General features: G+C 41.4%; 4 protein-coding genes across 5 annotated transcripts; 1 reads left to right on the forward strand and 3 right to left on the reverse strand.

Annotated features, from left to right (window-relative positions):
• Window positions 1-9,739: 9,739 nt before the first annotated feature.
• On the reverse strand, window positions 9,740-21,234 carry LOC149453601 (lysozyme g-like). Its single transcript, XM_089688092.1, has 5 exons — window positions 21,180-21,234; window positions 19,386-19,484; window positions 17,793-17,989; window positions 12,599-12,737; window positions 9,740-10,760 (listed from the first exon to the last, which is right to left on the reverse strand). Exons 1-5 carry the CDS (start codon window positions 21,217-21,219, stop codon window positions 10,627-10,629), a joined length of 609 nt encoding a protein of 202 aa, XP_089544218.1. The 5' UTR covers window positions 21,220-21,234; the 3' UTR covers window positions 9,740-10,626.
• An 8,638-nt stretch (window positions 21,235-29,872) lies between these two features.
• On the reverse strand, window positions 29,873-47,856 carry TXNDC9 (thioredoxin domain containing 9). Its single transcript, XM_089688107.1, has 5 exons — window positions 47,752-47,856; window positions 42,691-42,881; window positions 41,801-41,919; window positions 38,787-39,041; window positions 29,873-34,002 (listed from the first exon to the last, which is right to left on the reverse strand). The coding sequence occupies exons 2-5, from the start codon at window positions 42,877-42,879 to the stop codon at window positions 33,882-33,884; spliced, it is 684 nt and encodes a 227-aa protein (XP_089544233.1). The 5' UTR covers window positions 42,880-42,881; window positions 47,752-47,856; the 3' UTR covers window positions 29,873-33,881.
• A 435-nt stretch (window positions 47,857-48,291) lies between these two features.
• Window positions 48,292-126,862, forward strand: EIF5B (eukaryotic translation initiation factor 5B). 2 transcript variants are annotated; one of them, XM_089688108.1, is made up of 25 exons: window positions 48,292-48,445; window positions 73,573-73,689; window positions 79,883-79,964; window positions 85,271-85,928; window positions 86,046-86,263; window positions 88,259-88,409; window positions 88,796-88,894; window positions 90,292-90,381; window positions 91,911-91,970; window positions 95,124-95,195; window positions 96,530-96,828; window positions 99,599-99,706; window positions 102,354-102,464; window positions 102,922-102,989; window positions 104,281-104,422; window positions 104,548-104,679; window positions 104,814-104,996; window positions 105,076-105,237; window positions 105,372-105,503; window positions 105,600-105,731; window positions 108,644-108,720; window positions 116,135-116,299; window positions 119,789-119,927; window positions 124,030-124,191; window positions 126,086-126,862. In XM_089688108.1, the coding sequence occupies exons 1-25, from the start codon at window positions 48,411-48,413 to the stop codon at window positions 126,191-126,193; spliced, it is 3,702 nt and encodes a 1,233-aa protein (XP_089544234.1). In that variant the 5' UTR covers window positions 48,292-48,410; the 3' UTR covers window positions 126,194-126,862. The 2 variants fall into 2 exon arrangements, with proteins under 2 accessions (XP_089544234.1, XP_089544235.1); XM_089688109.1 differs by lacking the exon at window positions 91,911-91,970.
• Window positions 126,863-132,658: 5,796 nt separating this feature from the next.
• On the reverse strand, window positions 132,659-243,393 carry REV1 (REV1 DNA directed polymerase). Its single transcript, XM_089688110.1, has 23 exons — window positions 243,179-243,393; window positions 236,671-236,737; window positions 234,038-234,170; window positions 228,438-228,606; window positions 215,581-215,733; window positions 209,702-210,372; window positions 206,831-206,935; window positions 198,515-198,637; window positions 192,784-192,961; window positions 180,799-180,927; window positions 174,152-174,306; window positions 172,915-173,034; window positions 169,623-169,843; window positions 164,146-164,318; window positions 159,315-159,417; window positions 158,549-158,711; window positions 156,002-156,201; window positions 153,328-153,552; window positions 148,216-148,330; window positions 147,077-147,294; window positions 146,305-146,452; window positions 142,645-142,747; window positions 132,659-133,066 (listed from the first exon to the last, which is right to left on the reverse strand). Exons 2-23 carry the CDS (start codon window positions 236,725-236,727, stop codon window positions 132,955-132,957), a joined length of 3,774 nt encoding a protein of 1,257 aa, XP_089544236.1. The 5' UTR covers window positions 236,728-236,737; window positions 243,179-243,393; the 3' UTR covers window positions 132,659-132,954.
• Window positions 243,394-262,057: the final 18,664 nt, after the last annotated feature.

Below are 262,057 nucleotides of genomic sequence, written 5' to 3' on the forward strand. Positions count from 1 at the left end.
GGAATATTTTCAGCTCAATTCAGGTTCTGTCTCTTCATCAGTGACATTGTGGGAAGCGTACAAGGCAGTCCTTCGAGGTCATAATATCTGGGTAGCCTCAAGGCGTAAACATGAGAGGCAACATAAACAGCGTCAGCTTGAAACACAATTAGCTACTGTGTCATCTCAATTTAAACAATCACTGACTCCCTCCAACCGAAGGTTGTTGGACCAGGCGCGCCTGGAATTGGATCTTTACTTAACAGACGATGCCGAGCACTCCTTATGCTAGACAAGTCAGAAGTGGTACAGTAAAGCAAATAAACCGGACTCTATGCTAGCGCAGGTTGCGTTCTTTTACGCACAATCCAAAACCGATCTCTTTGCGTACTCGACATAATATTCTAACAAGTAATCCTGCAAAGGTGTTGGAGGAGTTTCGGTACCGTCTTGCTAAACTTTACACAGACCCTACTCGGGCAGAACCCCATGCTATCTCTGACTTTTTATATCGTCTGTCTTTGCCTACTCTGACTCAAGCTCATAGAGATTTGACAGACTGTGATATTCAAATATCGGAAGTCTTGTGCTGTATCGCCGATTTGAAGACTAGGAAACGTCAAGAACCTGATGGTTACACCGCCTTGTACTATAAAAAACTGGCTGATGTTCTGACCCCTCACCTCGCAGCCATGTTTAATGCGGTGAATGGAGGTTCAGCCTTTTCCCCTGATTTTCTGACTGCCAGCGTTGTCATGATCCCGAAACTGGATCAGGACCATTCCTCTTGGGCGAATTATAGACCAATCTCTCTTATCAACGTCAATATGAAAATCCTTACAAAAATGTTAGCTACCTGTTTGAACTCTTTCCTTTCTCGTCTGATCAAAAACGACCAGGTGGGCTTTGTCTCCCATAGACAAGCTGGGGACGCAATCAGACAAATTTTACAGTTACAACACCAGGCTCACACTCGCAAAATTGAAATGATGCTTTTATCCCTGGATGTCAATAAGGTCTTCGACACCTTATCCTGGCCTTACCTCATGTGAGTCCTTCACCATTTTTGCTTTGGTCCCCTGTTCCTGCGTTGGATTTCGTCGCTATATACGTGCCCCCAAGCAAAACTCAAATACTATGGTTTTGAGTCCTCGACTTTTCCAATTGGTAGAGGAACTAGGCAGGGCTGCCCGCTCTCTCCCATATTATTTATCTTGGCTTTGGAGCCCCTAGCAGAGGCTATCTGTATGCATCTCAATATTAAGGGGCTGGATGTAGCCAGTTCCCAGCATAAGCTGTCGTTGTTTGCAGACGACATATTGCTGTTTGTTACTAATCCGGGGGTTACTCTGCCCAACTTACTGGCGGTTCTGGACTCCTTCGCTGCTCTTTCAGGCCTCTATGTCAATCCCGCTAAATCTAAAGCCATGTCTATTACCCTTTCTCCCACGCTACTGGCAACTCTGAAACAATCGGAAGCTTCTGTCTTTCATCTGGGGCTCCACCCACCCTAGAATTAATGAAATAATTTTATTTGCCCGTAGGAACGAAGGTGGATTGTCAGTCATAAAGCTTTATGCATACTATCTAGCGGCAAATATAGCCCCACTAGCCCATCTTCACGCATCTCACAATATTCCCTTATGGGCCACAGTGGATCTGATGGACTCCAACCCGACGCCACTTTCTTCTTTGCCGTGGCTCCCCCCTGCTCATCGTTCTTCACCTCTAAGTCCAACATTAACACACGCTTTGACTTTGGGACTCCATTAAATATTCTGCTGGTCTTATTTCTGCTCACTTACCCTTTATGCACCTATTCCACAACCCATTGTTTCCCCCCGGGACTTGACAATCCTGGCCAGTTTGCATGGTGGTTAGCCCAAGGCTTCAGTGAAGTACACTCCATGCTCTCTCCTACCCGGATACTCACTTTCGTGACTTTGCGTTCTTCACATGATATCCCGTTGAGGGAACATTTTAGCTATCTCCAACTCCATCACTTTCTTACTACATTACTACGAGTCCATTCGGGTCCCTATAGGTTGACTCCCTTTGAAAGTCTTTGCAAGCACAGGCCTCATGCGCCAGGCTTGGCCTCCCTTGTCTACTCCACTATAATTTCTCATAGGCCTCCCCTGGTTCATTCCTATCATCAGCACTGGCAATCAAAACTCGAGGGTTGTCTAGATGAGCAAGACTGGCGGATCATGACTCAAGCATTGTCTAAATGCTCGAGGAATGTTATTATATTAGAAAATGCCTACAAGGTCCTTTATAGATGGTATTATACTCCTGCCCGACTGGCTCGTTTTAATCACTCATATTCTCTGACTTGCTTTCGGGGTTGTTAACAATAAGGTACTATGGCCCATATTTTGTGGACTTGCCCCAAGGTATGCAGACTATGGATTAGGGTCTATGCCCTTCTCCGCACTATGCTACACACGGATATTATGCGTAACCCATATTAGGCACTATTATTTAAACCATTAGTAGGCCTACTCTGTCCTGAGCGGCAGTTAGCATTGCATCTATTTATAGCTACCAAATTGACAATCGCGAGAGCTTGGAAAACCCCTATTCTTAGTTTTAAAGCCATTAGGAATCGGATGAATTTTATAATAGCTAATGAGAAGCTGACGGCTATGCTGTTAGACACCCACACTAAGTTTCTCCAGATCTGGTGGATCGATGTGGCTCAACCTTCTAGATTTGACCAGACCTTCCTGTCGATATAAGATTCTCCTGGTGTGATCCCCAGGAGTCCTTCCTTTGTCTTTACTATTCTTGTTTCTTCTTTCTCCGCTTTTCTCTTTTCTTTCCCTTTCTTTTTTTGTTTCTTTTTTGTTTCTGTCAGTTTTTATGTTATATGCACTGACTGCGATACCCCTAGAGAACTGTGCCTGTAATGTCTTATACACCGGTTGGACTTTCTCGGAAGTCCTTCGTGTAGAGTTCCGATGTGCGTCCAGTGAGACTTTTTGTTCAGCTTTTCCTATCATCTGTATGCGACTCTGGTGACTATTCTTGGTCTATACCCACCAGCTCATTGGTTACTATTTGCTGTTAACGCAATTTATAAGGTCTCATTCCATCCCTTTTGAGATTGTGTTTTTGTACTCTTCTTCTCTCCGTGTCAATATTTCAGTGCATTTGTTATGTCCCTCACCAACAGAACTGTACATCTTACTTTTTTTGTATCAATGAGCTTGTCTCGGACTGTTTCTTTGTTGCTGTGCTGTTTATAATTAAGTTCATTGTAAAAAAAAATGGCGTCCTTGAGGCCAGCATGTAAATAGGATTGTTCAACCTGGACGAAAGTACCCGTCGGCACACCTGTGAGGCGAGCCCCGGAATTCACCTGTCCGGTTCCTGCGCACACAGGTGCCACTACCTTTGGGTCAGATGTAGTCCTGGGCCTGAGGAATGAAACTGGAGAGGAACATCTCATCCTCTACCTAGACAGGACGCTACATCTCAGAAAGTTAGCATATGACACCCTTGAACAGAAGTGTCTTGTGATCAGGTGGGCACCACGGAAGTTGCTGCGATATCCGGGTGGTTACAGCAGAATGGTACTCACCTCTCACAACCTACTTTTTTTGGCACAACAGTATTTCTAGGGAGAACAGCACCCTTTTCAGAAGGAACCTGGTTCTCCAGCAGTGCAGTTGTACCAGATCACACAAAGGTGAACATCTGGGCAAAACGGATCTGTGTCCTGACAAGCCAAACCGGCAGCAAGAGTCGCTTGTGTCGGGAGGGAAATTGCAGTTCCCTCCCATGCAACCACCTGAGAGAGAAGGTGTAATGATTGTGCGCAATAGAGATATGGAAGCTGTACGCAACAGCAGTCTTGTGAGGGTCTCATAAGCAGTGTTCTTATTCCGCCCCCCCCCCCATTGCAAATTATGGAATTTGTAGCTGTAACTTTTAACAAACTTCAAAAGAACCTCTTATCTTAATTAAAACACAGAGCTTGCCAGGCTGTAAACAGTTAATTAGTCTTGGCAAGATGTCTGTTTAAACTAACTATGGAAAACACTTTCCTCTGCCCTATCGTGAAACAATAATAACTCAGTCAAGCCGTCACACATGACCTGTAAGGCCATTAAGTTTCTAGGAATGCAGAGCATGCCATATAACATCCATTCCACATCGTAACAATTCCACATACAATTCATAGAATTCAACAGGAACAGGGCACATTAATATTAGGTATACATTTGAATGGGGAATATCATACCAAAAAAATCAAGGTCATACATGACTATGTTAGAACATACGAAAGGGGAGAACGCAGTCTCCTCTCTCCTGGGTGACAATGGTACGCTGTGTTTGGTATCCCTGGGTTCAAAATATAATTCTGAATAATAATCTGCCAGTTGCTAGAAGACCCCCTGCACATATTGGAAATTATTAACATTAGTATGAAACTGTAGTTGGGACTTAAATTTGGTATCCATCCTCTAAACCAGATGACTGGTCAGTTGTTCTCGGGCGACACCCCTTTGATATCATAGAAAAGGGACTAACCGAATTTAGTATGGAGCTCTCGTTTAACATCAACCAAGGAACATCTTAACGGACTTGATAACCAAAGCAATGTTTTTTCTTGGACAATTGGACTCTGCTAAAACCAGACTGGGGACCGTAGACAATCCAAGTGGAGAAATGTCACCAGCACACTAAGGATTCCTCAAAAATGGGTCCAAATCTTTTTTTCATGGTCACATGGTTTGCTAATGTGACAGAATATCTCTTCCAACATGGTGAGCTGTCTGTTAAGTGCTCTGCCTGTTTGTGTCTGTTTCAGATCTAAATACTGTTTAGCTTTCACCTGAAGAGCACTAGATTGAAACACCCAGGGTATGTGGGATATATAGTTTCTTAGCAGGAAATGTCAGGTGTCAGACTACAGAGAGAAGTCATGCATTAACCTGTGCAGTGTCATGTCGCATGCAGGGGCGGACTGACCATTTGGAAACTCGGGCACTGCCCGAGGGCCCGGGGTCAGTAGGAGGCCCCATGAGATGCTCCTGGTACCTTTTTCATAGGCTTTTTTGAGTTTGGGCAAGGACACAGGGGCCCCATGATCCCCTATTGCCCGGGGGCCCCATGAGTTGTCAGACCACCCCTGGTCGCATGGCTTGTGTTTGAACAGAAACAGAAACTTCTGACACAGGGATGTGAAGATTTGCTCTACTATAGATTGTATGTATAGGGCAGCAACAGACACCATGAAACTACACGATCAATGCACATATTATCCAAGAGAAAAACACAGTGCAAGTAGGGAGACTGATAATGCCTTTTACTGTTGTTAGGTCAGAATTAACCAGAATTACTAGTCACTTATAGGACACAAGACAATGAATGGCACAGAACAACTGTGGCTCATTCATTCCTGCTACTAAACTGCTGCTCCTTTGAAAAGCGATTCCTGGTGGATGCTTTAACCCTCTAAAGCCAGACCCACTGTGCCAAAACCGTGTACACGGGTACAGGGTAGTTGTGGCATCACCCCATTCATTACAATGGGTCGCATTCAGTGGTGGTACCGCCTGCCGAATTTGACATGCCATTTAATTTTTGCCATGGCATGGATACAGCTGTGAATGGTTGAATTTTTGTGTTTAGTTGGGTAGTCAGGTTGTTGTAAAACATCTGGACAACTGCCTGCTTTTACCACCCTTGGCCACCTTTGTGAAAAAGCCAGATTCCCCCAGTTCTCCTTTTCTAGCTGTGTTAGAAAACATATGATACTTCAAAGGATATGTTCACAAAAACATTAAATGCACATTTTTGTTGCAAAGAAAAAAGTGTGCATTTATTATTATTATTATTATTTTTAAGGAGCCTGTAAAGCAGGGGTATTGAGTTAAAATTCACAGAGGTCCAGGCAGTAAAGTTTCCATTCAACAGAGATCCGAATTTCATGTAGGCACCTGCGGTGCATTTTCGTGTGTGCCAAACCACGTGTTGCTGCGGTGCGATTTTGAAAGAAAAAGGGTCAGGGACTTCATGTTTCTTGAGGGTAGTGCAGCCCATTAAAATGAATGGGCTGACCTACCCAATGCACATCACAGTGTCCTCGTTCACAGCAAAATCCCCTTTGATGAGTGTCCTCAGCTCCCCTTTACATCACCCCCCTCCACTCCTTTCAAAGTAGTGTTCTCACACTTCTTTGACAACAAATTCCCCCCCAACAGTACTCTCCCCTTCTCTTCCACTTCTTACATCATTTCCTCACATTACTATCCTTAGCCCTCACATTACTGTCCTCAGCCACCCCACATTACAGTTCTCAGCCCCCAACTTTAATTTCCTCAGCCTCCACAAACCACATTCCTTAGCCCCCACATTACTGTCCTCAGCCCCCCATGTCACAGCCTCTAGCCACTCACATTTCAGGCCTCAGCTCATCCATTTTAAGTTTAATGTCCTCAACCCAGCCCACACTACTGTCCTCAGTCCCCCCACATTCAGTTCTCAACTCCTTTACGCATCAGCCCCCCTTCACACTAATGTCCTTAGCCCCTTTAACTTCACCCGCCCCCCACTGTCCTACCTTACACAGACAGTGATTGATGGCTAGGACTGCCCTTCATCCCAGCAACCAATCACCTGCTTGTTAACCTCAGGCAGCTCCCTCCCTCCATCCAGAACTGCCATTTAGTGATGCCTGCTGTAAAGCATTGCACCCACAATCAGCAGATCATGGGTGCAGTGTCAGGCTCCTGCAGACTGTCTGTGTAGCTGTCTGCCCATACATCTGATACAGACGGACAGTTACTGAATGAAAGGAAATCCTTTTTTCACCAGTTTGACATGTAAACATTTTTTTTTAAAACTGGCAAAACTAAGACAGGATGGGATGGGAAATCCACAATTTCATCTCTGTCACTGGAAAAGAAGGAGAGGGAAAATTTACTAAAGTAACCCATAAACCACCGAAATCTACCTGTTTTAGTGACAAAAGAGGGGATTGTACAAGAACAGAAAACCTAACATTTCCCATTCTATAAAAAAAAAATAAATGGTGTTTATCAAAAAAAAATAAATGGTGTTGGTTTTAGATATAATTTAAAGGGGATTAATCCCAAAAGAAAGCAATTAATATATTTCCAATTCTTAGATGTGATGGCTGCATTGATTTTCTTTTTAGGCTTTCTTTCTTTTATTTTTACCTGGTGATCTGACCAGTACGTCTGTTGTTTTTCAACAAAACAAGCTCTCCTGCAAATGTATCAGTTACAGTGGTGAGACAAACCATTTACCACTGACAGGGGTGCTTACCATGATCAGCTTTTATTTATTATATGTAAAACCTTTAACCTCCCCCCCCCCCAAAAAAAAAACGTTGCTGTAACTGTTTGTATAACTGCACTGTGAGCTGGAGTTTTGCTTTAATTTGTTAGTGTATCTAAATCTGCGAGTACATCTAACACTCCCCTCCCCAGAGACTGACAATTGTGCTGTGCAAAGGTGCCCCTCTGTGCTCCTTCATCCAGAGTGGGGGTGAAAGGGTTAAGATCAATGTTGCTGAGGTCTGCACTTCTTTCTTTTGTGTCTTGTACGTTTTTTTCTAAATGTTCTTCTGTCTATGAGATACGGTTAGAATACTAGACCGCCCATATCACATCCATACAGGACATGTGCAGTAGTTTATCACGCTCTGTGCATATATGGGCTGAATTTGAATGAACTTTTTCCTATTGGTGAAAGTAAAATCTCCACCTTGTATACGCCCTTATTTTTTTTATTCCATACTTAAGATGCTGTTTTTAAAATTATTATTATTATTATACAGGATTTATATAGCGCCAACAGTTTGCTCAGCGCTTTACAATATAATGGTAGACAATACAGCAACAATACAGTTCAATACAAGAGGGTTAGGAGGGCCTGATCCTGGGAGCTTACAATCTAGGAGGGATTACATTGCACTATTGGGAGATTTTGCTTGTGTTTTCTAATGAGATAATTGGCCACATCATACCTATCTGCCTGGAGAGGAGCTTGCCACTATTAAGCTTACCCTTGAGGGGGAGATCGATGCAGGGAGAGTGACGTGGTTCTAGAGGAGTTGTATTCATGGAGGATCCAGTTTAGTGATCCTACTGGTGTTTTGGCCCTTTGCGGGTCGAGGCAAGGAGGTGAGCATGTATTGCAGCCATTTGTGGATACCTTCTTGTTGTCACGGACATCTACCACCCACATTCACGGGTGTTTATTTTCTTGGATTACGTGGTGTTCCAACACCAATTTGGACATTTATCTACTTGTTTTTTTCATTTTTACACACATTTTAGTGTCATGCGTTTATTAGGGATTTTTATGTTTATTTTCTGTGACAGTTTATATATACTATCGCGCTTGTGGTCACGTGTGTGTTCTGTTTGCACTGTTTTTGTATTTTATTGGGGTTATTTTTGGTTCTTTTGGAGAGGGTTTGTTAGCATTTTTATTTACATGCGTTTTTCTTCTTCTTCAGTCCCATTTTGGACATACTTTATGCACTAGTCCCATTTGGACTATTTGTATGTTCACCATCGCTTTCAGATCCACATTAGGATCTATTCACACACACATTATTGTGTGAGTATTGTAGATACTTTCTTGTATCACTTTGTTGACTGTTATTCACATCTTTATTTTTTCACCTTTATGATCCCAGGAGGAGCAGGTTCCGTTTTGGACATCACAGTACATTGCTAGGAGTTTATGAGGACTCAGTCACGTTGTGTATTTTGCTTTATTTTACATTATTTATATTCATGTTTATTTTTTTCACTTATATTTTGGTTATGATATTCACTTATGCACTTAGTTTTTACATAGCGCTACATCATTCACTGTGTAATTTGTCTATAGATTATAAGGTATATGATTGGATGTTGGCAGCTTCATTAGTTTATTGATTAAGTGATCTAGGTAGGCGTGCAGGAGGTTTTCATTATTCTAAACAGGTGTTCTTTCCATCCCTGTTCATGTCAATTGGGATGCAGTGGCTGCAAGGACAGATCTGATATCTGTGTAGGTGCAGATGCATGGACCCAATCGCAGACAGTGTGAGTTCAGACACAGGCACCCACATTGATGTCAAATTGGGAGCGGTGGCTGTGTCCATGCAGCTGCTGTGTCCCAATAGACATGAATGGGACTATCTGTGCATTCCCGTGCAGCTACTGTGTCCCAATTGTGTCCCAATTGACATCAATTGAACTGCCTGTATGAGGATGCACATAATACCTGTGCAGCTAAACATGGCCTCCCTGTAGTATGCCCTGTGTGAATGAGGCCTTAGGCCTTGTTTACAGTTGTTTACAGTTGTGTCTTACTAGGGGGCGGGGGGGGTGTACTTCACGGGAACAAGCTGATCCGAGAGAGAAACTGTTCTCTCAGGTTCAGCGTGCTCTGGACTGACAGAGAGCAGACTTGCACTGCAGCCGTGCTCTCTGTCAGTGATTGCCAGTAATCGCTGGGATCCGGCGGGTAATGACCAGCTGGGACCCGGTGATGGACACCCGCTGCCGCGATCGGTGGGACGGGTAGGGCGGGCACGCGCCTCGCGAGTGCCCCCTAACTGTTTTGCAGAGCGCCGTTTAAAAACGGCACTCTGCGCAGAGCTGGTTGGCAACCAGTTAAAGTTTAACTTTACTAACAGTTATATATTCACATATTAACAGACAACTGAACCAGTACTTGAAGAAATACTGTATACACATGTATAAATTTGGACATCTAGCCATGATTTCTTAATAGATACTCATTTTATTCATTTTTTTTATTTTTTCATTGCAGAGGCAAAAAAAGAGATATTTCTATCTGAAGACTTATTTATCATGGAAAATAGGATTTGGCTTTAAAAAAGTGAATGATCTGAGCTGTGTGATGATATCCGTAATAAATTGAAAAGTCAATTACTAAATTTAAAAGAATAAACATTTAACACAACTTTCATAATGGTGATATTGCTGTAACTGCTGCCTTTCTGGCATGCAATTAAAGTAGTGCTAACAGTTTTGGCTGCAGTGCATTTTATGGCCAATACACATTTTCAGCTCCTACATGCCAGGAAAAGGGCCTTTTCAAGTGGATTTTATTACTATAATAAAAAAAACAAGTTTTTGGTTAAATGTTCTTGCAAACATACGTAAAAGCCACACAATACTAACAAGGTATCAGTGTGATTTCATTTAATTTTCTGAAAATACCAACTTTAAGACATATAAAGAAATGAATTTCATTGCAGATATCATATTTAGGATTGACACTGGTATCAGGCCAATAAAGCTGAAAAGATTCACCAGATGGTGGTACAAATTGTAAAGCTGGAATAATTTCTGGTGCACCCGAAAATAATATTATGCATTGTATGCCTTAGGCAGGTATTGGTTACAGTCAACATATCCTGAGACCAGGAGAACTAAAAGATTGTGTGTGTATAAGATGTTCAGCATGAATGTGGGACATAAACAATAAATGCCAGTGTACAATACTTATGAATCATACATACGTAGGAAGAGAAGCTCACAGCATACAATGAAATCAGAGCACACAATTTCAGTACATCAGAGGAGCCAGTACAACTCTGCAAGACTAAGCATTAAGGCTGGAGTTCAGTTTTGAACCTCAGCTTTAATATCCTTTACTTTTGAAGAACTGTGCTCGTCCAACAACATCATTGGCATAGTCTTTTCCAGTTGTGCGACGGTCAACATCATTTATGTCCCTCACATTTCCAGCTCCGGTGTTGTATCCAGCAATAGCTCCTGCAAGAAGTTTACAACAGTTAGGTTATGCATACTATGTTAGTGTAATGCATAGTAATTGCATAAATTCAGGATTTCAGTTATAATAACAAGCGATGGGTCTGTGAGACCAGAGTTGAATCATCCTGGAAAAGGTTGAGGAGAATTGTGTACATCTATAGCCTTAAAGCTGTACAAATAACAGATCAATGGGATTTAAGTGGGTAAACCCTGCCATTCCACTAATTCTGACAAGATCTTTTTCTGGTTGAAATTAGCATAACAAAGCAATCCCCGGTTTTAAAGCTCTAGGGCGAACATTAAAAATAAAGTGATGATGGGCACTCCTGGAGGTACCTGCTATCACTGTTAATTTTGACATCAAATTTTGATTTAGTTTTAGTCATAATTTAGTCATCTGAATTGTTTTAGTTGCATTTTAGTCGAGTAAATCTGCAGTACATTTTAGTTGACTAAAAAAAAAAAAAAAGTTGACACTCCACTTCCTCAAACTCAATCTTTCCAAAACTGAGCTCTTCGTATTCCCCCCAGCCCGTGCCCCCTCCCCTGACTTCTCCATCAAGATCAATATTACAACAATCAGTCCCTCCCCTCATGCCAGGGTGCTAGGTGTAATACTAGACTCCCATCTGTCCTTCCAGTCCCAAATCCAATCGCTGTCCACATCATGTACACTTCACCTCCGCAACATCTCCAAGATACGCCCGTTCCTAACCTCGGAAACCACTAAGCAACTTATTCACTCCCTTGTTATCTCTCGCCTTGACTATTGTAACTCCCTCCTCATTGGCCTACCTCATCGCAGGCTATCCGCTCTTCAGTCTATCATGAATGCTGCTGCCAGACTCATCCACCTTACTAACCGTTCCATATCTGCCACCCCTCTCTGCCAATCCCTCCACTGGCTTCCCATTGCTCAACAAATATAATTCAAAACATTAACAATAACATATAAAGCCATTTATAAATCTGCCCCAAATTATATCACCAATCTTGTCTCCAAATATCACCCAAATCGTATTCTCCGCTCCTCGCATGACCTCCTTCTCCCTAGCTCCCTTTTCTCCTCCCATGCTCATCTCCAGGACTTCTCCAGAGCTTCCCCCATCCTCTGGAACTCTCTACCCCAATTTATCAGACTATTGCCGACTCTGCTCACTTTTAGGCGATCTCTGAAAACCTATTTCTTCAGGGAAGCCTATCCTGCCCTCAGTTAATAATGGAATCTTCTACTCCTCGTACCAGTTCATCCCCTACAGTTACTACCTTTTTTACCACTAGCCCCTCCCTCTTAGATTGTAAACTCCAAGGAGCAGGGCCCTCCTATCCCTCTTGTATTGAACTGTATTGTTGCTGTATTGTCTCCCATTATATTGTAAAGCACTGAGCAAACTGTTGGTGCTATATAAATCCTGCATTATAATAATAATAATAATAATAAAGCACCCTTAACACAAAAACTGTTTTTATTGCAAGCTAATTTTGAGAGGAGATGTATTATGGCCCATTTATACCAAGTGTGTTAGGACTGTGTTGGCCAGCCTTGCCCAGCACAGTCTCAATGCAAGACACGGCAAACGTCTTGTTCCCTTTTATGCTACTTCATGCCTCTGTATTGCGGTGGTGTGCACTGAAAACAGTATGACATGCAGTATTGTTTTTCAGTGCAGTGTGGTGCAACACAATCCACATCACACCATGCTTTGGTCAATAGACCTTCATGAAATGTTGCATTCTAATGCAGCTGCTGGTGAGAACAGGCCCTTAACCATGAGTGTGATACAGACAATACTTTTCAACAGAGTCATTGCTTTTCTACATGCTACATATGTTCTTACCTTTCAGTATATTTTCTTTGGATTGCCCTCGAAATTTATTCTCAATTTGGTTGTATGTTGAAATTAAAATATCTACTGCCTGGGCAATATGTGTTTCACTATCCCAGGCTCCTATAGGTTTGTGGTACTGTTCATCAATCTGCCAAGGCAAATGCAAGTTATAAGCAGCTTTAATGAACACCATCAAATAGCTGTGATGATCTACAACATTGCTAATGCTACAGCTAAACCCTTACATTATTTAAGGCATAAGTGGTGTATTGGTCCACTGGAAGAGAAGAAACCACTTTGCTGTGATCTAGCACACAAATAAAGGCAATATGAAGAGAACAGAAGAAGATAGGACTGTACATTATATATGCCACCATTTATAGTTATTACAAGTTGGGCAAAGCAAGAACTATATTGTAGAATTATAATAAATACCTAGAAGGTGATTGGGTGTTTGTTGTGTGTGTGTGTTTTTTTTTTTTAATTTACATTGTTTTAACCCCTTTCTGCCCACCACAGCATCCTTTAAACTCTCTGGAATGCCTGGGGGCTGGAAGGATCAGTGATCATGTGACCACTGTCATTTTTTTTATGCTGAAAGTGCGATCTCAGCACATGCATAACGGTGCCTAGTGACATATATGTGCAGTTTGTAGGCGTTAAAGCCCACCCTTTGTTCCCACACATATGCGTTGGGTGATCATAAAGCGGTTAAGCAGTAAAATATCAGGTATACAAATGGGGATTTCATGACCTTTTGCCAAACATATAGCATAGCAAACACATGTACAGTTTTTTTGTGAAAAAATTATGTATATCTGTGACTGAACCATATGAATATGCAAGTGGATGTAAACCCTTACACCCAATGAAATAACTAGTCTCATGTGATACACAGGGTTGAAACAAATCCTCCTACATAAGTCATACCTGTTTATATGTAGCCCTCTCTACATCCTCCATAAAACATACAGAGCAAAGGCTTTTTCTTAGCTCTAGAAGCCAGGGGGAGGAGATCTAATATTACACACTGCACAGCAAGGAGATGAGAGCTGAGTGTAATCGAAGACCTGAGTGGAGGGAATGGACTCGCCCCCCTCTACACACTATCAATCACCTGTTGTATGCTGGAGCGGAGAGGGGGGGGGGACACATCACCCAGGATTCTGTGGTGTGGAGTTAGACTGTCAGAAGTGACTCATGCAGCTAGCAGAGGAACAAGAGATCAGAGGCAGGTACACACTATTGAAGGATATACTTTGTTACGTTCTCATTTAAGAGGTTTACAACCACTTTAATTTCTGCATACCACTATTAACAAGTAAATATTGCGGAAAAATAAAATTATGTATTAACCAATCATGGGCATGGCTAGAGGGGGGCATACGTTTTGAGATAGGTACATTTAGAGAGACTTTACCACTCATTCATGCCACAGTGACAGTCTTTTGTTAAAAAAAAAAAAACTGACCCACTTTTCTTACCTTCACCACACTACACCACCACAATTTCATCCTTTGGAGCTAACAGTCAAACACTCTGTAAACTAGGTTTAGGATGGTGCTGGAAATGGTTCACAGTATTCATGACTTCCTCCCCTCTTTCACATAACAGTGTTCGGGCTCACCCATTGGCTACTAAGGCTTGAGCCCGTTCATCCTGGAAGGAGGTCCTATGCTCCACCATACCCAGAAACATTGGATATTTCCCAAGGGCAAAGCAAATGGAGGTCAGGGATTAGGAGCGTTGGTGGAGGTTGTTCAAAAATTGTTGAGAATGTTCACTTCATTATCCAATTACGTGAAAAGCAAATCCCTATTTATTTGCTCATCTTAATGTTATTGCATAAATTATTTATTTAAGTATATACAAATTACTGTGTAATCATTCTCCTTTAGTGCCTGGTCACACCGATGCCATTTCAGGGGCGATTTGAGAATTAAAATCGCATCTAATGAATGTGAATGTCAGTGTTCTGTCCACAGCAGAGGTACTCGGAGACCTGCATGGCTGCAGAAATGCACGCTGGCAAATCTATGCGCATTGGCGCACGGACGCAAGCCGGAACACTCATGTGCACTGGCACATAGTTATGCATGCATTAGCTCAGTTTGGCGCAAGATGGCCTTTATAAGGAAGCCCATCACTCCCTCAAATTGCTGGTTGATCTCTGGATCCCCAGTACTTTTGTCCATGTTCCCTTGCTACTGTGATCTCCTGTTACCAATTTGGCTTGTTCTTGGGCCTGTCTTTTCTGCCTGACTCCTGATCTGACCCTGGCTTGGCTAACTGATATTCTCACCTGCTCTCCTGATCGGATCTCAGCTTGGCTAATAGATATTATCACCTGCTGTCCTGATCTGACCTCGGCTTGGCTAATAGATATTCTCACTCGCTCTCCTGTGTATGACCCCGGCTATCCTATTGACTACGTCTGCTCCAATCTCCACCCGGCATCTGACCTTGGCTTTGAACTGACTACTCTGTGGTCCTCTGGTACCCTGAAGGCCTGCATACCTCTCACGGGCACCACCTGTCTGCAGACACCATTCCAGTGCATCAGCTGTGCTCCTGGGTATACCTCTGACAAGCACTCCTACAGGAGACCTGTGATACTTTGGCCCTGACTCCTTCTGTCCCATATCCAGGGGAGTCTGTACTTAGCCACAAGGGAAGCCCTCTCTCCATTGGCCTCTAACACCAGGTACGTGATAAAGTGTCTTAACATGTGTGATTTGCTGCAGCGCGATTTCTAAAGTAGTTCTTGTATTACTTTTCCTGCAGTTTTGTTGCGATTTCACATACATAGAATATAATGGAAGTCGCACTGCAAATTGCAAGAAATCGTTGACAATCTTCACAAGTAGTATGAAAAGTCTTCAGAAATCGCACCTGAAATTGCACACAAATGATTTTAAATCACAGCAGTGTGGCCGGTGATTTAGATCTTGTTTGCATGTGCAGTGGTGTGCCACGAAGAATCGCTTTTCAGAGACATTTAACAGGTGGCTCAAAGAAGAAATATGTTACCTTCTGAATGCTTTCACAAGCGAAAGCCCACAGCACTGCATGCATAATTTGCAGTTGCAGCACAGTCCCATGCACTTAAATTGGTCATGTTTAGCAGTGGTACTGTCTGCCAAACATGTCAGGCTTTATGATATTCTCTGTGCCACATCTGTAGTGATATGTACTAACATGTTCACTGGCCATGTTATTTTGCTGCTCGAGGGTTGGGGGATCAACTGCCTGCTTTTTCACTTGTTTGGCTGCCTGTGTAAACAAAGCCTTAGTAAATTAGTCTAATCTTTTTGTGTGATATACAGTATAGACAATTTTTCCTGATCTGTGTATGTGTTTGAAATATCATTTGTGATATATGTTCATTTTTGGTCACCTAGTGACTTTGTGTATTGACCACCAGTAATATTGTATGTATATAGTACTGTGCAAAAAATAAAGGCAGGTGTGAAGAAATGCTGTAACATAAGAATGCTTTAAAAAATAAATTATATTTTAAATTGTTTGTTTTTATTAATTTACAAAATGCAAAGTGAGCAAATAAGAAAAAACTAAATCAAATCAATATCTGGTATGACAACCCTTTGGCTTCAAGCCAGCATCAATTCATTAACCACTTCATGTCCAGACACTTTCACCCCCTTAGCATAGTAAACTATACTATTGAACTATTTTGCCAGGGGCTATTTTTTTAGACATGGAAGGCTTTAGCTTTAACCACTTCATGCCCGGACACTTCCACCCACTTCTTGTCCAGGGCAATTTTCAGCTTTCAGTGCTATCACACTTTGAATGACAATTGTGCGGTCATGCAACACTGTACCCACATTAATTTTTTAGCATTGTTTTGAGACAGATAAACCTTTATTTTGGTGGTATTTATTCACCACTGAGATTTTTTTTTTTGCTATATAAAGTCCAAACGTTTTTTAAAAAAGTGTTTTTTTTAGAATATTGTGCAAAAAAATAATATTTCATCATAAATCTTAGCCAAATGTATTTGGTTATCTTTTTAGTAAAAAACAGTAACCCAAATTAGTTTATAACCAAAAATTATAATTTTTTTTTTACATTTTTATTTAATTTTTTTTATATTTATTTATTATTATTTATGTGTTTTTTTTAACATACTGTCACCCTAGGAGTACAGTGTTACCATAGTGACACTGTACTACTTGTGGAGGGTGATTAAGATTTTTTTTAATTTTTTTTACACTGATTGCTTTTACACCCATCAAGGCTGTAAAAACAATCATTTCTCAATGGCTGCAAGAATGCAACCAGTGAGAAGGAGAAATACTGTGTGAGCTGTGATTGGTCACAGCTTGTCACATGGTACAAGGCTGTTGTGAATAGCCTTGTACCATGTGACCTCTGTGATCATTCACAGATTTCACATGTAGTAAGCAATGATGTCAGAAGTGACATCTTGCTTACACCTATTCACACAGAGGTCCCGTACAGTGATTGGTGTTCCGCTGTGTCCTCCGGACAGAGCGGGCACCGGATCGCGATGCCGCGCGCTCCCAGGGAGCACACACAATCCAAAATGGCGAGCGCCGTTTATGAACGGCAACCCGCCCCTGGACTGCCACCGTCTGGTTGTTTATATACAGCAGCCAGACTGGAAGTGGTTAAGCTCTTTTAAGGAGGCAGCGTTGGGGACCATAGACACACAGATTGGCCAAGGAAACATATTGCAGCAGATGAAAGACACATCATGCTTCCATGCTTCAACATTGGCAAATGTTCAGCAGTGCCAGCACAGAACTGGTGGAAAGCAGTGGGACTCAGGAACACCCATCTACTGTCTAGCCAAAAATAGTCTACATGGAAGAATTTTGGCCAAAAAGCCATAACTCCAATGTAAAAAAAAGGCTAAGTGGCTCAACTATGCACAAAAACATAGAAACTGGGGCGGCTGTAGCAGGAGGCAGTTTGTTAGCCGAAAGGGGTGGACAGCGGTACAATAATGAGTATCTGCAGGCAACAGTGAAGCATTTGAGAGGTTCCTTGCAAGTTTGGGAAATTATTATTACATCTTATTACTTACGTATTTAAATAAACCTGTGTACACATAAAAATGCCATTGAAAATAGCATATGGTGAACATAATGAATAAAGATCTAGAATAATGGCAGCACCACTTCACATGTTCTATAAGTAGATATAATCCTAGTACCTGCATCAGGCCAAAGCCGCCGTTATGGGCACTCCAACCATTTTTCAGAATGCTTCCTCCACGTGATTCCCGGGACATAATACCAGCAATGACAGATGGATCCATCTGTTTTTGTCTAGCCACTGAGAGAATTATACTCTTGTATTTATTTATCCGTCCTAAGTCATTCTGGGCCAGACTTTTTGAAGCCTCAACTCCTTCATAACAAAAAAAAGATGAAAATATGTCAGTAGTGATCTTTATATTGGTATTTGAAAAACAATGAAAACCTAACACAGTAGAAGTGAGTAACATATAGCAGAATGAATCAGCACCAGCTATTTAAACTTTTTTTATAGCAATGCCAGTGACTGTGCAGTTTAAGTAACAGGATATTTCACATGTGGAGAAAATGTTTTCTATAATTTACATTGTAGTAGTAGTAGTATCATCATGGAATAACAAACATTTCATATTCATAGGCCATGATATTACAGGTAAAGTGGAACTCAGCTAAAATGTATTTTTTACTTTTTGACAGAGCAAAGAAGAGTTAGTAGCTCTGTCAGCATCTGATTGCTCTCTGGGTCACCAGTAGGGAGTTAGGTCACTGTAACTGTCTTATCAGTCCTAGCAAGGCAACCTCTATCTAGTTGCAAACTTCAGCAATTGCTTAACCTTTTAACCCTTCTGTTACTTAAAGCTAAACTCTGGAAAACATAAAAGTTATCCCTTGCAGTGGGACTTGTTAAAGTAGATTTACTTACCCAGTCCTCAGCTCCTCAGTGTTGCTAGACTGGTCCCTGCAGTGTCATCAAGATCAGTACAAGGTCCATAGCCTTGCACTGGATTTGATGACGCCGAGGGACAGTCCACCAGCAGAGCATAGGGAAGTTCTATATGCTGCAGGAGAAGAGAATCAGGTAAGTAAAAGCACTTTTACTCTCCCCTAGACTAAACAAGCAATTGATCCTTGCAGTATGGGTGCAGTTCCACTGCAAGGGATAAATTTCAAGTTTCCCAGAGCTGAGATGATTAAAAGGAAAAAGGTACTGAGAGAAATATGCCATTGCTGACCTCTTGCAGAAAATGCTGTCCTTGGCGTCGATACTTTGTATGTCATCAGCAAATGAAGACTAGCGACTCAAAATATTAGGGTCAGCATAAAGATAAAATATTATAATTTTCAAAAGAAGAGTAAAAGTAGCCTATGTATTTTTTGAGTACTGGTCTCTTTTAGCACTAACAATATTTGTTTTCCTGCCTTTTTCAACCATTTATTTTGTTAAAATATTGCAAATCTGCCAGCCTTTAGCACTCTACTTTGCTTGCTTTGGGACTTTAAAGCAACAGAAGCTCCACTCATTTTGTGGCATAGAAAAAAAAAATATATAGTATATAGGTAAGGCATGACGGTTACCTATAATAGAGTGTTCCCTGCAGAGTTATGCAGAAGACCCCCCAGACACCACACGACAGCCTGTATTTTATGAATGATTTGTAAAATTCAGCACGCAGCATGGACAAAATGCTGCAGTGTCCTGTAGAAAATGTTATCGGTCTATATTATAAGTAGCCCCCTTAGTCACTACATTCAGATTAGTAATAACTTACCACAAGATTTCAACTTGTCTTGTTTGGCTGTTGCACAAGTAGCACCAGTCGTGGGAACTTTATTGATGTCCCCATAGATTCCAGATGTGTATACAGTGGCTAGAAAAGAAAACACACGGTCAAATCTCCATTTAGAAATTATGCTGCCCAAGGGTACTAGTAACATAGTTAATCAGGTTGAAAAAGAGACACAAGTCCATCTAGTTCAACCAATAGATACAAAAAAATAAATATAAAACCTCCATTTACACAAAATTCTATACTCACAGTTGATCCTTGGGAAAGAAAAGAGATTCAAAGCATGATCCAATTTGCTCTAGCTGGGGAAAAAAATCCTTCCTGATCCCCCAGGAGGCAATCTGATATTCCCTGGATCAACTACCCCTGTTATTACCTATAAATGTTAGTATCCAGTTATATTTTTTGCCATATGAATAATGTAATACATGAATAAACCCCCTCAAGGACCCACTGTTGAGGTTAATGGGCAATGTCACTGGTAGATGTGACATATCACCTCCCAGCCATTTGTCAACTGCTCTCTGAAAAGCTATCCAGGTCAAATTACTTTCAGAGAGGTTTAAAAGGCTGCCACTAACTCTGCTAATGTGCACCTTTTACTAAACTTTCATTTTTCTAAAAGTTTCATTCGTGACACCCTTTATAATCCTTGGCAGACCTTAAAAGGTAGAAATCATCTTGGGGCATATGCATGAAGATGATTAACATCATGCAAAGCAACAATGTTTAGGTGTGCAGCGCAAACACATGATTTCTGAGTAATTGATAGAGGTTACTGCACCTTGTTAGTTGCTTTATTAACAAAATATACATTTGCGTGTGTGCCTAGTGAATAAATGGATTAGGGTGGAAGAGGCTGTCCCTATTTGAGCCTGCGCTGCATTTAAAGTGTTACTAAACCCACAACAATAAAATAAGTCTGTGTATGTAGTAAAACATGCTTGTTATACTCACTGTGGAACCTAAAGGGTTATTCCTCCACATTGTGTAAAAAGGATGTTTGATCCTGTCTTCTCTGATCCTCCCCTACTTTCAGTATCTCCAAAATGTCTTCTGATAGAACAGAGGCTTGGGGACAAGCCGCACATGCTCAGTTTGGCATGTATTGCTAGAGAGGGTTTTTTTTTTCCTTGGGAGGGTGCATGTGATCAGCACAGAGCCAATCAGCACTGTCTAGACAGAAGTTAGGGGTTCTGCATCCTCCTACAGGAGAATGAAAACTCCTCTTACAAGCTCTAACCAGTGCTATGTTGGACACTGATAGAAGTCACAAGACTGCTCTAACTGCTGATGGGAAAAGATATTTAGCAGTTTATATTTACTAAAATAATTGCATTTCCATGTTCTGTGTACTGTGGGAGACCAGATCTAGTGAATGCAGGACCCTGGGTTTAGTAACACTTTAACTGGCTTAGGTGAGTGCAGAGGCTTCTGGGAAGTACTTCTGTTGAAGAAGACAGGAATGTGGTCCTATCATCGTGGGTGAGAATAGGTTGCAAAGGATTCCAGCATACACACAATCACATAGTTATGGAACTTGTGACAAATTATTTGTGCCCTGCCTAGAATTCAGCTTTATTAACCTAGAAGCCAAGACAAAACAGTTCATTGCTATACCTGGTTCCTTTTGTCAGTATCAAAGCATATGTACATGTATATCAATGGAAATCAAGCATTTTTTTAATTTTAGATTTGTAAACCTCACCGCATATTTGATTACAGATGAAGACTAAAAGATAAACTCATTTTGTAATTACATTTTAGTGTACTTACTGGCCACAGTGGAAAGAATAAGAATTGCAAAAAAACTCATGTTTGTGTTCTTAAAATACCTAGAAGAAACAAAAACATTAATGCAGCATTCCAAGACATGATATACAATAGTGTTCACATTCACTGATTATTGTACCTCACAGTCGTCTTGCTGTGCAGAATGTGGAAGGAAGCTTGATTGAAGTTTTATAGCCGTTTTAAAGGAGAGGGATGGTCTCTGGCTCAGCTGTTTACAATAAATGTATCTGATTCCAGAAAATTGTTGGGAAATTTTGGAAAAACCCACTTGAATATTGCATTTCAAAATTATTTACTTAATTACTAAACATGTGATGACCTTCCACTTTCTGCATTCACGTCCTCTTAGCTACAGGGCAGCCAATTGTCTACTAGAATTTACAAAAGTGAATTCTTTCTTCTTCACTAAATCCAGTCCTAGCAGGATTTGTTTATTTGGATTTCTCAATCTAATCCCTTTACTGGTTTCTTTATAATGTCGAAATGAGTATCTGTACTATCTACATCAAATGGATAAGAAAACTACTTTTGTTCTGCATATAACTGAATGATGGAAAGTAAAGGCAGAGATGGTATCTATCTTTGAAGTATCAGTTAGGTTGGGTGCTTCCTACACCTTAGATGCAAATGGATATAGATAGGTACTAATGGACACTTTCACTTGTAGAATCCTATAGAACAACTTTAATCAAACTTCACCTACTGTGCTGTGTATGTAGCTTTACAATTTCAGGACAAACGTTCAAGCTAAGGTCCAAGCAGTAATGATACACGAAAGGTTTAGCAAGTTGTTAAGAAAAATACAGACAACAATTTCTGAGAAAAAAAAAGTCAGAAAAGGGGTAGAGAGGTGGGCTATGGAATGTGAGGAAGGGAAAAAATTTCCAGAGGTGAGAATGGTCATAATACTACAGTATTTTATTTGATAGTGATTTAGAAAACCGAGGTCCACATTCACTCTTTCCTGTGTCACACAGAATCATCATTCACAGTTCAAAGGTTTTCTTTTGCCGAGTATTCTTTAAATTTCTTTTAAGAACCTAAACATTAATGTCTTTCAAAAAGTGATCTTGTGAGAAATTTACATTTAAAATTTAACTTAAAACTTGTTTATTTACTAAAGCTAGTTCACTCAGAATCTCATGCACTTCTGCATAGAAACCAATCAGCTTCCAGGTTTTATTGCTAAAACCCAATTGAACAAGCTGAAGTTAGAAGCTGATTGGCTACCATGCACAGGCACACCAGAGTCTAAGTGAAGCAGCTTTAGTAAATAAACCCCATTGTGTCACAAAGTTTGCAGTAATTCTCTTGCTGTCAGAGGTCAGGCTCAGAGACCAGAAGCTATAGCAGCAGACCAACCAATAGGATAGGTAAACAAGCAGGTCACCCTGAAAAATGACATAAGCTCCCCCGAGGTGCAGGGTCTAAGCACTATCCAGTATTCACCAGAGCTCCTGATGGAGATGGGTTTTGCTGCGTGTTAGTACCATGTCACAGTTCTCAGGATTGCCCCCACCAGGAAGTGAGCAAGCCAGGATCCAGTAACAGATATGACAGGTAGGGATCTAGCAGAAGCGTAATCAGTAAACAAGCCAAGGATCTGTAACAAGCAGTAGCAGGTTGGGATGAGGCAGAATCGTAGTCAAGGAACAATCCAAGGGTCGGTAGTGAAGGTATGGATGGCAGCAGGAGAGACGAGAGCGAGATACTGGCTGGAGAAGGCACAATAATCTGGCAAACAGGAAGTGCAGAGACATGGCTTAAATCAGGAAGTTCATGGGAGGAGCAAGGAGTTCAAGGTTCAGCAGAAAACAAGGCAGGATTATCCAATAGATCAGGTAGAGTGTTGTCCAGCATCCCAGGTAGCTCAGTGAGAATTACTGCCAGACAAAGTAGAGGTCCCAGGTTCGAGTCCAGGCTCTGACACTTGTGCTCTTTTATGGTGTGTCTATGTAGGGCTTTTTTTAAATGTATTTATTTATTTTTCCAATAGACATTTTTATTGACAAAGGTATGTTTAACAGGTGGGAAGCCTCACTTTCGTCATTCACTGCATGCACTGCTAGTAATACAGAGTCATGTCAGATCTTATTGAGCTTCAAAGAGGGCAAATTGTTGGTGCTGGCTTAGATGGTGCTTCTGTGGCTGAAGTTGCCAATTTATTTGAGGTGTTGCGATGTACAGTATCAAAGGTTATGATGGCATATACAGTTTCCAGGAAAACAGCTACTGATAAGCATAAACTCGGTCAACATGGTCAACTGACCAAAAGAGACAAAAGGACATTGCGCAGGATTGTGACCCAGAATAAGAAAACATCTGCTGCAACTGCAGAGCTCAATCTCAGTCTGTCCACAAAAACTGTGCGGAGGGAACTCCATAAGCAAAACATTCACGGGCGAACTGCAATTACCAAACCACTTTTGACCGATATTAATACTCAGAAGAGGAGAGAGTGGTGCAACACCCATAAATTGTGGATCAATGGAAGACTATAAAATAGTCAGATGAATCGAGATTCACATTGTTCCCAACCACCGGATCTGTTTACTTGTGGCAAACAATTGCTTACAACCCAGACTGTCTTATGCCAACTGTAAAGCATGGTGGCGGAGCAATCATGGTTTAGGCTATCATATCTTGGTATGCTGCAGGCACTATCATCACCTTGAAAGGTAGAGTCACTGCCAATGACTTTGTAAAAATTTTGGCCGACCATGTGCACCCCACTGTGCAGACATTGTTTTGCAGAAGACTGCACCATTTACCAAGATGATAATGTTCCGAATCACAGAGCTGATGTTGTCAAATCGTGATTTGACAAGCATGCAGATGAAATCTCACACCTTCCCTGAGCGCTGCAGTCGCCGGACCTCAATATCATAGAGCCACTATGGTCAATTTTGGAGAACAAGATTCAGGCTCAATTTCCGCCTCTGGCATCTCTGCGAGTACTGAATCGATTTCTGAATGAAGAGTGGTATCAAAATCCACTATCCACCATCCAGGATATATATTTGTCAATTCCCAGGAGAATTCAGGCCATCATGGATGCCAAAAGGCAGTTCAACACAATATTAGGTAATGATTTCATTCTTTTTTGTTTTATTTTAAAGGTGAACTTATCCTTTTTGATTGAACAGTACTGATTGGCATAATTAAGGCTTTTGATATCCTTTTACAGTGGGGAAAATAATTATTTGATCCCCTGCAAATTTTGAAAGTATGCCCACTTACAAAGAAATGAAGGGTCTATAATTTTTATTATAGGAGTATTTTAAATGATAGAGACAGAATATCAACCAAAAATCCAGAAAAAAACATATGATACAAAAGTTATAAACTGAGTTACAGTTCAGTGAGCAAAAAAAGTATTTGATCCCCAAGCAAATCATGACTTAGTACTTGCTGGAGAAACCCTTGTTGGCAAGCACAGAGGTAAGACGTTTCTTGTAGTTGGTCACCAGGTTTGCACACATGAAAACGCTCTAGAGGAGGGGCGAAACGGGTTGTCCTACGTACCACGTTATTTTCGGTGGGTGGAGCGCACACCGGTGTGCGGCGCTCTCAGGGGCCATCTTGCTAGAGGGAGAAATCAACCATGTCTATACATGCTGTCATCTATTGCTGACTGTGAGATTACTACCCTGGCTATGTGGCAGTTTGGCTTCGGATATAATAAATGCTGATTACATTCTTTTAAGATGTGAGTGGTTTGGTATTTGAATTCATCCTGTTTAAGTCTTACAGTATTACACTATATATATTTTTTTTTTCTCTGCACAAATTATCTTATGGAGAGTGATCCTTGGTCACCCTGGAGGTTGGAGGCTGATTAAATTCCAGTTTGGATTTCTGAGGCATTAAGAGACCTACAATTTGGGATTTCTACCTATACCTGAGATTGGAGGCTGACCCGAGGGGATCTTGGATTCCTGAGTCCAAATTTAAGGCGTTTTATTCACCATTATCTGGTGAGTGCGGTGTGTGATCATAACACAAACGGGTGTGAATACTGGTCAAGGGTCTTGGAACAAGGACTTTATTCTATTCACTATATCCTATCTAAATTATTTGGAGTGGGACTATCTTAACAAAATATTAATATTTTTTCTGCACTATTTGAGTTTTTTTGGAATATTTATTTGCACTGTTGTTTTGTGTTTTTTTCTTACTTTATTAGTGTTATCACTAAGGAACAGCAGCATTTTTGGGAATAATTTCACAATCTTTTGGCTCTGGTGATCTTTTGTTTATTATAATTTTTATTATATTTGATCCCCAAGCAAATCATGACTTAGTACTTGCTGGAGAAACCCTTGTTGGCAAGCACAGCGGTAAGACGTTTCTTGTAGTTGGTCACTAGGTTTGCACACATCTCAGGAAGAATTTTGGTCCACTCTTCTTTACAGATCTTCTCTAAATCCTTAAGGTTCCTTGGCAACTCGAAGTTTCAGCTTCCTACATAAATTTTCTATAGGATTAAGGTCTGGAGCCTGGCTAGGCCACTCCATGACCTTAATGTGCTTCTTCTTGAGCCACTCATTTGTTGCTTTGGCGATATGTTTTGGGTCATTGTCATGATGGAAGACCCATCCACGACCCATCTTCAGTGTTCTGGCTGAGGGATGAAGGTTCTCATCCAAGATTTTACAATACATGGCCCCGTCCATTGTCCCCTCAATGCGGAAAAGTCGGCCTGTATCTTTAGCAGAGAAGCAGCCTCCAGACCAAGGGCAATCGATGGTTATTTTGTATTTCTTCCATTTGCGAATAATTGCTCCAACGGTTGTCTCCTTCTCAACAAGCTTCTTGCTGATAGTTTTGTAGCACATTCCAGCCTTGTGCAGGTCTACAATCTTGTCCTTGACGTCTTTTGACAGCACTTTTGCTATGATGCTTTGATATAGTGGTCGAGATTGCCAGTATATTGGGGTTAATTGATGGGATACGTGACTCCTACACTCATGGTTTTAAACGCTTTTGTGTCTTCCACTCTTGTGAGTACCCATTTGTTACGATTTAGGCTTTTATTTAATAAATCTCTGGCAATGCACTACATGCTTAACCCCTTGAGGACAAAGGGACGTATTTGTCCCATGTTTTTAATTGCGTGTATCATCTGATTAAGAACTTAAAACTTTTTTTTTTTTTTTTGGTTTGAGTCAAAATATTAGTTCTTATCAACAAACAACAAATGGATCTAGCTTTTTGCCAATTATTTCATGAAATGGCTTAGTTACAGCAACTGAAGTGTACGAACTTTAAAAACAAAATTATTGATTCTTTTGGCGTTCCAAAATTGCACGGTCCTCAAAGGGTTAAGCCCTCCTGTCAGTTCAGTGGAGTGCTCCTTTACATCAGAATCTAGCAAAGTGCCCCTTACAGCCAATGGGGCAAGTGCTCAGTCACCCCAGGCTGGTATCTGCAAACTCAGGCAGAGGAATCAATGTTGAAACACGTGTCAGGGTCGAGCCGCACAACGTATTCTGTAATGAGGCATCCACCTTACATCCCCCACCAGAAGTGATGTATCGCTACTGTGCAGCGTTTGTGGATATTTTGGCATGCTTTCATTTATTTCATGTGAGTACAATACTTTCTATCCAATAAATGTTTTTTAATGGATTCACGCTATTTACATCTTTCCTTGATTACAGAGTGTAGTAGTTTGGAGGATGTCCCATCATCATATCAGTCTCTCATTGATGAAGGGCTTGTGGACTGATGATCTGTACTACGCTGACACTCACCATAAGCGCTATTGCGATCAGGTTTGGATGGGCCATGATATCTGGTGTTACTGAATCGGGGGAGGTTTTCCTCTGGAGCACGTGGTGACATCTGAGTGCACTTTACTCAATCAATCATCGTTATGTTGTTCGCGTAGTGATTTTGGTGGATCAATAAGGACCTTGCACTTCATCACAATTTTCATTTTTCAGTTGATGGACTTATGTCAAATGATTCAGTATTTCTGTATATTTAGTTATATTTTGTGTCATGTTTTCACTCTGCTAGTGTTTATATATATATATATATATATATATATATATATATATATATATCACTGCTTTTATTCATCATTGTTTTATGAGGTGATTATTGCATTATTCACTATTAGGGCAGCTGCATGCTTACACATTCTATGCACTCATTTATTGACTTACAGTGCATCCTGAAAGTATTCACAGCACTTAACGTTTGCCACATTTTGTTATGTTACAGCCTTGTTTCAAAATGGATTAATTTAATTTTATTCCTCAACATTCTACAAACAATACCCCATAATGACAATGTGAAAGTTCATTTTGAAATCTTTGCAATTTATTAAAAATAAAAACTGAAAAATAAAACATGTACATAAGCATTCACAGCCTTTGCCCTGACACTCAAAATTGAGCTCTGGTGCATCCTGTTTCCCCTGTTCATCCTTGAGATGTTTCCACAACTTGATTGGAGTCCACTTGTAGGAAATTCAGTTGATTGGACATGATTTGGAAAGGCATAAACCTGTCTATATAAGGTCCCACAGTTAACCGTGCATGTCAGAGCACAAACCAAGCCAGGAAGCCCAAGTAATTGTCCGTAGACCTCAGAGACAGGATTGTATCAAGGCACAGATCTGGGGAAGGGTACAGAAAATTGCTGCCGTGGATGGAATTTACTAGGAAAAGACTGACCTGGGGTGGGTCTTACTGGGGACAGACTGACATGGGGATGGGTCTGTGTAATTTACGAGGGTGTGTTTAGGGGAGGGGCAGGGTAGAGGTTGGGTGGGGCAACTGGTGGTAACTCTTAAGGCCTGGCTAGTAGTTCAGGGCTTGAAATTTTGAGCTCAGATGTCTTTTTTTTTTTTTGCCAGACTAACTTATGTAATCTTTCCTTCATTCTTTACTAAGGCCTTGTTCAAACTATAGGTGCAGAAAAACTGATTTAAATAACACAGATTTCACTTGTAGAGACTAGGTTTACATCAGTTTTCATTCTCATTCTGCCCTGTTCACACCAAACGTCACGTCAGATTTCTTCCTGCACAGAAAACTGCATACACATTGCAGATTCCTGCACAAAAAAAAAAAAATCTGTACGATATTAATGTTGTAGTGTGAACGTGGCTCATAGAGAACAATTGTTTTCTTTGGTCCCTTGCAGAATGCATGCATAACATCTGATGTCTGCACATGGTGTGACCGAGGCCTCAATTTTATTGCCTTGCCTTTCTCTATTGGAGCCTGTTTTATTAGCGGTCCTTTTGCTGGCCTATTTCTATCATATCATACCTGGGTTATAACTGTATTGGGACATTTTTCTAAATGGTTTTTAGGCCTCTTGCACACTGCAGGTTGAAAATGCTCAGTATTTTATTTATTTATTTTTAAATGCTAATCTAAAATGCAGCCTATTGTTCACAATGTATCTGCACACACTGTCAAGTAAGCAAGTGCTGCATATTCAGGAGTTAAAAAAAAAAAAAGAAAAAAAAAAAAAAAAAAAAAAAAAGGAGCTCACAAACTAGGCCATTAATTGTGACAACAGGCCCGAGTTATATCAAGCGGTACCCGCTTTTACCATCATTTTTTGCATATATGCCATTCTTATAAATGTTCTTATTTGCATAGTTACTAAACTTCATGTTCAAATGGATATTTTTGCTATCTAGATCAACCTATTAAAAGAAAAAAACAGAACAAAAAAAAAAAAAAAGAAGTTTTGTTTGTTGGGTTGTGGGGAAGAGACCCTTGTCCTCACCAACATGGGACAAGATGCTGTGCCAGGGAAGAGGGTCCCCATGGCAAAGTGCCCCCACCCCCATGATGAGGACATATGGCCTTGTATGGTTCAGGAGGGGGGTTGTAGCATGTTCAGCCCCTTTCTCCACCCCACTCTCTGCCCATTTCCTGGCCAGCCAGAGCTGCATGCTCTGATTAAGGGTCTGCTATGGATTTCCTGGGGGGACGCCATGCTTTTTTTTTTTTTGGTAATCCATTAAAGTCCATACCAGACTTAAAAAGGGGTTTATGTACTAAAGTTGGAAAGTGCAAAATCAGGCCCACTTCTGCATAGGAACCAATCAGCTTCCAGGTATATTGCCAAAGCTTAATTGAATAAGCTGAGGTTAGAAGTGGATCGGTTTCTATGCAGATAAAAGCCTGATTTTGCACTCTGCTGCTTTAGTAAATTTAGTGAAATTTTAATTTACATTCTTGCCGTAGGATGTGCTACAACAAAAATTACATTTACAAAAAAAAAAACAAAACCATTTTTAAAGGGTAATTCCACCTTTACATGCAAAAATTAAAGATTAATTCCCAACAACCTCCCCACTCCTCTGGTCCTCACTGCACTTATCTGCCATGCTGATAAATTTCCACTTCTGCCAATGTACCGATCCATACACAGCCCTGTAGCCTGCGTAGCAACAGAATGCCGGCAATGGCTAGTGATCATTGGTCAACGTGACAGTGCTATCCAATGACAATCTCCACTAAGTTATGGGGCTTGCAATGGTCTTTGATGTCATGTGACCATGCTGACCAATGGCATTTTTCTGCTACACTGGCTACAGGGCTGTGTATGGGGTTTCAAGATCGTTTTCTGTGCACAATAGTGCTAATAACTAACCCCAAAAGGGGGATAAGGAACAGCAAAGCACCACACTTCAAACAAAATACACTTGCATAACAGTATCTCCTTTAATCTATATTAGATTTTAAACATTGTATCCATTAAACCTGTATTAAAAACAATACCACATAAACAGAATTACACACTTTAAAAACCTTTACAATTCATACACCCCTATCAGGCAATCCCCCATATTCATATATAATTTTTTTTACAAACAAGTTCAAAATGTAAATTCATTAGTAGTTATTGCATGTATTAAATCACAGCAACATGGTAACGAGAGTGCAGGTAACATCAAAAGCTTAATGATGTAGAGGTGGGCCATCCATTAGCTTTTTAGAATATATACAAAAATAATGGTTGCATAGATCAATCATATGCCCCATAGGAGGCAGATATCTGCAATGTCTCATTCCCAGGATAAGGTTGGAATTTGTGCTGAATGGTTTGAGCATATCCAAAGTTGTAAAAGCTGAACTCTGTTATACACACACACATGTAGCAACAGCTCGTATGTACTCCATCAGGGTACAGTGGAATAAAACAAAATCCAGAGCTGCAACTAGAGGGATAAAGACAAGGAATCACTGTGCAGCTTCAAAAAGGACTCTCAAGCAGCATCAGTAGTTCCAGAAACAGGTGTCTCCATATCAGTCACCAATGCAAATGATACAGATTCCTGCTTTCTGGCTTCAGTCATCCACAGATGTAACAAGGCATGCCTGGAAAAGGGAACACCTCAAGCCAGGTCTGACGCATTTCTTCCCCATGGGAACTTCCTCAGGGTCCTGCTCTTAAACCTCTCATCAGCAGCTAAGGCCTTTATCAGGACGCTGGAATAAGTACTAGCCTTATTGGGTCCCTGTAATATTCTCATGGTGGGATAGATGATCTGTTGAGGGTTAATCAATGTGGACTCCTGTAGGGCAATGTGCCATTAATCTCCAAATATTGCAACAATTTGGATGGGTGCAACCCAAGGGTCACCAATTTTGTTTTTTTTTTAACAAAGACAATTCCCTATCTGTCACAGTGTTCAGGAAGAGAAAAAAAAGGGAGGTCAGTGAAGTAAACCCTGCACCAATGAAAGGAAGAAAATGCTCCTACAGGAATTGTAGTAACTCTGCATCAGTACAAAATGGTACCCCATCATTTGTGTGCAGTGGTCGCTTACCTTGTAGGCTCCATACGCCACTCTTTCCTGTAATGTCACAGCCAGGATTATACAGGCACAATCAGGAAAAAGGTCATGATTAGTGCCTGTTAAACTTCAGGGAATGCAGAGCATTCCAGCAACTGGCAATGTATCATTTACATCCTGTTAAAGCCTGCACCAAGCTCAGAGCCACAGCTTGCTTTAACTACATGTCTACCTTGCCATTTAGAAACGTACCTTGGTAGAAAAGTGGTTAGAGAAAACAAACTGCTATTTTAAACACACCCGAATTTAACTAATTTTAACCGAAAGTTCACTTTAATGAATTATATAAATGCTTATAATTTGGGTTCTAGTGCACTTTAAGTTTAAACAATTAATTCTTTGTGGTCAATACTTTGACCAAATGAGTTTCTCAATTCCAAGCAAATAAGATATGGAACTAGAAATTCTTTTAGTTTATCTTTTTTCTTTTTGAGAGACTGCATTTTTCCACCATCTGTTCAATGTCTCTGGGTGTTCCAGGCCAACACATTACACATTTTGGTCCTATCTGTGTGCGCTGAATGTTTGAATGAGCAATATGTAATTTTGGTGATTTCGTTTTGCAGACTTTGGGTCTATCACCTGGCACAAGTTAGTGAAAAATCAACCAGTGTCCTATATAGTACAAAGCAGTTGACCTTTTCCTGAATAGGTAACATTCCTTATGTAACTTTTATTCTTCTGTGGGTCTTTAAAAATGGAACACAAAAATATATAAAATTTTTCCCCACTTTGGATAGCGTGACAAAGCATCAAATATTCATATTTTTACCTTTGCCCCTCCTTGGGAGGTTTCTCCTAACGTGCTGTCCTTCAATCTCTACTCTAACCAAAACCAAACCAAAAGGTTTTGGCTTTTGATACTTTTTACTGTAAATAAGGGGTGCTGAACCTTTTGAAGAGCAAGGGCCACTTAAGTGATTTGGTAACCAATCACGGGCCACACTAAAATGAAATCGTTCATTATGATATTCAAAATAAAAAAATTCCAATTTCTGAATATTTTCCTCCTGCAGCTGCTGAATGCCAGATGGAGGTAGAGAAGGAGAAGCCAGCTTAGCAGTTGCAGGAGGAAACTGGAGAGGATCGGTTCCTGTGTATGCAGCCCCTGCTGCCCATCAATGGTTGGGGGTGTGGTAAAAACAGCACAGTGTACCTGCAGCTTTCCTGTAGGTTAGCTGAGCTTTGCCATAGACGTCTATTATATCTTTCCTGTGTGGTGCATTCTGAAAGCACTCCAAAACTCCTGCATTCAGTTTGAGGTTGAGGGCCACATCAGAGGGCTCCAAGAGCCACATGTGGCCCACAGGTTGAGCACCCCTGCTGTAAATGTAACCCAGATAGCTATACTTGTTTGTTACATATACTTGCTGCGCATAAGAAATACAAGCATGCTTTTGATTTCCGGCTTTCAACATTTATTTTTTCAAATATGTAAAAAAAAAAAAAATATATAATATGAATATGAAAATGGTTTGCATTCAGTTATTGATAACCGCACTATAAGGCCCCAGAGTATATTTAGACAGTCAGCTGTAGCTCAACAAACCTGCAAAGTTCATGCACGTTCAATGCAAGGTGGCATTAGGGACTAATAAGGGCTGCTACTGCTGCAGGCATTTTGCTTCAGGTCACTTTAAAACATACCTGCATTTGATGCACCTTAGAGGCATTCATTTTGTGAGCTGAACTATTACATTGGCTGGCCATTCACAACTCTAAGGACCACAATACTGAATAGGATAAAGTGCCTTATACCACAATAGATTTTATTTAGCCAACGTGTCTAAGGAGAGAAAAGTCAAACGGTCTTGCTTATGGCAACAACACTATCCCTTCATTCCTCCCAGGGAAGTAAAGTGAATGGAAGAATCTGATTGGTTACTCAGGTCAACAGACAGATATTTCCCAAGACAGGATTTAGATCTGTTTGGTGAATAGATCCAATAGATAGTAGCCAAGCCCAGAAACTATCTGCTTTCCATGTGCTTCTGTTGACATTTAAAGCCCAACTTTGGCAAAAAGTTCTCCCATGCGTGAGGTTGCACCTGCACCACAAGGGTTAGATGCTGGTTTAGTCTAGGGAATGGTAAAAGCACTTTTAATTTACTGAATCCTCCTACGGACCCCCCCCCCCCCCCCCACAAATGGCACTCCCCTGTGCTCATGTGTACTCACGTCTAATGCAGAACTATGGTCACTGCATTGATCCTGATTATGTCAGAGGATATCAGACCACTGGAGTGCAGGAGAGAAGGGCTGCATGGACTAGTCTAGCAGTGTGGAGGAATAGGTAAGTAAATGTACTTTACTTGGTCCCCTAAGACATAAATGAGCAGCCAACTACTGCAATTCGGGCACACCGAGGAAAGACTTTCACTTTTCCCAGAATTCAGCTTTAACCAGGTAAGAGCTGCTCAGAGTTCAAACTGGGTATCTGATACATACTGATATTTATTTATAGGAGTTTAAATTATACAAGTTAGTGAATGAAAACCCACACCCACCCAATGTGCAATTAGTAAAAGCTCAATCATCCTTTCATTTTTAAAAATACAGATCTTGTTTTATCCATGACAGCTACACATTATAGCGATCATATATAAATTTCTGTGATGTCTGTATAAAACTTTTGAAAGAAAAGGATTGTAGTCAGCTTAGAACAAATATTCAATGTGTTTTCAAGTGCTGTTCTCAAAGTAATGTTATATTTACAAAAGCAGATCAATATGTCTGAAAAACTGTAAAGATGAATGCTTATTAAACCCCGAGAATGGGGATGATAATCTTTGAGCTGGTTCAACTTGGAATATAATTTTAGGGAAGGCTCAGTCGGGGATTTTAACAAACTAGTCATCATCTTCGGAGTCAGAATCATACTTCTTTCCTCGTATAGTTTTCTTTTCCAGTTTTGTGAAATGAGTGCCACATTTCTTCTGACATTGAGAAGGGGGTTCCATTAGATTTCCACTATAAAAATAAATATATAAAAATGGATTAACAGCAAATCTTAGTTGCTATAAAGCTGTGAAGTAGGAAGACAAGTATATTCATTAGAGCAAAAAATCTGTTTAGTAGGCTAAGGGCTCATTCAAACTGCTGCATGAACGTCTGATGCATAAAGGCTCTTATTTATCCAAATGGGAAGCCAACACCTCAGAACAGCCAAAATTAGACACTGTCACTTTTTCCCTCACTGCAGTGCACCTCATTGCAGATTATATGAATTGATGTGTTGTGATTTGCTGCAACCCAGGTGCATTGATGTAGCCTATTGGGGTACCAATAAAAATGTGATTTTTAGTTTACCTGTAAAATACCTTTCTTGGGAGTATATCATGGATGGTTAGGTTGCTCCCTACAGGTGACTGGACACTGCAAAAAGGAGGAAAATCCCCTTCCTGATAGGCAAGGCCTCAGTTCTTGTAGCAAGCCATAAACCACAAAGAAAGGGGTGGGATGTTGGTGTCCCATGATATATTCCAAGAAATGTATTTACAAGTAAAGCAAAAATTCTATTTTCCTAATCATACATCATAAAACACAGTGCATCTTCATATCCATAATGATAGGGATGACCCAAAGCATGGAATAAAGGATAAGGGCAACAAGTCACAGGTCCCAAATAACACCAGATTAGGTTAGAACCTCACACAGCAGCCTGCAAAACACACTGAAAGTTAGCATCTTCTGCAGCTCCAATATCAACTTGGAAAAACTTTGTAAAAAGTATGTACCAAAGACCAGGTAGCCGCTTTAAAAAACTTGAGCTACCAAAGCCTGACGATGAAAATCCCAGGAGGCAATCACAGGTGGAACTTTTACTTTTAAGCCATAAGCTTCAGAAATAAGGTGATGGATCCATGGAGATATGATAGATTTGGAATCGGTGTGATCCTTCTTTTGGCACTCAGGAAGGTCTCTGAACAAGGACCATCAAGGCTGAAATTTGACCGGCCATTCCCTGATCTACACAGACTGCAGAAAAGCCAGAATACAGCCAATCACATGGAGGGTAAAAACTATTTACTCATCTCCAAAATTTGTGAGGAGATCCACCAGTCTTGTGCTGAGGTTTAACAACATTGGGGAATCCAACAACTATGGTCCTCTGGTAACATGCAACCAAGATTTTCCTTGTTGGAGGGGTTTAGAAATAAACCGGGTAAATATAACTGACTCAGGGGCAACCATCTTCCTCAGAGCCCTCATGCAAAAGTGAATCAAGGAATCTGTTAGTGTTCTGTGTAAGTCCTCAGAGTAAGACTATTAAGAGGGAAGATCCTGCTTGCCTGAATGGTATCTAGGGTCAGGTCCAGATATTCCAACCTCTGGGCCGACGTCTGGAGATTTAGAACCCATCCAAACCTCTCCAGAGCGCACACATTGGTCTCAAACAGAGAAGAAGATTGCTCCCTCAGAAGTTGTCCAGGTACCCTAGAACAGGGATACACCAGAAACATAGGTGCCCGGCAACCAGGACCTTGTTGAATAATGGGAGCCATGAACAGGACAAATGGCAGAGCACAAACTCTAGGTCAGTAAGGTGGTAAAATTGGAATGTGTAGGTAAGCATCTTTAACATCAACACATGTCAGAAAGACTCCTTGCTGGATGGAGGCCACCGACGACTGCACAAATTCCATCCGCAACTTTGTACCCTTAGAAACTTTATGTCTCCTGAGATCCAAAATGGGGCGAACATCGCAGTTTGGTTCTGGAACTGTGAAGTAGAAACCAAGAAACTGTTTGTCCTCTGGAACAAGATAAGAGATTGCAAGGGTGCAAATTTATTTTGTGGATTTAAAAAATAAATAAAAATTGAAAGCACAAGGCATGGAGAAAAGTCGCACCCTAACCCTGGGGCTCTTCAGGAGTAGATTCCTTGGATGAGGATTCTTTGGCATCCCCTTCTACAGAATATTCTCATCTTCCTCGACCTTATCCTTTACTGGAGTTCAGTTTGCGACCAAGGCAGTCCAAGCCACCAAGTATTCCGGAAAGCTGCTGCTGTACCTTGGCAATAGCAGATGTGAAATCCTACCTTGTCATGAATAGAACTGTAGAAAGGCCCTCTCAGAGCTAGTAGAGACACCAGATAGTGGAAGAGATTCAGTGCTGCTTGGGATACATTTTACAAGGGGGCTGCATCCAGGTATTTGGAACTCCTCATCCCCTACATCCTCATCTCTGCTGTCAGTGAGACATGACCTGCTGACGGGTAATTAGCGGTCCTAGACAGCCAAGAAGACACTGTGCCAGTAAGTACAAGTGTGCTGGTTACCCCAGGAGAATTACTAAGAATTTTCTGCCAGTGAACGCAACAAAAAGAAAAGGGAGGGGGTCGCTAGATAAGGCTAGACGGGGTACCAGCAAGACTACCTCAGAGTACTCACAATTTCTGCTACCCAAGGGGGTCTAATCTTCTCCCCTCACAGCAGGCTTTTCCACAAAGGGTCTTCAGGAGCTCGACTCCTCAGATGGGGATCACTGCCCTGGAACCTGTATAGTGTCTGCAAGGCAATATATCATTGTGCAGTGTCCCATTCTGCAGAGTCTAGTGCCAACCAGCAACATTACAGTCCATCACTGTGTCCAGAGCAGGGCCCAGGTAACGATTCTCTGAGTTTAAAAAAGCCACAGGCAATTGCTTCAGAAAAGCCAGTCTCCTAACCCCAGCTGGAAGTGTTGAGAAGTTAGCCATTTTCGTGCAGCATGTTTGAGAGCCTTGCGAATGAGTTATGACTTGAAGGGGATTTCCAGTCTTTTTTTGCCAGTGTCCAATTGCCTGATGGTGGCAGCATAACCCTGTCATGAATATGAAAATGTTCTGTGTCCTGTGATGCATTATAACAGAAAATCTCTTTTAACAAATTTATCAGTTAAAGCTTGTATGTACTATAAAAATTGTTCACATTTGGTTACAAAGTAGATAAGGTTGGAAAAACACAGGTCCAACCAATCCAACCTGTTTGTGTGTTAGTTTGTTATCCCTGTTTGTTCTGCTCATCAAATACAACACCCTTTTGTCTCTCCCTTGTTTCTGCAGCATTACATTAATGAGATTCTAAAAGCCTTATTTTTTTTTTCTTTTTAAATAAACATGCAGTGGTTTGCACAGTGCAGCCCGGAACCTCCTCTTCTCAGGTCCCCCTGCAGGCTCTCCTGTCCCCTCCCTCCTGTGACACCTGTGGGGGCAACCGCTGCTCCGTGTATCCACTCACACACGGAGCCATGACTTGGCCCCAACCTTTCTTTTCTTATTGGCTAACTGGCTGTGATTGACAGTAGCGGGAGCCAATGGCTCCCGCTTCTGTCTTAACCAATGAAAAGAGGGAGTCTTGGGATATCTGTGACTCCAGTGCACATCGCTGGATCAAAAGGGGGCTTAGATAAGGATGGGGTGATGAAGGTAAAAAACCTTTAACCTTTAGAACCACTTTAAATAAGAACACAAACAAAATTTAAAAATGTGCAATGCATTGTGCAAGAAACAAAATTTTAGTTTCATTAGAAAATGGACAATACATCTATATAACACTAGTTCTCTTAAACCAACACTGACCAAACTAGGTGTTACTGTACACAGAGTTTAAACAGAATGACTATTGCTAAACACTGCAAAAGCTTTCCTAATACTTTTCCACTTGGTGTCAGTGTTCTGAAATACTATAATTGAGGGGAAATAAGCCTACAGTCCTATGTTCAGGCCTGATCCTTTAAAAGGATAGGTTCACCTTTGGAACATTTTACACCTGTATTTAGGGTGTAATATGTTCAAGCTCATGCCCCGCTCACCCCTTCACTTGTGACAGTGGGCAGGGGATGAGCTTGAACATAATAAAATTACTCCCTAAATGCTGGTCATATTTTAAAAACTAACATCAAGCAGTAGATAATTACTTGAAGTGATCTGCCGCAAATGTATACAGGATGGCGAGGTCAATTGCCCCTGCAACGATCCAGTACAACCAGGGAACAAAGAAGAGAAAAAAAATATATGAGGGGAAATTATCCAACAAACAATATCCCCTCCACATTTAAACCCAGGCCCCAACAACTATGCTATGATAGCATACGATTAAAGAAGATATACATATCCTTCAATATAATTTAAAGTGTGCAGTTGTGCTTCACCAGTCACAATGTTCCTCATGTAGAATGGAGACACCTGAAGTAAATAGCGGTCGCACAGGAGAAAAAGCTGCAGCATACAGCAGCCTTTAGTAATGAATGGCTGTACAATGTATAGGCTGTGAAAATCCCAGTAGATCAGCAGTTTTTTAAATACTCAGACCAGCCTGTCTGGCACCAACAACCATGCCATGTTCAAAGTCGCTTAAATCCCCCTTCTTCCTCATTCTGATGCTGAGCTTGAATTTCAGAAACTCTCCTTCACCATGGCTAGATGCCTAAATGTATTGAGTTGCTGCTATGTGATTGGCTGATTAGCAATGTATGTTACCAAGCGATTGAAAGTGTTTTTTACTCTTGTACTTTTCAGCATGAGTTAAAAAAAAAAAAAAAAAAAAAAAAAAACAATTTTGGGCCACTTTTCATTTGAAAACGAACACACATGCACACTTTTCCTGAATACACCAAGTAGTTGTGAAATGTACAGTTTTACTAAACAAGCCAAAATTTGCAAAACTGAGCTCAAAATTGGTTTTATCTTCAGGCAAGAAGGGGTTAAAATGCACTATAGCCATATTAAATTAGCACATAATTTGACGAAAACAAGTTTAGTAAATTACCTGTAGTTAATAATATCAGCACAGCCAAGTCTCCACTCTAAGGTCTCTGTGGTGAATTCATCTGTATTCCCTAAATCAGTAAAACCAACCACGTAATCTTTGGTCTTGCCATCTTTCACCAGGGCAAGAGTTGGGATGACTTTTATACGCAATCTCTCACACAGGAAAGGAGCTTTCTCCACATTCAGCTTCAGGAACTTAGTTTCTATGTGTTTCTTAGCCAGCAATGAAAGATGCTTGTCCAGTATTTTACATCTGTTGGAAAAATATATCAAGTATAATATCAAGTATAAATTAAAAATGTAATTATTATAAAGTTTGTGCTGTAAAACACATGTAGCATTATTTGCAAAGTAACAGTCTGCAAAATATTGTGCTTGTCGCAATTAGCCGGTTCAAATAAGCCACTAAGCCCGGTTCACACTGGTGCAACTTGCAATACACAGAGTTGCATGGCAACTGAAATCACATTATGTTTAATGGTGGCTGTTCCAATCAGTGTGACTCAAGATGTTGCAAATTTGAAAAAAAGGTTCCTGCACTACTTTGGTGGACTCCAGTGGAATTTCAGCCCCATGGACTTATCTTACAGAAGCCAGTCAGCATTATAGAAGAAGCCATTCCTATGTGACTTTGATAAGCTCAATTATTTTTTTTCTCCTCCCAGATCATCCCTGCTGTCTAAACCATCCTCAAAAGCACATTCTATTCATGCACAAATGTTTTGTGCATCTCTTACATGTAAACATGCATTGTGCAAAGGGTAGGCCATTCACTTGAATAGAATGCCCCACACATGCCCAAAAGTAGCTCACGAACATCTTGGGTTGTGGAGCGTATCACTTTTTGTCATACGGCAAACCACGCATCTGCAAACTATGAGTGGGGTGTCATTAATAGTTAGGCAGAATTCAAATCTGCATGTTTCTGAATGTACGGCACGTACAGTAAATGTCCACTTACCATTATGGTGATGCAAGCATGATATGCATTTGTAGCAAGTTTCCAAAACAGGTGGTTGCTGCGTGACCAGAAATGTGGCAATGTGAATGCAACCGAACTGTTAATGAAACCCCAATCACAGAGAGCCATTATGGCACAGCACAATGGGCTTTTGCAGCGCACTTCCAAAATGTGCAGCAAAGCTCCTGTTTTTTGTGCAAGTTGCCTGCGTTTGAAGTGTGCAGATGTGAATGCATGGCAACGCAAGCACAAAGCGTGTTTCTAAAACGCGCAGCAAAGGATGCGTTGTCTGGGGTTTGCCACACGTAAACGTGCAAACATGAATGCAGCCTAATTGCTAATGACACTCTGATTGCAGTTAGTATGCCATTATGGCGACACAAGATGCACAATTACAGCGGGTTTTCGAAATGAACAGTAAAGCACAACCGATAAGGTAGTTTGTCACGTATGGGCTGCTCTGTGCACAATGTGCCATTACATGTGCAAAATTGGAAAAAAATAAATGAAAGGTGCAATCAGGGTTGAGTAGGAATTTCTTGGGAGGAGAGTATTTAGGCAGTAAGGATGACCCTTGGGGAAGAAGTGAAGGTTAAAAAAAACAAAACACAAAAGCTTTTCTTGGGAGCTGTTGGGGGAATATAGTTCATTTTATATTACAACTTGATCTTTTTTTAGGGAACTGTCTATTCCCTGGCTGTTTTTAAACAGTTGCCGCCCGGCCTATGGCCAGATGGCGGCCGGGCAAACAGCTCATCCCTCCGGATGGATGCCAATTTGGCGTCCTTTCCGGAACGCACATTGCACGTGCCAGCACTGCGGCGAGATCTGTCACCAGCCGTGTACCTCGGACACGGCCGATGACAGATCTGTGTACCGGCCCTGTTGCCAGTACCATGTGACCTGGTCACATGACAGTTGTAAACAATGGATGGCTTCCTTTCATGCCATCCCTTGTATACAAGTGTGTCTAGCTGTGAATAGTCACAGCGATCGCATGCACAAGCTGGGACAATCACAGCCCAGCTGTGTCATGTGATTAGCCGTGGTCAAATCACAGCTAATCACAAAAAAAAAAAAAACACAACAACCACCCTGAATGAATCGATTTCATTCAGGTAAATGCTTGCTTATAGCAAAGTAATTCTTTGCTATAAGCAAATTGTGTAAAAAAAAAAAAAGAAAAAATAATACTGATCACTTCCCCAAAGTAGTACAATGTTACTATGGTAACATTATACTACTTCAGTCATAGTGCAATATGACAACTTTCCTACCGACTAAATAATAAATTACTAATTTGGGTTATTTTCACCTAAGAAATGTAGCAGAATAAATTTGGCCTAAATTTATGAAGAACAATTATTTATTTGCAAACTTTTATAACAAAGAAAAACATGTTTTTTTCTTCAAAATTTTGGTCTTTTTGCTTTAATTTAGCAAAAAATAAAAACCCCAGTGGCAATTAAATACTACCAAAAGAAAGCTCTAGTTGTGTGAAGAAAATGATAAAATTTTAGTTTAGGTACAATGTTGTATGAGCGCGCAATTGTCATTCAAAGTGTGAGAGAGAGCGCTGAAACCTGAAAATTGGCCTGGGCAGGAAGGGGGTAAAAGTGCCCTGTATGGAAGTGGTTAAAAGAGATTTTGTAGTAAAAATGTATGATTTTAGTTTATGTCTTTGCCTAATCTGTTCTGAAAAAAGGTATCAGCGCCGTTGAAAATCCAACTCTTTACTTTTTATTGTTCTTCCTCTTTAATTTGTATTGGGATGTGGTGACTGCATCAAATGAACCCATTGCTTTGTTTATATAGTGTCCAATTATACAGTTTTTTCATGGCCCATCATAGCCTTGGCTTTAGAACTCCTTCAAAAGCAGATGGATTTTTTTTAGGCTAGGATGTCTTATACTGGAAAAGCTGTTATCTCAATACAAGTATTAGCCACAGACTGGAAGTAAAAAATGCACTCTACAAGACTGATTTGCAAGGTTGATTTACGCAAATCTACATGCAAGCTAAGCACAACAGCAGCAATCTTTGTACAATACCTGAACGTAGAGTCCTTGTAAAAATGACAGACAACATTTTTACTTTCTTTCACTTCTTGGAAGAAATCTCTCTCGCTAGGAATTTCTCTGTATTCACCATGCCCTTTGGAGATCCACTCCTGAAGTGCAAAAATTATATATTATAAATAATAAACCCCGTTGTGGATCAGTATGCAACATAAAGATCTTTAAAATAAAAGTAGAACTAAATGCTCCTATACTTTAGGCCCCATTTACATCTGCGGTTCCGGTTTTGGAAACTGCATTGCACTAGTGTTGCCATTACAGCGTTCCTAAACCCACAACAGTAAAATCAGTCTGTATATGCAGTAAAGCAAGCTTGTTATACTCAACTGTGGAACCTAAGGGGTTAATCCTCTGCACTGTGTAAAAAGGCTGTTTGATCCTGGCTTTTCTGATCCTCCCCTTCTTCCACTGTCCCCGTCTTATCTCCTGATAAGACATGTGGAGTCACTCTACACATGCTCAGTTTGGTGTATATTGCTAGCGGGGGTTTTTTTTTTTTTTTTCCTTGGGAGGGTGCATGTGATCAGCACAGGGCCAATCAGCACTGTCCAGACAGAGGTCTGCATCTTCCTAGAACAGAATGAAAACTCCTACTACAAGCTTTAACCAGTGCTTTGCTGGACACTGATAGAAGTCACAAGACTGCTCTATCTGCTGGTGAGAAAAGGTATTTATCAGTTTATATTTACTAAAATAATTGCATTTCAATGTTCTGTGTACTATAAGAGACCAGATATAGTAAATGCAGGGTCCTGGGTTTAGTAACACTTTAAATAATTATATGGAATTCCCACAATGTGGATGGCTTAAGGTAAAAAAAAAAAAAACCTTTAGCCTGCAGAAGCACTTTAAAATCAAGTTACCTGTTTTTGCTGCTGTGCCTTCTTTAAAGCTTCTAGTCGCTTTTCTTTTAGGCGCTCCAATTCATCTTCATCGATCTTATCTAGCTTTTCCAACTCAGCATCCAGCTGTTCTTCCATCATCTTGGCAGTCTGCAACAATTGATTCTCCATGACTTTTGAAAACATCTCCACAGAAGTGTCAGCCGCCATATCTAAAATAAATAAGTAAAATACTACATTATTCAATAAGCAGGGCAAGAACTGAAACACACAAGACTTTTTATTGAAACTGACTAGACTAGTATTTATGATGTTCTCTTTACAGTTTCTTTTTTCTACAGAACACTCTTAAAGCACAGCTAAGTTAAGTGATATTAAAGGCATTTAAAAAAAAAAAACACATCATACTTACCTGCTCTGTGCAGTGGTTTTGCACACACAGAGCAGCCCTGATCTGCCTCTTCTCGGGTCCCCCACTGGCACTTCTGGCCCCTCCCTCCTGCCAAGTACCCCCCTGGCAAGCTCTCCCTATTAGCTCACTGGCTGTGATTGACATCAGCTGGAGCCAATGGCTCCTGGTGCTGTCTCAGCCAATGAGGAAGAGTCCCCAAAGAGGCGAGGCTCTCGTGCACATCGATGGTTTGGGATGGGTCTCAGGTAAGTATTGGGGGGGCTGCTGCACACAAAGTTTTTTCATGCATAGAATGCATGAAGGTAAAAAAGCCTGTGCCTTTACAACCACTTTAAAATTCCAAGGAAGTGACGAACTGGCACCGATATATTATTGAAGCGCCACCTGTGGTTTTCCTGCTGGTTAGCTGCACTTTGCCATAGACTTTTATTATATTCTGCAGGTGTAGTGCACTCTCTTTCTGCATTTAGTAGTTTTGGTGTGCTTTCAGAAAGTGCACCAAACCCACAGGTAATAACAGAAGTGTATGGCTCAGTGTAGGAAACCCGCAGGTGCACTGCGCTGCACCTGTGGATCAGTTTGAAAGCAGCCCAGTAACTACTGCAGAAGAGATATGTCCATATATACACTGTGATTTTAGTAATAAATTAACCTTTAAAAACAGTTTTCCATTCAGGAATTGCCCTTTCTTCCGGTATCGCCAGCTGTTGCTGTCTCAAGAGCACTTACTATCACTCTACCTGTGACAGGAGCCAGCGCTATACAGGAAGCATTGGCTTATGCGGCTCTACTCCTTCCGAAGATGTGCGCTTCCTCTACCACCAACCTCCTTCACAACACTGAGGCTCTGGGATTGAGTTTCGGCAACCTGCGTTCTGGGCTTGTTGTTCCGCCATCCCAGAGCAGGATGTCGTGGGCCACATCAGAAAACTCTGGTTGAACACTCCTGGCATAGCCCATAATTCTAACTTACTAATGGAAGGTAGAAAGGAAAGCCAACATTTGAATTGGTTGCTCTGGGCAACACACTTTCTCTTTCCTCACATTTTTATGGGATAATGATGCTGAAAGAGGTACTATCATGACAGTTAAGACAAATGGCGGCGTGTTTTAAAGTTACTAAACTCTCCTATCCTTTACAGCCATCTTAGCTTCTGCCATCTGCCGTTGTCATAGTGGTGAAAATATAATCAGTTATGACACCAGCCATTTGATTGTTTGCCTGTTCAGCTGAGAGCACAAGCCACTGTGACAGTTGTCATTCATCGCATGCCTTAAAGTGACACTAAACTTGATTGATTATCATTCTAAAATATCAACTAGACCATGGCTGTTTTTGGTTTAGTCTCTTACGGTTGTTTTCAGACCTCTTTTTTGTCCTGTGCACACTCCCTATCCTCCACTGATGCAGCTCACTACTACACTAGTGTAGAGCTAGCAGTGCTATTAAACCTGGTCACTTGCTCTGCTCTATGAGTACTACTATAACGCCAATAGAGAGCTGAATGTGTCTGCACAAAGATGTGTAGTCCATCTCGGGGACAAGCAGGAAAGGGTGGCTACGTTTACAAACACAAGGGGGACAAAGAATTAATGTTGCTACCCTAGAATAGGAAGCCTGAGAATAGCAGATAAAAGCTTCCATTTAAAAGATGAAACAAAGGAAGGGAGAGATAAAAAAGGGACATTTGACATATTTCCAAATTCCCCAAGGAGTTGACAGACCCATATGTGCCACCTATACAGAGCTCTACTAGCTTTTGAACCAAGCCCCAGCCTTCACCATTGAGCAACTTGATGCCTTCACATTTACTGACCAACGGGGATCTAGCCCTGGATGGTTGAAAGGTGCAGCTTTGTTTTATTCTCTGGTGGCCAATCCCAAGCTGCTGGCTCCCCCTGTCTGTTTCTGTGAGTCTCCTTAGCTAGCTAGCTGCTAGGAGACACCTGTGTGGGCATGCTCCCAGCCAGTGCTGTGTGTGTCCATTGACACGTAAAGTTCCCAGAAAACTACAGGTCAGCTCCCTGCTCCCAACAATGTGACCAACAGCAGACCTCAGTACTCTACAACCTGGAAAAGGGGAAGCTGCACAAATTGTCCTGTAGCTGGTAGCAGTCACAAGGGTCCACAGGTGTTTACAGACAGTGGAACAGAGAGACTAGGGTGATTCTTATCTTAATGCAGAGAATGCAGTAAGGCATTTTAAAAAAAAGTGCTTAGTTAGCATTTAGTACCACTTTAAAGTAAAACAAAAAGGCAAAACTTTTCTTCCCCTTTTTTGAATACACAAAGAGAGAGTTATTAACTGTACCATAGCGAGAACAGGAAGTGATAGGAAATCACTCCAAAGTAAGGGAATCTCACTTAATCACTAGTGTCACCAGAACTAGTGTTCACATTGAAAGACTTCCCCCTCTATTCCTGTTCCGTATAGAACCCATAAATTTAGGATTTTTACTTTTGGTGAGAATGATAAACATGTCAGATGGACAAGATGAATCCCCTTACCAGAGGCACAGACAGCAATAAAAACCTGATGGAATAGAACACCTATCTCCACACTATACAAAACTAAAACAAAAAAAAAGAAAGAAAGTTTTGCCTTTAGTTACTTTAAAACCCCAAGGAAACTAAACCCTCCTATCATTTTCAGCCGACGAAGGTGTCATCTTAGTCTCTGTTTGATCTGTAACTGACATGGTACTGCACATGTGATCAGTTAGAACACCTGTCATTTGATGGTTTGACAGTTTGGTTGAGAACACAAGCAAATGTGACAGTTAGCATTCTAGGAATGCCTAGAATGTAACTGTTTTTTTAAACTGTTAAATTGATAGGTTTAGTTCCATTTTCTTTAACAATAATGTTTGTTTTTCCAAGTCATAGCAAGCACAAGGGAGCCCTAGACAGGGGGACAAAACAACTGTACATAGTATCAGAGGAAAGGAGAAAGAAAAAAAAAAAAAAAAGATGGGGAAGTAGTCTCTGCAGACTCAGGATGGTTTAGTTCCACTTTAACATTTTAAACTAAAAGTTCCACCTTAACAGGTACCCTGCCATTTCCTTTATTAGACAAAACCATCCTTCCTGTTTAATTTGTCATCCTAGTGTTTTGTTAACATTACAAAGTTGTGGTGATGTGCATAAAACCGCAGGTCACCGCAACAAAGTAAAAACATGACATACACACAATACATTGTAATGTGTTAGTATTACAACACTGTATCAAACCATTTCACATCCATTTTGTCCCTACTGCTTTGTCCTGTGCCCTGCCTGCATTTTTACTGTTCTTTCTGCCTGGAAACTTGAGAACATCCATGGCGTCCAAAAAGCGTCCCTTTAGGTCAAAAGCGGTTTTAGACCAGCTAGAGAACAGCGATAGTAAATCAGAACCACTTGCAGAATTGAGTTATAATGATTCGTGGGGAAATTCGTCATTAGACACTGAAAACGATTTTGCGACTTTGCTCAGTGATGTGCGAACTTGGCACTATATTTCAAATTTCAGTGTTTTTAGTTTGATTACATTATTGAACTAAAATGTATTATTTTTTATAATGATTTATTATATTATAATTTTGTTTCAAACTTTATCATACCCGGGATGTTTACTAGACTCGTTTGGATAGATTAAAATAAGTTATTCCTAAGAATTACAGGCCTACAATATAAAACAACTAATTTCCATGCAAAACAATGTACCGCTTTGACATTCACATATATTGACATAATCAGACTGCCAGGGGGGTTAATAAAGAATATATATTTATTTTTGTATTAATAGCCCATCACACTGTTCCCTCAATGCTTGGCAAAATGGACACCAGCCCACATGCTATAATGGAGAGTTTTAGCGTGTGGGTAGCGTGAACACGCATGAAGTCAGGATTTATGTTACTGGCAAGTTCACCCGACAAGAATCAAGCAAGAGAAAAAAAAAACAAGAAAAACACAAAGGACAAGAAAACCAATGCAGCAATCACACCTAAGATCTAATGCACACGGAGCATCTAGCCTGTGTGTCACACCCTGCTCTTTTGGTGCACCGTCCATCCTGATGCTGGCAGCCTATCAAAGTCGACGACAAACTGAAAGACGCTGTACAGTGGTACTCATATTTAGGGCTGAACACATACAGCCCTATACATGAGTAGCACTTGGTACAGCATATTTCAGTTTGTCGCTGACTTTGATAGGCTGAAGGTATGCGGGGGCTGGGCAGTGCACCTGTCCCATCCAGGTATAGGACGTGACACGCAGGAGGCTAAACACCCAGCATGTACGAGGCCTAGAGATTGGGAAACTGCAATCCATATTGTGTCCATTGCAATCTTTATCAATGACAGACCTAACCATGTACCCTGCTTTGAACCCCATTGTCCCTTATGCTGCCTCTGGTAGGGTGTGGTCATTCACCAAACCATGACACAAAGCCAATAATTCCTCAGTCACCACAATGGAGGACGATTTCTTGGATTTTAACAACAGGCCCCACAGAAAACACCCAAGGCAGGCCTCATATCTTGATGTAGAGCCCCAGTGTCCTCCAAGGCAGCACAGTTGAGCTCTAGAAACAAAGCGGGCCTGCTCAGGCCTAGTGCCAGGCTTCCCTACACCTCTGTAGGGTACACACAGCTCATCTCCCCCCCCATTCCGGCCCCATTACCTGCTCTCGGCGCCTCACAACCACTTCCACCAACACACCACTGTCAAGACAACCAACCCGTTCACGCTGCGTTCTACAAAGCCTTCACTGACGTTCGCCACGTGATCATACCGTATCCAACCCTCCCTCTCCCTATTACCAATTGTACACGCGTCGCCATCTTTGTTACTGGCATATTCTCAGAACGCTAAATTTTACCTCACTTTCGAGAGTAAACATCATATTGAGGGTTAAGTACACTCAATGCATTGATTTAAATATAAAGAGTGACTTTAAAATTAGCTGCAGCTAATGCTGCAATGATCCCCCTGTCAGACTACACGTGCTGCAGCCATGTTGGTACACCCTGTGCACTGACCTGCCAGGCAATTTCCAACTTCCTCATGCCCTGCATATACTTCAACATACTCCGGACATCTGGCATGCCATCAACGTGCACTATTAATATTGTCACCGCTTCAAATGCATCGCAGTGTGTGTGAAACTCATGCCTATCACACTTCCCCATTGGCCAAGCATGGCCACAGGATGATGACGTCAAGCCAGGTTACCGGGTCATGCACATGCGTTGTGGAAGAACTGGAGAGGCTTGTGGTCACCGTATGCAGCGAGGTGAGAGGGAGCCGGGACTGAGCAGATCTTGAGCGGACGTCGCCATCATGGGGAAGAAGCAGAAGAGCAAGACCGAGGAAAGGTGAGAGCCTGCAGCCGTACACCGGGGGCACGTCCTTATCCTGAGATCTACCAGTGAGGGCAAGGCGGAGGCCTAGGAGCTGTGGCCGCCAGATGTGCAGAACCAGGGAGAGAGAGACACCCTGATCCTCTGCACTGCCCAGAGGAGATTCTGTGTCCCCCCCACCACCAGATGTGCATATCCAGTGAGGAGATCCTGTGTTCCCTCTGTATGGAATGAGCGCTGAGACTCCCATGACCAGATGTTCATAACCAGAGAGGAGATCCTGTGTTCCCTCTGTATGGAATGAGGGCTGAGACCCCCATCACCAGATGTTCATACCCAGAGAGAGAGACACCCTGGTCCTCTCTGCACTGTCCAGAGGAGATCCTGTGTTCCCTCTGTATGGAATGTGGACTGGGGGTCACACCCCCGTCACCAGATGTTTATATCCCCAGAGAGACACCCTGGTCCTCTGCACTGCCAAGAGGAGATTCTGTGTCCTCTGTATAAAATGAGGGCTGAGACACCCATCACCAGATGTTTATATCCTGAGAGAGAGAGAGACTCCCTGGTCCTCTGCACTACCCAGAAGATATCCTGTGTCCCCTCTGTATGGAATGAAGGCTGAGACCACCACCACCACCAGATGTTCATAACCAGTGAAGAGATCCTGTGTCCCCTCTGTATGGAATGAGGGCTGAGACCCCCCCACCACCAGATATTCATACCCAGAGAGGAGATACTGTGTCCCCTCTGTATGGAATGAGGGCTGAGACCCCCATCACCAGATGTTCATACCCAGTTAGAGACACCCTGGTCCTCTGCACTGTTCAGAGGAGATCCTGTGTCCCCTCTGTATGGAATGTGGACAGGGGGTCACACCCCCGTCACCAGATGTTTATATCCCCAGAGAGACACCCTGGTCCTCTGCACTGCCAAGAGGAGATTCTGTGTCCCCCCCAGTACCAGATGTTCATACTCAGTGAGGAGATCCTGTGTTCCCTCTGTATGGAATGAGGGCTGAGACCCCCATCACCAGATGTTCATACCCAGGTAGAGACACCCTGGTCCTCTGCACTGGCCAGAGGAGATCCTGTGTCCCCTCTGTATAGAATGAAGGCTGAGGCACCCATCATCAGATGTTTATACCCAGCAAGAGACACCCTGGTCCCCTGCACTGCCCAGAGCAAATCATGTGCTCCGCTGTATAGAATGAAAGCTGAGACCCCCATCACCAGATGTTATCCATAGAAAGAGGGAGAGAGAGACACCCTGCTCCTCTGCACTGTCCAGAGGAGGTCCTGTTCCCCGTCTGTATGGAATGAGGACAGGGGGTCACACCTCCATCACCAGATGTTTATATCTCCAGAGAGACATCCTGGTCCTCTGCACTGCCAAGAGGAGATTCTGTGTCCTCTGTATAAAATGAGGGCTGAGAGACCCATCACCATATGTTTGTATCCTGAGAGAGAGAGACCCTGGTCCTCTGCACTGCCAAGAGAAGTTTCTGTGTCCTCTCTGTATAAAATGAGGGCTGAGACACCCATCACCAGATGTTTATATCCTGAGAGAGAGAGAGAGACACACACACACCCTGCTCCCCTGCACCGTCCATAGCAGATCTTGTGTCCCGTCTGTATGAAATGAAGACGGGGCTGAGACACAATCACCAGAGGTTTATACCCAGTGAGAGACACCCTGGTCCCCTGCACTGGCCAGAGCAAATCATGTGCCCCACGGTATAGAATGAGGGCTGCGACCCCCTTCTGTTATTATCCAGAGAAAGAGAGAGAGACACCCTGGTTCTCTGCACTGCCCGGAGGAGATCTGTGTCCCCTCTGTATGGAATGAGAGCAGGGGGTCACACCCCTGCCACCAGAAGTTTATATCCTCAGAGAGACGCCCTGGTCCTCTGCACTGTCCAGAGGAAATCCTGTGTCCTCTCTGTATGCAATGAGGGCAGGGAGTTCCACCCCCATCACCAGATATTTATATCCCGAGAGACACACTGGTCCTCTGCACTGCCCAGAGATCCTGTATGCCCTCTGTATGGAATGAGGGCTGAGAGCCCCCAGTACCAGCTGTTCATCCTGTGTCCCCTCTGTATAGAATGAGGGCAGAGACCCCCATCAGCAGATGTTCATACCCAGAGAGAGACACCCTGGTCTTCTTCACTGCCCAAAGGAGATCCTGTGTCCCCTCTGTATGGAATGAAGGCTGAGACCCTCCCATCACCAGATGTTCATACCCAGATAGGAGATCCTGTGTCCTCTCTGTATAGAATGAGGGCTGAGACCCCCATCACCAGATGTTCATACCCAGAGAGAGACACCCTGGTCCTCTGCACTGCCCACAGGAGACCCTGTGTCCTATCTGTATGGAATGAGGGTATGGAGTCACACCCTCATCACCAGATGTTTGTATCCTGAGGGAGACACCCTGGTCCTCTGCACTGCCCTGAGCAAATGCTGTGTCTCCTCTGTATAGAATGACCATCACCAGATGTACAGTTGCAAGAAAAAGTATGTGAACCCCTTGGGATTACATGGAGTTTTGCATGAATTGGGCATAAAATGTGCTCTGAACATCATCTAAGTCACAACAATAGAAGAACACAGTCTGCTGAACATAATACTACACAAACATTAGATGTTGCCATGGTTTAATTGCACATAACATGTAAACATTCACAGTGCATTGAGGAAAAAGTATGTGAGGCCCTAGCTTAATGACTTCTCCCAGAGCTAATTGGAGCCAGGAGTGAGCCAACCTTGACTCCAATCAGTGTGATGATATTGGATGTGTTGCTGACAGCTGTCCTGTCCTTAAAAAACACACACCTGTTTTGGGTTTACTGGTTTCAAGAAGCACTGTCTGATGTGAACCATGCCTCGCAGAAAAGAGCTCTCAAAAGACCTACGATCAAGAATTGTTGACTTGCATGAAGCTGGAAAGGGTTACAAAAGTATCTCCAAAAGCCTTGATGTTCATGTGTCCATGGTAAGACAGACTGTCTACAAATGGAGAAAGTTTAGCACTGTTGCTACTCTCCCTAGGCATGGTCGTCCTGTAAAAATGACTGCAAGAGCACAGCGCAGAATGCTGCATGAGGTAAAGAAGAATCCCAGAGTGTCAGCTAAAGACCTACAGAAATCTCTGGCACATGCTAACATTTTTGTTGACATATCTACAATAAGGAAAACATTAAACAAGAATGGAGTACATGGGAGGACACCACGGAGGAAGCCATTGCTCTCCAAAAAGAATATTGCAGCACGTTTGAAGTTTGCAAAAGAGCACCTGGATGTTCCACAGCACTACTGGCAAAATATACTGTGGACAGATGAAACCAAGATTGAGTTGTTTGGGAAGAACACACAACACTATGTGTGGAGAAAAAAAGGCACAGCACACCAACATCAAAACCTCATCCCCACTGTAAAACATGGCGGAGGGAGCATCATGGTTTGGGGATGCTTTGCTGCCTCAGGGCCTGGACGGATTGTTGTCATTGATGGGAAAATGAATTCCAGAGTTTATCAAGACATTTTGCAGGAAAACGTACGACCATCTGTCCGCCAACTGAAGCTCCGCAGAGGATGGGTGATGCAACAGGACAATGACCCAAAGCATACAAGTAATTCAACAAAACAATGGCTGCAACAGCACAGAATACGCCTTCTGGAGTGGCCCAGTCAGAGTCCTGACCTCAACCCGATTGAAATGCTGTGGCATGACCTTAAGAGAGCGATTCACACCAGACATCCCAAGAATATTGCTACACTGAAACAGTTTTGTGAAGAGGAGTGGTCCAAAATGACTCCAGATCGTTGTGCAGGTCTGATCTGCAACTACAGGAAACGTTTGGTGGAGGTTATTGCTGCCAAAGGAGGGTCAACCAGTTATTAAGTCCAAAGGTTCACATACTTTTTCCTCCCTGCACTGTGAATGTTTACATGTTATGTGCAATTAAACCATGGCAACATCTAATGTTTGTGTAGTATTATGTTCAGCAGACTGTGTTCTTCTATTGTTGTGACTTAGATAACGTTCAGAGCACATTTTATGCCCAATTCATGCAAAACTCCACGTAATCCCAAGGGGTTCACATACTTTTTCTTGCAACTGTATATGTGTGTATATATATATATATATATCTCACAGAATACTGCCCTGCAGCCCAGTCTCCGAAGGGAGGGGATCATGCTCTGCTTCAGTACATGGTTCCCTCAATGAACTGTATCTCCCCAGTGCCGGCAGCACTCATGAAGCCCCAGACCATGACACTCCCACCACCATGCTTGACTGTAGGCAAGACACACTTGTCTTTGTACTCCTCACCTGGTTGCTGCCACACACACTTGACACCATCTGAACTAAATCAGTTGATCTTGGTCTCATCAGACCACAGGACATGGTTCCAGTAATCCATGTCCTTAGTCTGCTTGTCTTCAGCAAACTGTTTGTGGGCTTTCTTGTGCATCATCTTTAGAAGAGGCTTCCTTCTGGGGCGACAGTCATCCAGACCAATTTGATGCAGTGTGCGGCGTATGATCTGAGCACTGACAGGCTGACCCCCCACCACTTCAACCTCTGCAGCAATGCTGGCAGCACTCATACGTCTATTTCCCAAAGACAACCTCTGGATATGGCGCTGAGCACGTGCACTCAACGTCTTTGGTCGACCATGGCGAGGCCTGTTCTGAGTGGAACCTGTTCTGTTAATCCGCTGTATGGTCTTGGTCACCGTGCTGCAGATCAGTTTCAGGGTCTTGGAAATCTCCTTATAGCCTAGGCCATCTTTATGTAGAGCAACAATTCTTTTTTTTCAGATCCTCAGAGAGTTCTTTGCCATGAGGTGCCATGTTGAACTTCCAGTGACCAGTATGAGAAAGTGAGAGCGATAACACCAAATTTAACACACCTGCTCCCCATTCACACCTGAGACCTTGTAACACTAATGAGTCACATGACAGCGGGGAGGGAAAATGGCTAACTGGGCCCAATTTGGACATTTTCACTTAGGGGTATACTGACTTTTGTTGCCAGCGGTTTAGACGTTAATGGCTGTGTGTTGAGTTATTTTGAGGGGACAGCAACTTTACACTGTTATACAAGCTGTACACTCACTACTTTACATTGTAAAAAAGTGTTTTTCAGTGTTGTCACATGAAAATATAGAATAAAATATATACAAAAATGTGAGGGGTGTACTCACTTCTGTGAGATACTGTATGTGTGTGTGTATATATATATATATATATATATATATATATATATGCACTGCCCATAGCAGATCATGTCTGCCCTGTGTATAGAATGACATCTGAGACCCCCATCACCAGATATTCATATTCTGAGAGAGACAGACACTCTGGTCCTCTGCACTGCTCAGTGCAGATCCTGTGTCTTCTCTATATGGAATGAGTCAGGGGGTGAGGACCCCCCCCCCCCATCACTAGATGTTTATATCCCAAGAGAGACAAACTGGTCCCCTGCACCGCCAAGAGGAGATCCTGTGTCCTCTGGGTATTGAGTGAGGGCTGAGACCCCCCCATCACCAGATGTTCCAGGGATGTGCAACTCTTATAACCCGATGCCCGGGACATGCAGTTCCGGGAGCCGGGCAAGAGGTTTTTCTTTATATCAAGCCTGCTGTGGGCAAGCAGCAGGAATTAGATCCGATGGCCCTGCCCAGTGCATATCCTGTGTCTTCTCTGCATGGAATGGGGACAGGAGCTGAGACACCCATCACTAGTTCATATCTTGAGACACTCCTGGTCCTCTGCACTGTCAAGAGGAGATCCCATGTCCCCTCTGTAAGTAATAGGGCAGGTTGCCAAGACAACCATCGCCAGCTCTTTATATTCTGAGAGGAGAGGTACCCTGCACTACCCAAAGGAGATCCCTGTGCCCCCTCTGTAAGTAATGCGGGCAGGGGGCTGAGACACCCACCACCAGCTGTTCATACCCTGATTACAGACACTCTGGTCCCCTCCAATACCCAGAGGAGATCTTTATGTCACCTCTTTATGTAATAAGTACAAGGGGCTGAGAAACTCATCATCAGCTCTTGATACCCTGAGAGAGACTCCCAGGTCCCCTGCACTGTCCAAAAGGAAGTTCTTATACTAGCTATTTGCACCCTGTGATCAGGACACCTTGATCCTCCCCCCTGCCCAAAAGTGATCCCTGTATCACCCCTCTATGTAGCGGGGGCAGTGGAACGAGACAGCCATCACCAACTGCTAATACCATAATGAGAGATATCCTGGTTCCCTTCACTGCCTAGAGATCTTTATGAAACCTCTATATGTAAGGAGGGCGAGGTATTAAGACACCCATCACTTGCTGTCCATGTTATAAAAGAGACACTCTGGTCCCCTGCACTTCTCAGATGAGATCACTGTGTCGACTCTTGGATGTAATGGGACAGGGGGCTGAGACAGCCATCACCAAATTGTTATATTGCGAAAGAGATATCCTGGATCCCTCCACTGCCTAGAGGAGATCCCTGTGTCACTTCTATATGTAGGCAGGGGGCTGAGACACCTATTACCAGTGGTTTAAGTCACCCTGGTCTCCTGCATTGCCCTGAAAATATCTGTGTCACCTCTGTTTGTAATAAGGGACAGGGTTCATAGACAGCCTTTTCCAGCTGTTCATACACTGCGATGGACACCCTGGTGCTCCTTCCATTGCCCTGGGGAGGGCGGGCAGCTCAGACACCCATTATGAACTGTTCATTTCCTGAGAGAGGACGTGGTGTCCCTTTCACAGCCCAGCAGAGATCCTTGTGTCACCTTCGTATGTAATCAGGATCCGAGACAGCCATCATCAGCTATTTTCCTAGAGCAAGCAGAACCCCCATTGTGTTATTTAGCATTGATTCGAGAAGCTTTAAGTGCTTAAGCGCACACCATGCTAGTGTTTTGGTCTGTTTAACACAGGTTTCAGGTATAACAGCAGTGTGAATGACAAACTTTGACCAAGAACTTGCAGAGCTTTTAGCAACCTTGTTGAAGCTTTTAAAGTACCATTCAACAGATCCTAATGGGAGTGCTGAATGTCACTAGCAGGCTTTCAACAAGCTCAAGTGTTGAAGTGCTGTAGTCTGCTAGCAGCTTGATTAACCGCTTCCCGGCTGCTCTATAGCAGAACTACTGCTACAGGGCGGCAGGGCTGCGCAAAATAATGTGTGTGTGTGTGTGTGTGTATATGTATATATATATATATATATATATATATATATATGTGTGTGTGTGTGTATGTGATCTTGTACCCACGTCACCATTGGTGGCTACAGCTGTCTATCACCGGGTCCTGGCCGGAGATTCCCCACCGGTACCTGGCAAATGCAGAGGAACACCATGGGGGGAGAGGTCTGTATATAAACAATACAGATCTCTCCCCTGTCAGCTCCAGCACGCTGCTTTGTATTGCTCTGCATAGCAAAGCAATACAAAGTAGTGTGCTTACAAAGTAAAATACACACAGCACATGGTTAACTCTTTGATCGCCCCAGACTTATAGCAGGACTGCGATTGGCATTCTGACATGGGAGGAACTGACTAATTTTCACTGATACCCCAGTGACACTAATACAGTGATCAGTGCTTATAAAAAGCACTGACACTGTACTAATGACACTGGGGATGTCAGTGACAGACAGTAATTTCCCCCCAGTGTCAAAGTGCCTGCTGTAGTCCCACTATAAGTCACTGATGGCCGCCATTACTAGTATAAAAGAAAAAAATTCCAGTATATATACCACCGTTTGTAAACGCTATAATTTTCACATAAACCAATTCATTTACATGCAGGGTGGATTTGATTTAAATCAAACTGATTTAAATCACGATTTAAATCACTAGTCAGTAAGGCTTGATTTAAATCATAGTTTTCTACATAAAGACTAATTCTTGCTGGTATAACTTTAATATGCAAGTAGATGAAGATTTTTAGAATAACAACTTTTCATATTAGTTTCACTTTCTTCTTGTGCAGATCTATTCCACTCCAAACAATCAGAAAAATATTGTTTCTATTCTATTCACTGAACTTCTTGAAACTTAGCACTGAAGGGGTTGATTCTGTATTCATAGGTTTGTAGAAGTTAGGATGAAGGTCTTTTTCTTAACTCTGTTCATGTTATAACATTTTTGCTGTGAAGAAGAGGCATGTGATCTCCGCTGAGTCAAATTCAGTTTTGAGAACTGCAAAAGTAAACCAAGCATCTGTGATAATATCTTGTAGGCAGAGAAACTGCCCAATAATCTTACAAAAACCTCTGGAAGAACATGACATTGTGAATGGATTAATGGAATTTATTTACCAAAACAATTAAACATATACAGCCTTATTCTACATAATTAAAAAACTAATCTTTATTTCATGATGGAATAACCTTTGGATGGTAATATATTTTCCTCAAAAAGCATTTTATTTAAAAAAATTCGATTTAAATAAAAAAAATCTGATTTAAATAAAAAAAAAAATCCGATTTAAATAAAAAAAATCTGATTTTTTTTTATTTTTTTTAAAAAAATCATTGATTTTTATCCACCCTGTTTACATGTATTGGGATTTTTTTTAGCGAATACATTTTGGCCTAAATTTATGATGGAATTTGATTTTTACATTTGTTTTTTACTGGCCATGTTTTATAGTAAAAAGTCAGAAATATTGGGTTTTTTTTTTTTCAAAATTGTTGGTCTTTTTTTGTTTATAGCGCAAAAAAAATTAAAAATACAGAGGCTATCAAATACCACAAGAAGAAAGCTCTATTTGTGGGGAAAAAAAGGACATAAATTTCATTTGGGTACAGTGTTGCATGACCGCGCAATTGTCAAAGTAACGCAGCACCGTATCGCAAAAAATGGCCTGGTCAGGAAGGGGGGGGGGGGGGGGTAAATCCTCTGGAGGGCAAGTGGTTAAAGTGGAAGTCAGCACTACCATTAGGATCTGTGTTCAACATTTACAAACTGGAGCTGAATGGTACTTTAATAGTTTTAAGGATAAGTTCATCTTTTACTAAAACAATAAAAATTTTTTGGAGGTATAAAAATGCACATTTATTATTTTTTGTTTCTGGAGCCTCTAAAGCAGGGACACTGAATTTAAATTCACGGAGGTCCAGTTGGTAACATTTTCTTTCCTCAGAGGTCGAAATCTCATTTTTCTTCTATGACTCGGGGCTTTCCCATCACAGCCCCCCTTACATCACAGCTCCCTTTCCCATTAGAGGTCCGCACTGAGGGCGGGAGCCTCCCAACTATTTTTGGTAAAAGGCAAGTGACCCACTTGTTAATATCAAAGGTTGGGCAGCTGCCGTTCCCCCTTTGCACCTTCCGTGCCTCTTGCCCTCCTCCGTGCAGTGAGTTCAGTGACGACAGCGACGAGTACACTCAGAAGAAGAGTCCACCCTGCCATTCCTCCCGCTTTCTGCCCTACTGTGACTTCAACAGCAGTGGCAGCAGGAGAGGTCACACAGAAGAGGAGTCCACCCTGCCATTCCTCCCACCCTCCACAATGCTGAGATTTTTAACAGCTGCAGCGGCAGGAGGAGAGGAGTTCACTCAGGCTGCTAAGTGGTACATTCGCGGTCCAGACATGACTGTCACTCGGTCCGTGTCGGGACCAATGTCTGCCATTTAGCGACTCCTGCTCTAAAGCATTTCACCAGCAATCAGCAGATCGCTGGTACAATGCAGGTCTCCTGCAGACCTGTTAGTTTATCTGTGTGCCCGCAAGCAGATATTGACAGGAAGACTCACTGAACTACCACAGCACAGTAGTAGTTCATTGAGGGCTACAACCCGACTAATGCAAAGGCAGGTGGAACTTGAAGTGTTCTCATTCACAGATTACTGTGAATGAGTGACGCAGCCAGGTGGCCGCGTTTTTAGATAAAATTGTGACAGCTAGTAGGGGGGAGAAGCTAACTGTCACAATGGGGGATTGGGGGTTGTGCGGAGGCTGGTCCATTTGTAACATGTTACATGTTATACCCTGAATATGGGTGTAACGTGACGAAAGTGAACTTATCCTATAACAAAGCTTTCTGAAAGCTCTACAAATGCTTTGTCAAAGCATGCTGTTCACACTGCTGTTATCCAAGCCGAGGCCCATGTGGAGCACGTCTCTTTGGACAGGAACTTTCTGCCAGGAAGGTCCAGCGTTCGTGTGCAAGGACCAGACTCCAATTCTTGTCTTGCCAACCAGATCATACAGAAATTTTTAAAAACTTAAGAAACCCTGGAACTGGTGCCTAGATGTTGGGTGCAGTAAGCACTTTTCACACCTAATCTATAGTTACCCTTTCTTTCCCAGAGAAATGTACAATCTGTGGCTGTTTTTACAGATAGTCTGGCACTTTATCTGAATGGTTAAGCTTGTCATTGTTTTGAGTTGTTTTTATCTTTCCTGAAGCACCCATACGCTGTTCTGTGCAATGCATATGAGCTGGACATTGGCTTTTACTGGTTTTTGTTTTGTCACTGGATGCAGCGCAGGCAGAAAATTCCCTAGCCTGCCTGTCAACCATTTTTCCTGCAGTGTGTTGTGGACTCACAGATTTTACTATAGTGGTGCTTGTTACTTACACTAGTTGTAGAACAGAGTAAGGCTAGGTTCACACCTATACAGTTTGCATCTGATCTGTTTCTGCCTTGCGTTTTTTTTGCACATACGTTTTTGCTGCGTTTTTTTTTTTTTTAATTTAAATTTTTTTCTTGTTGTTAGGCAGATTCAAAATGCGGCAAAAACACACTACATGCTTTTCTGCAGTGTTTCCATCAAAGTCTAAAGATCCAAAAATGCAACTTTTTGCGTTTTAAAAAAGTCCCTGACCCTTTCCAAAAACCACACCTGGTGAAAATGCGGAGATGTGAACCTGTCCCATAGGAAATCATATTAAGTAGACTGTGTTGTGTTTCTGCAAAATGCTGTGGAAAACACTTAGGTGTGAACCTATGGTAATGTAATTGTGTCTTTCCTTAAAGTGAAGATTAAGGTAAAAAAATATAAATTTAACCCTGCCAAAGGATTAACATTTTGTACATCTAATTTTGTCAGTTCCCCACCTCTGCCACATTCGGGAGGTCAGCTCCTAACTTTCTGAGGCAATGATGTTTATGTATTGCCGAGTAAGCAGTCTGTAGACAGATTGGATATAATGTAAAGTAGTGAGTGTACCGCTTGTATAACAGTGTAAATTTGCTGTCCCCTCAAAATAACTCAACACACAGCCATTAATGTATAAACCGCTGGCAACAAAAGTGAGTACACCGCTAAATGAAACTGTCCAAATTGGGCCCAAAGTGTCTATTTTGTGTGGCCACCATTATTTTCCAGCACTGCCTTAACCCTCTTGGGCATGGAGTTCACCAGTGCTTCACAGGTTGCCACTGGAGTCCTCTTCCGCTCCTTCATGACAACATCACAAAGCTGGTGGATGTTAGAGACCTTGTGCTCCTCCACCTATTGTGTGAGAATGCCCCACAAATGCTCAATAGGGTTTAGTTCTGGAGACATGCTTGGCCAGTCCATCACCTTTACCCTCAGCTTCTTTAGAAAGGCAGTGGTCATCTTGGAGGTGTGTTTGGGGTTGTTATCATGTTGGAATACTGCCCGGTGGCCCAGTCTCCAAAGGGAGGGGATCATGCTCTGTTTCAGTATGTAACAGTACATGTTGGCATTCATGGTTCCCTCAATGAACTGTAGCTCCCCAGCACCGGCTGCACTCATGCAGCCCCAGACTATGACACTCCCACCACCATGCTTGACTACTTGATACTGTACATTAAGCCATATTGCTGAACCAGAGAATAAGTTTGTTTGCTTGCTTGGCTGTGTAGTGTGACCAATGGGCATACATCACAGGACTGGTTGTTCAGAATTAATACATCCTTTGGCAGGTAATATAGTTAACATGCTGTATTTGTATTTACACTTTGTATTTAGTTGGTTGTTTGACGTGCTGCTTTAAAGTAAGTTTGACTTAAAGTGAACCTTAAAGTAATCTTTTTTTTTTTTTTTTTTTAACTTATACTTACCCACTTTGTGCTACAATATTGTACTGAAAAGTCTCTCACTACCTCTTCTGGCAGTCCCCCCTCTGACGCTGTCTGCTTCTCCCTCCTCTGGATGCCTTCGCTGTAAGCTGGGTGCTAAGGAAGCACCCATGTGCACAGCTCCCAAGCCAGTCTGTGTGCATCCATAGAAACATACACAGAACTGGTAAGCCACACCCTGCTCCCTCCTCAATGGAGTTTGACTGACAGCAGCAAAAGCCTTTGGCTTCTGCTGCTCTCAGCATCTCAGGGTAGGACAAATAGCAGGGCGTTTTTACCTTAGTGCAGAGAATGCATTAGGGCAGGCCTTGAAATTTCCACTCGCCTGCTTGCCAATGGCGAGTGGAAATTATGGTGGGGGCAAGTGTGTCCCCCAGGGCTGTCTTGCTGAGCAGGCTCGGAGCTCAGGCCGAATCTGTCATTGGCACTGGGAGCCGTCAGACTGCTCAATAGCTGAGTGCAGTAAAAGTAAAGGAAGGAGTGTGTGCTGTGCTCTCTGCCTCCCCCTAGAGTGCAGTACCCAGCTCTGTGAGTGAACAACGAAGTTCTGCAACATTTTATAGGGGTATGTGTGTGTGCGCGCCTACCTAATTTCAGCTCACTCTGGTCACATTATCCTCTGTCAGCCAGTGGTGGCTTCAGGGGAGAGGAGAGAGCACTTAACAGCGTGTGTGTGTGTATGTATGTACATGTGTGTATCTGTACAAGTGTCTGCATGTTTGTACATGTATGTCTGTGTACGTGTATGTATGTACATGTGTCTGTGCGTGTGTATTTCTGTGTATGTACATGTATCTGTGCGTATGCGTGTCTGTATGTGCCTGTGTGTGTATAAATGTGTCTGTATGTGTGTGTACATGTGTCTCTGTGCATGTGTGTACATGTTTCTGTGTGTATGTACATGCCTGTGTGTGTGTACAGATGTCTCTGTTTTGTGTGTGTTTGTTGGTGGCGAGTAACTCTTAAGACCTGGCTAATAGCTCAGGACTTGAAATTTTAAGCCCTGCAATAAGGTACAAAAAAAAAAAAAAATAGGCCTTAAAACCACTTTAACTGTATCTGAGCACCACAAACTGAAAACAGTGTTTAAGTCATATTTTATATTCACAGCATTAACCCCTTTCTGCCCAGTGCCATTAGTACAGTGTCAGTGCTTTTTTTTTTTAGCACTGATCACTGTATTGGTGTCACTGGGGATGCCAGTGACACCAAGTAATTTTCCCCTCAGTTTTCCCCCCTGTCAGAATGCCCCTATATAAGTCGATGATCGCCGCCATTACTAGTAAAATAATAAGAAAACAAAATTCCAGTATCTAATACCTCCATTTGTAAATGCTATAACTCATGTAAACCAATTAATTTACATGTATTGGGATTTTTGTTTAGCAAAGACATGTAGCAGAATACATTTTGGCCTAAATTTATGATGAAATTTAGATTTTTTTTTTAATTTTAATTTTTTTACTGGATGTCTTTAATAGCAAAAAGTCAAAAATATTATTATTTTTTTTTTTCAAAATTGTCGCCTTTTTTTTTTTTTTTATAGTGCAAAAAATAAAAACGCACAGGCGATCAAATACCACTGAAAGAAAGGTCAATTCGTGGGGAAAAAAGGACGTAAATTTTATTTTGTTGCAGCGTTGCATGACTGCATTATTGTCAGTTAAAGTAATGGAGCGCCGTAACAAAAAATTGCCTGGTCAGGAAGGGGGAATAATTCCTCTGGAGGACAAGTAGTTAATCCTTGTCTCCATGCTTTTTGTTGAGAAAATACTTTGAAAAACATCCTTCCAGCAGTAAGGGCAAATGACTCGTGTAACCAGGGATGTTCGGTTCCTATCGCCCAGGACATTTAGTTCCAGGCAACGGGCAGGTAGTTTTTATCTACCTTTAGTCCTGATGCCACCCGATTGCTTCCACACAGTGCCAGTCTCTCCGACACCTCCCCCCCCACCTCCCAGGTGTCCTCGGCTCTGCTTGCCATCTGTAGGCCAGGGATCGGCTCACCGCCGTCGGCTAGAGGAGAGCGAACAGGTCTATCCCCCCCCTTCTTGTCCTGACCCGGAAGCGACGTTATGATGTCACTTCCGGGTCTCCGTTGAGAGATTCCCGGCCATGGAAGTTGAAATGTGCACCGCATTACATTCAGGGGAGACATGCAGGGTCTTTTAGACCCTGGATACCTCAATAAAGAGAACCTGTCACCAAAAAATCATCACATAGGGGATGGGCATGTTGGAAATTTTTTTTAAAATGGACAAATTTCGAATCAGTGATGGGAGAATCGTGTGGGGAAATAAAAACAAAAAAGAAATAAGCATGAGCTGTGACCTGGAAGGAAAAGAAAATTCTTGGCCATGAAAATTCTTTTCTGTAGCAACACGAGGTGAAATTGAAGGCTTGGTTGGTTGAATTTCAAAAACAATGGTGGCACCATTGGATTACAAAACACACGAAATTTCCAATTTTCTAAAGAAAACTCGTTCAGAATTCGACCCATGTATGACCTGCAAAACATTTCCATAAGGAGAAGAAAGCAATGGCAGTGTTTCTGGAATGGCAGGTTTCATTTAAGTTGTATGATTTCTAGTAATTACAATATGGAACCACCCAAACAAATCCTGAGATTTAAATTGCACGTCATAAAAGAAATGTGTACTCTGCTGTTACTGACCTCATTCTAAACATGCTAGTTGCCTGGCTGCTATGCAGATGCTTTTACTTCATTGTTTTTTGAATCACTAGGCCAAAACAAGAAATTCTGACTTTAAGGGTTTTTCACATTGTTGCGCTTTCGATGTGTTCCCATTGACTTACAATGGAAAGTGCCTTTTTGATGCACTTTTAAAAAACTGCTCCATGCAGGACTTTTCAAAGCGCAGCGCACCTGCAGTGTGATCAGTTATATAGGATTTAATGGGAAATAGTTTTCATGTGCTTTTATCGCCCTGTAAAAGCACCGCAAAGGCACACCAGTGTATGTAACTAGTCTCTTGGACTTGGTCTGTGAATTACAAGTATTGAATCCAAACAGTCAGGCAACTAGCATTTTCAGGAGGGGGATGTCTATGGCAGTCCTACATATTTTGCTCTCTTGACACATGATCTTTAATTTAGGAAACCAATTACCCAAATGATATTTTCCTCTGAAATACTATTATTGGACAAAGGCATTCACATCACATTTAAAGGATAAATTTACCTAGTAGACAAAAATAATAAATGCGCATTTTTTTGCAGGAAAGCATTGCACCAGTGATCAGTAGATCGCTGATGCCATGCAGGATGTATGAGCAAGTGGATATTCTGACAGGAAGCTTCAGTGAACTACCATGGCGCCATAGCGCCGTGGTAGTTCATTGAAAGCTACAAGCCGAGAGCCGCTATGGCTGTTGGAACATGCAGTTCATTAATTCATGGAAATCCGTGAATGACTGACGTGTCTGTGTGGGCGGAGCCCCCTCACGGCTGCGCTGTTTTCAAATTTGACAGATAGTACGTGGAGACTTCATACTTCTTGTACGATATGTTGGGGGGAGGCTGCAGCTATGGGAACATGTTACAAGGTCCACCCTAAAAACAGGTGGAGCATGTAACATTTTCCTAAAGGTGAACCTATCCTTTAAGGCAGAAAAAAATCATGGTCAGAAGCAGCATCATCCGTCTGTTCTCTTTCCCTGTAAGTAGGCTTCCAATGTTAGATTGACAGCACTATACAACTCAGTACTGCCTAATTGGCACTATTGAGGGCATATTCTAAGAAGCAGAACAGGATACAGGTCTGACCAACCCTCAAGTCCCAGGTAATGGCCATAGGTCATCTTCATTATGTACTGTCAAGCTTTGTTCTCTCTTCTTTCCTCCCTTAACTTGTTATAATAGATTCCCATTGATCATGTTGTATAAGGAGCAATATGAAGTGTAATCTGTTGCAGTCGGTTAATTTCTTATATCTGACCAGCAGTCAGTGCAATAAAAGAGGAGTTTTGATTAGCTGTGCACTTCATTAAACAATGTTGACGCTGCCAAATTGAAGTAACATAGCTGCTATGGCCTTTTTCATGTGAGCATGAAGCCATGTGTTTTGCATTTCTAAAAGCATACAGTGCATTCACAAAGTATTCCGACCCCCTTCACTTTTTTTCAATTTTGTTATGTTGCAGCCTGATACTACAGTTGTTAAATTAATTTTTTTCTCATTAAACTATATGCAGTACCCCTCAATGACAAAGCGAAAACAGAATTTTAGAAAGGTCTGTGAATTTATTACAGATCAAAAAAATTGAACTGTCACATTGTCATAAGTATTCAGATCCTTTGCAACAACACTTGAAATTTAGCTCAGGTGCCTCTGATTTCTCTTGAGTTTCTTCACCTTGATTGGAGTTCCCCTGTGGTAAAATAAATTGATTGGACATGATTTGTAAAGGCACACACCTCTCTATAAAAGGCCTAACAACTGACAGTACATACTGTATTAGAGCAAAAGCCATGAGGTCAAAGGAACTGCTTGCAGAGTTTAGAGACACAGTCATTGCATGGCACAGATCTGGGGAAGGCTGCAAAAAGGAAAAAAAGCTGCACTGATGCTTTCCAAGAACACAGTGGCCTCCATAATTCTCAAATGGAGGCACAATCAGGACTCTTCTAAGAGCTGGTCGCCCGACCAAATTGAGTAACCAGGAGATAAAGGGCCTTAGAGAGGTGACCAAGAACCCGATGGTCACTCTGACTGAGCTTCAGAGATCCTTTGTGGAGATGGGACAAAGTTTCAGAAGGACAACCATGACTGCAGCCCTTCTGGAGGTCGTGGGAGCCATTGGCTTTCTGCTGCCATCAACCAAATGCGCTGAGGAGGGAATGGGGGGGCAGATTGAATTGTGCGTTTACACACACAGCCTGTCTAAGGATCAAGCCCACCCATCTGCCGTTATAACAAGCGGTTTGCTATTGCGGCATTTGCAGAAGAGGAGTTTTGGGCCACTCTGTAATACCATTTATTGCGTAATGTAAACGTTTTGCTTTCATGCATCCTTGTGCACAACCACCACCCCAAACTGTTTAGTCTTTGTTGTAGCTGAAAGAGAAGTCATATGTTGGCTTGGTATATACAGTTAGGTCCATATATATATTTGGACACAGGCACAATTTTAGTTTTTTTCAGGTGTTTACCAAAACATATTCAATTCTATAGTTATATAATGGATATGGGCTGAAAGTGCACACTCTCAGGTTTAATTTGAGGGTATGTACATCCAAATTGGAGGAAGGGTTTAGGAATTACAGCTCTTAAGAGCAGCCACCCCCCTCTTTTTCAAGGGACCAAAAGTAATTGGAGAATTTTATCAAAAGCTGATTCATGGCCAGGTGTGGGCTACTCCTTCATTATTCATCATCAGAATCAACTCCAGACCTTTTACCTGTCTAACTAAGTGTGGTATTTGTATGTAGAATCTATTGCTGTGAACCTACATCATGCGTTCAAAGGAGCTGTCCATGCAAGTAAGGCTTCAAAAACTAAACAAATCCATCACAGAGATGGCAGCAACATTAGGAGTGGCAAAATCAACAGTTTGGTACATTCTGAGGAAAGAAGAATGCACTGGGGAGCTCAGTAACATAAAAAGGCATGGATGTCTAAGGAAGACAACAGTGGTTGATGATCGTAGGAGCCTCTCTATGGTAAAGAAAAACCCATTCACAACATCCAGACAAGTGAAGGACACTCTCCAGGAGGTGGGCATATCATTGTCAAAGTCTACAATCAAGAGAAGACTTGACGAGAGCAAATACAGAGGGTTCACCACAAGGTGCAAACCATTCATAAGCCTGAAAAGCCAGGTTAGACTGCCAAAAAACATCTAAAAAAGCCAGACCAGTCCTGGAAAAACATTCTTTGGATGGATGAAACTGAGATTAATCTATACCAGAATGACGGGAAGAAAAAAGTGTGGAGAAGGCTTGGAACAGCTCATGATCCAAAGCACACAACGTCATCTCTAAACCATGGTAGTGTGATGGTATGGGCATGCATGGCTTGCAGTGGCACTGGGCCATTGGTGTTTATTGATGATGTGGCAGAAGCAGCCGAATGAATTCTGCAGTGTTTAGAGAGATACTGTCAGCCCAGATGCAGCCAAATGCAGCAAAGTTGATTGGACGGCTCTTCACAGTACAGATGGACAATGATCCAAAACACACTGCAAAAGCAACCCAGGAGCTTTTGAAGGAAAACAAGTGGAATATTTTGCAATGGCCGAGTCAATCACCTGATCTCAACCCAATTGAGCATGCATTTTCACTTGCTGAAGGCAAAACTAAAGGCAGAAAGACCCACAAATAAAGAACAACTGAAGATAGCTGCAGTTAGAGCCTGGCAAAGCATCAGAAAGGAGGAAACCCAGTCTCTGGTAATGTCCATGGGTTCCAGACTTCAGGCAGTCATTGCCAGTAAAGGATTCTCAACAAAATATTAAAAATGAACATTTTATTTATGATTCTATTCATTTGTCCAATTACTTTTGAGTCCCTGAAAATGGAGGGACTGTGTATAAAAATGGTTGCAGTTCCTAAAATTTGTACTTGATATTTATGTTCAACCCCTTGAATTAAAGCTGAAAGTCTGCACTTCAAATGCATTTAAATTGTTTTGTTTTAATTTATTCTGGTGGGATACAGAGTCAAAAGTATGAAAAGTGTGCCTGTGTCCAAATATATATGGACCTAACTGTATGACATGGACTCTAGAAGTGATATGTTACAAATCCTGATTGATTTCTCCATAGTGGAATAGTAACAGATTGGGAAACTGATGGTTACTCTATGGTTGTGGGGAAGTATAGACATAAACTGCTGAACAGAAATCTTACCATTTGTATCTCTTATAGATGAAATACATCTTTCAATGCTCGATTTCTTGGAATGTCCATCTAGTTTTTGCACTTAATCACACATAAAGCAAGCAAAAAGCTTTGTTTTTCCTGTTGTAGCACCTCCCTGTTTGTGTGTTTTGGGTTTTCTTGCAAAGTATGCAGTGCGCACATAGTGATCTTGCTGAGGCACGGTTTTCTTAGCATTTACAATCCTTTTTCTGATAGTATGGAGACACTTCTCTTCAGATAACCCATCATGCACCTCTCTGAAACATATAGGAGTACAATGATTACAGTACCTTCCTGTAATTGCAGGAAAAACATGGAAAGACCGTGCATACAGATTACTGATGTTTGTGATTGCCAGAACTGTACGTTTTTGGATCTTGCCCTTGTGCTGATTAGTAAATGCAAAATTATATATTTTGTAGTGCTCCTATAACAGTTAAATCAGTTGTCTTACATTTTTATACTTCTTTATTTGATTGTTCTGGTATTGAATCAAGTAGGGTTTTCTGAGAAATAAGCTTTCAGAGTTAGCTTTTTTGCACCTTTAAAATTGTTATGACCAATCTTTGTTGTATGTTAAATATTAATGTAAATCTGTACATCTTGTCATTTCATGTCATTTAATGTATTGAAATGTATTGATTCCTGCGGTTGGGATTGACAGCTGCATACAGAAAACTGCGTCTGTACAGGTCAATGACAGACTGTTGGCATCCACAGCTATTTAGGATCATTGCTTGGAGGATCTTTGGTGTTTCTCCCTTGGGGATCCAGAGGAGTGTCCAGCTTTCCAGTTTTCTGGGTTATCATACAGCAAAGCGTGATTGACCACTCTTAACAGGGGGTCATGTATCTCTGGTAAGCCTTTTGTGTGAGTGGTTGGTGACACATTGGCTATCCTTGGATTTTCCTGTTCATCACGGCTTTTGGGGACTTTCCTTTATTTTTGACAACTCTATATGGACATTTCCTTTAATGATTTATTATAATTTTGTCTCACCAATTGTTTCCTGTTAAGCACTGCACTTTTTATATGTATACTGTTATATTGTCTGGTATCGGGGTGTAGTGTTCAGCTGCTATATATTTGCACTTTCATTTTTATCTTTTAGTGTAGATTTATATATATTTTGATTAATGAACATCTGTTAGGAGAGAGATTCCGAGACACATTGTGAGACCATCAGTGCATTTTCACAAGATGATCAGCAATGCCTTTTGCACCAGCTACTTCTTTGGATGCAGGATTCAAAACTATGCAAGTGCGTGGCGTCAAGTGACGTCACATCCCCATGCCCTCAAGGCAAGCCGTGATGGCAATGGACCATGCTGAGGGAGAAACTACCGGCAAGCTGCGGCTTTGAAATCTCACTGTATAATAGCAGATTTTGGCCATACAAAGCATCAATATGGGCAGCTCAGTGGCTAAATGGTTAGCACTTCTGCCTGGCAGTACTAGGGTCGTTGGTTCGAATCTCAGCCACGGCACCTCCTGCCTTGAGTTTGTATTTTCTCCCTGTGCCTGCGTGGGTTTCCTTCGGGTACTCTGGTTTCCTCCCACACTCCAAAGACATGCTGGTAGGTTAATTGGATCCTGTCTAAATTGGCCCTTGTATATGAATGTGAGTTAGGGACCTTAGATTGTACGTCCCTTGAGGGTTAGGGACTGATGTGAATGTACAATATATATGTAAAGCGCTGCGTAAAATTGACGGCGCCATATAAGTACCTGAAATAAATAATACGGAGATGGCTGTGGAGCGGTAAGACTGTACTTTTTTACTGCCCTTATAAGCATTGGGACAACAATGGTCATAACTTACAATATTGCACAGACCTGCTCATTACTGGCCAGGTGGATAATGATTGCTCTTGGGATGTATTAGCATCATCAGTGAGCTTATAAACTCCACACACTGATACTAGCCTTGCTCCACCATTGGATGGACATTGAGGCGGAGGTTTTGTGCTTTCTATGTCAATGTTGGTGATGAACTTACCGTTTTTACTCTGGATATCCACTGCTGCACTAACTGGGCAATCCGCTAGCACAGAGTTTGTTGAATTGCTTTATGGTAGCCAAGTCGGTGTCATCAATGTGATCATACTCATTAAGTCAAGCAGTGACTTTATTTTTTGACCCAATTGGACTGGCACAATCCACTGCATTTTACATGCGCTATACGTCCAAAACCAATCTACAGGCAATTCTCTGATCCCATCAGTTTCCATCTTTGGGTCGCTGTTGGTGACTTTGGGTCTGTCTCTAATAGTCCCGCCTAGGGATCAATTTCCCTCCAGGAGTGCTATCAGTACTGGAACCGTCAAATTGTTTTTTAATTTTGTTTGCATGTTTATGTATATGTTGTGGTTACTGAGCACTGTGCGTCACTACAATTTTTATGCATTGCAATTTTTTGCCATGAATAAATACATTTTTAAATCATAATTTCTGATACAATCCTTGTTTGCTGTCGGATTAACCACTTGTCTCCTAAAGGGGGCTTTACCCACTGTATGCGACCATTTTGCATTTTATGCAACTGCAAATACCTGCTTTTTTAATTTTTATTTATTGTTGTATTTTTTTTATTTTTTGGGTTTCTTTGGAAAGGTTTGTTGTCATGTATTGATATGCGCTGCCTTTTCTATCAAAGGCTCCCGAACGCATGTTAAAGTGTTGCTAAACCCACAACAGCAAAATCAGTGTGTATGTGCAGTAAAGCATGCTTGATATACTCACTGTGGAAAGTAAGGGGTTAATCATCTACATTGTGTAAAAAGGATGTTTAATCCTGTCTTCTCTGATCATATCGTCTGCCACTGTCCCCAAATCATCTGCTGATAGAACAGACCCTTGGGGGACAGCTGCACATGCTCAGTTTGTTGTGTATAGCTAGAGAGTTGTTTTTTTGTTTTTTTTTTTTCTGTAAATGGGCAGTGGTGATCCTGTTGTTCATCCGCTCCTTCTCCATTCACAAAATGGAATGTGGCATGAATGGAAGATTTTTACAGGACGTAGCAGGGTACATGGGTAATGGGATACATGCAATTATACAGAACTTTTGTATTTAGTGCTGAATACCCTCCCAAAAATAACTAAACTTCTGCTTTAAGTCAATATTCTTGCAAGTATTTATTGAAGTGCCTCATTGGGATTCTGAGGGCCCTTTAATTGCAGAATGTGGCCATAAAGTTGTCTTTCTGTTTTGTAAACTAGGTGGGATCAGTGGGCAACATTTTTTAATTTTCAGGAAAATTGACAATGAGATAAATTAGAGTAGGGAAGAGTTAAACATCTGTAATGTTTTTATTTGTTTTCTGTATGCTTCTTTGGAAGATTTCCCTTCCCTTGGTCAGGGGAAGATTCAGTGGTAGGGACACAGGCCACAGTTTAAAACATCAAAAACAAAGTCCTTGTTTACATGAGTATCAGTTCTGGTGGCCCATCTGAAAAACGATTTGTGGTGGATCACTTTTCAGAGGAATCTACTGCCAGGCATTTAGAAGCCAATACTGCTGCCTACTTTTTGCCCGTTTTTTTCAGTGTAATAGGAATAACGTGCCACAACAGGTCAGTGTTTGGCTCATGGTTGCGGCACAGCCCCATTCACTTGAATGGTTCATGTTTGGTGGTGGCAGTATTACCCACTCACTGAATGTTTCACATGGTATAATCTTTGTGAAGCAAAGCATTGCGGCAGCAGCATGTGTAGCTTACTGACATTTAACTTAGCTTACAGCTTACTAAAACTAAACATCCATCATTCTAAAACATCAAGTATACCATGACTTTGCTTCTTTTTTTTTTTTCCTTTTAGGGATTAGTTCACCTGAGAATTTTTTTTGCAGGTAAAACAAATGTGCATGTAATTTTTTTTTTCCCCATGATCAGCATATTGTGGGTGCAATATCAGGCTTCTGCAGTCTCTAAGGATAGCTGTCTGCTTGTACCTCCGATATGGCAGACGAGGATGCTCTCCAGCCAGCACCTTAGCAGTTCATTGAGATATACAGGCCATCAGGCGGAAAGGCTGTCGGTACTTGTAGTCTATTCATTCACAGAACTCTGACATGTCCATGTGGGCAGATCCCCACCAGACTGTGTTCTTGTGGCAGCTAGTGCAGGGAGAAGATCTCCAGCCCGCTGTCGCAAGGAGGGGGGATTTTGGGGGGGAAGCTGTAGGAGCTGGAATACGTTATATGTTTCACCCTAAAAAGGGGGGGGGGATTTATCCTTTAAATTTCTTACTGTTTTTGTTTTAAGGCTTTTTTTTTTTTTTTCCTGTGCACTCTCCCTACCCTCTACTGAAGCACCTTAACACTTTTATTGTAGAGCAAGCAGTGCAGTTGTTTCTGGTCAAATGCTCCACTCTGTGTGTGTACTACAGTTTCCATAGAGCTGAATGTGTCTGCAAAAAGATGTGTAGTCCATCTTGGGGGTGAACACGAAGGGGTGGCTACGTTCACATACACATGGGAGGCATGGAGAACAAATGTAGCCACCCTAGAACAGGAAGTTTGAGAAAAGCTTCTATTGGAGAGATGAAACAAAGGCAGAGAGAGATAGTAAATTCTACTTAAAATTGGACTTATTGGGGTTGATTTACTAAAACTGGAGAGTGCAAAATTTGGTGCAGCTGTGCATGGTAGCCAGTGAGCTTCTAACTTCACCTAGTCCAATTAAGCTTTGACAATAAAACCTGGACGCTGATTGGTTTCTATGCAGAGCTGCACCAGATTTTGCTCTCTCCAGTTTAAGTAAATCAAGCCAATTGCATTTATTTTATTTTATAAAAAAAAATCTGAATTTTGTGTCCTTTTTGAGTGGGGTGGTAAGGGGCAGTAAAATTATGGTTCAACCTCCTCTTTCTACCACTTGGCCACAAGTGTGAATGAACACAAACTGTCAAAACTTGTAACTGCTATCATGCTCACAATTAAAAACCTAACTAGGTTCTAAAATGTTTTAGAAATTTTAAATCTATCACACTCAGAATTAAAAAGCCTGTTTATAGGTTCCAGCCTTTTCCCAGGTTACCCATCTTTTTATTCAGTTATTCCACATATGTAGATGGCAAGGGCATGCTGCAGTGGTGGGGTTCTACTACTTATTTAATTCTGGGCAACACAGTGGCTAAATGGTTAGCACTTCCGCCTGGCAGTACTAGGGTCATTCCAGCCATGGCACCACCTGCCTGGAGTTTGCATGTTCCCCCTGTGCCTGTGTGGGTTTCGTCCAGGTACTCGGGTTTCCTCCGACACTCCAAGACATGCTGGTAGGTGAATTGGTTCCTGTCTAAATTGGCCCTTGTATGTGAATGTAAGTTAGGGACCTTAGATTGTACACCCCTTGAGGGTTAGGGACTGATGTGGATGTACAATATATATGTAAAGCGCTGTGTAAATTGACAGTGCTATAGAAGTACCTGAAATAAATAATAAATTCTTAAGGCAAATATTTAATGATCCTTATCTGAACGTCTTCTCAGTAGCAGATGATGTATTGCTGTACATCATCCATTTAAGGTGGCAGTTTGGGAAGTTCCCATGGCTGACTCAATCGCTTGCAACCTTCTGAAATGCTATATAAACAGATAAGATGGGCTGTCCTTCCTTTTGAGAGGCTGAGTAACAGAACAGGACAGTCACCAGTTCTAGCACTGCAGAGGCTCTTACAGGTGATTCCCTTATCTCGTATCTGTGATCATTGTCATCGGACAAACTGTACTACACTGTAAGAAATATTGTCCGACTTCAAGAAGATTTATTTGCATGACCAGTATATTGACTTAAATTATAGAAGAACAATTGTGCTTAATTTAATCACTTTTTAAATATGGATTGTTTTTATGGAAAATAATTATTGTTCCTTGTTCTGTAGCTGCAGATACGCTGATATGCTGTGGTTAATGTCTCTTTTATGTAAGATGATGTGTATTTCTCTTCAGAATACTGAAGAGCTCATTTATTTTAGCTATGAGGTGACATAATATTAGTTTTTTGAAAATCAGAAAGATGGTTGGCTTACTACTGAATGCAGTAGACCTACAATCTACAACATGTTCAGTTATTTCACAGTTAAGTACAAGCACATGGAAGTACTGAGCATCTGACCTGATGCAATGATTCTGCAAAGCTTGTTCAGTGAAACTAGTTTGCCTGAACTAATTTTGTTTTTCTTTAAAAGTGCGAAGGACGACGTTGATCTTGATGCTCTTGCTGCAGAGATAGAGGGAGCTGGAGCTTCCAAGGACCAAAAAGCCAAAGGGAAAAAAAAGAAAGACAAGAAAAAGCAAGAATTTGAGTAAGTATCTCATTGTCAGTGGTTTATAGCTGCAACAAAAGTAAATGCAGAAATGCAAACAATGCCAATATAGTGTAACTAAACTCGTTTTTGTTTTTTTTTTTCAATACGTTAGAACCGTATTTAAACCCCTGATAGATTTGTATTGCTTTTTGTCCCACTGATAACATTCAGAGCTGATTCACACATGTGGGGTGCATCTGAAAACTCAGGTTTCACAGCTAATTTACACAGTAGTTGTTCACCTCATGTTTACATCGGGTTCAGGACAGGATTAGCTCAGGATCTTACTTTGTTCACACATATGCGGTTTAGAAACGGTTCCCATAGAAGTCAATAGCCTGCAATCTGCACCTGAACCGGACTGCACTGCTCAGAAATCAGACATGACTGTTTTTAAAACCACATTGAATCCACACTGCCAGTGCATCGGACATATGTGAACAGGCACCATAGGAAGCAATGTTCTTTCACATGTCATGCGGATTGGATGCAGTTCAAACCGCATCCAATCCGTATATATGTTAACGGGAACTTATGCTGTTTCTCCTGGGAAAGATGGGTGATAAAAATGTTACAGTTGTTAGTAGAACAAAAGGTAAAGGAAATCTATCTGAAGGTGGCCTTACACTGATTGAAATTTGGCCAATTCAATACCAGCTGAATTTCGATCAATGTGTGGCCATTCCAGTTGATCTTCTGAGCCACTAATCAGCGTGTTCTGACAGCTGCAGGTGCTGCTGTCAGACTGCAATGTCCTGGCAGGAAGGAATCCTCCATCTGCCTCAAAAAAACCCCCCAAAATACTGTGGTCTGCTTATTGCTTTGTAATAGTGTCAAGCTGTTGTGATATGTTTCTCAGACAATTATAAATATATTGTATGATGATTTTAAAGTGATTATAAATACATATTTTTATTATATAACAAACAGGTCATACTATTTCTGCAGCCTGGTCATGGTGGAACTACATGTACCAGTGATTGCCACTGAAATCCAGTATAAGTTCAGTCACTATGAAGTGCACCTGATTAATGATTGCACAATCATGACTTCTGGTTATATAATGAATTGCACAGAAATGTTGTGTGAAGGAGGCATACGTTTTAGTTCTGACCAGTCAGTTGAATTGTAGTTGCACAGTTAGGTCTTTCACCCTAATCTATGCCTTTTTTAATACAAGAAAGTATCTTGTTTGCTCTTGAAGATGCAGTATTGTGATGCAAGCTGCTATTACCGTATTTGCCGGCGTATAAGACGACTTTTTACCCCTTGAAAATCTTCTCAAAAGTCGGGGGTCGTCTTATACGCCGGTATACGGCATACTGACACTTTTTAGGGGGGCGGCGCATTGCCGCCGCCGCCCCCCCCTTCCCCCAATGGAAGGGACACTAAGTACAGGGGTGGGCAGCGGCTGTTTCTTACCTGGTTCCGGTCCCACGACGATCCGGTCCAGGAAGCGCGGCTGCGCCTTCAGTTCGGCCACTGGATGTTCGTGCGGCTGCTCGGCTCCGCCTCCTCACCAGTGATTGGCCGCCAGAACTGTAGCTCAGGAAAGGCACACAGGCGGGCAATCACCGGCGAGGGGGTGGAGCCGAGCGGCCCCGCGAAAATCGAGTGCAGGACCAGCAGGTAAGTGGTCAGTGTAGAGGTGCTGCTGCAACCACATATGCTGGCTGCAGCAGCACCATACGAGAACAGGGTCAGCAAGTGTCAGTGGGAGGAATAGTGCCCCATCATTGGTGTCACTGATACCAATGATGGAGCACTATTCCTCCCACTGATACCAATGATGGAGCACTATTCCTCCCACTGATACCAATGATGGGGCACTATTCCTCCCACTGACACCAACGATGGGGCACTATTCCTCCCACTGACACCAACGATGGGGCACTATTCCTCCCACTGACACCAACGATGGGGCACTATTCCTCCCACTGACACCAACGATGGGGCACTATTCCTCCCCCCCACTGACACCAACGATGGGGCACTATTCCTCCCCCCCACTGACATCAACGATGGGGCACTATTCCCCCCCCCCCCACTGACACCAATGATGGGGCACTATTCCACCCCCCACTGACACCAATGATGGGACACCATTCCTCCCACTGACACCAATGTTGGGACACCATTCCTCCCACTGACACCAATGATGGGGCACTATTCCCCCCACTGATACCAATGATGGGGCACTATTCCCCCCACTGATACTAATGATGGGGCACTATTCCTGCCACTGATACCAATGATGGGGCACTATTCCCCCCACTGATACTAATGATGGGGCACTATTCCTCCCACTGACACCAATGATGGGGCACTATTCCTCCCACTGATACTAATGATGGGGCGCTATTCCTGCCACTAATGCCAATGATGGGACACTATTCCTCCCACTGATACTAATGATGGGGCACTATTCCTGCCACTGATATCAGTGATGGGGCACTATTCCTCCCACTGACACCAATGATGGGGCACTATTCCTGCCACTGATACCAATGATGGGGCACTATTCCTGCCACTGATACCAATGATGGGGCACTATTCCTCCCACTGATACCAATGATGGGGCACTATTCCTGCCACTGATACCAATGATGGGGCACTATTCCTGCCACTGGTGTGCATTGGAAGAGGGGTAGTCTTATACGGCGAGTATAGCTCAAACACTAAATTTTAGCAGGAAAAGTAGGGGGTCGTCTTATACGCTGGCAAATACGGTAAGTCTATAATCTATCAGGACACCCAAATCCTTTTCTCATATTATTTAATACTGTTAACTCCCTGTACTTTGCATGTTTTAGCTTACAAACTAATAATTTTGTGTTTATCAATGTTAAGTTTTATTTGCCATTGAGTTGCATAATCAACCTATGCGTTTAGGTGAACTTTGAAGTTAGCCATTAAAGAATTTCTAAAATATAGAGAATAATGGTTTGTATAACTGAGCTTAGCTCTGAATGTTCGTTTTTATTTCACGTAATGTGATCTATAAAGTGGTAACATAAATTTAAATGCATATTACAGTATAAGGCTACGTTCATGCGAGTGGTGGTAAAAACATGCAGTTGAACAGGCAATGTTGGTTCCTGAATGCCTGTAAACAGCCTCTATGCTGCTTCTGAAAAAGTGATCTACTGTGGATTGCTTTCAGCAGGGTGATAGAACCTTCCACTTGTGTGAATGAGCCTTTACAGTTTTTCTCAAGATTTTATTGTCTTCACAAAAGGTATATACATATACAATTTTTATATCCAAATATGTGGATCCAATCTTTCAAAATCCACCATGCAGCCCTGTATATTAAACCACCCTATAAATAATACTACATTTCTATATCCAAATATGCAGATTCAATCTTTCAAAGTCCACCAAGCAGTGCTGTGTATTAAACCACACTATAAATAATACTAAATGATGATAAAGCTTTAAAAATAAACTCTCACATATTTCAATTTCACAAAGTGCTAAGGTGCTTAGTACAAACAACAATTATACAGAAACCTCCATTGTAAACATTAAAGTCAATCATAAAATAAAGTCCACTTCCAAAAAAAGTGCCCCATGTGCTGTGCTTTTACTCTTCATTCAAAATAGTGAATACTTCATGCAGTGCACCTTGCTCCTATTAGAGCACAGACTTGCCAAATCTAATTGCCCAGATTGACAACAACAGCTTGTTTTACTCCACGGTAGGGAAACAGCATAAATTCCTCCTTGCAGCGAGTAATTTTTATCCAAAATAGATGTTATGAGCCCCAGGGGAAAAAAGAAATAGCAGTAATTCCATAAAACAACACATTTTTATTCCATCAATACTTTAAAATCCTACTTGCAAGCACAAGCTATTTCTCAGCTTGTCTCAGAGCTGCCGGGAGTCCGTGTCCAGACAGTGGCGGGTTTTAGCTACCGCTTTCCTGAGCCTCTTGTCTTTGCTCTCTTTCTCTCCCGACTTGACAGCCTGCACAATCACACAGATTCAGCCACACCATAACGACACTTCACCTGTAGGGGACTGTCTCAAGAGGGGTATAGGATCAGGGATATTGTAGCAGTAAGTGTTTTTTCACAAATTTCTGGCTTTGGGGTTTGATTTAACAATAGGAAGTTTTGTTTTAGTGCAGAGTGGGGAAGACTTTTAATGCAGCAGAGCTCCCCTGCTCCTGGTAAAGCAATGGGAACTTTTGGGGAGTAGGGGGAGCGGGTACCCGATTTTGACGGGTACCCACTCCAACTTCCGCTCTGATTGCCCATGTGATTGGAAGCGGAAGTTCTCTTTCTTAAACCAACCCCCGCCCCCCAGCACATGACATCTCCCAGAAGACTTTAGGACCATTCACACTGCGCAGCGCTACTTGCACAGGAGCAGATCCACCCGCTGTCACAATGGGGGGCTTGGGGGGGTTGTGCTGGCTGCTGATTTAGAAACGTGTTAAATTTTACAGCCTGAATAGGGGTGTAACATGTTATGATAGGTGAATTTATCCTTTTCAAGCAGAAATAAGAAGGACCTTAAAACTTAGATTGTAACCTTGTAATAAATCTGTCTCACAATGTTTCTCACTGTTCTTTTTTAGCATTGCCTTGAGATGTGATTGATAAATCCCCCCCCCTACTTTGAAGGCCTTTTTAGATTTTTCTCTTTGGAAGTTAGTGTTAAGCAATAAAATACACATATTTGTTATAGTATACTGCAGTAGTCTCCTAACTTCATCCCTTTGGGGCAGTATTCCTCCCACTGATACCAATGAATGGGGTACTATTCCTCCAAATAATACCAATGATGCCAATAATGGGACGCTATTCCTTCTCCTACTGACCACAGGATTTATATAAATGGCCACCAACCCCGAGGCAATGTTTATTCTCACTGATGCTGAGCCTGGGATGTTTTCTACCCCCACTGGCCACAATCCAGCCCTAAAGTCTGAAGGATAGTACTCTGGCCCTTTTTTTGAAACTTTTGGAAACCCCTGGTATAAAGTATGTGACATTAACTAATAGCTAATGTTTTCCTAACAAAATTAAAGTTCTTCTGGTAAGAATCTTTCTATGGTGTGTTCATTCTTCTTGGTCGTTATTAAAAAAAAATGGCTTTTAGGGTGACAGTATAATGATGACAAGCCATATCACTTAACGGAACAGCTTGACCTTATTGCATGTTTTGCAAAAATAATATAAAAGCTGACATATTTAAACATACTATCCAGGGACTTTAACCACTCTAGCAAACTGGTATTTCATCTATAACCAAAATAGAATAATATATAAAACAAGAAAAAGAGTTAACAGCATTACACCTATTAATTTAACAAAAAAATGTAACACAAATAGATTTTCCTAAGCAATATCAACATCTAAACATCCAGCCTGTTAAATGTTGACATCAGTGTCACTTTAAAAGCTCATCATGTTCTCATCCATGTCAGCTAACCCAGTTTGAAATAGTTGACAAAGCAGTACAGTGAATGCTGTCAGAAAAATGCACTTTAATTTGATTTCTCTTTTGTGCTATGGATGTCAGCATTTCACTACAGTCACACCTGGTCTGAAAATGAACAATTGACCAGGATGGTAAGCTTTTGCTATGTGCATACCTCTAGAAGTTTGTAGAAGACAGGGTGTAAGGGTGATATTCAAACATTCAAAAAAAAAAAAAAAAAAATCAGAATATGCATAGTGGATTAATGTTAACCTGGCCTTAATGCATTTATCACAGTCATTTACTGAAAGTTGGCCATCCATGTAGAACATTAGACAACAATTTAACACCTGAAAGTTTTTTTTATCATTCCCTACTTGTATATTCTTGCCCCATACCTTTGTATCAAGTACTGACAATTTTCTGAATTTCATTTGTACAGTAGCAGTGGAAAGCAATGCAGATTAAAGCTAAAAACGATTGACCTGACCTAAAAACAACTGACAATGTCTGCCTTATGCCCACATAGGTTTTACAAGATGAACTGAAGTATACACTCCAAATATACTGCAGTGATTATAGAAATTAGCAGAGGGATCTGTGTATTCGACTTAAACTAGGCTTACAAGTCCTGGGATAGAGTCAAAGTTGATAAAACGTTAAATGTAGTGTGTGTTTTAATGGAGTGTTGGAGGCGTTCTGTAAGTTTATAAATAGTGTTTAAAAACAGATGGTTTACTAACACTTTTTATTTTGTAGTGAAGATGATATTCTGAAAGAGTTGGAAGAACTGTCCTTGGAAACTGAAGGAGGGAAAACCAATAAGGACTCTGTACCTAATGTATGTTATCTGTAAAACTATACTGCATTCTACTCATTTTTTTCCTTCTGATCTCAATACTTTTTTAAATGAAAGCAATCCTTCCTGGAAGAGTACCCGTGGCATTCTGAAATTGTAGCATCCAAATGTATTTGAATGTATAGTAACATGCTTTGTGCTCAAAGTCGAGTCCTTTATTATACATATTAATAATTATATAAATCAACACGGGTGGACATTACACTAAATGCATTTCTTTGAACCACCCCTTGGCTTACTGGAGGTGACCTTGTGTCTGTTTATATAGCTAACTATTGTAAAAATCTTGTATTGTTGTTAAGATCCCATGCCTGAATTCCAGTCAAGAAGGCCTGCTTACCAGCTTGATGTTATAAGCCAGTCATTCTGCCCATGTCTGCTCATTTGTAACCAAAAAATGAAAAGCCACCAGCTCTGGTAACGAGGATCACAGGAAAGTACATCAGTCATATTCTTGAGCAGATGAGCAGACACATGTAGTTCAATTGAGGTAATCTCTTCTGGTCATTAGACAGAGAATCCTAGATGATAAGTCTGACCTACAAGAGCTATGCAGGTGAACTGACAGTGTCTCTGTCTGTGAGTATAGTAAGGGTCAGTGTGTGTTATACTGATGTAAAGATACTGTAGAGCATGGGAAAAATGATGCATATTAAATACTGTATATTTCTCCCTTCGCCTTTCAGGACAGCACCTGGAGAGGGAGCGCAGCTCCTCCCATAATCACAGAAAACACCGCAATTTAAAGTCCGCCTCTTCCACCGTGCCCTCAGTTATGGTGTTTCCTCTGCCATGAGTGGAAGCGCTGCAAGAGCTTGTATTTTTTTTGGGGAGCTGCGCTCTCTCCAGTGGGGGTGTGTGTCAGCATTTACTTTGCTCGCGGATTATGAGGACCAGCTCAGCTCTTTCCTCCGGAGGTTTGGGGGGGGGGGGGGTTTCCGGCGCCTTCTCTCCCCTTCCTGCTCAGTGGAGCGATGGCCAGCCTGGGAGTCCTGCCGTGTCAATGCACCTGGAGGTGGCTTCCGGAGGCCCTAGCAGGTCTAGCCAGCAGGGGAACACCATGCTAGTGGGCGGAACGTCCGGTGGGGGCGTGGCGGCATTGGCTCTAGCCACTGGAAACCATGGGGAGAAGTCGGCAGGTGCTTTCGGTTCCGGGTCACCAGCGTTCTAGAGGCCAGCAGGAACTTCAAGGACCACAGGTCTCAGCAAGCTGCAAAATGGAGGAGGCAGAGGGTCCAGCAGCAGCGGCGGAAGCAGGGGCATCATGCACCAGCCTAGCCCAGGTAAGGGGGGTAGAGTGGTGCCTTCTATCCTTACAGTGGGGCTCTTTGTTTTTTTTCTGTATGTATTTGGATTTGCCTTCCCTGGTACGGAAGCCTGCTGCTGTGGCACAGAGATGACTCCACTCTGCTCCACTGCTCAGGGGGATGACTTGGGGTTTTATGGGCTAAGTCTCCCCTCTCTCACTCTCTTTCATTCTGTCCCTCCCTCTCGCGCTCTCTCTCTCGCACCTTCGGTTACAGCGGGTAAGGAGGGAGGGGAGATGTGGGTTCGGCTGGACGGGAGCCTTTTTTTCTGTTGCCCTGCTCCTTTCCTATATTTTCAGGTCAAGGCCATGGTCAAAACGAAGGGGGTCACGCCGATTAAAAGGTTGTCTGTCTTGAAGGAATCCCCTGAGAGATTCATGGTTAAAACGCTTTGTAAAGCATGTATGGCGGATTTAGTAAAAGAGGAGTCTTCGCAGCAATGCAGTGACATGTTTGCTTCTGTTAAAAAGGAATTGTCGGAGACTTTGGGATCGGTCTGATCCTTGTTAGATAAACTGCCCATGCTTCACCTGGCTTTGCATCAGATCACCTTGTCCAGTACGCCTCTGTCCGTTTCAGGCGAGAAATCAGTGACTCAGATGAGGAGAGAGAGAGCGTTCTTCCATCCCTCAGAGATTCGGAGGAAGAGGACAAGGAGGAGCAGGTTGCAAGCTCGTCCAGATATAAACTATCATTGGAAGAGGTGGATGACCTGCTGAAAGCAATATATATGACGCTGGAAATTCAGGAGGAGAATGTCCAGCTGTCAGTTCACGGTAAAATGCATCAGGGCCTAGGACAAGCTAAACATAGAGTTTTTCCGGTCCATCAGGTATTATTAGACTCTGTAAAGAAGGAATGAAAGAATCCAGAAAGGGGCCCTTTCTTTTCCAAGAAGAAGGTTTCCCTTCAAGGAAGAAGAGTCGCTTGTATGGAATACGAGGTTGGATGTGGCCTTTTCGCAAGTTTCAAGATGCACTGACTTGGCTTTTGAGGATATGGGCATCCTGAAGGATGCAATGGATAAAAGGGCAGACTTGCTCCTTTAAAAAAAAAAAGCATGGGACTCTTACCTGACCAATCTCAAGCCGCCGATTTCGGTGGTGCCATATTTAAACAACCTACTCGTATTTGCAGAAACTAGGACGCAGGTGCTGTTAGATCTTCAGACGACTCAGGCCTATCTTAGAAGCTTGGGATGGCTGTTAAATATGGAAAATTCCAACTTGGTTCCGGCCCAGAGAGTAAGGATCTTGGGATATAACATATATTCCATACAACAGAGGATTTTCCTTTCGGAGGGGAAAATAGAAAGAATCCAGTCTGCCCTGAGGCAGGTTCAGTGCAACCTGTTGGTATCGGTCCAAATGGCCATGTCGGTTCTGGGACTGCTTACCGGCGCCATCCCAAAAGTTCAGTGGGCCAGATTCCATTTCCGCCCTCCTCTCTCTCTCTCTGTCTCTCTCAAACTCCCTCTCTCACTCTCTCTCTCTCTCTCTCTCTCTCTCTCTGTCTCTCGTCTTTCTCCCTTTCTTTCTCTCTCTCCTTACTTCCTTTCTCTCCTTCACTCCACCCTCTCCCCCCCCCCCCCTCTCTCTCTCTCCCCTCTTTCTTACTCTATTTTCATACTGCGGAAGTGGACATAACAAGATCCACTGGACATGCCTATAAGGATTGCTCCAAGGGTGAAGAGGGCGCTTTGGTGGAGGCGGGATCCGACCACCTTAGGGAGGGGTCTACCATGGTCATTTTCGAACGCCGAAACAACAAATGCGAGTGCGTGGGGGTGGAGAGCCCACTCCAGAGATCAGTCGGTACAGTACCCGTGGTCCAAAGCGGAGGCCAGGAAGTCCTCAAACTGGAGGGAATTGAATAAAGAATTAATAGGTGGCGCACACACCTAGTGCATTATCCAAGGTTTATTCAAAGGTATGAAAGACAAAAACATGCTCACAGATGAAGCATGTATAAAAAGCTTTTGCATTAAGAAGATGGCCACAACGGCAGGAAAGGTGAGATAAATAAATTTGCAAATATATATAAATAAAAACAATAGTAATGATAATAATAAAAGTGAAGATCATAGAACAAAGTGGATTATACATTTTTGCAGTTAAAAATGCTCAGAGAAGAGTTTCCAGGTGAACAGAGTCCTGTCAGTCCTGGAATTTCTCCATGAGGGAATGGAGAAGAGACTAGCTGCAAGCACCCTTAAATCTCAAGTTGCAGCTTTATCTGCATTCCTGGAGAGAAGGTAATCCCAGGAGGTGCTAATTATTAGATTTTTTTTTAAAGCTCTGGCCAGGACCAGGCCAGTATCGAAGGAGTTTAGAAAGTCAAACACCATAATTCATACTCTTTATGGGTAACCGCAAAGGGGAGAGGGCCTCACAGAGTACTCAGGGCAGATGGCTCAGACAGGCCATCAAAGAAGCCTACAGGGCATTAGACAAAGTCCGTACGGAAGGGATTGCTGCACACTCTACAAGATCAGTGGCGGCCTCTTGGGCTGAAAGGGCTGGTGCATCTCCGGAGCAGGTTTGCAAAGCAGCTATGTGGTCCAGTTTTTCCACATTTATACGCCATTATAGAGTGGATTTGTTGGCCTCGGCAGACCAGTCTATTGGCAGGAAGGTCCTGCAAGCAGTGGTCCCACCCTTGGGGTAAGTTACTCGGTTATCTTCTCCAGGTGCTGTCCTGAAAAGCAAGGGAGAAAACCTTAATTAGACTTACCGGTATTTCTAGGAGCCTTTCAGGACAGCAGCATCTAACCCCCCCTTTTTATTCCTTGGTGACTTTTATGTCTGTAATTCTGTGGTTGGCATGGTGTTTGTTTTTTTGTTTCTGCTTTCCAACATGTCAGAGGTTACTCTGCTATAACTGAGGGCATGGTGGAAGAGGTGGACTTTAAATTGCTGGGTTTCCGTGATTATGGGTGGAGCTGCACCCAGGTACTGTCCTGAAAGGCTCCTAGAAATACTGAAACTGGTAAGTCTAACTAAGGTTTTTAAAGAAGATAGGTGTGAAAGTGAATTTATAATGAGGACAGAAATTTCCTTTCTCTGTTCTCACTAGGCTCTTAGGGTAAAGGAATGCATGTGTGTTCATTTTTTAAAGATTCAATCTTTATACTCTAATTGAAATTGCATTATGGTGCTCCCGCCTACATCCCCCTCCTCACTGTAAGTTGAGACCCACGATTATTAGGTGAGACCTACGATTATTAGGTTTGACCTGCTTCAACAGTTGTATCACAGATAATCTGTAATACAGGGTTATACAAAAAAAATACAAACACTACATGATTTACAGATGTGAAAGTGACGACACTTCCGCTTCCGCTGTGTGATAAGACACCTAGCTAACAGGTGGGAAGCCTCACTTTCGTCATTCACTATGTCTGCTGCTGGTAATACGGACTCCTGTCAGGGCTTACTGAACTTCAGAGAGGGCAAATTGTTGGTTCCCATATAGCTGGTGTCGCTGTGACTGAAGTTGCCAATTTGCTGTGTTGAGAGGTACAGTATCAAAGGCTCTACAGTCACTTTTGCAGCAGTTGTTTGCGCTCGATTGTGACCCGGTGTAAGAAAACAAGTGCTGCAAAAGTGACTGAAGAGCTCAATCTCTGTCCCATAATGAATGAGATTGAGCTCTGCAGTCACTTTTGCAGCAGTTGTTTTCTTATTCTGGGACAAAATGCTGCGCAATGTTCTTTTGTCTCTTTCGGTCAGTTGACTATGTCAACCACTTATGCTTATCTGATGACTTTTTCACCGAAACTGCATATGCTGTCATAACCCTTTTATACTGTAACTCACAACACGGCAAATTATTGAACTGCAACAGTGTACAGAGGCACAGACAACACAAAATAACTTTCATTCTCTGCAGGGAGCTCTTATCAACTTTTTAATTTTATCAACAGTTAATTAAGATATTTTTGACACATGCAGTACTAAAAATTTTGGTTTGTTTTTCTAGAAGGCAGAAACTGAGGATTTTGAAGCTTTTCCCACAAAGGAAAAGAAAAAGAAAGGAGGCCAGAAAGCTAAGAGACCCAGTGTTGAGGACGATGATGATGAAAATAGTGATGAAATGGAAAGCAAACATACAAAGCCCAAAAGACCAGAAAAAAACAAAAATCTGTCAGATAGTGATGATGATAATGACGATGACAGCTTTAATAAGACATCTAAGAAAGGAAAGGGCAAAAGCGAGGCCACTAATCGAAAAGGCCACATTGCGGAAGAAGCTAAGGAACGCGGTAATGAGAAAACAGACATCCCTGAGGATAGTGATGAAGATTCAGATGAGTTCAGTCAGGGTAAGAAAGGCAAAAAGAAAGAACAGAAGCCCAAGCCTGTCTCTAAAGTAGAAAGCGAGGAGGAAGAAGGGGAGTTCAAAATAAAGACAGCAGCTCAAAAAAAGGCTGAAAAGAAGGAACGTGAGCGCAAGAAGAAAGAGGAGGAAAAGGCCAAGCTGAGGAAACAAAAGGAGAAAGATGAAACTGATATTGTTAAGAAAGAACCTGTGAAGGCTGAGGTTCCTGACAAAAAGCCAGATGATGTGGCAGCTCCCCAAAAGGACAAAAAAGCAGCAGTGGAAGTAGAGGCTGCAGCAGCGGCTGACATGGATGAAGGTAAAGGTGGTTTGCATGCCTTGTATTGGATATATATTGCAACATTTTTTCCTTTCTGTTGTTTTCCAGATAAGGTTAAGTACAAAAGAAGCAATGCATTTGTTGTATGTTTTTCAGATGATGATGGTGATAAAAAGAAAAAAGACAAAAAGAAGAAAAAGGGTGAGAAGGAAGAGAAACCGAAAGACAAGAAAAAAAAGGGTCCTAGTTTAGCCACTGTGAAGGTCATGCAGGAAGCTCTGGCTAAACTGAAGGAAGAGGAGGAGAGGCTTAAGAGAGAAGAGGTGGAGAGAATTAGAAGACTAGAAGAGCTGGAAGCCAAGCGTCTTGAAGAGGTACTCAAAATGTCATTCCGAACATATAGCAGACTGGCTTATTTTGCTACAAAAAATTTTTTGCTAGAAAGAAAAAAGATTTTAATAATTGAAATCTACCACATATAACAAAAAAAAACCCTGCAAGGTAAAAGCATAATGATCTAGGATGCATTGCATACTTGCACATTATCAAGGACTTACCTTGAAACAAATCCCTTCAGTGGAGTGCTGTCACGGCTCCCGGTGGCTACCATCTTCACCCGGTTTTCCTTCCAGGGTTGCAAGATCTAGCCGGCTGACTGGCTGAGCCATGATGACGTCACTCCTGCGCATGCATACGGACGTCCTGGGCCATGGCACAGTACTCTGAAGGAACGGCATGGGTATTCTGTTCCTTCAGAGTGCATGCGTCTGCTATCAAAAAGTGCTAATATCTCCTAAATGGTGCACATTTAGGAGATAATAATTTTACCTACTGGTAAGCTTTATTATACGCTTACCTGCAGGTACAGTTATTAAAGAAGAGTTTACTACCACTTTAAGATGATAAAAACATAGTCAAACCATTCTGCCACCTATTGGTTGCCGGCACATTCAACAGAAAGCAGTGGGCTTTGTATGTACAGAAACCAAAAACCAACGAGTTGTGAATGCTCTGGAAAGAGAGCACTTAGCAAAATGCTAGTAATAGCATCAGAAGGGAAGCCAGAATAACAGCCTTTTTTAGTTATATGTTGAATAATTTATGTCCTTAAAATAAAATTTGCAGCCACGTTATATAATTATTATGGTTTAGTAAGTTTCCGAATATGCTGCTGGGCCTTTACATGGAAGCACACAGGATTCTTTTGGACAGAATGTGGCTGTACACAGTTTGGACACTGAATAAACTGGCAGCAGGGGGTGCTTTGGGTTTGGAGAAAAGCACACCATAACATCTCCTCGCACCCCCAAAACAGCAGCTTACATATCCAATTAACATTATATTTTTAAGTTCATGATCATCCCTAGCTAATTGTAGTCAGGCCTCAGATTTTAGCTCAGCCTCCTTTACCTGCACTTGCTTCATAGTTTCAGCCAGTCAATGGCAGCTATGTCAGTCCTTAGCGAATTGATATCTTTTCCCCCCAGAACACTGTGTGGAGAAGAACCCCGCTATTCAGGTAAGTTGAGTGGTGGAATTCTTGATCATGTGAGCACTGTGGTCTGCCATCCCGTGGGCTCCCATTCATAAATGGTGACAGGTCAGTCAGTGGTTGTTGGCATGCTTTCAGAACACAACAGCTGAGCCCCATGGATGCATATACTATATGTACGGCATTAAGTCCCACTTGCTTTGCTGCCACAAATATGCGTTACACTGGAGGAAATAGGCTGTCATTAAACTGTAAGTGGAAGTTGTCCAACATAATTAAAGCACCGCTCCAGGTCAGTCCACCCGCTATCTGCTCTCAGGTTATCTACATAGAGGTGCCAGCCTAGCTCACAACCTGGAAAAGTTCAAACAAACAGATGGATGGCTGCACACTATTGTAGGGAAATGCCAAAACTTTTATTGAGACAATATCCACAAATAAAACATCACAACACTAAACCTCAAGGAGATATGTTGACATGTTTCACGCTGAAAAGCACTTACTCATAACAACCATGTTAGGAGTAAGCACTTTTTAGCCTGAAATGCACCAATGTATCTCCTTGAGGTTTGGTGCTGTGATGTTTTATTTGTGGATATTGTCTCAATAAAAGTTTTGGAGTTTCCCAACAATAATGTGCGATCATCCACCTGTTAGAGGTTAACTGCTAAAGAAAAAATGTTTAAAAATGCATATCGCAGATGGAAATTTCAAGCTTGCTTGGTAGTGCAAAGTGCAGTAACTCATAATGTCAGCACTGTTTTGTCTGCTCTAAACTGATGAAGGTCAAAATCTTGATGCTACGCATTGCTACACTAAGCACTGCTATACTGTGAGAAATACAGTTTGATGATTCCTTGCAATTTCTGTCTGTCAGGAACGACTGGAGCTAGAAAGGAAAGAAAAGAAGAAGCAAAAAGAGAAAGAAAGAAAAGAGCGTTTAAAAAAAGAAGGGAAGTTGTTGACAAAATCACAGAAAGATGCTCGGGCTCGTGCCATGGCTACTCTAACTTTCCTTCAGGCACAAGGTGTGTATAAGTGGAATTCTGCCAAAACATTTTTTTCTTTATAGATTTGGATAGAGTAGGGAAGGATTAAAGCCTGTTGGCTTTTTATTTATTTTTGTTTCTAAAGGGAAGATTTCCCTTAACTTCCTGTGTAGTCGCCAAGATTGCAAGTGAATTTAAATCCTTTCTTTAAGGACACAGAGACCAACCATCTGACCTTTCCCTACTCTGTCCTGTCCAAAGGCTTTTTTTTTTTTTTAATTTCCCCATTCCCCTGTAGCATTATGTTAAATATGTGTATCTCCTGTTCACTGTTCAAAATCTATTCTTTCTTCCTGTTTCTATTGACCAGGATTCTGTATCAAATGAGGTCCTGTGCTCCTTTTACACTTGCTTTGTTTTAACAGGAGTGGAAGTGCCATCAAAGGACTCTCTGCCAAGGAAGAAACCTGTTTATGAAGACAAAAAGAAAAAGAAGCCACAGCAGCAGACACTTAATAAAGAAGGTAATCCTTATTTGTTCCATTGCAATGTTAGTGTATATATAGACTGAAGGCGCCTATAGTGTGTCAGAACATACTGGCTCACCTTCTGCACCTTACACATAAAAATGTTATGACCTCTCTGGTTATGCGGCAATCGTTGTTGCCTTATACTCACTGGTTCCTGTAAAATGTTGTCCAAATCTCATGTTATAGAAGAGTCAGTTGTGTAATTTTGAATATGGATTTCTGTTGACCTTGGATGCATCTCAGACAAATTCCACAATGTAGAACATGATGCAAAGTGAGAGAGAGAGAGACAAGTAGTACAGTATTAGTACATATAAATAGACACAAATAGTATTTGTCTCTCCCTATCAACATTAATGGTGGTTTACTCCAAGTGGAACATTTGTCCTTAAACCTAGGAGGGGGTTTCAAATTAAAGTATAACTAAAGGCAAACTTTTTTTTTTTTATGTTTTGGATAGAGTAGAAATGGATTAGAACCCTTTTTCAGGTTTTATTGCTGTCTGGGCTCCTGTTAGGGAGATTCACCCTCTCTATTTGTCCTGTTTACCATTATCATTGAAAGTGAAAGTAAAAGAAAATCCCACATTTTGGGTTGTCCCCAGAAAAGTAATAGAATGGAAATCTTCCAACGGGACACTAGTTCTGGCGACCTGGGGGTTCCCAAGGGATTACCGTAATTTTCAGGGATTTCCTCCTACTTCCTGTTTGGCTATAGGACAGGAGGTGAAGGGTAATCTCCAATGGGACACAGATGGTGAAAATAAATGACGGGTCATAGCCCTCCCTTATTCTATGCAAAATGAAAACAAAACAGTTTGCCTATGGTTTCACTTTGAGAGCTATGTAATTGTGTGCACCCGTGGATACAATCACACCGATATATTTGAAAGTGGTCACTATACAGATTTGATGAGCCTCAGCCAGCAAAGGGTTCTAAAGCGGATCAAGGGGCAACAGGACCAACTTGTTGCATGTCATATGGAAGCCTGAGAAGGAGCAAAATGTAATTGCATCAACGTTATCAGTGACTGTTGTCTATCACTAAAAAATAAAAGGGCATCATCAATGTACAATGCCACTTTGTCTTCTCTCCCACCCCTCCTGAGCCCCACTATGTCTGATGTTTGCCTTATTGCAATAGCCAAGGGCTCTATTGCTAAAGTGAAGAGGAGTGGAAATAAGGGGCATCGCTGTCTGGTTCCTCTGTGCAATTGAAATGGGCAAGATAGAGTATTATTTATCCATAGAGCAAAGGACGGATTGGCTTTTTAGGTCCAACGCTACTCCGATGTATTTAAATGTGAATTGTTTTCACTTCAGTAGTGCAGTTCCTTTTGAATTAGGAGTAAGAATGAAATGTAAATGTTAAACTGTCCTTATTTCATTCAGAGCCAATGGAGGTGAGCTCTCCAGTTGAAGAAATTCCCGAATCTCCAGTGCCAGAGAAAGAGGAAATACTGTTGCCAGCAGAGCCTGTTGGTAAGCATTTTGTCTGGGAGGAGAGATCCATAAAAGTATCTACCATAGCCTGCTAGTGATTAATTTACCATAGGTGTAATAAGTGAAAAGCACTGCAAAACATTTCAGCCATAGAGTTCTTTAGTTTGCTTGCAGTTTGGTGCCAGATGTGATCCAGAAGCTTCAGCTATCCTTCCTGGGACATTTGAAATTTTCATTTTTCATTAGTGTAGAACAGCTTGTGATGAACATGGGTAGCTGTGGTGTAGCAACAGTTTTGTTTGGTCCCTCCAGCTTCAACCATGTGTATCTGCCACCAATGCCCTGTGAACCTGTTTCGCACTGTAACTTAAAGCGTTACTAAACCCAGGACCCTGCATTCACTATACCTGGTCTCCCACAGTACATAGAACATGGAAATGCAATTATTTTAGTAAATATAAACTGCTAAATACCTTTTCTCATCAGCAGTTAGAACAGTCTTGTGACTTCAGCAGAGCACAGGTTAAAGCTTGTAGGAGGAGATTTATTTCTGCTCTAGGAGGATGTGAAACCCCTGACCCTCTGGACAGTGCTGATTGGCCCTGTGCTGATCACATGCACCCTCCCAAGAAAAAAAAATAGAAAAAACTCAAGCAATACACACCAAACTGAGCATGTGCATGTCACTACAGATTCAGTCTGTATCAGGTGGACATTTCAACAAGACGATGGGCAGAGAAGACAGGATCAAACAGACTTTTTACACAGTGCAGAGGGTTAACCCCTTAGGTTCCACAATGAGTATAACAAGCATGCTTTACTGCATATACAGACTGATTTTACTGTTGTGGGTTTAGTAACACTTTAATAATGTGTTGATTTACAGTCCTTAGCCATTCCTTAAAGAAACAAAATAAATGTAAAATAAACATTTTTGCAGGTATTAAGTGCATACACCTAGAAGTATCCTCTCATACATTTAGTACCTGGCTTTTTACAGCTGTATCTCCAGCAGTTGAAGTTTTCTGGCAAACCTCCTTCCTACATTCCTGTGAGCACCCCACTGGCCAAAAAAGAATGTACAGGAGGCTCAGAAGGAGAAGTCAAGCTTTGCCAGAATAGCCTGGGATTCCGCTGTAAAAGCATTTTTTTGGAGTGCGTTGAGGTATGAGGTTTAAGCAGGCTTTTCTATGTGCCTGCACTTAGGTGTTTTGTTTCATGACTGATTTGTTGTTTACATTGTCACAAAGCTCAAGCTGTGTTATAATTGTAGGAAAAACAAATTTGAAGTTACCATTTGTCTTCTGCTAATAGTTATCTTCTAACTGCTACCAATGGGCAAATACTGAAAAAATGTGACTAACCAAAAAATGTATCTTGATAATTGGACCTCCAGTGATCACTGCAATTTCATCTGGATGGATCATTGCACACACACAGCTTGTACCTTGTAGAGATGTTGTGTTTTTTTTTTTTAATGAGTTCTATACGTATGTAAAATGTGTTTTGTGTGCAAGTAAAGTGTAATGCAATGTTATTTCTGGCTACATCTGAAATATTCTTCACAGACTTTACAGAGACATTTTGTGCGGCTGACATAAATCAGGATAGTGACACAGATAAAGAAGGTACTTAGTTGCAGGTTATTGCATGGCCGTGTTTTTGCTAAGATTTTGAAGAGGTTTGCTGTAAGCTTTGCTTGCATTAGCGTATGAGTTCTTAGCCTTTGGCTGCAGTTTAGATATCTTATTGTTCTCTAGTGAGTGGGTTGCAGTGTGTTCTAATATGTAGCCTTGCATCTTGGATTCATTTGATGCTATATAGTCATTTTATGTGATATTTTCAGAATATGACTTTTATATGCTTATTAGAAATAAGTTGGTCCTTTTTCAGGCATTTAACACGTTTTTCTAGACAAATTAGAAACGTATTTTCCTAACAATAAGCAAATATTGAAAACTGCATTCTAAAAAAGAAAAAAAATCTCAACATTTGACTGCCATTGGCTAATGCAGTTTCTTCTGTGTGGATGATTATATTACTTTTTGCTGAATTTTTACAGCTCTGATATCTAAATTTGTTTCACAGAAATAATATGACACTATGAGTAGTTATCTATTCTTTATTAGTTCATTAGTACTATTTTTGTATTGACTGTAAAAGTGCCAGTGAATGCTCGGTCTTTTACAGACACTACATCTCTTTTCATGCCTGAAAGACAGCAGTTTTATTCTGTGTGCATTATTCTTTGGTTTGATTATAGATTTATTGTGCACAAAGGCTTTTATATGGACAGTCCAGAATGTGATTTTTTACAGCTTTCATAAATCATTAATTCATTGTGCTATCATAATAAACTGTTTCTAGGTTGAAAAAAAGAAAATGGCCCAACCGTGTTTGGCGGAGCATTGTAGTGATCCAGGAAAATTAAAACTAATGCTTCAGATTTAGTTAATGGATTAAAGCTTAAACATTTTTTACCATTCCTTGTAGTAAGGTGAAAATTGTTGAGGCATCAGTATCCCCTCTCATCCCCCCTTTTACTTACCTCATTGGATCCAGCGCTTTACCCGTCTGCAGGTCTTCTCTCACCTCACTTGCTGGTCTCACTGGCTTTGCTGAGGCAGCAGAAGCCTTTGGGGGGCAGGCTGAGTCCCTCTGTCTGTGCCAATAAACGCAGACAGCGAGGCTCAGGAGTGGCTTTCTATGGGGGCACTTGGTGGAGGGGATGAGCCAGGAGTGCCGTTGTGGGACTGAGAAGAGGAGGTTCGAGGCTGCTCTGTGCAAAACCATTGCACACAGCAGATAAGTATACACCAGTATTTTTTTTTTTTTTTAAATAACAAAGCATTTATAATCACTTTAACCAAAAGGCATATTTTTCTTATTCATTTAAAGGGAACTTATCAGTATTGAAACAAGGGGGCTACAATTGAGGACTTGCTACTTATTCATTAAAAGGGAACCTATCAGTATTGAAACAAGGGGGCTACAATTGAGGACTTGCTACTTATTCATTTAAATGGAACCTATCAGTATTGAAACAAGGGGTCTACAATTGAGGACTTGCTACTTATTCATTTAAAGGGAACCTATCAGTATTGAAACAAGGGGTCTACAATTGAGGACTTGCTACTTATTCATTTAAATGGAACCTATCAGTATTGAAACAAGGGGTCTATAATTGAGGACTTGTGTATGAATTAAGCCACCCAGAGCAAGTATATTTTTATATATTATGCCTGATGCCAGGAAACACCAAATATGTGCATGCTTCTTCCCAGGTCACCAGTTACTAAAGGAAGGATGATGGCAGCCCAGGTTCATGTACCTTAAAAAGAGAAGTATGGCCAAAGCTTTTTTGACCATACTTTTTTTTTTTTGGATCACAGGAGTACACCTATTTCTACACTCCTGTGACCCAAATTCAGACATCTGAGTCGGTTCATGCTCTTATTTATTTATTTTAGTCTGACACTTTTTTATTTGAAAACCAAAAAGTTTCCAAAGTTTTGACTATTTTTTTCAAAAACCAACACGCAGTCAAAAAAACAAGCAAAACAAAAAAGGAAGAACAAAAATGGAACACCGTCTGACAAAGCGATACCATCAAAAAGTCTGTCACACAGGACAGAGACATTTAAAGTATTTTCAATGCAGATGAACCCATTACATGCACCAGTATCCTAATGCAAGTCATCAGCCGATTAATGAATAGACGAAGAATCACAAGAAAAAACTTATCAAAACTACACAAAGTGTTGTCTCTGTACCTATTTTTTTTTTTTCTATAATATACACATTTCTTCATCATTTACATATACAAAAAACATTTTCCAAACCCTTAATTACTTTTCTACCCCTGATTTATTCCCTCGACCTCCCCAAACCCACTCTAAAAGCCCACCCACCCCCTCAGATATCCCCATTTCCCATTAATAGACCCACCCACTCTGCATACTTCTATTAACTCTTTTCCTAAATAGAATATACAAGTTCTTCCTCCTCTTTCTCAATTGTTACTTCGTAGCTCTCGCTACAAAATCTTCCCATTTTCTCCACTTCTTAAAAAATAGCCCCATCTTGTCTTCTTGCGTGTAATATAATTTCTCCATCTTACATGTCTGATTTGTTCTTTCTACCCAATCCTCCTCCCTCGGTGTCTCTGGTCTATGCCAAAACCTAGGAATCAGACCTTTTGCCGCGTTCAAGTAATGCCATACACCGGAGTCTTTGTATCTATTTACTGGTAGATCTGTACTATGTAATAGACACACCTCTGGGTTCAATCCTATTTTTATCCCAGTGATTATCTCAATTAATTGGACTATTTTCTCCCAGAAGGCTTGTATCATTGGGCACTCCCACCATAAATGTCTCTCTACCTATTAGTCTCATTTACCTTCGGAAGATATAAACCACAAGGGTCCGTAAGTGGAACAAAATATTAAACGGGCAAAAATATTTTACTGCCAAAGGATTTAGGAGGTCTGACATTTCAGGGCAGACCCCATCCTATCTATTTATGTGTGTGTATGTGTGTATATATATATATATATATATATATATATATATATATATATATATATATATATATATATATATATATATTATAATTAATTAATTACAATTAACTTTTCATACCAGCAGGTGAGTTAAAAGTAGAAAAGATGTATTTGTCTTTTATTATGTATTTTCTTTTTTTCCTTCAATTGCTTGGATTAGGCCCAGTTCAGTTTTATACTATGTTTCCAATTTATTGATCTCTTTAAAACCCTTAGAAGCAGAGGCAGAGGAGGAAGCTGGTGTGGATGATTGGGAAGCCAGAGTGAGTGACGAAGAAGGCGAGAAAGGTTTGAGTTTACCTACACTAACATTATGTTCTACAATCTACATAAATTGATGTTTGTGCTAATATTTGTTACTGTATCACTGGATATGTAAAATCAGAAAATAATTCTTTTTACATTCTTAAAAGTATTCAGAAGTCTATGATGTGCAAGGGAAAACTGATTTAGCGACTAGATATGCAGAATATGAATAAGACTGAGTCAGCAGACCTTTTAAGGACCCAACTTTAAAAGGTCAGGGAGAAAATAAAAACTATTCCTTACGTCTCTGCAACATTTGCACATTTATCTCGTGTTTTAACTCTTTAAAATTGCTGTATGTTCAAAAAAAGAAATTTTGATCCTCAGAAATCCAATGTGCGCCTGTGTTTTGAACTGACTACAGGATGTCTTTTCTGCACTAAAATTCCAAACAAAGTTATCGACACTCCCTGCTAGACCACAGAACCTGATTTCTTCCGCACCACTATGTCCCACTGCACTTGCATACATCGATTTTTTTTTTTCCCCAGCTAAGAAATGCTGCCTTGATTTCTAAGAGCCTGTCCATGCACTGCGTATTGGGAAAGTGCTCTTGGGAGATGTAGTTCTGGGGGTGTGCCTACTTCAATAGGAACTGACCACCTGCTTCAATAGGAACTGACCTCTGCAAGAATTTTACAAGCCTTCTGAGGATATCAAAGGGATTAGTAAATGTTGCTCTTACTAAAGAAACAAGGTGACAAAAAATGTTAATGATGGTACATTTTCTAGAAGGATAAAGGGAGGTTTAGCAATAATTTTTGAATAGTGTAGGACATACACTTTAGTCCTCGTGCACACTGGACATTTTTACATCTTCTATTTTTGGCTTTTGGTGTTTTTTTTCTACAGCCAGTAAACTCCCCAGCATGTTATCCTATGTGTCCATGCACATATAGGCTTTAATCAGCATTTTTTGACAGGGGCGTTTTTTGGCTGGAAAAAAACCCAGAACTAGTGGGTTTCTAGAGGTTTTTTTTTTTAGCTGTAAAAATGCTCTAACGTTGGTAAACTTGGATAAAATGCTGCAAACTGGCATTTTTGGGTGTTTTTTAAAGCAAAAATTTTATTTTTTTTGTGTAAAAGGCTAAAAAACCTTGAAAAACTCACATTTTTAACACGATTTTACACAAGTAATGCTACTGGCGTTATTATGATGCCCAGTACGCATGGAGCCTTCATGTAGCCAAGATCACTGCCAAACTGGAACATCTGTCTGAATGATAACACCAACTTAGATTATACAAGGTCCTTGTTGTCGCTGAAAAGAATGTGCAGATATCTGGCCTAATGGTTCTGTCTGTTGTGCTCCTCAGACACAAAGAAAGTCCACATAGAAGTCCAGGAAAAAACAAATGAAGAGGAAGAGGATGATGAAGAGGATGAAGATGATGAGGATGAGGCAGAAACCGAAGATGATGAAGAGGAAGAAGAAGAAGGGCAGAGCAGTGAGGATGAGAAATCCTCCGATGAAAAACCAGAGTCTCAGCCTGTGGCTTCCAAACCAGCAGAGAAGAAGCCAGGGAAAGAACAGAGTTCAGATTCAGAGTCTGAATCTGACGATGATCGCACCAAAGAAGAGCGGGTGTATGACAAAGCCAAGAGAAGAATTGAGGTGCTTATATTTTCTTTCCAAATAAATGCTTTTTCTTTCCCTATGAAAATTTGCAGCTTACAAGCTCATGTTTTGAATTATTTTCATATTTAGTGTAAAGCTGTGAAGATAGAAATATAGGAATAAAATACGTGGTCTTGTTTTGTTGTAAGTCAGTGACTGACTAGATAGAAGCGGTAGCAGTGCCAGCATATACGTGAAAACAGTTAAGCAATGGCAGCTATTATTATACATTTATGTTCTCACAGGTTCACTCTAACCTTTTGCTCTCCAGAGGATTTACCCATCCTCTCCTTCCTGACCAGACCATTTTTTGCGATACGGTGCTGTGTTATTTTAACTGACAGTTGCGCGGTCATGCAACGCTGCACCCAAATTAATTTATGTCTTTTTTTATTTAAGAGCTTTCTTTCGGTGGTATTTGATTGCCTCGGCGGTTTTTATTTTTTGCGCTATAAACATAAAAAGACCGACAATTTGGGGGGAAAAAAAACAATATTTTTGACTTTTTCCTATAAAACAAATCCAGTAAAAAAAATAAAAAAATCTAATTTTTTGATACATTTAGGCCAAAATGTATTCTGCTACATGTCTTTGCTATAAAAAAAAATCCCAATACATGTTTACATGAATGCTATAGCGTCTACAAATGGTGGTATATATACTGGAATTTAAATATTTTTTTTTATACTACTAATGGCGGTGCTTTATAGGGAGACTGTGGTGGGCATTCTGACATCCCCAGTTGCACTAATACAGTGATCAGTAGTAATAAAAAGCACTGACACTGTACTAATGGCACTGGGCAGGAAGTGGGTAACGTGAGGCGATCAAAGGGTTGACTGTGTGCTTTTTTTACTATGTTGTGCTGTGTGTATTCTACTAGGGAAACATACATAGCAGAGCAATACAAAGCAGCATGTCGGTGCTGATAGGGGAGAGATCTGTGTTGTTTACACACAGACCTCTTCCCTTTCACTCGGCGATTGCTGGGTGCCGGCGGGGAATCTCTGGCCCGGACCCGATGACAGAGAGCTGTAGCCGCCAATGGCGGCGTGCGCACCCCCTACCTGGAAACGCAAAATTACGTGTATATATACGTGAATTTGCAGAGCCCTGCAGTAGTTCTGCTCTAGGGTGGTGGGGAACCGGTTAAAGTGACACTAAACAACATTCTTATTCTTCAAAAATAATCTGTACGCATGAAGTACTTAATGTCCCTGTATTTCTCATGAAATTGTTGCTTATTGTGTTTTTCTGCTTCCATGTAACATCCTCTGTGAGCTCTCCTTTTCCTTCTTCTATTTATGCACTTCAAGCAGTGCATTTTAGTTGCAGTCATGTGCATTGCTCCAGGAATGCTACAAACCCCCTAATTCATAGTCCCCAGACCATCTTGGGAGCTAGCATGAGAGGATGGCTATGTTCCTATATACAGTGGAACCATGAAGAAAAAACGTAGCCACCCTCTAACAGGAAGTCAGATCATGACCGAAAAATAAATGTGGGGATTTGGAGGGGGCTGAGAACAATAAACGGTAATTTTTTGAGTTAAGAATACATACTTTGAATATAATTTTTTTAAACAACATTTTAGTGTCAAGGCAACACATTTGTGTGTTATAACACACATAAAAAAAATGTAAATCCCTCTTTTTCCCCATTTTACAAAAGTGATCACATACCCTCTGTCCTCAGCTGCATAGGGAGCATAGAGAGCTAGGGGAAGAGAAATAGCATTACACTAATCTTCCCGGTGAATGGCTGTGTGTTGATGGGGGGAGGTATGTGTCACCAAAAGTCTGGTCATTGGAGGAGAGCAGGTTCATTCCTCAGCTCAGCTAGAAAACTGACCATGCAGTGCATTCCTGCCTAGTGTGGTCAGTTTTCAATAGGAAAGCAGATGGACTGGCAGGAACACCAGGGATTTCACACAAAGGAAACAATACAAAGAGAACAGGACACTTTTTTTTTAAAACAAGTACATGGTACAGCAAGAATATGAAATGCTGTTTACGGCGCCACCAAATTATGGTGCAGCTGTGCATGTCACCCAGTCAGCTTCTAACTTCAGCTTGCTCAATTTAGCTTGGACAAATTCCCCCCAAAAAACAAAAAAAACCATAGCTGTTTGGCCTCTATGCATAGCTGCACCAGATTATGCACTCAAGCTTTAGTAAATCAAACTCTTTTATGTATGATATTGACCAGGGAGCAGTTTCTAAAGTCGTTCATTGTAATTGTTCTGCAGATGCTTTATAATGCGTGCATATGTGCGTAATATTTTGCATGTTCAGTGACAAATTCTAGGGTATAATAAAAACAAGGGTGTTTTTATTTTAGTCAGTATACAAGATATTACTTTCTTTTTTCACATGATTTAACATAATCCACCATGAGTTCTTGGTGAGTCTTGATGAAGGAATAAAGCACAATCACTGTGCTGCCCTACTAAGGTAAATGCATAGGCTGTATGTTTAGTAAGCAGTTATGGCTGACCATATGTGCATATATATAACTGTAAACCAACCTAAACTGCCTAAGCTTTGCGTGTATGTACTATGTATCAGATTTTGGTGTAATCTGCATAAATTGCTTTGTGGTGTGATTTTACAAGTTTCAGATACCTTTACCGAAGTGCTGTAGCGAGTACTTCAAAAAAAGGTTGGTGTTCATTATAAGACCCTTACATACATTTGGCCAGTCAAAAGTAGTTAGCTGTTAACCAAATGTAATTCAGAATTTTGACGCATCACATTTTTTCCTTTAGAAACGACGTCTTGAAAACCTGAGAACTGTAAATTTTCAAGTCCTACGCTCACCAGTCATATGTGTACTTGGCCATGTAGATACTGGGAAGACCAAAATCCTGGACAAGGTATACACATCCCTGCATTTCTGTTTTAAGTGTTGAATTACAACCATTGTGAAAGTGACATGTTTGCCCTTTCTAGCATGCTTTAAAGGTATAACTAAAGGCAAAAATTTTTTTGTTTTAGTTTTGGATACAGTGGAAAGGGATTAGAACACCTGTCAGGTTTTTATTGCTGTCAGTACCCCTGTTAGGGAGATTCACTCTCTCTGTTTGTTCAGTTTATCGCTAACACCAGAAATGAAAGTAAAAGAAAATCACAAATTTTGATTTGTCATCAGAACAGGAATACAGTGGAAATCTTCCAATTGGGACACTAGCAAAAAAAATGGAGTTATAACCATTTCCTACTGTATCCCAAATGGAAAAAAAAAAAGTTTTTCCTTTTAGGTCTACTTTAATGTACATCTTAACCCAAATCAAAAAATGTAAAACATTGCAGCCTACCAGTACTTAAGTGTAGTAGCTGCATTAGTTTTCTCTTCAGGTTTGACACGCTTTCCCAGTTACACACTTCTTGTCCCAGGGTGACAATGTACACTTGCTGTAATAATATCTTCTTCAGTAGCAGTGTTGTCACATAGGCTGCTCTCCTGAATTTGGACTACAAATACCTCTCCTTGTCCTCATGTTGTTTTGTGGTTCACAGAAGATAGCTGGGAAAGCAGATACCTTTGTTTTATGATATTTTAAGTACATGAAAGAAGTTACAGGGACACTAGAATTCTAGCAGGATCAGTGGTAACTTTTCTGCCCTTGCTGAAATTGTACTTCGCTGCAATTTATAAAATGTTTATTTTGGGTTTAGATATATTTTAAGACAGAAGTGTCCACCCTGTGGCCCACAGCGGCTGTGAATGCAGACCAACACAGAATTGTAAACTTAAAAATGTTTTATTTTGTAAAAATGCATTTACACTTAGAGGACACATGGCTGGAGAAAAATTTGACAGTGTCTCTTTATTGGACTTTTTACGTTTTATCTTCTTAAAGTGGATTTCCACTCACTCTGTAAAAAAAATAAAAGTCAGCAAAAACTGTAGCTGCTGACTTTTAAAAAAACAGCCACTCACCTGTCCCACGATCCCAAGGTGCCCCCTGCCGCAGCCCGTTTCACAGGCCGTCCTGTATTCCAGGCGCTGGCATCTTCGGTGTGGGCACCCGGCTGTGACAGCTTGCAGCTTCACTGCCAGGTGCCCACTGCGCATGTACGAGTAGCACTGCGCTTCCTGAATGGCCCCGTCATCTTCTGGGACCTGTCCTGTATCCCACAAGACTACGGGGAGGGAGGCTAGAAGGACAACTTCCGATCGCAGCGGAAGTGGGAGCGGGTACTCCCCCCCCCCCCCCCCCCCCCCCCCCCCGCTCACATAGGTGCCAATCCTTAATGGGGAGCAGGGGACCAATCTAAAAGCGGAACTTCCCCTTTTGGGTGGAACTCCGTTTTAAAGAAAAATATCCCACTCTTCACAATCCTGCCCTATTCATGTCATCAGTTTTCAGCAGCACCTATATTTATGAGCAGCTATTTTCAAGGATGAAGCACATGAAGGGCACAATTGGAGCCAAAATATCTGATGAGCACCTTGAGAATTTCCTGAGAATTGCTACTACATCCACTGAACCAGATATTGATGTGGGCAGCACAGTGGCTAAATGGTTAGCACTTCTGCCTGGCAGTACTAGGGTCATCGGTTCAAATCCCAACCACGACACCACCTGCCTGGAGTTTGCATGTTCTCTCTGTGCCTGCGTGGGTTTCCTCCGGGTACTCCGGTTTCCTCCCACAGTCCAAAGACATGCTGGTAGGTTAATTGGATCCTGTCTAAATTGGCCCTAGTATGTGTATGTATGAATGTACATTAGGGACATTAGATTGTACGCCCCTTGAGGGTTAGGGACTGATGTGAATGTACAATATATATGTAAAGTGCTGCGTAAATTGTCGGCGCTATATAAGTACCTGTAATAAATAAATAAATGTGTCAGTTTATCAAAAACAGTGTCAATTATCAAAGTTGTATTACTCCGATAGTTACATTATCTACATCAGTGATCGTTAACTTGAAATGCCGAATTCTTCTGCATATCAGCTATCCTTATTGTGTATTTTATGTATTGCCCCTGTTTTAGGATTACACAAGTTGCATCACTGATTTCTGCTGGTGCCTGACAATAGTGTGTTTTTTTTATCTGCTTAAGAAAGGCCTTTCTTAGTAAATGTTACTTTCTCTTCCCGCAGTGCTGATACCAAGTGGCTGTAGGAGCTCCACTGGCTGAAACATCTTTAGCAGTACACTTTTGGGTGTGTCAAATGCTGGTCCGGTTTTTTGTCCTCGGCTCCCACTTCCCTGCTGTGTCCTTTTAGTGATGTAGGAATTTGATTAATATTGTCTATTGTAAGGGTCTGAAGCCCTCCATGTGCAGAGGGGGCACCCAGCACTCCCGATAGTGTCCGAAGCTGCAGATGTTTAGCCGGTGTTGCTCCTGAATGCAATGGGTTGTGGTGGCTGGAAGGGCAAGAATAAACCTATAGAAGGACAGTTTCTTTAACAGATTTAATAAAGTGACCCTCTCTTTAATGCCTTCCACCTTTTTTGTTTGTCATTTTGTTTTGTATTATCCTCACCTTTTTTTTTTTTTCTTTGAAAAGTTGCGCCATACTCATGTACAAGATAGTGAAGCTGGTGGGATCACTCAGCAAATTGGAGCAACAAATGTTCCTCTGGATGCTTTAAAGGAACAGACTAAAATGGTTAAAAATGTAAGTATCACTTCAGTACAAGACATTAATTAGATATGCGATTTATTAGAAGTTGCATTCTTATTCTGTGAAGCTGACTAGATTTGAGGGAAACCTTTTAAAGAAATTAAGTCTTAGACATCTTTATGAATAAGAGTGCTTGGTCTTCTTCCTGGCCTTTCAGTACACGTGGACATAATTGAAATGTTACTCCTGCACATTTCCTGGTCAATAGGCTGTGCTGCTGAAGTGCAGCTGTGCTTTTTGGAACATAGTGGGAAACATTTCAGGATTTTACTGTGCAGTGAATCTGTATATTTGTATTTTTTTTTTGGGAAGGGGGGGTGATTAATTTCAAAGTGGCTAGTAACATTTAGAGACTGTAGATGGCTGGCAGTGGAGGAAAAGTTACTTATAAATGTGTTTATTGAATGTTTGTTATTACCAATCTGCTCATAGTTGTTGACATTTAATTCAGTTTGACAGGGAGAACATGAAGATTCCAGGAATGCTGATCATTGACACTCCCGGCCATGAGTCTTTCAGGTATTTCTTAGTATATTTTTAGTAGTCATTTAAGAAAAATCTTTACTATGTAGTTCAGTATGTTCTTGTAATGGTTTGGATGCTGACTATCTAATTGAAACTTATCTGTTTGGGATGGGTTTGACTTCTTGCCTTCCACTCACAGTACATCCACTGTGGGTGGGTGGCACAGCCAGGCTAGGTGACGTACCCATATGTCGCCTAGCGCAGGCGCACTAGTGCACCCCTTGGGATGCCAGCCATTGAGCCCGTTACTGCTGTTTCCGGAGGACACAACGGATCATGGTGCTCGGTACCCAGCTGCTTTGAGCAGCCGTGGTAGAATGTGATTGCTATGACTGGTATTAGGTAAGAAAACTATTGTTTGAAAAATCAATATTATGTAAGTTTGCTTAATGTTGTGATTGGACCACAGCTATCACATGGTACCCTGGCAGCCTGTACCATGTGATTAGTTGTAGCCAATCGCAGAATCACAACAGTAAGCTGTCAGAAATGGAAAGCCATTCATGACAGTTAATACTATTGCTTATAACAGTGATCATCATCATCATCAGTATGTTCAAAAAAAATGTAAAAGAAGAAAAAAAATGTTAGGAGAAAAAAAATGTAAACATTTTTTTACATACTGTCAACAGTCGTCATCAGTGATAACTACCACACCAGTCATACGATGACGCTGTACTGCGGTGGTGACAACAATATGTAAAAGTGGTTACAGCAACCATTTGCTTTGCTCACATAGGGAAAAGCAGCAGTTTTTCTAAACGGCTGCCCCCTTGGATTTATAATTGGGGTTGTAACAAACAAAGGAATCTGGTTTCTGTCGTGTTCCATACACCCCACCCCAGCAACTGCTTATGTCTAGCTTCCCTTTCCTAAGTCACCTTGATTGAAGATTGTAAAGGGTTAAGCACTCTCTTCCCACCGCTACGTGACAGTGCTAGTGATTGGATGCTTAGGCATCTAGCACAACATTGTAGGAGAAAGTTGAGCAAGTCACATGCTCCACATACCTGACAGTACCCAGTGTATGTCTCTTTGCTCCGGGGAACTAAACAGTGTCCTGGGAGAGTGATGGAAAAGTTAAGGCATTTTGCATGACCAAAGCACAAGTTCACTTTAGGTCCCTGCAGTCAAACGTTCATGAAGTGAAAGTCAGATCTTCAATATTGTTTAGCTTCCTGATGAGATGTTTAACATAGTTTTGCTATTTGTGAATGTCTGCTGATCTTGCAAAGAAAATTAAGCGACCATTGCCGAGTATATTTTTCTGATTTTTAACCCCTAGTAACCTGAGGAACCGTGGAAGCTCACTGTGTGACATTGCCATCCTTGTGGTGGATATCATGCATGGGCTGGAGCCACAGACCATTGAATCTTTAAATTTATTGAAGAATAAGAAGTGTCCTTTCATCGTGGCTTTAAATAAGGTAAGGTCCGTTCTTATGTTTTGTTTTTTTTCATTTCTATCTGTCTGATATAAAGTGCTCCCATATACTAAGTGACATAAAACAAAATTATAAATACTCTGCACTTGTGCTTTGAATAACCTCAGATTGACAGATTATATGACTGGAAGAAGAGCCCAGAGACAGACGTTGCTGCCACATTAAAGAAACAAAAGAAAAATACGAAAGATGAGTTTGAAGAGCGTACCAAGGCCATCATTGTTGAATTTGCACAACAGGTAACAGCTTCTCTGCTATAGGTAGTTTATGAAAATAATCTAGCCTTGGTAATATGTTTGCATACGCGGGCGGTGCTGTGTATCTAAGTTATAAATATAACCTCATATCTTGTTGTCATTGTGTTTTATTGAAGGGCTTGAATGCAGCATTGTTTTTTGAGAATAAAGATCCCCGCACGTTTGTGTCTCTGGTACCTACCTCTGCTCATACTGGAGATGGTATGGGGAATCTTATCAGCCTTCTGGTGGAGCTCACACAGACCATGCTTAATAAAAGACTGGCTCATTCAGAAGAGCTGAGAGCCCAAGTGATGGAGGTAAGAGACACATAACATTTTACCATTGTCCCTCACATTACTTTTTCCCACTGAATAATTTATTTCACTCTTTCTCTAGGTAAAAGCACTGCCAGGCATGGGGACAACCATTGATGTCATCCTTATCAATGGTCGGCTAAGAGAAGGTGACACTGTTATTGTTCCAGGTGTGGAGGGGCCAATTGTAACACAAATCCGTGGTCTTCTTCTGCCTCCTCCAATGAAAGAGTTGCGAGTAAAGGTAAAGTTTCTGAGATGTTTGCTTTGGTCAGTCCTAGGATTTTCCTCATGGATCGTGCAGTTTTACATTGTATGTATTGTAAAATAAGCAGAGATGCTGAGTATAGCTAAAAAGCTTTCCCTTCCCACATTTAGAATCAATATGAGAAACATAAAGAAGTGCTGGCAGCTCAGGGAGTGAAGATCCTTGGTAAGGACTTGGAGAAAACATTGGCTGGTTTACCGCTGTTGGTTGCTCACAAGGAAGATGAAATTCCGGTGCTGAAAGTAAGTCGTAAATGTAATTTTTTAATCTACAGTAGACCAATGTGGGTTACCTACCATCTCATTTTGGTTTAATTTTTTATTTATGATTATTTTTAGGATGAGCTCATCCATGAGTTGAAACAGACTTTAAATGCCATCAAGTTGGAAGAAAAGGGTGTTTATGTGCAAGCATCTACACTGGGCTCCTTAGAGGCCCTGCTTGAATTCTTAAAGACCTCAGAAGTGCCAGTAAGTGTCACACCTTTTTATTACTTAAATGACTGTGTTATTTTATGGTCTGATCAGAGTTTAGTGAATTGATTTCATTGTTGTTGGTTGGGGATCCTGTGGTTTATGTACTTTATAGACTATAGTAGGCTTTAGATCCCAGCAATCTGGTCAGGATCTTTCCAGAGCCTGGAGCGGCTCTGCCACCTCAGCTGACAGTAGGCAGTAGCCCGCTATTACCTGACTGGCATAAATCCATTAATTAACTACTTGCCAACCGCAGATAGCCGAATGGCAGCTACACTGCGGCCGGCCAGTTCTGGGAGGGCATCATATGACGTCCTTCCAGAACGCGCTCTCCTGCGTGCCTCCGGCGATCTCCGTGATCGCTGTGTCCTACGGACACAGCTGATCATGTGATGTGGTAAAAGGCCAATCACAGCGGCCTTTTACCACGTGATCAGCCATGTCCAATGACACGCTGATCACTGGGAAATACAATTGCCGGTTCTCGGCTGCACTTTCCTTGCGCTGTCAGAGCGCGAGGAAAGTACTGCCGAGAACTGGCAGTTGTCAGAGCAGGGATCGGCACGATCATCAGGGCACTGATGATCAGTGCCCTGATGATTGGTGCCCAGCAGTGCCACCCACCTGTGCCCAGCAGTGCACCCACCTGTACCCAGCAGTGCCACCCAGCAGTGCCACCCACCTGTGCCCAGCAGTGCCATCCAGCAGTGCCACACATCTGTGCCCAGAAGTGCCACCCACCTGTGCCCACCAGTACCACCCATCAGTGCAGCCCAGCAGTGCTGCCAGTCAGTGCCACCAGTCAGTGCCCAGCGGTTGTGCCAGTCAGTGCCGCCTCATTAGTGCTGCCTATCAATGTCGCCTTTCAGTGCCCATCAGTGCTGCCTCATCAACGCACATCAGTGAAGGAGAAAAATTACCTGTTTGAAAAATGTTATAATAGAAAAAAAGAAACTTTTTTTTTTGCAATTTTTTTGTTTATAGCGCAAAAAGTAAAGTGCACAGCGGCGATTAAATACCACCAAAAGAAAGCTCTATTTGTGAGAAAAAAATGATACAAATTTCATATGGGTACAATCTTGCATGACCACGCATTGTCATTCAAAGTGCAACAGCGCTGAAAGCTAAAAAAATTGACCTGGTAAAGAAGGGGGTATAAGTGCCCGGTAGGCAAGTGGTTAATAATGTATATATAGAGCTGCTAGCATTCAATTAAGTTTCCTGTTCACGTTGTCAGTTGTTGAACTATTTTACTGCTGTTTTTCCACCTGTTAGTGGATTGCTGGTTAGCTCTCCAGTTTCCCCTTGGTGCTGCTTTCCCTGTCATATTCTCGAAAATCAGGTTGATCCTTTGTCCTCCCCTTGGTAGTGGCAGTTTCTCTAACTTGCAGAGGACATTTCCCTACTTTTGTTGATTCGGGTGTTTGTTCCTTCAGATACCTCTGACAAGCGATAATCTTCTATGTATTGATCCTATCAGTGGTTGTTGCCCACCCTTCAGTTTGCACTGCTTTTGGATGTTGCGGCTGTAATAGAGTTCCTGTGTCTCAGTAAACGATAAAGAAAATTAAGATTTTTGTAATTACAAAATCTTTTTTCATGTAGTCAATTGATCTGTGTATTGCTTTCTCATAAAACTCAGGCATGTTAGCTAAGGGAAGGGTTATAGGGGGGTGGCTGACAACTTTTTCTGTTTGCCAGTGTCCCACCATCCTGTAGGTGGCAGTGTAACCTTAAGTAATATAGTTCTTCTGTCCTTCAGTAGCCTTGCAGCAAAAATAATTCCAAAATCCATATTTTAATTACATTTGTTTTTTGTTTGTTTTTTTAACCACTTGCCCTCCAGAGGACTTACCCCCCCCCCCCCCTTCCTGACCAGGCCATTTTTTGCGTTACGGTGCTGCATTACTTTAACTGACAGTTGGGCGGTCATGCAACGCTGCACCCAAATGAAATTTACGTCCTTTTTTTCCCACAAATACAGTTTTCTTTCGGTGGTATTTGATCGCCTGTGCGTTTTTTATCTTTTGCGCTATAAAAAAAAAAAAGTCTGACAATTTTGAGAAAAAAACTAAATTTTTTACTTTTTGCTATTGAACATGTCCAGTAAAAAAATTTATAAAATCAAATTTCGTCATAAATTTAGGCCAAAATGCATTCTGCTACATGTCTTTGCTAAAACAAAATCCCAATACCTGTAAATTAATTGGTTTACGTGAAAGTTATAGCAATTACAAATGGCAGTATAGATACAGGAATTTTTTTTTTTTTACTAGTAATGGTAGCGATCAGCAACTTATAGCAGGACTGCGGCAGGCATTTTGACACTGGAGGGAAATGACTTGGTGCAGTTGGAAGTGTCTAGCAGAAATATGGAAGCTTGCTTTATCTACGCCATTCTCATTCTGATCCTGACTTAACAACCAAGTGAGTGGCTGACCTGGAGCAAGCATGCAAACACTGAAATCTGCAATTTCTGAACTGTTGTCAAACATACTTGCTCCAGGTCAGACAACTCCATAGGTAGTTAGGATAGCAGGATGACAGTCCTGGAAACTGCACCCTTCCAAACCAAGCAAGTGGCGCCCTCTATATATCTGTCACATGCAGGTTTTCTTTAAAATGGTGATAATCCTGCCTAAAGTACAAAAGTATAGGAAGGACAGGAGAAATGACCATAGGAATGCAAGTTTTTTTTTTTTTTTATATCTTTTAATGGTTCTTTGCTTCTGTTTTGGGCTAAAAGAATGAGGCTTAAAATATGGGTTGATAATGATTATTAAAACCCCACTTTATGCTAAACTGACAGCCAGGTGGATACAGTAAACATTTATCACGGTTTCTCAATTTTTGTATCACTTCTTCACATACATGCAATGTGTCATCTGACTTTTTTATTCCTCTAGTATGCTGGAATTAATATCGGACCCGTTCATAAAAAGGATGTAATGAAAGCTTCTGTGATGTTGGAGCATGATCCTCAGTGAGTACTTTACTTCCATGAGCAGCATGTATATAAGTATGTTAAGCATCTAGCATGTACAAATTGTTAGCAGAACAGGAGAAATTCACTAGTCATTGTGGTTGGCTAAAACTGGGAATGTAGAGCTATTTGGAAATATGTGTTGACTTCTGTTTGTGGATATATTTTTATTTCTGCTTCACTTAAATAAGGGAAGCTACTCTGTTACAGTTTTAGATGTAAATGCAAACTTAGATCTGGCAATTTGCATTTTCATTAAAGAAAAGTAGATTTATAAGTAAATACTTATATTAATCATACAGTACAGGACTAAAGAATTAATGACCAATTACAGCGATCACATGTCCACTAGTAAGCAACTGACTTGAATAGAATCCATTTCTGATAGCATTGTTTACTATTGTGATCTCTGTGATTGGCCATAGCTACTCCATGGTACAGTGGCCCTGTACCATGCAATGGCTGTGGCCAATCACTGCAATTACAATAGCAAACAATGAATTATGAATCAAAGCCTTTCATGACAATTAAAGCAATTGCTTTTACAGTGATCATCACTGTAACAAACTATCGCAGTTTTGTTTTTGTTTTTTTTACACACTAGTACCAGTCAGTCCCTAATCACCACCACCCACTGATCATCGCACCAGCCAGTGTCCCTGATCCCCACCACATTAGTTATATTGTCCATAATCGCCGCCACACCAGTCACTGTGTCTACATAAGGACTTGTTTACATGTGCAATGCTCTCTGAACAGCCATGCATGTTCAGTATGCTCTTCATAGAGCATGTGAAAGGTGGCGAGGAGGCATTGTTTTTCTTCCTCACCGCCTGCTTTAGCCCCTTGGACCCCACACAAGCAACCCCATTCATTTGATTGGGTCTCAGTCAGTGGGAGTAAAGGGGGTATAATTTGTGCCACAGCTGCGAACCAAAGCACCGCAGCCACAGCATGTGTACACTCCCAGTCGCTGCTTCTGCAGCTAAAAAAGTTGCAGTTGAAGGGTGGTTAAAGCCACTGCTCACCTCGAGGTTTTGCTGCCCCTAATATTGCAACCATTCACAGTTCTCTGATCACCACCACACCAGGCACTGTGTCACCAAACCAGTGTTGTTCCTGGTTGCCACCAGACAAGTGCAACAAGCAACAGTTTTTATGACCGCTGCCAAACAAGTACCAGTGTCACCAGACCATTGTATGCCAGCAGACCAATGCTTTGTTTGCTGACCATGTCTCTGCCTGCACCTGAACTGACCAATCTGCACATCTGACTGACTATGTTCCTGTGAGACACCAGTCCCGCCATCCTTTCTTTAGCATCCTCTTCTTCTTGTCCAGTGAACATGGCATTTCTTCGGGCAGCCACGTACCAGCAGGCTAGGCTTGCCTGGCTCATGTGAACAGGGACTGCTGTAGGTGACGGTACACTAAGCTATATTCCCTGACTACTCGTATAGAGGCAACTGTTACAGTACATTGGTTTTGGTACAGGTGGTTAAATTGAGTAATACACAAGATACAATATACAGTATATAATCAGTCTGAACAGTGAATAAGTCTCACATGTGGTATCCCCATACTCAAAAGAAGTAGTAGAATGTGCTTTGGATTTTAATTCAGCGTATGCCCATGCTGTACATGAGAAATATCTTATTAAATTACAACTTTTGTGCATAAAAAAAATAAAATTAAAAATTAATGTTCATCCTGCATTTTCCAAAAACTTGTGGCAAAAAAAATGAAGTATTTAAAGAATCACCATGCATCTTAGAAAATATCTTGGCGTGCTTGCTTTGCAAAATGTAGTCATTTTGTGGGTGTTTCCACTGTCCTGGTGCTCCAGGACATACAAATATGTGATTGGTAGGCAGGAAATTAGAAAAGTAGTTTATACTGCTTGAAAGCTCAAAGGTGCTCCTTGGATTTTGGGCCCTTCTATGCTGTGATAAAGTCTCACACGTGGTATCCCCATACTCAGGAAGCATAGCAAAATGTGTTTTTAATGTAATTAGAAGTATGCCTATGCTGTGTGTGAGACATAGCATATTAAAATGAAAACTTTGTGAAATAAAGACTAAGTTCATCTTTTGAAAAAAACTTCACATTTTTTTTGTAAGTAAAAAATGTGCATTTATCTATTTTATTTTTTTAAGGAGACCGCAGAGCTGTATTCAGCAGATTTTGGGTACAATGTCAGGCTCCTGCAGACTCTCTGAATTGCTGTCTGCCCATACCTTGTACAGGCAGACAGTTATTTGAGAGCAGGAAGAATCAATGGCTACAAAGGTGCACACCAGCTCATTGAGAACTGCAAGCTGTCAGCCTCATTGGCTGATGATACTTGTAGACATCTATGCACTGGAAAATGTGAATGAATGACATGGCCTTGTGAGCGGAGCTCCCATGTCCACGCCATTTTCAAATTGTGACAGCGGGTGTGTAAAAAGGATTCCCCACCTGCTCGGGGGGCAGCAGTGGAGAGGCTGTAGCTGCTGGAACATGCTAACAATCCACCCTAACAATCTGTGGAACATGTTTCAAAAGGTAAACTTATCCTTTAATTTATTCATTTTCCAAAAAAGTGAAAAAAAATTACAAACTCAAAATCCGTGCCTCCTACCTTGGACTGTCTACATGCCAAGGAAGGGTTGTTTGGGGTGCATTTGTACTGTCATGGCATTTTAGGGTCTCAAGAAATGATAGGCAGTCAGTACATCAGGACTGGCCAATTTTCAAATATATTTACTGTACCATAGTTTGCAGACTCTATTACTTTCATACAGACTAGAAAATATACACTGATTTTGGGTGATTGTTTTACCAAAGAAATTTAGCAGAATACATTTTGTACTAAATGAAGAGAAGAGATTTTATTCATAGATTTTTTTTCAAAATGTTCTGTATTTCTCATTTATATTAGGAAAAAAACCCCAGTGGGGATTAAAAGCCACCAAAAGAAAGAACTGTAAAAAAAAAATAATGTAATTTGTGTACAGTGTTGCATGATTAAATGCCATTCAAAGTGTGACAGTGCTGAAAACTTAAAAATGGCCTGGGCAGGAAGGGGGTGAAGTCCGGTATCGAAGTGGTTAACATACCAGTTACTGACTATATATGTCTTGGAACATTAATATTTCTCTTACGAGAGCGTGCTAAACACAAACGTGGTTTCAAGGCCCAGGCAGGGGCGGGCTGACAACTCATGGGGCCCCCGGGCAATAGGGGATCATGGGGCCCCTGTGTCCTTGCCCAAACTCAAAAAAGCCTATGAAAAAGGCACCAGGGGCATCTCATGGGGCCCCCTACTGACCCCGGGCCCTCGGGCAGTACCCAGGTTTCTAAATGGTCAGTCCGCCCCTGGGCCCAGGGTATGAGATGATCTACACTCTTTGTATTTTTCCAGTAGTAGTTATTGCCTCATTTTATTTGGCCTTTTAGGGGTGACATTATTCTAGGGTTTATTTCAAATTGGTGACTTTTTTTTTCACCCCAATACTGGAAGTTCCTGTCTGGCTAGTGATGTAGTGCTTATAAGACTCCTAACTGTACACTTCCAGCAATCGCAGAGACAGCCACAGGAACTCGGTGAGCATCTAGGTTTGATGCGATGCCTTCATCCTAGACATGCTAAACCCCCTTAGTCTGCATCCACTGTGTGAATTCCCCGTAGGGGATGATCCCCCCTTGGCAGTGGCAGATTACAGGTGCTTGGGAGTGTGAGCATATGGGATAAATGGTGAGAATTCAACTACAGGCCCTGGGGAAACTCTAAATTCCTCACAGGTTGATCACTGTTTCTATGTTCCAGAAGAAAGTCTACACAGACAACGCTCCAGCCCCCAGAACTGGACTCCTTCACAGGTACGCAAGTTGCTGCCTGGCTGACTAAAACCGACTTTTCTGTCTGAGCTATTCCAAAGGCTGGAAATGGCAGGTGCCAACAGTCGTCTCCTGACAATATTCAGGGGTTAGAATTTGAATTGTCTGATTTACTTACATTTTCAAAAGGCAAAGGGGATGCTGACATTTTAGCAGAGGCTGGTGAAAGATTTTTTACCACTAAAATTTTCTGAAGTTAATCCTTCCAGGCATCATCATCTACTTCTAGACCATCCTTTAATGCCTGACCCTTCACCTCTTAACCCACTGGACCTGCTCAGATGTCTTCTTCACAATTAAGGTTTGCCCTCACCCCTAGAGGTAGGAGGATCTCTACTAAAAATACTGCTTCAGCTTAGGGCAGAGGCATCTTGGTCCTTTACTTCACTCTCTGTCAGAAAGGTACACAAAAGAGGCTCTAATGCTGTCCTCTGTTATTTTTTGTTGCCTCTCTGTGCTTGCTTCTTTTCAAGTAGCAGACAGTTTCCCTACACCTCCTTGCAGCTTTACAGTCAAGGGGTGGTCATCTCCTTCCCCTTTAGGAACCCTTGTAGGTTGCATGTACTTCTTTTCTTAGGGCATGCTAATCACTTTCCCATTACTCTGCAAGCTATCATGTGAGTTAGTTCTCACTTAGTGTTGATAGGAAGCTCAATATTACAACATATTCCTATTCTTCATCCTGCAACTTGTGCTGTTTGGGTTTGCCAAACTCCTAGCCCCAAGGTACTGGTTTGACTTTGTATGCCCTTTCACCAACGCCTGGGCTCTTGCACTTCCTGTGTATACTTATTGCAAAAATGTGCTGCCATTTGTCTCCTAAGGATTACGCCCTTAAAAGGTCATTTGTAAGAGTGGAGCCTTTTTCTCTCTGTTGCCCATGGCAGCCATAGATTTGCCTTGGCTCCTCATATTTTCTACTTGGGAGCCCCCCCCTTCTCCTGCTACATAAGAACAAAGTAACCTGAAAGCCAGTCATTCTTGCTTTTGCCCTTCTTATCACCTTTTCATTCCCCTCCTCTCGTACTGTCTTGAAGCCACATCAGACAATTTTCACTTCGCCTAGTCAGTGAGGTCAGGACTGCCATCTATGGCTACCTGCCATGCCTTTCTTTGGGACCTTACTCTTCTTCTGTTTGCCTGCAGGATGGTCTCTCTATGGGATTTTTTCCCCTCCTGTTCCACCCAACTGGGTGGTTATTTTACCTTTTTTCTAGGGCCTCTCTCACAATGATGTCACATGGCGTGGCTCAATCCTACGCGTTTCATCATCAAAAGATGTCGGGCGTGACCTGCGCGAAGCATTTCTGGATATATATAGAGCTCGGAGGGACACTCCCCCTCGTTAGGATGCACTCCAATAACCGGAAACCAAGCCTGAGACGGGAAGTGAAAACAGATGGACTTCAAGAAAACACTCCTACTCATTGGAATGCGCTCCAATAATAGGAAGCAACCTCCAGCAAAGAGTGAAATTAACTGGGACGATCCCAATCCAAATAGTACATATAAAAAAAAAATAACTACTCTACGTCATCCAATAAATAAAAATAATAAATGTAGAGCTAATTTGAAATATATTAATTTGTGTGGCATCTTCAAATTAGAAGGCAATGAAATATCCATAACAAAGGGACAGAGCTATCTCTGAGGCCAAAAGGGACATAAGTCTTAAGGGAATAAATCCATGAGGTCTCCAATTTTTCATCTAACATGATTGCCCCTCCAATTCGGTATAAACCTATCAATTGCTAGAAACAAGGTGCCATCTGGGCTTTTATTGTGGTTATATTGCATGATGTTTAGATAGACTGTGATTGGGAAATCCCCTACATATGTTCCTGATGTGCTCATCCAGCCTGGTGCACAACATGCGCAACGTATGGCCCACATATTGTAACCCACACGGGCACTGAATCAAATAGACCACATTTTTGGTGGAACACGCAATGAAGTGTCCAATATTATAGGTTCTATGTGTACAACCTGATTGAAAGGTAGTTAACTTCCTAGACTTCTGAACATTGATATTACAAGCTCTACATTTCCTACATGGGTAGTAGCCCTTCATATTCTGAAAGAATAAAAGAGTTTTTAGGGAGATCTAGTACATTGGGGGCTACACTCAATATTAATGGTGGAACACCTCTAAACACAACGAAAGGAATGTCTGGTAGAAGTGGACCCAACACTTTATAATTTTTTAGCACCCTCCAATGCTTGCAGAGAATGTTTTTCACTACGTAGTGCTGAGTAGAATATGTTGTACAAAACGCATAATTGAAAGCGAAATTAACCTCAGTCAGCTGTTTTGGCCTCAACATATCCTCCCGTGATGTAGCATCAACTTGAAGAAAAGCCTCATTCAAGGCCTCGAATTTATAACTCCTATCCAGAAGCCGTTTTTTTTTTTTTTGGTAAATTAACCTCTCGCAGAAAGTCATCACGATGGGTGCAATTCCTTTTCAATCTTTAAAACTGACTCTTAGGAACTGACCTAAGGCATGCAGTATGATGGCAGCTCTTAACGTCAATATAACCAATTCGGTCCGTTTCCTTAAAAAACATCGAAGTCACTTTCTCCCCATTTTGAATTCTGATAGTAAGATCTAAGAAACGAATCTTGTTACTGGCCTCACGTTGAAGGCTAATACCTCTATCGTTAGAATTTAAATGGCCAATAAATTGGGGATCAAAATCACCTTCCCACAGGAGGAGGACATTATCTATGTACCTCTTCCAAAGCAACAACTCGGGCCTCCGTTCTTTATAAATGATTTCCTCCCCCCAATTGGTCATAAATAAATTGGCCATACTGGGTGCAAATTTGGCGCTCATGGCCACCCCCCTATTTTGTAAAAAATATGAGCCTCTAAACCAAAAATAATTATGGCCCATTGCAAAATCTAAGGAGAGAATGAACTCTCGCTGATATCCTCTCAACATAACATCCCTCCTAAGGAAGCAATCTACAGCCTTCTTCCCATGTTCATGCAAAATAATGGTATAAAGGGAGACCACATCGGCTGTGGCCAAAATATAACTCTTTCCATTCAATGGAATTCAATATGTTAATCACCTGAATAGTATCTTTCAAAAATGAAGGGGTGGTAAACACCACTGTTTCTGTTAATGACTGTGTTTCAGCCTGCATATGAAATTGATGATCATTAGCACGTGCTTGGTATAAGTGATTAATCATACACCCGACTTTAACCCTACAAAACCCCCGACTTTGTGCAAGTGTACTTAGTGCGCAAGTGTAGGAATTAATGCTGATTTGAACCAAAGGGTAGTTACCCTAAATATTGATTTAGTTTAGATTTTTTTCCCTGGTCGCTCACTTTGCAATTGTACATTGATAAAAATAAACAATTAAATTATATATTTTTGAAAACATTCTTACTTTACAGCATTTCTTCATATTTGCCAAAAACTTTTGTGTGTGTGTCAGTGTCAAAGAGCATCCTGTAGTTGGCTGGCAGTTACTGCTTGATGCTAATACCTCTTCTTTTTTTTTCTCTTTCTCTAGGTATGCTGTCATTCTAGCTTTTGATGTGCGCATTGAGAGAGAAGCTCAGGAAATGGCAGATAGTTTAGGTGTGCGGGTTTTTAGTGCTGAAATCATCTACCACTTGTTTGATGCCTTTACAAAATACAGGCAGGATTACAAGAAACAGAAACAGGAAGAGTTCAAGTGAGTGATGTGTTGTTAAAGCAAAACCCGGTTTGTGAAATATCTTTATAAGGGCTCGACTAATATTTGTTGTACTATTGCCTGCATTCTATGTTGTATGAGGGTGTATGTATGTGGCACATCTAATGCACTGTAGGCATGTCACATACATCTTCTGCACACAAGTGAAAGCTTCGGTACACTGTCTCAGCCCTGCTTGCACTGTTTTCTTCTTTTAACATGCCCTGATATTTCCCCTTATGTACAGGAGGTGCAGTATTGTAGACAAGGTACACAAGTACTAAGCAATTAATTGCAGTGGGACACATGTAGCATGGAGGCCGCAAAGCAAACAATCAGCCTGTAATTTTCATTTTCTGTCCTGCAGCAGAAAAGTAACAAATTATTCTTGAAACTGTCTGCGAAACATGCTTTGATACAGCTCTTATAAATTGGCCTCCTGGGGTTTTTATAATAGTTGCAGGATGAACATAGAAGTTGCTTAGCTTGGCAAATTAGCCATATATGTGTATATGTATAATATATATATATAAAATACACACTATATTGCCAAAAGTATTAGGACGCCTGCCTTTACACGCACATGAATCCCAGTCTTAGCCCGTAGGGTTTAATATTGAGCTGGCCCAACCTTTGCAGCTATAACAGCTTCATATCTTCTGGGAAGGCTGTCCACAAGGTTTAGGAGTGTCTATGGGAATGTTTGACCATTCTTCCAGAAGCGCATTTGTGAGGTCAGGCAGACGGCATGTCGGACGAGAAGGCCTGGCTTGCAGTCTCCACTCTAATTCATCCCAAAGGTGTTCTATCGGGTTGAGGTCAGGACTTTGTGCAGGCCAGTCAAGTTTCTCCACCCCAAACTCGTTCATCCATGTCTTTATGGACCTTGCTTTGTGCACTGGTGCACAGTCATGTTGTAACAGAAAGGGTCCATCCCCAAACTGTTCCCACAAAGTTTGGAGCATGAAGTTGTCCAAAATGTCTTGGTATGCTGACGCCTTAAGAGTTCCCTTCACTGGAACTAAGGGGCCAAGTCCAACCCCTGGAAAACAACCCCACACCATAATCCCCCCTCCACCAAACTTTACACTTGGCACAATGCAGTAAGGCAAGTACCGTTCTCCTGGAAACTGTCAAACCCAGACACGTCCATCTGATTGCCAGACAGAGAAGCATGATTCGTCACTCCAGAGAACACGTCTCCACTGCTCTAGAGTCCAGTGGGGGCGTGCTTTATACCACTGCATCCAACACTTTGCATTTTACTTGGTGATGTAAGGCTTGGATGCAGCTGCTCAGCCATGAAAACCCATTCCATGAAGTTCTCTGCTAATCTGAAGGCCACACGAAATTTGGAGGTCTTTACCTATTGACTCTGCAGGTAGTTAGCGACTTCTGCGCACTGTGCACTTCAGCCTGTGCTGCCCCTGCTCTGTCATTTTTTCATTGCTGTTGTTCCCAGTTGCTTCCACTTTGTTATAATACCACTAACAGTTGACTGTGGAATATTTAGTAGCAAGGAAATTTAACGGATGGACTTATTGCACAGGTGGCAACCTATCACGGTACCACGCTTGAATTCACTGAGCTCCTGAGAGCGACCTATTCTTTTACAAATGCTTGTAGAAGCAGTATGCATGCCTAGGTGCTTGATTTTATACACCTGTGACCATGGAGGTGATTGGAACACCTGAATCCAATGTTTGAGGGGTGTCCCAATGCTTTTGGCATATTGTGTGTGTATGTGTGCGTGTGTAAATATATATATATATATATATATATATATATATATATATATATATATACATATATATATATACATACACATACACACACACAGTGAAGGAAATAAGTTTTTGATCCCCTGCTAATTTTGAATGTTTGCCCACTCACAAAGAAATGATCAGTCTAACAATTGAATGGTAGGTGTAATGTAACACTGAGTGACGATAGCAACAAAAAATTCAAAAGAAATGCATGTCTAACAAACTATGCACTGATTTGCATGTTCATGAGGGAAATAAGTATTTGATCCCCTATCATTCAGCAGGATTTCTGGCTACCAGGTGTCTTTCATACAGGTAACAAGCTGAGATTAGAAGCAGTCTCTTAAAGTGAGTGCTGCTAATCTCATTTGTTAACTGTATAAAAGACACCTGTCCACAGGAGCAATCAAACAATCAGATTCCAAGCTCTTCACCATGGCAAAGACGAAAAAGCTGTCCAAGGATGTCAGGGACAAGATTGGAGACCTACACAAGGCTGGACTGGGCTACAAAACTATCGCCAAGCAGCTTGGTGAGAAGGTGACAACAGTTGGTGCAATCATTCGCAAATGAAAGAAACACAAATCAGCTGTCAGTCTCCCTAGGTCTGGTGCAACATGCAAGATCTCACCTTGTGGAGTGTCAATGATCATGAGAACAGTGAGGAATCATCCCAGAACTACTCGTGAGGATCTTGTCAATGATCTCCAGGCTGTTGGGACCACAGTCACCAAGAAAACAATTGGTAACACACTATGCCAACAAGGAATGAAATCCTGCAGTGCCCGCAAGGTCCCTCTGCTCAAGAAAGCACATGTCCAGGCCCATCTGAAGTTTGCCACTGAACATCTGAATGATGCAGAGGAGGACTGGTTGAAAGTGTTGTGGTCAGATGAGACCAAAATCGAGCTCTTTGGCATCAACTCAACTCGCCGTGTTTGGAGGAGTAGGAATGCTGCCTATGACCCCAAGAACACCATCCCAACGGTCAAACATGGTGGTGAAAACAATCCGTTTTGTGGGTGTTTTAAGGGGACAGGACAGCTGTACCATATCAAAGGAACGATAGACGGGGCAATGTACCGTCAAATCTTTGGTGAGAACCTTCTTTCCTCAGCCAGGGCATTGAAAATGGGTCGTGGATGGGTGTTCCAGCATGACAATGACCCAAAACACATGGCCAAGGCAGCAAAGGAGTGGCTCAAGAAGAAGCACATTAAGGTCCTGTTGTGGCCTAGCCAGTCTCCAGACCTTAATCCGATTGAAAAATCTGTGGAGGGAGCTGAAAGTTCGAATTGCCAAACGTCAGCCACCAAACCTTAATGACTTGGAGAGGATCTGCCAAGAGGAGTGAGGAAATATAACCTCCTGAGATGTGTGCAAACCTGGTGGCCAGCTACTGGAAACGTCTGACCTCTGTGATTGTCACCAAGGGATTTGCCACCAAGTACTAAGTCATGTTTTGTGAAGGGGATCAAATACTTATTTCCCTCATGAACATGCAAATCAGTGCATCATTTGTTAGACTTTCCTTATTTTTTTGTTGCTATACTCTCTCTCAGTGTTACAATACACCTACCATTCAATTTTTAGACAGATGATTTCTTTGTGAGTGGGAAAACATTCAAAATCAGCAGGGGATCAAATACTTCTTTCCTTCACTGTATATAATTTTCTCTCTGTGCTATATAAAACCAATACCTTTTTTATGTTTTCATTTCAGGCACATAGCTGTATTTCCATGTAAAATTAGAATTCTTCCTCAATTTATTTTTAATTCCCGAGATCCCATTGTCATGGGAGTGATTATAGAAGCTGGGCAAGTCAAACAAGGTACACCAATATGTGTACCAAGTAAAAATGTAAGTACTGTTGTGTTACTTTGCATTGATTTTGTGTGTGTGTGTGTGTGTGTGTGTGTGTGTGTGTGTGTGTGTGTGATCACATTATTTGGTGACAATGACTTTTGCCAGTAGTAGTTGTCATTGGGAGCATCATTAACAAATCAGCAGTTGGGGATCTGCTGTAACTGAATAGGCCGTAGTGTAAATAAGTTACTTATTGATATAACCTCTATTGAAATGTTTGAACATAAGAACAATAGATAAAACATTGGCAATTCGAATATGTCAGCCTGTGCTTGTGTTTGAATATGACATGGTATATTCCTCCTGCACACCATACTGGAATCAACCATATGATTAAATGTGTGCTGCAACAACTCCTGACTGTCTTGGTATGCAGCGATTTTCTCAACCAGGGTTCCTCCAGAGGTTGCTAGGGGTTCCTTGAGCAATGAGCAATTTCTGCCTTTCTTATAAGTTCCCACTGACACTTGATCTTTTTAGTTATCTATAAGGGAGGAATTCTTCCCAGTGACCACATGTGTAAGGAGCATTCTTCCCACTGACCATCACACTAATATATCATGAGTTGTAGCTATAGTCCTGTTTAGCAAGGGTTCCCTGAAACCAGAAAGCTATTTCAAGGGTTCCTCTGTGTTGAAATGGTTGAGAAAGGCTGGTATACAGCATGGATGTAATACGTCGTCAGCACACCAACTTTATTCTTGTATGATCACATGGAAAAGCAATGTTTCTGGACTACATGGGAACCCTTTTTCAGGCATTAGAAACAAGCTTGGAGGTGTGTTGGCGATGTATTTCATCCATTTGTCTTGCTTATGAGTTACTTCAGGAATAATTAGTGTGTGTTGTGAACATGTGAAATGCATATTATTGTAGCTAACCTCGATCTAATGCATCAGAGCACTGAATTTGGTAGTGTGAATATTATTTTTGTTTCAGGTACTTACAGTTAGGTCCATATATATTTGGACACAGGCACAATTTTAGTTTTTTTCAGGTATTGACCAAAACCTATTCAAGATATAGTTATATAATGGATATAGGCTGAAAGTGCACACTTAGGTTTAATTTGAGTGCATATACATCCAAATTGGAGGAAGGGTTTAGGAATTACAGCTCTTAAGAGTAGCCACCCCCCCTTTTTCAAAGGACCAAAAGTAATTGGAGAATTGAATATAATCATAAATAAAATGTTAATTTGTAATATTTTGTTGAGAATCCTTTGCTGACAATGACTGCCTGAAGTCTAGAACCCATAGATATTACCAAAGACTGGATTTCCTCCTTTCTGATGCTTTGCCGGGCTCTAACTGCAGCTGTCTTTAGTTGTTCTTTGTTTGTGGGTCTTTCTGCAATTAGTTTTGCCTTCAGCAAGTGAAATGCATGCTCAATTGGGTTGAGATCAGGTGATTGACTCGACCATTGCAGAATAATCCACTTCTTTTCCTTCAAAAGCTCTTGGGTTGCTTTTGCAGTGTGTTTTGGATCATTGTCCATCTGTACTGTGAAGCGCCATCCAATCAACTTTGCTGCATTTGGCTGAATCTGGGCTGACAGTATATCTCCAAATACTGCAGAATTCATCCAGTCGCCAATGCCACTGGAAGCCATGCATGCCCATGCCATCACACTGCCTCCACCATGTTTTACAGATGACGTTGTGTGCTTTGAATCATGATCTGTTCCAAGCCTTCTCCACACTTTTTTCTTTCAGTCATTCTGATACAGATTAATCTTAGTTTCATCCGTCCAAAGAATGCTTTTCCAGAACTGGTCTGGCTTTTTAGATGTTTTTTGGCAAAGTCTAATCTGGCTTTTCTATTCTTCAGGCTTATGAATGGTTTGCACCTTGTGCTGAACCCTCTGTATTTGCTCTCATTTAGTCTTCTCTTGATTATAGACTTTGACAATGATACGCCCACCTCCTGGAGAGTGTCCTCCACTTGTCTGGATGTTGTGAATGGGTTTTTCTTTACCATAGAGAGGATCCTGTGATCATCCACCACTGTTGTCCTCCATGGACGTCCATGCCTTTTTATGTTGCTGAGCTCAACAGTGCATTCTTCTTTCCTCAGAATGTACCAAACTGTTGATTTGGCCACTCCTAATGTTGCTGCTATCACTCTGATGGATTTGTTTAGTTTTTGAAGCCTGACAATGGCCTGTTTCACTTGCATGGACAGCTCCTATGAACGCATGATGTAGGTTCACAGCAATAGATTCCAAATGCAAATCCTGCACTTAGAATCAACTCCAGACCTTTTACCTGCTTAATTGATGAAGAAATAACGAAGGAGTAGCCAACACCTGGCTATGAAACCGCTTTTGATTCAATTGTCCAATTACTTTTGATCCATTAAAAAAGGGGGGTGGCTACTCTTAAGAGCTGTAATTCCTAAACCCTTCCTCCAATTTGGATGCACATACCCTCAAATTAAACCTGAGTGTGTGCACATTCAGCCCATATACACTATATAACTATAGCTTGAATATGTTTTGGTAAATACCTGAAAAAAACTAAAATTTGTGCCTGTGTCCAAATATATATGGACCTAAATGTATATAACGCTGTCAATTTACACAACGCTTTACATATATATTGTACATTGACATCAGTCCCTAACCCTCAAGAGGAGTACAATCTATGGTCCCTAACTCACATTAATACATACACATACTAGGGCCAATTTAGACAGGATCCAATTAACCAACCAGCATGTCTTTGGAGTGTGGGAGGAAACTGGAGTACCCGGAAGAAACCCACGCAGGCACAGGGAGAACATGCAAACTCCTGGAAGGTGGTGCCGTGGTTGGGATTTGAACCAACGACCCTGGTAGTGCCAGGTGGAAGTGCTAAGCATTTAGCCACTGTGCTGCCCATAATAGTATCTTTGTGTTCAACAGAGTAATCCTTAACCACTTCCCGACTGCCCTATAGCCCTCCCTACCCGCACCGCTATATGCCGGCGCCCGGTCATTTCCGATGATCACCGACGGGGAGGAAGACTGTTTTGTTTACTAACAGTCCTCCTCCCTGTCGGCTCTGGCACGCTGCTGTGGATGGCTGTGCACAGCACAGCCATCCAGAGCAGTGTGCTTACAGTGAAGCACACACCCCCGCCCCCTAGTAAAACACTCCCAGCACACAGTTAACCCTTTGATTGCCCCTCATGTTAACCTCTTCCTGTGCAGTGCCATTAGTATGGTGTCAGCGCTTTTTTTTTTTTATTGTTAGCACTGATCACTGTATTGGTGTCACTGGGGATGTCAGTGACACCAAGTCAGTTCCCCCCAGTGTCAGAATGTCCACTGCAGTCCCGCTAGAAGTCGCTGATCGCCGCCATTACTAGTTGAAAAAAAAATTATCTATACCGCCATTTGTAAATGCTATAACTTTCACATAAACCAATTAATTTACACGTATTGAGATTTTTTTTTTTTTTTTTTTTAGCAAAGACATGTAGCAAAATACATTTTGGCCTAAATTTATGCCGAAATTTGATTTTTTTTACATATGTTTACTGGACATGTTAAATAGCAAAAAGTCAAAAATATATATTTTTTTTCTCTCAAAGTTATCGGTCTATAGCGCAAAAATAAAAAACGCACAGGTGATCCAATACCACCGAAAGAAAGCTCAATTCATGGGAAAACAAGGACATAAATTTAATTGGGGTGCAGTGGTGCATGACCACACAATTGTCAAAGTAATGCAGCGCCGTAATGCAAAACATGGGCTGGTCAGGAAAGAGGGTAAATCCACAGGAGGGCAAGTGGTTAAGTCACTGAAGGAGAATGCACTGTAAAGATTTATGCATTGTACATCCTCATACCCTGTCTGCATGAACACTTACTCCATTTAAGGACTATTGCACTTCTATTAGTTAATTCATATAATATTGCTAATCAATCACACTCAGGGGCTCTCATTTATTAAAGCTTGGAAAGCCCTCCTAACGACCAAAGAAAAGTGATTTATTGTTGAATAGCCCTTACTACATGTAAGAATAAGAGATTGTACACCAAGAGCACTGCATTTATATAATAAAAATTTAATGGACATTGGAAAAGTATGTGACGAATCTTGCACTTTCAGTTTGTAGACATTGGCATTATAACCAGTATTGAAATCAACCACAAACCTGTAGATGTGGCAAGAAAGGGCCAAGAAGTGTGTATCAAAATAGAGCCTATTCCTGGAGAGTCTCCGAAAATGTTTGGCCGACACTTTGAGGCAACAGACTATCTTGTAAGCAAGGTGAGTAATATGCCACCTTAACCATTTGACGCCCGGCCTCTGGCCAAATGGCGTCCGCAAAAATGTATTATCTTTCTGGGAGGCCGCCATATGGCGTCCTCCCGCACATGTGCAGTTCGCGTGCTTGCAGAGCCGCGCAGCGGCGCGATCTGTCACCGGCCGTGTACCTCGGACACAGCCAATGACAGATCTGAGTACCGGCCCCCGTTTCCGGTACCATGTGACCTGCTGTGACGAATCACAGCAGGTCACATGACAGTTGTATACAATGGATGGCTTCATTCATGCTAGTGTCTAGCTGTGAATGGTCACAGCTAATCACATGCACATGTCATGTGATTAGCTGTGGCCAAATCACAGCTAAGCACAAAAAAAAAAAAACCCTGAATGAATCGATGTCATTCAGGTAAATGCTTGTTTATAGCAAAGTAATTCTTTGCTATAAGTAAATTGTGTAAAAAAAAAAAGAAAAAAGAAAAAAAAAAAGGGTCACTTCCCCAAAGTAGTACAATGTTACTATGGTAGTAAAGTAGTTACTATGGTAACATTGTACTACTTTGGACATAGTGAAATATGAAAAAAAAAATCTTAAAAAAAAAAGAAAAAAATTTAATAAAAAAAAATAAAAATAAAAAATATATATATATATATATATATATATTTTTTTCACACTGTCACCAGTCAGTGTCCCTGATCACCGCCATGCCAGTTATATGATGACGCTGTACTGCACTGGTGACAGTATGTGAAAATAATTTTTTTAATTTTTTCATTTTCCGAAAAATTATGACAAAAAAAATACAACTTCAAAAAACTCGCCATGCCTCTTATGAGATACGTCGGACTGTCTACTCTGCAAAAAGGGGTCATTTGGGGGATATCTGTACTATTCTGACATTTTTGGACCTCAAGATATTAGATTGGCTGTCAGTACTTCAGGATTGATCAATTTTCAGATCTATCCCATAGTTTGCGAACTCTATAACTTTCCTACAAACTAAATAACACATCCTAATTTGGGTTATTTTCACCAAAGACATGTAGCAGAATACATCTCGGCCTAAATTTATGAAGAACAAATATTTATTTGCAAACTTTTATAACAGAAACAAAGAATAACGTGTTTTTTTTTTTGTTAATTTAGCAAAAAATAAAAACCCTGGCGATGATTAAATACCACCAAAAGAAAGCTCTAGTTGTGTGAAGAAAATGATAAAATTTTAGTTTGGGTACAATGTTATATGACCGCGCAATTGTCATTCAAAGTGTGAGAGCGCTGAAACCTGAAAACTGGCCTGAGCAGGAAGGTGTAAATTGCCCGGTATTGAATTGGTTAAACAAAAGAGTCTGTAGCAGGGGCGGACTGACAACTTATGGGGCCCCCGGGCAATAGGGGATCATGGGGCCCCTGTTTCCTTGCCCACACTCAAAAAAGCCTATAAAAAAGGTACCAGGGGCATCTCATAAGGCCCCCTACTGACCCTGGGCCCTCGGGCAGTGTCCAAGTGCTCGAATGGTCAGTCCGCCCCTGGTCTGTAGTTATCTTATTTAGGTTTTACCTGTACTGAGAGAAGTACAATGGCTGGTGTTCATTGCCTGCCTTGTCCCCAGCTTCCGAACTACTGTATGTATAACTGACCTGGAACAAGAATGGATCAGGTAACGTCAGAGTGAAGCCAAAGCTCTCAACTTGTTTACTCAATTATTTAGAAAGTACTGAAAACAGTGGATCAGTATGACACCCAAGCAGCTATCATTTAGTAATGGCAGTCTACATGTTCATGTTCTTTCAGTATGTTTACTTTTTAGTAAATTAGTTCATTAGTAATTCCTGTTGAGCAAAGTCCATCTTTTTTTGTTCTTATTTTTTTTAATTGTTTGTCTTTTGGTTTAGATCACCCGGCAATCAATTGATGCTTTGAAAAACTGGTTTAGAGATGAAATGCAGAAATCAGACTGGCAGCTCATAGTCGAATTGAAAAAAGTGTTTGAAATCATTTAATGCTTTTAAATACTGGAACTTGCTTCAGCTGACGTTATAATTTTGTAAAGAAGTGAAGATCGAAGAGGGGAGAAACCAAGGATTGAACCTGTGGTTTGGAAGAAAAAAAAAGTAGTTTTAAATTGTTTTCCATGGGAAACCAAGAATTTACACTGGTTTGACAGTGCTCAGTTTTACACACCCCCACAGTTCCAATGTGCCTGCCCACTATCTTTCCACAACACTCAGATAACTGGCTTCTGTTTTAAACAATTGGCTCAGTTTTTTTTACTTGCAAGATTCACACTGCAGCATTTGACTTTGCTGCACAGAATTTTGGATCACTTTAATGTAAAAACAATGAATTTAAAGCATTATTTATGCAGTTTGTTTGCCCTGGCACTGTATGTGTTCATTGTTCCTTTGTGCCTACAGATTTTTTTTTTTTTAAATATGGATAATGAAATTTCTCTATCTGCTTTATGTAAAAGAATGGTGTAAATTGTGCTTTGGGCAGCATTTCGGTTGACACCACGAAGTTCCAATGTAATTATCACACAGAGCCAGAAATAAAGTAAATGGACAATGTTATTTGTCTTGATATAATTTGATGTAATTTTAATTCTGTGCAGCATTCATTGGGGCTTACTTTTGGTCATGTTAAAATAAATCTATTTTATGTGCATTTAAGCTCAATGAGTAAATATGGCCCATTGATTTTCTACAAGCAATACAATGTGCTTTGAATATGACATAAAAACAGGGTATATCATAGCTGCATTTAACTGTTAAGACAATACTGTGAACTGCATCCTGGTACCCTGTGGAGTGGCCACATTATGCTGTATACTAGAATGTGTTTGGAATTGCAAGTGGGTAGATGTTTGTATGTGGCAATACAAGTTACATATACTATAATATTAATTTGTTATAGAGGTTTATATATTTTCTGAGATCCACATTTAGGACACAAATACATTTTTTCCTAATGTCATTTCTTAAGGTTTAAAGTCTATATCAGTAGTCTTCAACTAGTGGTTTTGGAGCATTATGTCTTTAATGCTGCAGGTATTCAAATGAACAGGTATTGAGACCGCTTACCCACCGCCCTATAGCAGAAATACTGCTGCAGGGCTGCGCAAAATCACGTATATATACCTAATTTTGCTTTTCCAGGTATAGGGCGCAGGCTCTACCCACACCTCCATTGGCGGCTTCAGCTGTCGATCATCGGGTCCAGGCCAGTGATTCCCTGCCGTCACCCAACTATCACTGACGGGGAGACGTCTGTATGTAAACAATACAGTTCTCTCCCCTGTCAGCTCCTGCATGCTGCTTTGTATTGCTCTGCATAGCAATACAAAGCAATATGCTTACACAGTACAACACACACACATACACAATAATAAAACAGCACAGTTAACCCTTTGATCGCCCCAGATGTTAACCCCTTCCTGCCCATTAGTACAGTGTCAGTGCTTTTTATTAGCACTGATCACTATTGGTGTCAGTGGGGATGTCAGTGACATTTAGTCAGTTCCCCCTCAGTGTCAGAATGCCCGCCGAAGTCCACTGTAAGTCTCTGATCGCCACCATTACTAGTATACATAAATAAAAAATTCCAATATATATACCGCCATTTGTAGACGCTATCTACTCTATTGAGGGGCACAGGAAGTCTTTCACCTTCAAGGTATACTGCCATCAATAGAAGGATTGGACGCTGACAGATGAACTGTAGATACTGAGAGCATGATCAAAGATATAGGGGAGGGAGCTCTATCCCTCAATGCACCCCAGGAAGAGGATTTTATCGGTGGTACATCCCAGGACATCCCTTGCAGTTTCCCCTGTAATGGCTCCCATCTGGGTCAGATTAGGTCTGAATCCCTTCCCTTATAAAATGTGGGCTCGAGTGTATCACTCCTGCAGATACCTTTCCAAAAAAGGAGGGATCCCTGACTGTTTTGGGTATGGCTAGACAGGGCGTTTAAAGGGAGAAACCAGAAAAAGAAAAGGAAAATAAAGCAGAGGAGTGGGGGATGTAAGAAAAGAGGGGGAGGGGAAAGGATGTGGGGGATGGAAAGGGGAGGGGAAACCCCAGGGGCTCTTGTTGGCTCCAGTAAGACCATGGGTGTATCAGTCACAGCTCCAGGAAACGCAAGATTAGTTGGGATGGTACAAAATTACCTAACGAAGGTTGCTAGGTGCGCCGCAATTTATCATGGGTGTAGTTGAGGATCGCTGCGAGTTTTTCATTAACTAGTGTGCCGTTTACCAGATTCTTTCCTCGTCGAAGCGAAGTATCAGTTATTTCCATGATTTTGCTTTTATCTGTTTCATGGCCATAAAAATATGAGTGATAAGTGTGTGCTCCTGACGAGTGATGTTGTGGATTTGTTAGTGCAGAAGTGCTTCCCAGCGGTTTTTCCTTAACCCCTTCGTGCCTAATGGTAAAACAAATCTTAATGCCTAAGCAAAATTTTGCAGTTTAGACGTGTTCGTAAAACTGTACCTATCATCACAACTACTTTGTGCATCCAGGCGGATTATACCTTGTTTTTTCAGGACAAATTGGGCTTTCATTTAAATGATAATGGATATCTCCTGATTTCTTTTATCAAAGGAAAACTGGCCCAAAATAGTAAAAAAAAAAATAACGTTTTAAAAAATGTACTTGTATATTTCTTGCTACTACCATATCCTCCCACCGAAGAACAACCTAAAATAAATTCTCCTGCACCTGACGATTGCAGTGATACCATATATGTGTATGTTAAGCCCCGTATACACTTTAAAGTGGTTGTACGATAATCTGATCGTTCGTAAACAGCAATCGTCTGGAAAAAATAGAAGGGACAAGCACGAAAAGTTTTATCGTACGATACTGGAACATTCGATTTTCCTTTTAACCTGTACAGTAGTTCTCCAAAAATACAGTTGCAAGAAAAAGTATGTGAACCCCTTGGGATTACGTGGAGTTTTGCATGAATTGGGCATAAAATGTGCTCTGAACGTCATCTAAGTCACAACAATAGAAGAACACAGTCTGCTGAACATAATACTACACAAACATTAGATGTTGCCATGGTTTAATTGCACATAACATGTAAACATTGACAGTGCAGGGAGGAAAAAGTATGTGAACCTTTTGAACTTAATAACTGGTTGACCCTCCTTTGGCAGCAATAACCTCAACCAAACGTTTCCTGTAGTTGCAGATCAGACCTGCACAACGATCTGGAGTAATTTTGGACCACTCCTCTTCACAAAACTGTTTCAGTGTAGCAATATTCTTGGGATGTCTGGTGTGAATCGCTCTCTTAAGGTCATGCCACAGCTTTTCAATCGGGTTGAGGTCAGGACTCTGACTGGGCCACTCCAGAAGGCGTATTCTGTGCTGTTGCAGCCATTGTTTTGTTGAATTACTTGTATGCTTTGGGTCATTGTCCTGTTGCATCACCCATCCTCTGCGGCGCTTCAGTTGGCAGACAGATGGTCGTACGTTTTCCTGCAAAATGTCTTGATAAACTCTGGAATTTTCCCATCATCCAGGTACTCTTTTGCAAACTTCAAACGTGTTGCAATATTTTTTTTGGACAGCAATGGCTTCCTCCGTGGTGTCCTCCCATGTACTCCATTCTTGTTTAATGTTTTCCTTATTGTAGATGTGTCAACAAAAATGTTAGCATGTGCCAGAGATTTCTGTAGGTCTTTAGCTGACACTCTGGGATTCTTCTTTACCTCATGCAGCACTCTGCGCTGTGCTCTTGCAGTCATTTTTACAGGACGACCACGCCTAGGGAGAGTAGCAACAGTGCTAAACTTTCTCCATTTGTAGACAGTCTGTCTTACTGTGGACACATGAACATCAAGGCTTTTGGAGATACTTTTGTAACCCTTTCCAGCTTCATGCAAGTCAACAATTCTTGATCGTAGGTCTTCTGAGAGCTCTTTTCTGCGAGGCATGGTTCACATCAGACAGTGCTTCTTGAAACCAGTAAACCCAAAACAGGTGTGTGTTTTTTAAGGGCAGGACAGCTGTCAGCAATACATCCAATATCATCACACTGATTGGAGTCAAGGTTGGCTCACTCCTGGCTCCAATTAGCTCTGGGAGAAGTCATTAAGCTAGGGCCTCACATACTTTTTCCTCCCTGCACTGTGAATGTTTACATGTTATGTGCAATTAAACCATGGCAACATCTAATGTTTGTGTAGTATTATGTTCAGCAGACTGTGTTCTATGGTTGTGACTTAGATGACGTTCAAAGCACATTTTATGCCCAATTCATGCAAAACTCCACGTAATCCCAAGGGGTTCACATACTTTTTCTTGCAACTGTACAATACAAATACATTACATTCTCCGTAACTTATTTCCGTCGTTAAAGAATTTTTGTAACTTTAGTAACCTCTTCACTTCTTCTACTAGACTAGCATGTAGAAAAAAATCGGACGATCATTCGTATATGTGTATACAGGGCATTAGTTGTTTGTACCCATGGTATGGCCCAGAAACAATAGTGTGCATATTGCTTTTTTTATATCCTACCTAAAATACACTGACACTAACAGACACTGATAGTATTTTAAAAATGTAAAAATAAAATACTGACCCTGACCTAAACACTAACCCTGGAACTGACCTAGATCGGACCCTTATTTTTTTTTTGTCATTTTTAACACTTTTTTTTTTTTTTCTTTCTCTCTCTGCAAGGACAGAGATGCAATGCAATGCATCTCTTTCCTCCATTCAGAGAGAAAAAACATGGGGGCAGGCTTCACAGTGACTGATCACTGTGATAGCCAATCAGAGGCTATCACAGTGATCACGTGACCCAGAATCGAGAGTTCCAGGTCCCAATCATTACTACACGACCCGGGTCTCTTAGGGAGACCCTGGTCTCTGTTCTACGCATAGACACGGTGTCCAGTGCGACAGTGCGCTCCCAGCACAAAGACAAGTACGCAAATATGCAGCCCCACGGAAAAAAGCCCAGTCAAGTGGGCCGCATATTTGCATACTGTCTGCGCCAAGGGGTTAAAATATACTTGCAGTACTGTATTAATCATGTTATACATCCCTATCCACAGTCTCTTGACTCTAGGGCAGGTCCACCAAATAGGTTTCATGTTTCTCGGATCAGAGCAGCCAGGGAAGCAAGAGGGAGACATGAGGAGGCATTGCGCTATTCTCACTGGGGTGTAGTACAACCTTGACTTTTTAGGAGTCCTCTAGTGCTAGCACATTACGGGAGGACTTAAACAGTGACACCTATGTTTTGTTCCAGCTTTCTGCATCAAGGGTGATGTAGAGGTCCCTCTCCCACCATGTGCAATATGCCAGAATTTGAGTATTAATTTTGCCCCCCTCATAGAAGAGTATAACAGAGAGCTGAGGCCCTGTATGGTCGGGTTTGAATAACACCTAGATACAAAGGCCATCAGTGGAGGTCCAATTGTGATTTTTAGTCAAAGATTCTACCAGATGACGAAGTTGGAGATAATGAAACCATTCAGAGTCCAGTATATCATAGGAATCTCTTAGTTGTTCAAAGGAGCTGGTACCCCATGTGGTCAAAAGTGAGCGAACAGTATTGGGACACTGATCCCACCACTAGTGATGATCTGAAGGGTTCTCCTTTTCGAGAGGGCCCTCTGTTGCACTATGGTGGACTGGGTTAAGTCAGCATAAACCTGGTATCTGCTCTGTTTCAGGGACTCAATCCTCCATTTTGTTTTGATTTTTTGTCAAGGGAGGAATTCCCCAGTCATTTCTGGGCTAGCAGATCAGTTGTCAGGAGTTCTCAATAGCATGGAGTGCTTGGCTTTTTTTATACAAACAAAAGAAATAAACATGAGAATACCTAAACATTTGTAGCTGCAACAATTTTCTGGACGAAGCGGTGCATTATCTGACAGAAATGTAGGGATGCCAATATTTTTGGCCATGACTGTATATATAAAAACGAAAATTAAATAGGTAATATGATGTGGAGCTCTCCTGTTGGATGGAAAAGGAACAGTGACATCAAGGAATCTGTCATGTTTTAAACTGCATTGGACAGGAGTGAATGACTGTTAACTGTGTTCTTTTTATTTGTACTTATTTTCTATAAATTACCATTAGGTTGCAGGTCTATCAGAGGCATGTTTCAAAAGGATAAATAGTGCAAAAACATTTTTGTGGCTAGTGGTTGATTCTCTCATTTTTATGCAGGTAATGAAAGCCAAATCCTTTAATTTGATAAAAATCCAATCTGATAAAAAAAAACCCACAGGTTCCAGACAGATTTTAGTCACCTATCAGTTTGTTAACAAATGTATTGTGATTTTGTATATATTTTTTTATGTTCTGGGAAAAACAGATTTCCTCATTTTAAAAGTGTATCTGCTCAAGCCTTATATCAGCTACTAATTTTCTACAAAAGATTATTAAAACAAAAATAATGCATTTAGAATAACTGAAAACCAACCGCAATGTAAAGCAGTTATTTCTTTATTAAACAACTGTGAACACTTCACTGTAAAAATCCATAAAACTCTTATAAACAAACATTTTTCAAATGGTCTATACTACAATAAAAGAATCTGGAACACAAATATTTACATGCAATGCTGACAAATTTGGCACTTGAGAAATAAAATGTACAAAAATTATTTATTAAAAGAAATGTAAAATGATTGAAGCTTTAAAATCATGCGTTTTGCAAATACTTCACAAGCACTTATGGTACAGGTAGGCAAGGGATGCCAGGCTCCTCTGCCAAGGATGAGGATCAAACAACTTTCAATGTGCTTCCATATGTCTGCTGTAAAACCACCTGGACATTGTCCAGAATAAAGTCAAATGCCATATTCCAAACAGACTCCACAGACTGCTGCATTAACCTGAAATGAAAAACAATACGGTAGCATAAGTGACAAGCTCAAGATCCTCGGTGTCTGCATGAGCAGTTATAGCCCACTACTGTGTACAGCTATTTTTACTGTGTTTTTAACCTTGAGTTGTCACATTACAAGTGTAGATTTTTTTTCTTTTAAGAACTTTCTAAGCTGCTGCTATATAGCAGGAATTCTGCTGCATCGGAATGGTGTCTATGCATGACACCAGTCCCAGTGCTTTGCTATCACAAAGCACAGCACAGTGGTGGTTTTTGTATTGTTCTTTGGAAAAGGGACGGAGGGAGCAAAGGCACAACACTGTTCTGAAGCAGTGGGGAGTCTATAGTTTAGTTTGGCTTCCACTGCATAGCACCAGGCAGCGGAGCATAGAAGGATCTCATAAAGAAATAAAAATGACACATGCAATGTTAGAATTAAAGTATACAAAATGGTACAAACAGCTGTACCTGGAGTTGGGCACCCATAAACATGCAATTCAGCAACTCAAGAGGTAAGTCCAGTCTGAAAGCCGTTAGCCCCCGGTCACATCAGGTGCAACTTGGCATGCGATTTGCATATCGTATACCAAGTCCCACTCTGTTGTTCGCTATTAGAGCGGTCATATCGGTGCGGTTCCGACTTGCTCGGAGCCTCACCGATTTCTAAAGTAGTACATGCACTACTTTTCAGTTGTGATTTGCAAGACATCTGACACAGATGTCTTACAAATCGGCAGGTCACCCGATTTTGAAATCGTGCGACTTCACTGTAAGTCGCAAAATTTCAAACTCAGCTTTGATGTGATGGGGGGCTTAAGGTAAAACTGAGTAAAAATGATAGAAATATAGTGATAACTTCGCTAGTGGACAGAATATTACATTTCTAGATTTGTACATCACAATAGAAAGGGGGAGGTTTATTACAAAACATTTCTTTAAAGCCATGGATCACAATGGAGATAGATATCCATTGATAGTTATAACAAGAATTGTCTGTTTAACATCCCTAAGGGCCACTTTTTGGTATGGGGGGGAGGGGCCTGTGCATGGCGGCGTCGGAGAGCTCGATGTAGCTGCTCTCCGAGACCTCGGATCCTGACCTCCCATACCCTCTATGCTGTGGCTGAATACCTGTTCCCCCGGGATTCCCATGCGGGGGAGATGAGCGGGGACTAGTTGGAGAGGTGCTGCCCCTGTGGAGTGTGAATGGATCCGGCTGCCGTCTCTCCTCGGTCTGTGTGGAGGAGACTCTAGAGGCAGATACGGGTTGCCGGGGAGACAAGGTGGGACCACGTGGTAACCGCAAGGGAGTATTGGGAGCAGGAGAAGCCGGCCGGCGTCTGGATGACAGGCAGAGATGCGGTCTGCTCTCCGACCTCTCCCTGCTCTGTGGTCTGTGTCTTGGATGACCCGAGCAAAGGACAAAATTGGTGCCCTGCCTGAAGCCCTAAAGGACTGAGTTATACAGAGGAACCCTTCCAAAGAAAGAAGAAAAAAAAAATCTGGAGAGATGGATGACAGCAGCTGGAGAGTCTGACAGGAAAAATACAGAGAGAGGAGGGTGAGTGAGAGCGACTCTGAAAAACAGTATAATGCTGGGCTGAATATTAAGGAGCATCGAGTGTAGTGGAGAAAGGGGGTTCCAAGGGGGGCTTCTAGGAAGATTAAAACAACAAAGCGGAAGATTAATTTAAAACTAAGGGAACCTAGAAATGTAAATTAAAATTCAAGAGGACATTTTAAATCTGGTCCCCCAGTTTGAATAGCGAAGTACTTCAATGGAATCCTGAAAAGGGCCAGAAGATATGAAGAATAAAAGTGTAAAAGGAAGTGGGGCTAAGGGAGCACAGTCTGGCTCAATTAAAAAGTATACGTTTCAGGGAAACACGACCCCAGAAAGACCCCTGGGAACAAGTGAAAAGAGTGAATGGGAGGCTAACCTGGAAAAAAGTCCTAGACTATCCCTAGGAATCAACAGTAGTAGTCAATATATGTCAGGAAACATGGAAGAGAGAAAAATGGAAAGAGAATTACAAGTGCCGAATAAGAAAGAAATGGGAGAAATGTTTAAAAGTCTGGAAAACTCAATAAAGCATGAAATAACAGCAATAAGGAATGATCTTGGGCAATTATTATGCAGAGTGGAGGAAACAGAGGGCAAACTTAAAAATCACGCTCAGGATATTTTAGATCTTAAGAAACGGACATTGGAAATTAAAAAAGACCAAAAAAAACTGCTTTATAAAATGGAGACTCTAGAAAATAGGGATAGAAGGAAAAATCTCAGGTTACGAGGAATCCCAGAGAGTTCCCAGAGGGAGGATTTGAAAGGGTCAGTGAGTAAAATCCTAAATTCCATAATGGACAGACCTATGTCAGAAACGTATAAACTGGACAGGATATTTAGAGCAGGAAAAACTCAGCAAATCAATGGCGGAAAAAGACCGAGAGATTTAATCGTCCAATTTTATAGGCTGAGCGATAAGAGATATGGAAAAAAATAAAGGGAAGAACAAGTATTAAATATGAAGAAATAAATGTCCAGATTTTTGCAGATTTAGCACCAGAGACATTATGGAAAAAGAGAACCTTAAAACCCCTGACAGAACAGATGAAAAAACAGAATGTGCGATACAGATGGGGAGCTCAGGCGAGCTTTATTGGATGGAAAAATGGACTCACGGCCATGTTGAGATCTCCTGAGGACTGAAGGGTTTTTTGTGATAGACTTGAATTACAAAGAATACAGATCCCAGGGTGGGATGAGGAGAGGGGAGATATGGGGGACATGGGGGGAGGGGAGTGGTAGTTGGGGGAGGGAGGGAGAGTTATTTTGTTTTCTCTCCCCTCTCTCTCTCTCTCTCCTCCCATGCCCCTTTTTGTCCTCTTGTGCTTCTCTACGTCATTTTCTTTATGGTTGTTTTTTATGAATACAGTTGTTGTCACAAGGGGTCTTTAGAAAAATTTATTGAATTAGATGCATAGAGGGAGGAGGGTAGGTGGGTGAAGAGGAGTCGTATGTGGACAGAGCTCAACCCCAAGGTATTAAATCAAAAGTGGGTTTTAGTCCACAAATGATTAGTAGGCAAATTTTAAGCCTAAAAAAGGGTGGGGAAGGGAGGGAGGGAAGGGTAGGGGGGTTAATACTCTGTGGGGTGGGGTTGGAGAGGGGGGGAGAGACGGGGACGTGGGGAGGGAAGGGAGAGGAGGTGAGGGGTTTATCAGGAGAGTGGAGGAGGGCGGGTTGGGAGAATGGGAGGGAGGGGGGAGGGGACGGGAGTTGGATGGGAGGGAGGGAGGGGAGGAGGTATTGGGTCAACACTCTGCATGACAGAAGGGATAAAGAGGAAGAGGCAATTTGGAAGAGAGATGGAGTTAATTGGGAAAGATGGAAGAAATACAGTTTATAACCTATAATGTGAACGGGCTGAGTTGTCCAGGGAAGAGATTTAGGTTGTTTAATGAGTTACATCATAGGGCTACGTCAGTGGTATTTTTACAGGAGACGCACTTTGAGATAGAGGCAAACGTGAAATTGAAATCCAAACACTACCCAACATGGTATTATGCAGATTCTCCAATTAAAAGAGCAAAAGGGGTTGCAATAGGTTTGGCAAAGAATATGAGATTTGAGCTGGAGGATAGAAGAACCGACCCGGAGGGGAGGTTTTTATTCTTAAAAGGTAGACTTCAGGGGATTAAGTGTACTTTAGCCAATATATACTGCCCTAATAAAAACCCGGAGATGTATATGAAGGGTCTGTTGAAAAAATTAATGGAATTTAAAAAAGGGCGCTTGATAGTAGCAGGAGACCTAAATTTCTGTATGGACCCACAAAAGGATAATACCTCTTCCGTGCAAAGAGAGGGGAGTAGGTCTCTGAGAGCTTTGAAAAAAGTGATGCATGAATATCAACTAGTGGACATCTGGAGAATAATGCATATGAAAGACAGAGACTATACCTTCTTCTCTAATGCACATGAGATATACTCGAGATTAGATTACATCTTAATAGACCATCAACTTATAGATCATCTGGTTAAAATTGACATAGAGACAAGGACGTTCTCGGATCACGCCCCGGTCGTAATGAAAATGGGATGGGGAAGAAGGTGGACTGGAGGATTAGGGTGGAGGTTAAATGAGGCTCTTCTTCTGGATGAGGATTTAGCTCAGAAAATCGAGAAAGAGATTAAGGTATACTTTAAGGAGAACGAAACAGAGGAAGTATCGATAGCTACAGTCTGGGAAAGCCACAAGGTATTCATAAGAGGAATCTTGATTGCGGCAGGAGCAAGGAAGAAAAAGGAAAGAAGAGAGAGGGTCAGTGGGCTTTTAAAAGAAATATTGGACTTGGAGCAGATCCATAAGAAGAAAATAACAAAAGACACGAGACAGAAGTTATTGGACAAAAAAGATGATCTAGAGAGATTGATGGATGAGGAGAAGAGAAGAGTATACAACAGGGTTTTGAACGAGAGATATACAGTAGATTGGGAGACAGACCAGGAAGATATCTAATGAGAGCCTTGAACAAAAAGAAAAATAGGAACTATATAGAAAAGATAAAAAGTTCAAAGGGGGAGTTGGTCCACTCAACTAAAGAGATTATTAAAGTGTTTACGGAGTATTACAAAAAGTTATATAATATTAGTCCCCAAGGTCCGCTAAAAGAAGCTCAAGAGGGAAGTAATGAAAAAAAGATGATATACTTAAAAAATGCGGGATTACCAAAACTAAGTGAAGCACAGTTGAACTCCTTAGACGCAGAAACTTCCCAGGAAGAAATTAAAACAGCATTAAGAAGCACAGGGGGGGGGGGGGGGGAAGCCCAGGCCCGGATGGCTATACAGTTAAGTACTATAAGAAATTTAGTGAAGTACTGTTACCCAAGTTGGAGAAATATATGAATGCTCTGGGAGGTGGGATGGAAGTGAGGAGAGAATCCCTACAGGCCCATGTAGTACTTATTCACAAGGAGGGAAAAGATCCATCTCAGTGCTCCAGCTATAGACCTATCTCATTATTGAACACAGATACTAAACTGTATGCAAAGGTGTTAGCAAACAGGTTGAAAGATCTAATGCCTGAATGGATCCATGGAGACCAGGTGGGCTTTGTACCAGGGAGAGAAGGTAGAGATAACGGCTTGAGAACCCTGATGCTTATTCAGAAAAGTAGAAAAGGGAAAGCCCCGGTGGTGCTCTTGTCAATTGATGCAGAGAAGGCATTTGATAGAGTGGACTGGGGCTTTATGATGGACAACTTAAAAGTGCTGGGGATAGGTGATAGAATGCGAGAGTGGATAAGTAAATTATATAGGGAGCCTACTGCAATCATCACGGTAAATGGGGAGAGATCAGAACCCATTGGAATGTCTAATGGTACAAGACAGGCCTGCCCACTGTCCCCTTTACTATATGTGTTGTCACTCGAACCTCTGTTGTCAATAATAAGGAACAGTGGATCGGTAAAGGGAATTCAGATAGAAACCATAGAACATAGAGTAGCGGCCTTTGCGGACGACTTATTGTTCTATGTGGGGAATCCCCGAATAACTCTCCCAAATATAATGAAGATTCTGAAGGAGTACGGTGATCTATCAAACTTAAAAATTAATCCAACGAAAACAGAGATCCTGAATATTAATATATCAAAGAATGAAAAAGAAAAACTACAAAAAGAATTCCCCTTTATATGGAGAGAAAAAGAGATAAAATACCTAGGAATAAAACTCACTGCCTCATCTAAGCATTTGTATAGATTAAACTATATCTCTTTGATAAATGAGATCAGGGAAGATTTAAAAAGACTAGAAGGAGGAAACCCATCCTGGATAGGACGTATAAACCTAGTCAAAATGGTAATTATGCCTAAAATACTGTATAGATTTCAAATGGTACCAATTAAAATTCCAGAGGCCTTCTTTAAGATAATGAAAAAAATGTTAACAAGATACATATGGAAGAATAAAAAACCTAGAATAGCATATGAAACATTGAGTAGGACTAAAGAGAAAGGGGGATTGGGTCTACCAGATGTCAAGAGATATTATAAAGCAGTGGTTTTAGCAAGAATATATGACTGGACATTTAACCATAAGGGGAAAAGCTGGGTAACAATTGAAAATGATCTTAGTGGCATTAGATTGAGTCAGATGATATGGGTTCCACCACAGTTTAGAGGAATTAAAGAAAGCACGAGTATCTACACTTTAAATGTTTTAAGGGTATGGGACAATTTACACAAAAACATGAAATGGGAATTTAATTCTATATTAATGCCTCTCACAAACACTGAGTACTTTCCCCCGGGAAAGAATAAGATATCAGGGAGATGGTTTAGAAAGGAGGATACCCAACTGAGAGATGTTTTGGTGGAGGGGGAATTGAGATCACTTAAAGATTTAATAGAGAAGAAGGGAGATATTTTTATTAGAATAGATGAGTGGAAATATCATCAATTGAAATGTTTTATTGGAAATCTACCGAAACCCCTGAGATTAAAACAGGAGTGGAATATGTTTGAAAGGTTGTTAGAGACACGAAGGGATGGGAAGCACGGTATTTCAAAAGTGTATAGAATACTCACAGAATTAGACACAAACACAAAGTTAATTTTTATAACAAAATGGGAAAGGGATATGGGAGTTGGGTTTGATGAGGATAAACAGAGAAAGATGTTTAGATTGATACACGATAATGTTAGTATGAGAGAGGTTGAGATTAATTATAAGTGTGTGACACGATGGCACATTACACCGAGTGTAGAGCACAAGTTGAATGGGGAAAATTCAAATATGTGTTGGAGAGGATGTGGAGAGATAGGCACGGTGTTTCACATATGGTGGGAATGTCCGAAAATCCAGGTTTTTTGGAAGATAATAGTCAAATTGATTGAAGAAATAACTGAAATTGACATAGGGTTAGACCCAACGACGTGCCTCCTACACAATGTGGAGACATCTGTAAATAAATATAAAGACTCAGGTATATGGTACTTCTTGAATGCGGCGAAAGGGTTGATACCCAAGTTTTGGCAGAAATCTGAGGTACCGAAGGAGGAAGACTGGATTAATAGAGTAAACCAGATAGGTAGAATGGAAAGATCATACCGTATGCAGGAAGATAGGATGAGAGTTTATTATAGGAGATGGGAAAAGTGGGAAAGAGCAGGATTGAAAGAGAAATATAGGAAAATATGAACTAGGATGTTAGTAAAAAATTAATAAGCCTCGAGAGATTAGAATGGGCTAGAGTCTGCAGAGGGGGAGGAGGGGGGATGAGGGGCGGGAAGGGGGGGTAGTGGGATGGGAAAGAAAAGAGTTTTTAGTAGGGGAAAGGTAGAAATGTTATAAATGTCTATTTGTATGAGAATTATTCCCCTTTTTGGGTATTTGTATTAACATGAAAAATTTAATAAATATTTAAATTTAAAAAAAAAAAAAAAAAAAAAACATTTTTAAGGGCCAATTCATGAGGCTGCAGAGAGATTGTTTATTGAGAAGGTGTTTATTTTTTTTTTTTTTTACAACAAGCTGAGATTTTGGCCAACTGTTTTCTTCAGAAAGGGTAACAGAGGGGAATTATTAGTACAGAGGTTGAAAAAGGTAGAAGGATGGATAGAGAAAAGCTGATTAAGGACAAAGATTCAATACAGAATAAGAACAGAGATTAATGAATTTAGAGTAATACTCGATTATCATATACAGTATACGAAAACTGAAAGGATTATTAAAAAATACTGGAACATCCTTCTTGAGCAAAAGGTAGTTGGATCTGTATTACCCTAACTTCCACAATTTGTATATAAGAAGGCTCACACTCTTCGTAATAAGTTGGCACCAGGGGTGATTGACCCCTCATGTAATCTGTATGCCAACAGAATGATGCCGTTTATTATTATTATACAGTATTTATATAGCGCCAAAGGGTATGCTCAGCGCTGTACAGTAGCAAGGGGGACAGAACATGAGACAAGACAGAAGCAATACAATACAGGAGGGGTTCGAGGGCCCTGCGTTTATAACTTGCTTCTTCATTTGTCACAAGTGTAAGGGATGTAGTTCTTCCAGAGTTAAGGAAAATTAAGGAATTTATTGCCAAGGCTACAGGGAAAAAGATATAGTGTGAAAGATTTTATGACATGCAAGGAGTGAAAGTGGAAGTAAACTCTATTTTGCACCTTTTAGGATCCTCACAGCAAACAGGACAGCTCCTCGGTGTAAACTCCACTTGGTTTCACAGCAACGTAGTAACGCTGGATCTCCACCTTATAGCAGCCATCTGCTCCCACAGCTCCTTCAGCTGTCCTGTTTGCTGTGAGGGTCCTACGGAGAGGTCTGAAGTCGATTAAGGGTGTAGCGAGTACCTGAGAAGTGCCATATCCCCATCACTTCCTAGGTGACCACTTGTGCCCTACAGAATACCTTTACATGCACAATTTGGTTGTGCGTCCGGTGAGTGCAAGCACACCTCTTTTCCCCTTACCCACAAGGAGTCACGAACACCATATGTGTCTTACTCTGTGAAGGAGCTACTAATTATCCGCACACACTGGATGATATAAGCACATTTCTAAGGAAGAATTTGTGTGGAATACTATACGTTTATACTGTACGTTTATGTCACTGGTTTTCGTACATAAAGGACGACACATTTTCACTTTATTGCGCTCCTTTGTAGCGCTGTTTCACTTATAACTTTATATTGCCATTTGATATCATTATATATTGCCATTTGATAGTATTATTATTACTATTTTAGCGCTGCAATTTTTTATAAAATGTTTAATAGCAAAATGTCAAAAATATTGTTTTCTCAAAATTGCCGCTTTTTTTTTTTATAGCACAAAAAATAAAAAAAAAACGCACAGGCGATCAAATACCACCAAAAGAAAGCTCAATGTGTGGGGAAAAAAAGGACGTAAATTTAATTTGGGTGCAGCGTTGCATGACCATGCAATTGTCAGTTAAAGTAACGCAGCGCCATAATGCAACAAATGGCCTGGTCAGGGTGGGAGGTAAATCTTCAGGAGGGCCAATGGTTAATAAGGCTTACCTGTAGGTACTGTAAATATCTCCAAAAGGTGCACCATTTAGGAGATATTTACTGTAGATGTGCCGGTGATGTCACCAGCACATGCGCACTGCGCTCTCAATGGACAGCGTGCCGTTTATTGAGAGAGTCGCGCTGCGGCTGAAACTCTCTTTATGCATGCACAGGAGTGATGACATTGCGGTTTGGCCAATCAGATGGCTGCAGCTCACAAATCAAGAAGGAAGACCGGGTGAAGATGAAAGCCTTGTTTTCAGGTAAGCCCTTCATAACTAGCACATTATGTTCTAACTTGCAGGGAGGTTTCTGTGAATTTTGTTTTTGCGGTTTAATACCGCTTTAAGGGATGCAAATACTGCAACTATCCTCATCAGAATGCTTGAACATGCATCAGCTGATTAGATAGAAGACAGACACTCCCATTTAGAAATCCATGTTCCAGGGACGTAGTGAAGTTCTACATTTGTGATTACAACTGCTACATTACCCAGCTTTGTGTACACTGCTTTTACATAGGAGACAAGGTACCTTTTCATGTATTTTATGACCAAATCTAATTTCTCCAAGTCTTTTTCTTCTATTAGATCAGTGCAATATTTCACCACCTGTAATATATCTTCTTCCATAGGATCTGCAGAAGAAAAAGGGAGGGGAAAAAGGAAAGATTGAAGTCATAATTTCAATTGGTGAAAACTGAGTTAACACTTCAGATTCTAAGGTTAGTTGGTTATAGCCTAGCAGACAACAGGCACACCTGAATTTATTGAATTTAGTCAACAAGTCCTTGTGAGGATCAGGGTTTGCCATGGTCTCTACTTCATGAGTTCTATTGGATTCCAGCTGGACTTAGGTGGCGACCTCAGAGTTTTGCTTAGCATGGCAACTCAGACTAAATCAGCCCATAGAGGACTCCAGGGGCTTGCATGAAAAAAAAAACTGATCAGATTCCACAAATTCAAAGTTCGATTCATGTATGGCTGGGCTTTAGGCTTATTACACTTATTTTTTTGTACAGAGCTCTGTGTAACTAGGCAAAGAGTGCAGGAAAAGTGGAACTAGGTAGACAAAGGCACTATACTGGTATGGGTTCCTAATACTTCAGTAGCACTGATGTTAAGATGCCAGTACTGCCTGATTGCAAGCACTGACATAAGCACTGCCTGACTACATCTACACACAGGGGTGTGGAAATTAAAAAAAAAAAAAAACTACTTGTCCAGGGACTAAATCGGGGCCCCAATCTACTTGTCCAGATAAAAAAAATTTTTTTTTAACCAAAACTATATTTAAATCGGAGGTGATATTAGGAATGTCTGGAGCTTTTAAAAACAAAAGGGGCTTTTATGGCGACTTAAACATTTAATATTTTTAACATTGTGCTGTTTATCTCCTCCCCTCTTTCCAGCACCGCACCCAGGGACAAGCAAGGAAGAGAGAGACCTTGCAGTGTAATGAACACCGATTGGCTGCTCCTCAGGAAAGGGTGGGTCAGGGCTTATTCTTTATCCCTTTCACTGCCAGAGCCATTTTTGCATGGTTCCTGTCAGCTCTTGCAAACAGCATTGAATGGCTGTGCAAACCACAGCCATGCATAGCAGTGTGCTTACAGTGAAGCACAAATACAGAACATGATGTAAAACGGCACACAGCACAAAGTTAACCCTTTGATTGCCCCACATGTTAACCCATTCCTGCCAAGTGCCATTAGTACAGTGTCAGTGCTTTTTATTAGCACTGGTCACGTATTGGTGTCACTGGGGATGTCAGTGACACCAAGTCAGTTCCCTCCAGTGTCATAATGCCCGCCGCAGTCCTGCTATAAGTCGCTGATTGCCGCCATTACTAGTAAAAAAAAGCCCAGTATACGTACCACTATTTGTAAACGCTATAACTTTCACGTAAACCAATTAATTTACGCGTATTGCGATTTTGTTTCAAAGACATAGCAGAATACATTTTGGCCTAAATTTATGATGAAATTTGATTTTTAACATTTTTTTACTGGACATGTTTAATAGCAAAAAGTCAAAACTAGGCAGAGGGATAAATCCTCTGGAGGGCAAGTGGTTAAAGACGCATTGGATTTTAATGGGAAACAATAGATATTTACATCCAAATCAGGTGAACGGTGTAGGAATTACAACAGTTTGTATATGTGCCTCCCACTTGTTAAGGGACCAAAAGTAATGGGACAATTGGCTTCTCAGCTGTTCCATGGCCAGGTGTGTGTTATTCCCTCATTATCCCAATTACAATGAGCAGATAAAAGGTCCAGAGTTCATTTCAAGTGTGCTATTTGCATTTGGAATCTGTTGCTGTCAACTCTCAAGATAAGATCCAAAGAGCTGTTACTATCAGTGAAGCAAGCCATCATTAGGCTGAAAAAGCAAAACAAACCCATCAGAGAGATAGCAAAAACATTAGGCGTGGCCAAAACAACTGTTTTGAACATTCTTAAAAAGCATGAACGCACCGGTGAGCTCAGCAACACCAAAAGACCCGGAAGACCACGGAAAACAACTGTGGTGGATGACCGAAGAATTCTTTCCCTGGTGAAGAAAACACCCTTCACAACAGTTGGCCAGATCAAGAACACTCTCCAGGAGGTAGGTGTATGTGTGTCAAAGTCAACAATCAAGAGAAGACTTCACCAGAGTGAATACAGAGTGTTCACCACAAGATGTAAACCATTGGTGAGCCTCAAAAACAGGAAGGCCAGATTAGAGTTTGCCAAACGACATCTAAAAAGCCTTCACAGTTCTGGAACAATATCCTATGGACAGATGAAACCAAAATTAACTTGTACCAGAGTGATGGGAAGAGAAGAGTATGGAGAAGAAAAGGAACTGCTCATGATCCTAAGCATACCACCTCATCAGTGAAGCATGGTGGTGGTAGTGTCATGGCGTGGGCATGTATGGCTGCCAATGGAACTGGTTCTTTTGTATTTATTGATGATGTGACTGCTGACAAAAGCAGCAGGATGAATTCTGAAGTGTTTCGGGCAATATTATCTGCTCATATTCAGCCAAATGCTTCACAACTCATTGGACGCCACTTCACAGTGCAGATGGACAATGACCCAAAGCATACTGCAAAAGCAACCAAAGAGTTTTTTAAGGGAAAGAAGTGGAATGTTATGCAATGGCCAAGTCAATCACCTGACCTGAATCTGATTGAGCATGCATTTCACTTGCTGAAGACAAAACTGAAGGGAAAATGCCCCAAGAACAAGCAGGAACTGAAGACAGTTTCAGTAGAGGCCTGGCAGAGCATCACCAGGGATGAAACCCAGCGTCTGGTGATGTCTATGCGTTCCAGACTTCAGGCTGTAATTGACTGCAAAGGATTTGCAACCAAGTATTAAAAAGTGAAAGTTTGATTTATGATTATTATTCTGTCTCATTACTTTTGGTCTCTTAACAAGTGTTAGGCACATATGCAAACTGTTGTAATTCCTACACCGTTCACCTGATTTGGATGTAAATACCCTCAAATTAAAGCTGACAGTCTGCAGTTAAAGCACATCTTGTTCGTTTCATTTCAAATCCATTGTGGTGGTGTATAGAGCCAAGAATGTTAGAATTGTGTCGATATCCCAATATTTATGGACCTGACTGTAAATCCAATTGAGAATCTGTGGCAAGATTTGAAAATTGCTGTTCACAGACTCTCTCCATCCAATCTGACAGAACTTGAGCTATTGTGCAAAGAAGAATGGGCAAAAATGTCCCTCTCTAGATGTGCAAAGCTGGTAGAGACATCCGCAAAAAGACCTGCAGCTGTAATTGCAGTGAAATGTGGTTCTACAAAGTATTGACTCCTACAAAGTATTGCTGAATAGAAATGCACACCACACTTTGCAGATATTTATTTCTAAACACATTGGAAAACCATTTATCATTTTCTTTCCACTTCACAATTATATGCCACTTTGTGTTGGTCTATCACATAAAATCTCAATAAAGTACATTTACATTTTTGGTTATAACATGACAAAATGTGGAAAATTTCAAGAGGCATGAATACTTTTTCAAGGCACTGTATGTATTCTGCAGTAGATTAATGAATCAGGCTCAGAGTCATTGCTGAATTATCTAGTCAAGCAACATTAACCTGTATATGTTCATTCCACAGTAACACAAGAAATCAGTGTATATTTGTTTTTTAGATTTTGGCAAAATATACCGGAAATTGTAGTTATCCACTCTTTTAGCAGGGTTTTCACATCTTTGAACTCAATGGCACCAGCCAAGTTGGGTGCTTTTGCTCTGTGGGAATTGCATCCTTCTGTCAGGGATCCTTGGGCATTTGAAGTTGTGGGACCTAATTCAACCTGAAAAATAAAATATATGTACGGTAGATACTCAGATTTCTGCTAATGAAAAGTGTCGCAAGACCGAGACACACAATGGGGGAAATTAACAAAGAGTTATGCAAGTACACGACTCTTCTAAACTTAAAACAGATAATGCTTCTAATTAACAAAGGGGCACAAGGAGTGCTCAGTTCTCTGTTCTATGGATTTGACGGGTACAGAGATGGAGCTGCAAGCTCTGATCTCTCTGCACTGGCAAAAGTGCACTTTTCAACACCCTCCAATATAGATGTTTATCGCCAGCTATAAAGTGTGTTGTCACTACTTTGTTGAGTACAGGTTTCTACTGCTGTGCCCAGCATGCTAGGAATGATGTGTACCTTGGGCCCCATTACTACTTGCAACACCTCCAGGTTAAAAGGACTGCAGTGAGAGTCATGGGAAATGACATTAGATTAGCCATGCAGGAAACCTGGCAAAAGGGGAATAGGGAGGATGCAATTGTTCTAAATATATATGCTACATTGCGTAGCTTGTGGGCAGTCAATGTTATAATTAGGATAAATGACCAAATGCCTTTACAGATCCACCCTAATAAGGAAGGCAAAATGCACTTAAAAGCAAGCTCATTGTCTGGGTTACCTGAGATTGCCCAGGAGGTATGGCTTCTTGTTTTAAGGTCCCATCTTTAAGCTTCTGTGGACTCAAATTATATCCAAAGTTTTTAGCTGGGCTACCAAAAAGCTTATTCTTCAGGGGACTCTGCATCTTCTTTACAGGACTACCTCGATTTTTCTTTCTACTTTTTTTCTTTGACTTCATGGGAGGCCGTTTTAATTGCAGCAAAGGATTTTTTGGAACTGAAAAAAACATAAAGAAAGCCCCAATGTGAAGTAATGTCCATACATTTGTACTTGTGCTATGATGTTTCAAGCATTTTACTAAAATATTTGATTCACTTGACAATCAGTCTTTAAAAAAAAAAAAAAAAAAAATCAGCCTTAGAGGCTAATTCCTCATTTGTGAAAGTACATCTTCAATCATAAATGCAGCATAATACAACACCTTTTATCTGCTTGTGGAAAGAGCTCATGGTCATTATTTGATTTCCACAGTACTGTAAGCCATGTGTTCACTTCCCTTCTCTAGAATTATAGCCCACAGTGTATTGCAGTTGCAGTGTAGTAGCAGGCAGGGGTGGACTGACAACTCATGGGGCCCCCGGGCAATGGGGGATCATGGGGCCCCTGTGTCCTTGCCCAAACTCAAAAAAGTCTATGAAAAAGGTACCAGGGGCATCTCATGGGGCCCCCTAATGATCCCGGGCCCTCGGGCAGTGCCCGAATTTCCAAATGGTCAGTCCGTCCCTGGTAGCAGGATATACACGGACAGTTATCACAAAAGGCAGACACTAAAGAAGGGGTGTTACATAAACCTAAATAAAATGTAGAGCTGCGCCTTTTCCTGCCCTGATAAGTGAATACATGCACAAAGTCTTAAGAATAGCAGTGCTAAAAAGGTCCAATCAGGCATGGCTACAAGTCTCTGCAATACATGAATAAAATCTCCAATTTAATTCCCATTAAAGTAGCACGTGGAGTCCATAAGAAACATTTATTTCACAAGAAAGGAGGAATTGAAAGTAGAGGAATATGCAAAGGATTTAGATACACAGAAGAGGTGCCAGACTAGCAAGTACTAGCAAGTGTCAGTGGGTTAAGTGTTCAACTTGGTAGAGGGAGAATGTTTAAAACATTGTCTCTTAATAAGTGATGCCTTACCAAGTACAGCGTTTGTACCAATGTTACTGTCTGACTGCCTGTTCCTTTGACCATAAGCAGCTCTTAACTCTTCCTGAAGATCAGTGGGCAGAGCAGCAAACACTTCTGGATCTACCTATTAGAACAAACGACACAATGTATGTACATGCAATCAACAATCCAGATACAACATTTATAAAGTAGCAATGACAGAATGGGAAGATTTCTAAAAAGGAGATATAGAGATGTGTTGTTTTTTCATTTTCTAACCTGGACTGAAGGGATGAAAGGGAGAATTAGTTTAATTGCTATGGATAACACATCTGTTCTTTTAAATACTGTATCCGATGACTAATAGCATTTTTCAAGCACCGGCATACAGTATTTACAAAGGAATTCACACAAATATTCTTTGCATTTTGAAAGGAAGAGAACAACCCCAAAGGTTTTAGGACAACAACCCCAAAAGTGTTGGGAAAACAGAAGATACAACAATGGCTGGATGTGATAAGCGCTAATTACTTGGTAAAGTAGTTTAATGATTAGGCTCTTTACGCCAGCCATAGACGGAGCGATTACCTTTCCTGCAACCGTGGGTTGTAGGAAAGAAAGTCTCTCGATTTCCCCATCAACACAGCCAAGATTCAAACTGTTTAAGGCCGACTTTAGGGTTTGCAAACAATACAACAGTTTCAAGCACAGCTGAAGAATATCAAAAATCCTACATTCAGAAGTGCTCATTACACAGGTTTTTAAACATTTTGGACATTTTCAGACAGTGTTCAAATTTATTTTATAATTAGATTGCATAGAACAAATAGGATAAATTATGGCAAACAGAGCTACCCAGCCCCCTCATAAACAAAGAGAACTAGTAGGATTTTAGTATTTACTTGAATTTCTAGAACACAACATCTAAAAAAGGTAAGCTGCAATTTTTTTTTTTTTGTGAATGAAAACATGTAACAAGTTCAGAACTATAGGCAACATTTTGTTTTTCATTTTAGATAGAGTAAAGGTGGGTTATAACCCCCGTCCATTTTTTCTTTTGTCATCTGTGCCTCACTGGGGAGATTTACACTCACTTCCTGTCACAGGAAGTGACAGGAGATCCCTGCAAATTAAGGGAATTTCTTGCCCCTCCCTTCCATAACCCCCCCCCCGCCCCCCAGGTCACTAGAACTAGTGTCCCCATTGGAAGATTTGCCCTCTATTACTTTTCTGGGGACAACTCAACATTTGGGATTTTCTTTTACTTTCACTTTCAATGATAAATGGTAAACAGGACAAATAGAGAGGGCGAATCTCCCTAAAGGGGGGCACAGACAGCAATAAAAACTCAATAGGTTCTAATTCCTCTCCATTTGCCTTTAGTTATACTTTAAACTCTAGTTGTTTGAGATTGTCTTTTTAATAGCTATGTTCTGCACTTCTGTATGCTGCTGTGGTACATGACAAAGAACATAATGAAGATAACAGTCTGTAGCACGGAGTGTAACAGGCTGTATAAACAGGACCACAAGTTAGGAGAATAATCCCTAGAACACATCATGTAAATTATACTGCTTTCCTGCACAAAACTAAGGCAATCGTAATGAAATGTTCTGGTCTCAGGACAGATGTTTTACTGTAGATAAAGTTGGCAACAAGGTGAAGATGAAAAAAATCTCTCTATATTTTGTCCAAGGAGTATGCATGGTCCTACCCAGTAGAGAGCATTAATGCATGTGTGCTAGTCAGCAGCACATACTTTATTAATAGTGGTGTATCAAAATGAAAATTCTGGACCGAAACCGAAAATTCAGGATGCACTGGGCCGAAAACCGAAACAGAAATGAACACATTTTTAAAAATGGTTTATATATATATATATATATATATATATATATATACACCGTATTTTTCGCTCCATAAGACGCACCTGACCATAAGACGCACCTAGGTTTTAGAGGGGAAAAACAAAAAAAAAAAATATTCTGAACCAATGGACTGCAGACACAGTACAGGGGATGACCAGAGACTGCGGACACAGTACAGGAGATGACCAGAGACTGCGGACACAGTACAGGAGATGACCAGAGACTGCGGACACAGTACAGGAGATGACCAGAGACTGCGGACACAGTACAGGAGATGACCAGAGACGGCGGACACAGTGCAGGAGATGACCAGAGACGGCGGACACAGTGCAGGGGATGACCAGAGATGGCGGACACAGTGCAGGGGATGACCAGAGACTGCAGACAGTGCAGGGAATGACCAGAGACTGCAGACAGTACAGGGAATGACCAGAGACTGCAGACAGTGCAGGGAATGACCAGAGACTGCAGACAGTGCAGGTAATGACCAGAGACTGCAGACAGTGCAGGGAATGACCAGAGACTGCAGACAGTGCAGGGAATGACCAGAGACTGCAGACAGTGCAGGGAATGACCAGAGGCTACAGACAGTGCAGGGAATGACCAGAGACTGCAGACAGTGCAGGGAATGACCAGAGACTGCAGATAGTGCAGGGAATGACCAGAGGCTGCAGACAGTGCAGGGAATGACCAGAGGAGCAGACAGTGCAGGGGATGACCAGAGGCTGCAGACAGTGCAGGGGATGACCAGAGGCTGCAGACAGTGCAGGGAATGACCAGAGGCTGCAGACAGTGCAGGGAATGACCAGAGACTGCTGACCTTTGGGGAGGGAGGGGGAGCGGGTACCTGAATTTGACAGGTACCCGCTCCCACTTCCGCGGAGTTGTCCTTCCTTCCTTCTTCCCGGGCCGGCTTCTGTGACAGCCGGGTGCCCACTGCGCATGCGCGAGAAGCGCTGCGCTTTGTGAATGGCCCGGCGCCTTCTGGGACCGGTCATGTGTCCCAGAAGACACCGGATCATTCACAAAGCGCAGCACATGCGCAGTGGGGACCCGGCTGTCACAGAAGCCAGCGCGGGAAGACTGTGCAGCGCTGGAGCGAGGAACAAGTAAGGCCCTGCAGGAGAGAAGAGCTGAGCGGCCGGCCCGGTATTCTGACATGGTGGCTGCAGAAATACCGGACCGCCCGCTTTATATTCGCTCCATAAGACGCACTGACATTTTCCCCCCTTTTTTTGGGGAAAAAAGTGCGTCTTATGGAGCGAAAAATACGGTATATATATATATTTGCATTATATTTGACTTTTGAAATTAATATCATGAATTTAAATTAATATGAATTTTAAAAATAGAATCCAGTAGTGTAATATAACTTTTATTGAAAGTAACACACAAAAACTGGACAGTAAAAAAAAAAGAAATATATATAAAATTAAAAACTTAAATAGGGGCGTTTTTGCATTGACATCAAGGGGACGTGATTTTGCATTGAAGTTAATAGGACACAATTTTGCATTTAAGTCAATAGGGGCATTTTTGTATTGAAGTCAATGGGATGCGATTTTGCTTTGAAGTCAATGGGATGTAATTTTGCATTGAAGTCAATCGGGGACATTTTTGCATTGAAGTCAATGGGATGTGATTTTGCATTATGGTCAATTATCGTTATCGGTGCCTTTTTTTTCTCTTGGCAAAACGCAGATAACCCTATTTTCAGCCGATATATCAGTGCATCACTATTTATTAGGTTACCTACGAACAAGGCAGTCAGCCAGCACACGGAGTACGATGCTAAATTTTTTCTTACTAAAAAGAGGATGAGGGGAACGTTTAGGAGAAAAAGGTATAATGTTGGTTCCATTTTTTTTTAATATATATATAAACTACTGTCACTGAATTAAGTAACGTTGACACACCTCCACCATGTTTTTAGAGGGGATGCTCTATTATCCTTTTCAGAGTTGCACTGCAACTTATGCACACAATGATCACACAGGAGCCCTCCCATGACTGGCATCTTACTCTTACCCTAATTTTTAACGTCAGGCAAAGCAATGCTACAACCAAAGAATTTATTTCCCGTTATGCTATGCTCCTAAATTGGAAAACTATTCATGCAAAGTGGAGAGTTGGAAGACTGATATTTGTGCCATAGTGAAGGATCATTGGGAAAGTGCACTGCAATCTGTTCAGTTGAGTTCTCCGAATGTATCTCAGGGACTTTCCTAAATGTACATAATATTACTGTGTTCTCACTATCTTCCCCTTACGCTTTTTAAAATAGGTTTATCAAAAGACCATTTTTGTGATAAATGTGGTAGAGATCATGGTGATTTAATCCACATGCTTTGGCATTGTCCTAAGCTTCATAGGTATTGGGCTGAGGGCACCGATACAATAAATTTAGTAATTCAAACTGATGTTAATCTGGACCCAAAGCAATGCTTACCATGCTGGGAACAGGGGACCATACTTACAGTAGTTCTTATCTAGCAATCTTCTCTCTGCCCTCATTTTAGGCTGTGTTATTTCATTTTGTGAACTTGCTGTATACTGTGACAAACCTGTTTCCTCTCACTATTGTATGACTACTCTAAGCTTTTCTATGATTTAAAACCTCTTTTGGCCATACTTCTCCTGTAGGTCACAAGAGTACACTGCACTCCTGTGACCCAGATTCAGCCAACAGCAAGCTAAAGCCCATTGTCCACTGATGTCACAGAGCCAGTCTAGGCTCTGCAGTGATTCCAATAAAAATGTTGGGATCTGCCCAGATGCCTGACCAACAGCTGGCTCAGCCCTGAGTGCCTCAGCCAGCCGCTCCCGCCCCCTCCACAGCCAGGCGCTCCAGTGAACACTGGAGGGGCAGAGCAGAGAGTAGTGACTGACAGTCACCTCTTTTTGCTCATTGAGAACTCAGCAATCAGCGATCATATGATCGCTCAGTTCTCAGTCTTAAAGCCAGGAAGGGATTGCTGCAGCATCGTATCATTTTTTTTTTTTTTTAATCCTGCACTTCTTTTTTAAACAATTGAGTAACGAACATTACTGAACATCTAAGGTAACTCTAAAAAATACAACAATGTGACTTAACATGTTCTAAGATAACTATTTTGAAAAACAAAATAATTTCTATTACATTTAAGGAGACATAGATACTGTGTACTGCTAAATCTCACAGCTATGTTCTTGTTCAGCGCCAAATGAAACCACCTATAGGGCACAATAAAATGACTAGCTATTCATGTCTATAGTTGGAAGTGACAGCTCTCACCTGCGAAAAGGCTGGTAAGGCAATGACATTAATGCCTGCCTCTTCTCCATGCTCTGACAGCGGTGGAATCTGTAAAAGGACAGTTGCCACTGGCTGCTCAGTGCTGTTGTCGTCTGAGGCCTGTCTCTTGCTCTCGGCAGAAGGTGGTCTATGCTGAGCAGCAAATGTCTGCTCCACCTGTTCCCTGATATCTGGAGGTAGAGCTTCCAGGACAGATGGGTCAATCTGTAAAACAAATGTCATCATTGACTAAAATAACATGTCAAACTATACAAATTAACATGTTACATATAAAGTGCTATTTATAGGAAAATAAAGCCCCTTATATATTCTATCCTATTGTTAAGGGTGAAATAACATCAGCACTGGGAAGCACACATACCAGAGGAGTAACTATAGGCGTCACAACTGCGACCCGGTCCCATTCTTCAGGGAGCCTGTACAGCTCCCATCATATTTGTTTCTACCGGAACTGTAACCAATGTTCAAAGTTTTATTCAATAAGGTTAAAAAGCCACTCAAAAAGTATATAGATTAAAACGCTTGTCATAATTATGTGGATATCCACAAAAGTTGATGGACTTATGTTATGAAGGACTTTTATTGAGTTACATTTAATGAATGAATAGTTTTGATTCACTGTTCACAGCGCCACTGGAGAAGGTGTTTCTTTATATTATTATCCAGATTACTTGTTCCCTGCTGCCCTCAGATACCTGTGTGCTCTCCTGGTCCCCCCCCCCAGTGCTGCCGGATTCCCCTCTCCCAACAGCTGCTGCGAGGGATATTTCAGGATGGAGAGCGAATAAGGGGGCCAGCATGTAATTAACTGACCCCTTCCTTTTTTGAATGGACACAGTCAATGATCGGTACCGACTGCTCCTGTGTCCATTCATAACTTAAGCATAGTAAACTGTTTACAATGCTTCAGTTTGTGAAAGAACAGGAAGCTTTATACAGAGCTATTCCTGTCCATTCATTCTGTGCTGCAGCAGCTGCAGAGACGGAGATTGAGGACTGTGTCCTCAATCTCCTTTCTTTGTCTCAAAGGCAAAACATTAGGTTTAGCATCTGTTTAGACCCCTGATATTTCCCACACATATTTTCAAAGTGCTAGCATTACAATGGTCAGTTAATATATATGCTTCCATGATTGCCTTATCTCTTTTCTTTTTTTAATAAAATACCATTTATTGAATATTTAACATGGTTTAGAAACTGAAACCAGTTTTTTTGCCCCAACAAAGAATCCCCCCCCTCACTGATCTCCCAAACAGTTGGGTCACCTATATAAAAGTAACTATTAGTACAAATGAAAACAGGTGCTGGTAGAACCCAATATGGTATGAACGGATGACAGAAAGATTATTACTTATGAATAATGTATCCTAAAAGGACAATTACCACAATAATATAGGTGTAAATATACAGAAAGAAATGATCTTGTTTCATTTTTAAAGTTGTTTAAGCTGTATATAAGGAGTGCCAACTAACATTACTACAACCATATACACTAATGTCTCAACATACATTGGGTACCATGAAGAAGGGACAGGCATTACAAGACAACCATTGCCTTATTAATGGTAAAAAAAAGGCAAATATTTGCAGTTGGTGTTGTGGTATCAATTAAATACCCTATCTAAGATTAGCTCAGCTCTCCCACTGTCACTTCAATCAGTATATTAAGAACCAGTAAATTTGCTGCACACAATACTTGTTGATAGTACAAGGGGCATATTTGATTATATTCCCAAGCTGTTACATTCCAGTTTTTGGGTGATGCTGGACAGTTAAACCACCAGATAGTTTCTTAATGTGATATCTTATATGGACAGGAACACCCAAAACGTCCAGATGGAAAGGAATAAACGTAAAAATTGCGGTGGGGAAATCTCACCACTGCAGACTATAATATATGTCATATGAAGAAGCCAGGGATTGAAGAAGTCATATGAAGAAGCCAGGATCTTTACAAATACAATATGATGCCAAGGAAATAGTACTTGTAAAATATGAAATTTTAAAACTGTACATAAGTATTAAAAAATGTAAAGTACTTACAAAATAAATAAGTAAACTCTACAACTATAACTAATTATATGAATATATTTGTTGGGTTTTGAGTGAGGAATTAAACTTGGCACTTTGGACTGAGGAAAGTACACACTATAGAAGGATATGCTTTATTCATTTTCCATGTTAGAGGTTTATGACTACTTTAAGATAATGCTGGGGTTGAGGTGTATGATTCCTAAATCTTCACCAAGCTTTCCATTAGTGATAAAATCAGAATTGGTTGTTTTCTTTCAGTGCTATCAGTTTCTCAAAAGTATCCACTTATTGAAGAATTGCAGACACTTTAAAAATTGTGGTTCTTTCCATTGATTTGTTAAGGTAGTTTTAACAGCCAACAAATAATTGGTAATTATTGTACAATCATTTTATAGGAATATTTCCGCACCAATATTTACTATGACAAATTCTGTCCTATGCTTCGTAAGATATCCAGAAATACAGGAGATCATAAATAACCCATTTTTTAAAATGTAATCACTGAAACATAAGCATATCAAATATAGCCTAAACTCTAGATAACACAAATAATAAGTAAATGAGAAAAAATAATTAAAGAAAAATGTAACACAGTAGCCTTGCAGAAAAAATCACAAACCTCAGAAGGGGATGGAACTTCAATAGTGAAATTAACTCTTGATTTAACACTGATAGGACTGTGCAGGCCATTCTTCCTCACAGGGAAGGCTGCTTTGCTGGTACTTGGATCTTGGCTAGAAGCTTCACTCTTATAAGAAGTAATGGAAGTACATGTTCCGAATGCTGATGAAATCTGAACATCCAAAGCAGCAACAAAAACTGTGAGAATAAATTAAAAACAGGTTATACATAGGAAGAGCCACATAGACACATTTCTAGTAGAATATGTGCATCTGTAAACAGGTAAATGTTTTGTGGTAATATTAAAATGACTTTATCAGGAAAGATGCATTCCAGTGCGCAAAACAGTTGTTTGCGACCGATTCACGGGTACGCATGCATGAATGTGTGCACGAGCTCGAACAAGTGCGCGAGCACGCACAAACACCAGGCAGTCTATTTAAACTGTATTATGGCCTGGGGTCCTTGCTGCTTGGTCTATTACGCTCTCTGAAGCATCTGAAACCTGTTCCTGTATGTGTGTGTCTATGGGAATGTTTAACCATTCTTCCAGAAGCACATTTGTGAGGTTAGGCACAGATGTCAGACGAGAAGGCCTGGCTCGCAGTCTCCACTCTAATTCATCCCAAAGGTGTTCTATCGGGTTGAGGTCAGGACTCTGTGCAGGCCAGTCAAGTTCCACCACCCCAAACCTGGTCATCCATGTCTTTATGGACCTTGCTTTGTGCACAGTCATGTTGGAACAGGAAGGGGCCATCCCCAAACTGTTCCCTGAAAGTTGGAAGCATGAAATTGTCCAAAATGCCTTGGTATGCTGTCGTCTTAATAGTTCCCTTCACTGGAACTAAGGGGCCAAGGCCAATCCCTGAAAAACAACCCCACACCATAATCCCCCCTCCACCAAACTTTACACAATGCAGTCAGGCAAGTACCGTTCTCCTGGCAACCGCCAAACCCAGACACGTCCATCGGATTGCCAGACAGAGAAAGGTGATTCGTCACTCCAGAGAACACGTCTCCACTGCTCTAGAGTCCAGTGGTGCCGTGCATTACACCACTGAATCTGATGCTTTGCATTGCACTTGGTGATGTAAAGCTTGGATGGAGCTGCTCGGCCATGGAAACCCATTCCATGGAGCTCTCTATGCACTGTTGTTGTGCTAATCTGAAGGCCACATGAAGTTTGGAGGTCTTTAGCTATTGACTCTGCAGACAGTTGGCGACTTCTGCGCAGTGAGCACTTCAGCATGCACTGACCCCGCTATGTAATTTTTTGTGGCCTACCACTTGGTTGCAGAGTTGCTGTTGTTCCCAGTTGCTTCCACTTTGTTATCATACTACCAACAGTTGAGCGTGGAATGTTTAGTAGCAAGGAAATTTCACGGATGGATTTATTGCACACGCTTGATTTAACTGAGTTTCTGAGAGCGACCGATTCATTCACAGATGTTTGTAGAAGCAGTCTGCATGCCTAGGTACTATTTTATACACCAGTGGCCATGGAGGTGATTGGAACACCTAAATGCAATGATTTGGAGGGGTGTCCCAGTACTTTTGGCAATATAGTGTATATGTTACAATATGCTTTTTTTTATCCACATGTGAAATTATCTGGTGCCCAAGTGGCTGGAGTGGTGCTTGCTGAGGCCACATTCATCTACATACTAACGCACTGGGTTGCCAAAAGAAAGCTCTATATGTCTAAAAAAGACAATTGCAAGGCCACGCAAGTGTCATTCAAAGTGCGTCAGCGCAGAAAGCTAAAAATTGGCCTGGCAGGAAGGGGGTAAAAGTGCCCGGTAGGCAAGTGGTTACGTTTTGTATTATAATAGCTGTTTGTATTTATACATTCGGGATGATTAGAATCCATATTTTCCTTTTTTTCCCTCAGTAAGGATTCCATGGCTTGGCCCTATGAATAATGCTTCAAGTTACTTTTAATGCATGTGGTGAATTTAGCTGGGGATTTGACTGAGCTATGCCTAATCTCTCTTGCCCGCCCCCCCTCCACAGTCTGAACCCTTCCTTTCCCCTTTTTCACCTTCCTTTCCTTTCCTTGTTCTTGACGTGGGAATATGACAGATGTTATATAGTGTTATGTTAAATTGACATACTTTTCTCCCCCACGCCTTATGGGTCGGATGACTTATACTGTTGGAAGTGACTACTTCACTCAACACACTTATAGGCTACACCTGGTCACAAACTGAACTATAATTCATATTTCCCTGACAGCTGAGCACATAGCAAGATCAGCCAATATTTCCATATTTGATCATGAGGAGGTGTTTTGCAGTTGTTAGGGTTTCCAACTTTTCTAGTTTTATACAGCATTTAACCAGCCACAGAACTCATACAATTCATATCTGTAATTCAAGGGTTACACTGGTGGTCAAATTACTAAAGTACAGTCTGTTGCCAAAAAACATCCAAACTACAAAATATGTTGGACAGAAGATGCCTGAAAACTTTGAAACTCTTAGGATAATGCACCCTTTATAAACAACATACATTATTACATAGCGCATGTCAAGTACTAGATTACCTGTCTTATTCTCAGGTAGTTCTTCGGTGGGCTGCTTTTTTCTCTTATCATGAAACATGTCAATCAGTGAACGGGACACTCCTGGCATCAGGCTAGATTTAAGTGGCAAGGGGCCACAATTAGATGCATGTGCTGAAACCAACTGGTGCATCTGAAGTCCCACCTTATAAAAAAATAGAAAACATATAGGAACAGCTGACATTTTCTTCCCAACAAAAGGGTAAACATTCTGAAATCTTTTACATTTTGAAATTTGTTTTTGGGGTGCAGGGGACAAACATGGCTACCTAGAGACTCTGCTCCATACCACCTGGGCGCTTATGCCTAAGTAACAGGCTCCTCTAAACCTACAAACGGACGTTATAATGAGAGACAACATGGTGAAACCCTCTTCTATCTACTAAGCATAAATCATCAGCTCAAACCGAAAGCAAAGCAGAAATCTACAGGCTTCTTTAATTTTGACATTCCCAAGATGGCGCCAGAACCTTGGGCAATGGACAAAACCACAATGCTCTCCTCTGCAGATTTCAGTGGAACACTGTGAAATAGAAGAACCGGGTCATTAAACTAGCTCTCTAAAATACCATATGGACAACACTATGCTAGTCCTTAATGGACATGAGAAAGGAACAGAAGACTTGCAAAGTGAACTTGAAATTTGTTTTGGAGTTGGCCATTGCTGAATGATAGTATTACATTTTTAAGCAATGTGAAACACTATTATAACAAATGAAATGAGAATGATGTTGTTTAATCTACGTACCCCTCTCATATCTGAAACATTCAACTTCATTGAATGAAACATTTTTAGAACTTCTTTTCCAAATACTTTGGCATTATCTGTTGCTTGTTCTAGGGTTGCTGTCCTGTAAAAAAAAAAAACCCAAACAAATTGTGCCATATAATCAATATAAGATCCTTAGATAAAATAAGTAATATGTAATGCTTGATTTTATAATGCCATGTTTTATTTAAAAACAAGGCCTGTGGATGTGGTATATCTGGATTTTGCAAAAGCATTCAATACAGTTCCACATAAACGCTTAATTTATAGGTCTGTAGGCATGGACCACAAGGTTTGTACCTACATAAAAAATTGGTTAGAGGGGCGCATCCAAATGATGGTGATAAATAGTGTATACTCAGATTGGTCTGGAGTTGTAAGTGGCTTACCCCAAGGCTCTGTTCTGGGACCAATTCTGTTTAATATATTCATAAATTATATAGAGGTTGGTATAAATAGCTCAATCTCATTGTTTGCTAATAATACGTAGCCAAGTAGGGTAATTACTTCATTGCAGGATATTGAAACTTTACAAGAAGAAAATAAAAGGGTGGGCAAGTACATGGTAAATTAGGTTTAATGTTGAAAAATGTAAATTAATGCACTTGAGGGCTAAGAATATGGATGGAAGTTACTCACTAGGGGGAGAACCTTTGGGGGAATCCATGAAGGAAAAAGATATGGGGGTCCTAGTAGATCATAAGCTCAGCAATGGCATGCAAAGTCAAGCTGCAGAAAGCAATGCTAGCAGAATTTTAGCATGCATAAAAAAGGGTATTCATTCAAGAGATAAAACAAAAAAAAAAAAAACAAAAAAAAAAAAACTTTGGCTCGGCCACACCTGGAGTATGCCATTCAGTTCTGGTCACCAATTCACAGGAAGGATTTGCAAGAACTGGGAAGTCCAGAGAACAGCAACCAAGCTAATAAGGGGACTGGAGGACATTAGTTATGAGGAACGACTACAAATATTAAACTTATTCACCCTGGAGAAGAGACACTTGAGAGGAGATATGACAGCTATATACAAATATCTTAATGGTGATTCTAGCATAGTGAAAGAAAAAAATTCAATCTCAGGGAGTGTAAGAAGACGCAGGGTCACTGAATGAAAATGGAGGAGAAGCGGATTAACCTTAACCCCTTGACGCTGACCGCATGCAAATTAGCGACCTCACAGAACTGAGCTTTTTTATGAGGGGACGCTAATTTGCATTCCTGTATTTCTGCTGGGAGCGCACAGCACGGCACACTTCCTGCACAAAGACCGGGGTGTCACGGAGAACCCCGAGTCCTGTTCTAACAATCAGGACCCAGAACTCTCAAATCTGGGTCACCTGATCACTGTGATAGCCTCTGACTGGCTATCACAGTGACCAGTCACTGCGAAGCCCACCCCCAGTGTTTTCTCTTACTTGCCAGCTTAGTGGATTGCTTTAAAAAAGGCCTGGATTGTTTCTTGGATACACAGAATATAACTGGATACTAACATTTATAGGTAAAGTTGATCCACGGAATATCCAATTGCCTCTCGGGGGATCAGGAAGGAATTTTTTTTCCCCTGCAGGAGCAATTTGGATCATGCTTTGCTGGTTTTTTTTGCCTTCCTCTGGATCAACTGTGGGTATAGGATTATGTTTTTTTTTTGGTTGAACTGGATGGACTTTTGTCTTTTTTCAGCCAGACATAGTTACATCCATGTAACTATGAATGGATGAGAGAGATACATCTCTCTCTGTCCTTTCAGAGAGAAAAAAAAGTGTTTCTAAAATAAAATAAATAAATAAATAAAAATACCTAGATCAAGGTTTGATCTAGGTCTGTGCCAGGGTTAGTGTCTGGGCCAAGGTCAGGGTCAAAGGTCAGTTTTTTTTCTATTTTTCTGGTTCAATAATTTTTATTAGAACATACAGCACATCAATACAACTGGTCGCCCACACAGGGGTATAAGACAAATACAGATAAGCAGGGCGATGGCTACAACAACTTTGTTTACAATGCAAATATTTACAGTGCAGTCTTATGACCTAATCTGTAGACCTGCTTAAATGACCCAGATTCTAGTATAATAAGTGTGGAAAACCACAAATGTTTTTAAAAAAACGGGATAGGAAAAGACAGAAAGAGATGAGGGTAGAAGGAAAGGAGCAGGAGGAAGAAGGGCAGGGAGAGGGGATGGTGGAAGTTAATGCAGGCCTGGGTAGAGACTTAGGAAATAGCCAAACCTAATGGGGACAGGGTAGGCGAAGGTCCACCAGGGACTCCATATTTTCAACAATTTGGCATGAGAATCATGTAAAATACTGGACATTTTTTCATGTAACATCAGGGTCGTCAGATTGGTTTTCAACATTTGAAACGACACTGATGGTTTCCTCCACGCCTTGGCGATGATACTATTAGTGGCTATGAACAGATAGGTGGCTAATTTTTGTTGGTGAGAGGATAATCCCTGGATCGGACAATGTTAACAGGGCCAGTTTAGCTTCCTAGGGGACAGGGAAATGGAATATGGTGTATAGGAGGCAAAAACCCTGGACCAGAACCCCCTAAGGCGTGGACACGACCAAAAGGTGTGAACCACGTCACCCCATTGTCCACAGCCTCTGAAGCACCTATCATCATACCCGGGGTTCGAACATGCAATGCGGACAGGGACCTAGTACCACTTCAAGAGAACTTTATATGCAGCTTCCATTGTGGGCGTGTTAAATGAGCAAAGAGATGTAAGACCAGGCTTTATTCCAGTCCTCCAGTTCATTGGGAGATCCCAGATCTCTCTCCCAGATAGACTAATAGGAAATGGATGAAGGAGAGTCTACAGCATTCAGGGAGGAGTAAATAAGGTTAATAGTGCCTGAGGCTCCTAGAGAGTGCCGACAGATGTGTTTGAAGGCCGTGATCCGTTAAGGGAACGTAGAGTTGCGTCTCAGAGAAATTACCCAATGGCGGAGTTGGGCGTAGCGAAAAAACTCTGTCAACGGCATGCCATAAGCCTCGCAGATAGAGGGCCAAGAGGGGAAGGTACGCGACGTGAGGAAGTGTCGAAGCTGGGTGTAGCCATGAGTCGACCACCAACTAAACGTTGCCGGCTGATCATGACCTGGAGGAAAGAGGATTGTTGAGCAGCGGTAAAAGGGGTTTAAAAGGGGACATGAGGTTGCCATAGTAGTGGACTGAATCCTAGAGTTTCAGGCTATAGAGAATTAAAGGGCTAAGTAAAGGGGGACGAAGCCTATGAGGGAGCCACAGCAGACCCATCACCGAGATGGGTGCGCAGTTGGGGAATTCAAGAGGTACCCACAAGGGGACATCCGTGGTAGCATGAAGCAGGGTGAGTTGAGCAATTGGTGCCACTCTATAATACTTCACCACATTAGGGACCCCCAGGCCTCCTCTGAACCTATGGGTGTACAGTGTGAAGCGAGAAACTCTGGGGCGTTTATATGCCCAAATAAAAAAGAGAATCCTGTTTTGCAGTAGGCGCAGAAAAAAGGGAGGTACCTGAAGGGCAAAGTCCAGGTTTTTTAATTTTTAAATTAGTATCAGTGTCAGTTAGTGGCAGGATAAAGAAAAAAAAATTGTGCACTATTGTTTCTTGGCTGTACTATGGGTACATACATCAACTAACATACACACATGTGAAATCAATGCGATCATCAGGTGGAGAAGACATTTTTTTGGGTTGTTCTTTGGTGGTAGGTTACGGTAGTAGCAAGAAATATACAGCTAAATTTAAAAAATGTTTTTTTTTTTACTATTTTGGGACAGTTTTCCTTTGGTAATAAAAGGAATCAGGAGATATCCATTACCATTTACCACCAAATGAAAACCCAATTTGTCTTGAAAAAAACAGGGTATAATCCACTTGGATGCACAAAGTAGTTGTGATGATATGTACGGTTTTGCTAACACATGTAAAAGTTGCAAAATTGTGCTTAGGCATTAAGATTTGTTTTACCCTTAGGCATAAAGGGATTAAAATGCGTAGGGGGTTTTTCACAGTCAGAATGGATAGGATGTAGAATTCCCTTCCACAATCGGTGGTTTCAACAGGAAGTATAGATAGTTTCAAAAAACTCTTAGAAAGGCATCTTAGTGAACACATTATACAGAGATATGGGAGATGGTTTTTGACATGAACACACACGCACACACGTTGAACTGGGTGGACTGGTGTCTATTCAACCTTACCAACTATGTTACTATGTAACGTGTGTTAAAATCTGTGTTACCATGTACTTGTATGAAAAAGTATCTTGTTCCCCATTGCTTCATTTGTGTGAAATACCTGGTGATCTTGCCTGTCCCCCAGCTTTCCTATTTTAAACCTACCACGCTGAACATGGAAGCACATCTATCACAGGGTGATCAGTTTTCTTCTTTGCATTCTACTTGGGAGCACAGCCTGTCTGCAATCCAATGGTCACACGTATGCTGACACCCCCCCTGCACAGTTCTTCACTGGAAAGATTTGTGTACTTCGGTTTCTCTGCCTCCTGCTGACATGCAATTCAAAATGACATCAGCAATTAGCTAATGTAGGCCATCTTGCATCAGGGTCTCGAGATACTAAGGTACTTTAGTGCAAAAAAGTGGTACAACAGAGTGTTCCTTGTTTATTAAATTAGCAAAAATGGGCATGAAAATATCGTTGCTCATAAAAATTAGGTTCAAGGAAGAGTAAGCAGTATAAAATGTTCAAAATTACAGGCAGCATTATGTAATGTAAAAAGCATTAACACTGGAAAATAACTCTGTCAAACATTATATTCCGTATGTTTTATAATTAGTCCAACAGTGTATTCACCTTGCTATATTATCGCAGATTCCGTGACCTCCATATTTTGCAGGTTCTATGGGTGCTCCTGCTTTTCTCACCATGATCTTAAGTGTGAGTTTTCTTCCCTTCATTTTCACAGACTCAAGCCTTTTTTGGATTTCTTCTGAAAGGCTCATCAGAAAGGCCTCTGCTTCACTGACCTAAGGACAAATATTTCTTGTAAGAATCAGCTAGAAAGTAGAAGAATAATCCACCAGATATGCAACTTTGCATTAGTCTATTTTTATATAGCATTTCAAATACTGCATGCTCAATGTATGCTATACAAAAAGTAGTAGTAATAAAACTATTTTGATGCTATGCTCAATGTATGCTATACTAAAAGTAGTAGTAATATAACTATTTTACTGTCTCAATTTCTTTCTCACCCATTGAGAGACACAGGAAGCCTTAAAACTTTGGGTTATAATGCCGCCTACAGGACTGGATACTGATAAAGAAAAAAAACATAAGCCAGTTTACGTAGACTAACTTATTATTTAACCTACACTTATTTCTTCTTTTCTTTTTTCTATCAAGACTCTAATCTACACTGTTGCCAGAGGATAAGTCTCTGCTTTGAAGCTATCCAGAGTTGTCATACTTAGCCTGGCTTTTGGACAGTACCACATCCAGGTGTGGGGCTAGCCTAAAGGTAACCTTCAGGCACTGGGTTCTGGGTTTTCCAGGCTCTGTTCTGTTAGCATTTTCAAGGTACAGAGCTGCTAGCATTGCTTCCTTGCTCTGACTCAGAAGACACACTGAGCAGGCTGGTTGGGCTGAGCACTGGGAACTCCTGCATGTTTGTTGGTCACTGGGTACCATTGCTCCTTATTTTCTGCCAGATTACTGTGGTTTAATGCTGAGAGACAGAGCACTGACATCATTCATTGGGTGGAACTGCAATCTTTTTCCTGCTAGACAGTTTAGTGGAAGCACATCTCTGCTGCTGCACCTGTAATGTGGAAGTTTGATCTGTTCCTACTGCACACCTACAGTGGACACTTTGGTTACCTCTGGTCATCCAACACTCCAGTCATTGACTCTCACCTACTACCAACTGTCAATTTTTCTGTGAATGCTTGAGGCCTTGTCTCTTACCCTGAGCCCACACATTGCCCATCCACTTTGTAGTCACAACATGTCTGATTGTAGACACACAGGGGAAGGAAGGGGGGAGCGGAAAGACCCGCTGTTCCGGGTGCCCAAAATACAGTTTTTACTACCAGGCCAGGGAAAGTTGGCAGCTCGCCCACTTATGGTGCTGACTATTGCAGCCTTGAATCATCTTATCTGTTTCTGTTAGAGTCTTTTCTGTCTACAAAGTCGTTATTGGGTCTGTCAGGTGTAGCTGGATCTTTTACCTTCTTAACTGAGATTTTATTATGGTCAAGCAGGACTTCATGACCCAAATTACCAGTTATCTGCAGACTCCCTCCCACAGCCCTAGAGGCTTTTGAGCCATCAACCATAGAGACCCTTTTCTGATTCAGTGTCACTCAAATTCCTGTTGGCTGAGCTTCCTGAATTCTCTCAGGCAGATGTGGCATGCCAACTTCTAGCAGATGCACCATGGGCCCTGTCAAACTGTCAGGATCTGTAAATCGCAGGCAACAATTTGCCATCTTACTATTTTGCTTTCCTTTGAATCACTTAATTAATATTTAGTTGTATAAGCACTGTTTCTGAGAACTGCTATACATCTGTGTTGCATGGAGTCAACCAACTTCTGGCACCTGTGAACAGGTATTCCAGCCCAGGATGATTGGATTACATTCCACAGTTCTTCTCTATTTCTTGGTTTTGCCTCAGAAAATGCATATTTGATGTCACCCCACAAGTTTTCTATTGGATTAAGATCCGGGGATTGGGCTGGCCACTCCATAACGTCAATCTTGTAGGTCTGGAACCAAGATGTTGCACGTTTACTGGTGTGTTTGGGGTCGTTGTCTTGTTGGAACACCCATTTCAAGGGCATTTCCTCTTCAGCATAAGGCAGCATGACCTCTTCAAGTATTCTGATGTATTCAAACTGATCCATGATCCCTGGTATACGATAAATAGGCCCAACACCGTAGTATGAGAAACATCTCCATATCATGATGCTTGTGCAAAAATGCTTCACTGTCTTCACAGTGTACTGTGGCTTGAATTCAGTGTTTGGGGGTCGTCTTACAAACTGTCTCCGGTCACTAGACCCAAAAAGAACAATCTTACTTTCATCAGTCCACAAAATGTTGCGCCATTTCTCTTTAGGCCAGTCAATGTGCTGTTTGGCAAATTATAAGGGGGAATATCCTCCTGCGCTTAGTATGGGTAAGTCCCTATCTACTAGCTGCAATCACTCAACCTCAACCAATAAGTAATAAATACCGTGCATTAAATAGTGAAGCGCTCCCAAATTATCTAAAAAACTAATATACCCTCATACCATAAATACCCACTGAACTTAAACTAATTGATATTATAAGTGATAAAAAACATTATAAACTAAATCAATTAGTGGCAAAAATTCATAAACACTTCTCATATATACCAATATATTATTACCTCTTAATAGATCTGTGATAAAAAATACCAAATATAAAAATCATAATAAATACTCAAATAACAGTGATGGAAACGATTATCATAATAATACTAATTCATGAAAAATGTGACAAATCGTGATACTTGTGACAAACCTAAAAAATCAAAAAAATTAATAGTGATTCTGCAATAAATTCTATAATACATATGGCTTGTGATAAACCCTATAACAAAAATAAAAATAGAATAAAATAAAATAAATCGATTCTTAAATCAGTGAAGAAAAAAATATATAAATAGACTCAGTGTTTCAGAATAAACTCAAATAGTCCATGCAAAAATGTGAAACACTCTGTGATCTTCACTGCTAGTGCTCAAGAAAGGAATCCTCCAACGGCAGCAATGCCTGCTCACCTCCCCTCCTCGACCCACACAGGGCCAAAAGGCAAAAGACTCTCCTTAAAGGCAATCCTTTCTCCAGACAACTCAGCCAGGAACCTCAGGACTTCCACTCCACCTCCTCTCACCACGTCATATAGGACACAAACAAAAACTTCCCATAGTGTAACACCGTTTATTAAAAGTAATATGGCATAACAAACTTTCCCACTCACATGTAATCTTTGAATACAACGCTTTTCCACCTCACATCATGGGTGTATTCTCATACAGGGAGGGAAACCAATATGGCCGCTACGTCCGGACAAAACGTCCCCACGTGACCGGAAGTGACGTAATCTCGTACTGGGAATGGCGTTCCGACACGTTGCGTCACGTGCGTCGTGACTTCATCAGGGTACCCTGATGAAGTCACAACGCACGTGACGCAACGCGTCGGAACGCCATTCCCAGTACGAGATTACGTCACTTCCGGTCACGTGGGGACGTTTTGTGCGGACGTAGCGGCCATATTGGTTTCCCTCCCTGTATGAGAATACACCCATGATGTGAGGTGGAAAAGCGTTGTATTCAAAGATTACATGTGAGTGGGAAAGTTTGTTATGCCATATTACTTTTAATAAACGGTGTTACACTATGGGAAGTTTTTGTTTGTGTCCTATAGGACGTGGTGAGAGGAGGTGGAGTGGAAGTCCTGAGGTTCCTGGCTGAGTTGTCTGGAGAAAGGATTGCCTTTAAGGAGAGTCTTTTGCCTTTTGGCCCTGTGTGGGTCGAGGAGGGGAGGTGAGCAGGCATTGCTGCCGTTGGAGGATTCCTTTCTTGAGCACTAGAAGTGAAGATCACAGAGTGTTTCACATTTTTGCATGGACTATTTGAGTTTATTCTGAAACACTGAGTCTATTTATATATTTTTTTCTTCACTGATTTAAGAAGCGATTTATTTTATTTTATTCTATTTTTATTTTTGTTATAGGGTTTATCACAAGCCATATGTATTATAGAATTTATTGCAGAATCACTATTAATTTTTTTGATTTTTTAGGTTTGTCACAAGTATCACGATTTGTCACATTTTTCATGAATTAGTATTATTATGATAATCGTTTCCATCACTGTTATTTGAGTATTTATTATGATTTTTATATTTGGTATTTTTTATCACAGATCTATTAAGAGGTAATAATATATTGGTATATATGAGAAGTGTTTATGAATTTTTGCCACTAATTGATTTGGCTCTTTGGCAAATTGTAACCTCTTCAGCACATGTCTTTTTTTCAACAGTGGGACTTTGTGGGGGCTTCTTGCAGATAGCTTGGCTTCACATAGGCGTCTTCTAATTGTAACAGTACTCACAGGTAACTTAACACCTTCTTTGATCTTCCTGGAGCTGATTGTTGGCTGAGTCCTTGCCATTTTGGCTATTCTTCTATCCATTCGAAATGGTAGTTTTTCGCTTTCTTCCACGCCTTTCAGGTTTTGGTTGCCATTTTAAAGCATTTGCGATCATTTTAGCTGCGCAGCCTATCATTTTCTGCACTTCTTTATATGTTTTCCCCTCTCCAATCAAAGGTACGCTGTTCTTCTGAACAATGTCTGGAACGACCCATTTTCCTCAGAATTTCAGAGAGAAATGCACTGTAACCAGCATGTACAACATTTGCTGCCTTCCTTCCTTAAATAAAGGGCAATAATTGCCACCTGTTTTTCAAAGAATGAATGACCTCACTAATAGAACTCCACACTGCTATTATTTTGAACATGCCCCTTTCAATTAGTGATTCAATTACACAGAATCAGCAGCATGCATGCAATCACTGTTGGGTCTGTTGGATTTCTATTACTCTACTACACCTGCTAGTAAATTATTTGCCATGTAGAAATATCATTTTTACCAAAAAAAGTGATTGATCAGGTTAGTGATGTCTGACTGCTATTATTTTGAACACAACTGTATCTTTCAACAGCACAAAAGACACCTTTTTTCAAAGAACTGAAAAAAAACTAACAATAATACTGTCCCTTAGACTCAAATGCCATAGTCGCAGAGGAACATTTATTTTACTAAGATAGCAGCTCTGGGAAATGCAGTCACTCTAAATGGTAAAATTTAGGAGTAAAAATTTTAAAATGTCCTACTTCATGGGACACTAAGCTGAAACGGGGTTCTCCATCCTGTGTACAGTGGTCTGCCTAGTATCCATTCTCTCAGGGGCAGGACTCCTTTAACAGATGTCAGCTGTGCCCCCAATGATATTTCAAAGAAATTAGCCTGTCTATGGACAGCAATACTGAAAATTCAGTTTCCTTTACGGCATTTTGCCTCATTCCCATGACATAAAGTAAACCAAAACAGGCAAAAAGAACAGAAGATGGATGCACAATTAAGAAATATTGCTGTAAAATGGTTACTACAATAAATACATGTTTTTTATCCAGAGAGGCCTATCTCAATACTTGACAAAATAGGTAAACTATCTACAGAATATTTTTCTCACCAGGGAAGATGTAGCATTTGATTTCACAGCAGAATGTACCTGTTTGAAACGGATTCCATAGTTTATTTCAGCAGATACAGATTTTCTTTCCTTCTCCTTTCTAATAGGCCGATCATCTAATCCTCTGCAGAATCGGTATAACATCTGACCTGTTTTAGGCCCAAATTCTTTCTGAAGTTTGGACATTGAAAGATTCTGAAGATCACCACACGTATTTATGTTTAATGATGTTAATTTATAATCCATAGACCGGCCAACTCCTAGATGGAGGGAAAGTAGATTAGAATGTACATTACATGAGAGAGTTCTACACTCATTACAATTTGGAAATTAAGAACACTATGGCAGTGCTTGTATTTCAAAAGCTGAATGAATGCCATATGTTAGACCCAATGACCTGCAATAGAAATGTTTGTGAACTGCATTAAAGCTGAACTCCAGGAATTCAGCTCCTTTGTAAAAAATGCAGGCACACTACGAGTTAAGTTCAACGAGTTGCATGACAGCTTCCAGGCATATTTATATCTGTTTATGGCTCTGTCGAGGATACACTCTGGGCTGTGAGAGAACCACACAGAGCAGCTATGCCCGCTCCTCCTCTCTGCTGCCCATTCACATAAGCCTTTGTATTTTGTGAATGTGTTGACATAATACAAAGGCTTCTGTGATTAGGCAAGATAAAAGTAGGTGCGGGCATAGTAGTAGGGATGCACCGAAATTTCGGCCACGGAAACATATCAGCCGTACTCCAGATGTGAGGGTGGGACTGGCTCTCACTATATGTCAGTTTTTAAATGTAATTACCAAATTTTTTTTTCTTCACTATAGCTCACAGAATTAGCTGTCAAATCCCCCCCCCCCTAAAAGAAACAAAGTTTCCTTTTAGTTTCTTTCCCTGAGTTAAAAGAAACAATGTTTCCTTTTAGTTTCTTTCCTAAGATAAAAGAAACAAAGTTTCCTTTAGCTCCAAAGTGACAGCTAATTCTGTGAGCTATAGTCAAGAGAAAAAAAAGCTGGCAATTGCATTTAAAAATCGACATATAGTGACAGCCAGTGAGGGAGCCTCTCTGTATACACTGCTCCCTCACTGTATACACTGCCCCCACCCCCTCCAAAGAGGACCTATCAATCGTATGAAATCACATAGGGGACTAATCGATCCCCTATGTGATAGAAATAAAATCATAAGTTAAAAAAAAATAAAATAAAAGTATACACATGAAAGTAGAAAAAAAATACACAAAAAAAAATTGGAGCCTCCCCGCTCCCACATACGCAGACATTTCGGTTTCGGTTTTTGGCCACATGCATTCTGAATTTTTAGTATGGGTTTCAGCACCAGAATTTTCATTTTGGTGCACCAATGCATAGCAGCTGCAGTGACTCTACTGATGAAGATGCCAAGACCAGAAGGTCCAGCACTGGGTTTCTCTAAATACAGCAATAGTCATCTTCCAGGAGCTCCATAAACCTGTCAGATGTCAATAATAGAGATAAGCCCAGGAGGTGTCAAGTGCCTAGTTGGACTTAACTCATAGTGTGTCTCCTCTTGTTATAAAGAAACTGAATTCCTGGAGTTCAACTTCAATGTAATAAGAAATCTTAAACAAGTTCAATCATGAAACGTTTGTTCAACAGTTGTAAAAGCATAGGAAATATACATATATACACTTTATGTCAAAAGTATATGGACACCCCTTCAAATTTTTAAGTTAAGTGTTGCCATGCAGGGTACTGGTAAAGCTACAGCATACAAAACAATTTAGGAACAATTTTGTGCTTCCTTGTGGTATCAGTTTGGGGAAGGCCCTGTTCTGTTCAAACCCTGATCCTCTGTGCACAAAGTCAGGTCCATGAAGACATGGTTTGAAGATTTTGGGTTGGAAGAATGCAAGTGGCCTGCATAAAGCTCTGACCTCAACACTACTGAATACCTCTAGGATGAACTGGAATGCCAATTGTGATTCAGGTCTTCTCATACAACTTCAGTACCTAGTCCCACAAATGCTGATTTGGAATAAATTTTCCCAGGAAATATTATAAATCATTAATATAAATGATTTAAAGTATAACTAAATGCAATATTTCTTCTTGCTGTCCACGCCTGGCTATATTAGTTTCTCTTTCTCTTCCCTCTCCACTTGCTCGGTTTTCTACTATTCCTCTTCCTCCTGCCACCCCCCTTTTTTTCTTCCTCCTACCCACCCCATGACTCCTATGTATGGATCACAGATCCCACGGGTGTGGTGTGGCTGTAGCTTGTTCGCACCTGTATGTTTTGGTGCCTGCAATTGTTTTGTTATTTATTTTATTTTTTACAAATATTTTTGCTGCCCTCTTGGGTACACATATTCAAATTTTGTGTTGTTTTGTATTTTGAAAATGTTTCAATAAACTCAGATTGAACAAAGTATTACTAAATGCATAACTTGCTTTGACTTTGGATAGCGTGAAGAGGAATTAGAACAACTGTCAGGTTTTCAATGGGGTTTGTGCTCCCATTAGGAAGATTCATCCTGTTTACCATTATCAGTGAAAGTAAAAGAAAATCCCAAATTTTGGGTTGTCACCAGAACAGGAATAGAGGGGGAATCTTCCAATGGGGACTTGGATTTCCTCATACCGCCTGTTTTGGCTATGAGACAGGAAGTGAAGGAAAATCCCTCCAGTGGGACACACACACACAACAAAAACTGACAGAGGTTGTGACACCCTTATGCTATCCAAAATGAAAAACTTCCCTTAGTTCTGACTAAATAATATTCAAAGATGACAATTACAATTAAGGTGACATAGAAGAAATATGTTTACCAGCAAGCAACTGATTATCAGTCTAGCAGTTTCACAGAAGAAAGTTGAAACAGTTAGCTGCCTCTAATGTCAGTTCTCCAAAAGCAATCAGCTGCCAGCAAACCACCAGATTTTTTCAAAGAACAGACCAAACCTTTTCTAATGAACACTGTAGAGAAATTTCTGTTAGGTCCCAGTCACACTTGTGAATTTTTGGTGCAGTTGAATGCGTGTGAAATACCACACTATAGGGGAGATTTACTAAAACTGGTGCATTCAGATTCTGTTGCAGCTGTGCATGGTAGCCAATCGGCTTCTAATTTCAGCTTGTTCAGTTAAGCTTTAACAATAAAACCTTAACCTGATTGGTTTCTATGCAGAGCTGCACTAGATTACGCACTCTGCAGTTTTAGTAAATAACCCCCAAAATGCCCTTTAAGACCTTAGCGGTTACCAAACTAATTTACTCCATTAATGTCTCATTTTAAAGAAAATAAATTAGAATATGAACATTCATACAAAAGACAAAATAATAATTTACCTGGTAAAGTTGTGACTAGCTGACCTCTAATAAAATCATCTACTTTTTCAGGTTTTAAATGATACTGTCCATCAGGTTTAGCTTTCCTAGTTGCCATCCTTGCCAGAAGAATGTTAGATCCTGGGAAAAAAGATTTAATAATTACTTTATGACATGTGAAGTCACCATATCCAAATATGAAAAAAGCCTAGACTTATGCCAGCCATAGACGGCTCGAAAATCGGCCGATTTTTCGTCCGAAAGATTAATCGGCCGATTTTTGCACTGTTAGTGGGTTAATTCGTCGGCCGGTTTTCGCGTTTTTTCCACTTTTGGATTATCGGTCATGCTGGAAAATTCGTGGAAAACGACCGATTTTCGTGTCAATGATGGTCAAATCGTACGATAGTTTTTTACAAAAAAAATATGCACATGAGTCGTGACCTGGAAGGAACAGAAGTTTTGCCTGTTATATGAGGTGAACTTTATGACTTAGTCGGCCAATTTTCGTAATAATTGGTGGTTACGTCGGTTTAACGACCGACCGATGTTTAGTTTATCAGACGAAAAAACGGCCGGTTTTCGAGCTGTCTATGGCCTGCATTACTGACAATTGAAAGTGTATCAGTTGGCCTAATGCAGGCCATACACAACTCGAAAACCGGCTGTTTTTTCGTCTGATAAAGGAAACATCGGTCGGTCGTTAAACGGACGTAACCACCAATTATCATGAAAATCGGCCGACCAAGTCATAAAGTTCACCCCATATAACAGGCAAAACTTCTGTTCCTTCCAGGTCACGGCTCATGTGCAGATTTTTTTCATAAAAACAATCGTACAATTTGACCATCATTGACGCGAAAATTGGTCGTTTTCCACGAATTTTCCAACATGACTGATAATCCAAAAGTGGAAAAAACACAAAAACCGGCCAACGAATTAACCCACTAACAGTGCGAAAATCAGCCGATTTTTGAACCGTCTATGGCTGGCATTAGATAGTCTGACTTTATCATCGTCAGGGGAAAACAGAGACAGAAAGGTTTGAAAACTGAGCCTGATTGCAATTGCTTTCCCCAAGATAAGCTGTCGCCAGGACAATGAACAGCATCTCCCCCCCCAGTGCAGACTTTGTGAAATCAGTGAATCATTTTTGCACACTGTGAAGTATATGACCAGCTTAGTTTGCAAAAAAGTTAAATTAAAGTCAATTCTCTAATTTCTCAGTCGCATATTTGAGAAGTATAATTATACAAACCCATTCCAACAGAAGCTGAACACAAAGTTTTCTCTTTAATTTCAGCACGAATACTACTAGCAACATCATCAGGGCTGAGTTTGGTCTCTGCAAGAATTTCTGTGATATCAACAAGGGCTTCATCACAGCTCACAGCTTCAATGTCATGAGTGTAACTGGTAAAGAAAAACACAAAAGATTATGGTATGAATTGTTCATTGTGTAATGCAAATTATTTTCATTATATTCAATTACATATAGTCAACATATTTGCAGCACTGTCCCTACTGTTATCCCAAAAGAAAACTGTATTGGTATGAATCGGAAAAAGGCTTCACACAGAAGAGTGCTAGCCAGTCCCTACTGGGCATGGAGAAACCACCACAAAACTCCTATATACAATAGTAGGTTGGGGGCACAGCACATATTATCTTCACACTGTGATGTGCTTAATCCACAGCTACCACTGTTCTTGCAGGGTTAGCAGTGATGGGGTCCACTTTTGGATTCAGATACCAGGTGATCAGACACCAGATGAAAACAGTCTGTGTTTCAGAGACAGTATAGTGTAGGGTCAATGTATTCAATTCTGCTTTACAGCTCCTTAAAGGGATACTAAAGCTTATTTTTGTTAAAAGTAACTTTAAAAAGATGTTTATATTGGCCTGCTCTGTGCAATGATATTGCACAAAGTGTTCCCTTTCCACTTATTTAGTGGTCCACCTCTGACGCTGTCCACATCTTCCGCAAAGGGCTTGCAGGCGTGCTCCCGTGCCGCACGAGGGTGTGTCAATGGCTCCTGCCCGAGTATCCTGTAATAGCTGGGAGTGCAGGGAGGAGAGAGGGTTAGAACCCCTGTCAGTTTCTTTTTTGCCATCTGTGCCCCATTTCCCTTCACTTCCTGTCCCACAGCCAAAACAGGAAGCGAGAGGAAATCCCTACAAAGTGAGGGAATCTTGGGGTGTTACCAGGGTCACCAGAATTAGTGCCCCAAAGGAAGATTTCCACTTCATTCCTGTGGATTTTCTTTTGCTTTCACTTTTGAGGATACTAGTACACAGGATAAAAAGAGTAAATCACCGTAATGGGGCACAAACAAAAAACAAGAACAAGAGTTCTAACCCTTCTCTACTCTATCCCAAACTAAAGGAAGATAAAGTTTTGCCTTTAGCTATACTTTAAAAAGGAAACAAGAGAATGTTTGTACTCACTGCAAAATCTGTTTCTTGGAGTAGACACAGGAGTTTAGATACTGTTGGCTTATACTGTCGCATAGAGAAGGACTAGACACTGGCAAAAAAAAAACCAAAATGTTGGCCAGTCCAGGATAAGCCCTATTCTACACAGCATACCTTTGTAGAGGAGGGGTTAGTAGCAAGCATTACCAAGTGCACGAATCAAACACAAAGGGTGGAATCTGTGCCCTTCCATGAACTCCAAGAAAATGATTTTAGTAGACCCTGCCAGTAGAAATAGAGGGACAAGATGAAAATCAACCCACAAAAAAACCACCAGAGGGGAATGACTCCACATGGAAGGAGTCCATCGTACCTGGAACAAACGAAAAGATGATCAAGGAGAAACCACCAGAAACAAATGGAACAACAACAAATTCCCATGTAGGGAACAAAGACCCGCAACCAGATATTGTAGTGGGAAGGCACTTAGCCCACCAGGATCAAGGGATGAGAACTCAAAATCATCCAGAGAAGTCAAAATCATCCAGAGTGAAACAGCCTATAAAAGGTTTGCGAGTTGATTCCTGAGTCCAACAGAACTTAGAAATTTCGATCCCAGGAATTCACTATGAATAAAGGTGTAGGGTACACAAGGCTAGTGAAATGGTAACAACCAGATATTCACAAGAATTAAGCTACCAGAACCTCTCTGGTATACAGCAGGTGTATTTGGGCAACTCCAGAGTGATCCCACTTAAACAAAAATCTGGCTATCATTGAACTCAAGCCATAGGTGTAGGAATGCTATTGACACACCGAATCCTGAGTCAGTGTCCGCATCAGTGGAGCAAGGAACCAAACCAGGGAAAGGGGTGAAAGGACACTCCTCAAGAAGCTGCAAGACCTAGGTGGACCTCTCCACCAAAGTCTTTAAGGCATTTCCTGTTCCTGTCAGAGTATATCCACGCCAAGAGATTAGGGTTTCTACCCGATAACAACCCAAAGAGGCACTGAGTCCTTGGGAAATTATTATCTACCATGCAGGGTCTGAGGTGTACCTAGATGCGTGAACCTCTCCTCCATACCCAGAGAATACACAGAAGAACTCACATCCAGGTAATCTTTCTTAAAGGGATTAATGTGGGAGAGGCTGTGACTCAAGGTATCTTTTAGGGCAGGATCCATAGTACCTTTCCTGGCGCAAGAACGACTCGCAAACCTTCTCAGTGGTGAAAACACAGCAGCAACTCGATGGTCCCAAGGAGAGTTCGAACCAGCCAGGAGATTTGCCCAAGGTGGGATCTCCAGATACAAAAGGGACCACATTTTTTGGAAAACTAGAACTCAGCCTCAGGGAAAATGATTCTCCAGGGAGAGACACCCCCTAATAATGGGGAGAAGAATCCCTGCTAGCCACCTGATGCAGAAAGTGAATGCTCACACCAAGGACCACCTTGTCCACATAGACAGACATGTTAGACTGCTTAAGAATTAGACCTGCAACAGGTAGGAAGGGGGCTGAAAAAGACCAAGAAAAAAATGGGAGGAGGCAGAAACCTTTCTGATAGGAGGTATATCAAACACCCAAAAACGTCTGCAGGGGAGGAAAGAAAAGTAGCCCTGTCTAATGGCTAGGAGGCCTGAATGTAAACATGCTGTAAATGTTTACAGCAAGCAACCATGCTGAGTATCCTCGCCCCCCAATAACAGGTTCCAACACTGAAACCTGACTGGATGGATCTTGCAGGTGTTAAACGGGAAGATGTTGTTTACGAAGATCCACAATACCTACACTTTTCTGTGGAGGTCATTTGAATATTCCACAATGGGGAAAGGCCCTAGGTAAAACACATGAGTCAAGGCTCTAAAAAATATTAGGTGTGTGCCTTGGTAACACTAAGGATTCAGATTCCTTCCCGTGAGGAGCAGGAAAAGCTGGCCGCAGTTAACCTAATCGGTCAAAAGGCCCCTCTAGAGAGGGCTACCACTAAGGTCCTTCAGTTCCACATGGGCATTTATTATTTATTTTATTTATTTCAGGTACTCATATAGTGCCGTCAATTTACACAGCGCTTTACACATATATATTGTACATTCACATCAGTCCTTAACCCTCAAGAGGCGTACAATCTAAGGTCCCTAACTTACATTCATACTTACACATATTAGGGCCAATTTAGACAGGAACCAATTAACCTACCAGCATGTCTTTGGAGTGTGGCAGGAAACTGGAGTACCCGGAGGAAACCCACGCAGGGCAAGGGAGAACATGCAAACTCCAGGCAGGTGGTGCCGCGGCTGGGATTCAAACCAACGACCCTAGTACTGTCAGGCAGAAGTGCTAACCATTTAGCCACTGTGCTGCCCATAGGCATGGAATCTTCCAAAAAGGAGAGAGTGATGGTCCGAGCTGACACAGGGACTGGAGCAATAGGTCCACGGGAAAAAGGAATCCAAGGGGACTGGGAAAAGTCAATCTGATTTAGCACAAGAAAGCAAGGAGGGAGTAGTTAAAGAGCGTGCCTGAAGCAAGGGATTAGCCTGTGAGCCTAAAGGGGCACACTCTACACCAGATTGCCTAAAGGAATCATTGATGCTGATATCAAGTGTAGATCCCAAGATATGATGTTACTCGAAGGCCAAGCAAGTCAGAAACTCTTTGAATATGGTCTCTGTATAGACATCAGACATATAAGACACAAATTTAAGCGCTTCTAGAAAGTTATCACAACTAAAATGTAAGGATTCAAGTATCTACTCCCCAACAAAAGGGGCCTACCCGGACAGTGGAGATTCTTTTTAAGGGATCTAACCCATTCTGCCTGACAGATTAGGTGAGAGCCAACACAGGACAGAGAGCAGAATTTTCCACAGAAAACTAGGATTTAAGGAGTGCAAACAAGAAAACAAAAACATCGGAATTTTTAAAACTATATATACCAATTGTCCTAATTTAGCTCTGTTAATAAAGCATTTTTGTTGTCTAGCATTCCTCCACACCCTCAACCACAACCCATCAACAGTATTACTTTCACCACATGTTAAAATAATACAATAACACATAGCAGCTTCCACAAATGTCAGCTTGAGATAGGGAGGCAGTGCAGAATCTGTTAAGACAAGAAACTCCATTGCCTCCCCCATCACATTTGGCACAACGTCTTGTGTGACTGCAGTAGAGGTCCCTGACAACAGGGTGGGGGTTTTGGCCTCATCCAGCGGACCTAAGGGATAGACCCAATAAGCATAGAGTCATTGGATTCCAGAAATCTGTGCTCTCATAGAGTACAGAATAAAAATCACCTTAACAGTGTAAGCTGGGGGCCACTCAAGGCAGGACTGTTCGCTATATATCTGAATACAGACATGCTACACCCACATGGAGGTGGCCAGGTCACTGAAGGTGGGCAGTAGGATTTGGCCAAAATTCAGAGTTCAATGTGGTGCTTTTGCAAAGCAGGAGAAGCAGCAGGGTGATGCTTCCTCTATGCTGATTGGTGGAAAAGAAAAAAGCGTGACACTCCACCCAGCAGATAAGATCAACACTCAATCCCTTAGCATTACCCCTTTCTGGGGTAGCAACAGTGGTACCAAACATTTGAAAGGCACCTAGCACAGCAAAAAACAAGGTGGCTTCCAGTGCTCACCCCGAATGCTCTAGTTAACAGATCACAGACAGGTCAAAGCTCTGGACCTGAAAATCGCTCTGTGGCTAACTTTTACCAGTACTACTTTTACAAGTCTGAAAAGTGCCAAACCACCGTATGGTCTCCAACAGTAGTACCCCTTCATTAGACCCTCTTACTATTAATAATTGAGGGTTTTAGGTTACACAGACCCACACTCTTCTAATCTGATGATGACTCAGTGTCTCAAGCTAGCGGACATGGCTATGTCCAAACTTGCTAATCCGGGGGTTTTTAGTCACACTTTACTTTGACCTTTGCCTCAGCTTTGTATGATGCCACTTTCTAATATCTAGTATAGACATGGTATCACTAATTTAGCTTAGATCTTAACTGATAAGCATCTCTTTTAGATTTACCTTTAACTATGTAGTGAAAAATCCAATCTGGTTAAATACCAATTGAAAGTGTTTAGGTTTGACCTCATATTATATGGTTTTTGATAAATCTAAAGGAAAATTGTACAATAAGATTGTATAATATATGTCTTAACACCTTTCCGCGCGGCCTATAGCAGATTGGCAGCTGGGCGGAACACTCCTCCTTGTGACTGGGTGTCATATGACGTCCTGTCAAAAGCGGCCGCGCAGTGGCGCAATCTGTCACCGGCTGTGTCCACAGGACACAGCCGATGACATATCACTACACCGGCCCGTTGCCAGTGTCATGTGACCACTGTGACCAAGCACAGCAGATCACATGTCAATTGTATGCAATGGATAGCTTCCTGTCATGCCAACCATTTTATACAATTGTGTTAGGTGTGATTGGTCAAAGCAGTCACATGGTACAGACAGGGCCAATCACAGCCCATCTGTATCATGTGATGAACTTTGCCCAATCACAGCTAATCATAACAAAAGTCTGAATGAATCATTTTCATTCAGTAAAAATGATTGCAAATATCAATGAAATACATTGGTATTAGCAATCATAATGTGTGAAAAAGAAATCCTAATCACTTGCCCAGAGTAGCTCAATGTTACTATGGTAACATTGTATTGCTTTGGTCACAGTGTGTTGAAAAAAAAATAAATAAAAATAATGTAATAAAAAATAAAAAAATAATAGAAAAATTTGAAAAAAATAAAAATAATTTTTTTTTTACATACTGTCACCAGTCAGTGTCCCTGGTCACCGCCACACCAGTTATATAATAACGCTGTACTGGACTTGTGACAATATGTAAAAAAAAAAAATTGTGAATTTTGTTTTTTTTTTTAATTTAAATTTCTATATGTAACAAAGAATACAACCTCCAAAAAACGTATCATGCCTCTTACTAAATACCTTGGACTGTATTTGGGGGGTATTTGTACTATCCTGTAGTTTTTGGGCCTCAAGAAATGAGATGGGTACATCAGGATGGATCGATTGTCAGATATATATACCAAGGTTTGTGGACTGAAAAGTTTCAGTTTTAGTTTGTTTATTTAGCCAAAAAAAAAAACAACAAAAAAACTCAGTGATGATTAAATACTATCAAAAGACAGCTCTATTTGTGTGAAAAAAATTATACACATTTTTTATGGGTACAGTGTTGCATGACCGCACAGTTGTCAAAGAGAGACAACAATGAAAGCTGAATATTGGCCTGGGCAGGAAGGCGGTAAAAGTAGTGGTTAATTAAGTATTTTTTGTTCTACAAATCTAAAACAATCAATTATAACAAAGGCTTAAAAATAAATTTAATAAACAGACTAAACAACCTAAAAGGAGAAAATAAACAAAAGGAATTCGCTCAGTAATAATCAAATTATAATATATGCGGTAGGTTATAGGTGTAATTCCAAGGAACCTTTACCTTGCCAATGTTCTGTACAAGGTCATGGAAACTTCTTTGTATGCATCAAAATCATACGAAACAACTTGTAGATCAGGACAAAGCTGCTTAGCTTTCCCAAACATCATTCCATTTCTCACACCAGCCTGCCTGAAAAACAAATGATAAAAGCTGACTGCATAGCTACACAAAACAGTACAATATCACTTCCTTAACCTCCCTGGCGGTATGATTATTTCAGATTTTTGGTGCTGAAAGCGGTACCATTTTTTTGCATGGAAATATGTATTTTTTTTATTGTAGGCTGTAATTTTTAGGAAAAACTCACTGAAATCTGTCCGAACAAGAGTCTAGTAAACATCCCGGGTATGATAAAATTTGAAACACGAAATCATAAATTATAATTTAATAAATAATCATAAAAATAATATAAAAATAATAAAAAATTTAATTCAATAATATAATCAAACCAAAAACACTGAAATGTGAAATAGAGCGCCAAGTTCGCACATTGCTGAGCTCAGTCGCAAAATCGTTTTCAGTTTCTGATGACGAATTTCCCCCACGAATCATTATCACTCAATTCTGCAAGTGGTTCTGATTTACTATCGCTGTTCTCTAGCTGATCTAAACCGCTTTTGACCTAAAGGGACACTTTTTGGACGCCATGGACATTTCTCAGTTTCCAGGCAGAAAGAATAGACAAAATGCAGGCAGGGCGCAGGACAAAGCACTAGGGACAATATGTATGTGAAATAGGTTGAAACAGCAATGTTTTACTGTGTAAAATGTAAAAAAAAAAAGACATTTTTTAAAATTTTTAAATTTCCCGCCGGCGGCGGCGGCAGCGCCCGTACGTCCCGACGTCACAGGGACAGGACACAGAAGCCGGATGCCGGCATCGGGCGGAGGAGATGGCCGGGGACACTGCAGGGGACACATCGTGGGAGCGCAGGGTAAGGTAAGTGAAGACAACTTGCCGGAGCAGTGCCGCAGGGTAAGCCCGAGTGTAGCTCGGGGTTACCGCTTTTGGTACTGAAATGTTACCCCGAGCTACACTCGGGAATACCGTCAGGGAGGTTAAAGGAGTCCTATAGTCACAGCATACACTTCCATTTTATAACATCAGCATTGTAATAGCAGTACAAAAGATAGTTATTTTTGGCAATCCAATTTAAATTACATGAAAAACCTCCTTTAACAGCTTCCCCACCGCCCCACTGTATGTGTGTGATTTGCATTTCCAGGTAGGGAGCGCATTCACACTGCCCTACCCACTCCACCATTGGCGACTAGTCATGTCAATCACTGGGCCCGGGCCGGAGATTGCCCGCCTTTACCCGGCGATCGTCGGGCAAAGCTGACAGAGGAGAGACCTGTGTGTAAACAACACAGGTATCGCTCTTGCCAGCAAGGACATGCTGCTTTGTATTTCTGTGCACAACAGACAAATACAAAACAGAATATCTCCAAGGTAAAACAGCACACACAGTAAAACACACACAGCACACAGTTAACCCTTTGATGGGCAAAAGTTAACCCCTTCCTGCCCAGTGTCATTAGTACCATCCCGCTATAAGTCGCTGGTCGCTGTCATTACTAGTATATATAATAAAAAAAATTCCAGTATATATAGCGCCATTTGTATTTTTTTATTGGACATGTTTAATAGCAAAAAAGTCAAAAATATTTGCTTTTTTTCAAAAATTGTAGGTCTTTTTTTGTTTATAGCACAAAAAATAAAAACCGCATAGGTGATCAAATACCACCAAAAGAAAGCTCTATTTGTAGGAAAAAAGGACATAAATTTTAATTATGTACAGCGTTGCATGAACACGCAATTGTCAGTTAAAATAACGCAGCGCTGTATAACAAAAAACGGCCTGGTCAGGAAGGGGGATAAATCCTCTGGAGGGCAAGTGGTTAATTCCTCACTGTTCCGAGTCATTTTTATGTTTTTGGGGTTTTTTTGCACACATTTAAAAATCATTTTAGGCCAGATAATTAGTTAAAACCCCCAAACTTATTTTCTGAAAGCAGATATCCACCGAGAATAAAATGGTGGTAGTTCCATTTTTTAGGTTACATGATATTTGTACAATTACTACCCCATACTATGTGTGTAAAAAATTATTTATCAAACAATATGTGACCAACAGCTGCACTCATTATGTGTTCTCACCAAAGTACATGCACAGATCACAATATACTATATGTGTTGCGCTGTTAAAAATGTTGAATCAATATATTACACAACTATAATCCAAAAAAGTGCCTATGTAAAATAATTCATAACAATGATAAAAATAAATCTCTAATATTCAATTGTGACATAAATGCTCCAATGAAGTGCCTAAATAAGGAAATTCATTACAATGATAATAAAGATGATAATAAATAATAATTCAATTGTGACATAAATGAATATAAAAAACATTTGAAATGCAGTCCAACAGCCCAAAGGTGTAGATAAAAATCATGCTCAGTCCGTGCAGCAAATGACAGCATAAAAGTGACTTGTGCTTCCAATCCTCACCATCGTGCATGTCACCAAATATAAGCCTCTTACCAGAAGCGAAGACTTTAAAAACAAGGTCTAACAGCGCTTTGTGAGAAAGCCCAATCCCAGATGGATGGATCTGCACTCATTACTAAATAAAAGATTTAAATTTTCCCCCTCAAGAAATTTTAATATGTCCCTCGGTTCAGCGGTGTCCTCACCACCGCTGGTTTTCAGCGACCGTCTTCTCTTCCTGGCACCAGCATCTTCTGCGTGGGCACCCGGCTGTGACAGCTTGCAGCTTCACAGCCGGGTGCCCACTGCGCATGCGCGAGAAGTGCTGCGCTTTGTAAATGGACCCGTAGTCTTCTGGAACCTGTCACGTGTCCCAGAAGACTACGGGGGGACGACAACTTCCACTTCCAATCGCCTAGGCGATCACAGCGGAAGTGAGAGCGGGTACCTGTCAAATTCGGGTACCCGCTCCCCAAAGATGCCAATCTTTAATGGGGAGTGGGGGACAAAGGCTTAAAGCGGAACTTCCCCTTGTGGGTGGAGCTCTGCTTTAAGTAATCCTGTGACTAGAGATAACTGCCCTGATTCAAGTAATATAGTACCTACATCCAGCCTACCTTAAGGATACCCGTGACACTGTTAATGCCATACAAGAAGTCTATGTTGAGGGACAGTATCTGCTTGTCACAGTGGATGTTTCTTCACTGCATACAATCATACCACATAATAGAGCAATGGTATCGGTGAAGCATTTCTTTGACAGGGTGAATACACCCCCTGAGGAACAAAAGAGGTTCATCCTTTAATTGTTGGGTTTCTGTTTGAACCATAACTATTTTTGGTATGGGGAAAAATTTCTATTTAGAGAGAACAGGAGTAGCCATGGGGGACCAAGTTCGCTCCCAGTGTGGCCCACTTCTTCATTGCCCACAGGGAGGAGGAAGCCATTTATGGTATCTGCCCTCCGACGCGAAGTGCTTTTCTGGCGTTGCTACATAGACGATGCCTTGTTAGTCTGGAAGGGCTATGAGACAGGATTACAAGAATTTATGGCAGACTTGAATTCTAATACTTTAGGTATTAGGTGGAATTAAGAATTTAATCCTGTGAAAATGAATTTTTTGGATCTATTTTTAGTGAGGGGAATGGTATTAAGACCAGAACTTACAGTCAGACTAACAGCTGCCACCATCCTTCCTGGTTGCGAGATGTCTCTAAGGAACAGTTTATGAGGATCTGCAGTAACTGTTCGAATATGACAGATTTCATTACACAGTCAGCGGCTATTAAGCAACATTTAGTACAACTGAGATTATTCAAGAGGTAGCTACTACAGAGAGGAGTTGTTGGCACTTAGACTAAGGGAAGATAGGAATTAGGGTTTTGAATGGTCTTTCATTAACACCTATTCTATTCAATATAAACAGTTAATAAACTGCTTAGGAAGCATTGGGCGGTTTTGAAAAATGATCATGTTTTAGGTCAAAAAGTTATATATAGGAGGGCACCAGCTTTGAGACATTTGGTTGCTCCTAACGTCACAGAGCAGGGGTAGGCAACCTTTGAGAGGTGGAGATCTATCTGAACAACATAAAAGGGATCAAAGATCACTGAGGTTCACTGCCATTTAAGAAACAAAATTAACTAGCAAGGCCTAACTAAATAGCAAGGATAATGTAGAAAAATATAATAAAACAAATGTCACTGTAAAAATACAAACTTAACGTACCTTAAAAATGAACAGTGTCAGTCAGTAGGGCAGTGGACAGTGTCAGTCAGTAGGGCAGTGGACAGTGTCAATAGAGCAGTGGATGGTGTCAGTCAGTAGGGCAGTGGACGGTGTCAGTAGGGCAGAGGTTGGAGTCAGTCAGTAGAGCAGTGGATGGTGTTAGTACAGCAGTGGACAGTGTCAGTAGGAAGGAAGTTGGTGTCAGTAGGGCAGTGGATGGTGTCAGTAGTTTTTACCTTTTTAATATTTTTCACAATTTCTTTAGGAGCCCTGTTGAAAGGGGAGCACTTGGGGGAAGGGGCAGGCAGCAGAAAAAAAGGAGGAAAAAGGCCAAGAGGAGCAGAGAGGGAGGCATTTACTAGAAACAATCCCCTAGATTTTCCTCCTGCAGCAGCTGTACGCTGGTGGGAGGAGGAGTTGCCAGCTTTCAGCTGCTCCAGGAGGACAATAAAGGGGATCGTCAGAAGGCAGGTATTTTAAAAAACTGAACTCCCAGCAAGAGGACACTGCTGGTGGGGGAAGGGGGGCTAGAGGCAATTTCTTCTGCCCCCCCCCCCCCCTTTCCCCCAAGCAGTGACCTCTGGCCCCCTTCCCCTCCCCCCCCTTTCTCCCAGCCTCCTCCACTGCTGCTGTCGTCCTCAGTTCACAGCAGACAGCGGAGGACAGCACAGCTCAGGTTGGAGGACGGGAGGAGCTGGCCAAATGAACTTTTCATATTAACCCACAGGTGATTGGCTGCTAGGTCGGTCCTAACAACCAATTGCCAGCTTGGTAATATGAAAAGTTAATTTGGCCAGCTCCTCCTCCCTTCCTCCATCTGGAGCCATGCTGTCCTCCACTCTCTGCTGTGTACTGAGGATGACAACAGCAGCGGAGGAGGATGGGGGAGAGGGATCCGCAATCGACAGGTAGTTGCTGACCACAGTCATACAGCAACCCATACGGCATTCTTTTTTTGGGAATTTACAGGGATTTTTTCCTTGTCGTAGATGCACAGTATGTAGATGCTGCAGACTGAATACAATCAGATCTGAAACATTCCAATCTACAGTATGATCACTAATAGGACTTATGGCTTCATAACTTGTTCTACAAAAAATGTGGTATACATCTTGCAATGTTCTTGTGGCCTGCAATATGTGGGCAGGACCAAGAGGGAACTGCAAGTGAGAATCAGTGAGCATCTTACCAACATTAAAAAAGGTTTTAGCAGCCACATGGCGACGAACTTCAGTACCCTATATTTTCTATAGGTGACGCTTTTGAAGCCCCTTCTAGGTCTTCAGTATAGTGTACGGAGGAGATCTGGTGCTAGAATTATTGCTCACTCTGATGTGTAACATGTGTATCGCAATTGACGTTTTCATGTGTAGGCGACCCAGCATGTACTTTTACGTTTGTATGTGCGTATATGTGTGTGTGGGGGGGGGGGGGGGTGTTGTGTGCTTGGGTGTAACTTTCATTTTTTTACAATTATTAAAAAAAAAAAAGTATTTTATTTTTTTTAGCTAATTTTTTTTCCTTATCACATAGGAGACAATGCAGACATCGCTCGTTCTTATAACATGAATCGTTCAACCATTGGCACAATTCTAAAGCACAAGGCCAAGATCATGGAACATGTGAAGTCTGCTATGTAGTCAACAATAATATCTAAAAAGTGTGGTAACGTAATAGAGGAAACTTCTCAGTGTGTGGATGCAGGATAAGCATCAGCGTGGAGTTCCACCCAGCTTAATGCTTATTCAAGAAAAAGTTAAAGCCTGTTTGAAGACTTGAAGAAAAAACGGGGTGAACAGTGTGCATCTTCTACTGCCAGCCATGAATGGTTTAACAGATTCAAGGCTGGAGCCGACCTTCACAACGTAAAAGTATGTGGTGAGGCTGCGAGTGCAGACACCATAGCTGGCCAAGAGTTTCCAGAAACACTTAGAGAAATTATTGATGAAGGTGCTTATTTACCCCAACAGGTCTTTAACGTTGATGAGACATGACTGTACTGGAAGAGAATGCCAGAACAAAGTTACATCAGTAAAGAGGAAAAAAGGTGATGCCAGGTTTCAAAGCAGCAAAGGACAGACTTACTCTATTGTTTGGTGGCAATGCTTCCGGTGATAAGAAACTAAAGCTTCTCTTAGTTTACCATTCAGAGAACCCAAGAGCCCTCAGAAACATAGCCAAGGGCTCTCTACCTGTTGTGTGGAAGAGTAACTCGAAAGCCTGGGTTACACAGGCCATTTGCCACCACTTTATCCCAGAGATAAGAGCAATATTGTTTGGAGAAAGATATCCCATTCAACATTCTTTTGCAGCTTGACAATGCACCAGGTCACCCCCAATTCATGAATGACTTTCATCCCAACATGAAAGTAGTGCATCGGCCACAGAATATTACGGCGCTCATCCAACCTATGGACCAAGGAGTTATTGCGACTTTCAAAAAATATTAAATACATTTGTCCCACCCCTGTTTAAGATCCACCCCTTCATATGTAAACTTCACCCCTTCCTCTTTAGGCTCCACCTCTTCCTATTAGCGCTCCACCTCTTATTTTATTCCATTATCGGTGTCATTTGGAGGAATAGTGCCCCATCATTGGTGTCAGTGGACGAATAGTGCCCCATCACTGGTGTCAGTGGGAGGAATAGTGTCCCATCATTGGTATCAATGGGAAGAATAGTGCCCCATCATTGGTGTCAGTGGGAGGATTAGTGCCCCATCATTGGTGTCAGTGGGAGGAATAGTGCCCCATCATTGGTGTCAGTGGGAGGAATAGTGCCCCATCATTGGTGTCAGTGGGATGAATAGTGCCCAATCATTGGCGTCAGTGGGAGGAATAGAGCCCCATCATTAGTGTCAGTGGGAGGAATAGTGTCCCATCATTAGTGTCAGTGTGGGAGGAATAGTGCCCCATCACGGGTGTCAGTGACACCAATGATGCTTACACTGCTGTGCTGACCCCTGCTCCAGCTGGGTCTTCCTCCCTCTCCCATCCACAGCCAGCATACTTGGCTACAGCAGCACCATCTGCTCTGCCCAGATCCCGGCCGCACGGCACAGACACTTACCATACCGATCAGCTGTCTTCCTTCTCCGCCACTCTCCTCCTCTTCACCAGCTCTGGCCACTCCCTCACTCCAATCAGCTTCCTCGATCCTTGTGCTGCTGCTCGGCTCCTCCTCTCTGCCTGTGTGCTTTCCATGAGCTACAGATCAAGCGGCCAATCACTGGCGAGAAGTCGGAGCTTGCAAAGGGAGGGGCAGGCTGCCATAGACTGCCCAGTGAACCCAGGGGTGTGGTCAGATGAGAGGGTCGGCATGTCATCCCACTCGCATCGCGATCCACCTGGGAAATGAAGAAACCGGACGGACACCCTCTCTACCCCTCCTCCAACAGCATCTTTGTGGACCGGAGCGAAGTGGGACACAGGTAAGACACATAACAGCAGTCCCACATAACAGCAGTCCCTGTCCTAAGTGTCACTTCCATGGGAAAGGGAGAGGAATACCACCTCAGGCAAACACCTTGTTTCCCTCATGGCAAATACGCCCCTGGCTGTCACCATGAATGGGGTTTGGAAGAACCTTTGCCCACAATTTGCTCATAAAGTTCATGGACTTGAGAAGATAGGTAAGGAGTCCAAAGAGGCCTTCAATAACTTAGTTACCCTTAGTACAAAGCTGGAGCTAGATCTGCAAGAGGACGACTTCATTGAACTCCTTGCTGTGCAACATACGAGCTTACTAATGAGGACCTGATGGAATTGGAGGCCCAGCGAAAAGAAGAAGAGAGCCAAGAAGAAGATGTAACTGAAGAACCAAAGAGATTCACAACACAGGAAATGGCAAGGGGATTTTCTTTACTTGAAGAGGCACGGTTTTTGAGGCACAGGACCCTAATGTAGAACAATACACAAAGGTTGCAGCAGCCGTTCAGAATGCCATCCCGTGCTACAAAGTCATCTATGATGAGAAAAAAAAGTTACTACTCAGACATCACTGGATCATTTTTTCCAGAGGGTAGACAGAATTGAATCCATCAAAATATCTGTGTCATCAACATCAGGTGTGAGTGAAATTCCATCTTGCCCTCCATCTCCTATTGTTGATGATCCTTCAGCTCCATCAACATCAGGTATGGGCCAAATTCCATCTTTCCCTCCATCTCCTATTGCTGATGATCCTTCAGCTCCACCATCTCCCACCTCCCCACCCTCCTCCAGTTAGTAATTCTCTTCCACTATATGCCAGTTGTGGTACTGTACTGTACCGTACCACCAATTTAAGGTAACTGTAAAAGTAAAAATAGTTCATTTAACCGCTAGCCTACAGGGCACTTATACCCCCTTCCTGCCAAGGCCAATTTTCAGCTTTCAGCGCTGTCACACTTTGAATGACAATTGCGCGGTCATACAACACTGTACCCATATGACATTTTTATCATTTGTTTGAGACAGATAGAGCTTTCTTTTGGTGGTATTTAATCACCTCTGGATTTTATTTTTTGCTAAACAAACCAAAAATCACTGAAAATGGTGTGCTAATGAGGCTGAAGTGATGGGCACTGATAGGCTGCACTGATGGACACTGATAGGTGGCACTGATGGGCATTGACAGGCATCACTGATGGGCACAGAAAGGCAGCACTCATATATGGCACTGATAGGTGGCACTGATAGGCGGCACTGACTGGCACTGATAGGCGGCACTGATTGGCAGCACTGACTAGCATTGCTAGGTGGCATTGACTGGCACTGATAGCTGACACTGAAAGGCAGCTCAGATAGGCACTGATCTGTGGCATTGATGTGCACTGGTAGGCACTGATATGTGGCATTGATGTGGCACTAGCAAGTGGCATTGATGAGCACTGACAGCTGGCACTGATGGACACTGACAGGTGGCACTGCTGGGGCTACACTGATCATCAGGGCACACTGATCATCAGTGCCCTGATGATCAGTGTAGATATGCGTGGTTAGAATGGCAGGAGGTCATATGACGTCCTCCCAGAACGAGAGAACTGCCTTGCGCCCGTCATTACCTTATATGGTGGGCGGGAGGCGGTTAAAGTATTTTTTTGTGTTGACTTTTTTATGCTTTACATTGTATAGTTTTCCTGTAACGGAACTCGTTTGTAAGTTGGGGACTTACTGTATAATCTTCTCTGTTGAACCTATTCAATATCTCTGTTGCTCCAGTGATGACGTCCTTCAGGACGAAACGCATCAGTGGAGACTTAGCAGTGATGTAATCACACCTGCCGAGGCACAGGATGCCTTGTATTTTCTACGCTCCTTGATTTTAAATGTTTGTAAGTATATGTCTATGGTTTTTGAATAAATTTTTTGTACATACTATACCATGAGCGACTCCCTCCTCGTTTTGTGTGGATCTGCTGATTGATTTGTTCACGTGATTTTGGCTGACGTCATGGTATGAATGGGGTCCAGAGTTATCGTATTAAAGGCTGATCGCCATTTGAGCTGTGAGTGCTGATCTATCCATCTGGTATTGGGCAGTCTCAAAGTGCTGTCAGACCTTGTTTTTAAAGTCTTCGCTTCTGGTAAGAGGCTTATACTTTTCTTGGTGACATGCATGATGGTGAGGATTGGAAGCACAAGCCACTTCATACTGTCATTTGATGCACAAACTGAGCATGATTTTTATCTACACCTTTGGGTTGGTGGACTGCATTACATATATGTTTTTTATATTTATTTATGTCACAATTGAATTATTATTTATTACCATTGTTATGAATTACCTTATTTAAGCCTTATTTAAAAATGTATTTTTATCATTGTTATGAATTATTTCACATTATTGGATTATATTTGTGTAAAATATTGATTCAACATTTTTAACTGTGCAACACATAGTTTACTGTAATCTGCACATGATATTTGTACAACAGTTTATCAAGTGAAACTTTTTTTAGTAAAAAATACACTAAATTTAATAAAATGTGATATTGTGCCGAGTACTTAGGTAACCAAGTTGTCAAGCTTTAAAATTGCATGCACCTGCAAAATAATGAACTTGGAGAGCCTATTTTTTCGCAATGCTTTAAAAGTCCCTACAGGTCCTCACTTTAGTTTACCATGAATAATGGCGTTAGAATTTTTGCCCTCTTTCAGGCATAAGGAGCAATATATAGCATGTGTAGCACAAGCAACACTTTCATACATAGGTGCCCCATATGAATAAGTGAGGGAGGGGTGGGATCAACATTTTTTTGATACATGTGGTTTCTAGAGGGTGTAACTTTATTTTGTAACACTTTTTTTCTATATATCTCTCTTTCATTCCACTTTATATCACATAGGTACAAAATGTCTCCTATTGGATATAATTTCTTTATGACATGTTCTTTTTTAATGAGACAGTAGTTTATTACACCAGAAACCTGAAGTTCTTTAACCACTTGCTGACCAGCCGCAGTACATAGACTACAGCAGGGTGACACCTGCAGGCAAATATCACATGCATGTACATCATTTTGCCTGCTGCTGTTCAGGGGCACACCACATGCCCCCCTGCCACTGCTGTGTCCACCAGGCACAGCGGAATACGGATCCCAGTCCTCCTGTCCCGGTGATCATGTGATCGCAGTGTCAACAAAGCTGCTATGAATTAATTCATAACAGCTGTGTTTTCTAGGCTGTGATTGGCTCACAGCTGTTACATGGTACCTGGACCAATCACAACTTTCTGTGCCATGTGATTAACTGTAGCCAATCACAGCTGTCATGAATGGTTAATCCATTCAAGGCAGTTGAAAACTTTGCTGTTACAATGATCTTCACTGTAACAGCCAACAAAATTCCAGATCACCCACTCAGAGTAGTAAATTGTTTCTATGGTGACAATGAACTACTCTGAAGATAGTATGTAAAAAAAATAAAAGTTAAAAAAATGAAAAAAAAAAAGGTTTAAAAAATGTAATAATTTTTTTTTTTTTTTTTTACATACTGTTACCAGCTTGTGTCCCTGATCACTGCCACACCAGTCATATGATGATGATGTACAGTACTGCACTGTTGACCGTATGTAAAAAAATTTATTCAATTTCTTAATTTTCCATAAAATCGTGACAAAAAATTACAACTTCAAAAAACTCCCAATGCCTCTTGCTAAATACCTCACTGTCTACTTTCCAAAAAGGGTAATTGGGGGGGAATTTGTACTGTCCTAACATTTTAGGACCACAAGAAATGAGATAGGCAATCAGTATATCAGAACGGATCAATTTTCAAATATATATATACATATCTACATAGTTTGTAGATGCTATAACTTTCACGCAAACAAATTAATATACACTTACTGGGATTTTTTTTACCAAAGACATGTAGCAGAATACATTTTGGCCTAAATTTATGATGAAGTTTGATTTTATTGGATATGTTTTATAACAGAAAGTAGAAAATGTTTTTTTTTTTTTAAAAAAACGTCAGTATGTTTCCGTTTATATTGCAAAAAGAAAAAAAACCCAGTGGTGATCAAATGCCACCAAAAGAAAGCTCTATTTGTGTGAAAAGAAATGATAAACATTTCATTTGCATAAAGCATTGCACAACTGCACAATTTCCAGTTAAAGTAGCACAATGCTAAATAGCAAAAAATGGCCTGGTCATGAGAGGGGTAAAATCTTCTGGAGCTCAAGTTGTTAATTCTAGAAGAGATCAGCCTTTTATTTTAGTATACACAAACTGCATTTAGTAGTCATTATCATGCAGTTAATGAAATCTGGCCTTACCTTGCTTCATAACTACAAGATGCAATTTCTGCTAATGACAGCTGTGAGGTATCCAGGTTCACGTCATTCTTCTGCATGGAGACTGGATTGTCCCGTACACAACTACCCTGGTCCACTCCATTTATTTGGGCAGAGTTTACATTGTTCTGTGCAGCTTGCTCTAGTGTGCTGGGGTTTTCTGGAAGGACAAAGCAATTATAAATGTTCAGAAATAAGATTCAGACTCATGTCTACTAAACCAAAATATTCATATGCTGCTGTAAAAAACAAAGCATTTTTAGACACTTTAAAGCGGTAGTAAACCACAAAAAAAAAAAAAATCTTCTCCCTGCAAGTTAACCGCTTGCCCGCCACCCTATAGTAGGAGGTACTGCTAAAGGCTGTACAAAATCATATATATATATATATATATATATATATATATATATATGTGATTTGCATTTCGGGGTAGGGGGTGGCTAGGGATGTAAATCACTGGATCCAAGCCGGAGATTCCCCGCCGGTGATTTTCGGGCAAAGCTCACACACCCTCTCAACCCTTCCCCTCTCACACAGCTACCCCCTTATCCCCCCTCCCCCTCGACATAACCCACAGGGACTTCGTCGCTGCTCAAACTCTCTCCAACCCCCTTCACCCTCACTCAGCTACCCCCTCATCACCCCTCTCCCACGGCCCCACCACTGCTCTGACCTCCTCTTCCACCCCACCCTACATTCCTCATACTGAAGCTCCCCCCACACTCCGCACCTTTGACCTTACTACCATCGAGGAAGTCTCCAAGATCCTCTCTGATGCCCACCTCACCACCTGCCCCCTCGACCCTATCCCCTCACAACTCCTACGACCTTCCTCCTCCTCCATCCTACGCTCCCTCACCCACATCTTCAATCTCTCCCTCTCCTCAGGCACTTTCCCCTTCCCTCTGAAACATGCACACATCACCCCCATACTTAAAAAGCCCTCCCTGGACCCCAATGACCCGAACAACCTCAGACCCATCTCCCTGCTCCCATTTACATCTAAACTCCTCGAGCGCCTAGTCTACACCCGCCTATGCTCTCACCTCAACGACAACAACCTCCTCGATCCCCTACAGTCCGGCTTCCGTCCCCTACACTCCACCGAAACTGCCTTACTCAAACTCTCCAACGACCTGCTAACCGCCAAAGCTAATGGCCACTATTCAGTGCTCCTACTCCTTGACCTCTCTGCGGCCTTCGACACAGTCGACCACCCCTCCTCCTCAAAAAACTACACTCCCTCGGCCTCAGAGATTCTGCTCTCTCCTGGCTCTCATCCTACCTGTCACAACGCTCCTTCAGCGTTACCTATAATGGTACCACCTCCCCCTCACTCCCCCTCTCTGTTGGGGTCCCTCAAGGCTCTGTCCTTGGGCCCCTTCTCTTCTCCATCTATACCTCCTCCCTTGGCCAACTCATACACTCTCACGGCTTCAACTACCACCTCTATGCCGACGACACACAAATCTATCTCTCAACCCCCCACCTCACCCCCTTGGTCTCAGCCCGAATCACACACCTACTGAGCGACATATCAGACTGGATGTCGCTCCACTTCCTTAAATTGAACCTCTCCAAAACCGAGTTTCTTGTCTTCCCCCCAGCCCGGACACCACCCCCCATTGATTTCTCCATCACATCCAACAACACTACCATCAAACCCGCCCTGCAGGCCAGAGTACTGGGTGTCATTCTGGACTCCAACCTATCCTTCCAGCCCCAAGTCCAATCTTTAACAAACTCGTGCAGACTCCACCTCCGCAACATCGCCAAAATCCGCACGTTCCTAACCCCAGAAACCACTAAACAGCTCATCCACTCTCTCATCATATCACGACTCGACTACTGCAACTCCCTCCTCACTGGCCTGCCTCACCGCTGGCTATCCCCGCTTCAGTCGATCCTGAATACGGCTGCCAGACTCATTCACCTTTCCAACCGCTCTGTCTCCGCCACCCCCCTCTGCCAATCCCTCCACTGGCTTCCGATTGCGCAACGGATCAAATTCAAAATCCTAACACTGACGTACAAAGCTGTCCACCATACTGCCCCGAACTACATCACTGACCTAATATCCAAGTACCGCCCAGCACGCACACTCCGCTCCTCACAAGACCTCCTTCTCTCTAGTTCCCTGGTCTCCTCCTCCCATGCCCGCCTCCAGGACTTCTCCAGGGTGTCACCCATCCTCTGGAACTCCCTGCCCCAACCCATCAGATTATCACCTACTCTCCTCTCCTTTAGGCACACCCTGAAAACCCATCTCTTCAGGGAAGCCTACCCCACCCCCTGCTAACTTGCCGACCTCCTCCACTCTTCCTACCACTCCATCCCCCACAGCTATCTCCTCCTGTGCCACCACCCCCTCCCTCCTAGATTGTAAGCTCGAAAGAGCAGGGCCCTCGAACCCCTCGTGTATCACATTGTATTGGTATTGTTCTGTCACATGTTCTGTCCCCCTTTGTAATGTACAGCGCTGAGCAAACTATTGGCGCTTTATAAATACTGTATAATAATAATAAAAAGCTGACAGGGGAGGGACCTGTGTGTAAACAACATAGGTCTCTCTCCTACCAGCAAGGACATGCCGCTTTGTATTTCTCACAGCAGAAAAATACAAAGCAGCATGTCTCCCTAGTAAAACACACACAGCACATAATGTAAAACAGCACACACAGTTAACCCTTTGATTGCCCCAGATGTTAACCCCTTCCTGCCCAGTGTCATTAGTACAGTGTCAGTGCTTTTTATTAGCACTAATCACTGTATTAGTGTCATTGGGATGTCAGTGGCAGTTAGTCAGTTCCCACCCAATGTCAGAATGCCCATTGCAGTCCCGCTATAAGTTGCTGATTGCAGCCAATACTAGTATAAAAAAAGAAAAAAAAAATTCCAGTATATATATCACCATTTGTAGGCTCTATAACATTCATGTAAATCAATTAATTTACATGTATTGAAATTTTTGTTTAGCAGACATGTAGCAGAATACATTTTGGCCTAAATTTATGAAGAAATTTTGATTTTTTTTTACATTCTTTGTTTATAGTGCAAAAAAATAAAAACCAGAGAGGTGATTAAATACCACTAAAAGAAAGCTCTATTTGTGGGGAAAAAAAGGACATACATTTAATTTATGTACAGCGTAGCATGACTGCGCAATTGTCAGTTAAAGTAATGCAGCGCCATATCACAAAAAATGGCCTGGTCAGGAAGGGGGGGGGGGGGGGGAATCCTCTGGAGCGCAAGTGGTTAAGAGCATAATGTGAATATATGCATCATATACTAGCACATTATAAAGACTTACCTGAAAACGAAGTCCTCCAGCGTAGCACTGTCACGGCTCCCTGGGCTTCCATCCTCACCCGGTCTTCCTTCCAGGTTCCTGGGCTACAGCCATTTGACCGACAGAGCCCTGGTGACATCACTCCCACACATGGGAGTCTCGGCCACAGCACGGCTCTATCAATGGTTGGCACGCTGTCTTTTGAGAGGGCAGTGCGCATACGCCAGAGACATCACCAGCGCTGATAAAGTAAATATCTTCTAAACGATGCATATATATTTACAGTACCTACATGTAAGCCTTAATAAAGGATTACCTGTAGGTAAGACATGAAAAAAAGACCGTACTACCATTATAATCTAAGCACCATCACACAGGTCCACCACAAAAGCCTCCAGCTGGCATATTAAAACCAACGTCCTTAACACAAATGAAAAGTCAACAAATTAAGCTAAAAGTGCATAATCAAAAGGGGGTAGGGAACAGGAAAGGGGAGGGGTAAAAGGTCACCAAGATTAAGGTTATATGTGGGGAATGTCTGAGATATGTGCAATGTATTCTGTATGTTTTATTAGCTTTTGTATATTTAAAATGGTGATTTGAAAAACAAGAATAAAATATTTAAATTAAAAAAAGAAAAAAGTCAACAGACTTTTCATTAAAAGAATCCTATCGATCTAGTAGTCTGGTTTCATGCTTATGAAATTGTTTTAAATACTTTCTGGGGCACAGGCTTGGAGCATGTATACAGAGCAAGGTCTCACATGATTCAAAGTCAGTGGCTCCATGAATACTAAAACCAGAGACAAAGAAACTAGTATGTTTAGGAGATCATTTATGGCCCTGCACTTCTCCCCACCCAGGGAGAGAAAGTGTGATAGTCTGTATGACCTTTTGTGGGTGAAAGTTTCATAACCTAGAGCAGTGGTGGGCAACCTTTTTTTTCAACTGAGCCAAATCTCGCCAAAACCACGATTGAAATTTATTTTGAGAGCCACATTTTTAAGACTGAAAATACATAGGATGGTACACTGTTTTTAGTTTCAATAAGTTTTTATAGTAATTCATCCCCCATATAGTAATTCATCCCCCATATAGTAATGCATCCCCCATAGTAATTCATCCCCCATATAGTAATTCATCCCCCATAGTAATTCATCCCCCATAGTAATTCATCCCCCATATTAATTCATCCCTCATATAGTAGTAGTAAGTAAGTAGCAAGTAGTAAGTCAAGTCCCCCCTGTGTCAATTCACTTACCTTTGCTCCGCGCGTTCCTCTCGCTGTGCTCCACGCGCCGTTCCGGTCTTCAGGGCGGACTGTGAGAGGAGCCTAGCTCCCCTCACGTTCGTCACGCTGCCCCGCCTACACACATCCTGACAGCCAATCACTAGCTATCAGGATGTGAGTGGCAGCGAGACTGGCCAATCATTGCTGGGCTAGCTGCAGAGTCCTCGGCCACCCGAGAGGAGGGAGGGGAGGGGAGGGGAGTGGCCGCCCGAGAGGAGGGAGAGGAGGGAGGGGAGGGGAGCGAGCGCCCGGCACACAGAAGAGCCGCATTAAAATGTGTAAAGAGCCGCATGTGGCTCGCGAGCTGCGGCTTGCCGACCACTGACCTAGAGGACAGAACACCAACAAAACCTGGTACAATGGAGCCCAAAGGGGCAATGTGGACAGAATGGAGGAGAATACAGAAATCCTGTACAGAGATGGATAAGAAGCTGGGCCAGGAACATTTGATAGCAGAGACTACAGGCTATAAAACTAGCTGGGATCTACACTAAGGTGGTCATAAACGGGTCAGTTTTTTTTTCATTCAACCCATGGCTTGAACAAAAAAAACTGATCCTCTGAGCCACTGTATTTTGACAGCACGGAGACATTGTATTCTGACAATAGGGAAACTTCCCCACCATCAGAATACATTGATCAGCACTGTCAGCTATAGCCAGCAGAGCTGATCGACCGGTATTTATCTGAAAGGCTGATTGTACAGAAGAGCTGGACAACCAGGGTGCCCATACTGTACATATATCGAAATTCAGCCGGTCCCTGCTGAACCAATTGAATTTCAATCCATGTATGGCCAGCTTTATGTTTAATGTCTGACCTCCTTGGACACTAGGATGAATATAAGGCCCTGCCTTCCTGTTGTTAAGAATACAGCCAAGTAGAAAAGAAGGCACTGTCCATCTTCCAGAGGATAGGACTAACAACCCAAAGGTAGGTGTCCTTAAATGAACAATAAGAGACAAATTTATTTAGCACTACAAATCATTATCACGTGCATGCTGAGTCCTCAGGTACAAAGTCATGTTTTTAAATCCTGTACTAAATGTTTTAAACTTTACAGTGGGTGACGTTACTTCAAGAACACAGAATAAATAACACAGTACAGTTTAAAAATAAATCAAGAGCATTACCCTTGTCTGCTTTGCTTTTCAATATCCTTTTCTGATAGTACTCCATCTCCAACTGAGGATTAGCACCCTCACGGGAAGACACCTTTCCACTTCCTCTATTACTTGTAACAGCAACTGGTCTTCCTGCAGAGTGATGAAAAAAACTTATATTAAACATTTGTACGTACATTTCGTATACACACAGAAGGGTGGGTTTGAACATTTTAGAAAACAGGCCAAATATAATACTGAAGGTTAATGTATTATAAATTTTTTATAGCTATAAATGGATGTTTTTTTTCCTGTATAAGAGGGGAATCCTACCATAATTATACTATCTAATCCAGACCATTATCAGATAAGCAACAAAATTAAACAGAATGTACGGCAACTACATTTGTTCATTATGGTCATATGGTATATGGTCATTGTACAACTATCTATACCTGTAATTCTCCTTTAAATTAAAAATATTTTAAATAAACAGAATTGTAAACATATTACAAAATAATTATTTCAGAGAAAGTAAAATCAAGATGAAACTAAGACTAGGCTCACACATATGAGGGCATGGGATCATGTTTAAAATGCACATGTTCCTGCTCCCAAAATGTACTACTCTTTAGCAGACAAATAGGGGCACCATTAATTCTTAATGGCATCCACACGCATGGGAAAACACAGTGCGGTTAAAAAAGGTCATGTACATTTTCTGTGCAGCAAAGCAAAATTCAAATTAATGGGCTGCTGTGTCCACGCAACCGCAAGCCGCACCATCCACATAGATGTGAACCTAGAAAAACAAGGGTTCAACAAATTCATCCTGTAACTTTGATAGATTGGTAAAGAACACCAAACATTGCAAATGGAGGAAGAGAGTTTTACCTCCCTATATGGAAATGGTTCTTTACAGTAACAGCTGTGAAGATGCAGAATAGTCTTTCACAGGTTTTAGCTAATTCAGAAAATTGTTTTTAAAACAGAAGAAAACAGAAAACATAAATCCGATCCTCCCCTTCTTCACAGTCCCCAATCCATCTGATATAGTACAGAGCAGCAGTGGCAAGTCTGTACATGTTCTGCTTAGTGTGTATTTTTTTTAGGGAGGGTGCATGTGATCAGCACAGCGCCAATCAGCACTCTCCATACAGAGGGTCAGGAGTCATGCAGCCTCATAGGATAGTCAAAGGAGAATGAAAACTACTTCTATAAGATTAACCAGTGCTCGGTTGGACACTGATAGAAGTCACAAGACTGCTATACAATGCTGATGATAAAAGTATTTAGAAGTTTATATTTACTAAAATAATTGCATTTTCATGTTCTGTGTACTTTTGGAGATCAGATATAGTGAATGCAGGGCAATGGGTTTAGTAACACTTTAATAAGTATTTAAATTTTTGCTCCAAAAAAATTTATCTATTATGTAAAATCTTCATGAAAACCATTTATATATTTTTTATATATTTAAAACCGTGTATTGATAATAATATTTATTTTTATTCTGTATCCCAAAGGCTGTTTTTTTTGTACATGTGACCAGCAGCAGAGGACTAGAAGCTCCTCCTGCCACTGTTTCCCTGTATACAGGTTGTGAAAGAGCTGGGTCACATGACAGCTGTATATCGATAAGGAAAAATAATTACACTGTCATCTACATACAGAAAGAGCAGTGATAATGTAAGTTAAACAATGTGTGTTTAGTATCACTTTAAAGAATTTTATATAGTAGCTAAATTATATTTGGAGCAAAACTAACAATTTATTAATATTGTACAGCAGCGCAATTAATTTCAGTTTATCTAATTTTGGATTGTTGTACGTTGATTTTTGGGTATATACCGTATATTGCAGCAGTGGATTTTGGATTTATTTTGGGTGTTACACTCTGAAATTATTTTTTCCATAAGAGCAGAGTAAGGGAGATTAACTTTTCATTAAATTGAGGACAATCTAACATTTTCTGAATCAATCTGTGTGCGAACTAGACAGATGTTCTAACAAAAATTCAAGATTTCAGTATAAAATGTAGCAGTGTGTCAAGTTGTATGTGAACTACCTTACCATTAATATGAATTCAGCAGATGCTGTACATCTTCTGTAAAAGATCTGAAGAAGGCTTTCTCCTGCACTCTAGTATTTGACAAAGTTAAGCAATAAATCTCTTATCTGCACTCATGTGACCATCAGTAATGACTATTGTGCACATTGACATTCTACTCAGTACACAAGCAAGGCACACTAGATTCGATTTGAGCCTATTAAAATGCTGAAAATTGTTCTTGCTGTGCTTGTAACCAAACATGATTCATAAAATCTTTTTTTTTTTTATTCATGTATCTGTAAGATATCTAACATGTTTAGACAGTCAATGCAGTCATGCCATTTAAACAGAAAGCAAAAAAATAACAAGTATAGGTCTCTGCCCTGACTTGACTGATTTCTGGCCATCAGCCATTAGCTTACTCTAAGAAATGCACATAAAAATAACAATGTAATGTAGCCAGAGCACCTATAAAATTATAGAGTACAGCTTATAGCACCAATTCGCCCTGTTGCCATTAAATACCTCACTTCTACAGATTTTTGTAACGGTGAAGTAGAAACGAAAAAGCAGAAGTCAAGCCAAAATAAAAACCACACAAGATAAAAAAAAAAATGGCCCATTAAAATAAAGAACACTATCATCTTTTGCTGCAATATCCAGCTTCAATCCAGTGATTTTACCTACAGTAATTTTTTCTGATGCTGTATGCCCTTAATCTGATGGGCAGCATCATTCAACTAATTTCCTCTGAGACCAGGTGCCAGCCAGTGACTGGACACTGAAAGGAGAAGCAGCACAGTGATGAGCTAATTTTTATGCTTTCTGTCAGAGTGCTTTTTGGCAGCGCATGAACTAATTGGCTACTAGTACTCCTCTCGCATTACAGTTCAGCAATCCAGGACTGCAAGAGGATAATACCAAGTCAAATTCAGCTACTTACACTTCTTGCATTTAATAGTACATTTAATGCTGCATTAAGGTAATTTAGGCAGTAGGAGTGCATAGGCTCCAGAACCCGATTTTTAAACGGAGCATGGGCTAAGAAGGGAAGGAGGGACTCATTCTCAGAGGGTAGAAGCACCTGGACGGTAGCAGGAGGAAGAGCCCCAAGGAGGGATATTGCAGTAAGAATTGGAAAAAAAGGGCTTCCCTTGGTCTCTCCAGGTTCCCATGGAGACATAGCAAAGTCATAGATGTCATACCTGACCCCCAACTCATAAGGAGATTAGTTGAAAAATGTTGTCCTGGTTGGCAAAGCAGAACTTCAGGCTATCTTGTCCCCAAGTGCAAGGAAGTCCACCTGCTGCTAAAGTGGACAGAAAAAACCCCGAATTGGATCTTATGAGCCCCCCCTCCCAGAAGGGAATCCCTCTATTTACAAGGATAGCTCTGTATGCCAGTGAGGTCCTATACAAGTCCCATCAGGTAACAAAGAGAATACCGGTACGTTGCAAAGTGTTAAGCAATAGCAAAAAGGGTGTGAAAAATGGACAGGGATCTATAGGAATCTACATGAAATGCCAGACCTATGGCCAGGGCAAGGTATAAAGCGTGCCTAGCTTACAAGGCATAGCTGTTCTCCCAAAGATTACCAAGCAGAAGGAAAATCTTGTGCCCAAATGAGGATGCACAGGCAGGTGTGAAAAAGATGTATATACTGTACAGTATAGTACATACATGTATTTCATTACATATCCTTTGTCCACTGCACCTAATGTCCTTGGTCCTTGTCCTGCCAATGTACAGATTATAATTGTAATATTAATCATTTGAAGACCAGCCCTATTCTGACACTTATTGTTTACATGTAAAACAGTATTTTTTTCCTAGAAAGTTACTTAGAACCCCCCAACATTATATATTTTGTAAGCAGAGGCGCTAGAGAATAAAATGGTGGGTTTTTCAAATGCAATTTTTTGCAAAAATACTCTTTAATGAATTTTAATGCACAAAAATGATGATGTTACACCAAGTAAATAGATACCGAACATGCCACACTTTAAAACTGTGTACGCTTGTGGAATAGAGCCAAACTATAGTACCTAAAAATATCCATAGGCAATGCTTTAAAAGCCTTTACAGGTTACCAGTTTAGAGTTACACAGGAGGTCTGTTGCTAGAACTATTGCTCTAGTTCTGACACTTGTGGCAATACTTCACATATGTGGTGTGATCACTATTTACTTGTGCATACAGTCACTTTATGACTTTATTATTTATTTTATTTGAATTGTTTTATTTTTACACTGTCCCGTTAATTTTTTTAAACCACTTTTATTGCTATCGCATGGAATGTAAACATCCTTTGTGATAGCAAAAAACAATGACAGGTCCTCTTTATTGAGATCTCTCTTAAGAGGTCCTCTCTTATTGAGATATTCAGATCTCTCCTCTGCCCTCAAAAGCATCAGATTAGACCAAGATTGGTCTGATGCGATGCTTTCCCAAGCCAGTAATGGCTTGTAAACAAAAGGCATAAACCAGAAATGACAAAATACTCGTCACTTTGGATTCTATTACCATAGTGTGGAACCGCCAGCTCTTCCACCGCCTGTGACAGAAATCCAGAGCTAAATAGCCTTTAGGATTACTTTTACATAAAAGAAAATCACCTGCTGAAAAAAAACCCAGTTTTAAAGTGGTTAATGTACGTTGTAATACCTACATAAGCTGATGGTTATGAAGGAAAAAAGAAAATGACAACTCAAATGCACTGAATAAACAGAACAGTTATTTGGAAATCTGCTCAGTGTAGTTTTTTGTGTCTGTTTCCTAGATAAGATTTATTGTCATTGCAAACAAAAGTATACAATTAAATACTGCAGTACCTACTAATTTGGAATCACTGATCAATATTTTTATAGGAGTTGCCCATCTATAAAATTTCCAAGACAGGAGTATCTAATGTAAGGATGGAATGCGGGTGGTAAGGATATTCGGAAATTGCCTGTCCAAGCTGTCATGCATCCAAAGGGCCAATGAAGATATCTAAGTACGGTAGGCAAGTGCCAAAAGGTGATGTGCACTGTACATGGGGAGGCAGGGAAGGACAAATTAAATCCCTTACCCTGGAAATGGCAATTGCAGCTGCGGAACAGATGAGAAAAATAACATGCTGGCTCAGGACAAGGTCTGAAGGTCAAGCCAAGAAAGCATATCATTACAGAACAGGGTGGTCAGGTTCCAGGTTGTGTAAAAACCTCATCATGTAGAGGGGAGTAGGAACCAGTCACCTGAAACAAAAGAAATACCCATGTGCTCTGTTCAGGAGAGTCCTTATAAGAGAAAAAAACATCTTATGCAAGGCGATGAATAGTAGAAGGTCTCAGGATTTTTTTTTTTTTTTTATAAATCGGACATAGCCAAGATTGTCATTCTGAAGAGGGTGTCCGAGATGTTAGTACTTATTTGTCAGAAACAAAAAAAACTCTCCCATAATAGGGTGGATTTACTAAAGGCAAATAAACTTAACACCTAGCAAGTACAGTTGCTCCAGAGCTTCACTTTCACAAAGAATATAAATCACATGAAAAAAATAAGCATTTTTGCTTGCACATGACTGGATGATAGAAGTCAGCAGAGCTTCCCCTCATTTACTAACCACTAGCTGCCAAAGCCAATTCTGACAATTATCTCATACATGTAAGAATTCAGCATTCTTTTTTCATTACTAGAAAATTACTTAGAACCCCCAAACATTAAATATTTTCTAAAAGCAAAGGCCTGGAAGAAAAAAAAAGTTGGTTGTTGCAATTTGCAGCATTTTTTCAAATGTATTTTTTTGGGGAAAAAATATACTTTAATGAATTTTTAATGCACAAAAACACTATATAATAACAAAATTGTTTGGTAAAATATAAAAGATGAATGTTACACCGATTAACCACTTCAAGTCCAGACAATTTCACCCCCTTCCAGTCTAGGCCAATTTTCAGCGCTATCACACTTTGAATGACAATTGCGTGGTCATGCAACACTGTACCCATATGAATTTTTTAGCATTTTTTTTTTGACGAATAAAAAACGTTATTTTGGTGGTATTTATTCACCACTGGGATTTTAATTTTTTTGCTATATAAATGAAAAAGTCCAAAAAGTTTGAAAAAAAAGTGTTTTTCTGATAAAATTTTGCAAATAAATAATCTTTCTTAATAAATCTTGACCAAAATGTATTCATCTATCTTTTTAGTAAAAAAATAAAACAAAATTAGTTTATATCCAAAAATGATATTTTTTTTTACATTTTTATGTTTTGTTTTTTTTTAAATACGGTCACCCTAGCAGTACAGTGTCACCATAGTGACACTGTACTGCTTGTGAGGGGTGATGATTTTTTTTTTTTCTTTTTTTACACTGATTGCTTTTACACCCTGGCTGTAAAAGCAATTATTTTTCCTTTGCTCTGGCTGCATTCTTGCAGCCATTGAGAAATACTGTGAGAGCTGTGATTGGTCACAGCTTGTCACATGGTACAAGGCTGTTGTGAATAGACTTGCACCATGTGACCTCTGTGATCATTCACAGATTTCACAAGTAGTAAGCAATGATGTCAGGAAGTGACATCTTGTTTACTACTATTCATGTGATCACTGATTGGCCAATCAGTGATCACAAGAATCAGGAACTCACACAGAGGTCCCGTACAGTGATCGGTGTTGCGTGCACCCAGGGAGCGCGCACAGGTAATGGATGCAGGGGGACGTTAGGAAACGTCCATCCGCTCCGGCAGCGCTCCCGTCTGGCCATTTATGTACATGGGCCGGTCGAGAAGAGGTTAGATAGATACATAAAATTTCATGCTTTAAAATTGCATACGCCTGTGGAAAGGAGACAAACTACGGTACTTAACAATCTCTATAGGCGACACTTTGAAAGCCTTTCCAGGTTACTAGTTTAGAGTTACACAGGAGGTATGCTGCTAAAATGATTGCTCTATGTTTGTGGTGATACCTTACATGTGTGCTGTGATCACCTTTCACATATGCATACAGGACCTACATATGCATTCGCCCTTGTGCATGAACACGGGAGCACTTTACATTTTTAAATAATTTTTTACACTCTTTTTAACAAAAAATTGATCAAGTTTATTGCTATCACAAGGCATGAACAACATCTCTTGTGATAGCATGGGGACTCGCAGGTACTTTTTACTGAGACATCTGGGGTGTATTACACCCCAGATGTCTCCTATGACCTCAAAAGCATCTAGTCAAAGCAAGATCAGTTTAATCAGATGCTGTACAGGCCAGGAATAGTTTTTAAAGAACAAACGTAAACTGTTTATGACAAAATACTTGTCGCTTCCGGTTTCATAGACCATAAAGACAATTGTGGAAGGTAAATTCCTCCCTCATTTCTGTGGTAAGCAGGCGCGACTGCCGGTTTCACTCCCATGCTCCCCAGTGGAACAGCAGAACCCGGGACAGAAGCCGCGGGGAATGTACCACATGTAAAAGTGAGCCGTGCCGCTCGCATCACTTTTACATAACAAAATATTGCCGGTTAAAACAAAAAGAAACAAACATACAGGGTCATGACACCCCATTTCCTTCATAGAAGGAGCAAACTATTGGCATGAGGAAACCTTTTAAGCAGCTCTGGTGAGCTTAGAAAAGGAATGTTTTCCCTGTAGCTCTAGTCTATCAGTTCCATTGTGACTATATTATGGCTGGCAAACACAAGCCAGCTGTACAGCAGGAACATGGTGTGCAGTGGCAGGTGAGTAACGACGCTGAGAGGTGGCAAAGTGTTGGCGGAGATCTGGGGAAAGTTGAGTTGCCAGGAGGTGAGCTATGGGTAGGGATGGTTAACTGGGGGGAGTGGAGGTGAACTAATAGGAGGTTAATTAATTAAAGTTCTTCCCTGTAATCCTGGTACTTCAGTTCCATTGTGGCTGTATTATAGCTGGCAAACACTAGCCAGTTGTACAGCAGGAACATGGTGTGCAGTGCAGGTGAGTAACGACGTTGAGGGGTTGCAAAGTGTTGGCGGAGGTCTGGGGAAAGTTGAGTTGCCATGAGGTGAGCTATGGGTAGGGGTGGTTAACTGGGGGGAGGGGAGGTGAACTAAAAGGAGGTGAATTGTGAGGAGGTAAGCTGTAGGGAGGGGTGGTAAAAATGTCATTAGCTGGCCTATAAGTAGGGAGTGTGTGTTACTGGGATGTGAGAATGGTGGCCGGGGTGGGTGACATGAAATCTGAAATAGGAAACACACTAGATCTTCTTGTTTCTGGTTGATGGCCCTCTTCCCCACCACCGTTTAACCCCTTTTACCTCTTCCCTTCTTACCTTTCAAATCTGGTCGATGACGTATGCCAACAGATACAAAAAAGCAATCCATATCTACATGAATAATACAGTTCTGGCACTTTAGAGGGCTAGAAGCACACGCACCTGATGACAAAACAGAGAAGAGTAATGTTAATAGGTTGACAGCCACAGCTGTGCATGTTCTGTAGTCTGAGGAGGATCTCTTCCCTCCAATCAGGGCTCAGAGTTTTTCCTTTTTGTGTGAATTTGCACCCCCTTGTTTGTGCTGCTGAAAGATGCTGACAGATTCTGTGTAAATTCTGTATGTTGTAGAAGGCTCCAGGACAGAGGGCTGCAGATAGACAGGTACAGCTTATGTAGGAGGATTTGTTTAATTTCTGTGTATCACCTGAGGCTAGTCATTTACCTGGGTATATGCAAGGGTTTACAACCACTTTAAATAAAAGAGGCTAATATACTAAAGTGGTTCTAAACACTAAAGGTTTTTTTTACCTTAAAGTACTCTCTGCATTAAAGTAAAAAAAAACCTGCACTGCCTGCCTCCCCCTCCCTAACACTTACCCGAGTCCTTTATTGATCCAGCGCTGTGTACAGCTGCAAGTCTTCTCTTCCCTCTTCCTGGTCCAACAGGTTTTGCTGATATCAAATCAAATCCAGTGAGGAGGGAGTGGGGCTGGACCAACAGTTTGCTCTGGGGGCAGACACAGAAAAGAAGGAGCTAAGAGCACCAGCAGGGACCCCAGAAAAGGAGGTTTGGGGTTGCTCTGTGCAATACCAAATGCTTTCCTGGGTCCAATCTCGATCCAGTGTTGTACCCAAGGGCAGCCGCGCTGCTCTTGGTTTCTCCCTTCTCACTGGACTCAGTGAGAGCAGCAGGAGTCATTGGCTCATGCTACTGTCAATCAAACTTAGTGACGAGGAAGCAGGGGGAAGGTCTACAGACACACGCAACCCAGCTTGGGATTGAACCCACGTGTGCCATAATAGGAAGTGGCTTCCTGTGGTGGCACACGGAGAAGAAAAGGAGCCAAGAGCACAGACAGGGGACCCCAAAAGAGGTAGAGTAGGGCTGCTCTGTGCAAAATCATTGATCCTTTTTTTTCCACGAATAGAGCTTTCTATTAAACATGTCCAGTAAAAATGTGGACGTTTTTCCAGGCTTTGAATAAATTGGAGAAAGTCCCAGATTCTTTCATTAGATTTTGGTGTCCCTACTAGGGAACAGGCTGCTTTTCCTCTAGTTAGAATCTGCACTATTACTGGCCTCTAGTAAGTTACAAATTCCACACATCCACGCTCATTATCCCTGTGGGACAACCCGGACCTCCCCGAATTGCTTACACTTCCTGACTTCCGCTTATGGATCAATAGGGGGATTTTGTATGTTTCTCAGGTGTTCACTGGTGCTGGTGTCAAATCCTTTAAGGACCTCATAATGGAACATAACCTCCCCAATTTCATGTTTTTTTGTTATCTCAAGCTCCGCCATGCACTGCGTGCCCAATTCGGTGACTCCAATTTGCAGCTCGACTCTATCTCTCTCATGGACGTGATTTTGGGTACGGAGTCCAAAAAACTTACATCTACATTTTATAATGCTATACTTTTAACTTCTGCATCAACTTTGGCATATCGACTTAAAACCCACTGGGAGGTGGACGTGTGGTAGCTGGATGATGAAATGTGGGAGGAGGTGCTGTCCTCAACCAAGACAAGTCTCCCCAAAACTGTCAGACCACCTCATTCAGCTATATATAATACATAGAACTTATTTAACAACCATTTGGTTGTCTAAATATAGACCACAGCATAGTCCGCTTTGTCCTAAGTGTGGTGATCCTAATAGTACTTTTTTTCATTTAATATGGTCTTGTCCTCTAATTCAGGGCTACTGGCCTCAGGTGGTCCGATTTCTCCATGATAAAATGAGTTCTCCCCTCACCCTCTGCCCCAAGCAGTGTTTACTCAGTCTTCTCCTTAGTTCGGAAACTGACCAGTTTCAAACTCTTTTTCTTCAAGAAACTTTGTTTGTGGCTAGATTATTGAACGCTCGAACGTGGCTGCAGGCGTTGCCGCCAACGTTTTCACAGTGGGTTGCTGCAAAAAACAGCACCTTACTAAATAAGAAAGTTATTTATATACATAGAGGAAGCCCTGCTAAATACCATAAAGTTTGGGATAAATGGCTTGATTCCATGATCACCAGTGATGAGGAGGAGGAAGAGGAATGATCATTTCCCGTATGACTATTATACTAGATGTTATTATGTTAGCCTTCCTTTCTTTGCCTGCGGTAAAGGATTTATTATCTGTGTATCGCCATACTCTTTGTTAACCGTTTAGTGTTTGTTTTACTTGGATCTGTAATGTGACTGCATGTCTTCTCCTCTTAAAGAGTTTGCTTGATTAAAAAAAACCATGTCCAGTTAAAAAACATAAAAAATCTAATTTCCTCATAAATTAAGGCCAATATGTATTCTGCTACACGTCTTTGCTGAAAAAAAACCCAACACGTGTAAATTCATTGGTTTACGTTTAAGTTATAGCGTTTACAAGTGGCGGTGTATATATACTGTGCTTTTAAAAGTAAAAATACATTGATCATACAATGAAAGACAAACAATGCAGCCTATGTTTATTTTAGCTTTTGGAGTGAATTTCTTTTTTGAGCAACAAAGCAGTAAAAAGTGCTTGATGAGCCTCAAAAAAAGAACTCCCTTTAGCTCTTGTATGCAATTAGCTTCACTTACAAGATACCTACTGCTACCTTACAGGTATCTTGTGAGAACAACCAACAAAAGCAAAAAAGCTTTGTAGCTGCAGCAGGGTTGGAAAATAATTTGCAAAATCCAAATTTAGCATACCAGACCTTTTACAATGTATACATACCCGTTTTCATCTTTTTTAATCTCTCCCGACCAGAGAAAATGCCATTACTTTGAGTTTGCAGATCCCGGACAAATTCTGTGAACTCACACTTCCATGTTGCTATATGATGAAGTCGAGAATGAGAATAAAAGTCTGAAATAAAATTAGAGTCAGCCGTTTTAGGCAGCTGTGGAGAGGCCGCCTTGGTAGGCAAATGCATGGTAGTGCTTTTTGTGCTTGAAGGCCCCTGGAGAGAATGGTGAGCACCATTGAGTTTATTGTTATTGTGCAAATATGAGAATGAGGTTGAGTTTAACGCAGTTCTGTGTGGGTCACATGGAACACCTGTGTGCCCACTGTTTGGTTGTAACTGCTCTAAAGTGCAGTCTGTAGTGCCTGCGCTAGGCTTTTCCTGCTGCTGCAATAAGTGAAGTCTACTTGTGAAAGAGTTACTTGATTGCACTGAGACATCCAGTGACTTTAAGGCACCATTAGAGCTACAGCTACGTCCATTAAAAACATCCGTGTTGCCTTTGTGGTTCTGTATTCCATTAACCTGGGGATCACAAGATTTTTCTTCCAGATCCCAAAGATCAAAATCCTCTTTTCCTTGTTCAAAGTTTTCTTCATCCTCTTCTTCTTCCAATTCATCCACTCCATTAAGTTGATCAGTTTTGTCTACTAAAAGATTTCTAGAGTGGGGAAACAATTGAGAATTTAAAATGATAACATTTACATATTAGAACTGCAAAATGGTATTATTCTTCAGTTAATAACAAAGTGGACATGTTCACTATTATATGTGAATCTCTTTAAATATCAATTATGCTGTCAGCTAATACACAATTTTGTATAGTTGCATATGTTAAAAAAATGTCCATCAAGATCAATAACAATAAATAGCTTATAGATGCTATTTAAAAATCGGGTAACACACAGTTGGTAATTTTAAACATCTGTATGATTTTACCACATGTAAATAAAAAATCATATTTACAGTATCTCCTCCATTAAACATTAATGCATCTCTATATTCTCACATTCAGATATAACACATGAAGTAGGATAAAACAAAAAGGGATAAATCCAGATGATCCTATGCTTCTAACATATCGCACTATGAGAAATTCTCTATCTCAACTTAATTACCCTACTCCTCCACACTTCTATTCTTCTCTCCCTCCTCGCCCACTCCACATTCCCCTTCTCCATGAATATCACATCCCCAGCAGCCAATTTTTCAAGGCATCGATATCTCTTCCACCTACAGAAGTCCCAACTACTCCAACCCAGACCATGCTCCATTGTCCTGCATTCTCTTTTTCCTCTTAAAATGTGCCTAACCAAAACTCATTAAAGTGTTACTAAACCCCAGACCCTGCATTCACTATATCTGGTCTCACACAGTACACACAACATGGAAGTGCAATTATTTTAGTAAATATAAACTGCTAAATACCTTTTCTCATCAGAAGTTAGAGCAGTCTTGAGACTTCTATCAGTATCAAGCAGAGCACTGGTTACAGCTTGTGGGAAGAGTTTTCTTTCTGCTTTGCTTTTTACACAGTGCAGAGGATTAACCCCTTAGGTTCCACAGTGAGTATAACAAGCATGCTTTACTGCATATACAGACTGATTTTACGATTGTGGGTTTAGTAACACTTTAAGTGTAAGTATGTGTATATTCATTGTGAGGGGAAAAAGAGGTGAGGTATAAAGGAATGGGGAGTGAATGGAAGGAGTGATTAGAGGAAAAGAGAAAGCAAAAACCTACTCCCTTGCTTCCTCCTCTTACTCTCTATAAACAGTGAATTGTGTGTTTATTAATCATTTAGTGACTCTGTGAATTCACAATACCTGGGGTTATTACCTTATTAAATATTACCATCATTAGTTACTTCAATAGGAGGATTATTGAAGTAAGGCAAACCTATGTCTGTCTAAGGGGAAGAGGGGACGAATAAACCTGCTAAACCACTGTCCTAGCCAATGGGACACCTAACCTATGTCTATTATTCTTAAACTTCCTTATCTAAAACTTCTCTCACATCCTACCTAGTGTTAAGCCAGCCATGCATAGATCACAATTCGATCCATGTAAGGGTTAGCTGTTTGTATACTAGTCGATATATCGATCAACTTGTGTACAACCAGCCTGTCAGGTTTTTAGCGAATGACCAGTGCAAAACTGATCATTGTATTCTGCTGGCCGGGCTGAAAGGGAGGGGGGGGGGGGGTGTGCAGGGGGTTCAAATACAAAAGCTGAGCATGAGTGATTCCTCCATCCACATCAAATGTGTGCATGGGGGAACTGGTTCATGCATCAAGTATGGCCTGCCTTGACCTCCCTTCTATCTATTTCTTCTTATTTAGAGTGGTTTTAAAGGAAAGACATTTCTTACTATAATGAATTTGCTGCATTAGGTAAACAGTCCCAGTAGTTGTATTGGTCCTCACCTCCATAAATACAGCGGGGAAAATAATTATTTGGCCCCCTGCAGATTTTGTAAGTTTGCCCACTTACAAAGAAATTAAGGGTCCATAATTTTTATCATAAGTGTAATTTAAATGACAAAGACAGACTATCAACCAAAAATTCAAAAACACATGATACCAATGTTATAAACTGAGTTACAGTTCAGTGAGTAAAATAACTATTTGATCTCCTACCAGCTCATGTAGTGCACAACTTAGTCCTGTCAATTTAAGAAGGTGCTCCTAACAACAACTCGTTATGTGTATAAAAGACACCTGTTCACAGAATCTCTTTCTTCCAGTCAAACCTCCCCACCATGGGCAAGACTAAAGAGCTGTCAAAGGATATCAGGGACAAGATTGTAGACCTGCACAAGGCTGGAATGGGCTACAAGACCATCAGCAAGAAGCTTGGTGAGAAAGAGACAACTTTTGGAGCAATTATTTGTAAATGGAAGAAATACAAAATAACCATCAATCTCCTTTGGTCTGGAGCTCCATGCAAGGGCTGTACTTAGAACCAGCAAACACAAATGCTTTTGCGCTTGGGGATAGACGTGATGCAGGTTGCAACCACACTAAGAATGTCCTGGAACATGCACACCTTGCTGCCCTCAAATAGACCGGGGGAATCCAAATATACTGAATGAGGAAAGAACAAACAGAGGGCGCACAGGCCTAGTGCATTACCATAAAAAATGTTTAATAAGAAATAAAGTGGGTGCTGCACTCACAAAACGACAATAAAGTCAAGGCACATCATAAAAGAACAGCTGGGTCAACACCGCGCTGAGTAACAGTCCACAATAGGGAGTGTTGACATCCAATAGGCTGATGCGTTTCAAGGACTTGCCTCTTCCTCAGAGCCAACTGACCAAATGTCTGCTCCCTCTTTTATATGCTCATTACTAGTTAAACCAAAGGTCACATGGGCCGTCCTGGACACTCCCTTATGCAGGTGGAGGAGTCACAAGGGCAATTGACATAGTATAAGTAAACACAAAAGATCTATAAAAATATATAATATATATGTATAAATAAAACCATTGAAACTAGTGATAATCATAAAATCATATGAACCATAAGAAGTGTGCAAATGAAAAATAAATAAGTAGAAAGTTACACATATATATATATATATATATATATATATATATATTAAAACTCCTTCCCTGGTGATGCATTAAATCCATGTCCCATGGTTGTCTATGGCAAGCAGAGCACTAGGCAGCTTCGTAGTGTCATTCATCCATCCATCCATTTATTTAAATGAGAGTAGTGCAGTGCATCACCAGGGAAGGAGTTTTAATATATATATATATATGTGTAACTTTCTACTTATTTATTTTTCATTTGCACACTTCTTATGGTTCATATGATTTTATGATTGTCACTAGTTTCAATGGTTTTATTTATACATATATATTATATATTTTTATAAATCTTTTGTGTTTACTTACACTATGTCAATTGCCCCTGTGACTCCTCCACCTGCATAGGGGAGTGTCCAAGACGGCCCATGTGACCTTTGGTTCAACTAGTAGTGAGCATATAAAAGAGGGAGCAGACATTTGGTCAGTTGGCTCTGAGGAAGAGGCAAGTCCTCGAAACGCATCAGCCTATTGGATGTCTACACTCCCTATTGCGAACAGTTACTCAGCACTGTGTTGACCCAGCTGTTCTTTTATGATGTGCCTTGACTTTATTGTCGTTTGTGAGTACAACACCCACTTTATTTCTTATTAACATTTTTTATGGTAATGCACTAGGCCTGTGCGCCCTCTGTTTGTTCTTTCCTCCTTCAGTATATTAGGGCTGTACTTACCGGAGTCCTTTTCTCGATCCAGCACTTTGCCAGTCTGCAGCAGCGCTCTCCCTGCTCTCACAGGACACAGAGGCAGCAGCAGAAAGCTCCTGTTGTTGTCAATCAAATCCTAAAAGCAGGGTTCAAGCCAGCTGGCTTGCTATGGGGGAGAAGCAGAGAGCACCGGCAATGTGCAATGGTATTAGGTAGGTAGCAGGTATGTATAGCATGTTTATTATGTTAGCCTTTATAACCACTCTAAGTGTCCACCCTCAATGTTTCTTTAATATATTTACATTTTTTCCTGAATCTTTTTCATCAGACCACTTATCTTAGCTTATCTAACTTCGCTACTACCACTTGTGAATACAGCATATACTAAGGACTGTTTAACCACTTCCTGTCCGGACACTTTTACCCCCTTCCTGTCCAGGGCAATTTTCAGCTTTCAGCGCTATCACACTTTGAATGACAATTGCGCGGTCATGCAATACTGTACCCATATGAATTTTTTACCATTTTTTTGAGACAGATAAAGCTTTATTTTGGTGGTATTTATTCACCGCTGGGATTTTTATTTTTTTTACTATGTAAATGAAAAAGTCCAAAAATTTTGAAAAAAAGTGTTTTTTTTTATAAAATTTTGCAAATAAATAATATTTCATCCTAAATCTTGGCCAAAATTTATTCCGTTATTTTTTTAGTAAAAAAAAAAAATCCAAATTAGTTTATAACCAAACATTATAATTTTTAAACATTTTCTTTTACATTTTTATTTTATTTTTTTTTATATTATTTTTTATTTTTATTTTTTATTTTTACATACTGTCACCCTAGCAGTACAGTGTCACCATGGTGACACTGTACTACTTGTGGGGGGTGATGAAGATTTTTTTTTTTTTTTTTACACTGATTGCTTTTACACCCATATAGGATATAAAAGCAATCATTTCTCTTTCTCTCTGTCTGCATTCTTGCAGTCATTGAGAAATACTGAGTGAGCTGTGATTGGTCACAGCTTGTCACATGGCACAAGGCTGTTGTGAATAGCCTTGTACCATGTGACCTCTGTGATCATTCACAGATTTCACACGTAGTAAGCAATGATGTCACAAGTGACATCTTGCTTACTACTTTGCATGTGATCACTGATTCGCCAATCAGTGATCACATGACCGGGACCTCGTACAGAGGTCCCGTCCGATGATCGGTGTTTCACTGTGTCCGGAGGACACAGCGGACACCGGATCGCGGTGGTGCGCGCTCCTAGGGAGCGCGCACAGCTAGAAAAGGCGGGTGCCGTTTAGGAACGGCAACCCGACCTTGGACTGCCACCGCCCTGCCGTTTATAAACAGCAGGCGGACGGCAAGAGGTTAAAATCAACCCATCCCTTCCAAACCCTATAAAACGTATCATGAGTCTCTATGGCTATATAAAAGACCTTCCAAAAGACAGGTCTGGTCTACTTTTCATTAGTCACTCAATGATAGTTGCTAGTTTATCTGAACTCCAATATTTATTTATCAATGCTTTAAGTGCATCTAGTAAATGTGGTATTATTGAACTCCTGTATTTCCCTCTTGAGCTGAGTTCTAACACACAGTTGTTGACATTACTCACACTTTATGGTTGAAATCTTGACTGACATTCCTTGACCCGGAGTGGAAATTCTCTGTCCTGCATTTAAATGTGAAGTCCAGGCCTTTCTGAACACTAGACTGCTTTGTGTAAAGCTGGTAGGGTACAAAGGAAAGGAGACGACCAGCTTTTATGCTGTAAAAAACATAAGAGTATAAAAAAAAAATCACTTTTTTTCTAAATATTAGTCAACAAATATTAATGTATATTAGACAAGTTTCTAAGTCTGTGCAAGTGATTTTTCAATAAAGGCCTTACACATACCAATTAAATCCAACACTCTCCTTGTTATTTACTCTGACATTTTATAACAGATAGCTGTAGCTATGGCTTTTAAACTGGGAGAGGAGACTGATGTACAGATCAGATTGGCATTCACAAAGGGGATGGATCAACCGCCCAATGATACAACTGAGACAATTAAGGTGAAGTTTAAAAATCACAACAAACTCAGTATCAAATATCTAAATAAGAAATGGGACATTTTGTCTCTGGAATCATATACTGAACAAAGTATGATTCCAAGAGGCCTCCGTGAGAGGATGGTCCCAGCGGAACACCTCCACACTGAGCGCTTCTTGGAAAGATAGAAATCTTGTCTCCAAAGAGGTATAGCGGTCATGCGCCTTATTGTAAAGGAAAAGAAATTCCAACTTGAGGAACTACAGAAACAAATTGAGGAGAGTGTTGGGAGAGCTTGATCTTTTTAAAGATGAACTGGAATGTGAAAGGCAATATGAATTATTAAAGAAGGAGGTGGTTAAGATTCAGAGGAATCTCAAAACTACTAGGCAACTTAAATTTAGAAGAGACCTTGAAGACTGGAATAAGGGACCTATTTTTGACTTAACAAATAATAGAAGGAGGAGCCGTTCACTCCAGAGACGATTTACTCCCAACCGTGGCGGTGCCTCATCCTCTGAGAGTGATGAGAATTCATCTAAATAATTGGTCTCTTTTTATAAGATCCAGTCTCCTACAACCAAGCGACCAGACATCAATGGGAAATGAACAAAGGTATATTGGTAGACAAGGGTCAAGGGGAGGAAATAGAACATTAGACAATATAGACATATTAAACTCCTGCAAAAAGGTCTTTTTCTTCCACTGCTCATATGGATGAATTTGAGGTCTTAATTTTCTCCTTAGGAAGATCCTCTTAAAAACTTTTTTTAAAGAACCATCAGAATCAGAGAGGCGGCAAGAAATTTTCCTGAGTGATACAGAAAGACAGGCACTAAATGATTTGCTTAGTTTCTTAAATGAATATGCTGAATTGAGGAGGACCCAGCCTCGTTGCCTATAAGAACAGTTGATTTGAATATTAAGTCCACAAAGATACCTTCCTTACAGCATAATAGGTGGGTGAGCTTATTCTTGGAGTTGGTACAGAAAGATCTCAAAATGGTTAACTGATCCTTTAGGTTTAACAATAATCTCTCTAAAGACGAATGGAGAGCTCTTAATGAGCTCAACAATGCCCCCAATATTGTGATTAAAAGTAACAACAAAGGTGGCAATGTGGTACTACTTAATGACTCTGACTACGTGGCGGAGATAACAGGAAGAAGGGTCAGCAGCACACCAAAGGATAGATGAATATAGTGTGTATTTATTGATCCATAGGACACACAAAACACCAGGACATGAATACAGGACTTGTTAATACGTTTCACACGATCTCGTGCTTAATCATAATTTGGTTATGATTAAGCACGAGATCGTGTGAAACGTATTAGCAAGTCCTGCATTCATGTCCTGGTGTTTTGTGTGTCCTATGGATCTATACACTATATTCATCTATCCTCCGGTGTGCGGCTGACCCTTCTTCCTGTTGCATCGTGTGTGGTGGCGAGCCAGAGCCTGCACCTGTCATGGATTGATCTGGATTGTTTGCCTGAGCGGTATACCTTTTGTTCTTTGGATACGTGGCGGAGCTGCAAAGACAACTGGGGGATCAGACAACTTATCTAACATTACCACAGAATTAGTTTACCAACTCAATTATAAATTACAACTGGGTTAGAAGGCAAGCTTACTCTCCAAGAAGATCCATGATTACCTGAAGGTTGAGACATATAATACACCAACCTTTTATATTGTTCCTAAAATTAATAAAAATCCAACTAAACTACCGGGGAGACCAATAGTGTCAGCTGTTAATGGTTCCCTTGAAAGGTTAGTAAATACTTGGATAATCTTATTAAAGGTATGGTAGTCCAACTATTATCGTAGGTACAAGATACGAGAGATGTCCTTCTCAGGATATAGGCGTTGGAGATCGCTCATTGGGGCAGATGTGGAGTCTCTTTATACCTCCACATCCCAGGATTGTGGTCTCCGGGCGATGGCTTATTTTCTTGAAATTCATTATCCTAACCTGGGTGCCCAGAATGAATTTATTTTAGAATTGCTTAACTCTGTGCTTTCCACTAATTTCTTCCAGTTTTTCGGAATGTACTACCAACACGTAAGGGGCATTTCAATGGGTGCCCCCTGGGCTCCAGCCAGGGGTGGACTGACAACTCATGGGGCTCCCGGGCAATAGGGGATCATGGGGCCCGTGTCCTTTCCCAAACTCAAAAAAGCCTATGAAAAAGGTGCCAGGGGCATCTCATGGGGCCCTCTACTGACCCCGGGCCCTCGGGCAGTGCCCCTAGTTTCCAAATGGTCAGTCTGCCCCTGGCTCCAGCATATGCCAGTTTACATCTGGGAAAATGGGTGTTAAATGTCGTGTACCATTCTCGCTTGAACCTGGCCCACGCAGTGCCGTGGATCAGGTACATCGACGATGTCCTTATGGTTTGGACAGGGTCAGCTGAACAACTACATATGTTAATGACAGAACTGAATCTCAATGAACCTAATATTAGACTGACTTATAATTTCCATCATAAGGAGATTCCGTTCTTGGACCTCTATCACCATAACGGAAGGCTTTCTTTGTACTAGAACGTTTAGAAAGGATAAAGCAGCCAACACTTTCCTCCACGCAAGTATCCATCATCCGGAACCTCTGAAAAGGGGGATTCCAATAGGCCAGTTCCTCCGTATTAGGAGAAACTATACTCAGTTTAAAGAATTTAGGAATGAGTCCAATCAGATGTATAAAAGATTTCGGGAACGAGGATATCCCCAAAATGTCCTGAAGCTAGCCAAAAAACAGGCATCTAGGAGAGAACATAGTACTTTACTCCAACAGTCAATGAAGGCCTCTAATAAGGATGCAACTTTGGGCCCCACACGATTTATTACCAAATTTCGTTCTCAATGGGGGGAGATAAGGTCTATACTTTCTCAACATTGGCATGTTTTGACTTCCAATCTGGTAATTGCAAAAATTGTCGGCCCTAAACGTTCCATGGTGGCCAAACGAGCAAGTAACTTAAAAGATATTCTGGTACTTGGAATTTACTAGAAGATCTTTCTCTAACTAGCCACCATATAGTACTGGTATGTTTCCCTGTGGACACTGTTCTATCTGTCCGTTTGTTGAAAAGACTAAGGTGTTCACCAATGCGGATCGTATGAGGACCTATGATATTAAGTACAGACAGGGTACTTTACATGATTGAATGTCCCTGTAAGAAATGTTATGTGGGTAAAACAAAAAGATCCCTCCATGTCCAGATCGGTGAACACTTAAGAGCTATTAGAAGTAACAGTAAACCGAAACAGGGGGAAAAGTGAATCCCTTGGCACTTCACTTTAAAGAAAAACATGGAGGCCTGACCACTTGTCTAAGAGTTAAGGGGTTCTTTAGCCTGAAACTATCTGCCAGGAGAGGTGACTTTGATGAAGTCCTTCTCCAGCATGAAAAACAAGTTTTTCTTTCTGGTTGATGCTGTTACTAATCAAATGCTCCTGGGGCCATTTGATTATTTAATATCTAATTTATGTGTTCTTAGTCCCTGGACCTTTGGTACTCCGATTCTAAAGAGGAGGTCCTCATTCTATAGGGGGTTAATATTCTATTTCTAATATAAATGTTTACTGTCTGGGGTACACTCTATGAGTTAATGATTGCTGATCTGTGTCTCCACATTAGTGTTTTCTCATGGTGGACATAGTTATCTGGACAAGGGAGAGTACCGGTCTAATCCTTTATCGGGTCGTGGACTATTTTGCAGTGAGAACGCCATGATAATGGTAGTACTCTGCACGTAAGTGGGAACTTTCACATATACATATCCCCTACTTCACTTAATGAGACTTGGCTACCTGGACTTGGATGCAGCCTTAGTCTCTCAGCCACCTTATTCGCAACTATCGTGGTCCCAAGGTAACTACATGAGACACCTCTCCTGGTCACATCCCATCATCCCTTTACTGAGACTGTTTAAATCAGGCCCAGCAACAATAGCGTTCCTCTGAAGGATTTCCTCCTAAAGGTTCGGAGTGAATGTGTCTTCCTTCAACTAGAAGGAGTTCTACCTTAATGCCAACATTGACTATGGCCTTGTCACTAAGACACAGCCGCACTTGATTGCACTGCGAGTCAGCTCTTTTGGATTATTCACCATTCTCCGCACAGTATATATGAAGGCAGCTGGACTTTTGTTATTATGCTTTTCTTTTTTATATGAATTTCTGCTAATTCATTAATATTGTTAACGAGATTGAGGTTTACAGTTTCTAAACAAGCTCTAATTCCTATATGGCTATATGTTTATTCATTTTCCGCAGCCTTCGCTTTCATTACCAATAATTTGCTGTCCCTTAAGCTATATCCTGACTCTACCTCCTTTACACTGCTAGATGCTCACATTGAATGGGTCATATGCTCCTTGAAGTGGAGGTTTAGAGCCTCGGGATATAGCAATTTTGGGGGCTTGACATGTACTAGTAACATCGAACCCCGGTTCCCTAATTTTTAAAGTGACACCGTTGTCATGTTTTTAATGGTGACGGGTGAAGATATAGTTTAATTTTTTGTATGTGTATATTCATGGCGTTCTACTGTATTGTGGTTTCAATAAAGATATAGTTTCAGTTAAACCACCTGGGTCACCTAGTAGTGCCTTCTTTTCTTTAGGGGCTCTTCCGTAAAAACATTTTTATAGTCCAATTTTTTGTCGGGTACCATGACCCGCACCTGTCTGGTGAGTTAGTGAAATGACTAATAATTTTCTCCTCTACATGGTGTTACTGTACTTTTTGTAATACAGTTCCCCCTTTTTATCTTTTATGGTGTAAACGCACGCATCGAGGCGCTTACACATGAAAACGTCTATTGCAATACATTACATATTGCCATGCACTCCAGAATGAGAGCAATAATTCTAGCACCAGACCACCTCCGTAATGCTAAACTGATCACCTATAGGGGGCTTTTAAAGCATACTGAGGTTTGCCCCGTTTCATGGACGTACACAAATTTAAGGTTTGACATGGTGGGTATCTATTTATTCGGTGTAACCTTTTATATTTGACCAAACAATAGGGTAATAGCGCGTATATGTGCCCTAAAATTAACTTTAATGTGTTTTTTTTACTGAAATTTTGCGTTTCCTAGACCTTTGTGGTAATATCCTGTCACTTAAAAAATTGGAACTACCACTATTTTATTCTCTAGGGTGTCTGCTTTCAGAAAATATATCATGTTTTGCACGGTTTATGTAATATTCAGGCCTGAAATGATTTTTTAAATGTGTGCAAAAAACGGCTGTGGCAGCAAAAAGTTCACATTTGGGAACCTGTTACATGTTCTACCCATTTTGAGGGTGGAACATGTAACATGTTCCCGCTCCTGCAGCGGCTCAGTGATCTGAGCACCTGGTGTGACAGCAGTACCGGGAGAAGTTCGCTGTACCAGCTGTTACTTTCTGAAAAAAGTGTGGCCATGCGGGGCTCCGCTCACACAGCCGCATCATTCATTCACAGAGTACTGCAAATGAATAAACTACGAGTACCAACATCTTTTGCAGATGTCAGCTTGTAGTTCTTAATTAACTACCACAGCGCTTGTGAGCACTGTGGTAGTTCATTGATTCTTCCTGTCAGTGTGAAACTGCCTGTTCATATGATGTACAGGCAGACAGATTACACTTACAGTCTGCAGGAGTCCTGCATTATGCTCACCATCCAAAGTCTCATGAATGTCAGATGAACCTTCTTTCAGCCATCCAGGGATTGGACCAGGGGGTTATCACTCCTGTTCCTCCAAGCAAAACATTTTTTTATTTAAACGATTTACAGTTCTAAAACCCAAAATTGAGCTATTCGTCCTATCCTATCTTGGATATAAAGGTTTCCAATGCCTTTGTTGCTCTTCAAATATTTTGAAAGAAATATATTTGTTCAGTTATTGACTCCATTCATCGCGGAGACTTCTGACTATCTAGCAACATGAAAGATGTGTTTACACATCCTCATGTTTCCAGGTCATCTGTGGTTCCTTTGCCAATGGTAATGACTACTATCAGTTTGTGCCCTCTCTCTTCACCCCAGCCCAGAGAGTGTTCACAAAGGTCCTTGCACCACTTTTGGGTCTTCTAGAGATATTCCAATCATTGATTAACTGGGTGATCTGCTGCTGCAACAGCAGACCTCTCTGACCTTAGACTTGAATGTGTCAATCTCTATGTAGACCTTGAAGGACTTCAGATGGATCCTAACTTTGAGACGTCATCTCTGATCCCTTCACTTAGGCCTTCTCCAACATATCTTTTAGACCAAGGTTTTCCCACCCCAAGAGAAGTTGCTGAAAATGCAGTATCAGTAGAGGCCATGGAGCTTCAGCTAACAAACATAAATAGCATACCATTCTTTCTAAGGCCAATTTGGAATACTCTCAACCTTGATCCTCAATCCAGACATTGTGGTTGAAAAGTTCTGCAAACAGTTATTTGATGCCCTTCACTTTTTTTTCTTTTTGGAAAACCCTAGGTTGTAAGCTATCTTTGTAAGCAGATACTATTCATAAAATGCCCCTTATCCATGAAAAAAGGATCAAGAATATGAGCCAAAAAACATGAAAAGAAAATCCTTTGTGAAGATGCTGTTGTCAGCTAATTCAACAAGTAGAGTGGATCAGACCACAAACTACTGTATAGGTACAGGTGATATTTTCTTTTCCAAATAAATGAAGGTGAATTATATACTAAAAGGAAATTTTGTTTTAAACAAAACATGATTTGGAAACATTTATTTTCTAAGACCACGACAGGTGACAAAGCCCTTAAGAGATCTCGCTTTTAGCTTTTTGAACATCTCTGCTTTCATATAATAGGCTATGTGCAAGAGGTGCTGTATGATCAGATGTGATTTGAAAATCAGTAGCGGGTAATTATTCAATATGGTACTAATTTACTAGAACAATGTGCGTATAAAAAGATTTCTCTGAAGCAAAGAACAATTAAATACATTACCTGTAAACAAGACCATTTGAACCAAAAACCCTCTTTAATTATGTGTCTCCCCCTAACCTCTTAGTATCATGGTCATAGCCGTGCTGAGTTCATGCCTGCCTGACATTAAGTACTATTGCGAGAATATCATAAGCACTCCCAAATGTTACAAATGACAGGAAAGTTCAGAGAGTAATGTACATTCTGCGTTCACACCACCTACCACATCATCATGATTGACAGCAAGATGTAGGGAATGGTGTCCTTTTCTGGATCTGCCCCATAACTGAGAGGAAGGATTCCAGAAAACTGTCAGCCTGCGGTGCTAAGGAAGCAAACAGTAACCACATAAACTGAAAGCTTTTCCTTACAGAAAGGTACACCATTTTTGTAAAATTTGTGGACATGTACCCAGTGAAGTGACTAGTATTAGGTGATACAGAGATGAAACAAGTCCTCCTACAAAAGTCGTAGCTGTGTATCTGTAGCCATTTCTTCTGTATATCTTTCTGAAAACACATTTATTGTAGCAGCAGGGGGCGGGGATCTGAAGTCTTCATACAGCCTACAGATCTGAGCCCTGATTGGAGGGAAGGGACACACCTCCCTTCACACAGTACACAGAACAAGCACAGCTATGGATACCAGTCACAGACTGCAGCTTGCTCCCAGTCACCATTTTAACTCTTGGTGTCAGGAAATGCTGGCAGAACTGGGTCATACTGATCACAGGGGAACCACAGATAGAAATAATATTCATAGCTTTGGAGAAAGACAAGCTCACTGTGTATAAGGATGTGCTTTTTTCATATTTTATGTTTGAGGTTTACAACCACTTTAACCGTAAACTCCATATGTTGGAGTACTGTACAGGACACAGGACGTGCAGTCATAGACCATGGGCTGTATGTCACTTTTTTCAGATGATTGAATACTGGAAAAAGATTTTCTAGGAATGTCCCCCAGTGCATCCACATATAACACCACCCACTCTGTGGGACTCCAATTTTGTGGCAAGCAATAAAGAGAAACAGAGGACAGGTGGGAGGAACCTTTTTTCTTGTATTAAAAGAAAAAGACTCCAGAGGGAGAGAGAGACATAATTTTGCCCCAGGACAAATCATTGGTAAGACCTCATCTGGAATATGTAGTTCAGTTTTGGGCACCAATTCAAAAAAAGGATAATTGGAGAACTGGAGAAAGTACAGAGAAGTGCAACCAAACTGATAAGAGGCATGGAGGAGATCAGCTATGAGGAAAGATTAGAGGAAATTAATTTACACTCTCTTTAGAAGAGGAGATTAAGGGGGGATATGATCACCATGTATGAATAAATACATAAGTGAACTATATAATGAACCAAGTGTAAATTTATTAACTTTCAGACTATTACAGAGTACAAGGGGACACTCTTTATGTCTGGAGGAAAAGAGATTTAACCCTTACATACAGAAAGGATTCTTCACAATAAGAGCTGTGAAAATGTGGAATAGACTCCCTCAAGAACTAGTTCTGGGTGGGCCTCCGTGCCATTCAACATTTTCTAGCAGAGGATCCCCTCATGAATCCAAGACAGGCACAGTTCATTCTGGAGGCCACCCAATTCTGCCTACAAATCAATTACTTCGAATTCAAAGGACAGTTCTTCCTACAGAGGAATCGCACAGCTGTGGGAGCATACTTTGCCCCTAGTTATGCCAACCTAACCGTGGGTTTATGGGAATAGGAACATATAACCCATAACAATCCTTTTGCCTCCCATATCATATTCTATGGAAGATACATAGATGATATAGTGATCATATGGGATGCCCCCCCCCCCCCCAGACTGTTGACTCCTTCACACAATACTGCAATCAGAATCACCTTGGACTATCTTTCAGCTATGTAGTAGATCCCCACACCCTTGCCTTCCTTGATCTACACCTTTGTCACGCCAATGATAACATTTTCTCAAAAAAACCCACTCAAACCCACTGCTGGGAACTCATATATTCACTTTTAGAGCTGTCATCACCCGAAACATACAGGATCTACACCTTAGACACCCTAGCCCCAGGAGGGCTTAATAAGGAGATTAAGATACACACTATATTATAATCATCTGTCCATTCCTCCGACAATACCCTAATGTCTATCCTAGCAACGCATCTTCCATACATAGATGTGCATATATTGACATGCGCATATAGTCATATGAGTTTTCTCCCCCCCCCCCTTCTCTTTTCAGTGCCCCCGCATTCATTATCCTGTTTCTTTTTGTTATTGACACTACCGTACATGCAATTTTACATTCATTACCATTTTTATTATCGTTGCTAACAGTATGTGTACACTGTTATACACATATATATCCTTCATAATATTCTGTTTTATGGTTCTGTGCTCTCTTTTTAATATCATTATATATTTTATAGCTTTGTGCTTTGAGATCATGTTCCACATTGATATGCGTTTTTTCCATGTTACTGTGTCTTTAAATCTCCACTGAGCATTGTTGCTCCACACCTGGTAGTGTCCTCTATTTAAGCTGCTACTCCCCCAAGGTCCACCAGGCCAATAGAAGGAGCTAGAGGCTCCGAGCGCGTAGCCTGACTTTCCCACGTCTGTGCTCTTCCTCCCCACTGACCCTCTTCCTGTGATGTCACATCCTGCCGGAGTGTTCCATGCTGGTTACTAGGCTCCTTCCTGCACAAACGCCACTGCATCGACTCTACAACACCACCATTCTGTAGGATTGACCACTACAGTGTCTCCCACCATCTCCATCAGCCCAGCTGCTATTGCACCAACCTCCGGTGGCACCTGCAGGACGTTTTGAGAAATGGCCATCTTTCATATACACAGATGAGCTTGTTTTATTACTTCCTTTGTGAGTGTTTTTAATCCTTTGCTATTAAATACAGTGTTATTACTACACTTCTGCCCCTGCATACAGAGCTGGCTTTCTCCGAGGATGGCTGCCGTCTTTTTGTGCTAAAAAGATTCATGGCAAATCGCCTGAGAGACTCTTATAAGGACTTATTGTACACCAATGCATTTACATACCCTGTTTTAAGTACTTGTATGCCGATATTGCCATTATCATCTTTTATTTTTTACTTTATAAATTTCAAAATTTTTAGCCTTTTCACTCTTACACTACTTTACTCCTGTGCGCCAGAGTTACTAGTTTTTTACTATAGGATTGTGTATATGGAGGTTTTCGGTTTATTATTTTTCTATTGGTTGAACTAGATGAACTTATGCCTTATTTGATTCTAACTATGCAACCTGTGTCTTGTACTGTACTCCAATATATGGAATTTACAGACAAGTCAAAATTCCCTTTATCTTATTTGTACAGGACTTGTAAAAATAACTCATAGGACGCCAGCAAGCAATAAACTGAGGGATGGGCATCACTATAGCAAAAAAGAGCAAACAAAAAACAAGGGTCAGTGAAAACAAAAAAAACAAAACAAACAAACAGAAAAATGTAAGCACCTTGCAACTAAAGGCTTGCTTTAGTAGAGGCCTGGAGATCCACCTGGTAAACTTTAAGATATTAAGAACAGAAGACCAGGTGGTGGCTTTGCAGACCTGCATAATGGATGCTTGTTGCAGAAAGGCCCAAGAAGAAGTGACAGATCTGGTGGAGTGGGCCCTGATAGGGAAAGATGGAACTCTTTCCTAGAGGGCAAAAGCCATGGAAACGAGCCACCTAAGCTAACTATCATATAGTGGAAGAGAAAGCAGAATGTCCGTTCTTGGGACCTTCAGGGAGGGGAAAAAAGGGAATCAGTCTTTCTGAAAGAAGATGTTGCAGTGAGGTAAACCCTAACTGCTCTGACCACATTTGGGCAATAAAGTGAAATCACCTTGGCAAGCTTCGGGGAAAGACACAGAGAATGCATACACCAGTCTGAATGGGGACCAAGGAATCACCAAGACATCCACTATAAAAGGGTTTCTTAAATAGGAGTCCAGGAACTGGTGACTCAGAAGTCCATTGCCAATTTTCTTCTCCTAGTATGTAGATGGTCAAGGGAGATGGAATGTGTTTCTCTGCTTAGAAGAGAATCAGGTTTGCTTCCTACAGGGTTGCTGGACTTCTTATTCCCGCTTGATATAAAGCCCACAGCAATGGCATTATCTGACTCTCCTTTACTGGGTGACCATGTAGGGGAGGAGTCCAGTGTAGGAAAGTCAGTCCATTGGCTCTCAGCTCAAGAATATTAATAGGGAGCGTTAACTCTTGCGGGGACCAGGTGCCCTGGATGGTTAGGAAATTATAGAATCTACCCCATCCCAAAAGGCAGGCATCTGTTGTTACCATCTCAGAGGGAGAGGAGAGGAATGATTTCACAGATTCTAGGGCTGAGTTGAAAAACCACTGAGCCAGGAAGATGTTAGCCTGGCTAGACAGAAGTAATAGGCAACTCAGAGAAGGGATCTCTTTGTCCAACATCATGAGAATGCTGAGCTGTAAAGGTCTGGAATGGAACTGAGAAGAGGCTACCATGAGGCCCAGAACCCTCATGCAGAAGCAAGTCAAGAAATGCCTGGTTGATCTGAGAGTCTGATAGCTGGGCCACCTTTACCTGTGGAAGGAAAATTTTGGTCTGGGACATGTCTAGATTCAGTCATAAATAATCCAGACAATGGGAAAGCTGGAGTACAGACTTGAGGTTGATCAAAAGTTTGAAGGAGCTGGATTGTTCTTTGAATGTCAAATGGCTGAGCAGTAATTTAGTAGGAGGTTGTTTGAGTATCCCGTGACATGGATATCCTGAAGCTCAGCAGGGCCAGAAATAGAGTAAGCTGCGGTCTCCCACAGCAAAGTGTAGAAAGGGTTGGTGTGCAGGAAAGATGGGAATGTAAAGATAGGCATCTTGAATGTCCACTAATGTCCGAAATTTCCCTGATCTGAGAGAAGTGATGACTGGAAGGGAAGCCAGTGCTGGCGTACAGTGGGGCAAAGGAGGCAACAGTGACCAGGATGGGTTTTCTAACCAACGCAGTTATCTGCCCCTCAGAAGTAAACCAGCTGGATTTAGTTACTATCATTTAATGGGTGGGTACCATACTATCATATGTCTGTAGGCCTTTGCAGACATCTACCACTCAAGCCTGGCCAAGCCTTTCTAGGTGATGACACATGACTTTCCTCAAAAAAAAAAAAAAAAATTGCGAACAGCCCTTCCTCCTTCAATGCCAACAATATTAATTTATTCAAAATTTTATCTATCAGCATGATTGCTTTGAGGTCAGTTTTATTAGAAACATCCTTGTATAAAGGCACTTGTGGAAAATCAATTGCAGAGGCTTTTTAAAGCATGCCTCTATTTACATTTTCAGTTCTCACACACTGCACCACATTAGTAAACAATAAAGCACGCCATGCTTTTTTTTCTGACAGACATGTTCATTTTTAGAATTACCTGTTTTAGTAAACTTTCAAAATCGATACATATATTAAATAGATGAGAGAAATTAAAACTAAAATACCTATCTGTAATCCACTCAGGACGTACAACCTTCTCATCTTTCAGCTCCTTTATTTTGCTGTTCGGGAGATTTGTGGCAATAATGTGTGTTGTTTTAGATCGGGAATAATACACATGATATTGACCTCCATGCAGCATCATTAGATGGCGCAGCTGATCTGCAGTGGGATCTGAAAACAAGAAAAAGAAATGAAATTAGTTTTTATTTTCAACAATGGTCCTTTTTTTTCTTTTTTTTTTTCTTAAAGAGAAGTATGGCCAAAGCTCTTTTGGCCATACTTCTCTTTTGGGTCACAATAGTTCCCTTACTTTTGCACTCCTGTGATTCAGTATAAGCTGACAGGGGGCTAAAACCTGCTGTTGGCTGACATCATAGAGCCACTTGGCTCTGGAAAGAGCTCGACCATATTGTCGGGATCAGCCAAACTACCTGATTTAGAGGTAGTTGGGGCATCTGAGAGCTGAAGCCAGCTGCTCCCATCCGCTAGCCAGCCTGGCAATGCAGTGAGCATTGGAGCAGAGAGCGATAACGGACACCACTCATGAAATTGCTCAACTGATGCTGCAAGCATGGAGGTGAGTATGTAGGTTTGTCTGTTTTTTTAAATCTACCCCAATCTTCTCCTTTTAGGGTTGACTTTTCAATGTCAGACAGAACAGAGGCCTTACCAACAGTGAGGTTAGCCTCTGAACTGGGGACCTGCTGACTCCTTTTCTGATTTTCTTGCTGCAAAACGACTGGACAGACCCCTTGCATACTCCAACAAAATACCAATCCTGGCCTTTGTGAAACAACACTTCAGTCTTTGGTGACATCACTAATTTCTTTTGCAAAATGTGCATGGGACATATAAACTGCACTGTAAATGGATCCTTCATTCAGGCCCTGCAACTGAATGGTTTCAAAATCTGGAACACAATAATGGAAATTGCAGCCTATTTTCTGTAGAAATCTCATTGTACCATATTTTGTTTACAACATTAAATGAAATCAATTAATGTTAAAAAAAAAAGAAAAAAAAAAACACACAGTGGCAGTTCTAAGCTTGATTAGCAATTGGTTTTTCACATACACGCTAAATATTCGGTAACCAAACAGTATACAACATCTTTATCTCCAACATCCCTCTGCTGGGTCAGTCTAACTCTAAAACATCGCCCGCCTACTCAGAAGCACTATTTGCTTCACTCCTAGATAAAAAAGGGACTCTCCAATTCTTAAGTATAAAATTTCATCCCATGTAGGCCCAGAATTTTCCAGACTGACATGACAACTGATTTTTATACTTCAATGGCCAGATGTTCCATAAATAGTATTATTATCCACCATCCCTGGAATAGCTACTAAGATCAAAAGGGCCTTCTATTTTTGCTCTTGTTACCCTTTCATTCTTTTCTCTATCTTTTCTGACTTACTCTTCTCATTCTTTAACCACTTTAGGTGATAGAAACAATGGGTGACTTACCCATTTAGAAGGGCCAAAGGACACCTCTGCATTGATACATTAACCTTTAAATTGGAACTACACTGTACCTGAGCACTACAAACATTTAATACATTTATAATATTGAAAACAAATTAAACCATCCACCCATGTTGCCATGCTTTATTTTGTTGAGAAATCACTCAGAAAAACTCTCCCTAACATTTCTGTTTGTGGCCATTTTGATTAAGGGCAGATGATTCATGCAGCATTTACTTTCTGGAATCCATCTACTCTTAGCTCAGGCATAAGGGTGTGCCTAGCTGAAAAAAAAAAAAAACCTCCTCCCTTCCTGAAGACACCTGGGATGTATGACATCATTTGCCTAGGCCTGCATACCAGGAAGTAAGAAATGTAAAAAAAAAATTAAAATTTAAACAAGTAAATATGATATACTTTCCTATCTACTAATGCTAGCAGCATACGGATTAAAGATAGTCAATGTTGATTGAACGAGTGAAACTCTGCTTTACGTTGTTTTAAAATTTCTAAGAAAAGTTGTTCATGACATAAATGTTTGATAATACTGGCCTATTGTCTCCTTGATTCTTTGGTACTAATTCCTGACTCTTCTTTTTCTGTATGTGTATTTATATCTAAATAATTAATACATCTTTACTAAAATAAAAATATTAGCAGCATCTCCACATTACACAATGCACATACGATAAAGGGGATGAGGTGTCAAATTGTGGAGAGTTTCCTTAACAAAAAGATGTTAAAATGAACCTATAACCTTCTCTCCTCTGTCCCAGAATGCAAACATATTTGCATTTGTACAGCAAACCTTCAGTGAAATCACCAGGCTCCCCACTGGCAGACACAAAAAATAGAATTTACCCAAAGATCAAAATGAAGCCCAAACACATATCTTCAGGGATTGATCCTTGTCATTATATCTGTGCCATGTCCTCTCCTGGAACAGATTTATTGACAACATTCTCATTATATGGGATGATACAAAGGAGTTGTTAATTGAATTTATGCAGAATTTGAATGATAATGCATTCAACCTAGTGTTTACCATGAACTGTGATCAAGCAAAAATTAATTTTTTGAATATCACTATTCAGATTAATGAGGACAGAACATTCGACAGCTCACTTTTATTGCAAGCCTACACTGGGAAACACAAACCTGTGTGTGGGAAGAGTGCACCCTGCTCCCCTTTCTAGGTTGATTCCGTATGGACAATACTTACACATACAGTGAAATTATCCCAATGTGCAGGATTTTAAGAAGGAAGCAGATACTCTTAGACAAAGACTTAGATTGAGATTGTACAGTGGTAAAAGGCATTTAACAGCAGTGGAGCATAAATTGCTTTACAATAATAAGAAAAAGAAATAGAATGAAACTACCAAACTAAATCTTCAAAAACAGTAGACAACATGAAGAGATTATAGATATTACTGGTAAATATGGTTATCTTTTGCAGGGGGACCTGCAGATATCTAAATTCCTTAAAGGATAGGTTCACCTTTCATAAGATGTTACACCCATTTTCAGGGCGTAACATGTAACATGTTATGACAGCACCCGCTCCCTGCCGATCTTCCTCTTTAACAGCTAGTGGGGGATCTTCTCTAACCCAAATGTCAAACTCTACCTGTCAAAGTTAAAAAAAAAACAACATGGCGGAGCAGAGCTCCGCCCGCGATTTTCCTTTGTTAATGAGAAACTACAAGTCCTGACAACCTTAGCGGGTGTCGGCTTGTAGTTCTCAATGAACTACCACAGCGCTGTGGAACGACGTGGTAGTTTAGTGAATCTGCCTGGTAGTATATCTGCTTGCTCTTACATACTGTACGGGAAAGCAGGTATACTGACAGATCTGTAGGAGGCCTGCATAGAACCAACGATCTATGATCAGTGATGCAATGCTTTACAGGCTCCTGCAGCATAAAAAAATAATAAATGCACATTTTTTTTACCTGCCAAAAAAAGTGCATTTATTATTTTTTACCAAAAGGTGAACTTATCCTTTAAAACACATCCAGAAATTGTATACAAAAAAAATACATCCATACGAGATTCAGTAGTACAAAGTCATTTTTATGAACATAGTGACCCAAGATCCATGCCGATATTATAACACATATACATGTGGTGGGTGTCTACTGCCAATATATATCTCTAAAGGCAAGACCCATACACTTCCAAATGAACATTGACATACTGGGACACATTTTACAACTGTAAGACACATGGAATTGTATATATTCTGAAATGTGTCCATGGTATGCGGGAAAGACAAAATGAGAATTAAGGAAAAGGATCTTAGATCAATACATTTGCAGTACAATCTGGTGAGCTATTATCACTGATTGGTAGACATGATATTTTGTACCACAATAATAATACCAGATGCATTAACTTCCTTGCATTAGATCGGATACATAAAGACCCATGTGGAGGGGGCTGGGATCATAAAATTCTACAAACTTGAAATGGATTCACAAGCTATGGGCTACTTTTGCTCCTGGCCTGAACGAAGTAGTCACCTAATCACTTTTTATTAATCCTGTATATGTCGGCCTCTAACTTGCTATGTTATTTATTCAGTTATTTTTATAGAATATGTATCTCACTTTATAAGAAACAGCTACTGGATTCATTAGAACTATATATTGTACAATTTGTTATGTCAGTAACTGTTGTATATATAAATTTCTTTGTTGGCATCTTTGGTGTTTACTTGGCCCTTTAATCTTATATTCAGCATTGCACCAACCTGGAGGCCCCCCTTCCTAGTGCTGGTTTTGGTTATCTGGGGATGGCTGGCCTCGAGTTGCACCTTGGTGCATGATAGGCACACATAGGAGTGGGTGAGATCTAAGTTGGGGGAGTGATTGGCCTGTGGCCTAGTTAATATGGCATTAATATAGTAGGAAAACTTTGGCTGATACTAGTCGATAAACATATTTCCATCCGGAACATGGACAATTTTCTGCATTGTGAATTTAATATGTTAATGATTTTTTATAATGTTATCACATAGAAAGCATTGCTAACAGAGGTATTACCTCCCTCTGGCTCCTTCTTTCCTCCATTTTTGTGGATACCTGGATGTTGAGGACCCTAGTATATCCAGCCTTCCTATCTCACAGTTTTAAATGGTACTGTATAGAACATTGCTGTTCACACAAGGTATGTGTCAAATACTGTTTGATAGACTAGAAGTGATTCATATCTGTGTGTAAAATATCTATAGGATGACATTGTGAGTCATGTTGCAGATACTACCTCTATCTCCTGAGAAAGCAGGTTGAATGACCTGAGAAACATGTTGAAATCATCACCTATCAGCCAGGCGAGGTGAAAATCTATGCCCCACATGTTGTATCTGTAAAAGTTTTGAAAAGAGCATGTACAGGAGTTCTACGTAGTATGGTTTTTACATGTATGCAAACAACAGTGTATGATGTTTTAATATTGTGACAAATTACATTTGGATTTTATGAAGATCTGGTTATACTAAGCATGGTGCACTTTAAAGTCCCATTGGTTTGACCTCTTTGAGGTGTCTTTGACCATACAATGTACACAAGGTGACAGACGGGTATTACGTTCATAATATATAATTAATAGTATTGGATGCAAGTATATCTATGTCTACTCTTTTGTTTTTGGATTTGTGTTTCCTTTACCCTGAGATAAATATTTTTTGTTGAAAGTTTTTGGTTGTGCTTATCATCTAATATTATACATTAGATACACCTCATCAAGCACAAATTGCTGTGAAATTAGCCAAAAACCTAATTGTGTTTTCCGTTTTAGTTTGGATTGATCAGTTTAATCACACCATAAATTTATTATGCACATCAGTCTATGAAAGAATATAGACTGAAAGATGACAATGCTGAAAGATGACAAGGAAGCCTATGTCTACAGAGAACTGACTAAAATACAAATGATGTGCACCTACCATTATAACTATAGTTATAACTACAGACTCAGTGCCCTGAATCCTATGCTCACATGCACCCAATGAAGATTATTAGTGTTGGGGCTTATAGTCTCAGCACAGTGGCTTCCAATATTCTCACAATCTGGCAAATATTCCTGAACTGCGACCCTTATATTGTGTGTAAACATATAAAAATAAGTAACATACCTGTATAGCCATTGACATAAATGGATACACCGTTAAAGATATTAGATGACGTTCCTTCATTCTGTTGCTGCACTGGGGCATCCAGATGGAACTGCTGATCTAATTTCTGAACCTTTGCCGACATATATCCACCCTTGAAAATTAGGGAGATTATATACATGTCATTTTTCTGGCATAATGGGAACTAGCCACATCTTTGCCTTTAATTCCAGCTCCAGATAAAACTTTATTTTAACACATTATTCACATTATGCATTGTGTTAACATGCCTGCATTAATGCAACATGTTACCATACAGTAAGAAAGTCAGCATTAAGACACCCTATTCATTTTAAATGAGGTGTCAGAGCACCTTTTCGGCCAGTGCTATCTTAGCCCCTTCCCGCTCCCATTTAGAGCTTTCCGATCATGTGACAGCCAATCACAGCAGTCACATGACACGAATGCCCACCTCCGTGTCATGTGACCACTGTGATTGGCTGTCACAGCGGTCACATGATTGGAAAGTTCCAGATGGCAAGTATGCATCAGGAACTTACAAATCCCCGCCCGCTACCATGCTGGGAGCGTGCTCTTGACATAATCAATTGTGTATACAGGGCCAAATATATGTGTCTGCGTGGTATTAAGGCCCACCCACCGAGAGGCCACATATAGGCATACGGCCGGCACAAAGTGGTTAATAGCATCATGGGCCTCTAGGCAAAGTAATGCACTGGGGCCCGTACCAGGGAGATGGCGACCTGTGGAGTGTGTAGCATGCTGCAGCAAAAAGTGGGTGTGACTAAATTAAACTGCTATTATGCTACATATTGGGTGTGGCTTTTTAGTCTTAATAGAAATTTTAGCTTAATTTTTTACAATTTAAAAAAAAACTTTTTTTACAACTTTTCACATTTTTTTTTCCACAACGCTGTTGAGTTTTTGGTGCGATATCAAGGGTATAACCAGACCCCTGAAGTCCCACTTTTGAGACAGAGAAAGGAACTGAGAAAACACATTCACCCATTACTTTCTGCAGCCTCAGCTGCACTGCAGATGAATGAACAGGAGACAAAGGCTCCTGTCTGTTCATAAACTGAAGCATAGTAAACACAGTTTATGATACGTCAGTTATGAATGAAAACAGTGAGTACTGATCATTCACTCTATTTATTTAGAAAAGGAAGGGGCCAGTAAATTACATATTTACTGGTCCCTTTCGCTTCTCTCCATCCTGAACCCCCTGTGTGCGCTCAGCCGCTGGTGAGATAGGCGGGAAGAAGGAATCACGGGGGACCCAGAAAGAGGAGGGGAATCTGATAGTGGCCAGGAAGGGGTGATCAGTGTGGCTGGTGGGGGAATTTGCTGGAATGGATCTTTTATGGCTCTCCCTGCAGCAGCTGAAAGCTGGAATCTCCTCCCCTCTCCTGCTGCAGGGAGCCAGCCAGAAAAGATTGCTTCCTGTAATTTCCCCCACCCGCCACACTGATCAGCAGCTCTGTTCATATGCAATTCCCCCTGCTGGGGGAGGGGGACTGCAATAGTTCCCCATGCACCAGGAGTGCCTGTGCAATAAGTCATCCTTGTTTTCAGCTGCTGTAAAATTGAGTTGGGGTACCAGTCATAACGAAACACACTGCAATGTTCCGTGGTTTGTGCTTTATCATACATATTCTTTAAAGCAGCAGTACAGTTTGTTTTTTATAAATTTGATGACAGACAGGATATTTATGACAGAAGAGACCCTATCGGTCTCTTCTGTCATAAATGCTTCCTGTCTGTCAGTTGTCATGTACACTGAACTGCACATGCGCATCTCAGCAAGAATTTACGGCCCCATCTGTACCACTGCGATGTGATTCCCGTGTGCACCCTCAAGGAGGACTGGGCGAAGATGGAAATGGCCGGGACCCGCCAGACTGATCACAACACAGCACTAGAGGGCTCGATTTGACAGGTAGGTCTGCCATAATGTGCTAATAAGCTGTGCATAAGAGTACGGCATAACCCACCTGGGGCCCCCTAAAAAGAAGTAATGTTGGCAGAGTTTACTACCGCTCTACCCTACCAATATAAAATGGCCATTAAAGCCTGGTACACCGTAAGTCCAGGCTGAATGTAAAAAAACTGAGATCACTGTATTAACACAAGCAATGTTAGTACAGCGATCTCCCCTGCTGTGCTACTGTGTTGTGACAGGGGACTGTCCCTCTGCCCTCCTGCCAGAACACACTGATTAGCACTCGCAGCCATTAGCAGAGAGCGCTGATCGGATGCCAGCATGCCCATTCGACAGAAGCCGGTCTTTTAGCATAATGGATTTCTAGCCTGAATCAACAATCTAACTAATATCAAACAATCATCCAGCAGAAAGTTTCTGTTGAGATCAGCTGAAAGGGATGAGTTGGCTAGCAAACATTACTTGTGCTACATATCTTATAGTGGAACAACAGGGATTGGGGCAGATTTTCTAACCTGCTTGACTGAATGTACTTACAAACAGGTGGTCAATAATGTTAGGGGCCTCCTGTAGGCATGGGAACAGCAAATATGACAGTTATCTGATGCTGATTAGTATCCTTAATGTAGCTAAGGTGCAAGTTAAACAATGTTTTACTTTTTCAAGACCCAATGCTGCAGTTAAGACATACCCAGGCACCCCAGCCATCACTGTTGCTGGCATGATTCCTCCACCCTCCTCGACGCATTGTGCAGCTTCTGATGAAAAAAAATATACATACATATATTAGTCATTTTCAAAGTATTCTTAAAGTGTAACTAAAAGGAAAAACATTACATTTAGAGTGAAGAGGGATTATAACCCCTGTCAGTTTTTTTGTCTGTGCCCCCGTTATGGAGATTCACCTTCTCTATTTGTCCTATTTACCGTTATCACCGAAAGTGAAAGTAAATGAAAATCCCAAAATTTGGGTTTGACACCAGGACAGTAATAGAGGGATATTCTTCCAATAAGGACACAGTTGATACTGCGGGATTCCCGCAGTTTGGAGGGATTTCTTCACACTTCCTGTTTTGGCTATAGGACGGGAGTAAAGGGAAATCCCCCCTATGGGACATAAAAAAAACTGACAGCGGTTGTAACCCTTCCTTACTCTATCCAAAAATGTTGCCTTTAGTTACACTTTTATTTTAATTGCAACAAATTATTAGTTTCATTTTCTAACAGTGATATTTTTTAAAATGCTGTACCTTCTGCACACAGGAACAAGTATTCTACCAAACAATGAAGGCTATGGAATACAAGGTCAGAATAAATACCAACAAAGTCCCTGGTAGAAAGTGGATATGAAGCTAGTTATGAAGATAAATGTAACATGCCAGCTGTAAATAGATAGCATTTTTTCTCTCTTTCCTCAGCACTTCTTTGACTTTTTCATAAACAAGGTCCACTGAGGCTCCATTTACACTAGGGCGTTTTGATTCCACTCACAATTTGAAAACGCACTGTGAAAATGTGTGATCGCAAGACCCACTTTTTTTTTCGTGATCGTGGCGCGTTTGTTGCGTGGAAAAATTAGCAGCAATCGCGGCAAAAAACACGTGATCGAGCGTTTTCACATTTCACAGCGTGTTTTCAAATCAAGGGCAGAATTACAGTGATTCCACCCGCAATTTGAAATGCCCTAGTGTGAATGAAGCCTGAAAGATGCTAATTTACATAGACAGAGGAAAAGAGAATTAAAAACAAGTGAAGAGTTAAAACTAGAAGTGATTCTAAAGCTAAAACGTTTCTTTTTCTTAATTTATTGCCTGCATTAAGGTAAAAAGCTTTTACCACTTACTGTGCTTCTCTCCCCCCCCCCCCCCCAAAACTCTTACCCAAGCCCACTTTTGATCCAGCGCTCTGCCTGGCTGCATTTTTTCTCCCTTCACTCCCTGCTTTCACAGGAGGCACTGAGAGCAGCGGGAGCCATTGGCTCCTTCTATTCTCAGTCAAATTCTATGAGCAGAGAACAGGGGGTGGGGCCAAGCTCTGCTCTGTGTGTCTATGGATGCTAGGGAGTGTGCCCCCATAGCACACGGCTTTGAAAATCCAGGCAGTATTTCCACTGAATTTCTATTCATTCTTCTACCTTTTTCACTTATCTCCACCTATACAAAGCATGTCCCGGATGCAGGTGACATTTAAAGTTTGCATTCCCAGGAAAAGGATTTGCATTTCTGTCTATTCAGTCCAGTCCATTTACACAGCCCCCTGCATACCATTTACACTCTGGGTACAGTAGTGTCCCCTCTCCACTACCAGCTTTTTGACAGGACAGCAACGGCACAGCAGCAGACTGAAGATGTCATACTTTGCCCTCCTGTCAGCACATTTGAATGCAGCACACCTCACTGTCAAGAGGCTGATGCAAAATCTAAGCCCTGGTTCACATCTCCCTGCGGCTGCTATACTCGTGCACAGCAGCTCATTCTGTATCCACTGAAAACACAGAGAAAAGGTCCCTGCAGCTTTTCTGAAAACATGGCCACAGGGAAACCTCATAGTGAAGTGCGTGGAAACCAAGCTGCGGTTTTCAGTGCATTAGGGTGCCAATAGGATTAATGGTACGCATCTCCTGAGTGGCAGCGCATTTTTCTGTGTGGGTGGTTGTGGCTGCGAGCCGCAACCACCCACATATGGGCCATTCAGGCACTTATGCAAGTTGCTTTTGATGATCATTCATAAAGACATGGCAACAATAATTGGTGTTATTTTTATGTCTGCCTTTAGCTTGGTTTTAATCTGCGCACTAACATATTCTTGTTCATTATGTTAAAATATTTTGAAAATAACGGCCATCATCTTTCATAACGATTACTGTTAAAAAGTCCTTCTGATATTTAAAGATGTATTCATATGTATTAAGTAAACCTGCACAGTAAAGTTTGTATCAAAACAGATTGATAAATTACTTACAGTCTTATCTTGTAAAAGCTGCTGGCTCTCTCTAAAGCCTCGTACACACAATGAGGATATTGGATAAAAAATACCACTTTGGAAGCAATCGTACAATAATCTGTTTAGTACACAGCTTTCGAGAGCTGTTCATGATAGTTCATGAGAAATTATCTGAAGGAACAAACACTAAAATTTTTCTCGTACGATACCAGAATGAACGATTTTTTTCTAATCAGTACAGTATTCATTCAAAAAAAAAAAGACCAAAAGCGAAATACATTACAATACAATGTATTACATCCCATTACTTCCAAAGTTGTATTCCATCGTACGAGAATTTTGTAACTTTAGTAACCTCTTCATTTTCGATATGAGACTAACATGCAAAAAAAAAAAAAAAAAGGGATGATCATTTGTCCAATATTTTCACCATGTGTACGAGGCATTACTCAGCACTGTTTCAGCAATGGGGAGCACTAACAAAGGTTGAAACTAAAAGGACACATGACCGATCTACTGCATTCCAAAAAACATAAAAACGAAGTAAAAACAATTACTTGCATTTGGTATATACAGTTTTTTATCCATCTACATTGCTGGCAACATCTGATATCTATTACCGGCTGCCATTTAGTCCAGGGCAGGAGTGTGCTTGTAAGGGTGGCTCCAGGGAATCCCAGAATCCAGTGGATCCACTCTACAAACGGAACCTGAGGAGACTCAAAAGGCAGTTAATATGAGTGAGGGGCTGCAAAAAGAACATGTAGGGGCCAAAGTATACTGCTGAATACCACTTTTTAAAAGGAGGGTTTATTAACACTTTAAAGCAGAATTCCGGGAAAAAAGTATTTTGCCCATTCAGTGGGGCTGTGCCAGCACTGCACAGGTCAAATGCTTGTTTTGTTCTAGAGGAGAGGACACTGAAGATACTGAAGATATACTTGCCTGACCCACCGATCCTCCCCATACAAGACTGGTCCTTTCAGCTCCTGCCCCCCTGTGGTCCAGCAGTCTTGTAAATGGGCTGCTCAATGCATGCTCCATAGACAGGTACAGTCCACCACTGGACTGTGGGGGAGAACAGTTTTCTGTAGGATCGGAGGGTCAGGTGAGTATGAGATTTGTCCTCACCCCTAGAAAAAACAAGCAGCTGATCCATGCAATGGGGCACAGCCCCACTGCATGGTAAAGAAAAAACATTTTGACTGGAGTTCTAGCTTAACATAAGTTGATGGTGTCTATTGAGTTTGTCAAACATTTATTAAATAGGATTATGGTTAACTACAAACTGGTGAACCTGCTCCACAACTCAAAAATAAATTTGACAAAACATAGATATAATGTCCATTATATAACCGGTGGGGATGAGGAGGAGTGACTCCCCTTCTCTTGTCTTATTGGTTATCACCTTTTTCTTCTTTCTCTATCCTTTTTTCCCCTGCTCTCAGACTCTTACAGGGGTTAGGCAAAAAAATGGAAACATTACATGATTTTCAGGTGTGAAAGTGACAATATGTCTCATGTTGAAAGTAGAAACTTTATGTTGTCACTTCCATTTTTAATGTGGAGCAAGTCGTCACTTTCACACCTGCAAATCATGTAATGTTTCTATTTTTGTCTAAGACCTGTATGTAGGTTTATAATGGTTAGTCCTACCTATGTTTGCTTGTGCCTTCTTTGCGGTCTCATTGTGAGAACAGAAATCTCTCTCCATCCCCTTTTTTGGGATAGTCTACATATAAAAGCCAGCCATAGATACATTGAAAGAATTTCGATCCATATATGGGCAGGCTGGTTGTTACCAAAGTCGATCTATCAATCGACTTCAATACAACCAGCCTGGCTTTTTTTTGTTCAATCGATGCAGGCAGGTATAGCAATTACAGTAGTCTGGTGTCTGAAAAATCTCACACTATCAGAATACAATACTGCAGCAGGAGGGATTCCCCCCCACATCAACACTGAATGTGTTGATGGGGGTAATCGAGCGATTTTTCTTTTCTTCAATGTATGGCCTTCCAAAGGATTAAGTGGGGTTGATTTAGTAAAGATAGTGCACTTTGCCAGTGTAGTTGCAGTCATTTTCCCCAAAGCTTAGTAAATGCGGTGAAATTCCACTTTGTAAATACCCGATCAGATGTAATGAAAATGTAAAAAAAACTTGCACATGATTGGATGATGGAAATCAGAAGAACTTCACCTCATTCACTAAACTCTGGGGAAAAGTGTGGAACTACACAACCTATTTGCCTTTAGGCCCTGTTCACATTGGGAAATTTGAAAATGCTACCAGAACCACCATGTTTCTGCCCGCAATTCCAAATTGTGGCAAAACATGCAACGTGTGTTTGGGTGCCATTGTTCTTAATGGCACCCCAAATGTGGTGTAATTGTACAGTGACTGCCATGTGGCAATCACAGCAAAAGGCACGCTTAAAAATCGTGCTAAGCGTGTCATCCAAACAGGAGCAGGAGCCTCTTTTGGGCAACAAATGCACATAGGGCAGCCCACTGAAGTGAACGCATGTTAGCTGCTCTTTGAAAAAAGCAAGCGGGAACGCTTGTTACTGCAACACAATGGGATTGATTTATTAAAGGTAAATATACTGTGCACTGCATGTGCACTTCAAGTGCAGTTGCTTTATATCTGAGGGGAAGCTCTGAAATGAGGCAAAGCTCTGCTGATTTCTTTCATCCAATCATGTGCAAGCAAAAATGCTGTTTTGTTTTTTTCTTGCATTCGCCCCTCAGATCTACAGCAACTGTGCTTTCAGTGCACTTCCAAGTGTAATTGGAGTGCACAGCCTATATACCTTTAGTAAATCAACCCCATAGTCTCAACGGGGCCTAAGTAAATCAATCTTAGTGTAGGATGCACAAACTTGGTGCTAAGAGGCTTGTTGTTCCTGTAACTGTGGTCCCATAAGGGATCTGATATCACCAGGATAGTTCTGAATCTTTGACAATGACATAGAAATGACAGTGGCTAAATGGTTAGCACTTCTGCCTGGCAGTATTAGAGGCCTTGGTTTGAATCCCAACCATGGCACCACCTGCCTGGAGTTTGCATGTTCTCTCTGTGCCTGCGTGGGTTTCCTCTGGGTACTCCGGTTTCCTTCCACACTCCAAAGACATGCTGGTAGGTTAATTGGATCCTGTCTAAATTGGCCCTTGTATATGAATGTGAGTTAGGGACCTTAGATTGTACACCCCTTGAGGGTTAGGGACTGATGTGAATGTACAATATATTCATACAGCACTGCGTAAATTGACGGCGCTATAGAAGTACCTGAAATAAATAAATGACGAGTGGATGTAACTGACTTTTTTGTTCAAAAATCAATAACAACAGATTGCAAAACAAAACCACTATAAAAAGGGAGACACGCTGCAGCAGATGGAGGGTATTAACAAATAAATAATAAAGCATGACAAATGGATGTGGAGGCCTCTAATCTTCTCAAGGCAAAGGGCAGGAGCAATGCAGCTGCCAAGCAAAGCAGAGCACTACAAAGCCCCTGAGAGCAGGATCAGGGCTCCTAAGTGTGTGGTCTAGTGACATCCCCTGTGTGATGTGACACAATGGGAGGGGATAGTATACACACTCCATGTAAACCTTACAGAAAACACAAAGGAATCAGAAATGACACCTAAAACAAGCAGTATAAATTAAGGACTGACAGATATAGCAAGAAAAATAAAATAAATCAAGGTTTACTACTGTTTCCAATTGTAGAGCTTATAAAACACCAGGGACAAGAAAGAACAATGACATTTCATTTGTTTACATAGATTGTGTGGTCTAACAGTGCAGCAAGGGAGGTGGGAGAACATGGAAAGCCCCATAAGGATTTGAGCTGCAAGCTGTGGGCTATGAGGAGGCCTCCTGTACTGGAGTCCGTGCGGTGCATGCCGATGTCAGGCCTGGCTTAGCGCTCCGCACTTGTCATTGTTTTTAGCCCTGCAGCAGGCTGAGTGGGCGGGGCCAGGGGGAGGATAAGAGGGTGGGTGTAGCCCCCACCCCCCGCCTGTGGTGTCTCCTCAGCATCTATCAGTAACACTCCCTGAGAGAAGAGCGGGTCATCCCAGGCCACCTCCTGCAGTATAGCGCTAAGTAGACGTGCTCCTCCGCTCTGCTGCATGATGTACGCCTCTGCGTGCCGCACTCCCCTCACCTTCCACACCGTGTCCTGCCTCTACACAGCACGACTACGTCTCCGTGACACGTCGGTCAGTGTAGGGTTCAGTGCGCTCACCTTCCTCCCAATGTTTGACCAGCATTCCCGGGTGACGGCCCCCCCAGCTCCTGTGCAGCTGTCACGGTGTGCCGGTCGGTGTCATGAAGGAGAGAGCCGCCCGTTGTCCCTTCAATGCTGCAGTGTCCCCAGCGGCCGGTCCCGGGAGGTGTGTGTCCCCCTGCAGGCAGCGCTTCCTGTGTGTCACTGGAGCCGTCTCTCCCGCCTTCTGTCTGCACCTCCTACCGGGCCCTGCCTGTTCTCCCTCCCAGCGCTGCTCTTCAACCAGCTTTATTCCGACTCCATACAACGAACACAGACTATGTTACAGTCTGGGCTGTATCTAACCCAGTGCTGACAAGCTTTTGTAGACCAGTTACCGGGGCATGGAGGCACACTACACACAATGGTGTCTTGTAGGATCAGCTAGAGATGTAATACTGGGCTACAGGAGGCTGTAGACTACAGACCCGACGTGCACAACTAGGCAGTGGAACTACATTGTGTCCCCGAACTACTGTCTGCACCAGGAGACAGCACAGGGAAGGTGGCTCCCAGACTAAACCTTCCTAGTTCCGGCAGCCTCTCAGTGATTAAGCATAATGGATCGTAGTCCGATCCATTATGCTCCCCAATCTGCAGAATCGATCCATCCGGCAGGATTGTCGGCATGCAACCTATACGGGGTGACACCAGACCCGCTCCACGAAAAGGTAAGTTGTAAAGCAAGACGACGATCCCTGCAGGATGGATTGGATCTGCGGATTGGGGAGCATAATGGATTGGACTCTGATCCATTATGCTCAGTCCGCAGATCCGATCCATCCTGCAGGGATCGTCGGCTTGCTTTACAACTTACCTTTTCATGGAGCGGGTCTGGGTTCACCCCGTGCAGTTGGTGTCACCCGGTGTGGCGCGCATCCCCCACACAACTTCCTAGGGATGCCCCTGTGTTATACGTTTATTGTTCACATTTGTTCTCCTTAACATTGTGAAGGGTTGATAGTCCCAAAGCCATCTGGTGGCAGTTTGAAGGGTTAATTGCGTAATTAACCCAGTGACAATCGTTCTCAGGCTGCTGGCACATAGATTGTGCTCCCACAAGCTGGAAAATCTTTGTGCAGGGTGCAACTGAAAGTGGCATTGTTATGCAAGTGACAACACGGTGTGAGATTGGCTGGTCTTTTGTCAGGAGTTGGTGAGGAGGACAGAGGTCAGGCACTGTGTTCTTCACACCACTTATCTGCTTCATCCCCAACTCCACTGCCAAATTTGGCACCTTTTGGGGGGGAGCGGGTACCTGGTTTCGATAGCTACCCACTTCCGGCTCAGTTTGCAGTAGCAAACTGAGCTGGAAGTTCGCCCCCTTTCCCCTGCACCTGTCTGGAGCATTTTACAGGTCCCAGAGGACCGCGGCCCACGAACAAAACGCAGCGTGACTCCCACATGCACAGTAGGAAACTGGCTCTGAAGCCGCAAGGCTTTTCTGCTGGTTTCCCATAGTCAAGATGGCAGCGCCAGCAGCCAATTGAATAATTGGCTCAGGGTGAGGACACTGCTGGACAGGTAACTGACCTCATATTAAAAGTTTGTAGCTGCTGACTTTTAATTTTTGGCAGGGGAGGAACTCCTCTTTAAAGCTCCTCCACTATCTGTTGTTTCCTTAACCTCCCTGGCGGTATGATTATGTCCATATTTCTGTGCTCAAAGCGGTACATTTTTTTGCATGGGAATATGTCGTTTTTTTATTGTAGGCCTGTAATTTTTAGGAATAACTCACTGAAATCTGTCCGAACAAGAGTCTAGTAAACATCCCGGGTATGATAAAACTTGAAACACAAAATCATAAATTATAATTTAATAAATAATCATAAAAAATAATATAATAATAATTTATTTTAATAATATAATCAAACCAAAAACACAGAATTTTGAAATTAGCACCAAGTTCGCACATTGCTGAGCAAAGTCGCAGAATCGTTTTCAGTGTCTGATGACGAATTTCCCCACAAATCATCACTCAATTCCGCAAGTAGTTCTAATTTACTATCGCTGTTCTCTAGCTGGTCTAAAACTGCTTTTGACCTAAAGGGACGCTTTTTGGACGCCATGGACTTTTCTAAGTTTTTAGGCAGAAAGAACTGTCAAAATGCAGGCAGGGCACAGGACAAAACACTAGGGACAAAATGTATGTGAAATGGTTTGATACAGTAATGTTATACTATGTGATTTTAGTTTATTAGAAAATGACATTTTTAAAAAATTTTTAAATTTGCCACCGGTTTTGGCCCCTGTACGTCCCGACGCTCGCAGGAACCGGAAGCCGGATGCAGGAGGAGATGGCCGGGGATGCTGCAGGGGACGCATCGCGTGAGCGAAGGACAAGGTAAGCACTGCAGGGAATCCCTGAGAAACGCCGCATGTTAAGCCCGAGTGTAGCTCGGGGTTACCGCTTTTGGTACTGAAACTTTACCCCGAGCTACACTCGGGAATACTGCCAGGGGGGTTAAAGCAGGGTCTCCAAACTTTCTAAGCAAAGGGCCAGTTTATTGTCCTTCAGACTGTACAGGGCCGGACTGGAAGATGTCCTGGCATCAATGGGAATAAACAATGCCCCATCTTTTGTGTTAGTGAGAGGAACTGTGCCCCATCGATGGTGTCATTGGGAGAAATCGTGATCCATCATCGGTGTCATTGGGCCCCATTCTTGTTATCATTGGGATGAACTGGGCCCCATCATTGGTGGGAATTGTGCCCCATCGTAGGTAACACTGGGAGAAATTAATTGGTGTCAGTGGATTAAATAATACCCCAAGGACCAGATAAAAGCAAGCAAAGGGCCGATTCCAGCCCCTGGGAGTTTGGAGACCACTTCCTTAAAGGATAAATTCACCTTTCATAACATGTTACACCTATATTAAGGGTGTTCATGTTACAAATGGACCGGCCCCCCCTCCCTGTTGCAAGAGCTAGTGGACGATCTTCTTTTCCTGCCCACTCGGCTAAGTTAAGACAGCATAGAATAAACTAAAAAGAATATACAGTGACTTGAAAAAGTATTCATACCCCTTGAAATTTTCCACATTTTGTCATGTTACAACCAAAAACGTAAATCTATTTTATTGGGATTTTATGTGATAGACCAACACAAAGTGGTACATAATTGTGAAGTGGAAGGAAAATGATAAATGGTTTTCAAAATTTCTTACAAATAAATATTCAGCCCCCCTGAGTCAATACTTTGTAGAACCACCTTTCACTGCAATAACAGCTGCAAGTCTTTTTGGGGATGTCTCTACCAGCTTTGCACATCCAGAGAGTGACATTTTTGCCCATTCTTCTTTGCAAAATATCTCAAGCTCTGTTAGATTGGATGGAGAGTGTCTGTGAACAGCGATTTTGAAGTCTTGCCACAGATTCTCATTTGGATTTAGGTCTGGACTTTGACTGGGCCATTCTAACACATGAATATGCTTTGATCTAAACCAGCGGTTCTCAACCTGGGGGTCGCGACCCCTTTGGGGGTCGAACGACACTTTCCCAGGGGTCGTCTAAGACCATCGGAAAACATATATTTCCGATGGCCTTAGGAACCGAGACACCGCTCCTTGATCCGTCTGCAGGTGTGGGCGGGATGACATGCCGTCCCTGTCATCTGGACACACCCCCGGGATCAATCCTTCCTCGTCGGTGATTGGCCGCCGGAACTGTAGCTCAAGAGAGGCACACAGGCGGCCAATCACCGGCGAGGAGGTGGAGCTTGGAAAGGAGGAGCCGAGCGGCACCGCGAAGCACGAGCGAGTGAAGAGGAGGAAAGCGGCCGGAGAAGGAAGCCATCTGACCGGTAAGTGTTTGTACCATGGGAGAGGGAGGGAGCGAGCGAGCCCAGGCTGGAGCAGGGGTCAGCAAGGTAAGTATCATTGGTGTCAGTGGGAGGAATAGTGCCCAATCATTGGTGTCACTATTACCAATGATGGGGCACTATTCCTCCCCCCACTGACACCAACGATGGGGCACTATTCCTCCCACTGACACCAACGATGGGGCACTATTCCTCCCACTGACACCAACGATGGGGCACTATTCCTCCCCCCACTGACACCAACGATGGGGCACTATTCCTCCCCCCACTGACACCAACGATGGGGCACTATTCCTCCCACTGACACCAACGATGGGGCACTATTCCTCCCACTGACACCAACGATGGGGCACTATTCCTCCCACTGACACCAACGATGGGGCACTATTCCTCCCACTGACACCAACGATGGGGCACTATTCCTCCCACTGACACCAACGATGGGGCACTATTCCTCCCACTGACACCAACGATGGGGCACTATTCCTCCCACTGACACCAACGATGGGGCACTATTCCTCCCACTGACACCAACGATGGGGCACTATTCCTCCCACTGACACCAACGATGGGGCACTATTCCTCCCACTGACACCAACGATGGGGCACTATACTTCCCTCTGACACCAACGATGGGGCACTATTCCTCCCACTGACGCCAATGTTGGGGCACTATTGCTCCCCCTGATGCCAACGATGGGGCACTATTGCTCCCACTGACACCAACGATGGGGGCACTATTGCTCCCCCTGACGCCAACGATGGGGGCACTATTGCTCCCACTGACACCAACGATGGGGGCACTATTCCTCCCACTGACACCAATGATGGGGGCACTATTCCTCCCACTGATACCAATGATGGGTGCACTATTCCTCCCACTGACACCAATAATGGGGCCGTATTCCCCCCACTGACACCAATGATGGGGCACTATTCCTCCCACTGACACCAGTGATGGGGCACTATTCCTCCCACTGACACCAATGATGGAGCACTTTTCCTCCCACTGACACCAGTGATGGGACACTATTCCTCCCACTGACACCAGTAATGGGGCATTATTCCTCCCACTGACACCAATGATGGGGCACTATTCCCCCCACTGACACCAATGATGGGGCACTATTCCCCCCACTGACACCAATGATGGGGCACTATTCCCCCCACTGACACCAATGATGGGGCACTATTCCCCCCACTGACACCAATGATGGGGCACTATTCCCCCCACTGACACCTATGATGGGGCACTATTCCTCCCACTGACACCAACGATGGGGCACTATTCCTCCCCCCACTGACACCAACGATGGGGCACTATTCCTCCCCCCAATGACACCAACGATGGGGCACTATTCCTCCCCCCACTGACACCAACGATGGGGCACTATTCCTCCCCCCACTGACACAAACGATGGGGCACTATTCCTCCCCCCACTGACACCAATGATGGGGCACTATTCCTCCCACTGACACCAATGATGGGGCACTATTCCCCCCACTGACACCAATGATGGGGGCACTATTCCTACCACTGACACCAATGATGGGGGCACTATTCCTACCACTGACACCAATGATGGGGGCACTATTCCTCCCACTGACACCAATGACGTGGCACTATTCCTCCCACTGACACCAGTGACGTGGCACTACTCCCACTGCAAAATTACAGTTATGAAGTAGCAACGAAAATAATTTTATGGTTGGGGGTCACCACAACATGAGGAACTGTATTAAGGGGTCGCGGCATTAGAAAGGTTGAGAACCACTGATCTAAACCATTCCATTGTAGCTCTGGCTGTATGTTTAGGGTTGTTGTCTTGCTGGAAGGTGAACCTCTGCCCCAGCCTCAAGTCTTTTGCAGACTCTAACAGGTTTTCTTCTAAGATTGCCCTGTATTTGGCTCCATCCATCTTCCCATCAATTATGACCTGCTTCCCTGTCCCTGCTTAAGAAAGCATCCCCACAACATGATGCTGCCACCACCATGTTTCACGGTGGGGATGGTGTGTTCAGGGTGAAGTGCAGTTTTAGTTTTCCACCACACATAGCATTTTGCTTTTAGGCCAAAATGTTCAATTTTGGTCTTATCTGATCAGATCACCTTCTTCCACATGTTTGCTGTGCCCCCACAAACTGCAAAGGGGACTTCTTATGGCTTTCTTTCAACAATGGCTTTCTTCTTGCCACTCTTCCATAAAGGCCAAATTTGTGGAGTGCACGAATAATAGTTGTCCTGTGGACAGATTCTCCCACCTGAGCTGTGGATCTCTGCAGCTTCTCCAGAGTTACTATGGGCCTCTTGGCTGCTTCTCCTTGCCCGGCCTGTCAGTTTAGGTGGACGGTCTAGTCTTGATAAATTTGCAGTTGTGCCATAATCTTTCCATTTTCAGATGACTGATTGAACAGTGTTCAAAGCTTGGGATATTTTTTATAAACTAACCCTGTTTTAAACTTCTCCACAACTTTATCCCTGACCTGCCTGGTGTGTTCCTTGGCCCTCGTGATGCTGTTTGTTCACTAATGTTCTATATCAAACCTCTGAGAGCTTCACAGAACAGCTGTATTTATACAGAGATTAAATTACACACAGGTGTGCTCTATTTACTAATTAGGTGACTTCTGAAGGCAATTAGTTCCACTAGATTTTAGTTAGGGGTATCAGAGTAAAGGGGCCTGAATACAAATGCATGCCACACTTTTCAGATATTTATTTATAACAAATTTGAAAGCCATTTATCATTTATTTTCCTCTTCACAATTATGCACCACTTTGTGTTGGTCTATCACATAAAATCCCAATAAAATACTTTTATGTTTTTGGTTGTAACATGACAAAATGTGGAAAATTTCAAGGGGTATGAATACTTTTTCAAGGCACTGTAGCCATCTTCCAAAATTTGAATTTTGAATAGAATTAAACAGAAAAAAATAGAGTACAGAATACAATAGAAAATAAAATGATAGAATAAAATAGAATAGAAAATAAAGGAATAGAAAAGAATAGAAAATAAAAGAATAGAAAAAAAATAGAATGTAATAAAATAGAATATAACCATCTTTCGAAAATAGAATAGAACCAGCTATTCTTCTCAATGAATTCAGATTGATTCGATATTTTCCATTCAAATATTTCAAATATATTGAAAAATTTGTATCCGGTTGAAAAGAAATAAACAAAACTAAATAAACAAACAAATTTTGTTACGAATGCAACAAAACTAAATTAGTAACTTAATAAATCTATATGAAATGAAACCAATGTTTTTCATTCTGCAGATCTCGATTGCTCAGTTCTCACTGAAGAGCCGGAGGGGGAAAGATGCAGCATCAGATCAATGCTGCATCCACCTGAGTATAAAACTTTTTTTTTTATATATCCTACTACTCTTTTAATCACCTTGATACTGGACACTTTCAGCCCCTTCCTGCCCAGGCCACTTTTCAGAATTCTATCACACTTTGAATGACAATCCCTTAGTCATACAACACTGCACCCAAATTAAAATTGTATCTTTTTTTTTTTGAGACAGCGTTCTTTTGGTGGTATTTAATCGCCATTGGTTTTTTTATTTTTTGCTAAATAATAAACATAAGAAATTTTTTTTCTTCGTTTCTGTTATAAAATTGTGCAAAAAACATAATTTTTCTTCATAAATGTATTTCAAAATTATACTGCTACATTTCTTTGGTAACAAAAACTCAAATCAGTATATAATAGTCTATGTGAAAGTTACAGAGTCTACAAATTATGGTACATATATTTAAAATTTGATCAATCCTGTACTGACTGCCTGTGTCATTTCTTGAGGCCCTAAAATGCCAGGACAGCACAAATCAAATACCCCCAAATGTGTTTTTGAAGTTTTTTTCCACAATGTTTTAGGAAATTAAGTAAAAAAAATTTTTTGACGTTTTAATAAGTTCTGTCTCACACACAACACAGACATACTTAGAATTACACCCCAAAACACATTCCGCTATGACTTCAGAGCATGGGGATACCATGTGTATGAGACTTTTTCATAACAGCAACACAGAGGGACCCAAAATCCAAGCAGCACTTTTGGGCTTTCAAGGAGCATAAATTAAATGTAAATTACACTATATTGCCAAAAGTATTAGGAAACCCCTTCAAATCATTGGATTCAGATGTTCCAATCACCTCCATGGCCACAGGTGTATAAAATCAAGCACCTAGGCATGCAGACTGCTTCTACAAACATTTGTGAAAGAATGGGTCATTCTCAGGAGCTCAGTGAATTCAGGCATGGTACCGTGATAGGTTGCCACCTGTTCAATTGGTCCATCTGTGAAATTTCCTTGCTACTAAATATTCTACGTTCAACTGTTAGTGGTATTATAACATTATATTATAATTGGAAGCAACTGGGAACAACAGCAACTCAGCCACGAAGTAGTAGGCCACGTACAATGACAGAGCGGGGTCATGCTGAAGCGCACAGTGCACAAAATTAGCCAACTGTCTGCAGAGTTGGAGTTAAAAACCTCCAAACTTCATGTGGCCTTCAGATTAGCACAACAACAGTGCGTAGAGAGCTTCATGGAATGGGTTTCCATGGCCGAGCAGCTTCATTCAAGCCTTACATCTCCAAGTGCAATGCAAAGGGTCAGATGCAGTGGTGTAAGCACGCCACCACAGCCACAGGACTCTAGAGCAGTGGAGAGGTGTTCTCTGGTGTGACGAATCACACTTCTCTATCTGGAAATCTGATGGATGTGTCTGGGTTTGGCAGTTGTCAGGAGAACGGTACTTGCCTGACTGCATTGTGCCAAGTGTAAAGTTTGCTGGAGGGGAGATTATGGTGTGGGGTTGTTTTTCAGGGGTTGGGCTTGGCCCCTTAGTTCCAGTGAAGGGAACTCTTAGGGCATCAGCATACCAAGACATTTTGGACAATTTCATGCTCCCAACTTTATGGGAAGAGTTTGGGGATGTCCCCTTGTTGTTCCAACATGACTGCACATCAGTGCACAAAGCAAGGTCTATATAGACATGGATAAGCCAGTTTGGGGTGGAGGAACTTGTCTGGCCTGCACAGAGTTCTGACCTCAGCCCGATAGAACACCTTTGGGGTGAATTACAGCAGAGACTACGAGCCAGGCCTTCTAGTCTGACATCAGTGCCTGACCTCACAAATGCGCTTCTGGAAGAATCATCAAACATTCCCATAGACACACTGCTAAGCCTTCCCAGAGGAACTGAAGCTGTTGTAGCTGCAAAGGGTGGGCCAACTCAATATTGAAACCTACGGACTAAGACTGGGATGCCATTAAAGTTCATGTGCATGTAAAAGCAGGCATCTCAATACTTTTCTGAACATAGTGTATGCATCTAATTTCCTGACTTTCACATTTTTGGAGGCCCTGCAGCACCAGGACAGTAGAAACACCACAAAATGACCACATTTTGGAAAGCAAACACTTCAAGGTACACCAGTTCAAGGCATCATGAGTCTTTTGAAAATGTCATTCTTTGCCACAAGTTTTTGGAAAATGCAGGAAAGAAAATTAAAATTTATTTTTTTACACAAAGTTGTCAGTTATTAGGATCATATTCATTTTTTTTTTTTGCCACAAGTTTATGGAAAATGCGGAATGAACGTGATATTTAATTTTTTGCACATAAAGATGTCAATTTAACAGAATGGGCATACATATAATCAAAACCCAAAACACAGTCTGCTACTCCTGAGTATGGCAATACCACACATGTGAGACTTTTTCAGTGTCTGGACTGATTATATACCGGAAATTGTATTGTGTATCACACAAATCAACCAATTGTATCAAAACCAATGTATTGTAATGGTCACCTCTGTACAAATGGTCAGGGCATATACAGTGAAGGAAATAAGTATTTGATCCCCTGCTGATTGTGAATGTTTGCCCACTCACAAAGAAATGATCAGTCTAAAAATCGAATGGTAGGTGTATTGTAACACTGAGAGACAGAATAGCAACAAAAAATTCAAAAGAAATGCATGTCTAACAAATGATGCACTGATTTGCATGTTCATGAGGAAAATAAGTATTTGATCCCTGTCATGTTTCACATGCCTGTCATATTGACTGTCATATGCCTTTAATATTTTTCTGTATTTTGTTTCTGCTCCTCCCTTTCCTTTGGTTTAGTTAATGCTGTATAGATAGCCCACCCCCTTCCCAATAATGCATTTCAGCAAGCCTCGCGTCTCATGAAGCAGAGCACATTATGATCTTTTGACCTATCAGATGTTTATTGTTGTAAGATTCTCTCAGTTTATGGAATAAACTTCACAAGATCTACAAGATTTCATCTCGATTGAGTCACTGACTGTGGTATCCAACTGAGATTGGAGTTATCGCTATCTCATCACAACTAAGTTACAGAGATCACACTTTCAATGCTTTGATTGGAGAGACAGAACAATCCCCTTCACAAAACATGACTTAGTATTTGGTGGCAAATCCCTTGTTGGCAATCACAGAGGTCAGACGTTTCCTGTAGTTGGCCACCAGGTTTGCACACATCTCAGGAGGGATTTTGGCCCACTCCTCTTGGCAGATCCTCTCCAAGTCATTAAGGTTTGGTGGCTGACATTTGGCAACTACAGAATACCTAGGGACCTAGCCTGGGAGTCAAGGGAGAGAGGTAGAGTGGCCCCTTGAGAGATAGAGAGAGAAAGCAAGCACATAGTTACACAATTAATTTCCTGTATACATCAGTAACTGTGGACATGTCAATGGGAGTGAGGTGACAGGTATTGTAGGGTTGGTTAATGTGGGTACAGGCTCTGCTGCACCGGTTCCTAATTGATGCACACCTGGGAGTTGGTATTCGCTTATTGAGATAGTGTCTGTAGTGCTTAGTGTTAACAGTGCAGTCAGTTAGCCAGGGGTTGTTAGAGGGTTAACTGTATTCATTGCGGCTTGCTTCTAAGTCTGGAGTTATGCCTTAATGTTGATTTTGCATGAAAGCTATGGCAGGAATTATACCCCCTGTACTCCCACCGATTATGACCCATTCAAGTGAATGTGGTAGGTTGTGCAGAGTCCAAGGGGTTAAGGCAGGTGGTGAGATGATACAATGCCACCTCACTGCCTGTCAAATGCTCTCTAAAGAGTGATTCGAACATGGATGGCTCTTCAGAGAGCATTGCAGAAGTGACCAAGTCCTTATGGTGACAAAATGACTGCTGTGGCAGTGATCAGAGACACTGTGACTGCTGTGGAGTTGATCTGGAACACTGTAACTGGTTTGATGATGATCAGAAAAACTGTAACTGGTGTTGCTGTGATCAGGGACACTGTAACTGGTGTGGTGGTGGTCAGGAACACTGTAACTGCTATAGCAGTGATCAGGGATACTATAACTGGTGTGGCAATGATTAGGAATACTGTGAATGGCTGGCAGTGATTACAGACACTGGCTGGTGACAGTATGTTAAACAAATATACAGAGGGTATAGAAAAGAATCACTCCTCCCTTTAAAATAATCACATTCACATCACCCCCCTCCTAAAAATGACTTGTAAACTCAATCAGGTGTAGCTAACCACCTTCCCATTGGCACACAAACCCAATTGACTTTCAACTGTGATCAGCTGTGGCCATTTTGATTAGCTCAGCATGAAAAGAGCTATACTGGAGCATTTCACTCCCTGGTAGTGCAGCTGAAGAAAACAATCAACTATGGATGGCAAGGCACTGTCAGATCTCTGGGATAAAGTTGTGGACAAGCACAAGTCAGGAGATGGATACAGAGATTTCTAAGGTTTTATAAATTTCTAGAAGCACAGTGAAGTCTATTATTAAGATGTGGAAGGTATTTGGTACAACGCAGACCCACCCTGGATCAGGATGTCACTCCAAACCGGATGAAAAAAACAGGCGGAAACTGGTCAGAAAGGCTACAAAGAGTCTTACATCAACTCTGAAGCAGTTGAGAAATTTATGCCAAAGAGTGGTCATTGTGTGCATGTGAAAACAATATCACAAATTCTCCACAAATGTGGCTTGTATGGGAAGGTTGCAAGAAAAAAACCGCTTCCCAAGAAAGACCACATGCAGTCACAAATGAGCTTTGCCAAAACGCACCTTGAAGATTCTGAAGCCCCGTGGAAAAAAGTTTTATGGTCAGGTGAGACTAAAATTGCATTATTTGGCCTCAACACTAAACGATATGTCTGGCGGAAATCCAATACAGCTCACCATCCAAATAACACCATTCCTGTAGTAAAGCATGGAGGTGGTAATATCCTGTTATGGGGGTGCTTTTCTGCAGCAGGGACTGGAGCACTTGTCAGGATAGAATCAAAAATGGATAGGGCAAAAAACGTCAAATTCTTGAGGAAAATCTGCTGCCCTCTGCCAGAAAGTTGTCAAAGGGAAGAATGTTTATCTTACAACATGACAATGACCTAAAGCACACAGCAGAAATGACCACACAGTGGTTGAAGGAGAAAAAGGTGAATGTCCTTGCATGGCCTAGTCAGAGCCCAGACTTGAACCCCTTTGAAAATCTGTGGAATGACTTGAAGACTGCAGTCTACAAATGGTCACCATCAAATTGAACTGAACTTGAACAGTTCAAGTTAAGAGTTAAGTCAAAAGTGGACAAATATTGCAAAGTCTAGATGTGCAAAGTTATTAGAGGCATATCCCAACAGACTGAAAGCAAAAAGTGGTTCAACAAAATACTGACACAAGGATTGATCCTTTTTCCAACTTTTTCCAGTGATTCTGTTTTTGATTTTTTTTTCTGATATGTATGTGTCATATCTTGTGTTATAAATACAGCTGGATAAAACAGAAACTGTGTTTGTCTTCATTTCAGGCTGCAAAGCAACAAAATGTGATTATTTTAAAGGGGGGTGATTCTTTTCTATACCCAATATGGTACAAAGCCCCTATGAATGGCCCTGTATGTGATTACTGTGATTGATGATAGAGGTCACAATAGTAAGCAAGCTGTCTTGAATGAAAGCCATTCATGACAGTTTGTTTACATGTTATCATGTGATCTTTGTGATCATGTGACCTGGACAGCTCACAATGGCCGGGTACCAAGCGCTGTGATCTGCTGTGCTTAAAAAAAATGCCTAAGTCTGCATATTGCACACGTGCTTATATGCGTTTAGAAGTGTCAAGTGCTCGATTTCCCAGAAAATTCATTATCGTTAATGCATTAACACTCAACCGCACCTAAGTGTGTCTAGTGTTTAGGCGCATCAAGTGTTTTTCTGGTCAAAAGCACTTCTCCCAAATGTGCTTTTAGTTTTTTTTGCAGACTGTAAACACTACTCTTTTTGCATGCCTGTAAACGCCTACGTATGTGTCATGCACAAGCTCCTGTAAAAGTTATATTTTTTAAGCACAGTGTGCATGAGGCCTTTAAAGCTGAACTAGCAAAGTTAGTGTGTGCTGTAAATTACTTCCAACGTTGCTCTTGTTTCTTTTTTGCTGGAGGGTGCCATTTTGCTGAAGCTCAAAACCCCTGAGCAGCAGTAAATCTTAAGGCTATCAACAGATTGACCTCTAGATTTTTGGCAGTTCCTAAAAATAGAGAGCAACTGAGCATGTGCAGAGCAGGGTGAGACATTGTATTAATGGATTTTAGACAGTATAGCCACCTATTTTTAATGTTTCACATAGCTGTACATGCACAAGGGACCAGCCTGAAGTGATCTAGCAGGACTTAACTTTTTGAACAAGTCAACTTTAATCACCTGCCTGCCATATTGTTAAAATATGGCCATGGGGTGGTTCTCCAGTTCTGAGAGGGCATCCAGAGACGCCCGCCCAGTCGCTTGTGCAGCGGTGTGATCCTGTGACCCACTCTATCCAGTATGGTTCTGGTGGAGTTCAGGCGTTTACAGGAGAAAAGCAAAGGCCCAGTGTGCACGTGATCTTAGAAGCTAATAGAGCGGTTTCCAAGTTCTTCTCATTTATGCACCACCATGAGATTACAAGGTCTCTTCACCAGTCATAACATTATTGAGCACCCACCATACCCCATTGAGGCATGGACTCCACTAGACTTCTGAAGGTATGTGGCACCAAGCTGTCAGTAGAAGATCCTTTAAGTTCTGTAAGTTGTGAGGTGGGGCCTCCATGAATCAGACTTGTCTTTTCAGCACATCCCACAAATTCTTGATAGACTGAAATCTGTCAACACCTCAAGCTCACTGTTTTGCACCTCAAACCATTTTTTAATTAATCAGACAAGGGCACTTTGTTCCATTGCTCTGTGGTCCAGTTTTGATGCTCAAGTGCCCATTGTGGGGCTTTTTGGTTGTGGACACAGGTTAGCATGGGCACCTGGACCGGTCTGCGGCCATGCAGCCACATACACAACAAACTGTGATGCGCTATGTGCTCTTATACCTTTCTATCTGAACCAACGTGAACTTTTTCAGCAATTTAATCTACAGTAGCTTTTCTTTGGGATTGAACATATGCAGCATTGAGCATTGGCTGCCCATAACCCTGTAGCCAATTTTCCACCCTTAGACAAATATTTGGTAGATCCTGACCACTGTAAACCAGGAACATCCCAAAAAAGCTGCAGTTTTTGCGTTGCACCAACCCAGTCGTCTAGACCCTTACAATTTGGCAACACATCTCAACACATCACATCAGCTTCAGGGACAACATGTTCACTTTTTGCCTAATATATATTACCCACCATTGTAATGAGATAATATTATTCACTTTACCTGTCAGTTATCATAATGGCTACAATGGCAGATCAGTGTATGTTACCTGCCCTTTTAAAACTAAAATGTACTTCTTTACAGTAGGACTTAATCCGCACTGCAAGGGTTAACTGGTCACTTATGTCTAGGCATTTATAAGTCCCCTTTCACAAGGGGTGGCTAGTAATCTGCTTGCTCAGCGAGGGATCTGTCTTCTGATCCCCCCGCTGAGCAGGTGGATGGCAGGTCTGTCCTCTATGGGCAGTCAGATGTAAACAGACTGTCTGTTTATACCCAACTACCCTCCAATCTGGCCACACGGAGGGAAACAGATCCCCCTTCCATTAATTTTTGTCATATCAGATCAGAGGTAGCCAGGTGTAAACAAACACAAGTTTGTACATCCAACTGCCCATAGAGGAGAATGGACAGAAAAAAATGAAAAAGACACCTGTGTGAAAAGGGCCTAAGAGCACTTTTACTTACCTGATCCTCCTCTTCTCCAGCAAACAGCTCTCCCCCACTCCAGCAGTAGCCTATCCCTTGGTGTCATTACATCCAATGCAGAATTATCATCTCTGCATCAAACTTTATGATGTCAGAGAATCTTGGACCAGAAGAGAAGAAGCTGCAAAGACCAGTGAAGCAGCATGGAGGATCAAGTAAGTAAAACTTATTTTCCTGGTTCCCTATATATAAACCAACATTTTATGCAGTTTTTTTGTTTCTGCAGCAGTATATGGAATTTTGGTGCTGGAACAAAACAGAGTTGGGCTGAGCGCTGCTCAGCCATTTACAGGATGCTTTGTATTTTATCAATAAATACAAGACTTTCTCTAAACAGCTGAGGTGGAGAGGCAGGCGGATGACATCATGATCTCTGCCACATCAGAACAAGCTATGTATTAAAACTGAACTACACTGCATCTGAGCACCACAAACCAAAAACACTATTTACTTTATTTTTAATATTCAAAGTAAACTTACCCATCCATTCATGTCTACATGTTTTAGTTTGCTGTGAAATCACTTTGAAAAACACCCCCTAGCATTTCTGGCTATGACTATACTGAGTAACGGCAGATGATTCATGTAGCATTTACTGGGAAATCTATCTGCCCTTAGCTTAGGCATGCAGGCAGGAGTGTGTGCTTAGCTGAGAAAACCCTTCCCCCTCCTGAAGACCCCTGGGATATATGACATCATTTGCCTAGGCATGGAAACTAGGACGTAACTAAAGCAATTTAAAAATAAGTTTAAAACTAGTAAATATTATATACTTTCATATCTATTTACTAATGCTATCAGCATAAGGATTAAAAATAGTCAATGTTAATTGAGAGAGTGAAGTTCCACTTTAAGCTCTCTATACACTGTGATAATTTGGGCTGGCTCAAGAGAAACCAAAACTTGCTCAGTAGGTGGCCCTGCTGGCCTCACTCCATTGGACAGAAGTGGATCGTTTGTTAAAATAGCCTCAGCGGGAGGTTCATTCTTCTCTACATTGTATAACTGTATGCCCACAGGTTGAATGAAAACAAACTATGGCCAGCTTAGTAAGAGACATGGTGGATATACAGCATGAATTGTTTAACACCTTGGGGTCTGAAATAAAAAACTAAACTGTTTGCATTCAGTTAATACAACTGACAAATGCCAGTTGCATTCTCAGCATCTGACAACTGGCAGTACACTTATTTTATTTTAAATGTTTCATTTGTCCATTTGCATTTTATTATTTTATTTTTAATGAGGCACAGCTACACGTTTCAAAAGCTTTAATAGCTTTTATATCGCACACTGACATTAAGAAGTTGAAACAACAAAATCACCAAGCAGAAAAAAGATTAATCTGCAGATACTAGAAGAGAGGACCAGGAGCATGGGCTTGCTGAATCATGAGGAAGGAAAAAGAGTGGTCACCAATAATCCAGTCGATTGACAACTGATTTTTCACAGCTCACAAGTGCTGGTTTTTTATTCACAAAAGATAGCAAACTTGCAAGCCACAGGTTAGCAGAGTCCTAGGTACCTGCATCAGAGGTAGATTCTGTTTATCTTCTTAGCCACAATTGCTGGTGTAGCACCCTCCTAGTTCAGAGTAGGCTGTTTAAATTTAGTTTAGCACCTCTGTAAACAGAGGTTAATTACTAAGCCCTGGTTCACACTGATGGGACATTTCATGTGATTTGACCATTCTAATCGCATGACAAATCTCATCCAATGACCAGAAATTGAACCTTTCTAATTGGTGCAACTCCGACGTAGATGGAGTCACACTAATTTGAAAAGTAGTTCCAGCACTACGTTTGCAGATTTCAAGTGTGACTTGCATAGACATCTGAGCATGAAGTCTCACAGATGTCTGTAAGTCACACCCGAAGTCACATTGACATGCACCTTTGAAATTGTGTGGTTTCAAGTGAAGTCGCACGATTTCTAATTTGCATGCAGTGTGAACGGGGGATTAGGGCTGCTCAGGGTTTCACAGGCTGCTGCTTTGTTACTTCCCCCTGTCTTCTGGAGATTTTTGGAACATGGTGGGAGAAAGGTCAGAACCTGCAGTCTGAATATTTATGGAACTCTAACCAATCCCTGGGAAGGTGTGCCCAGATGGAGAGAGAGACCATAAGTAGTCTGAGGCCTGAGCAGCAGAGGCAATGTGTTGCTGGATCCAGTCCTGCAGGAGGAGACCCCATGTGTAGGGGCTCTTCCCTCTGGGGCAGAAGCCTGGGAGGAAACCAGCCTCAAAATACTGAGGTCCTTGCTAGGTTTAGCTGGGGGGCCTATTTACTTTAAGTCTTAGTTTAAGGATCCAGTCAGGTTAGGAGAAAGCTCATGGGAGGAAACAGGGAGGGAGCTATGGGAGAGAACCCAAGTAATCCAGCAGCAGTGTGAGTTTATATCTCCCTAACTAGGAAAGAGCCTGGTGGTTGTTGAATGGAGGCAACAAAGTGAGTTCAAGACACTATTTCTGCAGAGTGTGACAGTGTGGTGCTTTAAACTACAAAGTAAAAAGTATGAAAAGTACACATCACAGTTAACCTAGAGATCCTGTGGGACATTTCTTTGCAGGTAATAACTCACTGGCTAACATGCGTGCCATGCAAATGCCTTCACCATTTTATGCATTTCACATTTTGTCCTTTAAGCTCCTTATTATTTACTGTTTTACTACTGTAGCACTCCCCTCTTGAGGTCTGCTGTGTTTCTGGATCCCTCTAAGCTTCGCACAGCCAGGCAACATGCATTTTCCACGCTTGCATCCACAGTCAGTGAACAGTCTATGAGCTGATTTTTGGTATTTTATTAAGGGATGTATCTTGGTTAGGGTAATAGGGATTATGGGATGCCTAGCTTAACTGAATCAATGCACGGGGACAACTCCCTATTTATGGAAACAGATCCTGGACTGTTCTTTTCCTTGAAAGTGGTCAGTCACTATGGATCCGTAGCAACTGCCCTTTATTGGCTAGGGACTCGCAGCCCCCCTGACAGTTTGCTTAGCTTGTTACAAACTACATGCAGAGATGTCTCCTCCTTCCCTGTAGAACTGCTTCTAGCTCCACAGCCTGCAGACACTACCAGCCCTCCTGGCTGCTCTGAAGATCTCTCAGGATAAAGATAAAGGATTGCCACAAGTAGCAAGCTTTCAAAGGACAGCGCTGTGCTTTGTTTTTCCCCTTGTAGAACCCTGGGTGTGCTGATGTACTTACTCTGTCCTCCTTGCTCCCACTGCTCCCAGGCCTTGATCCTGTTTATGCTGTGATGCTAAATGGATTCTCCTGACCCATCCTGAGCCCAGTCTGAAGGCCATCCTTCCCCCTAGACCTAGGGGACCCCTCCCAGGCTACCAACAGTCTCCTCAGTACTCCATATTCTACACAACTCCCATGCTAGCCTTACTCTTCCATGTTTATGGGTTGGTCTCAACATTCTACCAGGGCCTTCAAACCTAGGATTGGTTAAACTCCCGTAAACATAGGACCTTCTGCCCACTGGCTTCTAGAAGGTTCCATGGTTCTCCAGAACTAGGTGGAGGCGATAGAGTCCTAACCTGTTAAGCCATCTAGCCTCACCTGCAGTAATCCAACCTGATTTACATACTCATACAGTTACCATAGTAATACACAATAGATTTACCTACACTACTCTAGTAGCACACTAGAGGGTGCTACACTACTTTGTAATAGACTAAGTTTTTTTCAGTTTTGTTTGGAAGACTCAGAGCTATAAAAAAATGCATCAAAGGTTGACACGTCTTCAAAGGCTAGCCTGTCACATCATCTGCCCCTGGACGAATCCATGGTGTTTAGAGATGTGATGAATAGGAA

Source organism: Staurois parvus, unplaced genomic scaffold (genome assembly GCF_062004578.1).
Source record: "Staurois parvus isolate SC_StPar_1 unplaced genomic scaffold, SC_StPar_1.0 ptg000446l, whole genome shotgun sequence".
NCBI lineage: Eukaryota > Metazoa > Chordata > Amphibia > Anura > Ranidae > Staurois > Staurois parvus.

Excerpts from the sequence above, each read along its gene's own strand:
- LOC149453601 (XM_089688092.1), bottom strand. The coding sequence starts at position 21,219 with ATGAGTTTTTTTGCAATTCTTATTCTTTCCACTGTGGCCA. Across the intron at positions 19,485-21,179 it reads TATTCTTTCCACTGTGGCCA|CCACTGTATACACATCTGGA; the intron begins GTAAGTACACTA and ends TTTCTTTTCTAG. Across the intron at positions 10,761-12,598 it reads CAAAGAAAATATACTGAAAG|GAGCTATTGCTGGATACAAC; the intron begins GTAAGAACATAT and ends AACTTCTTGCAG.
- TXNDC9 (XM_089688107.1), bottom strand. The coding sequence starts at position 42,879 with ATGGCGGCTGACACTTCTGTGGAGATGTTTTCAAAAGTCATGGAGAAT. Across the intron at positions 41,920-42,690 it reads AGGCACAGCAGCAAAAACAG|GAGTGGATCTCCAAAGGGCA; the intron begins GTAACTTGATTT and ends TTTGCACTTCAG. Across the intron at positions 39,042-41,800 it reads TACAAGGACTCTACGTTCAG|ATGTAAAATACTGGACAAGC; the intron begins GTATTGTACAAA and ends TTTTTCCAACAG.
- EIF5B (XM_089688108.1), top strand. The coding sequence starts at position 48,411 with ATGGGGAAGAAGCAGAAGAGCAAGACCGAGGAAAG. Across the intron at positions 105,238-105,371 it reads TGAAAGAGTTGCGAGTAAAG|AATCAATATGAGAAACATAA; the intron begins GTAAAGTTTCTG and ends TCCCACATTTAG. Across the intron at positions 119,928-124,029 it reads TATGTGTACCAAGTAAAAAT|TTTGTAGACATTGGCATTAT; the intron begins GTAAGTACTGTT and ends TTGCACTTTCAG.
- REV1 (XM_089688110.1), bottom strand. The coding sequence starts at position 236,727 with ATGCGTCGAGGAGGGTGGAGGAATCATGCCAGCAACAGTGATGGCTGG. Across the intron at positions 234,171-236,670 it reads GTGATGGCTGGGGTGCCTGG|GGTGGATATATGTCGGCAAA; the intron begins GTATGTCTTAAC and ends CTAATTTTCAAG. Across the intron at positions 206,936-209,701 it reads ATTAAAAAAGATGAAAACGG|GTGCGTGTGCTTCTAGCCCT; the intron begins GTATGTATACAT and ends TTTTGTCATCAG.